This window comes from Elephas maximus, chromosome 16 (assembly GCF_024166365.1).
Source record: "Elephas maximus indicus isolate mEleMax1 chromosome 16, mEleMax1 primary haplotype, whole genome shotgun sequence".
Taxonomy (NCBI): domain Eukaryota; kingdom Metazoa; phylum Chordata; class Mammalia; order Proboscidea; family Elephantidae; genus Elephas; species Elephas maximus.
In genome coordinates this window covers 64,973,747-65,178,362 of record NC_064834.1, presented here as the reverse complement: position 1 = coordinate 65,178,362, position 204,616 = coordinate 64,973,747, and the positions used below count along the sequence as shown (strand labels likewise).

The window sequence follows — 204,616 nt, the reverse complement described above, 5'->3', positions numbered from 1 at the left end:
AGTCTAGCAGAAGTACAGGCATATTGAATGTGCTTGTCCTGCCCCCACTCCTGGAGTTCACTGTTAGTCCTTATGATAGAAATGGGAAACTGGATAGGGCCTATCTCAATATTTATGTGCCCTCCACCAAGAAATAAACTATGTATTTGGATGGATGAGCATGGCTCTCGTCTACTTATCTATGACAGAACGCGGTATCTGGAGGGGACCTGAAGATGGGATTGGAGGTGAGATGTGGCCCTGCATGGCACTACTGAACAAGTCCAACACCTACTACAATGCCAGGCACGTGGTTGAGCTCAGTATTTGTTAAATCAACGAAGCCTGCAGCTGACATATGAAAATAAGAAACATCTTAAACCTATTCATAAATACGAGCTGGTAGTACTGTATGGTAACATGTAGGCTGGACCCAGAAGACATTTAATCCATGAGGCTAGTGCAACAGATTATATCAGTGTCCTTTTGGGAACAAGGCAAACAGCTAAACAACCAAATATTAATTAAACTCCATTAAGTAAAAGGGTTTCTATTAAAAAATGCCAGTACCATATGATAAAACATTGGGGAATTTGAAGTAATGAACTTTGACTTATATTTTTTATGTCCTTTGACTTGCCTCCCTAATTTTCCTTAATAAAAAGGTTAATTTTGTGATTCCATAGTTTTCATTTGCTTTTTCACTGTGGTTGGAACGGAACAGACTGTATGCACATTATCTATGGCTCCCAGTATGCACAAGTAAGAAAGGGAGTGGCAAAATACTGGCAATAAGAACACAAGGGAAACCTGGTTGAGAAGTGAAAGGATTTTATTGAGCAAACTCTTATATACTACAAGCACATCGATGCTAGATGACTTTTTACACGAGGAAAAATTCCACTTAATCTAACAGGTCTGCCAACACATATCACCAGTAAAAGCAAAAAAAAAAAAAAAGTCTAAGTATCTGCTTTGAGTTGGTGACAAAACCTTCTTAAATTGTCACAGTATGATACTACTTAAATCATGAAAATTTTTTTCTAATAGAAACTTTGGAGCTGGCAGGAAAGTCAGCTGCCTGGAATTCTGCACATGTGAGCTTAGCAAAATTTAAGATTACTTTATGTGCTTCAAGAAAAGTATATTCTAACTTGAGATTTTTATCTTAAATTGATTTAACTGCATTTGTGTTTCAGACAACAGTAAATTCTATCTACAATTAAAAAACTAAATAATAACCATTTTGTGAAGTGGCTACAGATGTGGAAGAGGAAGGATGGCAGGAGCAGAAAGAGGACGTTCCTTCAGTAGTTGGAACGGTCACGAGCTCTAGGACATACTCCGCTCCGTGCCCAAAGACCAAAGGAAAAATGATCCCATTAAGGATGGACGGTAAGGAAGTGATGATTCTGGAGCGGGCAGGAAAGGAAGAGTAGATACCAAAGGGAACAATAAACCACAGAACATTAGTATTTGAAGAGGCAAAGAGAGAATGCAAGAGCAAGGTATATTTTATTATGAAATATTTCAAACATACATAAAAGTCTAGAAAACAGTAAAACTTGCATCGGCATGAGTTGGAGGTGACTCAACGGCAGCTGGTGGTGGCGGTGTCCACCAACTAGGTTTCCCCAGCATGAACAGGGAGCCAGGCTGTCTTCAGAACTTTTAGAAATAAAAAGTGATATACACACTGAAAGCCCCTGTGTAGTCGTCCTGGTATTCCCACAAAGTTGGTATGAATCTTTTACGGAAGACTTGGTTATTTTAGGGGAGGAACTTGGGGAGAGGGGGAACAACTAACCTAATGGAAGAGTGGTAGGCAAGGAAAATGGAGGCATAAAGGGAATTAATTGAAATAAAAACCAGACAAAAGGCTCCAACAAACAAAAACACAAGATGCTATACTTTCCTAAGTCTGGCCTTTGCTGCTTCCTTTCTCATAAGCGTTTATCTTCAAGAGAGACTGTTTCTGAAAGAGAAAAATCAACTATCATTATGCCTTATATAAAAACTCAATCAGCATGGTCCTTAATCTACGTTAAGTATGAGCAAACCAAATATTCACTTGTAACTGAAATTACACATTTAAGTCGGACCTGTGAGTGAATGAAATAAAGTATCACCATTAACAGTGCTATATGTTATAGCTATTTGCATTCCCCTTCAATATAAAAATATATTTGATATTAACTTGTGTGTTGATATGCACTTATCACTTTTGAGCAGCGGATTCCAAAAGGGCTGTATGTTCTCATCAAAACACCCCTATTTCAGCAATTTTACAATTAAATTATGAACAAAAATGAGAACAAATTTCTCTAGCAATGGCTAAACATTTAGGTTAATTTTAAATATGCTGCTTCTATCTCTAGGAAGAATAATTGAAAGAGTAAATATTCAACTGTATTTTCACCACAATAAGCAAGTATGCTTAGGCAACAATGTTTGTGCCTTTTTCCAGCAATACAGCTCCTAAGTTTCCTGCTTTATAGAATTAGCTCATCTAAAAAGATACCACAGCACTGCATGCCGGCGAGGGGCAGTACAGAGGACTCAGTTTTGAGTCCTAAGACCTCGTTTCCAGTTTGTGTGTATGATTTGGGGCAGGTATTTAACCTCTGAGCTTCAGCTTCTTCATCTATAAAATGGGTCTACTTATATTTCAAGGGATTTATGAAGATTAACTATGTGATTAGATGTGAAAGTGCTTTGTAAACAAGGCACTGCCCTAACATAAGGTAATCAACTTGCTGGCAGTGGGACTGATTTTTTTTTTGTTTCTATTGTAGTCAAATGTAGATGAAATATGTATTCTGATAGTAGGGGAAGCCAATTGAACTATTATGCTTCAAATCAAGTTTTGTTTTGTTTCTTAAAGCTACTGAGCCCTTTCAATCTACCTAAAAAAAAACCTAGAAATAATAAAAAATATAGGTCTCATCTGAAGTTGTATGTAAGCAACTTCAATATCAATACCCTTAGACTAAGGCATATTACACAGAGAAAAGATAAAAGCACATACAGCTTAACACACTGGATGAAAAATGTACGGTAATGTGGTGCTAGGACTAAATTTCAGAAATTCGTGTCATTCATTGCATGTTTCTTCATCTATGCAATTAAAATTTCCAACAATTTTAAGATTTTAAACTCAAATACACAAAACAGCAGCCAATATTAAAATGTAACATATTAATGTTCCAAACAACTGATGGACTGAAAATTCTAACTGCAACTGTGAATCAGGATTCGTTAAAAATAAGCCAAATGTTGTAAAGGAAATAAATCAGGAGAATCAAAACTGCTGATCTTGTATTAATGATATTTAGCTTAGAACTCATCTGTACTTTCATACAAAGACAAAACAATACAGTACCACATGGAGTATGTGTTTTAACACAGGAGGTCCCTACTTGAGTTACTATACCCCTAGAGACCCACAAAGACAGCAATACAACTTCTTAATTTCCAAATGGTCTAATATAGATAAATTACACTTTAGCCAACAAGGGTTCACATATTAAGTAAGTCAAAGTTCTTTGCTTTTGGTAAAATCATATTAACTCCAAGTGGTAAGAAGGGTAACTTCATTTTGACCAGAAAAGTTCTAAACGGCTTTGATTACAAAGTAATTTCTGAGGGCCATCTTAAACAAAGGGTCCCAGACAGTAAATAAGTGGGGAACTAACTACTGGCTTAAGGCTCACCATAACGTTCTTTAAACACTAGAATGTCCCCAGCCAAAAGCAGGGAGTGTGTTTTGCTTTGAAATTAAAGATACCGTCAGTGCAGCCCACTTTCTTTTCTTTGCCCCATTTATAACCTCTTCACAAACAGTGCTAAACATTTTTATAGAGTTATGAGAGTTAATTTCAAACCTGGACACACAGAATTGAGAGAAGGCTCTACCTCACAACCATTTTTACAAGTCCCTCAATGTATCAACATAAGCATTCTAAAAGCAAACAACAAGTAAAAGCTGTTGCAACCTGAAGACCCTGGGGCTCAGTTCCATGAGCAGTGATCAATAAAACCTAGGAAAACGGCAACATTACAACCGAACCCCAGACCACCAGACCACAAAATAAGGTACAACACTCCTGCGTGCTTCACTCAGTTAGGTCTATCCTGACAGTATAACTGGATGTGGTCCTGCCCATGGTTACGGAGGGGGCAAAAACATCAAAATGGAACTTACTTAACTTTTTAACAGTTTTTCATTTCGACAAATTTATTTTGATTGGTTGGGTTTTTTAACAGGAAGCGGAGAATCTGTTCATGCTTTTCAACCTATGGGTGAAAAAGAAACGGCACTTATTTAATTTCGAAAGCTGTCAGGAGTACAGTTTCACTGGAAGGAAACTTTACTCACTTGTTTCTGTAACTCTGCGCAGCAGCAGTTCACCCTGTCCAGCTTCTCTGAAAACAACACACAAAGCCATTAGGTGACAGAATACAAGTAACTAAGAAACTCAGGACTCTGGACAGATAGAGATTTGGCCCTCGGGCACGAGTTCCAGTTACAAAGGACTATTCCTTTGGGCTTTGAAGTTATCTACCTGCGGTGACCTGGATTTTACGAAATTAATGCCCTCATACCCATGGTTTAGGTGTTTTGCCTAACGTATATGGGAAATTTCTTTTTGGTTGAGGGCATGTCTGCCAAAAAAAGAAAAAAAAAAAATCTTATGAAATACCAGTAAGATCCAATCTCAAAAATATGATTTCTCCTCACTCTGACGAGGATCAAAAATAAGCTGGAAGGCACATGCAGAATGCCTGATGTTCTTAAAGCGTTCGGTGTCAGTCACAATGATACTGCTCCCGCCTGACCTAGGGAAAGTCCGGACAAGGAGGGCCGCTCCACCCAGGCAGCTCCTCTGAGTGGGCAACAGGAATCAGAGGCTGCCTCTCCCTTTCTAGAGGAGCAGGAAGAGCGGAATGTGGTCGCAGGAGTAAGGAAAGACCAGGTCAACTAAGGTGAATTACATCTGTCATCAATTCAAGCTGAAGAAAATACCTTTATTAAAAACACCTTGCTTCGTAGATGGGCTGCTGTGGGCCAGACCATACGTCACCAGCTTATCAGCTGGGTTAACAGGGCCGTTCTCTGAACACTTCTCAACCGACACGGTATGGACATTCTCCTTAACTCCTTTGACAGAAATCATTACTTTTTGATTCAACATGAAATTCTTCAATAGCTCTATTATTAATTGAGAACAGCTTCCATTCAATTCCATTAGTCCTAGAAGAAATTAAATATTACAGTTAATCTTCAAGTCTCTTTAAAGAAAATGGTATTTAGATAAATTATCTAATTTTAGGATAACAGACTATTTACTGATTTTTATCTGAGTGTAGGTATGCTTTGAGGTACTACTGCTGTTGCATTTGGAAAAATTAAATTTATTCAGTAAGTATTTATTGGTCATCTACTATGTGTCTAGAGGGCACCAAACAGAAAACTTCTGTCCTAATGGACATATACTCTGAGGAGAGAGGCAAACAATAAATACAATTTTCCACCTCACTCTCTGACTCAAAACCAAGGCAGACTATGAAGCAACCAGTGTGCTAGGACTTTGGGGAAGGGACTCAGGAGTAACAGTGAAAAACCATTTTAGCATTTGGTTTACTTCATTCAAATTCCAACTGAAAAGACAAATAGATGCAGATTTAGTATGTATAGTAAGGTAGCCAAAAGACGTGTCATTTGAATGTTATCTAGTCTCTTAAAGGAGTCTTGGATAACGCAAACTGAAAGGCTGGTGGTTCGAGTTCACCCAGGGGTGCCCTGGAAGAAAGGCCTGGTGATCTACCTCTGAAAAACCAGCCACTGAAAACACTATGGAACACAGTTCTACTCTGATACACGTTGGGTTGCCATGAGTCAGCGTCAGCTCAACAGCAAATGGTGGTTGTTTTTAGTCTATAAAGGGAGAACCGTGACAGAGCAGAATCCCCCCCAAATCAGAGGTCAGATGACATGGTTCATAGCCTGTCCCTGCCACTTACTAGCTTTACAACCCAGGGCAGAACAGAATCTCTGAACCGTGATGTTTTTGTGAAACTAATCTGTAAAACAAAGATGCTGTTAGGTTATTAGGTGCTGCAAGTACGTTCTGACTCATAGCAACCTTATGTACAACAGAACAAAACGCTGCCTAGTCCGACACCACCCTCACAATCGTTGCTATGTTTGAGGCCATCGTTGTAGCTACTGTGTCAATTCATCTCATTGAGGGCCTTCCTCTTTTCGCTGACCAAAGATAGACTAGTTGAAAGTAATTCTTATGAGAATTAAATAAAGATAAAAAATACAAAATTTCTGTTGACCCTGACTAATGTTTAGAAATACGAGCAGTTGCTTGAAATACCCATTTGATTCAGATTTATAGCTGTAAATCAGAGGAAAAAAATCCCACAGACACTCAAATTAGAGACTGACTTCACTGTCTACCTTCGAGTGAACATTTAATAATTTGGAAAGGAAGCTCCAGGTGGCTGGCGGTGATGGGCTGCACTCTGGAAAGAGGCAGAGTTTCAATGTTTCCATAGTCCGCATACAGCACTTTCACATGAGTGTCTGATGTCCCCAGAACAATGGCACGGTACCAGAGATCATCACCTGAAAATATGATGGCACTCAGGTAAGAAGGTACATTCAGCGACCTCTCTTCCCTTAAGATGATCATTCACAGTTACATTTACATCACTTAAAAATTCCTGACGAGATTTCTCGTCAAAGAGTCTAGATTAAACATAAGTATTCACCTCTACTCCCTTCCAAATCCTAGAAGAAACCAATCAACCAAACAAAAAACAATAACGGGATTAAAAAGAAAAAAGGCATAAAACCACAAGGGAAGATAATCTAATTTTGGAAGCTAGAAAGCAGATGCATGGAAATGACTTAGCAGAACCCAGGTGACTGCACAATGCCTGTAGAGGGGAAGCCCAGAACCATTCAAGTTTGCATCTCAAAACTCTCTAACTCCCAAGGCTCAATAATTGATGCCACGCATTCAAAAGCAGGAGTAGAGGTGGAGCTGAAAATGAGGACTGGGTAAAGGATGCAGAGTTATTTCCCAAGACATCTACATAGACTTTTTAGTTTATGAACACATTTATTATACATGATAACCATTTTTAAGTTGCTAAAGAGCATGACCAGCCAGGAGACAACCATTCCAACTGAAAGCACCTCAAGATACCAACATCAGGAGCCCCAAAGAGATGGCAGAGGCAGATCACTCTACAGTGAGGGCCACCAGTGGACAAGCCCTACCCAAGCACAAAGAAACTTTTTAGTGCCCATCTTAAATAAGTAAGCAGCAACGGATAACCAGATATTTGAAGAAAACCTCTAACATGAAAGAAGAGATCAAAACAAACAAAACAGGAACTCAAGGAAACTGAGACAAAGGAAGGAGGAGACAATGAAAATGAAAAGAACGATACAAAATCCTTGGAGAAACGGCATTTCATCCTTGAAACAAGAACAAGATGGTATTTTTTTTTCCAGTGATCTTTAAAAAAATTTTTTTTTAATTTATTGTGCTTTAAGTGTAAGTTTACACTCGAGGACATATACTCTGAGGAGGGAAGCAAACAATAAATACAATTTTCCACCTCACTCTCTGACTCAAAGCCAAAGCAGACTATGAAGCAACCAGTGTGCTTCACACACAAAACCTTACACACACCTTGCTGTGTACTACTAGCTGCTCTCCTCCTAAAGAGACAGCACATTCCTCCTCTCCACCCGGTATTCCCCTTGTCCATTCAACCAGCTCTTGTCCCCCTCTGCTTTCTCATCTCCCCTCCAGACATGAGCTGACCACACAGTCTTACGTGTCTACCTGAGCCAAGAAGCTCACTCCTCACCAGTATCATTTTCTGTCTTATCGTCCAGTCCAATCCCTGTCTGAAGAGTTGGCTTCAGGAATAGTTCCAGTCTTGGGCTAACAGAAGGTCCAGGAACCATGACCTCTGGGGTCCCTCTAGTCTCAGACCAACCATTAAGTCTGGACTTTTTTACGAATTTGGGGTCTGCATCCCTCTGCTCTCCTGCTCCATCAGGGATTCTCTGTTGTGTAAACAAGATGGTATTTGGAAAAAAAAAAAAAAACTTCAAAAAACAAAAAAAGCTCTTGAAACTGTAAGTGTGATATCAGCAATTAAAAACTCTGTTAAAAAAAAAAAAGCTGGAAGAGAAAACTGAGGAAATTTTCTCAAAAGTAGAACAAAAGAGAAAGCAAAAAAGGGAAATTTAACAGAAGAGTTCAAGTCCAACATTACAATAGTTGGAGTTTCTGAAAAAGAACAGAAACTGAAAGAAGGAAATAAAAGAATTAATTCAGAAGAATTCTCAGAACTGAATGAAGCCCATGAAATTCTAGACAGAAATATCCACCCACTGAGTGCCCAGCACAAAGCCAACAAGTAAGTCACATCATATGTTTAAAAAGACAGGGGATGAAGACAATACTAAAATTTCCGGATATGGAAAAAAAAAAAAATCTGTACAAAGATTGGAGAATCTGAATGACACCTATCTTTTGACATGCAATACCAAGAGCTAAATGACAATCAAGCAATGCCTTCAAAAATTTAAAGAGAAGATGAGCTCCACCCTGCATTTTTATATCCAGCCCAACTATTAACTACTAGGACAGAACAAAGACTTTTCAAACATGGGAGGTAACAGGAAATTTATCTTAACATGCAACTCTTCTCAGGAAGCTTCTGGAGGATGGGCTCCACCCAGATATTGGAGTAAATCAAAAAAGAGGCAGGGGATCCAGAAAACAAGGGGAGGGAGGGAGAAGTCTAGCCTTCAAGGTGGGGTAGGAGAGAAATCCAAGAAACAAGGATAGCCCAGGTTTGGAGGACAAATCTACACAGGAGCAGGTGAAAAGGCTTGAAGATGCTTCCAAAATGATAAAAATTGTTATAGTACATGATGTGTTTAGATATACTGAGAGAATTTACAGAAATGTAGAGAACTAGGGATAATCAGTGGAAACATATAGAATATTAACTGAAAAACATGTAAAAGAGAAATATAATCATAGTATAATACCTGGCTCAGCTGGGAAGTGTTTAAGTAATCCTAATACAGAATGCTTATCTTATAAAAATTAGAACATATTTCTATTGGGAAGAAGGGGAGAGAAAGTGTAGATCTAGTTGTCATATAAAAGAAAAATAAAACTAAACAAACAATTTTGATTGTAAATCTAAACTTATAAATACAGACTGAAAGCATTTTAACATCCATTGTTGGCAAGTGAATGATGAAAACTAGACTGCTCACCAGCTCCCAGCACATATGGACATTTATTTTAGATGCCCAGAGAGCAATATGCTTCCAGAGCTTATAAAACAATATATATCCTTTGACTTAGGAATTCCATTCCTGAAAATTCATCCTAATACATTTCAGTGACCAAAATTTCTGCCCAAGGATATTCACTTTAAATGTTATTTATACTAGCAAAGTTTGTCAACATGAAATATTAAATAACAGGAGAATGGCTGAAGTCTACCCACTTCAACAAGTCTGACTCCCTGAGACATTTCTTTCTTCTTTTAGTACATGCACACAGAGAGCTCTAGAAATACTTGCAATTTAAATATAACGTCACTGATCCACCGTAATAGAATATAGTCGTTCAGAGTTGGTTACCTAGAAATCCTGGCAGATTTCCTAGTACAACAATCTACCTATATCCTTGCCTAAACCTAACCTACAGCTAAGTGACAGAGAAAAGCCAAAAGATCCCAACACATGAATTACAAGCACAACCTTACGTTTCTTAATTTTCTCCATCTAATCAAACGAAACTTGCATCTACAAGAAAGGCTACATAACCTCATGTGAGAGTGGACAGGAAAACATGTTACCTCTAACAGAAAAGAACCTTACTTGTGTATTTGGCACAGCACGCATCTCCAACTCTGGGACTGCAGGATGGCGGGCTTTTCTGAGCACTGCAATATTCTAACAATTCGACCGTCAACGTACAGAGTTTTTCCTGATCTTCTAAAATACACAAAAGCAACTGTTTTCGAAGAACTTTCCAATGTTATTTTATTTACAACAGTATACAAAAGAATGTCTAGTCCACTCAATCAAAACACACTTTGTATATTAAAATATACATTTGTTAAAAAAATATATATATATATATATACACCACTATCAGCTATCTTTTGTGGAAAGGACGCAATACTGAGAGGGGCATGAGGGAAGCCTCTGGTGTGTTCATTTCCTGATCTGGGGGGATATAAAGTATGTTCACTTTGTGGAAGCTCATTAAGCCGTATTCTTGCAATAGTTTGTGTACTTTTCAGTAACTGCATTATATTTAATGGAATAAAGCAAAGTTATCCTCAACAGAACTTCCAGTTCATCATCCCACATGTTACTGTCAGGACCAAACAATCCTAAATGCTTTCTACTATACAAATTAATGACAACTATTTGTAATATTGGAGATAAATCTCTGAGTGGCTGCTGGTATCACCATTAATTCTAGGTTTGATCATTTGAAAAAAAAAAATGTTCATTTTCAGCCTTGAAGTGCCTACAACTTACTTTAAAATAGATACCACCCAATTTGCATTAACTCTCCTTGTGATTCTACAAGAATAAAGTCAAATACATTCAAGTTTTCCATGAAGCAAAAAAAAAGGGAAAACTAAAAGTCATTTTTTGGAGGCTATTTTTCTTCATGATTAGGCCTAAGGTAAAACATTTCTTTCTAAGTCTCTAAACCCAAAAAACAAAAAAAAAACCCAAACCCACTGCCGTCAACTCAATTCCGACTCATAGCGACCCTTAGGACAGAGTAGAACAGCCCCACTGACTTTCCAAGGAGCGCCTGGTAGATTCGAACTGCTGACCATTGGGTTAGCACCTGTAGCACTTAACCACTACACCACCAGGGTTTCCTCCTAAGTCTCTAAGACATAGAAAAGCTATGATTATGCTCTGATTACAAAAGCAGTCTTTCAATATGTCTAAAGTAGTTTTAGTTCAAATTCTCTTAAATGGTTGTAGAGGATTAACTTATAAATACATTTCGATGTAGACAAATACGTCCTTGTTTTTAAAAGAGACATTGTACAGTAATTAAGAACACTTTTTTTTGTTATAAAAAGACCAGGCTGAGCAAGTGCTGATTACAAGGTGTCCCCTGCCATTCATGTTTTGTGTTTTTACAACTAAATTTGCTTTAAGTGTTATGATGATCAATTCTTCCTTAAAATGATGAGTAAACAAACACCATCACTCTCCCCATCCCCACCTTCCTAAGGAGTTCACAGTAAGTGCTTCTGCTATACAGTTAAACAAACATAAATATGTCTCGAACTTTTGTTTCTTACCTGGCATCTCACTTGGTAAAGCATAAAACAAGTTTGGGTTTATGATTTCTAAGATGTTTGCTTGAACAGTTTTATTAACTGGAAATTCTATCGTCTTCCATTGCTCAGCTGAAGAGACGGCTGAGAAGACACAAAACACAGGTTTCCCATGAAAGCGGATAAAATTTAGCATTCTCTCCCAGCTGTACATTTACTCAATCAATAATCTGTTCACCAGCTACTGATCACTGACACGTAGTGATTCCCCAAATCAAAGCCTGTATTTTCGGAAGATAATCTATTCTACCTGAGGGATTTCTGGGGAGTTACAAGGAAAGTTCCATCTATAACGAGGATCCTTGAATGATCCCACTCTTCTAGTATAAAAATAGTCCATACTATATTTAGTATAGTTCTTAAATTTTATTCAGACTTCAAGGAATGTATATCTATATGATAAGATTTACCTGGTAAGTACATTAAAAACGAGTGTTTGCTTTAATAATAAATTAGTACTAAATTAGCTTTAAAATTTTTCACAGCCTATAAAAAGAAAGGATAACATAAGTTTAAATAAATAAAAGGTTAAGAAACATTACCTTGAGGTCCCTGGGCATCAATTTGAAGATCACATTTACTAACAGGTCTGTTACTTGGCAAGTCTTTAGGTGGTGAACCAGCTGTTAAAGCCAGATCTTCACCAATGAGAACATCACTAATTATTCTGGGATAAGAAGTGGAAAGATCAGTGAGTTCAATTCCCACCCCATCTTCGGTGATTTCAACCACTCTGGCGTGGAGTTTTATCCCTGCGACACACGTCTGAAATCCTGCTATGGCTTCTTTAGTCCAGTGTTTGTTTTTAGGCTGTATATCTGGAAAGTAACAAAGGCATTAAAAATAATTCTCTACACGAGCTGTATTTTTGCTTCAATAGTAGCCAGGACTAGGTCCCTGCAAGTTTACCATTCAGGTCAGCAATTCTGATTAACTCTTTTCAATATTAAATTATTTATCTACATACGCTATGCCTGAGCTACAGATAATGCATTTGCAAACATACCAATAGGGTTTTAGGAAGCTCAGGATCTTCCTTTACTTTCCCCACTAACATAATTTCACCTGGAACTTCTCCAATAGGCAAAAATAGGGTTATTCTTTCTTTCACAATCCACCATTCTGTTGTTACATACACAAGGATGAACTACCAATTATGCTGCTAACAGATGTCAACTGTCAACTCTTTCACTTTTGTGGACAGTTTTCTAATGAGAATTTGTACATATTTATTTGTGTAAAATGGTGATTCTCAAACTTTGACTTGTGTATGAATCACCTAAAGCCTTGCTAAAACACAGATTGTGGGGTCCCATTCCAGAGTTTCTCATTTAGTGGGTCTGGTATTCAGATTGAGGATCTGCATTTTTTAATAAGCCACCAAGTTAATCCTGCTGGTTTGGGGACTACATTTTAAGAAACATTGACATAAACAATGGTAACTTAAAAAAAAAAAAAAAAAAAAGCCAAAGCGTATTTACTGTAGAATAAGTAAAAAGAAAGCAGATAAGCAAAATACAAAATAGAACAATTTATGCTTCTAGATATGACCACAATTAACATTCTGGTATCCAACCTTCCACAATTTTTATGTGCAGATGGAGATACACCTGTGCACATACACACATTTCATTTATAAAGGGAAATTTATATCAAAATATATAACTTAAATAATTATAATTTTATTATAATTTCATAATAACTATTGTAAGTATAATGACAAGCACTGTTTCACTGCTTTATTATTATTTTTTTAATCTCTTTTATTCTTAATGACTCCTTCAGGAAAAGTCCTAACATTTTCCAGCTTAAATAATTTGCCTGAAGTCTTAAAGTTAGTAGGTAGCAAAGCTGGTTCCAGAGTCTGTGGTCTAATCACGATGCTAGCCTTCATCTTTGTGACTTGCTTTCTTTACTTAAATCATGAACAATTCTTTGTATCAGTAACATATATTTAATGCCATTTTAATGACCATACAGTAACAGCAAACACTTAAACAGAACTTTCTGAGTTCTAGGCCCTGTTCTAAACATTCATTTAATCCTCAAAACAACTCTACGAAAAAGGTACTATTATTATTTATTACATGGATCATCATTTAGCCAATCTTCTATTACTGGCCATTTAGGTTGTTTTGCTATTATTAACAATACAATGAATTTTCTTGTAGCTGAACTTTGTGCAAGTCCACGATGACTTCTTTGGGATAAATTACTAGTGGTAAAACTGCTCAATCAAAAGGCATGAATCTCTGAGGCTCTTAAGGAATCCTGACTAATGCCTTCAAGAAAGTTATTCCTATTTTCACCCCATCAGTTGTACAGAAAAGCAGCTGCTTGCCTCCTCTGTCATCAACACTGGGCATTTGGGTATCTTTAAAAAATACATTTCTAAATTTTTTAATATGAAGCAGGATCATCTAATTTATGCAAAACCTTAAAATTATAGATCTTAATACTTAGAAGTTTATAGACCCTAAAGGCATTAGAAGACAATTGAGAAAATCTCTTATTCTGCACCATACCTACTAACCAACACCGTATTCCTTGGAATGGAAGTTTTAAAAATTTCAATGAGATTGTTCGAAGCTCATCCGCAGTAACTTCTTCAATGTTTCCATAATCCACGAAATGTACTTTAACATTCCCATTTGGTAAGATTTCCTTGACTAAAGCACGATACCAATTACCATCACCTGGATTTAACACAAAGGTTTTAACACTGAATATTTCCTTTGTATTAACATTTGAAATTTTCACCCTGAAGAAGACATCCTTTGTCTAGTAGCTAATAAACTTGCTCTCTTCCTCAAATGATGCCTTTACATTTCATTCAGAAATTCCTATAAGAATTTTCCAAAGTTGTTTTTAGACTATCTCCAAAAAATTTCATAGTGCCAAATTTTTACATCTGATATAAAGATTTCATTCATAACATATCCAATAAACAGAATGTGAAAGTAAGATTTAATAAACTTTGATCTATTTGTCACTGTGCGAAGATTTGTAATACTCTTATCACTAATAGAAACCCTGGTGGTTAAGTGCTACGGCTGCTAACCTAAAGGTCAGCAGTTCAAATCCGCCAGGTGCTCCTTGGAAACTCTAGCAGTTCTACTCTGTCCTAAAGGATCGCTATGAGTCGGAATCGACTCGACGGCAACCGGTTTTTTGGTTTTTGGTATCACTAATGGCTTAGCTTGTTTTACTTGTTATTTGGTAAAATAATATAAATAGAAATTTTTGCAATGAAATGAAGGTATTTCATCAAATATATTTTCAAGACAACGTGCAGAAGTGACCAAAAGAAACATTGAACCTGCAGAGAACAGCCCTTCCATTATTTATCTTATTTTATTACCAGAAATTCTGGAAAGAAAAGCATTAAAATAATGTTTAACACAGTTTAGGTGAGAAAGTATCATTTATGGGTTCCTTGTTACAACGAGAGGAAAATACAACACATGACATCTTAAGCATTCATTTAATCTTAGTTGTGAAAAATAATTGTTTGAACTTCAGGAAGACAGTATACACTAAAAATAAGGTTCTAATAAAGTCAAGATTACACCAACTGAAACTTACCTGCAAAAAAAGCACAACAAGGCTGCCCTATTTCTGCCTTAAAACCATCAGGCAACTTCTGCTGGCAATACTCTGCTAGTGATTTGTTCAAATCATTGAGTTTATTTAAAGCTGAAACACAATATACAAACTGCATTTAATGTTAAAAAACAAACATGTGGAACACAGAATTTCCTTTAAAGTAAGAAAATGTTTTAATCATAAAAATCTAAAAGTGCTTTTCCCTTTTCCTTATTAAAAAATTTAAAATGCCAAATACAGGTAGTTCCCAACTTACAATGTATTTGAGTTACCATAAACTGCTCCTACGACTTTTTTTTTGGCATATCCTATCATTTTTTTTATCATTAGTAATATGTACTACATACAATGTTGCAGTGCGTCATTTGCTGATGTTATTCTCAGATGTTTGCACATAGATGTTCAAAGACAAAGATTAGATTTACAAAGATACAGATAATAAAAGGCAATGATAATGAAAATTTTTTAAAAAAGGTATTTACATCAAAATTGAATTACAACAGAGTTGTCAGAGGCAAAAAAAAAAAAAAAAGCATTTGACTTATGTCAGAACCAACTCACAACAGGGTTGTCAGAACGGAACCCCATCGTAAGATGGGGACTACCGGTAAAGAAATTTGAACCACTACACAAGAAGAAAGATAAATCCTTTTAAACATGTGACAAGGGCCCATTCGCAGAAATGAAAATTAAACTATAAGGGAAGTATTTTCACCTTTCAAATCTGCCAAAATAAAAAGTTTAAGGACAATTTCTACATGTACAATTCAATGACACGGACTTCAGTGGTGTCCCTAGGGTTGCTGTCACCTACCCCACGGATCTCCTCCCATACCAGACCAAACAGAATCCTTAGTAATATTTTTTGTACTAATGTTACTCATAAATTGTAATTCCTGTATATCACTCCTTCTTCTCGTTTAATTACTACTTCATTTTCAAAAAAGTTATTGATACAGGTTTACGAATACCAATTACCACAATATTGTCGCTAAAACGCGAGAAAATTTGACAAAATCAGCCAACTATAAAAACATTGGCAGCAACGAAAACAACAGTGTGTGCTTGTAGCACGTGCAGACAAAACTGCGTGATGCAGAGCTTCATTGTAATTAGGTAATAATGACAGCTCTGACCGGAGTGCACTAGAAGGTTCAAAAGGTAAATTAGCATCGAATTTTAGTCTTATAGGTATACTGATATGTGTAAGCTGGGCTTACAAAAAGTGTTTCTGTTGCTATAACTAAATACAGGAATATTTTTATAGAAAATAATAAATTTCTGTTGAAACAGCACACAAAAATTTTATAGACAGTCATTTCTGTATCACCCTCTCTGACAGTGCCACCTAATGTGGTCCGCATCCCAGCACCTACCTAGTGATGTCACCGATTGATTACATTCAAGTTATGCAATCATTCTCACCCTCCCTTCCCAAGTTGTTCCTTCCCCAATAACATAAACTCACTGCTCCCTGAATGTCTATCTAATCTTCTGAGTTGCTTTTGTCAACACTACCCTTAATCTTAAAAGAGCACAATGCTCAAAGAAGACATTCTTTATTAGTTAAGCCAAACAACTGTTTGGTTTTAAGAAGACTTCAGGGGATATTCTTGGTTTACAAGGACTATTTTAATAACAAATGTTTGGAAACCTCTTATTCATCCACAACTAAGTTAATTAAAAAACAGCAAGGCACAGAAGTATTATATGGCCCTACTCACATAAAGTTCAAAAACAGTAAAAATTAATTTGTTCGATTAGAAGGCAGGATCGCAAAAAAAAAAAAGACAGTGTTTATATTTTTGAAAGAAAGAAGGGGTAGAGATCAGATGAGACATGAGTAAACTTCCTGGATACTGCTAGTTCTTTATTTCCTGACCTAGATGCTGGTTATACCTGTGTGCTGACGCTGTGACAATTCCTCATGCTGCACTCTTACTTGCATACATACCTCTATGTGTGTTATACTTCAATCAAATTAATAATTTTAAAAAACAAATTTAGGAGACATTTTGTGAGATTGACGAAAGCAGAAATAATGACTTGAAACAGAATAAAATCTTCTATATCCGTTTAGGTCTTCTTGAAGAGAGAGCTTTTATCAGTCAGTAATAAACTCATCTAAATCAAGTTATTATTTACACCAATGCATTTATAAAAAGAAATAAAGGCAAAGGGTCAACTTACCATCCTCTTTGAGTGCGTGGCAATAAAACTCTCCAGGGCTATATACCATACAGACAACAACATCTACTGTTTGGTCAACAGCAAGTTCAACCCATGTCCACTCCGACGGATTTGTTTTTGTTTCCACACCCAAAGAAACTGTGAAAATAAACGGACACTTTGCAAAACAAATGCCCAGAGTGGCAGTGGGAGGTGGGAGGCGGGCACTGAAGAATCTGCTTTTGAAGAACTGAATTTCCATTGACTTTCTGAGTAGCTTTAACAGAAAATTAACCAGTCTTAAAATTAACAGTTATTGAACCCCTGAGGGAGCAGGAGATCAGTGGGATGCAGACCCCAAATTCTCATAAAAAGACCATACTTAATGGTCTGACTGAGACTAGAGGAATCCCGGCAGTCATGGTCCCCAAACCTTCTGTTGGCCCAGGACAGGAACCATTCCCGAAGACAACTCATCAGACATGAAAGGGACTGGACAATGGGTAGGAGAGAGATGATGATGAAGAGTGAGCTACTTGTATCAGGTGGACACTTGAGACTGTGTTGGCATCTCCTGTCTGGAGGGGAGATGGGAGGGTAGAGTTAGAAACTGGCAAAATGGTCACGAAAGGAGAGACTGGAAGGAGGGAGCGGGCTGATTCATTAGGCGGAGAGTAAGTGGGAGTATGGAGTAAGGTGTATATAAGCTTATATGTGACAGTCTGACTTGATTTGTAAACGTTCACTTAAAGCTCAATAAAAATTATTATTAAAAAAATCAATTATAAAAAAAAATGAACGGTTATTACCTCACTGAATTTCAAATTCCCATTTCTGATGATTCTTCAGATGCCAGTGACCCAGAAAACTTTCAAAAAATTTCCAGTTCTCTAACGACTCTTAAGTTTATTTGGAACAATGCTTGATTTAAAAAGAAGGCACTCAACATCAATTCTTCTCAAAGGTATGCGAACCGACACATTTACAGGGCCATCTAAATTCCAGTATAGGCATTAGCTGGTATACATCTTACTTACCACTGGCTTCTTTCATGTCGCTGGCTTTATTTGTCACTCTTTCGTTTTCTCCCATGGCAAAGCCTGCCTCTATTAGAACTTTAGAAACACTGACGTTAGGCTTCACAGACTTATCCATAAGCTCCACCAGAGAACTATTTTCCAACTTGTCCACCACTTTCACTGTGATCATTTTGTTCTGTACAATTTTTCTCATCAGACAAATGGCTTCTGGAGTCCAAATTCCTAATGATGGCTTTACTCCTAACAAAGAGTTTTTTAAAGAATGGTAAAGTCTGTCTTACACGTAAACACTTAGAAATTTAGGTCCTAATTTCCACAAAGTTAAAGTACTCTATAACAAACATTAGAATCAAAATACCGCACCTGAAGAGTAGTTTCAACACATGAAAATGGTTACAAAATTACAAAAAAAAAAAAAAAAAACCCCAACTGTAAAAAGCTTATATATCTGTATGTAAAAAGGCATCCTAATTCCACTGACATGAAATATTTGGAAAAGGCAAATCTATAGACTGAAAGTAGATTAGTGGTTGCCTGGGGAGTGAAGATAGACTGTAAACAGGCTCAAGGGATCTCACTAGAGTGATAGAAATATTCTAAAACTGGATTACGGTGATGGCTGCACACCTTGCTAAAAATCATTTACTAAAAACTACTCAATTTAAAAACAGTGAATCTATGGTAGATCAACTATACTTCGACGAAGTTCTTTAAAAATCAAAAACAACAGTATAAAACAATTCAGGAAGATATATTAGTCCCTGATATTAACATATGAATCATTTGTAACACAAACCAATGCTGAAAGGGCACTCACAAATCAACAACTAAAAAATGGGCAAAGGGTTTGCTTAGTTGATTCATAAAATATAAGAGCCAAGTAATTTATGAAAAAATGTTCAGCCTCACTGGTAATAAAGCTCACTGAAGTGATTTAGTGCTTAGCTTATCAAAACTGGCCAAGGTGAAATAATACAGAAATAAATAATATTTATTCAATGAATCCATGTGTGAAGGAATCGACTCTCTCACACATTTCTGGTGGGTATGTAAACTAGTACAACCCCCTCGGCTGGACATTCACAATATATATTACAAACATCAAAAGGGCATACCACTGGTACCACCATTCCACCTGTGAAAATGTATTCTATGGAGTATTCTGCAATATAACTACATCCTGCAACATCTTTTTGGAAATGATTTTTGGTGTACTGCAAAATCTTTGACAATGGAAAAAACTTGGAAATACCCTTCAGATATTAGACAGTAGTTAAATTATAGTACCTCTGAATGAAGGCTGGAGAAGTCAATTGATTGACATGGAAAGGAGCCCCTGATGTTAGTGGGGCAAGGTACATATACAATAATTTCTAAGCATATGATCCAATTGTATTTTATAATTGTTTTTATAAGCAGGGTTTCCCCTCCTTCATGTATCCTTTCATGTCAGTTAGTAGGCTTCTATGATACAGCTAACGCAGTCTCTATAAAGAACACTCAGTTTTTTAACTACAGACACACTAAATTTTATTTTACTACAGATAGAAAATTAGCATTCTGCATTTCCTAAATGTTTTATTAAGGAGTATTTCTGCAGTGAGATAAATTATGTCTAGATACATCTCTCTACCTTCTGAGTAAATATTTTAAGAATAAGGGGACCATAAAAATTTCATACCTGCCAGCACACACTTGATAGCTTGCATTGGTAGTTCCAACAACTTTGGAATTATGGGACAAAGTCTTGTCAAACTGAGAATTTCGAAGTTTCCATAATCTACATATCCAACCAATACAGAGTCTTCAGAAGCATAACCCAAAACAGAGGCACGGTACCACTGATCATCCTCTGGAGAAAGGAAGACTCAATCTCAAATGCTTTTCCAATGTAAATATAAACAAAAACTCTTCCTCCCTAAATCAGGGATGCTCATTTGTAGATTTTAATAGCAAACTTTACTGAATAACACATGCTTACTCGACACTGCTGTTTTTGTTCACCAGAAGCTTTCAACTCCCAAAATGTAACCTTTATGCATACTTACTATTATACTACTTGTATCACATGCTGTCATTATTTATCTACAGGTCTTGGCTCCCTCTTAGACAGTTAGCTCATTAGGATAGAGACCATGTTATGATCTTGTGAATCCCCAAGGTCTTGATCAATAAATGAACCATTCGCTAAAGCATCAAGCAGGGCTAATGTAGAATACCTGGCAGATGAATCAATCAGACTCCACCAACCAAGCAATCAATTTACTGAAGGCTTACTTGCAACTTGTTATCTCCCCTTCTGAGAGGGCACTGGACCTCCTTCAGCAAAGACTAACAGAATCCAGTTCTCACAAGGCAAGACCTGATCAAATATAGAGGCCGTGACAGCTCTGTGCATCCAGACTCTCTTGTTCCAAAGAAAAGAGCTGAAGACACGAGCCTAGGAGGTTCCACATCCACATAATTACGCACACAGGATTATCTGTGTCAATCCCCCACAACTAAACCCCCCCCAAAAAAAACCAAACCCACTGCTATTGAGTTGATTTCAACTCATGGTGATCCTATGGGACAGACTAGAACCGTCCCATAGGGCTTCCAAGGAGTGGTGGGTGGATTTGAACTATAGACTTTTTGGTTAGCAGCCAAGCTCTTAACCACTGCACCATCAGGTCTCCCCGAAAACTAAAGGATTTATAAAATTTAAAAAATTCCTTGAGTATCCCTCTTGACACTCACAGCCCTCTGGCCTTACACACATCACATTACTCCTTTGATCCAGTTTAGCTGGGCATATTTCAAAACATAATTGCTGCACTTTAATATTTAAGCTTCAAATGTAGCCATTTGATGTAAACTGAGGTTCTATTTATTTTTACTAAATTCTAAGTAATAAATTAAACACAAGAATAACAAATGATAAATGCAGAGATTCCTATATATCTAATTTTCAGCTGGGTAATGAATAAGTGACCCAATAATGTGCTCTTTCCTTACCTGAGAACTGAGCACAACAGATATCGCCAATGGTTGGAAAAAAATCAGAGCGCGGAGACAATCGACCACAGTATTCACTAAGCAATGTCTGAAGTTCAGCAAGCTTATCTGTAGATATAGATCACATCTTAATCAGAATAAATACGTATTGATATATCATCTTTATTTTTGCATGTTGACTCTCTGGAATTATGTTGTCTTGATAGAATAAATCAAGAAAATTTACTTACGGCCACTTTGTAGTTGTTGACAAAAGAAGTCTTCTGGAGTTTGAATGTGGGCAACCACACCACAAAACTCATCCCCTGCATTCAAAGTTAACACTTTTGGGATTAAGTCACTTCTGTCTACAACAATTTTGTCTTTGGCTATTATTTTTCCAGTATCTTCAGAATCATCTTCTCAGAAAACAGAAAAATAAGTCATCATTTCACGGAAGTAAAAATAAATAAGTAAATCATGCATACATCAATCATTTTGAAAAAAAGAACATGACCAGGCAAGATTCCCGGAATAGAGTCTATGGTGTTTCCTCCCACAAATAATAAATGTCTATAATAAACGCAGACTTCTTTATCACCAAAAGCTAGGCTAGTCCCAAGAAACAAAACCAATGACATAAACAATAAATTCAGATCTAATTAAAAAGTTCACCACCCATCTGTCTGTTGTACTGTGGTGGCTTACGTGTTGCTGTGATGTTGGAAGCTATGCCATCAGTATTTCAAATACCAGCAGGGTTACCTTCGCTGGCCAGGTTTCAGCGGAGCTTCCGGACTAAGACAGACTAGGAAGAAGGACCTGGCAGTCTACTTCTGAAAACACTGGCCAGTGAAAACCTTATGAATAGCTGCAGAACATTGTCTAATATAGTGCTGGAAGATGAGTCTCTCAGATTGGAAAGTGCTCAAAATACAACTGAGGAAGAGCTGCCTCCTCAAAGTTGACCTTAATGACGTGGATGGAGTCAAGCTTTTGGAACCTTCATTTGCTGATGGTGCATGACTCTAAATGAGAAGAAACAGCTGCAAACATCCATTACTAATCAGAACATAGAATGCACGAAGTATAAATCTAGGAAAATTGGAAGTGGTCAACAATGAAATGGAACGTATAGAGACTGATATTCAGGTGTTAGTGAGATCAAATGGACTGGTATTGGGCATTTGTAACCAGAGAATCACATGTTCTACCATGCCAGGAGGGACAAATTAAAGAAGAAGAGCATTGCATTCACCGTCAAAAAGAACACTTCAAGATCTATCCCGAAGTACAACTCTGTCAGTGATAGGACAGTATCCATACTCCTACAAGGAAAAGCAGTTAATATGACTATTATTCAAATTTACACACCAACCACTAATGCCAAAAGAGGAAATTGGAGATTTTTACCAGCTTCTGCAGTCTGAAATTTATCAAACATGCAATCAAAATACACTGATAATTACTGATGATTGGAATGCGAAAGTTGGAAACAAAGAAAATGGATGGGTAGTTTGAAAATATGGCCTTGGTGACAGAAACCACAGCAGAGATCATATGGTTGGACTCTGCAACTTATTCACTGCAAATACATTTTTTCAACAACATAAATGGCGACTATACACATGGACCTCACCGGATGGAATACACAGAAATCAAATCTACTACATCTGTGAAAAGAGACAATGGAGAAGCTCAGTATCCTCAGTCAGAACAATGCCAGGGGCCAACTGCAGAACAGATCATCAATTGCTCATATGCAAGTTTAAGCTGAAACTGAAGAAAATTAACACAAGCCCATACCTGTTGCCATCAAGTAGATTTCGACCCACAGCGACCTTATGGGACAGAGCAGAACTGCTCCATAGGGTTTCCAAGGAGCAGCTGGTGGATTTGAACCGCTGACCTTTTGGTTAGCAGCCGTACCACTTAATCGCTGTGTCAACAGGGCTCCGAAAACAAGTCCACAAGAACCAAAACATGAGCTTGAGTATATGTATACCATCTGAATTTGGAGACCATCTCAAGAATAGATTTGACACATTCAATGCTAATGACTGAAAACCAGAGGAGTTGCGGCGTAACATCAAGGATATCATACATAAAGAAAACCAAAGGTCATAGAAAAGAGAGGAAAAGAAAGAAAAGACTAAAATGGATATCAGAAGAGATCCTGAAACTTGCTCTTGAATGTAAAGTAGCTAAAGCGAATGGAAGAAATGATGAAAAGAACTGAACAGAAGATTTCAAAGGGTGGCTTAAAAAGGCAAAGTATTACAATGAAATGTGCAAAGATCTGGAGTTAGAAAAACAAAAGGGAAGAACACGCTCAGCATTTCTCAAGCTCTTTCAGCTAAAGAACTAAAAAAAAATTTCAAGCCTTGAGTTGCAAATTTTGAAGGAATTCTATGGGCAAAATAGCGAGTGACACAGGAAGCATCAAAATAAGATGGAAGGAATATACTGACTCACTGTACCAAAAAGAACTGGTTGACGTTCAACTATTTCAGGAGACAGAATATGATCAAGAACCAAAAGTAATGAAGGAAGGAGTCCAAATTGCACTGAAGGCATTGCAAAAAACAAGGCTCCAGGAAATGACAGAACACCAATTGAGATGTTTCAACAAACAAATGCAACACTAGAAGACCTCACTCATCTATGCCAACAAACTTGGAAGACAGCTACTCGGGCAACTGACTGGAAGAGATTCATATCTGTGCCCTGTCTTAGTCATCTAGTTTTACTGTAACAGAAATACCACAAGTGGATGGCTTTAACAAACAGAAATTTACTCTCTCACAGTCTAGAAGGCTAGAAGTCCAAATTATGGGCACCAGCTCTCTGTTAGGTCTATAGGAAGGTCCCTGTCATCAATCTTTCCTTGGTCTAGGAGCTTCTCAGTCCAGGGACTCTGGGTCCACAGGACGCACTCTGCTCCTGGCTCTGCTTTCTTGGTGGTAGGCGATCCTTCTCTTCTCTGCTCAATTCATTTATACTTCAAAAGATACAACCTAACCCTTTAGACTGAATCCTGCTACATTAACGTAACTGCCTCTAATCCTGTGCCTCATTAACATGATGGAAGTAGGATTTACAACACACAGAAAAATCATCTCAGATCACAAAATGTTGGACAACCACAAAACATGGGGAACCACAGACTAGCCATATTGACACACATTTTGGGGGGACACAATTTAATCCATAACATGCCCATTCCAAAGAAAGTTGATCCCAAACAATTTGGAAATTACTGAACAATATCATTAGTATCATAAAAAATACCAAACCCATTGCCATTGAGTCGATTCCAACTCAATTTTTAATTTTTATTGTGCTTTAAGTAAAAATTTACAAACCAAGTCAGTCTCATACAAAAACTTACATACACCTTGCTATATACTCCTAGTTGCTCTCCCTCTAATGAGACAGCACACTCCTTCCCTCCACTCTATTTTCGTGTCCATTCTGCCAGCTTCTGACCCCCTCTGCCCTCTCATTTCATCTCCAGACAGGAGCTGCCCACACAGTCTCATGTGTCTACTTGATCTGAGGAGCTCACTGTTCACAGTATCATTTTGTATCCCATAGTCCAGTCCAATCCCGGTCTGAAGAGTTGGCTTTGGGAATGGTTCCTGTCTTGGGCTAACAGAAGGTCTGGGGACCATGACCTCTGGGGTCCTTCTAGTCTCAGTCAGACCATTAAGTCTTGCCTTTTTACAAGAATTTGGGGTCTGCATCCCACTGATCTCCTGCTCCCTCAGGGGTTCTCTGTTGTGTTCCCTGTCAGGGCAGTCATTGGTCGTAGCCAGGCACCATCTAGTTCTTCTGGTCTCAGGCTGATGTAGTCTCTGGTTTATATGGCCCTTTCTGTCTCTTGGGCTCATAATTGCCTTGTGTCTTTGGTGTTCTTCATTCTCCTTTGATCCAGGTGCGTTGAGACCAATTGATGCATCTTACATGGCCACCTGCTAGCATTTAAGACCCCAGATGCCACTCTCCAAAGTGGGATGCAGACTTATTTCATAATAGAATTTATTATGCCAATTGACTTAGATGTCCCCTGAAACCATGGTCCCCAAACCTCCATCCCTGCTACGCTGGCCTTCGAGGCATTCAGTAAACCTCTTTTGCTTTTTGTTTAGCCCAGTTGTGCTGACCTCTTCTGTATTGTATGTTGTTTTTCCCTTCACCTAAAATAGTTCTTATCTACTACCTAATTAGTGAAAAACCCTCTCCCTCCCTCCCCCTTCTCGTAACCATCAAAGAATATCTTTTTCTCTGTTTAAACTATTTCTCGAGTTCTTATAACAGTGGTCTTATACAATATTTGTCCTTTGGCAACTGATTAATTTCACTCAGCATAATGCCTTCCAGATTCCTCCACATTATGAAATGATTCACTGTTTCATCATCGTTCTCTATTGATGTGTAGTATTCCGTTGTGTGACTATACCATAATTTATTTATCCATTCATCCACTGATGGGCACGTTGGTTGCTTCCATCTTTTTGTTATTGTAAACAGTGCTGCAATGAACATGGGTGTGCATATATCTGTTCGTGTAAAGGCTCTTATTTCTGTAGGATATATTCCAAGGAGTGGGATTGCTAAATCGTATGGGAGTTCTATTTCTAGCTTTTTAAGGAAGCACCAAATCGATTTCCAAAGTGGTTGTACCATATTACATTCCCACCAGCAGTGTATAAACGTTCTAGTCTCTCCACAAACTCTCCAACATTCATTATTTTGTGTTTTTTGGGTTAATGCCAGCCTTGTTGGGGTGAGACGGAATCTCATTGTAGTTTTGATGTTCATTTTTCTAATAGCTAATGATCGTGAGCAGTTCCTTATGTTTCTGTTAGCTACCTGAATTCCTACTCAATTTTGAGAAAGGTAATTCAAAAATGGTGGCAGTAGTACACTGACAGGGAACTGCCTGAAATTCAAGCTGATTCAGAAGAGGACGTGAAACAAGGGGTATCACTGCTGATGTCAGACTCATTAACAGACTTTGTTATGCAGATGACACACCCTTGCTTGCTGAAAGTGAAGAGGACTTGAAGCACTTACCGATGGTTATCAAAGACCACAGCCTTCAGTATGGATTACACCTCAACATAAAGAAAACAAAAATCCTCACAACTGGACCAATAAGCAACATCATGATAAAGAGAAAAGACTGAAGTTGTCAAGGACTTCATTTTACTTGGATCCACAATCAACACCCACGGAAGCGGCAGTCAAGAAATCAAATGACGTATTGCATTGGGCAAATCTGCTGCAAAGGACCTCTTTCAAGTGTTAAAAAGCAAAGACATCATGTTGAGTACCTGATCCAGGCCATGCTATTTTCAATCGCCTCATATGCATAGGAAAGCTGGACAATGAATAAGGAAGAACGAAGAATTGATATATCTGAATTACAGTTTTGAAGCATACTGAATATACCATGGACTGCAGAAGAATGAACAAGTGTGTCTCAGAAGGAGCACAGTCAGTGCTTTTTGGATGCGAGGCTTGGACTCACGTATTTCGGACATGTTATCAGGAAGGACCAGTCCCTGGAGGTGGTCATCACGCTTGGTAAAGTAGAAATCAGTGAAAAAGAGGAAGACTCTCAATGAGATGGACTGACACAGTGGCTCCAACAATGGGCTGAAACACAGCAATGACTGTGTGAAAAAGAGGGAGACCCTCAGTAAGATGGACTGGCACAGTGGCTGCAACAATGGGCTCAAACATAACAACTGTGAGGATGGCGCAGCAGGGACAGTGTTTCTTTTCATTGTACATAGGGTCACTGAGTCAGAACTGACTTCACAGCACTTACAACAAAGACTTAATAGAATCATTAAGAGCCTCTAAAAAAATTCAAGAAAATATAAGTTGGAATGGATATCCTCTGAAGATACTGAAGTATAAACACATCAGATTAGAATTTAATTCTACAGTGAATTGATAAATTCAGTAAGAAGCAATTTATTGCTAAAAGTAACAAAGAATAAAATAATTACGATTAAAGAGTAAGTTAAACTAGAAATCAATTTTTTTAAAGTGCATTAAGCAGTTCAAAAAAAGACAGGTAATAAGTCAAAAGAAAAAATTTATGGCTAACAGAAGAGTCTGCAGAAAGGCACTTCTAACACACAGAAAAAGTCAGAACATAAACTCTCAGAAATAAAAAAAATACATAGTCTATAAAATTCTAAAGTTCTCAAGAAATATGTTTTTAGGATTAAGATTTAGAGAAAGACACCATGACAACAGTTTATCCAATTCCAGAAAGACCAAAAAAAAAAAAAAAACAACCACTTTAAGGACCTAAGGGTAAGATGCTATTCAGATATAATTAAGGTCAGCTTCGTTGTTTTAACACAGACATAAAAGAAAATTGATTATCTAGAATATTACAGAATTATTAAAGAAAATAATTCTCATCAGATAGTCTCATTCTTTGAAAACCAAAGGGCAAGTCTGCTAGACCACAAAACTGCAGGGGATTTGCTACCTGGGATCAACCTCTTCTAATCCTCTCAGAGTGGATTAGAAGAGATTCCTGAAGTTATGTTAGAAATCCCACTGAAACAGATAAATTAGTCCCAAACACTAGTCAAGGTTAGCTCAATTATATCAAGTATAAAATGGGAAAGTAAGAGGTTTTTTAAAGTGTTTTAGAAAAATCAAAATATAAGTCGGCAATATCAAGAAAAATTAACCATTACCCTGTCATTTCATAGTAAAGGATGCATGCTATGGTGGAAATAATACTAAACACAGTGAGCTGGCTTATGTCCTCGTGATGGTTGATGTTATGTGTCAACTTGGCTAGGCGATGATTCACAGCAGTTTGGCAGACACTGGACTGACTGCTACTCTATAATGAGATCTGATATAATATAATCACCTCACTGATGAGATCTGCTATGAGCAGCCAAACATTTAAAAGGGGAGAGATGAGGCTCAGGATGATTACATATTCGATACTTTCCTACAATTCTGTCAGAATAAGAAGTGTAAGGAAGCTGATCGGTTGGTCCTACTTTCACTAGACCAAGTGGTAAAAGAAAGAGATGAGCTCAGGGCTTCAGAGTCACAGCTCAAGCGCCACATAAGCGACCTCAAAGTTGCCACTTGTGCCTGAAACCTGATTTCTTGTAGTAACAGAGCTGGTACTGCCAAAAACCAAACCCAGTGTCTTATCAGAACGGCTGAATTACAATGCCATTGAATTCCCAACTTCAAATGGTGCCTGAAGTTAAAGGTAGAGCACTGATTGAGAAGAAACGGGATCCTGAAACTTGGGATAGGGACATATGGGCAGATAATCAGGAATCTGGGCCTAAATTCCATTGAATCATTCCTGCCAACAGAACCAGCCCTCTTACTCCCATCTAAAGAGATTATTCCATCTTCGTGGTCTGCTAGGTTACCCACCCCAACAAAACCATTATTCCTTTCGACCCCCATTTGATGAAATTAATCCCATTGTGCCTGAACCGTCTTTCTCTGAGATACCAACTGCGACAGCACCTGGTGCACTGCCTGAGGACAAGACCTTACAAGACATTACCGAATGTCCCCAGGACCTCCTCCCATCATCCATTTTTGCTTCTAGACCTATAACTAGACTTAAGTACCAGAGAGCTCAGAAGGTGAAGTACAATCTGTGATCCAGGAGGTACACTACACTCTGAAAGAACGGCTTGATTTTTCTAATACAAACAGGGAATATGTGTGGGAATGCCTCTAAAGGTGTGGGATAATGGCACAAGGAACATAAAGTTGGATTACTCTGAGCCTATTGATATGGCCCCACTAAGCACAGATTCTTCATCCAATGTTTTAGCATTAGAGGTTAGAAAAGGATCTAATAGTTTATTTGGCTGGTTCACTAGAAGCATTAACCAGTGGCCTACCCTAAATCATGTTGAAATGACAAGCCAGCCTGGGTATACTATAGAAGAAGGTATACAAAGGCTTAGGGAAATTGGCATTTTAAAGACTGTATTTATTAGGCTGGATTCACAGACCCACACATGGAGTACCAAGAGGATACATCTTTTACTACAACTGTGAGGATCAAATTTGTGAAGGGGGCCCAGAATCCTTGAAGACTGCTGTGATTGCTATCTTATGTAAGTCATATTTGACAGTGGGATCTGCCCTAAATTAACTAAGACACCTAACTACAATGTGGCTGGCTGGACCCTGTGGTGGTAGGGGCCAAGTGGCCACACGGAATTGACAAAGACAACGTGGGCATGGTTATTGTAATGGACAGCAGAGCCAAAACAATAATCAGAATAGTCTGACTCGTATGGACTTATGGCATTGGACACTTAGCCGTGGTGTCCCTAGGAGTGAAATAATTGGGAAACCTACTATGTACTTACTTGATCTGTACAAATGCGTGAATTCTAGGTCAGGTCAACAGCAGTCTAACTCAAATTGCCAGAATCGAGAGTCATGGCTCCTCAATCAATTCCCAGACTCGAGCCAGTCTATAGACCCAAAACCCCCTGAACGAAGGGCAGGCTGGGTTCCCTTGAGGAAGGACTTGCCTCCACTGCCAAAAAGGTATACTGTGACTCTTGCTCCCAACCATCCCCAAAGGGATCTGTGACCCTTTACGAGGGTAACTGTCCATTGGGGAAAAGGAAATAATCAGACTTTTGGGGGATTACTGAGCACTGGCTCTGGAATGACACTAATTCCAGGAGACCCAAGATGTCACTATGGACCACCTGTCAGAGTAGTGGCATAAAGAGGTCAGGTTATTAATGTGATCTGTTACGGACTGAATTATGTCCCCCCAAAAATGTGTGTATTAACTTAATTAGGTCATAATTTGCAGTATTCTGTGGTTGTCCTCCATTTTGTGATTGTAATTTTATGTTAAAGAGGATTAGGGTGGGATTATAACACCCTTACCAGGTCACATCCCTGATCCAATGTAAAGGGAGTTCCCTGGAACGTGGCCTGCACCGCCTTTTATCTCCCAAGAGATAAAAGGAAAGGGAAATAAGCAGAGAGTTGGGGACCTCATACCACCAAGAAAGCAGCACCAGGAGCAGAGCGTGTCTTTTGGACCTGAGGTTCCTGTGTTGAGATACTCCTAGACCAAGGGAAGACTGATAACAAGGGCCTTCCTCCAGAGTCAACACAGAGAGAAAGCCTTCCCCTGGAGCTGATGCCCTGAATTTGAACTTCTAGCCTGCCAGACTGTGAGAAAATAAAATTCTCTTTGTTAAAGCCATCCACTTGTGGCACTTCTGTTATAGCAGCACTACATGACTAAGACAGGGTCTTAGCTCAGGTCTGTCTCACAGTGGGTCCAGTGGGTCCCCAAGCCCATCCTGTAGTGATTGCCCCAGTTCCAGAATGCATAATTGGAATAGATATGCTCAGGAACTGGCAGAACCCCCACACTGGATTTCTGACAAACAGGAATAAGAGCTATTATGGCAGGGAAAGCCAAGTGGAAGCCATTAAAACTACCTTACTTAGGAAAATAGTAAAACAAAAGCAACACCATATTCCTGGAGAAATTGCAGGGATCACTGCTACCATCAAGGACTTGAAGGATACAGAGATGGTAACTTCCACAATATCCCCATTCAACTCGCCTATCTGGCCTGTGCAAAAAACTGATGAATCTTGGAGAATGACAGTAGATTATCAAAAACTTAACCAGCCAGTGACTCCAATTGCAGCTGCTGTTCCAGATGTGGTTTCATTGCTTGAGAAAATTATTACATCTCCTGGTACCTGGTATGCACCTATTGATCTGGCTAATGCCTTTTTCTCTGTACCTGTTTCAAAGGACCACTAGAAGCAGTTTGCTTTCAACTGGCACAGCCAGCAATATACCTTCACTGTCCTACCTCAAGGTTTACATCAACTCTCCAGCCCTATGTAATAATTTAGTCCTCAAGGACCTTCACTGCCGTCCCCTTCCACAAGACGTCACACTGGTCTATTACATTGAGAACATTATGCTGACTGGACCTAGTAAGAAGTATTGACGACTCTAGACTTTTATCATGCAATAAGACGTTTACATGCTAGAGGGTAAGAAATTAACAGAATAAAAATTCAGGTGCCTTCTACCTCAGTAGAAGTGACCCACTGGTGTGGGGCATGTCAAGATAGTCTCACTAAAGTGATGGGTACGTTATTGCATCTAGCCCCTTCCACAACTAAAAGGGATGCAGATGCCTAGTGGGCCTCTTTGGATTTTGGAGGCAACAAATCCCTCACTTGGGTGTGCTACTCCAGCCTATTTATCATGTGACTCGAAACGCTGCTAGGTCTGAGTGGGGCCCAGAACAAGAGAAGGCTCTACAACAGGTTCGGGCTGCTGTGCCAGCCACTCTGCCACTTGGCCCATACGATCAAGCTGATCCAACGGTGCCTGAAGTGTCCGTGGCTGACAGAGATGCTGTTGGGAGTCTCTGGCAGGCCCCTATCGGTGAACCACAGCACAGACCCTTTGAATTTGGAAGCAAAGCCCTGCCATCCTCTCAGATAACTATTCTCCTTTCAAGTAACAGCTTTTGCTTATCACTGGGCCTTGGTAGAGACTGAATGCCTAACTATGGGCAACCAATTCACTATGCAACCTGAACTGCCCATTATGAACTGCGTGTTATTTGACCCATGGAGTCATAACATTGGACAAGCACACCAATATTCCATCATTAAATAGACATGGTACATATGAGACTGGACTCAAGCAGGACTTGAAGGCACAAGTAAGTTACATGAGGAAGTTGCCCAAATGCCTGTGACTTCCATTCCTGTTGCATTACCTGCCCTCTCCCAGTCTGTTTCTATTGCTTCATGGGGCGTTCCTTATGATCAGTTGACTGAGGAAAAAAAAACTCGTGCCTGGTTTACAGATGGCTGTGTGTGATATGCAGGCACCTCTCGGAAGTGGACAGCAGCAGCACTACAACCTCTTTCTGGGACCTCCCTGAAGGGGAGTGGTGAAAGGAAATTTTCCCCATGGGCAGAACTTCGAGCACTGCACTTGGCTGTTCACTTCGCTTGGTAGAAGAAATGGCCAGATGTGCAATTAAACACTGATTAATGGGCTGTGGCCAATGGTTTGGCCAGATAGTCAGGGACTTGGAAGGAACATGATGGGAAAAGTGGTGACAAGCAGGTATGGGGAAGAGGTATGTGGATAGACCTTTCTGAATGTGCCAAAGAAGTGAAGATATTTGTGTCTCATGTGAGTGCTCACCAAAAGGTGACCTCATTGGAGCAGAATTTTAACAATCAAGTGGATAGTATGCTGTGTTCTGTGGAAGCCAGTCACCCTCTTTCTCCAGCCACTCCTGTAATTGTCCCGTGGGCTCATGAACAATGTGGCCATGGTGGCAAGGATGGAGGTTATGCATGAGTTCAGCATCATGGATTTCCACTCACCAAAGTGGACTTGTCTTCAGCCGCTGCTAAGTGCCCAACCTGCCAGCAGCAGAGACCAACACTGAGTCCCCGACATGGCACCATTTTTTGGGGTGATCAGCCAGCAACCTGATGGCAGGTTGATTACACCGGACCACTTTCATCATGGGAAGGGCAGTATTTTGTTCTCACTGGGGTAGACACTTCCTCTGGATATGGATTTGCCTTCCCTGCATGCAATGCTTCTGCCAAAACTACCATCCATGGACTTACAGAAAGCCTCATTCCCCATCATGGTATCCTACACAGCGTTGCCTCCTATCAACGGACTCATTTCAGAGGAAATGAAGCGTTATAATAGGCTCGTGTTCATGAAATTTACTGTTCTTACCATGTTCCCCATCATCCTGAAGCTGCTGGTTTTACAGAACAATGGAATGGACTTCGAAACACACATTTATGACACCATCTAGGTGGGTGGCAATACTTTGCAGGATTGGGACAATACTCTCCAGGAAGCTGTAAATGCTCTAATAAAACAGCGTCCAATATATGGTGCTGTTTCTTCCATAGCCAGAATTCATGGGTCCAGGAATCAAGGGGCAGAAATGGGAGGCACCACTCACTATCACCCTTAGTGACCCAATCACAAAATTTTTGCTTCCGTTCCCTGTAATCCTATGCTCTGAGGGTCTAAAGGTCTTAGTTCCAAAGGGAGCAATGCTCCCACCTGGAGACACAACACTGATTCCACTGAACTGAAAGTTAAGAAGGCTACCCGGCCACTGTGGGGTCAAGTCTCTGGGTCAACAGATAAAGGGAGTTACTATATTGTCTGATCCTGATTACCAAGGAAAAACTGAACTGATTACATAATGGAGGTAAGGAAACCCTGGTAGCATAGTGGTTAAGAGCTACAGCGGCTAACCAAAAGGTCGACAGTTCAAATCTACCAGGTCCTCCTTGGAAACTCTATGGGTCAGTTCTACTCTGTCCTATAGGGTCGCTATGAGTCAGAATCGACTCAACAGCAACAGATTGGGTTTTTGTTTTTGGTAATGGAGGTAAAGAAGAGTATGTCTGGAATACAGGAGACCCCTCAGGGCATCTTAGTACTACCATGCCCTGTGATTAAAGTAAATGAAAAACTACAGCAACCTAATTTCAACATGACTACTTATGGATCATCTTAGTACTACCACACCCTGTGATTAAAGTAAATGAAAAACTACAGCAACCTAATTTCAACATGACTACTTATGGATCAGACCCTTCAAGAATAAAGATCTGGGTCACCTCACCAGGTAAAGAACCACGACCAGTTACAAAAACGAGTACTCTTATTGTTATGAGTATTTCTTCCCTGTTTTATTATGTGTATATGTGTCTATGTGTGCGTATGTATAAATATATGTATACATATATATGGCACAGATATCTTTCTTCCCTCCCTTATTCTATCAGTTATAAAACATAAAAACGTAAATGGGGCTAGTACATTTTCGGTTATACCCATGTTAGTAGTACGACTTTATAACTGTCTTTCTTTAAAGATTTTGTACATTTTAAGATATGTACAGGTGCCAAGTTGACAAGGGTTGGGCTGTGATGGTTTCTGTGTTTCAACTTGGCTAGGTGAGGATTCTCAGTGGTTTGGCATACCACTGGACTGACTGCTCTTCCATAACGTAATATGATGTAACAACTTCCATCATGAGATCTGGTATAATGTAATCACCCCACCGATGAAATCTCCTATTAACAGCCAATCGTTTGTAGGGGTAGTTTCCTTGGGGGTGTGGCCTGGCTCCAATATATAAATGGATGTTCCAGCAAGGCTCAGTCTCACTCTGGATCCTGCATCAGACTTATCTGACCTCTGGTTCTTGATACATGAGCCAGCTGCCTGCCACCTGACCTGCAGAATTTGGGATTCACCAGCTTTCACAACCCTGTGAGCCAGCAAACTGCCATCTAACCTGTCGGTTTTGGGTTCATCAGCCCCTGAAATCACATGAGTCTGGAGAAGTCTTCAGCCTCATGCCTGATCCATGGATTTGGGACTTGCCAGCCTCCGCAACTGTGTGAGCCATTTCCTTGAATTAAATCTCTCTGCACTGGGTTGGTTTTTTTGGTCTGCATGTTTGTTTATATATACGGTTCACTGGTTTTGCTCATCTAGAGAATCCAGGCTAAGACAGTCCCCCACTAAGTCTTAAGGTACCCCACTGTACCTCTCAGCTTCTGTTGTTTCATGTGTGAAATAAGTGGAGTGGACGGATCCTGACAGTCCCTTTCAGCTGTACAAGTCCATGAGAAGATCCTCCCAAGAATTCTTCTTGTCTTTTATTATGTATTGAACATCTATTGTATGTTGGACACCACACTAGGCAATGGGGAGATGAAGGCAAGTAAAACGTCATGGTCCTTGCTCCTAGCAGTTCTAAATCTTGCAGGAAACAGAAGACGCTCAAATGAGGAGCTACAATTTGTCCCATGTCCAAGAGAAAGGAAACCTATAGAGCTGGTGTGTAACTATGACCACACAGGTGGGCCTCAGTGAGTACAGCTGGGGGATGAAAGATGAGGGTGAAGGGTGTGGCCATGTGATCCCCAAATTTATCTTCCTTATTATTTGTCCTCATTCCACATTCTTCCTAAAACTCCAACAACATTTATGGTTTTAACTGTACTGCCATTCGATAATTAAGAGTTTAATTTTATCCTCTAGTTTCACACTAAGATGTATGTTTCAGAGATATCACAGAAGCAGTGCTATAGGATACAGACAAGAGACAAAAGATAACATCAGGTTATTGCAACTGCCCATGAATAATGAGGATTCCTGAACTAAGGAAATGACAGTAAGGAAAAGAAGGAAAAAAGACATACAAAGGATATTGAGAAAAAGAATCAATGATGGCTTGGCAACCAATTAGATCAGGCAAGGGACGGGAGGTGAGGGAGAAGTAATTTATGTGACAGGATGTATTGTCCAACCATGGCACTCTTCATCAGGCAATCATCTCACGGTGAATGATCAACACATAATGAATTATGTCTACTCTTAAAGTAGTTGGGAAAGGAAAAAAGTAAAGGAGAAAGCAGACTACAAAGAACAGCACGTAAGATTAGGCAAAGAGAAAAATCAAAAGCTGACATCAGAACTCCTCGGTTCTCTTGTATCAACACTGACTGAAAAACCACAAACACAATTAAAATAAGAAAAAAGAAGAAACGCTATCTTACCACAACAGACTTTTATTACCCTATTTATTTTTGCTTCCTATTTCTGGATTACCCAAGTAAGAAAAACAAATTAAACCTAGGAAATGTTGGCTGAGAGGCCCTCAACCTAAAGTGTCACGATACTTAGTACTTCATAATCTCTTATAATTATCACACCAAAGATTAGTTTACGTGGAAAAGAGCCAGAGAAAGTTAAGATTAGAAATAATGTATTACTAAAAAAAAAATCATCTTTCTTATATAAAGTTTACCAAATACTCATCATTACCATCAAGTCCGAGAGTTAGATGGTTCTGCTCTTTTTGTTTCTTCTTCCGTCAGTAAGGAGGATATTCTTCAATAACTAATGTCACTATACTGTTAAATATTAATCTGTATACTCACTTTGATCTGTACCTTGCTTCTTGGGTTCCAAGCCATATCCCATTTCTACAAGCACACGGTCTAAAGGTTTTCCTAGAAAATGATTAAGAAAATGTATCTCTGTTGAGATATTATACACAAATGATTACAGGAAAAGCATAAACAGAACAAATGAGTCATAATTACATGATCCAGCAATTACAGCTGTTAATACCACTGGCATACTTCTTACCAGTTCAGTTTCTATGCATAAGTTTAATAATGCCCAGTTTTACAAAACAAAGCAAGTTTTCCATCATCACTTGACAGAAATTTTAATGAAAAGACTTTACTTCAAAAATCTGAATATACGAGAGCTTCAGTTACCACCTCACAGGCATACTTGGAATGACTGCCATTTACAAGAAGTAATAAAATTAAGATACAAGACTACTTTTTCTCAGGCCTAAAAGCATGGCTGAAGCAAGGGCCAGCACTGACAGGAAATTCAAGTTTTCTGAAAAAATATCCAAAATCTGAAGTCCTATCATGAAACATACGTAGTAAAGAAACAAAGCAAATAGATCTTATACTTAAATTCACAACAGGATCAGCTTTATCCACCAAGTCACTCCAGACACCAGGCCTCTAAAAGCAGAAGGGTAATAACACCTTGGAAAGGGAGAGGTATTTATAAGCAAACCCTGAGAAGCCACTTTTCAAATGGGAATGAAGCCAGAACAAAGGAATGGGATTCCAAAGTGTTTCAACTTATAGGACTTAAATATGATGTACTGGTGGTGTAGTGGTCAAGAGCCTGGCTGCTAACCAAAAGGCTGGCAGTTCGAATTCACCAGCCACTCCTTGGGAATTCTATGCGACAGCCGCACTCTGTCCCGCAGGGTTGCTATGAGTTGGAATCGACTTGATGGCAACAGGTTTTTAAGCATCAATACTAATAACCAAAAGCAATTTCGTGAGGTTGCTCAAAGACAAAGCGATAATGATAAAAAAGGAATCGATACAGAAATTCTTGAATTTCTCTCAATAAAGGATAGAAAACAGTAATAGATATTATAATGGCTACACCAAAAACAGTTTAAATAAAAACTCCACAAACAAGCTAGTTGCCATCAAGTCAATTCCAACTCCTGGCAACCCCGTGTGGCAGAGGAGAACTGCGCTCCATAAGGTTTTCAAGCCTGGGACCCTTTCAGAAGCAGATCACCAGGCCTTTCTTCCTAGGCACCTCGGGGTGGATTTAAACTACCAACCTTTCAGTTAGTAATCGAACGCTTAACTGTTTGCACCACCCAGGAACTCCCATAATAGCTATATTAAAAGGACGATATAGTTAACCCCATCCCGAGTCTAGGTCTAGTCTTTTAGCCACTCGGGTCTACGAATCTGTGGCACATCTTTGAAAAACTGCGAAGTTCAAGAGAAGGGCTAGAACCACACCTTCAGCCACACTCTGAGTGACTCCAGAGAGGATCTTACTTGGCCTCACTTCATGTTTCTATTTCTTCTCCGAAGAACAGGTAAAGAGCGACTAGGTAACAAATTAAATGCTCAATTTAAAAAGAAAGAATCAGATCAGCTCTTACCTGAACTTGACAGCTTAACGTCTACGGCAAAGGTAAGCACGTCCTCTTGTAAGATGTTGACAATCTTTACAGAGCAGTACTGCTCCATCAACAGTGGTTTGATAGTTTTGATACAATCGTTGCTCCAGTTCCCCTCTGCTGGGATCACATTGGCCACAAAGCACTTTATGGCCTGAAAGATTTTGCACAGGTTACTTACAAAAATTATTATTTATAAAATGACTCATTCTAATTAATTATTTCAAGAATTTTAAAGACAATATATTTCATATTAAAAATCTATGAAAAATCTTCAAGTACTAAAACTATTAAACAATTTTTCACGTAATTGGCACGCTCTTGGCAGTCTATTCACAACGCTTACTCTTGGGGCTTGAAACTTGAGGAATTCATGAAAAGAAAAGAACTAACCTTCAATATTGCATAAATTCAGGCCATTTCTGAATAATGTAATAAAGGCAGAAATGGTGGTTTTCTCAAGAGCAGTTTGATCAGAGGTGCCTAGAAATGTTAACAGTTTCCACCTGAGACAGCACTTAACTGAATACAGCAAGATGAAAATGGAGCCCAGGTGGCCACTGAGTGTTCATGTATATAGTAAAAGCTAAAACTACAGCAATAATAGGTACTGTTTAATAATAACCGTGGCAAAACAGAACAAGCAAATACTGTGTCCATAAAAACATTGTAAAAACGCTCCTCTGGTGGCATCTGTAGGAATTTAGAAGTAAGAGAGACTCACACAAGGAGGAAACAAGTCAATGTTTCTGCTTAGTTGGTGAATTCTGTTGACAGGGATTATTTCTTCATTGCCGTAATCGATATATAGGACGTGTGCCTTCTTCTGCAGCACATCAACATCTTGTACTATTACTCTGTTCCAGGTCTAAAGGTGAGACAGAATGGTACTCTGCTTCACAACACCATTTCACAACCTTAAGTTTAGAAAATACCCTCAACCAACCTACGGAACATGCAAAAAGGCTACTGTGTTGTTCTAAGGCACTCAACTAAAAGCCCAACTCAGTTTACTAAGAACCTAGCTAAGAAATCCCTCAAGCTGTCTAATTTGCATAACTACTCCAAAGCTGTTCTACACCAGTAGATTCTATCACACACTAATGCCTCAGCTACACCAACAAACACACACTCTAAGACTCGCAATCATTTACAACCTGCCATTGAGGAACCCATAAACAGTGCTGGAGAGGGCCAGAGGGCTAGGGGTGAGGTACCCAAACAGAGCATGGAATATTGTGGATTAGAAACAGGAGTGTGACCAGTCTGGCTTTAAACCATCTAAGACATCATTAAAAGCACCGGTGTTGATGAGCTAACATGACTAAATTAAAACACGTTATTAAATAACTCATTTCATTATGGGTTACCTGATCAACAGTGTACTTGGCGACACAAACTTCCCCCTTAACAGGAATATAATCTTCTTCAAGCAGATCTGCATATGTTTCTTTTAGGCTGGTGGAAAGTTGGTTCATGTATTCTAAAACTTCTGAAGAATATAACTGCACATAAAAGTCACTTGGGTGTTTGAATTCAGTAACTGTGCCCTTTCAAAGATAGAAAAGATGTAATAATTCACTGGGAACATAGAGCAAATGTGATTTTTCTTAAAGCTTTACAACTAAGACACAATAAGTGTTGCAGACACTTGGATATATATGGCAGCTAATTTATAAACTCATGTTAAAACTGGGAAATAGGAAAACAAAAATCTATAGTTCTTTGGATTTCTGTGGAGATTAAACAAATACCTTTATTTCCATAGTTTTCCTGAGCTGTAGACTTCTCAACTCAGAAGACATTATTTTCTCAGCACAAAGGGCTATTTCTTTAGCAACTCCAAGTGGATAGTCACTCTGGTTTGAAAAAATATATAAGCGAATTACTTATCAGCACATGTTTCAATGATACTGTGGCCCCTATTTGCTGGAACTGAGGCCAAAATCACTTGGCTTCAAGAAGAGAGCACGCGAACAGTGAGGGCCTCCAAGAGCCACTAAAATCCACTGTTCATGGGCAGCGGACACACCATGACAGTTCACCCCAACAATCAGGCTAGGATGGTGGCGCTAATGTTGAGTTTACACAAGAAAAGGGGACAATTTTTTAAATATGCACTTGTTGAACTCTTCTTCAGAGTGAATATTTGAGGAACGTGGATTTTTTTTTGGGGTGGGGGGAGTAGAGGCTAGGAGCAGCTAGAGAAGGCTTACAACAATCTATAAAAATGAGTTGGACAGATTATACAGTCCAACAGATATTTTCAGATTATAAATGATTTAGCCCATATAATTATCTAATTGGAGAAGGCAATAGATATTAACAGAAAAATCCCTCCTTAGACAGACATCTAGGCCCTACTAGAATCCAGTACACAGAACTAGAGAACTTGTGACGCAGACTGCGAAGGGACTATTTAAGCAGTCCAGATGGTTTTTATATTGCCTCACAGCCACCTCAAATCCTTTTTAGAAAAACACTGGAAATAAAACAATTCTGAAGGACACCAACAATCACTAAATATGATCACTAGGGTATACAGATTTATTCAACAAGCACCTTTTGTTTTTAGGTAAACACTGGTAAAATGTAGAAATTAGTCTTAAATATTTTATTTAGCTTAACTAGTCTTAAATGAACAAAGAAGAGTCATTAAAGACAACGAGTAAGCATACCATACCTCATTTTTCACTTCCATGTTCCTTGTTTCAAAAGGTGATTTACTGTCTTCAGGTTTGTGGAAACTAGAAAAAAAAAAACAACTGATTATAATATTTATACTACATAGCCAATTATATCTAAAAAAAATTATATCTAGGGACCATAAATCACAATTATATTAAATTCTCGATGAACAAAATTCAGAAAGAGCAAAACCACTTCTTCCTAAGAGAATCATAGTTATGTTAAACACTTGAATGCTGGCTATCTAATGGCAGACCCTGTGCAAATGTGTCCTTCTTCCAAAAGTCGCCTAATGACAGGGAGACAGGCACAATTATTAAGTCTCAGTTTTCTAATCAGTACAATGGAGATAATCACTATGTTACCTAGACAGAGTTCTGAGGATCAACTGAGGTTATACACATCAAACTGTTTTGTAAATTGGTAAAAGCCACACCTGTTAGACTTAAAAATATTTTAAAACTCCAACTCATTCACTGACTTTAGAGATACACTCTGAGAGTCCTACCTTATTACAATTCAAGAAATTATACATGTTTAAAAGTAAGGCATTCTATGGCCTGACTGCGACTGGGGGGATCCTGGTGGTCATGGCCCCCAGACCTTCTGTTGGCCCAGGACAGGAACCATTCCTGAAGCCAACTCTTCAGACATGGATTGGACTGGACAATAGGTTGGAGAGGGACGTTGGTAAGGAGTGAGCTTCTTGGATCAGGTGGACATTTGAGACTATGTTGGCATCTCCTGCCTGGGAGGGAGATGGGAGGGAGATGGGAGGGTGGAGGGGTTAGAAGCTGGCGAAATGGACATGACAATAGAGAGTGGAGGGAGAGAGCAAGCTGTCTCGGTAGGGGGAGAGTAATTGGGAGTGTGTAGCAAGGAGTATATGGGTTTTTGTGTGAGAAACTGACGATTTATAAACTTTCACTTAAAGCACAATAAAAATTATATATATATAAAAGAAGTAAGGCATTCTAAAGCTTGAACCATTAAAAAAGCAAACTTGAGGTTCTAAATTTTAATATGTTCTATCTAGTTGGTTTTTGGTATCTAGTTAATTTATGTTCAAAACAACTCCTAAATTTGTAGAGCTGTTTGCTTTAGATTTGTACACCTTATCTATGCCTCAATAAATAAGTAAAAAAACTGACAACTTTAAGACCACTTAAAACAGATTTAATCCTTAATGTAACAGAAAAAAACTTTTTAACATTCTCTAATGATTAAAAAAAAATCACAAACACTTTTGTTCTTCTAGTAAACACTTACTTTTGCTGCACAGGTTTGCACACGATGCTGTGTGCTGACCAGTCCCTCCTCTGACATGCTATGGAGCAATAGTATGTCTGTTTGCACTGTGAGCACCTCAGTGATCCTGCAGAACATAACCCACAGCATCATCAGTGTATTAGGCCAATATCTGCTGTCAGGTGCAAAAGATTTTCAGTGATCAGCTACATCAAACACCACTCTACTACTCACATTCAAAAAGACTATGTGAAGAGAACTGTGATTTACCATTAGGTGCTTTCCTAAGACCTTGGAAGAAAACAGCAATCAGTATTATGATTAAACTTTTAAAGCTCTCTCAAAACTGCCAATGGGAATACGAAATGGGACAATTACTTTGGAAAATGGTTTGGCAGTTTCTTATGAAGTTAAACACGCACCCACCCTGTGACTCAGTAATTTTATGCCCAAGATAAATGAAAACGTATGTTCACACAATGACTTGTACAAAAATGTTTAGTGAGCTCTATTCATGACAGCCAAAAGCTGGACACATCCCAAATGCTCATGAACCAGAGAACAAGTAAATTGTGATATAATGTAAAAGTATTCAGCAAAAAAAAAAAAAAAAAAAGACACAACATGCTGTTTGAGTCTATTTATATGAAATTCTATGTCAGGCAAAATTAATTCATGGTGAAAAAATGAGAACAGTGGTTGCCTCTGGGGGCACGAGAGAGTACAGTGACTGGGAAGCAGCATGAGGGAACTTTCTGAGAAGACGGAAATGTTCTTTATCTTGGTAGGGGTGTGACTTTGTGCATTTCAATGTATGTTAAGTTCTTTTTTTTTTAAGTTCTACTTCAAAAAAAGGACCTGCAAAAATCATGATCAAGTGGGGAAGCGGGGCGAGTCAGAAGGGGTGGATGAACAAGAATGGTGGGATGTGGACAGCTGCTGAAGCTGGGATATGGGAGTATAATGTACACACTCTATCCTGTTTACACTTCATATGTTTAAAATTTCCCGTAATAAAAAGATTTTTAAGATGTGTACAGAAATCATCCAACACAACACACTTACCAAACAGGCCACAGCGATGGCAAGTTGTGGACCGAAGAGGAGGTCCTAAGGAGCTGAAGAGTGCTGGATTGTTTATGGACAAGGAATTCTCAACCAGCTTGTGCATTTTTTTTGACTTTGCAGGAGGCACATTATTGCTAGGCTTCTATTAAGAAAAGAGAACAGCAATATTAACACTTAGTAATAACTTTAAAAAATACTACTACTGTATTTGGAACTTCTGCTTCTGGGAAGATGAAGTAAATACACATTTCCCTGTTCCTCCCACTAAGTACAATGAAAACCCTGGGCTTATATATAAAATAAATTTCAGGGGAGGAAGGGAGAGAAAGGAAGGCAGGCTCACTACAGACATCTCAGGACCCAAAAAACAACATGGCGGTGAGTCCTCTGAGTTTTCTTTTTGTTCCAGACTGGGTGCTTGGGAAGAAGGCAACCTGGAAACAAACGCAATGAAATCCCCAACAAAAAGCATACTCTTCCTAGCCAAAGGACCAGGAAAGGGACAGCCTAGCAAGACAGAAAACTCTTATACAATAACTGCCTTGTTCCTGCCAAACACTACAGAAAAAAAGACATAGGCCGACCCCCACCAGCAAAGGCAGCATGGTGAGCCTAGACTTGCATTCCCACTAGGCTACAACAAAGTACCTCAACCTTCCCACTGGTATGGTATCAGAGAAGTTGGGCTGAGGAAGGAGCCAGGGCCCCATCCTTAGGGTAATTAAGCCTTCTCTCCTCCAGGAAAGACCTTGTTAAGAGGATGAAAAGACAAAATACACAAAGGGAGAAAATATTTGCAAACCACATATTTGACAAAGGACTAGTATCTAGAATAAATGAAGAATCTTCAAAACTCAACAATTAAAAAAAATTAGAAAATGAGCAAAATACATAAAGAAATATTTCACCAGAGAGAATACACAGATGACAAATAAAAACATTAAAGATGTTTAACATCAGTAGCCATTATGGAAATACAAATTAAAACCACAGTGAAATATCACTACACATCTATGAGAATTAGGTAAAATAAAAACCACCACCAAATGCTGGCAAGGATGCAAAGAAATTGATCACCCGTGATTAATGATGGGAATGCAAAATGGTACCACCATTCTGGCAGTTTCTTAAAAAAATTAAACATGAACTGTTACGTGACTCAGCAAGCACATTCCTGGACATTTATCCTAGGGCAATAAAAACTTTGTTGTTGTTGTTAGGTGCCACTGAGTTCGCTTCAACTTAGAGCAACCCTATGTACAACAGAACGAAACACTGTCCGGACCTGAGCCATCCTCAAGATTGCCATAATGCTTGAGTCCACTGTTGCAGCCACTGCATCAATCCATCTCGTTAAGGGTCTTCCTCTTTTTTGATGACCTTTTCTAGGGCCTGGTCCCTCCTGATAACATGTCCAAATTTATGTTAGACAAAGTCTCATATTCTCGCTTGTAAGGAGCATTCTGGCTGCACGTCTAAGACGGATTTGTTCATTCTTTTGGCAGTCCATGGTATATTCAATATTCTTCACCAACGACATAATTTAAAGGCATTAATCATTCTTCAGTCTTTCTTATTCATTGCCTAATTTCATAGCATAGAAGGTGTCTGAAAACACAATGACCCAAGCCAATCACCAGTAATTATCAGCTATCTTGACTGCAAGTTTGATCAATGTCAGACTGCAGAAGTTGGTAAAAATCTCCAATTTCTTCATCTTTGGCCTTAGTGGTGGGTATATAAATTTTGAATAATAGTTGTATTAACTGGTCTTCCTTGCTGTTGTGTGCCATTGAGTCTGACTTATAGTATCATAGCAGCCCTACAGGACAGAGTAGAACTGCTCCACAGGGTTTCCAAGGAGTGGCTAGTGGACTCGAACTGCCAACCTTTTGGTTAGCAGCCTGAGCTCTTATCCACTTCACCACCAGGGCTCAGGTCTTCCTTATAGGCATATGGATACTATCCTATCACTGACAGCACTGTACTTCATGCTAGATCTTGAAATGTTCTTTCTGATGACAAATGCAAAGCCACCCGTCTTCGATCTGTCATTACTGGCATAGTAGGCCATACGACTGTCTGATTCAAAATGGCCAATCCCAGTCCATTTCAGCTCACTAATGCCTAGGATATCAGTGTTTATGCATTCCATTTCATTTTTGATGATTTCCAATTTTTCTAGATTCATACTTCATACATTCCACGTTCTGATTATTAATGGATGTTTACAGCTGTCTCTTCTCATTGAGTTGTGCCACATCAGCAAATGAAGGTCCCAAAAGCTTGACTCTATCCACGTTATTAAGGTCAACTCTATTTTGAGGAGGCAGCTCTTCCCTAGTTGTCTTTTGAGCACCTTCCAACCTGAGGGGCTCATCTTCTGGCACGATATCAGACAATGTTCCACTGTTATTCACAGGGTTTTCACCGCCTAATTTTTTTCAGAAGTAGACTGGCAGGTCCTTCTCAGTCTGTCTTAGTCTGCAAGCTCAGCTGAGACCTATCCACCATGGGTGACTGCCAGTATTTGAATACCAGTGGCTTTCAGCATCACAGCAACATGCAAGCCACCACAGTACAACAAACTGATATACACATGGGGAATAAAAACTTATTTTCTCACGAAAACCTTAACATGAATATTTATAACAGTTTTATTCATACGAGTCAAAAACTGGAAACAACCCAGGTGTACTTCAACGGGTGAATGGTTAAACAAACTGTGGTACATCCATATCATGGAGTACTACACAGCCATCAAAAAGGATCAAAAAGGATCAAAGCATCGATACACTCAACAACCGAGGTAAATCTCTAGAGATTATACTGAGTCAAAAACGCCTATCTCAAGAAGCAACTTTCTTGAAATGATAAAATTAACTAGCGATTACCAGGGGTTGAGGAGGAAGTAAGGGCAGAAAGCAAGGGGTGTGGGCATAAAAAGGCAACATAAGGGATCCTTGCAGGACAGAAATGTTCTCTATCTTCACTGTGTGAATATCCTTGTTATACTGAACTGTAGTTCTTCAGGATGTTACTATTAGCGGAAAGTGGGTGAAGGGTACAAGGGATCTCTCTGTAGTATTTCCCATGACTGCGTGTGAATCTACAAAAAGAAAAAGTGTAATTTAAAAAAAAAAAAGGTACTAGATCAAGAACGAGGAAATTTAACCTTGACTGATAGCAGCAAAGTGAGTAATTCTCTATTAAAGCAATACAAAAATATGCTTGAAACACTGACATCACTAGGGTTGGTGTCACCCATCCCCACAGACCTCCTCCCACACCAGACCATACAGAATCCTCAGTAAAGTTTTTTGTACTGTTACCCGTAAATTGTAATTCTTGCATATCACTCCTTCTTTTCCTTTAATTACTACTTTGTTCTCAAAAAAGTTACTGACATAGGTTCACAAATGCTAATTACCACAGTATTGTAGCTAAAACACCAGAAAATTTGACAAAATCAGCAATGAAAACAACAGTGCATGTTTGTAGCAAGTGCAGAGGAAACCACAATTCAAAGCACCACTGTCATTGGGTTATAATGACAGCTCTGACTGGAGTGCATCAGAAGGCTCGAAAAGTAAACTAGCATAGAGTTTTAGCCTTCTAAGTATATTGATACACGTAAGGTGGGCTTGCGAAAAATATTTTTGTTGACATAATTAACTACAAAAAAAAAAAAAACCCCGTGGCCATCGAGTTGATTTCAACTCACAGAGACCCTGCAGGACAGAGTAGAACCACCCCATACGGTTTCCAAGGAACGGCTGTTAGATTCGAACTGCCGATCTTTTGGTGAGCTGCCGTAACTTTTAACCATTACGTCTCCAAGGTTTCCATTATTTACTACAGGGATATTTTTATAGACCGTCATTTTGCTATCACCCCCTCTGACAGTGTCGCCCGGTGCGGTCCACACCCCCACCACTCCCTTGTGATGCCGGTGGCTTGAAATCTTTTAACCAAACAGACACACATGCACACACACAGGTAACTTACAGCATTAACGTCTTTGGGTGGTGAATTATTTCCGACAGTTAATGGTGATACTGAATTTCCTATGGAAGAAAAACATAACTTTTAATAAAAGTCAAATATTTCTTTGTATTCCTAAAAACATGAAGTACCATAACTGATGTTCAAATTATAGGGCTATACCATAATAGCCCTATATCTATGCCACTTAATAAGCAGTGTTCTACTTTTCCTATATGGAAAATATGGGCTTGTGCTAAGATTTCAGCCTTGACTGCTGCTCCTCACATTATGAACTTTTCTCCATTCGCTAAGGCAGCAATTATCCAACTTTTTGTTTAGACTCAGGACCTCTTGACACTTAAAATTATTGAGGATCCCGAAGACCTTTTGCTTATATGGCTTAAATCTATCAACATTTATCATATTAGAAATTAAAATGAAACATTAAAAAGTATTTACTTAAAGGAGCCCTGGTAGCACAATGGTTAAGCGTTCAGCTGCTAACCAAAAGGTCGGCAGTTTGAATTCACCAGCTGCTCCTTGGAAACCCTACAGGGCAGTTCTACTCTGTCCTATAGGGTTGCTATGTGTCGGAATTGACTTGACAGCAATGGGTTTGGTCTTGGGTTTATTCATCTAAAAATAATAATAAAACCATTTCATGTTGATGTAACTTTTTAAGTGAAAAATGTAACTATATTTTCTAGAATGAAAAATAGTAAGAAGAGTGGCACTGTTTTGCATTTCTGCTCTCTCTTTACCAGTCTGGCTGAACAGAAGGCACCTGGGTTCATGTATCTGCTTTTGCAGTCAGTCTGTCGCAGTAAGTTGTTCTGGCAGAAGCATCTAAAGACAATTAGGCCTCCCACGAATATGTAGTTGCAAAAAGGAAAAGGATTAAATGGCCTCAGATAATGGTAGATATTCTCTTTTGGTATCACACTGAAACTCAACAAGTGGTAACTTCTTAAGGGTTAGTGCAATGTGGAATCTAAAACCTGATCCATGAACTTTTCACACTGTTACATTAAATCCATTGGTTTCCCTGCACTTTTAATGGATTTTTACCCATGTATGGTTGTGCAACATGTTGTACTGATCACTTGGAAAGCGTATGGGTCACTGAGTTGTGCAAAGCTTCCAAATGTCAACACATTTCTTTACAGAATATCAAAAATTCTATTTGTTAGTTACTACCTTTCACCCTGAAAAGTTCTAAGTATTGGGAAGCTAAACTGTCAAGCTCAGGGTGGATACGAATTTTCTGAAAATCCAATTTTTGTTCGAAAGCTCGCATTTTATACCGTTGGCTGCTTTCCTTGAAGTGACAGGTTCGCTTTGTACGTCTCCAAGAAAATGCCTACTGATTATGCCGAATGAAATTAGTCATTCACAAAAGGAGAAATATTGTATGAGATCACTATTATAAGAACTCAAGAAAAGGTTTAAACACAGAAGAAAACATTTTTAATGGTTATGAGGTTGGGGAGGGAGAGGAAGGGGTAGTCACTAATTAGATAGTAGACAGGAATTAGTTTTAGGTGAAGGGAAGGACAACACACAATACAGGGGAAGTCAGCACAACCAGACTAAACCAAAAGCTAAGAGGTTTCCTGAATACAACCAAACATTTCAAGCCACAGAGTAGCAGGGGCGGGAGTCTGGGGACCATGGTTTCAGGGGACACCTAGGTCAACTGGCAAGACAAATTTTAATGAGAAAATGTTCTGTATTCCACTTTGGTGAGTGGCATCCAGGGTCTTAAAAGCTAACAAGTGGCCACCTAAGATGCATCAATTGCTCCCAACCCACGTGGAACAAAGGAGAATGAAGAACACCAAAGACGCAAGGAAAATAGGAGCCCAAGAGACAGAAAAGGCCGCATAAACCAGAGACTCCTCAGCCTGAGACTGGAAGAACTAGATGGTGCCCAGTTACCACCAATGACCACCTTGACAGGGAACAAAACAGAGAGTCCCTGACGGAGCAGGAGAAAAGTGGGGTGCAGAACTCAAATTCTAGTAAAAAGACCAGATTTAATGGTCTGAGACTGGGGAAGCCCCAGAAGACACGGCCCTCTGGACTCTTTGTTAACCCAAAACTAAATCCATTCCTAAAGCCAACTCTTTAGACAAAGATTAGACTGGACTGTAAGACATAAAATGATACTCGTGAAGAGCGTGCTTCTTAGTGCAAGTAGATACATGAAGCTAAAAGGGCAGCTCCCGTCCAGAGGCGAGATGAGAAGGCAGAAAGGGTCAGGAGCTGGTTGAATGGACATGGGAAATCCAGGGTGGAAAGGAGGAGTGTGCTGACATATAGAGAGCAACTAGGGTCACAGAACAATGTGTGTATATATTTTTGTATGAGAAACTAACCTGAGCTGTAAACTTTCACTTAAAGTACAATAAAAAAAGAAAGAAATGATGTTCCATGAAAAGCATTTCTGTTCGGCTCACAACTCAAACACATGCTCTTCCGCAAGCTAACAGTCACGCATCCAGAAGTAGCAGAATAATTCCCATCTCGTCACACACAATACTGAAAACATACGCACACAAGGGCTGACATTTAACAAAATTAATAACTTTTACTGCTTGATCAAGAGCATTCTTCAGTAAAACTGGCATTTTGGCTTTTGTTTTGTTTTTACTGCAAGTATGTGAAAAATTCAGCAACTGCTGGCTTGGCTGGCGCCCCCGCCCTGTGTCGAGCTGGGGCACTAGCCATTTACCCACCCTTGCTTTGGCACCAGCAGTGTAAAGTCAACACAGCAAAACAGGCAAATAATGTCTTAATAGCTTATTTCAGATACATTGACAGGGGCTAAATTCTACCAGGTTCTAGGGTTCTTACAGCAAGTCTTTAGAATTAGGACTAACCAAAAAAAAAAAAAACCAAACCCAATGCTGTCGAGTCAATTCCGAGTCATAGCAACCCTACAGGACAGAGCAGAGCTGCCCCAAAGAGTTTCCAAGAAGCGCCTGGAGGATTTGAACCACCGATCTTTTGGTTAGCAGCCGTAGCACTTAACCACTATGCCACCAGGGTTTCCAGAATTAGGACTAAAGGAATGATTAAAAAAAAACAGGTTAACGTCTTAGATATAAATACTACTACATGCATAAGGAGCCCTGGTGGTGTAGTGGTTAAGAGTTCGGCTGCTAACCAAAAGGTAAGCAATGTGAATCCACCAGCTGCTCCTTGGAAACCCTGTGGGGCAGTTCTACTCTATCCTACAGGGTTGCTATGAGTCGGAACTGACTCAATGACAATGGGTTTGTGCTTTTTTTTTTTTTTTTTGTATATGCATAAAGGAGCCCTGGTGGCACAGTGGTTAAGAGCTCAGCTGTTGAAATGTCCAAATCCAACAGCTGCTCCTTGGAAACCCTATGGTTCTACTCTGTCCTACAGAGTCACAATGAGTTGGAATTGATTCGACAGCAACAGGTTTGGTTTGGTTTTATATGCATAAAGGAGCCCTGGTGCTGCAGTGTTTAGGCACTCTGCTGCTAACCCATCAGGCACTCTGTGGGAGAAAGATGCAGCAGTCTGCTTCCTTAAAGAATACAGCCTTGGAAACCCTATGGGGCAGTTCTACTCTGTCTTGAGTAATAAAATTTGCATTTTTTTTTTTTTTTAAATGGCCAATCTTCAGAAAACCCATGAAAAACCAGAGTTTTTCCATTCTACAATTTTACATTCCTAGTCTGACAGTATGACTGTGGAAAAACAGTTCATGTGAAGCTAATTCTCTCCTCAGGCATTTTCTTGAAGATGAAAAGTGAGCCTGTCATTTCAAGGAAAAAAGACTTTCTCTCCCCCAGGAACCCTTTCTGTAGCTACTTGATAGAAGGCTTTCCCTCTTAAATTAATATTCAAACAACAAATGCTCTTAGGTGGTCATTTGGCTGTTCTGTTACTAGTCCATTGCTGTGTACTTATATGTAAGTTTGACAAGCCACCAAAACCATCAGAACCAAGAAGTAGAAAGGTCTGCAGTTTTCACTCACCTGTTGGGAAAGTCTTCCTGTCTCCTTTGGATCCAATCACTTCTCCGCTGATGCCCTTAGAGTCTGAAGATACTGAATTATCTTCCTGACTAGCCAAGTACTGTTTGGTTTGCTCACAAAGCAAAAAATTGTTCTTTTTATTTCCATTCTCTGGGCTTTTCAACCTGAAATTAGGATGATTAGGATGTCCTCCAGGACTTCTTAGAGAATCATGTAGTGGAAGCTTGCTTTCATTTTTCTCAAAATTAAATGGCTCTGCCATTTTACATGTAGATGCTTCTGGATTATTTCTTGACATCACAGTAACTGGTGATTTAACACTCATGGAAGTCTAAGGAAAGAAATGTATTTAAAAGGCAACTTTTAATTACAAAAATAGAAGACCAGCAGGTCCACGTGACCTCTTTCAAATATTTCTGTAACAGGTAATTCCTAAAAACTATTCCAAAGCAAGCATTCCATGATATCAAAACCTGGCCTGCATGGCACAAGAAATGGTAAAAAGAAAATTTCTCAATCGATAAGCACAAAGTCCAAGTTCAACAGAATTTAACACCAGACCAACTCAACAGAATCGAAAGAGTAATCTCAGAGTTCAACACCATTCCTTCCTTTAAAAGCTTTTGAAACAATAAGAGTAAAATACTAGCATGTTTTTAATGACTTATTTCCAACTGAAAGCCTAGGACTTAGTGCTGAAATGCTTCAGAGGTTATTATTTAAAACTGGCCATCCCCCAGCCCTGTCCTCACACCACGGAACCCCTCCACCCTCTCCAACTGTATGCCACTGTCCTTGAATATGATGACCTCACTACCCGGGATGCCCTCTCCTCCTCTGCCCAGTAAATGCTCTCCTTCCTGGTCACCCTTCACCATTCTTCCCAGCTGACCCATATTCTGTCTGGTTTCCCCAAATCCTATGCTTTGATAGTCTCCGGCGAAACTTCCGTAAATTATTACTTGTACCTACTACTGCTTTTAAGACAAGCAGTACCTATCTGTGTGCACATTTCTCAGAAAATTTAAGTTAGACATATTGTAAACTTCCCATATTCAATTTGTTGCAAAGTGCCTCTGGCAAACGTCTATTCAGAAGTTACACTGGCTTCCGGTTTTCCTCTTGCTTTCTTAGTGTCTTGCCCTAGGGGAAGTAATAAAAGTGGACAAGCAATTCTTTTTTTAGTAACTCTTCGCCTGTAGGCTGCAGGTGAAACTTCTGGTATCCCCAAAGGAAGACACCAAAACTACCCAGAAGAAAAAGAGGTCATAGAGAGCTGAGACTAGCATGAGTAATACCTAAATGTTGTTTAACATGTTTTTAACAGGAAATAACGAATTATCAAAATCCTGTCTCTTGGTGTCCTAAAACTACCATTTCACTGCTCATTTTACATTAGGCCCAGCCTGATCCAATGACTACAGAAAAGATAATGAAACGAAAGGAATACACAGGCTCACTCAAAGGAAGGGAACTCTCAGTGGGCCGTATCCTGGGAAGATCTCCAATAGCAGGACCACATACGGGAAGTTACGGTGGGAGACCCTGGGCTGCTGGAGAGAGTACGCTTGCACCAGTAAGCAAGCCCAAGTTTGAGGATCAGACTGACAGCTACAATAGTGGATGCACAAAGAACAATGTTGTCAAATTACAAAAGGAAAAGAACTGAACCTCCAGGGGATACTGGGTGGAAGTAGGGATACACATGCTAAGTAATTCTAGACTCTATATAAGAAATATAAAGAATGCACATTAACATATTAGGGTAACAACCAGAAGAAAAGAAATAAATTGCGTAACTTTAAAATGACAGAAGTCAAAAACCTTCGGCAATCCAACAGGAAACAAAAAATATTCAAGCATGGTAAATAGAAAGCATCAAATAAAATGACATAACCGAGCCCAAGTAATCGGAGTATGGACGGGTTAGTCTATTAAAAGAGAGACGGACTTAGACTAGAGAAAAACATACAGCTAAATGGAATGAACAAAAAAGGCATATGTAAAACAAAAGGCATATCTAAAACAAAAGGCGTATGTAAGACAAAATATGTTAAGGCTGAAAATAAAAGAACTAAAACAGGTGCTATGCAAACAACCAAAACAAGGGTGAACTGTTAGCATTACTAGCAGCCAAAATAGAGCTCTAGGGAGAAAATACTGAAGACCAGGAAAGACATTTTAACTGATGAAAGAAACACCCCAAGGAGACAGAGCAGGCAGCAATCTGAGCCATAATAATGTAGATTTGAAATGTGTAAAGCAAAAACTGTTGAATGAGAAGAAATTAAATCCACAATGATAAGGACACACCTGCCTTGGACGCCTATCAGTCAAACAGAAAACAAGCAGTGGTAAGGGTTATTTTAGTAACACGATGAACTTGATCTTACAGTGACCAACACAATCGAGAGTATCCATTTTTCCAACGTTGAGCATAAAATGGACCACAAACACTACCTCAACTAACTCTAAACCACACCAAAACCCTAGTATCATGCAGGTTGCATCTGCTCAACACAAATTGTTTGTCTCAGATTTTACTTCCCAGAGAATCAGCCTACAGCAACCACATGAGGGTGAAGGTTTATTTTCCCTTTTTTTCAAGATTTCATATTGCTAAAAACATTACTAAGGAAATGGCAGTAAACACTAACAATTAGAAACTTACAAAAAACAGCAAATAAGCCAGGAAATAAATGTTGCCACAAAGATAACAAATTTGGCATCTTTTAAAAAGTGGGATAAATAATGAACACCCAGATACTGTAGCAGGTAATACAGTGGACTGACCCAAACACCATCTTCAACCTCTGATCTGCCAGCTGGCGCTGCTGACACAGCAGGGTTCTCCTGAGTGGGGCTCTGAGAAAGCTTTGGCTGGCAGGGCCCTTCACCCCTCTCTTCCTGCAAGGTGAGCCTGAAACCTAAAGGCAGATTACCCATCTTGCAGCTAGGAAGCAGTAAATATAAGGAAGAAAGTGTTCACTAAGGATGGCGGAGCAGAAAATGCAAAGAGCCTGATGTCTTGGCAGTATCCTTGAGTTGCCACACAATAAAATAAAGGAACCAGAGGCATGACCAGAATTCAGAAAGAGTGAAGATTAGCTGATAAACACAGGCAGAAAACAATCAACCTCATTTGGAATAAAAAAAAAAAATTAAACATAAATAATTATGTCTTATTTTCTGCCTGGAGCCCTGTTTGGCGCAGTGGTTAAGAGCTTGGCTGCTTGCTAACCAAAAGGTCAGCCGTTTGAATCTACCACCCACTCCTTGGGAACCCTATGGGGCAGTTCTGCTCTGTCCTAAAGGGTTGCTATGAGTCAGAAATGACTTGATGGCAACGCGTTTGCTTTGTTTTTGTTTCCATTTAAAAAGGACATTGATTACTGATGGGAGTGTAAATGAATGTGCTCTTTCTGGAAGGCAATTTGGCAGTATCTATTTTTATTTTATCTAAGAAAAAAAATTTTTTTTTTTTTTAATCTAAGGAGTGTTGCTGCCTTGATGGTGCAGTAGTTAAGAGCTACAGCTGCTAACCGAAAGGCTGTCAGTTCTAATCCACCAGCCGGTCCTTAGAACTCTATGAAGCAGTTCTACTCTGTCCTATAGGGTTGATATGAGTCTAAATTGACTTGACGGCAATGGATTTTTTTTTAATCTAAGGAGTATTAAAAATGTTCCCAGGGACTCACCTGGTAACACTACTTCTAGAAATCATCCCATTAAAATAATCCAGTACCTATAAATGCACATTTAAAATGATAAAGAAAAAAGGTAAGTCGTTAAGTCCGATGCTGCTATTCAATAGAAGGTTACATTATCACTGAGAATCTTATTTCTCAAAAACATTTGAAAATGTCTGTTAGAATGGCAAATGAGAAACCAGAACAAAACTAGATTAAATTTGACTAAAAAAAATTCATGTGAAAGAAATGGATGAAACACATTAAACTTTAAATAACAGTGACTGTTCTGGAGTAGGTAGGTTGGTGAGAGAATCTTCTCGATGTCTTTTTCATTTGCTAAATTATATTTAAGAATGAATTATTTTAACAGCAAATTTTACAGCAAAACCATTTTAAAAATTCATCATTTAATATTAAGTTAAACCTTTTTTTTTTTAAAGTATGGCTATTAAATTCTAGACCAAGTAAAAGATCACAGTGATATTTAAACTATAAAATTAGGATACAGTCACCTTCTCTCAAGATATCCTAGTGGGACCCTTACTATGCAACATATAACCACTTACAGCCTTTTATAACACTGTCTCTTAGCAATTTAAGGTTGACAATCCATCCATACTCAGCAACTTGCTGCCTTGTATTATAGTTACCCATGGACAGCTATGCCTTTCTCCTAGGTTATTTTAAGTTGCTTGAGAGCAGGAACTATATCCTATTAAAATAATAATAATAATTAATAAAAAAACAGCACTTCACATGGTAGTCTGCATAATGAAACATTCAAAAGAAAAACTATTTTCAAGAACACCAGAGCCGCAAAAGACAGGGTAGATAAATTGGTGTCATGGTTTAAATTGTGTCCCCCAAAAATATATGTATCAATTTGGCTAGGCGATGATTCCCAATATTGTGTGGTTGTTCTCCATTTTGTGATTGATATAATTTTCCTATGTATTGTAAATCCTAATCTCTGCCTGTGGTTAACAAGGCAAGATTGGATAACATTAAAGAGGATTAGGGTGGGATGTAACACCCTTGGCTCGGGTCACATCTCTGATCCAATGTAAAGGGAGTTTCCCTGTGGTGTGGCCCGCACCACATTTTATCTTACAGGAGATGAAAGGAAAGGGAAGCTAGCAGAAAGGGGGGACCTCACACCACCAAGAAAGCAGCTGCAGGGAGCACAGCGTGTTCTTCAGACCCAAGTTTCCCGCATGGAGAAGCTACTAGACCAAGGGAAGACTGATGACAAGGACCTTCCTCTGGAGCTGACAAAGAAGGTCTTTGACTGGAGCTGACACCCTGAATTTGGGCTTCTAGCCTACTAGGACTGTGAGAAAATATATTACTCTTTGTTAAAGCCACCACCCACTTGTGGTATTTCTGTTATGGCCGTACTAGATGACTGAGACAGGTGGACCTTATCAAAATTAAAATTTTCTGTGCATCAAAGGATTTTATCAACAAAGAGACAACCTACAAACTGGGAGAAAATTTTGGGGAACCATATATCCGATAAGGGTGTAATATCCAGATAAAGAACTCCTGGAATTAACAAGAAAAAGACAATCCAATCAAAAAATGGACAAAAGGCCTGAATAGATATTTCACCAAATAAGATACACGAATGACCAACAAGCACATGAAAAAATCCTCAACTTCATTAGTCCTTCCAACCCGTTGTCACTGAGTTGATTCCAACTCAGAGCGACCCTATAGGACAGAGTACAACTGCCTCATAGGATTTCTTAGGCTGTAAATTTTTACTGAAGCAGGCCGTCACATCTTTCTCCCATGGAGCGGTGGTGGGTTTGAGCCACTAAAAAAAAAAAAAAAAAAAGAGCCACTAGGGCTCCTTTATTAGTCCTTAAAAAAAGAAACCAAACCAAACCTGTTGACTTCAAGTTGACTCTGACTCATAGTGACCCTACAGGGCAGAATACAACTGTCTTGTTCCACAGGGTTTCTAAGCAGCAGGTAGTCGATTCAAACTGTGGTTAGCGGCTGAGCTCTTAACCACCAGCCACCAGGGCTTCATTAGTCCTTAAGAAACCAAAAACCAAACCCCGTTGCTGTCGAGTTGATTCTGACTCATAGGGAGGTACAAATCAAAACCACAATGATATACCACTTGACCCTCACTAGGATGGTTATGATTAAAAAAAAAAAAAGGCAAATAACAAATGTTGTCAGGGGTGTGGATCAATGGAACCCTCATTCATTGCTGATGGAAATGCAAAATGGTACAGCCACTGTGGAGAGCAGTTCGGAGGTTCCTCAGAAAGTTAAACAGAGAAGTACCATGTGACCCAGTAATTACAGTCCTAGGTGAGCCAGTACTAGTTGTCACTGAGTGTGGATTCTGATTCACAGTGACCTCATGTGCACCAGATAGTTTTCAATGGCTGATTTTTTGGAAGCAGATCACCAGGCCATGAGGCACCTCTTGGGGGACGCGAACCGCCAACCTTTCAGTCGGCAGATGAATGTGTTAACCATTTGTACCACCCAGGGACTGCAATCCTAGGTTAAACCTAAAAGAACTCAAAGCAGGGATGCACAGAGAATCTTGTACACCAGTGTTCACTGCAGCACCTCTTACGATAGCCAAAGGTAGAAACAACCTAAATGTCTATCAGCAGAGAAATAGATAAACAAAATGTGGTGCATACATACATACAATGGAATGTTACTCAACCATAAAGAGAAATGAAATCCTGATACATGCTTCAACATGGATGAACCTTCAAAATACTATGCTGAGTGAAACGTCAGTCATGAAATGACAAATATTTTACGATCTCATTTACATGAAATAGGCAAATGCAGAGAGACCAAAGCTTATCAGTTGTTACCAAGGAGGGGAGGGAGGAGAAGAGGGGTTGTCATTGCTTATGGGCTGCTGAGTTGCTGTTAATGATGGTGGAATAATTTCGAAAAGGACAGTGATGATGGTGGTATAATACGATGAACATAATCAACGTCACTGAATTGTACATGTAAATATTGCTGAATTGGCATAATTTTTGTTATATATATTTTTACCACAATAAAAAAAAGAGGGAAAAAAACCCCTTTTTACGTTACACTACCAACACTGTTTTCACAACAACCTGGAAAGGAAAAATGAAATTCACTGTTTCAAATTGTATCTGGTAATCTTACACGGAGTACTGCATCATGTTATAAGGTAATAGCAAAAACTCATGTCTTACATCAAACCTTCACAAACTCAAAAATTACTAAATATGTCTGACGTTGGGAATAACAGAAACAACAAAATCAGCCTTAGATCCAAAATAAAGTCTAAGGAGCACATAAAAAGGATTTAAACTTAAAAGCTCCACCTGTGTTAGATGACAGATGATCGCATTAATACAACGAATACTTAGGTTATAAGGGCAATTCGCCTGCCTCACCCTATTCAGGAATTTTCATTACAACACTCAGGGCAAGTAGACATCTAGACCTGTTTTATGACTAGAAACTTCCTACTTCCTTTCCACTTCAGGATAGCCTATTAAACTGCATTCTTTGTAAAGTGGCTTTTTTCCCAGCAGACTCACTCCTGGTGCTGCCCTATGACCACAGCCTTTCAAACATCTCTGATGACCGTCAGGTCCTCTTTCAGTCCAGGCCTTTCACCTGATGATGTAATGCCTGCCCAGCTCCTCACAATTCTGGACTTTCTCTCATTTATCAGAGACCCTCATATCTACATGGCTCTCAAAAGAGAGCACAGAATTCCAGATGTGCACTGGCAACCTGTCAACAGGAGAATCACCACGCTTCTGACTTTGGACATGTTTCCATTTATGCATTACGTTTTGGAGCAGGGAGGCAGGTCTACTGTGAATTTACATAAACCTTTCAGCCATCTAAAAACCTCCGGATTTTTTAGTTTAAAATTATCATGCTGTAAAAATGGTTTTTTTTCTTTTGCTGTACAGTTCTATGAATTTTAACGCATGTATGTATTTGTGTGGGGGCAGTCGTAGTTCAGTGATAGAATTCTTGCCTCCACGCGGGAGCCCTGGGTTGGATTCCCAGTCAACGCACCTCAAGTGTGTCTGTTAGTGGGGGCTTGCGTGTTGCTATGATGCTGAACAGGTTTCAGCAGAGATTCCAGACTAAGACGGACTAGGAGCAAAGGCCTGGTGATCTAACCTCTGAAAAATCAGCCAGTGAAAACCCTATGGATCCTAACAGTCCAATCCCATTGTGCGTAAGGTTGCAATGAGTCGAAGGCCAACTGGAGAGCAGGTAACAACAACAACATACTGTATAACTACCACCACAATCAAGGATACAGACCAAGTCTAAAGCCTTTTTGGGCTGAATTTTAATACTGCAAAAATACTTGTAAGACTCTGGATTTCTCTCTATTTGACTTTATCCTGTATCAACCACTGAGCTTATTTTGAATTTTGAGGGTGGGTGCCCTATGCCATAATGCCACAATTCCCAACCTGGGACTGTGGACATCTGGTACACAGGTACAGAGGCATGATGGTTGTCACTGCAAGGTCATGATACCTCATGGGCTAACTACGCCCAGTTTTAAAACAAGCAACTTTCCCCACATGAGCTCCACATGCTACTGGTGATGAATAAAAATGTATTTATAATCATCCCCGAATCCCCAGTAATTAGTTATGCATTTTCTTAGCTAACGCAACATGTTAACTAGAAAGGTCCCCACATTTCTTTATGTTAAAGAGATTCTTACATTCTTAGAATTAGAGTTACTGATGTAACAAAAAAGCAGTGGACTGGAAGCAGCGAATTTATATAGTTCTACAGGCAAAAATGAGGCTTTGGCTTTGCGGTCTTTTTGTTCCATGCTTAATGCTTTGACCCCGATGAGGCTGGAAGCTTCCTAAGGGCAGGCATCTCTCTTCCACTCGCTTTGAGTCCTACTCTCCCCCGCCTCGCCATTCCCCCCCCAGTGCTAGGAGCATCTCGGGATACACTGCAAACCATCAAATAACCCTTCTCCATTTCTTCCAGGAGAACTGACTCTAAAGTAAACCCAAACCAAACCAGCTATGGTTGAGTCGATACTGACTCACCGCGACCCATGTGCGTCAAGGTAGAACTGTGCTCCAAATGGTTTGCAATGGCTGATTTTTCAGAAGCAGAGCACCAGGCCTTTCTTCTGAGGTGCCTCTGTGTGGCCTTAAACCACCAACCTTACAGTTAACCATTTGCACACGTATGGGCTCCAGAGTAAATCCACAATGAGTTAATTCTTTGCATGTCAAAAGCTTGTGCAGCAGTTACTTACCTGTAACATTTTTCCTTCTCTAACTTTGGCTTTTGTCTTCCCAGTAACCCCATGCACTCAGCCAAGTGCTGTTCTACTCAAAGGAAACATTGTTTTAAAGCAATAACACTCAATAGTTCAGCAGAGCATAAGCTCTGAAGTCAGAGCCAAGTCAGAGACCCATCTTGTCATTTTCTAGCTATACCACCTTGAACAAATCACTTCATTTTTCTGGGATTCAGTGGCTGTAAAATGCAGATAGCAGTAGTACCTGCCTCATAATTAGTCACTGGTATTAAATGTGAGACTATCTGGAAACTACTTAGCACAATAGCTGGTGTTTATTAAGCACATACTTTAAAGGCAGCTATTATTTCTACTTTACTTTTATGCCACTCCTCCCACACACATTTTCTCCCATTTATGTAGAACAAGACTGCAGATTTAAGGTTGAAATAATTTGAGTACTAATGTATCCAAATGTCTTCATTCCTGCAGATGAGGAAAGGGGGCCTAGAGAAGTGAAATAACTTGACAACATTCATGCTCTCCTCCCCCTCCAGCAATGCTTTAGGCAGCTGGGATAAAAATCCAGGTCAGACTCCTACGCCATGCAATTTTGTTGCTTCAATACTCTGCTGCCTCAATAAAGGAACTAGAAACAACCCACCCTAACACAAGAGGGCCCCCCCCAACCAAAAAAAACTGCGGTCAATTCCAACTCATAGTGATCCTACATAGGACAGAGTAGAACTGCTCCATAGGGTTTTCTAGGCTGTAATGAGCTCAAGCATAACAACGATTTGTAAGGATGGGGCAGAACCGGGCACTGTTTCCTTCTGTTGTGCATGGGGTCGCTATGGGTCGGAACCGACTCCACGGGACCTAACAACAACAATCTTTACTGCAGCAGACAGCTAGGTCTTTATCCCCTGGAGATGCTGGGTGTGTTCCAATCACTGATCTTTCAGCCAAAGGCTCAATCACTGCAGCACCAGGGCTTCTTAAGAGACCCCAAACGGAAAACACTCATAGCAGAGGCCCTAGAGCAAGAAAATCAATCTGCACTTAGCAAATGCTCTGTAAACACTTGTTAAATGAACCAATGGTTCTCTACATCTAGGCGAAAGCCAGGGTACTCTTCCTTTCCTATAGGAAGTAGGAGACGTTAGAAAAACTTCTCCTAAGTACTAATACTCTTTACACTACAGCTCTGAGTTAAATAAAAGCAACGAACCCACAAATTAGCTCCTTTCAGAGAGAAGGGGAAAGAAATCTACGAATGGGGCAAGGTCACATTTTGGAGAGTCATGCCAAGCCCACTGCTGGGCCCGCCGGGTCACCCCTCAATGCCTGCTCTCTCGCCCCTCCCCCCCATACAGAACCTGCCTACACCAAAAGCCACATCCCTAGACCACCCCTTCCCAACCAAGGCTCTATCCAAGGTTTTCTCCAGCTTTCCTCCTCTCTCCACTTCCAGGCCCCCAGGACCCGCTCAACGCCTGACCTCAACGCCCGACCTCAACGTCCAGCGCCCAACGTCCGGCCCCCAACGACCAAAGCCCCTCAGCTCTCACCCAGCCCCTCGCTCCCCCACCCGCCTGGGGACTCTGACCTGGAAAGCAGGGAAAGGGCAGTGGACCCCAACCGGTCTCTGAAGTCTGGCCGTGGTGACGCCTGCCAGGTGGCCGGAAGACCGCGGCCGAGATGCACCCACTAACCTCTGCTCACTCACCTCGAATGCCCGGGTGCCGTCCCTCCCTGCGCCCCGGACGCATGCGCAATCCTCACCCACGTGCTCTCTCCATGCTCACGTGCGCCCCTCTCACAGCTTGGAAACCTCCCAGCTGGGCGTTCTTGACTGCTGGTGCCCCAGGGGTGGAACAGAGGCTGGCAACTCAGAAAGTTCCTTTGCGGAAACTTAATGTAGTTGGTTTTCTAGCTTCTTTTGGAGGGGTGTTCTGGAAAAACTCCATGTGCAAATTTTGAGCACAAAGATGAAGGTTTTGTCTCCGGGGAAGTAGCATTAACCACTTTTGAGTTTTCCAAATTAATCGATTCACTGCCTCTGCCTGGCCTTGGATGCTAAACATGTGTGATAATTCTTTTTTTGTTGCTGTTTGTTTTAATTTAGGACACATGATTATTTCTGTTACTCAAAAAATGGTTTTAAAGCTTTTTTTTCAAATTATTATCGACCTTTTCAAACATATTCAGAACAATGCTATAATACTCCCACGTACCCATCACTTAGTTTCAACATTATCAATTTATGATCAATCTTGTCTACATCTGTATCCCACGCATTCTTTTTCCCCACCCCCATTGAAGGAAATCCCATATTTGTATCTTTGTTTTTTTTAATGGATTTTATTTTTCAGAACGGTTTTATATTTACAGAAAAATCGAAATGGCACAGAGTTCCCAAATAAACTACATTCAGCTTTCCCCCACTGGTATGTTACTTTAGTATGATACATATGTTACAACTAATGAACCAATACACTTAACTAAAGTCCAGAGCTCATTTATTTAGTTCTTACCTGATGCACTTTTTCTGTTCCAGGATACATTACATTTAGTCGTCGTGTCTCCTTAGGCTCCTCTTGGCTATGATAGTTTTCCAGACGTTCCTCGTACTTAATGACTGACGGTTTGGAGGAGCACTGGTCAGGCATGTTGTAGAATGCTTCACTCTTGGAATTTGTCTGAAGTTTTTCTCCTAAGCCTGAAGTAATGGGTAACTATGTGATCTTCCTCCCAATAACCCATAGCCCTAGTCTTATAATCAGAAAAACATCAGACAAGACCACGGAGATAAAGTGCCATTTTCATCACGACATATCAAACACACATACTATGAACATGATTTAAGACTGTTGGTGTGAGTCTTGATCACCTGGCTAAGGTAGTGTCCGTCAGGTTTCTCTACCATAAAGTTACTCTTTTTTTCTCTTCCTTTCCATACTGTATGCTTTGGAAGGACGTCATTGTATGTAGCCCACATATAAGGAATGGAGAGTTATGTTCCCTGTCCTTGAGGGTGGAGTATTTATGAAAACTATTTGGAATTCTTCTGTATGGGAAATTTCTCTCTTTTTCATATTCATTAATTTATTCAATCATTTATTTATATCAGTATGACTCACGGATAGTTATTTTCTACTTTGGATTATAATCCAATACTACTTTATTTTGTTGCCCAAATTGTTCTGGCTTTGGCCATTGAGATCTCTTTGACTTGGCTGCAAAAAAAATGCATCATGAGTTCATACTGATGTTTCTAAATTCAAGTTTAGGATGGCAGAGTTTCTACTCCATTTCTTTTCTTTTATGCTGAAAATCTTGGTTCCTAAAGGCATCATTATTTATATGCTTTATACTAATATGTTGCATATGTGTGCGTGTCAGGGTTGTATCCTTTCAGCATACTTATTTAATTTGCATGCTGAGCAAATAATCGAAGAAGATGGACTATATGAAGAAGAATGCAGCATCAGGATTGGAGGAAGACTCATTAACAACCTGGGGACATGCAGATGATGCAACTTTGCTTGCTGAAAATGAAGAGGACTTGAAGCACTTATTGATGAAGATCAAAGACTATAGCCTTCAATACGGATTACATCTTAACATAAAGAAAACAAAAATCCTCACAACTGGACCAATAAGCAACACCATGATAAGTGGAGAAAAGATTGAAGTTGTCAAGAGTTTCATTTTATTTGGATCCTCAATCAACACCCATGGAAGCAGCAGTCAAGAAAAGATGCACTGCATTGGGCAAATCTGCTGCAAAAGATCTCTTTAAAGTGTTGAAAAGCAAAGGTGTCACTTTAAGGACTAAAGTGGGCCTGACCCAAGCCATGGTGTTTTCAATTGCTCCTATGTATGCAAAAGCTGGACAATGAATAAAGAAGACTGAAGAAGAATTGATGCCTTTGAATTATGGTGTTGACAAACAATATTGAATATAACATTGACTACCAGAAGAAAGAACAAATCTGCCTTGGAAGAAGTACTGCCAGAATGCTCCTTAGAAGCAAGATTGGCGAGACTTTCATCTCTCATACTTTGGACATACTATCAGGAGGGACCTTCCCTGGAGAAGGATATAATGCTTAGTAAAGTAAAGGGTCAGCAAAAAAGAGGAAGACCCTCAAACAGACGGACTGACACATGGCTGCAACAATGAGCTCAAGCATAAATAACAATTGTGAGGATGGTGAAGGACCGAGTAGTGTTTCATTGTGTTGTACATAGGGACACTATGAGTCGGATCCATCTCCACAGCACCTAACAACATACATATGTGTACACATATACATATATTAGTTTCAAAATAACAATGCCAATGTTATTACTAACCATATGATTACTGCAACAGCTTAAGGCTTCTTGGCTTTTTTCCCACTTAGAATAATATATCTCACTAGGATGTTTGGTCAAATGATTGTTTTAAAGTCAAATCATTTCTTTGCTGTCACAGACACTTTAATAACAAAGTGTTTTAATGCAGTGCCTTCATTTACGGAGGGAGATGCCATTTCCTACTGAAAAGGAAAGAGGAACAGAGCTACACAGCATTGTATTTTTTAAACTGATTTTTTTTTTTTTTTTGCCAGCAGTCAGTAGGAAAGAAGCTTAACAGAATCGTAGGAAGTTTTGCTTTACAAACTCTTGCATTGAAGACTCCTCTGAATTAACTGTTTTCACTCAGGAATTCCTAAACAAAAGAACATCATTTCATTGGACAGGGGAGGTTTGCAAAACCTCCACAGACTGAAACTGCTCACCTGACTTCTCCAGCCCAGGTTGGGCAACTGTACTCAACACACTTTCTGTTGCTAATTATTGAGCACTGCCTGCCATGTAAAGGCCCATGCTGCGAGCTGGGATACCCAGTCGGGAGAGGGCACTCCCTGTCTCTAAGGAGCTCAAAGTCCCGAGCAGAGCCAAACACACCAACAATTCATTGTGAAACAATGGCAGTAGGTGCCACGCTGTAGACAGGAACCGGGTGTTAGGAAAGCCCCCGAAAGAGCACTCCTAGGGATGAATTGTCAGACGGGCAGGTAGGCTGCTGACTCCGCCCACATGAGGTGCCAAGTTTGCGCGTCAGAGCTGGGAAGTCACAATTTCTAATTATCTTTTATTGCTTTACGCCCCTGACGGATACGAGGAAGGGCTAAAGGATGAGGAGGAATAATATCGAAAGACCGCTTCATTCAGAAAGAAATAACCGGCATGGGTTGGCGGGGCAGGGGTGAAAGTCAAGCAAGGGCTAAGGGCAGAAGAGTCAGTCCAGGGGCTGTAAGACATCGGTGCACAGGGAACCTAGGTCCCGGCCCGGGGCACCGAGGAGGGAGGCGGGCCTGAGCCGGCCACGCCCGCTGCAGGCAGGTTACCCTGGAGCTCAAGGTGCGCTCGCGTCACGCCGCCCGCGCGCGCTCATTGGCCTCTCCCGGGAGCCCCGCCCTCTCAGCTGTAGCAGGACCGGCTTCGGTGTCGCCGCCATCTTTGTTGATGTGTCAGCTCCGCGGGGGTCTGGGGAAGGCGCGGCGGAGAGAGTGAGGTCTCCGGCTCTGTCCCCCACGTCTGACCGCCCTCTCCCACTCCCAGTGTGCCGGACTCCGCTATGGAGAAGTTGGCCCCTGCGCCGGAGCCCCAGCGGCCTCGTTAGGGTGCGGCCTGAGGCTGGGAAAAGTGGGGTGAGTGCTGCAGGGTGTCCGGGCGGGCCGGGGAGCCGCGAGCCAGGCGGGGTGCCTCCCTCCCGCGCGGTCCGGGGGCTCCCGGGGCGGGGGCGAGCCGGCTCTCCGCCCGGCTTCTCTTGGGGGGAGCAGGGCGCTGAGGGCACGGAGTCCCGAGCCCCTTCCTCTCCCTGCCTTCCTCCCTGGGGTCCCTGGCCGCAGGGGGAGGCTGTGGCGAGGAACCGGCCCGGGGGTGGGGCAGGCACGGCCCGGGGGCTTCGAGGGCGGCAGACTTGGGGCGGATCGCCGGGTCTACAAGTGCGAATTGCAGCCAAGCCCCACCTGCTCGGGGATTTTTCGTTGACTCGACCGCCTGTTTCTCTTTTCGTCTCCAAGTTGACTGAGTGTGTGTGTTTTATGTTTACTGTTGGGCGACTTTTTACCCCCTTCCAAAGGCTTCCATTCTGTGACTTTAAGTTCCTTAGAAACGATTCTTTGGTTTTGTGGATAAGAGATACAATTATACTGCTGTTCTTTGTTTTTACGTTGCCTTTCCTCTTGAGGACATGAAGGCATCTTGGTTGATAAGGAAGATAATTACGGTATTTCAGATTTGTGCCTCCATCAGACGTGTAAACAAACGGTAAAGCCCCCTTCCACAAGTCCCAAAGTAGCCATCCAGGGGAACGGTGCAGGTGTAATTGTTGCAAGGCTGTTAACAACTTAGTAACTTCGGCTGATACATGTTGATTTCGTTTCCAGAAAAAAGGTCTGGATTTGGAGCCAGAACACCTGAATTGGAAGCTTTCATTTGATACGTTGTGCAGTTCCCTTCTCTGTTAAAAGGGAGTGGGATTACCTGTCTCAGGAGAATTAGAAGAGCTGGTATAGTAACAGTATGTGGTACAGCTCCTGGTACTAGGCTGTCTTCTCCGTGTCTGTGCCATGTAACCTCGATGCCCAGCTTTTTTGTGTCTTCCAAAATGATAGGCTGGGAGTTTTTCTAAGAAAAATGGGCAGTAAATCAGTGGAACAGTATTGCAAGAGATGTGCTGGTAGTCACTCAAAGAATTTTTATCTGCTATTAAGTGTGTTTTTTTTTTATTAAGTGTGTTTAGGTATGCCTTGGTGGGTGTAGCCTTCCTAGCTACTGATTACACTTTCATATTTGCAGTGTGTTGATCTTGTGGAAAAGATTAAGGTTCAAGAAACATTGACCGTGAAAGTGGACTATCTTCTTATGTAAAAAGTATGCTATAAAGTATACTGTTCTCTGTACAGCTATTTAATCAATTCTTCCTTTATGGATAAACCGATTACAGGAATAGGAAATAGTGATGATAGGCCTTGTTCTTTTTATTTTCTTGTTGGTCTATTTTAAATTCAGTAAATGTGTTTGTAAGACTTGTAAGTAAAGAAATAAGCCTGTAGTATTAAGAATCGAAACTCCTTCTTACAGTAAAGAGAGTCCTGGTTCAGTGGTAAAGTGCTCAGTTGCTAATCGAAAGATCAGCAGTTTGAACACACCAGCTGCTCCATGGGAGAAAGACCTGGTGATCTGCTTCCTTATAGATCACAGCCTTGGAAACCCTATAGGGCACTCCTACACTGTAAAACAGGGTCGCTATGAGTCAGAATGGACTCGCTGGCTATGGGTTTTTATAGTGTATAATGTATGCAAGCATGCACAATTACTACAGAATCTCCCTAGTAATGAATGTGTGGATTGTGTTTATATTGATTTTATCTTTTTTTTTTAAGACCTCATCTGATTCAGAATAATTGCATATAAACGTAGATGTTTCTTTAAACAGTGGAGAGTCCTTCAAGTCTCACTGGCTTTTCAGAGTCTGATTTATAGCTAACATGAAGGAAGTGGCTAGTGGGCAGCATAGCGATCAGGAATCTTGAGTTCCTTCACCCATAACCTCAGGTCATTCTCTGATGCTATACAATGACTGCGTGGCTAGTGACGATTGCGCAGTGTGTTCAGTTGAAAAGCCTGTCTCTACGTTGCATGCTGACGTCATGGAGTGGAGGCAGAACTGTAGTGCTCTCACTCCTCAGGGAAGGGCGATAGGCTGGAGCAGCCTTGTTTAGAGATTCCGAAAATCATCTTCCCTGTAAAGAATGACTAGTAACCTGCTCTAGCTTCCCAAATTTATCTAAATTTCATACCAAAGAATCCTTAATCTGAAATTGTTTTTTTTTCTTTTTAGTAACATTTAGGTTTTAATTTTATCTCTTATCTCTAGCTTTAAATAACTCAAGCTGATTCATGAATTTCTCATAAACGTATCACTGGGGTTGAAATATTATAAATGTTGTATTTAGTAGTCATATTGAGGGTAACAGTGAGAACATACTTTAAATCTATAAATAACTCCCTAAGCTTATATCGTTCCCACTTCTCCATTGAATTTTGTTTCTCAGTTACTGAGATTTAAATTTTTACTTGAGCTAAGAAGTAAACAAAAGGAAAAATATTGGGGTGAAAAGGGTGATAGACAAAAAGTGGAACTCAATTCCGGTACTGATCGCATTGAGTGTATTTCTTACTGTTTGTCTGCCGCTAAGGGACATGAGCTGATAAGGTGTGTACTGTAGGGAGGATGATGTAATAAGTGCTAAGAAATAATTTAACTTTTTAAAAAACTATATCATACTAAATTAACCAAGCCCAGGCCCGAGGTGGCTTCAAGATTTAAAAATTAGCCAAAACTCTTGAATGTAAGTCATACAACGTATCATTTAAAAATCATTTTTTTCCCTTATGTTATTCACCTTAAAGAAAAGGGAACTATAGGTCAATTTTTTTTTTTTTTGCTCCTTTCAGTTTTCAGATTTAAGAAAAAAATTAACTCGAAATACTTCTATATTTTCTTAGACTTATTAAAATTCCATTGGTAAGATCTATACAAATCTATACAAGTAGGTGTAAAGTAAGATTTCTATATTAATAGCTTCCTGCTTTAAATTTTTAAAAAACGTATTCCGTTTTCTCTTGCTATCAAGTCGGATTCTGATGACTCAGCAACCCTGTAGGGCAGAGCAGAACTGCCCCAGGGTTTTCAGGGAGCACCTGGTGGATTTGAACTGCTGATCTTCTGGTTAGCAGCTGTAGCTCTTAACTACTTTGCCACCAGGGTTTCCAAAAAAAAAAAAATACTAGAGGTATGTAAAATTGCATGAGTCTAATATGGCTGCTAACCAAAAGGTTGGCATTTTGAATCTACCACCCGCTCCTTCGAAACACAATAGGGGCAGTTCTACTCTGTCCTAAAGGGTCCCTGTGAGTCAGAATCGACTGGACAGCAACAGGTTTGTTTTTCTTATTATACCAAGGTGATCATATGACATATATGATATAGCTTGATAATGTGATATTCAGTGTGGCCATTGACCCTTTATTTCCTGGAGGATTTGGTATTATTTTTGGGGGAAAGGTCCTGCTACATCTGTTGCCCTGAGTTTTTTTTTTTTTTTTTAGTATCTTTTTTGAGGTATAATTCGTATGCCATAAAAATCTACCCAGCCTTGATAAAATGAATGCTTCAAAGGTCAGCGGAGCAAGGGCGGGGGTCTGGGGAACATGGTTTGAAGGGACTTCTAAGTCAATTGGCAAAATAATTCTATTATGAAAACATTCTGCATCCCACTTTGAAATGTGGCGTCTGGGGTCTTAAATGCTAACAAGCAGCCATCTAAGATGCATCAGTTGGTCTCAACCCACCTGGAGCAAAGGAAAATGAAGAACACCAAGGTCACACGACAACTAAGAGCCCAAGAGACAGAAAGGGCCACATGAACCAGAGACCTACATCATCCTGAGACCAGAAGAACTAGTTGGTGCCCGGCCACAATCGATGACTGCCCTGACAGGGAGCACAACAGAGAACCCCTGAGGGAGCAGGAGATCAGTGGGATGCAGACCCCAAATTCTCACAAAAAGACCATACTTAATGGTCTGACTGAGACTAGAGGAATCCCGGCGGTCATGGTCCCCAAACCTTCTGTTGGCCCAGGACAGGAACCATTCCCGAAGACAACTCATCAAACATGGAAGGGACTGGACAGTGGGTAGGAGAGAGATGCTGATGAAGAGTGAGCTAATTATATCAGGTGGTCACTTGAGACTGTGTTGGCATCTCCTGTCTGGAGGGGGGATGGGAGGATAGAGTTGGAAGCTGGCAAAATTGTCACGAAAGGAGAGACTGGAAGGGCTGACTCATTAGGGGGAGAGCAAGTGGGAGTACGGAGTAAGGTGTATATAAACTTATATGTGACAGTCTGACTTGATTTGTAAACGTTCACTTGAAGCTCAATAAAAGTTAAAATATATATATACACACACCCCCAGCCTTGAGTCTTAGGTGCAAGGCTAAATAAACCCCATACAGAGATCATGATCTTGCCCTCATATAACATACTTTTCCAACTGGTGGACTAAAAGTAACTTTTTAAATCTAGTGATACCTTTCACCTAAAGGAAACTCAATGCTTTAAAGTTAAATTTTACCAAAAAGTTTAGTTAGCATTTGACTACTTTAAAAAATATTTCTTACCTTTTATTAGAACGAATCTGGAGTTCTTTGAAATAGCCTGCCAGTTTTTATCTTTTAAAAAATATGAATCTGTGTAACTTCACCTTCTATGAAACTTTAGTACTGGAGCTTTTCATCATGTGAAACAAGGCTTTCCTGTTTCTTACACAGGTTCTGTTATTTTATTGCCTACTTTTTAAAAGCTTTATCCAGAGAAATACTTGTCTTTTAAAGTGATTATTAAGAATCAATTATTTCGTCTTGTGGTTAGATCAGGTTGGATTGTGCAGTTACTTTGATTTAACTGACTGCTTCTAACTTTGTCTTATCAAAATCTTGTTAGAACTCATCAGAAGTGCAAGTATTCCTTTGTTTATTCTGCTTCATGTACTTTGCCTACAAAGACAGTAAACCTTTATGTTGAAGAACAAGAGTCTTCTTCCACGCCCAACTTACTTATCTTAACGGACATTACTTGGGAAGCTGATGTTATCTGAGACACAAATGGTTCAGTTTACAATTGAAAATTTATAGTTTTTTGTAAATAATATTTATGCTGATCTGAGTTAGGTTTTTCTGTTTGACTTAAAGCACTCAGGCATTTCTCTTGCTTCTAATGCAATTCAGGTAGGCCTTAAGATGAAAATTCGGTAACTTTAGAATAAATACTATGTAACCTACCATTTTTTTTTTTTAACCTACCATGCTTTAGTGTTTGTTGGCAGATCAAATGAAGGGGAAGAGATGTAAGGTAGAGCCTCTTATGTTGGGTCGACTGTAGGGGAATGTCAGAGAGATGTCTGTTTCATTCACTGCCATGTTCCCAATACCTAGAGCAGTACCTGGACGTACTAGATACTCAATGCATATTTTGTGAATGAACAAATTAATATATCATTTGGAAATGTATTCCTGATTTGGTACCTTTGTATGAGGCTCGTTTGACAACCTTTTGCCAAATATCTGTGGATTGGATTCTTTTGTATTTACGGTTGATTGAATACACCTAAGTTTTTGTTTGTTTACAGTGCTAATTAGTGAGGGAAAAAGGAAATACAAGTATAACCCGTTAAAGATGTTGTTTTTATTTGTATGGCTCTTTAATGGAAATACTTTTACACAGTTGTGAGTTTTAAAAATTTAAGTCATTTCTTAGTATATTTATGTATATATCCGTTTCATTAAGAAATAAAATCCAAGAGGAGGGATGGTTGGCTTTAAGGCTAATGTTTCTTGACCAGTTGCCTACAGCTGATGAGCTCCAGTAAGAGCGAAACCAGTTCTCACTCCACGGATGCACTTTTGAAGTGTGGCTTGGTCCTGTAGTACTGTGTCAGAAACAACTGTGCAAAAAAAAGCAAGTGCCTGAATTAAGAGAAATTTTGTGACTCTGCTAAATTTTAAATTCAGTGTTCTCTAATGAGTAAAAAAGAACTGTGCAAAAAAAAAGCAAGTGCCTGAATTAAGAGAAATTTTGTGACTCTGCTAAATTTTAAATTCAGTGTTCTCTAATGAGTAAGAGTTGCTAAAAAGTCATATAACCTGTTATTTTTTGCCTCAAAAGAGCAATATAAATTGTAATCTACAGTAGTAATCACTGTATATATGAGTGTGAATTTGATTTGTGCAAGCACTTCTTAGAACAATCTTGTAAACAAATGGCTAGTTTTACATTCTTTCCTCTTTACTACTAGGCTATTCCATTCTGAGTAGCTTTGGTAACACCCCCAAGAGAGAAAATTGATCAGCAGCCAGATCGGCATGCATCGGTATTGCCAATTGGAGGCCCACAAGAGAACTCAGCTGTTTTTTCTCCTGGTTAATTGTGGACAGAATGTCATGGCTTTCTGTCCACTACCACTGTGCAATTGTTTCATCTTTGCTGATGACCTTGTGACATATATATATATATATCTTCACTAACCCCTCTTCTTTTCCTTTTGCCTTCAACCATTATTAGTGGTTAAGACGTACAGCTGCTAACCAAAAGGTTGGCAGTTCGAATCCACCGGGCGCTCCTTGGAAACTCTACAGGGTAGTTCTTCTCTGTCCTATATATAGTGTTGCTATGAGTCGGAATCGACTTGATGGCAACAGGTTTGGTTTTGGGATTTGGATCAGAAAACAAAGTTTGCAAGTTAAGTGGTTATCAGATGCCAGTTTTTATGACGATTTTTTCAAAAGTTGCGGGCATGTTACTGAGAAACAATATAGGAAATACTTGTCTTTTGAGATTAAATTAAGTTTTGCTTAATTTATAGGTGCAAAATATGTAAAACAGAGTTAGATTCTAAGCTTATATAATTACAAAAATGGTATGTTTATTTATGTTTACCTAGATGAACATCCAGCAGGATGTGGAACAAATTTTTGTTGTTCTACACTGCCCAGAACATTACAAGGCTCATAACCTGCCCTGCTTTCCACCCACTATTGCTGTTCAGTTCCCTCAGATCCTTGTGTAAACCCGGTGGGCCTCATCACCCCATTGAGAACCTCTGTATACACTGGAAAAATTAGTGTAAATGTAGTAAAGAATATATTTGTTAGATTTATTTAATTGTTACTATTATTTTGCTTGAGATTTAAGACATTTATTTCAGAGTAAGGCTCTTCCTTGCAAGTGCAGAGATAATTTCAAAGGCGGGAGACTGCCTCTTCAAAATTGTCACAAGGAAGGCTGTGACTACGTATAAATGCAGTATATGTTTTAGTTTACGTGAGAGATTATTTTCATATTGTCATTGAAGGAAAATTTAGAGGAAGATGTGGCATTAGAATTGGTTCTTTAGACATAATTAGGCTCTCAATAGACTAAAGGGAAGACCGTTTTAGATGGAGAGGAAGCCACTGGAATGTTAATTTGCAAATTGAGGGACTCTTGAGTAGACTGGTCCAGACTGGTAGACTATAGTGAAGCACTAGGATTTCAGGAATGTGTTGAGAGATAAGATTGGAAAGGTGGTACAACTGGGTTACTGAGGAATCTGAAGGAGGAGGTAGACAAATTGATATCTGTTACTCAAGAGCCCAGGACTGAAAATATATGGCATCAACTATGAGCTGTTGGTTCAAGTTATCAAAGTAGTTGAATTCTAGGAGGGAAAATAAAGACTTGAGTACTGAACCCTGGAAACATGAAAGCTGGGTGAGATGTTAATAACCAGTGTTTGCTTAGTGGTTTTCCATTGACAAAGCATGGCACACATGTAGGAGCCATCAAGTTGTCAAATGATAAAAATTGCTTCTCACTTTGTCTATACTGGTGAGTCATAATGCCTTTACAATCTTTCTCTCTTTTAAAGAGCTTCTTTATCTGCTATCCATTACATTTTGGCCAGCTATTGGTAAACTTTTCGTTAACTAGTACAACGTTAACTAGTTTTAATTTTTAAAACTACACTGTTTTTACATTGATTTTTAAATTGATACGATTTAAAATTTGACAGCAATACATTCACAAAGCATATCTTAAAGTGGTACTTTGGGGAAGATAATGTAGATGGCTAATGCCCTGTTTGAGAATTATTTTACTTTGGGAATACAACAAAAGGAGCCTTGTGGGGCAGTGGTAAAGCACTTGGCTGCTAACCAAAATGTTGATGGTTCGAACGCATCAGCTGCTCTGGGAGAGAAAGATGTGGCAGTCTGTTTCCTTAAAGATCACAGCCTTGGAAACCCTGTGGGGCAGTTCTACACAGTCCTGTAGAGTTGCTATGAGTTGGAATAGACTCAACGGCAATGGGTTTGGTTTTGGTATAGATGAATACAATGTACTTGTGAGGCCTTTTATTTACTTACTTCACTTATATGTATTGTTTAATTCAAGCTTCTGATACTAGTGTGAGCTTTGGCTTGGTTATAAAATATATGCAACATATAGTAATGATAATTTGAGTGGTTGTTTGGAAATACATGTTGTACAGGTAGGTAGAGTATTAAGGCCAATGTCTGTATGAGTTGGTGCCCCAAAAGGCAGTCTAAACTTAAAAGCTGGTCACCCTTCTTGCCTTTCTTACCATTATTCCTCACTTTTTCTGCATTTCTAAACTGTTCCTCAAATACTGGTTTTATTATATTACCTTTGTGGATATAGGCTTTAATTCAGCAAATATTTGAGGCTCTGCTATGTGTTAGAAGCTCTATACAATCAAATATCAAAATCTACCACGATTTATTGTCCTTCTTAACAAAAGTTACTACTGTGGATTCTACCAGACCAGGCTTAGTCTCCTCTTAGCCTGTTCTTAATCATTCTCTGACCTGTACCTCCACCAGAGTGCCATAAACATACATCTTGTTTTCTGTTATTCAGAGGTTTAATCTTTATGTTTTGGCTTCCATAAATACACCTCTCATCTGGAACTATTTCTTTCCTTGTTTCTGTCAAACTATCATCTGCCCATTTTTTATCCAACCTCATATGATTTCAGTAACTCATCCACCCTATATGTGCTTTGTTGACACCAGACAAGACAAACTAGTTCTTTTTCATCAAGATTGCTGAAACATTTTATACTTATTTGTCTCAAGATAATTTTTGAAGTTGGCTAATTTTTATATAATGGCTGGAATAGTGACTCTCATGAATAATATAAAAATGTATTCTAACCTTGTTGAATTAATTTTTTTAATGTTCTTTTATGACCTAGGCTGTGCATATGGGCTCCATTTGATTTGCACTGAGCATTGTTTATTCCTGATGAGAATGTTTGAAAATTACCCTTGTACTTGCTGGATCACCCTGCCTGTCTAAAGATTCCTCTAAGAAATCTTTTACACTCAGATTTCTTCTCAGCTCAGTTCTAGGTCTCTGGGCTGTAGGTAGCCGTGTCTTATTATTGTTTAGTTTTTGTTCTTAGTAAATTTTTATCATATTTAATATGCATTGTTTATATTATCTTGGTATATGATTTCTAGTGCTTTCATTCTTGCCTTACTTCCCCACTATTTTCTTACATTCTTGAGGTAGTCTTTTTCCCCTCGTGGAGCTGAGGGAATTCTAAACACTTCTTTGGTCCTAACCTGTTACTAGCAGTATTCTGCCCTGGCGACGTAGTGTTTCAAGAGTTTGGCTGCTAACCAGAGGTCGGCAGTTCGAATCCACCAGCTACTCCTTGGAAACCCTGTGGAGCGGTTCTACTCTGTCCTGTAGGGTCGGTATGAGTCAGAATTGACATGATAGCAACGAGCTTGGGTTTTTTTTTTTTTTTTTGGTAGCATCTTATTGGGGTGATCAGGAATGCTAAGCTGCAGCTGAAACTACTGTGAAGTTGTATGACTGTGAGGAAGGAAGGGAGAATGGGACTTTGCAGCAGCTCTCCTGGTTGTAGCACATTTAGGTTGGTTGTCCTATTATTTTTTTTTTTTTCTTTTCCCAAAGTAAAGGCTTTTAAAGGAATTACCAGTGGTGAAATTTGTAACCTTATTTACTCCACATAATGAAGTGTGTGCAAGGCATATAGAGTCTTGGTTAAAAAAAATTAATTTTGGTGTTTTGACTTTCTTAGATGTAAAACAGATCAGGAGCAGATTTGAAGAAATTCAGAGTGAATTGGTAACAGCATGTCAGAGACAGAGCACATAACCTCCATTTCCTCTGATGAAAACACCGGGAAAACATCTGAATTCAAGGACGACTCATGCAGTTCATTTTCAGATGATGAAAGCAGCAGCTTAGAAAATGAGTCGAAACCACTGTCATCAAACTCTGATAAACCTTTATGTCAACCTAATGAACACGATAATCAAACTGAAGCACAGGAAAATTCTATTCCAGATCATGGTGGAGGAGAGGATTCTTGTGCTAAAACAGACACGTGCCCAGAAAATTCTGAACAAGTAGCTAATTTTCCTGGTGGAGATTTTGCAAAGCAAGTTTCTAAAACAAATGAAACAGAGCAGACAGTAACACGAATATTGGCGGAATTAAGGTCATCTACATTTACAGAAGCAGCCAATCAAAAGACTTTCGCGGAAAGTCCCTACGATACAGACTGCACCAAGAAACTTATTTCAAAAATAAAGAATGTTTCCACGTCTGAGGATCTGTTGGAAGAAATTGAATCCGAACTCTTATCTACAGAATTTGCTGGTGAACACCGAGTACCGAATGGAATGAATAAGGGGGAGCATGCGTTAGTTCTGTTTGAAAAATGTGTACAAGATAAGTATTTGCAGCAGGAACATACCATAAAGAGGTAAGTTTTGATTTTCTTTGGCTATCCCCCCTCCACCCTGGGCTTAGAGAGTGAATTCTTTAAAGCAAAGTCATTCGTTCACTTTTAATCCCACAATGGAGCCATGGACATAGTAGTCGATCAATAAATATATATTTACTGAATAATTGAGTAAAAGTCAAGTTTGTCTAGTTATTTAATATCTAAATACAAAGGAAGGATCTTATATTAAATAGTGTAAGTTCATTGAAGATCTAGACATCTTTATAAAGACAAGTCAAATTTTTCAATTTTGCAAGAATGTAGAAGTATTCACCCTTTCCTCACTTACAGACATGCCTAGGTTCCAAAGACTAGGTCACTGTGTGAAATCAGTGTTATGTGAAAATGGAAATGACCACATCAGATCACAAAATGGTGTTGACTACATCATTACATAACTGCCAAACCACAGTGAATCATGGCCCAGCCAAGTTGACAACATAACCGGAACCATCAAAGCCAGCATTACTCTACCTCACACATTGTTCATTACTGCCAGATGTACATTGTTAATGCACAAAATAGTTGGATAGCAGACTTTTTACTATTGTTGTAAATGCAAAATGTTGGATAATATAGTTGCTAAATGAGAAGTTGTATTATCAAAATTAAGAGAAATTCAAAAGCAAGTGAGAAGTCATGAAATTCAAAGAGTTTCTTAAAATCTGTGTTGTAAATTCTTTGGTGTAGAAAACTAAAATTTAGAGAATAGAAGACTTGGTTGATGATAACCAAAAAAAACAAACCCACTGCCATCGAGTCAATTCCAACTCATAGCGACCCGATAGGACAGAGTAGAACTGCCCGATAGAGTTTCCAAGGAGCGCCTGGCGGATTCGAACTGCCGACCTCTTGGTTAGCAGCTGTAGCACTTAACCGCTATGCTACCAGGGTTTCCTGGTTGATAATACATTCAGTAAATAAGAATAGTTAGTTTTAGACTTTTCTTAAATTTGTGGAGTTAAGTTTTGTTTTACTAATAGTTTAATTGCATTTAATCTTTTTCCTGATAGTATTAACATACTATCTTGTGGTTTATATGACTAAGTGACATATAGGTTTAGGTGAACTTTTGGAGCTGTTAAGAAAGGAAAATAAAGCATACTAGCCTTCATTAAAATACAGTCTGGCTGTCTTTTTAAAAACATATTTAAAAATTTTTTGCAATAGGTAGGGATACGTGTGAATGTATGTATGTATGTATGTGCAGGAAAAAGGGAGAGAGGAAATCCAGGTATCAGAAGAGAATGACAGGAAAGGATATACTACAACCCAGATATTGCTGGATGTGAAATTAGCTGTTAATAATCTCCTTGCTTTTAGCCTTGACTCTTTCAGATTATCTTGCTCAGTTATTCTTCCCAAAATCAGCTCACCGTGACTTCTTGGCATCTAGGGTCCTTGTTAATACTACCCCAAATCTAATGCCTGGAATATTAAATGAGATAATACACATAAAGCTAACCTTCACAAATAATAACTGTGCAATAAATGTTAGGTAATAGCTATTGTTATTAATAATTCTAGAATAGTAGCTGTTAATAGATGTGTTATAATTCTTAGGTGTCTTATAGTTCTGAGTACTTTGCAGATAATTTTTAACATTTGATTTTTGTTTTTCTAGGGGTCTCAAAATGAAATTTCTGTTTAAACTTGTATTATTTTACATTAATTATACTTCTTTAACTTTTAGAATATCATTATAAAATTTTAAAATCCAAAGCAGGATTTCTGAACTTCAACCCTATTGATATTTTGGGCCAGATAATTCTTTGTTGTCAGGAGGCTGCCCTGTGCATTGTAAGATGTTTAGCAGCATCCCTGGCGTCTACCCACTAGATGCCTGTAGCTGTCCCCAGTCGTGCACCCCCAGGTGTTAACAACCAAAAATGTCTCCAGACAGATATGTGGAGTGGTAAAATATCTGCTGGTAAGCAAAATCGATTCTGGTTTAGAACTGCTGATCTAAACAGACGGAGTGCATAGTTGAGATTCCCAGAGGCATATACTTAAAAGGGTTTGGTTTTCTGTATTTGAATATATTGATTCTAAATACACGAATAAATTTCTAGGAAAAAGCTAATAACCTTATTGACCAGGGAGTGTTTGGCAGAATAAAGTGTATCATTATGAAAAGATTACTTAGGAATGTCGATTTATTAATCACAGTTATCTACACCCTAATCTGCAAACAGATTATATTCCACATCTCATTTTATCTCCATTTTTCCTTATGTTTTACCTATACTACCCTTTTCATGTTTTAGATTAATTAAAGAAAATAAGAAACATCAAGAACTCATTTTAGACATTTGCTCAGAAAAAGACAATTTAAGAGAAGAACTAAAGAAAAGAACAGAAACAGAGAAGCAACATATGAGCACAATTAAACAGGTAAAAAGACAAAAATCTTAAAAGTCCATATTTTAATTTATAAAATAAATTCATTCTTGAAAAGTGTGTAAACTGAAGTTCTGTAAGTTAAATTGTATTTTAAATGCAGAGAATTATTTGACATTTAAAGCATTCTCTTTTGCAAACTGGAAAAGCATGTACTAATTTTTTATAGTACGCCTACATTTTTATATGATCTTTGTGACTATATTGTATATTATAGAAATCTGGGAAATAAAAGATGATTTGATTTGACAGTTAACCAGACTGCTTTTGCCAATTACGGGAACAAACAGTATACCTAAAAGTTGGTATCTGGCATTAGAAATTTTTTTTAAGCTTACAGTTTAATATGATTCCATTCTCAGTATTTTTTGTTAGCTATACTGTGAAGGGAAACCTGGTGGTGTAGTGGTTAAGAGCCGTGGTTGCTGACCAAAAGGTTGGCAGTTCGATTCCGCCAGGCGCTCCTTGGAAACCCTATGGAGCAGTTCTGTTCTGTCCTATAGGGTCACTATGAGTTGGAATTGACTCGATGGCAGTAGGTTTACTTTTTGGGGATACTGTGAAGACTGACTCTTATAATTTAGGCTTCATCTGGCTAGCTCTCTTCCCCGGCCCTTCCTGTTCTTTTCTTCCCTTTTTCTTTCTTTCTCTCTGCTCTCTTCTTCTTCTCTCTTCTCCCTTCCCTCCCTTCCTCTCTCCTCCTCTTCTTGTGTCCTTATTCTCTCTCTTTTGTGTCATACACTTTCTGATACATGGATCAACAAAATGCATATTCAGACTGGTAGCAAAATTGAGCTGCTCCTTTCTATGCTGCTTTTTCTTCTGTGGATGGAATGGAATCAATCTAGCCCTAAGAGTCCTTCCTTTTGCCCCATCTTTCCCATAAAGCTATATAATGAAATAACAATTGGTAATAACAATAAAATAAAATGAAATTTCACTTGCTTATGCTTTGGTATACTTAACATACCTTTACATAGTTGTAAAATTCTGTGTACTGAAATCCTTATTTTTATGTGCTTTAGGTCTGTGTAAACCAAACTTAGAACTTTCAAGTGTGAGGAAACCTTAAAAATGGCTAAATCCATATGTTGGTAGTCAGGTTACTGCCAATGACCAGGAAGTTCACACTAAACAGATGAGAGGAAACCAGAGCTGTTCCTTTTATGAGCTTCTTGGTGATTTTGTCTTTTTTAAAGAGAAAATTGGATTTTCCTTTCTTTTGCCAACACTCAGAGAACTTTATACTTCTAAATAGAAAATTGGTATAGGAAGATTTTCTTTATTTATTTCTAGATCTGCTCTATTCCTTCTTTTCTACTTTCTTTTGCATTAAGTGAATATTTTATAGTGTAACATTTTAATGTCTTTAATGATTTTTTTCACTATTTTTAGTTATTTCTTTATTGATTGGTCTGGAGCTTACATATACGCCTAAAAAAACAAAAAACCTGCTATCAAGTCGATTCTAACTAATGGTGACCCTCTAAGGCAGGGAATTGCCCCACAGGGTTTCGAGGAGCTACTGGTAGATTCAAACTACTAATCTTTTGGTTAGCAACTGAGCTCTTAACCACTACGCCACAAGGGCTGCCGTATACTCCTACTCTTATTGACTGTCTTATTACCCAATATTTCGTATTTACGACAACAGTAAAAAACCTACTATTCAACTCTTTTGCGCATTAACAATGTACATCTGGCAGTAACCCTTTCATGACCAATGGGTCATATAGTGCCTACCTACATTTTCCACATCTGGGGTCCAGAGGGACATGGGTATCCCGTATGACATTTTGTGATCTGATGTGGCCATTCTCCATTTTTGCATAATGCTAATTTTCACGTAATGACCTGGTCTTTGGAACCTAACCATGTCGACAAGTGAGGAGTCAGTGTACATCTTAATTTATCAGGATTTGCTTCAGATCTATACTAGCTTAATTCCAGCGAGATACAGAAATGTTAACATTTAATTTTGATTTTTATGTTTATTGCTTTCTTCATGTTTATTTACATTGCTTACATTTATTTGAGATATTAGTGGCCTGTTTGCTGTAGCTATAAAAATAATATGGAAATAATTTTCTTTCCAGTTGGAATCAAGAATAGAGGAACTGAATAAAGAAATTAAAGCTTCCAAAGATAAACTAGTAGCTCAAGATATTGCAGCTAAAAATGCAATTCAGCAATTGCACAAAGAGATGGCCCATCGGGTTGAACAGGTATTTTTCACGTTGTCATTATTAACTTGATACGCTGGCGACTTTCCTGTTTATTAAAGTAAACTAACCCTGTAGAGTATTTTGGACATCAGTGGTGTATTAAGAGTAATAGTTTTATTTATATAAAAATTGCCCTTTTCTAAAAATGCTAAACAAATACATAAATACATAGTAATTATGAAAAACTATAATAAATAAAGCGTGCACATAGGATACAAAGTAAAAGTCTCCTGCCCCATCCCTTTGCATCCCATCCTTTGTTCCAGATTCCCAGCACACATTCGTGTGCACACACACCCCCTGTACATATATAAAAAAAAAAACAACCCATTGCCATCGAGTCGATTCTGACTCGTAAGTGACCCTATAGGACAGAATAGAAGTGCCCCGTAGGGTTTCCAAGGAGCAGCTGGTGGATTCGAACTGTTGACCTTTTGGTTAGCAGCCTGAGCCCTTAGCCACTGTGCCACCAGGGCTCCACACATACATGTCCAAATTTAATTTTCCGGGTTGAGCTTTCCTCATTTCTCAGGCCAGATTGGTAGAATGAATTTGAACCTCAAACACAAGGAGTGTAGAGCTGTGGTGATAAATATTCTGGAATTTTATACTTTGTCCCTCACCTGCCCCCCACCTGACATAGAATTACTGTGTTATGTCCCTTTGTTCAAAAGGGGGAGGGTTTTTTTTTCTTTTTTCCTTTTAAGTTTTTTTTTTAATTGTGATTTAGTTGAAAGCTTACAGAGCAGATTAGTTTCTCATTAAACAGTTAATACACCAAAAGGAGGGTTTTTTGGGGCCCAGCCTTTCACCGAAGGTGTAGCCCCTTAAGGGTTCCAGTAGTGGTTATTTGTTTGTGCGTGCAGAGTGGGGTGGGGGTAATGGATCTTGCTTCCAATTCCTTACCTTGCTATGAGCTCAAGATCTTGTCTCTAACTCGTCTCCCCATGGCCTGATATTGACAAATGTCTTCAGGTCGATCAGGGTCTCAGCCCTAGCATACCAACCTGGAGGATAAAACAGAAAAGAACAACCATATCAGCTAAAATAAAGAGAACAGGAAAGGGCCAAAGCACATATTAGTGATACTGATTTGTTGTTTATTGTATCATTTTTCCATAACTTGGGTTTTTTCCTTTAATTTTAAAAATGCATGGCACATACCCTGGGAACATTGAGCAATAACCAAAAACTACATTCATGATCTAATAGGAAGCTATTATTTTGATATCTTTTTATTATTTGGAAAAAAAATGTTTTATTAATGCTTGATAATGTTTTTTCAAAGGCCGGCAAAAAATGTGAAGAGGCACGCCAGGAAAAAGAAGCCATGGTAATGAAGTATGTAAGAGGTGAGAAGGAATCTTTAGACCTTCGAAAGGAAAAAGAGATACTTGAGAGAAAACTTAGAGATGCAAATAAGGAATTTGAGAAAAACACTAACAAAATTAAACAGCTTTCTCAGGAGAAAGGAAGGTTGCACCAGCTGTATGAAACAAAGGTATAACTTGTGCTGTTGTACATTATTTGAAATTTGTTCTCTTTGCTTTTCCTTATTTAACCGAATAATTGTAACTTCACATGGTTAAAATGCCTGTAAGCACACAATGGTTTTTATTAGTTTACTTATGAAGAATGTCAATGTCTGAGTAATTCTAGTATCTTGGCATACTTAATATACCTTTACATAGTTGGTGTATTACCTGGTTTACCTGTCTACAAAAAAGGCTTGCTGGGAAAAGATGAAGGTGGCAACACATATTACTTATTAGATAACTTTTACTTGATAGACCTTTTTAGAAGCTCTCTTTACAAATGCGATGTGGGAGAAATGAGTTTTTGCCTTAAGGGAAGATTTTATTTTGGTGATAATATGTATCTAGTAGTGTCAAATGTAAAGAATTTTAGAGCTGGGAGTATAATTTCACGCAAGTCTTAATGAAGACTTACTATAGGAACAAATTCATAATGTTTCTTACAGAAAAAAAAAAAACACGCCCTTGGATGCTGTCTAAGGCTCAGTCAGATTTAATTGCTGAGCGATTCAGAAGTCTGGCTGTTAACAAGCAGCCTCACGGCATGGCCATGTTTCTAGTGCATTATCAGGTTTTGGTGATTAGTGTTATTTTTTAGTTATTAAGTTTTATTTCAGAAATGTTGCCATCATTCTCAAGAATTTTGACAAAATAAATTCAGTTCATATTTCACCTGAATGCCAGCCAGTTGGGAAGAATCATAAAGGTATACTTACGCTCACAAAACACCCCATTGGTTAAAATACAACTGTCAGCCACCTTTATGTCTGGTCATTAGATGTAACTGTTTTACAGCCCTCTTATGAGTTGAACTTTAAATCAGTTTTATATAGCTTTAAATTAAATTTGAGCCATCTGTAATTTGGGAGAAATGTAATGGCATAAATAGAAAAGTAGAAATGTAGACCTTTTGAAGAAGGATGAAAGAGGTCTTTAAAAAAAATACTAAGTTGCAGAAAAGAGATAGGAAAAACTGCTTCAAGATTATCATCACAAACTGTGGTATGTATGATTGTGCCTCTGAGGATGGCTTAGAAGAGGTCTGGTTTTAATCAGAAAAAAAAAAAAAAAAACTGTTACAAGAATTACTGAAATTCTCATTTAGGTTTGTGACTGAAATTCAGAATACAAAAGGCTTTTCCGTATGAATAATGTGCCTTAATATAGGGCATAGATATTAGATGCAGTTTGAATGATTTTGGTCTCTAATTTTGTAAAAAGCTTGTTGAGAGATTTCTTTGGACTTACTGTAAAATTTTAGCAGGGTCAGCAAACTTCTTCTATAAAGGGCCAGATAGGTAGTATTTTAGGCTTTGCTGGCCATGTAGTCTGTGTTGCAACCACTCAACTCAGCCATTGTATCAGGAAAGCAGCCATAGACAGTATGTAAACAAGTAAGGGTGATTATTTTCCCATAAAAGCTTATTTATGGGCACAGAAATTTGAATTTTATGCAGTTTTCGTGTGTCATAAAATACTGTTGTCTTTTTTATTTTTTTAACCATTTAAAAATATAAAACAGAGGATTTGTACAAAAAACAGGCGGTGGGTCAGATTTGGCCTATGGGCCGTAGTATGCCAGCCCCTAAATTACAGTATGTCTTGCACTGATTATGTTGATGGGGTGTAAAAGACAGATAAATAATTGGCTGATTGTTTAGATGAAAATATGACCTGGTGATGTTATTTTAGGAAGGTGAAACCACTAGACTCAGCAGAGAGATAGAGAAGTTAAAGGAAGATGTCAACTCTCACATCATTAAAGTAAAATGGGCACAAAACAAATTAAAAGCTGAAGTGGATTCCCACAAGGTAAGTACTGTAATAAGTCAGATAATTACTAGAATCAGTTTTAAGAACAAACGCGGGAACAGTTAATGAGGCAGGATTGCTGGGCCTGAATATTTGGTGTTTGTAGAAAGCATTCTTCCTTGCATGCTTTACGTATCAGATTAGCTAGAATGTTACATTTTATCCTTCATTGTTTACAGCCTGGTTCTGTAAGCATTTATTGTATGTTACATTTTATATTAAACTTTGTCAAGTTTTTGGGGGGAGGGTGGGGGAGTGGAGAGAATCTGTAGATTACCAAAATTGAAAGAAACTGAAAATTAAAAAAAAAAACAAAGATGGTAAGATTCTTATAATCAAGAAATATTATTTCTTATTTAAATATAATTTTGAATATAATAAAGATTTTAAGAATAAACAAGTCTCCTTATCTATTTATTATAAATATAATCCTATAGGTATTATACCTCACGAATGTCAAAAATAAATATCATGAAAAGCAAAAATAAAAAATAAAGGCTGGTATCCGATGCCATAATTTTAAGCACTGACTGAGGTGGTATTAGAGGTAATGAAAATCTGAAAGTGATAGAATGTGAAGACAAAGAACATCTCTGAAATATGACTTAAACTAGAAAAGCAATGTTGTGGAAATACCAGTTTGCACGTTTTTGAAAATATGCTGAATGGTATTGTTTAAAACCATAATGATGGATTGTCTTATTCAATAATTGTGAGTCAGTAAGGGTTTTAAAAACCTGTGGATAGTCACATTTTTTTAAAAAAAAAAAAAACCAAACTCATTGCCACTGAGTTCATTCTGACTCATAGCAACCCTATAATACGAAGTAGAACTGCCCCATAGGGTTTCCAAAGAGCATCTGGTGGAATTGAACTGCCAACATTTTTGTTAGCAGCCATAGCTCTTAAACACTATGCTACCAGGGTTTCCATTTGCATATAGTGTCAGAGAAGACTGTAGGGAGAGTTATCTGTGTTGACAGTGGTCAAAGGTAGGTTAGAGAGGAGTGGTTTCCCCTCACCACTGAGGGGAATCTTCAGCTGACTACTGGTCGGTCAGTACACGTGTGAAAGGAAACGACAGAGGTAGGGAAGGAACTACCAGAAAGGAGTAAGCAGAACAATCCCTGGAGCTCACACATGGCTAGGGACCGTTGAGAAATTTCCTTTACTTTGGGTTGACAGAATGAAGAATCAAAAATCTGTAAAGACTACAGCATGGTAAAGATTTCTAACTGCTTGAGTTGCTTCAAGATCTGAGCTTAACACTTGGTCATATCTAATGTCTGAAACTTTCCTCATCCTCATGTATACTCCTAAGAGACAGAATGCTGAAATGTATGTGAATACTAACGTTGAAGAGTTAAAGACTCAGAGATCTCCTGTGAGCCATCTGTGTTTAAAGAATGGTGATAACAGATACTTAATGGCAACCGTTGAGATGAGATGAAACCAGATCCTCTGGAAGTAGGGCAGAGGAGAGGCTTAAGACTTACTTCTGTAAGGTTATATGATGTGGTTTGTTAGAAAATGGGAGTAACAAGTGTATTGACCTGGTACATGGTAACTAGAAATTTGCCAGTTCTTTTCTAAGTAAAAGCATTTATTAACCAGCAGGTATTTAGTGGGTGTTCATGTGTGTATAGCACTGTATAAGATAATATGGAGGGATATAAAAGCTGTAGAAGACACATTGAGTGCTTTCCAAGAATGTCTGGGGTGGGATCCGGGTTAACCTATTTTATGTGTTTATCTGGTGGTTGGGAGAGAGAATCTCTGGATCAAAGGCTATAGGATTTAATCATGACCTGGGCCTGCCTCATGGAGTAACAGGGACCAGATTTACCCTTCCACTTTAAAAGAACTAAAACAAAGCAAAAACAGACAAATAGATAGAGGTTTCCAGACATGGGACATAGCAGTGAACAACAGTGATCCCTGAGAAAAGGGAAACAAACGCGGCAGTACAAGGAGGGGGATCCAAACAGCCCAGTAGTTGCCTTGAATTAAGGAAACAGAGTTCAGAATATGGGAGCAGGGCAGAGTATGGGAGAACAAAAAGATCCGGAGATGGGCAGTGTGTGTGCGATCAGTACATGTACCTGAAGAAACTACAGAGACAGGGAAGAACTACCAGAAAGGACTATCCCAAGAGCACACATGGGCCCTACCTAGCTGGAGCAGAAGGCTTATATTAGTATTCCTTCACTTGTTTAACAGATGTTAACTGAGCAGTTACTAAGGGGCAGGTACGGAGGTAGGTGCTGATAGAAGGAGAAAACACAGGCCCTGCTGTCCCAAAGCTACATACTTAAAGAAGGAAACATATAAGCTCCAGTACAGTGTACCAGTTGTTCCAATGTAGGGATGCCCTGGATTCTTTCTGTGGGAAGGCAGCGTAGCAGCATCTAGCCCTCTTTTAAGGAATAACCAGAGAAAGCTACTAAGCAGGCTGGGATACCTAAACTCTCCCTTTAAATCCAGACGATAGGCAAAACCACGGGACTGGATGGGTTCTGTGAAGAATTATGGAGAAAATGCTGCAGGACGAGGGTTGTATCTTAGAACATCTCCGTAGGAAGTAGGAAGTCTGTCAAGGAGACAGAGAAGGCAACATGAAGAGGGAAAAGAGGGAGGGAAGATATTATGTAATGTATCAAAGGAAGGAAAGTATCAAAGAGTTCGGGTGATCAGAAGTGTCAGCTGGTGCAGGTATGCTAAGAATAAGAACCCAGAAAAAGTAATCGGATTGGCTGAGAGAGTAGGTAGTCTCTGCACACCTTCAGAATTGCTATTTTAGGAGAGTATTTAGGAACAGAAACCAAATTGCAGCGTGAATCTATAAAAAGCAATTTGAATAGATACTACAGCCATAAACCGCAAAACTGTTTTCTGTGTATGTGGGAAGAGTTGGTTAACACTTTGCTTTTCTTGTCTTACCAGAGGTGAAGGTGAATAACTTTTAGAAATGTGCTTCCAGTTTAACAAAATAAGCTTTAATGGCTGTCAGTGGACACAATTTTAATTTTGCGTCAGAAATAAAATACTAGAATAGTACCCGACCCCTCAGCGGCAGTGTTATGGCAAGAACTCTTTCTACCCCGTAGTCATGGTTCGTCATGTCCTTGTGACCAGCTTTGTTGCTGTCTTTTTATCAATGCAGGAAACCAAAGATAGACTCAGAGAAACAACAACAAAGCTAACTCAAGCAAAGGAAGAAGCAGATCAGATACGGAAGAACTGTCAGGACATGATAAAAACATATCAGGTATGCTTCACTTTTTGAATAGATGGGTAATAATTAATTATGCCTAACCTCAGTAGTCCTGTTTCATTAAATTTTGCATCTGCCATATTTGAAGTGTAGACTGGATTTGTAGGGCCGTTAAATAAAACAGGTTATTTGCTATGTGAACGTTCCTGCAGCTTAGAGACCTTACTACAGAAATTAGCAAGCAAGTGAGACACTAGAAAATGTCAGAAGAATGAAGAGTGCAAGGAAATGGAGAAACTTAAAAACAAAACAAAACAAAAAACGTTCTGTATTATGTTACGTATCTTAAGTACGCTATCCTTGTTCGTGCCGAATTGACATATTTAAAATTTTTCAGTACAATCATTTACTGGTACATGATAAGCTATGGACTTCACAATAAGGGAACTTAGTTGCAAAGCCTTCTTTACTTTTCAAAGTATACACCCTTAAAAATTAAGTCATTTGTGCTTTTTCATTTCCTTTTCATTAGGAGTCAGAAGAAATTAAATCAAATGAGCTTGATGCAAAGCTCAGAGTTACAAAAGGAGAACTTGAAAAACAAATGCAAGAAAAATCTGACCAACTAGAGGTGAGTAATTCTACTCTTCGTATGCCCCAGGTTGTGTAATGAATACATAAAGAGAGAACTGCTTTTAAGAACATTTATTGCTATGAAGATTTGAGGCCTTTTGGAAGGATTAGGGAGTAAATTTTATGTCCGGTTTAGCGCGTAATGATTTGTGGCTTCTTCTAAACTTTTTAAAAGATGCATCATGCCAAAATAAAGGAACTAGAAGATCTGAAGAGGACATTTAAGGAGGGCATGGATGAGCTACGAACACTGAGAACAAAGGTAATTAAATCTTTAGTCGTGATTTCAGAGGAAGGATAAATATTATCTTTAATTTTGAACTCATTCTGATTTTTCAAATGGATGGGAAAAGATCTTTATATACAAGTTTTCCAAAATGAAAGAACTCAGAGGATTAGAATAGCAATTCTCTGGCAACAAAGTGGACTCTTGTTGAAATGGAATGTCCTCCACTTTAGTCCCTTTGAAGTGATTGCCAAACATACCTGTTTCCGAGCTTGTTTGTTCTCTTTATAACTTAGCCGTGGGCCTCTGATCTAAAGGCAGTCTTATCAGAAAATTAACTGAAAGATAGTTGGACCTTAGAATTGTGGGTGTCATAAAATAATAGGAAGACTCTTTATATTTCTCCTGCATATATTTAGTAGTTTCAGATGGATGCAGTTTTAATTTCTAGTAATCTATTAAACCCGTTCCAGCAAGTATAGCCTTTATTGTATAGTCTTTTTAATATAACTGTGACTGTGAAATGTATTATCAGTGTATATCATTCATTTACTTCAAAGTAAGGCTTTTAAATAACCCCCTTGAAATTGAGATACTTAATGCCTTTCAAAGTGTTTTTTTACGTACCTTCCTATTTATTCTTCTGGTCAGTTCCTTCCTGTTTATTCTCCAGGCCAGTTTTTCAAGGTAGGTAGGGAGGTAGCCTCCCTTTTCAGGTGAGGAAATGGGGCCTCAGAAAGAATAAAGTGGCATGCTTAAACTCCCATGAGAAATCTGGGACTAAAACTCAGGATTGTTAACTTCCCATTATTATATTTTTTTCATATTATCTAATATTGATTTACAACTCAGCTTAGATTACTACTATATAACCACTGTCTGAAATAGTTTATAAGGAACAAGAAAATGTTGTTTATAGATTAACTTGATTATGATCGTTTCACAGGTGAAATGTCTAGAAGACGAACGGTTAAGAACAGAAGATGAGTTATCAAAATATAAGGAAATTATTAATCGCCAGAAAGCTGAAATTCAGAATTTATTGGACAAATTGAAAGTTGCAGAACACATACAGGAGCAGTTTCAGAGGTATAAAACGAGCAGCTTCTGGTTGTGCTAATCAGCAGGCTTGCTTACTCTGTCTCAAGATTCTGTTTGAAACACAATTATTACATTAAACAAGAACAATTCTAGTAGTTAATTTTTTTTTTAATTCCTATGTTTGTTTGAACTTTTTTGAAGTCTTTTTAAGTTTCTGCTATGACTTCTAAAAATCAAAGTTTATATTCTTTAATCATTGGCAGTTACAATTTATAAGATAGAATGGATTTATTTAGTCTCTTCCTTAGCTTTCAAATTCTATTATATATGTACAGTACTTTTTAAAAAATAGTATATATATATTTATATATACATCTGTATGTATGTAGCTCAAGGTCAGGAGCTGACATTAAAGTCTCTTATAAAACCAGTTAGCTAAACTCCACTTAGTACATTCCTGGCAGAGGTTGGATTCACATAGAATCCAAGTATCTTCTTTTCCACACCTCACAGATACCTACACTGCTGAGTATTGCTGAAGAAATCCTCACTGTCTACCAGATTGGTGCTACTATAAATCCATGCTCATCAACCTCATTGGGCTCTTACTACGTCTCTAATCCTAGCATGTGTCCTTGATCAGGGCCTTCCCATCTTCCACCATCTATTCCAAACCGTATCTATTTCTTCACACAATTTATGATTAAAAAATGGGAGCTGGAAGCTGACAGTTCTCTCAACCTCTTGCCATTGATCCTATGAACTGGCCGCATCTGCAGCCATTCTTCTTTCGTTCCCATCTGTTGTCATGGAAGACATGTTCCTGCTCCTCTCTGAACCTCATTCACTACACTACCCTGGAGATCCCATGCTCTTCTGCCTTCTTTCCCTTGGCTTCATTTTTGTCATCTTCTGGTATTCCTCCCACCTTTCTGGCCACTCTTTTTCAGTCTCCTATGCAGGCTTCACTTTCTGTCCTAAAACCCTCTTTGGTTCTCATTTTACTGTACCCCTGTATGATACTAACTGTTCTTGTGGTGTGCTATAGGACCCTCAAATTATCTTCAGGCCATATTGCTGAACTCCAGATTCATATGTGTCAAGGAGACCTCAAACTTTAACATGTCCAGAACTGATTCCTCTGTCCACCCTCAGATGTGCTTGTCAGGTGCTCCCTAGAGGAGGAGTGAGTGTCTCATCTGCATGACTGCCCAACCCAGGAACATGAGAGTTGTCCTTAGTTGTTCTTTGCCTCCCCTCCTACATCTAACCAGTCACAAAGTATTGTTGATATTAGCTCTTTAAGATCTTTCAAGTCCATTTACTTGTTTACATTTCCACTGCTACTGCTATAGCCCAAACCATTGTCAGCTTTCATCTGGAGAACTACACCAGCTTCTAAACTAGTTCCTCTGCTTGTTTCTCCTCTAATCCATTTCCCACACTGTGGTTAGCATAATCTTTTAAAAAGCCAGTCTGAACAGTCGATGATTTCCCATTGCCTCAGAGATTTGCCTAGTGAGTTCAAATGCTTTCATATGGCTCGCAAGACTGTCAGTGACCTGTGCCTTGCTTCTCCCTTGTACCTTTCCCTTTTGCCTCTTGTGTTTCAGCCACAGTCAGTTAACATGTTTATTGATGGTCTCCTATGTTCCAAGCCCTGTGTTAGGTGTTAGGGATACAGTACATTCCCTACCTGCAAGACGTCATTCTCTTGCTCTCTTCCCAGCTTTAGCACATGCTGTTGCCTCTACCTGGAGCATATTTTGTCCTCCCATTAACTTCTGCTTTTATTTTAGATTAGGGGTCAGCAAACTATGGCCTGCGAGCCAAATTCAGCCCACCACTTGTTTTTGTAAATGAAGTTTTTTTGGCACTCAGCCATACTCATTCCTTTATGTATTGTTTCTGGCTGCTTTCATGCTACAGTGGCCAAGTAGAACAGTTACAACAAAGACCATGTGACTCAAATGCCTAAAATGTTTACCATCTGGCCTTTGAAAGAAAAAGCTTGCCAACCTCTGCTGTAGTTCTTGTTGAAGCATCACCTGCACTAGTTTAGATGGCCTGTTGTATGCTGTCATCATCAAAAATGTTTATCAAATTCATTATTTCTATATTTGATTCCAAAACTCTTTGAAAGCAGGGACCATGTCAGGCCTGTTTACTTATACCCCCAGCTCTTAGTTCCTGGCATATATTAACCAAAACCTGTTGCTGTCGAGTTGATTCCAACTCGTAGTAACCCTGTAGGATGGAGTAGACCTGTCCCATAGAGATTCCAAGGCTGTAATCTTCGTGGAAGCAGACTGCCACATCTTTCTCCTGAGGAGAGGCGGATGAGTTTGAACCACTGAGCACCCGAGTACCTTAGACACTGTGCCACCATGGTCCCGTATGCATTCATAAATATTTGCCTGGATGAATAAAAGTACCTTTAAAGAGCATTTTATTAGATGAAAATTCCTAAACCATTAATTTAATGTCTTTTAATAATTTAAATTTTTCTTAAATATAAACTTTGTTTTTTAGAGGTAAACAAGAAATTGAAAATTTGAAGGAAGAAGTGGAAAGTCTTAATTCTTTGATTAATGACCTACAAAAAGACATCGAAGGCAGTAGGAAAAGAGAATCTGAGCTACTACTATTTACAGAAAAGCTCACTAGTAAGAATGCACAGCTTCAGTCTGAATCCAATTCTTTGCAGTCACAATTTGATAAGCTTTCCTGTAGTGAAAGTCAGTTGCAAAGCCTGTGTGGCCAAATGAAACAGACAAATATTAGTTTGGTAAGTATAAATCTACATTTAACTTTTGAAGAAACATAGCAAGAAGCAAAAATTAAGTTTCCCTAACAGCATAAAATTAGCAGTAGTTGATTTAAGCTCTTCTCTATTGGCTCTGACTTTCTGGTAATTTTGGACGCTATAAGAAATGTCAGTTGTCGTTTTGACTGATGTAATTTTTAATAAAATTTGGTACTATAAATGATTATGAAGAAGTATTTTACTTTTAAAAATAAGTAATCTGGAATCTCTGTCATCCCCAACTGGGATCACTTAACTCTCTAATAGGTATTTAATTTTTTTTTTGTTTGTTTTATTTTTATAGTTTCAAAAATGGCTTAATATTTCTAATTTATGAGAATATTCTCAAATTCGTCACAAAAATACTTTGAAACTTTAGACCAGAAATCCAGAGACGTATAGCACATGTTGGGGTGAATGTATAGAAATAGAATGGTACACCCATTATTGTGCTCCCCTGTGTTGCTGTGTAAGGAATTTGAGTAGCTCAGTAAACAAAACCTGGTCAGGAGTGATGATAGAAGATACTCTACTATCAAGGAGTTTATATTTTCAAGGCTTGAAATTGTGAGCAATAATGGAAATAAATACTAAGATATTAAAAAAATTTTTTTTTTTAAATCTTATTTGCAACTCAGGAAAGTAGATTGTTGAAAGAGGAAGAACTGCGAAAAGAGGAAGTCCAGACTCTACAAGCTGAACTCACATGTAGGCAAACAGAAGTTAAAACATTGAGTACCCAGGTAGAAGAATTAAAAGATGAATTAGTAACTCAAAGACGTAAACACGCTTCTGGCATCAAAGATCTTACCAAACAACTTCAGCAAGGTATAAAATTCTTCCATACTGAGACCACGAATGTTTTATTTCTTTTAATTAAAGATTTTATAGAAAAAATGTATTTTTTGTCAGGTGCTACCACATTATGATTGGAGGCATGTTCTTTTTAATGTATTCATGTCCGTAAACCAAATCGCTAAACTTCTTGCACTTTCATGAGTAGCCTTATCTTTTCTGCTAACGGCCATTTATTCACAGAACCACAAAATGGTGAGAGTTGGAAAGTACCTTAGAACAGTAGTCACTAAACTTTCTTCATCCCATATTCCTATCAATTAAAAGTATTTGAGCATTTGTTCCCCAATTTATATGTTTATAAATAAATAGTAAAAATATACTATTCAATGTTATGGGCATTAGAAAATATATATAAAAATAGCGGTTTAAAAGGGTAAGTCACTATGAGTCAGAATCAACTTGAGGGTAGTGGGTTAAGACTAAATGTAAGTTCAAATGTTTTCTTCCTACACATCCCTGTAGATTGTTTTGTATAGCTTTGATGGCTTCTGCACCCCACTTTGGAGATCATTTAGAAATCATTCATCTAACCCTCCAATTTATAGAAAACTGAGACCCAGAAAGGTTCATAACAGACAGCCAGCACTGGAGCCTAGATTTCTTTTATTTAAAAATTTATATTTTTAGGTTAAGTGCTTAGCGTACAAAGATGAATATGACGTGTCTTCTGTCTTCCTTTTCTTCTCTACTATTCCCACTGCTTTATTTTTGTCAAAATAGAGTGAAATATAGTAATAAGATCAAAAAACTTTAGCGTTTACTTAACATGAATGTATTCAGATATTTGCCATTACTTTGTTCTTAGAGATGTAGTTGAAGGAAAATTTGGGGGACATGTAGGGTTTTCTGAAACTGTAGGGATCTTATAAATCTTTTAAGTCTTACTAGTAAACTTGAACTCCAAAAGTCAAGTTCACCATACCTAAGTGAGGCCAGTGTCAGTTGTTGTCTTACTGTTTCCATATATTTTGTATTTGACCTGTACATTTTCAGATGTCATTTTATATGAATGCCACCTATATCCCTCCTGTCTGAAGTATATACTCAGGAAATTTCTGTCATCTATGACATTTTTCCCTAAGTGATTTTAGCAATTAAAGTCAGAGATGTAGGAGCAAATGGTCATGATAATTATCACAAGTAATGTGTTTCTTTTTCCTACAGCTCGAAGAAAATTAGATCACGTTGAAAATGGAAGCTATGATAAAGAAGTCAGCAGCATGGGAAGTCGCTCCAGTTCATCAGGTAAAAAAATAACAGTTTTAGTTGTTAGTGATTGATCATAAAAAGAAATAACTTTTTAAAATTGTTTTTAAAAAGTACTGATACACTTTTGTTCCATTTTGAATTATAAAAAGTGGTGATTGTACCTAAGTATATTGTAAAAATGTTCTAGTCAAATATTAATCATTCTAATCATTACCTAGTGTTCCATGTTTGTTATGAGATTTTGTATCATCTGTCTACCTACTTATGTGTCTGTCAGTTTGTTGTACTGTGGTAGCTTGCATGTTACTATGATACTGGCTGCTTTGCCAGCAGTATTTCAAATACCAGCAGGGTCCTGGAAAAAGGACCTGGCAGTCTACATATGAAAAAATTGACCAGCAAAAACCTTATCAGTAGCAGCAGAACATTATCTGATAGAGTGGTAGAAGATGAGCCCCTCAGGATGGAAGGCACTCAGAATATGACTGAGGAAAAGCTGCCTCCTCAAAGTAGAGTCGCTGAAATGGACCGGTATAAGCCATTTTGAATCAGACAATCATATGTTCTGCTATGCTGGGAATGATAGAACAGAAATGGCGTTGCATTCATTGTCCAAAAGGACATTTCAGGATCTATCCAGAAATACAACACTATCAGATAGGATAATACCCATACACCTACAGGGAAGACCAGTTAATACGACTGTTATTCAAGTTTATGCACAGACCACTAAGGCCAAAGATAAAGAAATAGAAGATTTTTACCAATTTCTGCAGTCTGAAATTGATCAAACTTGCAATCAAGATGCATTGACAGCTAACTGGCAATTGACATGAGAAAGTTAGAAACTAAGAAGGACCAGTAGTTGGAAAATACGGCCTTGGCGACGGAAACGATAGTGGAGATTACATGATAGAATTTTGCAAGACAAACAACTTCTTCATTGCAAATACCTTTTTTCAACGACATGAACAGCAACTATACATGGACCTCCCCAGATGGAATATACAGGATTCAAATTGACTACATCTGTGGAAACAAACAATGGAAAAGCTCAATATCTTCAGTTACAACAAGGCCAGGAGCCTACTGTGGAACAGACCATCAACTGCTCATATGCAAGTTCAAGTTGAAGCTGAAGAAAATTAGAACAAGTCCACAAGAGCCAAAGTACAACCATGAGTATATCCCACCTGCATTTAGAGACCATCTCGAGAGTAGATTTGGTGCATTGAACACTAATGACTGAATACCAGGTAAATTGTGGAAGGACATCATACGTGAAGAAAGCAAGAGGTCATTAAAAAGACAGGAAAGAAAGAAAAGACCAAAATGGGTATCAGAAGAGACTCTGAAAGTTGCACTTGTGAATGTAGAGTAGCTAAAGCAAAAGGAAGAAACAATGAAGTAAAAGAGCTAAACACAGGATTTCAAGGGCCAGCTTGAGAAGACAAAGTATTAATAATGAAACATGCAAAGACCTGGAGATGGAAAACCAAAAGGGAAGAACACACTTGGCATTTCTTAAGCTGAAAGAACTAAAGAAAAATCCAATTCTCGAGTTGCAATATTGAAGGACTATATGGGGAAAGTATCGAATGATGCAGGAAGCATCAAAAGAAAATGAAGGAATACACAGAGTCACTGTACCAAAAAGAACTGGTAGATGTTCAGCCATTTCAGGAGGCAGCATATGATCAAGAACGGATGGTACTGAAGGAAGAGATCCAGGCTGCACTGAAGGCACTGGTGAAAAACAAGGCTCGAGGAATTGACAAATAACCAATTGAAATGTTTCAACAAATGGATGCTGCGCTGGAAGCACTCATTCCTCTATGCCAAGAAATTTGGAAGATAGCTACTTGGCCAATTGGAAGAGATCCATATTTGTACCCATTCCGAAGAAAGGTGATCCAACAGAACGCGGAAATTATCAAACAATATCATTACTATCACACATGAGTAAAATTTTGCTGAAGATCATTCAAAAGCGGCTGTAGCAGTATATCGAAAGGGAACTGCCAGAAATTCAAGCTGAATTCAGAAGAGGACGTGGAACCAGGGATATCATTGCTGATGTCAGATGGATCATAATTTAAAGCAGAGAATAGCAGAAAGATGTTTACCTGTGTTTTATTGACTATGCAAAGGCATTCGACTGTGTGGATTATAACAAATTATGGATAACATTGTGAAAAACAGGAATTCCAGAACACTTAATTATGCTCATAAGGAACCTGTACTTAAGACCAAGAGGCATGGTTCGAACAGAACAAAGGGATACTGTGTGGTTTAAAGTCCAGGAAGGTGTGTGTCAGTGTTGTATTCTTTCACCATACCGTATGCTGAGCAGATAATCTGAGAAGCTGGACTATATGAAGAAGAATGCAGCATCAGGATTGGAGGAAGACTAATTAACAAGCTGTGATAAACAGATGACATGACCTTGCTAGCTGAAAGTGAAGAGGACTTGAAGTACTTACTGACAGAGATCAAAGACCACAGCCTTCAGCATGGAATACATCTCAACATAAAAGAAAAATCCTCACAACTGGACCAGTAAGCAACATCATGGTAAATGGAGAAAAGATTGAAGTTGTCAAGGATTTCATTTTACTTAGATCCACAGTTAACACCCTTGGAAGCAATAGTCAAGAAAGCAAAGACATATTGCATTGGACAAATCTGGTGCAAAAGATCTCTTTAAAATGTTGAAAAGCAAAGATGTCACTTTGAGGACTAAGGTGCGCCTGACTCAAGCCATGGTGTTTTCAGTTGCCTCATATGCATGTGAAAGCTGGACAGTGAATGAGGAAGACCAAGTAAGTACTGATGCCTTTGAATTGTGGTGTTGGCAAAGAATATTGAATATACACCATGGACTGCTAAAAGCAGGAACAAATCTGTCTTGGAAATAAAACCAGAATGCTCTTTAGAGGCAAAGATAGCGAGACTACGTCTCACATACTTTGGACATGTTACCAGGAGAGATCAGTCCCCCTGGAGAAGGACATCATGCTTGATAAAGTAGATGGACAATGAAAAAGAGGAAGACCCTCAACAAATTGCATTGACATAGTGGCTGCAAAAATGAGCTCAAGCATAACAACAATTGTGAGGATGGCACAGGACCAGGCAGTGTTTCTTTCTGTTGTACATGGGGTCACTATGAGTCAGAGCTGACTCGACGGCACCTAATAACAACTAACGACGTTTACCTACTTCCTTTTTTCTTAACTGCTTCTTTATTCTGTTAAACAAGTTCTTGATTCCATTTTCTAAATTCAGATTTATATGTATCCGTATAGAGAGGCTTGGTGTGGTATGATCTCCCTCTTGTATAGTTCTTTTGACACCTGAGAACTAATGAAATGGGCATCATTAAATATCATGTTAATATATGTGTGTGTGTGCACACATGTATGTATTTAATTTGTTCTCATGATATATATGCCTGTGGTCTAAAACAAACTTTAAAATAAGTAGAGTCTACAAAAGTATAATTGATACCTTTGTGAAAATGAACATTAGCAAAATATTGGTGTACTCTTAAACCTGTTTTATTTTTAATAGCATTTAATAGTGTTATCATTTTTTTAATGCCGGGAACCAGGCTTTAAACATAACATACTTTAAACATAACATACAATTTACTCTTCAGACCAACCACATGAGGTAGGTTTTAAAATTCCCGTTTAACAGACGAGGAAACAAAAACTCAGTGGTTGTGCGACTTGCCCAAAATCCACAGTGATAGAACTCAAGAATCCTTGCGTGTCACTATACCCCACTGAACAATAAACAGACAAACAAAAATCAAACTTGTTGCCATCAAGTCGGTTCCAACTCATAGCAACCCAACAGTACAGAGTAGAACTGCTGCATAAGGTTTCCAAGGCTGTAATCTTTACAGAAGCAGACTGCCACATCTTTCTCCCACAGAGCAGCTGGTGGGTTTGAACCACCGATCTTTTGGTTAGCAGCTGAGTGCTTTAACCACTGTACCACCAGGGCGCCTTCTGTATCACACTACCTCTCAGGAATTGCACGTTAGGAAAAAGATATGGAATAGTGGAAGAATTTTACAGTGGAAAAGAACATGGGCTTTGAAATTATAGGTATGAAGTTAGATCCCAGCTGTACCATTTATAAGCTTTATGATCTTGGATAAGATGGTACTTCTCTCAAATCTACAAAATGGGGTAGAAAAAACATATCTTTCCAGGGTAAAGAGGATCAGAAATTCTCACTGATGTTGATGAAAGTAATAGCTAACATTTATATTAACTCATTTAAATGAGGATAAAAATCCTGTGGAGTAAGTAATATTATTTTCCACATTTTAAGATAAAGTACCCAAGACACAGAGGATTAAACAACTTGTCCAAAGTCACAAAGCTAGTAAGTGGAGGAGCAGGGGATGCAATTTAAACCTACATAGGCTGGTTCCAGAGCTTAACCACTTGATGTTCTGTTACTTCTGTTATGGTTTAATTTTGGGCTAACTTCAGACATATTGTTCTGACTTTTTCTTGGGTTTCATATTTCTCTATTTCCATTTCCTTATCCTGTTCTTGAAAGGTATAATAGGCTTTTTTGGTACTTGTATCATCAGTGTATTCAGGAGCAAGACTCAGGCCATGTATGACCTATGTTGAGCTCTGTGCCCAACTCTGTCCGATTGATATTTGAAATGGCATTGAAATAAATAATATTTGAGATGAGACCCCCAAGCATCTGTCAGTTTGTCATACTGTGGGGGCTTGCGTCTTCCACGATAAATAGAGAAAAGATTGCAGTCAAGGATTTCATTTTACTTGGATCCATAGTCAACACCATGGAAGCAGCAGTCAAGAAATCAAACGGCACATTGCCTTGGGCAAACCTGCTGCAAAAGACCTCTTTAAAGTGTTAAAAAAGCAAGATGTCACCTTGCAGACTTAAGGTTTGCCTGATTCAAGCCATGGCGCTTTCAGTCACCTCATATGCATGTGAAAGCTGGGCAATGAATAAGGAAGACTGAAAAACAATTGACACCTTTGAACTATGTATTAGCGAAGACTATTGAATACACCATGGAGTGCCAAAAGAAGGAACAAATCTGTCTTGGAAGAAATACAGCCAGAATGCACTTTAGAAGCAAGGATGGTGAGACTATGTCTCACATAATTTGGACATGCTATCAGGAGGAATCAGTCCCTGGAGGAGGACATCGTGCTTAGTAAAGTAGAGGGTCAGTGAAAAAGAGGAGGACCCTTAACAAGATGGATTGACACAGTGGCTACAACAATGGGCTCAAGCATAACAATGATTGTGAAGATGGCACAGGACCAGGTAGTCTTTCTTTCTGTTGTACATAGGGTCGCTGTGAGTGGGAACCGACTCGACAGCACCTAACAACAACAACAACATGAGATGAAAAGTGACTTTAGACCAAGTAAAATATCTAAATTGAATTTTTTTTTTTTGTCTTCAGGGTCCCTTAATGCTCGAAGCAGTGTAGAAGATCGATCTCCAGAAAATACTGGGTCTTCAGTAACTGTGGATAACTTTCCAGAAGTAGACAAGGCCATGTTGATTGAAAGGATAGTAAGGCTGCAGAAAGCACATGCTCGGAAAAATGAAAAGATAGAATTTATGGAAGACCACATAAAACAGTTGGTGGAAGAAATTAGGAAAAAAACAAAGTATGTATTATGGTAGCACGATCTGTATTCATAATACCGTTACTCATAAGGTAGTTACTGTTTTCAAAATTAATATTAAGTGCCTACCTTTCAAAAAATATTTCTCATTGTCATTGAGTTCCTAATCTTTTATTAATCATGTATTATGGTCTTGGTTTCGGGAATACAGAAATAAATAAAACTAGGTCTTTCCTGAAGTTTTTCCTTACAGCTTTTAAATATACTTAAGTAATTTTGGATTTATAAAAAGATAGTGGTCTGTTCCACCTGTTTTCTTTTTTATCCTCATGATTGTGGCTGTAAGAGATATATGTAATTGTGAAGCTGGGTAGAATGTAGTGGGGTTATTTATTGGGCACCTGCTAAGCACAAGGCACTGTGCCTGTTGCTTAGCAATATCTCATTGAATGTTTACAACAGCTCCAGGAGAGAGTGAGTTTTCCAATGGGGCCCAAGTCAAGTAACCAAATGTTCCTGGGTCACCACTCCTGTAAGGGACAGAACTGGAGATCCAAACCCAGACCTGACTGACTGCGAAGCCCGTGTTGTGCCGGCTTCCTTTCACAGTTACCATACTTAATTAAGAGTTTTCTTAATATCGTGAGTCTTTACCGTGATTTTTTAGTTTTTATTTTGGAATAATTTTAGACTTATGGAAAAGTTTACCCATTAGTTTTCAAAGAAAAAGAGTAAAATACAGTTCTAGTTTGAAACAGAAAAAACAAAATATTAACTGAAAGCTGAACAATAAACAAATTGCTCAATTCTTTTGATCAAAATAAGAAAAAACAGTGTTTTTATATGTTCTATTTAAGTGCTTTGTTAGAACAAAAACGAGATCGTTTAAGAAACCATCTGAATAAGGAAAATTCTTTTCTAATGTAGATCTTTACGCATAAGCATATTTAGTTGACTCTTGCAAATTCCAGTGTGTTTAATTCATCAAGCGCACAGTTGATAGTGCTATTTTGTTTTGCAGAATAATCCAGAGTTACATCTTACGGGAAGAATCGGGCACGCTTTCTTCAGAGGCATCTGACTTTAACAAAGTTCATTTAAGCAGACGGGGCGGGATCATGGCGTCTTTATATACATCCCACCCAGCCGACAGTGGATTAACATTGGAACTCTCTTTGGAGATCAACCGAAAATTACAGGCTGTTTTGGAGGATACGTTATTAAAAAATATTACTTTGAAGGTATTTGTACTCACTTATCAAACGATAAACATGGCAACGTGGTGCCTCTTTCATAGTCTGAGCTAGCACATAGGTGAACTGTTTCTGTAATGCAAGGTTGTCATTTTATTCAGATAAATTTTAGTGCTTTTCTCTTTTTAAAAAGTACAATTTTTTGAGCTAGTGAGGAAAGAGAGAGAAAAATCAGTTTAGCAGTTGGGTGGGCACTAAAATGAGTTGTTTGCTTTGTTATAGGTTCATTTCAAAAAAACTTGAGATAACAACAGGTAGACTTTGACGTATAATGAGTCCATTGCCGTCGAGTTGATTCTGACTCTTGGCAACCCTATAGGATAGAGTAGAACTCCATAAGGTTTCCAAGGAGTGGCTGGTGGATTCAAACTGCTGACCTTTTGGTGAGCAGCCGTGCTCTTAACCACTGTACCACCAGGGCACCAATCCAAACCTGTTGTCATTGAGACAGTCTGACTCGTAGCGACACTATAGGATAGAGTAAAATTGCCCCATAGGGTTTCCAAGGAGCGGCTGGTGGATTTGAACTGCCGACCTTTGGCTAGCAGCCAAGCTCTTAGCCACTGCCCCCCCCAAAATTAAACGAAGCTGAGAAATATGTTAGACATATATGCCTCAATCTTAAAAAAAATATGTTTCAGCGATTTATCACAACTAGTTAGATATATAATATTTCAGCAATTTATTACATGTTTAATTACTAGTGTATAAAATATAAAAAAATATGTTTCAGCAATTAATCACAACTAGTTAGATATATAATATTTCAACAATTTATTACATGTTTAATTACTAGTGTATATATTATATTATATACATTATAACTACCTATTTCCTGTTGCCATCAAGTCTATTCCAACTCATAGTGACCCTACAGGGCAGAGTAGAACTGCCCCATAGGCTTTCCAAGGGGCGGCTTGTGGATTCAAACTGCTGACCTTTTGGTTAGCAGCGAAGCTCTTTAACCATGCACCATTATAACTAGTTATAACTAAAAAAAATTTAGTTGTAATTAATTGCTGAAACATAATTTTTTAAGATTGAGGAATTTATTTTCTAACATATTTCCCGGCTTCATTTTATTTTTGTAGCTATTATCTGACCCAGCTATTTTGCTCTGTGGCCCTTGATAGTTGCCAATAGATATTAAAAGTAATTTAAAACTCTAGTAAATAGCGATTTTATGGACTGAAAATTTCTGTGGCTTCAGTAAAAAAGTTAAGTATGCTCTTGAAGTGAACAGGACTACTTCACTGAAAACACCCTTGTGTCTAAATTATCTCACACAGTATTTAGAAGTAATTGTAACTCTTTCTCTTTTCTAATTTGTTGGCAGAAATGTTTCCAACTGAATTTTTGTTTTAATTTATTATACTTAGTAGCTCTGTTTTCTCCCCCCCCCCTTTTTTCTCAATTTTAAAAGGAAAATCTACAAACCCTTGGAACAGAAATAGAACGTCTTATTAAACAGCAGCATGATCTAGGACAGAGGACGAGGAATACCTAACATAAAGCGCTTCTCAGTAAAGGCCGCATGAAGAGCACCAGTGCTGTTGGCAAGTTTTCTGTTTTGTGTATCAGCCAGTAAACAAAGTTGTTTTGCTTCATTTGCACAAAAAGGTAGCCTTTTACAATATGAATGCATTGCCGTGTATACTGTAAGACTGTAAGCTTTGATGAAATTTGTTTTTGTATGGTATCATACAAGAGCCTGTTATTAAATCAAAATAATTTAATTTGCTAGGAGTCCTATGAAGTGCTGAACAAGGGCTTTAAAAAAAACCCTACTCCATATTTTTTCTCTTTAAAATATGTAATGTCACAGTGATTCAGCTTTTTAAAATTCTGCACGAAAAGGGAGGCATTAGTCATTCACAGACATGCTACTTCTCCAGCGTCAAGAAAACTAAAGAAAGGATGACAGTGTTCATATTTTGAAATTTCATTTATAACATATGGTTGCGTTTCAGGGATCATATTAGTGCTTAAATCTTTGTTTTAATTTTAATTCTTTTGTTTCATTTGAATGGAAGCCAAACTTCACAAGAAAGCTAGGGGCTCAGCCATGATCTGGCATCGTGGTGCCTCTCCCATGTATTCGTGTTAGGTACACTCTTTGTAATCTTTCTGATTCGGAGTTTAAAATATTCTCTCAGATTTGGATTGTTTAGTTCATAGTTGAATTTTTAATGTCTTTAGTTACCTAAAATATGATTTTAAATAGCATTCATTTAGAAAATGCCTGTGGACTTCAGTTACGTTTTAAGATGGGAGATGGATCCAATCGTTAGGCCAGAGATGAACAGTGAACTCTTTGGAACTGAGATAATTTAGTTTTACTGACATTAAATATACAGATGAATATAATTGTGTTTAAGGTGTTTATAAAGAGCCAGTTCCCAAAAGAAACCACCATATGAGAGGGACTGTTAACCATTTCATTTGAATACCATTGTTTATTATTGATATAGTTATATATTAGAGAGCAGTTATCATACAATTCCTGAGATCTGATTATGTTCTGGTATTTTTTTTGTGCTTTAGGTGAAAGTTTACAGCTCAAGTTAATTTCTCATACAAAAATTTATATACATATAAATCAAACCCATTGCCGTTGAGTCGATTCTAACTCATGGCGACCCTATAGGACAGAGTGGAACTGCCCCATAGGTCAAGGAGCACCTGGTGGATTTGAACTGCCAACCTTTTGGTCCTGGTATTTTTATTTAAAACACAAAATACATCTCAGTAACTAAAGGAATTTTAGAGTGAAATTTATGTATCCTGTTGGATTTTTACAATATTTATCTAAGACATGCACTTAAATGTTGCCAGACACAGTATCAATATTTCTGGCATTGCATTTTGGTTCACTTGTAATTTCTCACCTGCTAGAATTTCTGTGTGTGGTTTTTCACATTTCATTATTTTCAGCTCATTTCTGTACTAGGACTCCTGGGCCTATGTGCAGATGTTGTGGCAATCCTCACTTTTGTTTTGAATTTTTTTATTTTTTGTCCCCTTCAGAGAAGTGAGCTTTGGGGTAACAGATTTTAGACTTTTAAAGAATTGTAGTGTTCTAAAAGTTGGGCTGATGGTGGCAATGGTCCTTTAATGTGTTTTAGCATTTCTTTTTTTAATCAGCTTAGCATTATTTTAAAGGATAACGTATTTACTAAGGATTAAATGATCTGATTTAGTGTCTTATTTTTTCTGTGTATTGAGTTGTATGTCGTCCAGAAACAAATAATTTTTTCACTTCAGAATGAAAATTGAAGTTCAAAGAAGTTTTATTTTTTAAGTAGTTGAAAAGTATTAGTCTTAACGTAACATGACTTGCTTTTTTTTTTTTTTAACCAATAATAAGTTACCAAAATAAATAAAGGAGGGTAAGTGCAATCAAATGTGAATTATTTTCCCATTTGTTTCTAGGCACACTATTGACACTCCCAAAGACTACTTAGAGTAGCCAAGGTAACAAAATTTTTCTGGCTTCTCAGGTGATAATGGATTCATAAACTGTAATTTTTTTCTCCAAGACACGTCAGATCCATAGTGTCCTTTGTCTGTACATTTTTTAAAATATATACATAATAGACAAAAATCAGACATTCCAGTATTAACATTTATGCCACCATCCACATGGAGAAGTTGAAGGCAATACGATGTTAGAGGAAAGCCATTTTATTTTAAACCATATTTGGCTGCATTGTTACTTTTCTCCCATAAATATAAGAAACTATGGAAAGTTTTGAAAAAGGTATTTTATTTTCCTTTTGTTCTTCTGGAGCCCTGGTGGTGCAGTGGCTGAGAACCACAGCTGCTAACCAAAAGATTGGCAGTTCAAATCCACCAGCCACTCCTTGGAAACCCTATGGAGCAGTTCTACCCTGTCCTGTGCGGTCGCTATGAATCAGAATTGACTCAACAGCAATGGGTTTTTTTGTTTTTCTGTATCTACTGTATCGTTTTGTATATGGATCAATCAGGACGGAGCAAAATAATGTACAGGAAGGAATGTGTATGTGTCAGCAATATTTATACTAATTTACAAACAGCTCCTGATGTAAGGATTTAGAAGGACTTCTACCTCTTACTATATTGAGTACATGAAGAGATGAATAGAATATCTGGGAAAGGAAAATGGTCTGGGTGAGCTGAGATGTGGGGCCATTCATTTTGTATGTTCAGTATTTTCTTTAGTACACATCAAAGAGTATTTTGGTTAGGTAGCAATGTTTTGGTTTCTTTGGGCAAGAAATGATTTGTTTTTTGTGTATATATGTACACTCCACTAAACCCATTGCCGTCGAGTGGATAGGTTTTAATTTTAAAGTGGACACTTAACTGTGATTCCCTGTTTTTCCATGCCACTTCAAACTTTAGCCTAAGTTTTAAGGATTCAAAGTGGTGCATTTGGAATGAGTGAACTTTTTTTTTTTTTTAACTTTTTGTCTTCATAACAGTTTAAAGTGATTTTATGATAAGACTAATTTTCTGATCCCTAATTATATGTAGTTTGGAATATCAGTTGATTTAAAAGATCATTCAGCTTTGAATATTCTAAATGCATAGTATCTTTCAGACCAGCCTGTCTCATTTTTAGCTATTAACCGAATAATAAAATCCATTAAATAGCTTCAAAAACTTGCTCTGTAGAAGTCTTTCCAGTCAAAATTGGCTTGAAGTTAAATTTTCTTAGGCTACCAACATGATTAGTTCATTTACTGAACACCTATTGTTGCCAGGCACCATACAGGGTATTACGATGATATTGGTGAACAGATCAGACAAGGGAGTTCCCGCCCGCACATTGCTTATGATCTAGTGAAAATAGTTGGGAGGCAATAGGATCAGGGCCTCTGCAGCTCACAGCCAGCCCTTGTAACTGGGCTGGAAAGAGGTTAACCGACTTGTGCAAGTTGATGGTCCAGAATTCCTTCTCTGACGTGATGTTCTGGGGAAAGGAATCCTTGCTCAGGTATGCTGAAAGGTGATTGCTGTTTTCATGTGGTTCTTCACATTTCCTAACTTTCGTCGGTTTGGTATTTAATTTACTGTTTAAGAAGAAGGAAAAATCCAAAGACTGTAATGACATTAAATTTTTGCCATTTTAGTAAATTATTGCCTACTTTCGATGCTTATAAAGATGAATCCAATCACGTTATTATGCATGTTTCTAAACTTTGTTATGAAATATTATTTTCTAAAGATTTTTACCTGTAAATTTAAGACCAAGATTTACCAGTAGGAGGAAAAAAATCAGAAACCATTGATATTGTAAATGTTATATATGCCACCCTGATAATATTTTTATATAAATCATGTTATTCAGTATGCTTAATTGTGCCTAATGAATGTTGACTCCAGTAGTCTATTTTTCAATAACCTAGTTTTTTTTTAAAACAAAATAATTCTTTTTTGACACTAAGATTGTTAATTTTTAACATACCAGTTGGTGGCACTAGAAACCTGAAATTTGTCAAAGCTGAACAAGAGAAATAATTGAAAAAGAATCCAAATATAAAGAATTGTCTGGAAAATTATGGGACACAATTGTATATTAAAGATGTATTTTTCTTCCGGAATGAAATTCTTTTTAAAAAGACACATATGGCTATCCATTTTGACTCCGGTGATGAAACTTGTTTATCTTCCGAAGTTCATATATATATGTGCATTGTACAGATAATCTTTAGTTTGATTACGCTGTTGATTTTGTAAATATGTTTCTGTATAAAGTGAAACATTTCAAGAGAATCCTGTGTATATATTGTACTTATTAAATAGGTAATGCCTGTTATACCAAGTTGTATTTTAGTGGCATCTTTGATTGTTTGTTTACATACACCACTTGATAAACAGACTGATTTTCCAGCTTGTTGGCAAGACTCATTCAGATTTCCTGAATTGTCTAACCAGACCAGGAATATTTGCTTTCCATGTTTGTCTTTTTTCTACCAATTATGGATTAGAAGTCAATGAAAAGTAGTAAGCAGATTAAGTTGGATGGCAGGTTGTATTTTAAATTTTTATTTCAATTATTGATAGCAAAACTTGGGTCTAGGCCTATAAGCATGTAAAAATTTCTTTACTGAACTTGACAAGCCAGTGATGTGTTCGGATCTGAAGACTGAAGTATTTTCCACGATACTATGGAATTTACTTGTCTAAGCTATCTAGCCTTAATGATAAATAACAAGTTCAATTAAAAAAAAATTAAATGGTATTAATTTCATCAGGTTAATATATTTCCTATCACGACATTTCCTATCACGAGGTGGTGTTCTCCACTTCTCTAACAGTTCGGGTACGCTTAAAGTATGCCACATGCCTTAAGGAGCTCACTGCTGGAGGGGATCCTCTGAAATCAGTAGCCTTGGAATAAAGGTAAAATTAATACAGTTGAGGAAGTTTTCCTGACACCCTTAATGGTTTGCCTTCAGTGTCGTAGGGATTTGCTTGCAAGAGAAGGGGAGGTATAGGGGAAGAGGGTCAGATAGGGAAAGAGATAACTGGCTTGTGGTTCTTAATTTCTGAGACGGTGATGATTATCAAAAGCAGCTTTTAGCGCCACCGTTCTATTCTCTCAGCTATGTCCAGGTACCAGTCAGGTACCAGTCAGGTGGTCAGTGTGACCCACAGTCATGAGATGGGCCATTCTGATGAAAATATCTAAGTCTCTCCCGTCCCCCCTCCACCCCACCTTTTTTTTTTTTTAAACAAAGTTAGCTTAAATCAAAGAATGCCCCTTTCAGGAACAACAACTCGGGAGGATTCTTCTATGGCTGACCAGTGTTAATGCTGAGTTTTAATGATTCCTTCTAAGAACAGTGCGACCAGACTTGTTGCTCCTGCCCTGTAGAGATGCACAATTCATTCCTAAATTACATTTGAGAGACGTGATTCTCCTTTTTTTTAAACCTCAGGATGGAGGGGAGCATACATTTAAGAGGTATTCTATTTCTGAGGAATTCTCAGCCTTTTTTAGGGGAAGGGTGGGGGAGAGGAAGGTATGCCTAAGGCTATGCTTTTGCCGGTTAGACTCTTGTGTTTTTTTTTTTAATTTTTTTTTTTAGTAGACCCGACCCCATGAACAATGGGATCAGACTGTTGTGATCCGTAGGGTTATCACCGGCTGACTCTGGGAAGTAGATCATCAAGCCTTTCTTCTTAGGCTGACTTCATCTTGAAGCTCTGCTGACATCTGTCCAGCATCGTGGCAACACGCAAGCCTCCATTTCTCTATTAATTAAAAAACAGTGGGAGCAAGAAAAAAGACTATCATAAAAAATGTTGAAGGATACACATACCTATATGTGTGCCATAAAAACTTTTTGCTTTACTGAAATAAAATTTATAGCAAAGTGAAGAAAAAAAAACCCATGTGTATATGTAAAGAAAAAGTTCTCAGTGGACGCATATCAGATTCCATAGTGGTCTCCCGAGTAGTGGTGGAATTCCGTTTTTTACTTTATATTCTGTTTTAGAAAAAATTTTTTTTTCAATAAGTATGTACTATTTTTCCTATGGTTGACTTAAAAAATCCTAAGAGTCATTTCCCTTGCCTGGCCCTATAGAGTAGATAGTAAAAGAAGAGGGGATGTGGAGATAGTATGTATTGTCTAAAAAGATCCATTTGTTCAATTTCCTCTTTCCCTTGGATGAAATCGAGTTTGGAAAGAGGTAGGAAGAGGTATATTGCTGAAATCGAGCAACTGTCACTTAAGCAGCTTCCCCTGAGAAGATCTAGAATCCAATTCTGGTTTCAGGCATTTGTTTTCACTTTCGGACTGCTGCCTGGAGACCCTGCAGCCTAATCTCGTCTCCGACAGTAGAATGGTGGCCCAGTGAGCGAGCACGCCGGGAGCGTGAATGTGCATTGTGCGCTTAGCACTCCATTCAACCCAGCCCCATCCTTTCTGCACCACCGCCCAGGTGTCATGTTCAGGTGTTCAGATGGCTGGAGCTTTTAAATTCATAATTGTATGACTGTCTCATACAGATTCTGCCCTGAGTGCTGGCCCTGTTGTGCAAATACAATGCGTCGTTTTTAGGAATGGGGAAGAAAAGGGAGAAAAAACACTACCAGCATTGGGATTTTTACTAAAGCCAGGAAAAGGGAGGTGTTTGCATGAATTGCACCCTACATATAACCTCCCTTGGAAGGAAGTCCAGATGGTATTATGTTTCTAGCCACCTTTTTTGTAGTAGGCAAGCAATAGTGTCCTAATGAAGATACAAAGGGGACAAGTAGCTGCCTCAGCTCAGCACAGCACCTCTTGCCTCTGCCACGGAATTGACTCCCTTTGAAGTTTAATCAGGCTTCATCATTATTATTTGGGGGGGATTCTGTGGTGATTTCAAAGAAATATAAATAACTCAGTCACTGCTCCTAACTAAAATAACTTGTGTTTTGATCAAACATTGGCTCCAGATTGCTGCCACTAAGACTGGGCCATTATGCTAAGCAAGATACACATGTCAAATAATTTTTCCATTCTTTTCTAGGTTTCTGTCTGCTTTTGGATTCACTGAGTATTTTTAATGATTCCATTGTATCTCCACTATTGGTTTATTGAGGAGCCCTGGTGGTACAGTGGTTAAAGCCCTGAGCTGCTAACCAAGAGGTCAGCAGTTTGAACTCACAAGCTACTCCGCAGAAGACAGATGTGGCAGTCTGCTTCTGTAAAGATTGACAGCCTTGGAAGCCCTATGGGGCAATTCTGCTCCGTCCTCTATGGTTGCTATGAGTCGGAATCAACTCAATGGCAGTGGTTTGATTGGGTTTATTGGCTTATTATTTATACATCTTTTTAAAAATTTTTAGTGGTTGCCCTAGGGTTTACGAAGTATCTTAAAAATTAGCAATGCCTCACGGTTTTGTGTGTCATCTTTGTGCAGGAGCTATGCTAATCTTCTGTGATCAACACAAATTTACTACACAGGCTGCTGAAGCGAGCGCCTTTCCTAGGTTTTCTTCTGCCCTCCTTAGCTGGGTATCAGAGTTGGTAATCAAAGACCATCAGGCCCTTTAGAACCACATATCTCAAGAGATGAAAGAGGACTTCGAGAACAGCTAGTGAGAGCGACCTGACTTTCCGCTTCCACGGACTAATAAAATTTCAAAAACAAAATTCTGAGGTGGCTGACTTATTTTGCTAAATAACAATAAAAGATAATTACCATTTATTATCAGCATAACGTCATTAAACAAACAAATGAAAAAAGTTGCTTTAACAGTAAAAAAGGTTGAAAGGGTCAACTTTTAAAATGAAGTGAGTTTAGCACTACGGAATACTATGTTTCTTTTTCTCACCTCACTGTAGTCCGGTATTTGGACAGCCCTGATCCAGTCCCAACCCTTGTTAAAAGATGATGAAAAAATGCCCCTAGGAGGAAGTGATCACCTGAGGTCATACCTAGGCAGCCTTTCCTGGCTCTCCAGACACTGCTGACCCTGATCATGCCTCAAACACAACCACACTCCTGTGGTGCTTGGAACCAAATGAATGAAGGGAGCTCTGGAGACGGAAGATGTGTTCCTGATCGATTGCCTCTTGGCTCCAAATGCATGCTTCAATATCTGGTGGTTTCTCTTTAAAGTCAGCATGATGTTAAGCTTTCTCAGTAGAGGGTGCTAGAGGCCCATTGCAGAAGGAAGAGGCTTCCTGAAGTTTTCTGGTATGTCAGCACTGTGAGTGTGGGGACATCCGCTGGAGCCTGCCCCAGCCACAGGTGCAAAAAATGACCCCTCTGCAGCCTTGCAGCCTTGGCCTAACAGTAACCTTTCTGCAACCTTTTCAACATGAAAACCAAAACCCCTGTTGTGGCCTACGCACAGCCACCTGCAGCCCAGAGGGTCGCACACCAAGCACCCCTCCCTCTGCAAGCCTTCTGTCCCAGCTGGTGCAGACTGCCACTGCATGCCCAGGTCCCTGGTTGCTGACTACCTTTTCCCCTTCTGCACTCTGGAGAATGGCATACTGCTTGCCCAGCACATCCAGACTGGCTCCAGCCTGGCCAAATCAGCAAAATTCTCTGCTATCTAGTGGGCTGAGCCAACCTTCTCCAATGAGGTCTAAATGCCATCCAAGTTTGTATTTCCTTGGATACACTCCTTCAGCCCTATGGTGCCACATAGTTTCCTTGTATCTTATACTCTTCTATCATAATTAGTAATTCTTTGCATTAAACTTCTTCAATTTAACCTACTATGTGGTTTCTGTCTCCTAAACGGATCCAGACTGCTACCCAGGATGAGGGTGAAATAGGTTGAAAAGGCACAAAGGCAAGAGGTTGCTCTTCAACACTCAAAAACAATGTTTAAAGACTTTAAAACATTTCTTCTCATTCTGTTAACACATTCATACAGCATCACATCTTTTTATGTGCAAGGCACTATGGGAGACGAGGCAAGTACTATACTTAGAAGAAGGTGGGAAGAAATTGGTGCCCTAAGATAGCACTGGGACACCTGGTGGTGCAGTGGTTAAGAACTTGATTGCTAACCAAAAGATTGGCAGTTCGAATCCACCACCTGCTCCTTGGAAACCCTACATGGCAGTTCTGCCCTGTCCTATAGGGTCGCTATGAGTAGGAATCAACTTGATGGCACCTAGTAACAACAAGATAGCACTGATTTTGGCTGGAAGAGACAATAGTTAAGAAGGGCCTCCCTGTCCAAGGTAGAAATTGAACATATGGAAAGAAGATGAGAGGGGATTCCAGGTGGAAGAAACCTCCATGCCTTCTGTTCAGCACTACAGGTGTCACAGAGATGGTGAAATGCCCAATACTGTGGTTAGAGCTCAAGCTGGATCATATTCTTGACACAAAACAATGGAATCTCTTTTGCCATTGCCAGCTTTTCTCATGTTCAGTAACCAATGACAAGACTCATAAGAGTCAGTCCTTAGGAAGTTATGTAATTAACAGGGTATGAATAGCCTCGAACGCCGCACTAAGCCAGTAAACTGAGTAACGGGTTTGCCAAAAAAGCTGCTTCCTGAGAAGGCCATGGACCAGGGCCCATTCTCACTAATACATTGAAAAATCTGGTCATTAAATTAAAAGAGGAAACCCTGGTGGCATAGTGGTTAAGTGCTATGGCTGTTAACCAAGAGGTTGGCAGTTCAAATCTGTGGGGCAGTTCTACTGTGTCCTATAGAGTCGCTATGAGTCAGAATTGACTCAATGGCGGTGGGTTTTATATTACAAGAAAAAAAATGTATTAAAGTATAATAATACATTCAGAAAAGTGTAAGTGTACAGCTTGATAAATGGCCACAAACAACCTAGCTGTGTAATTGGCACCAGTGGTTTCTTTCTCCTGACTGGACACCCCAAACCTTCCTCATACTCCTAGCTATTAAAAGCTGTTACCCACCCTCAAACAGTGACCACTCCTCTGACTTCTAACTGTATCCATTTAGTCTGTTTTTTTTTTTTGTGCTTGATATCAATGGACTCAAATACACAGTCTTTGGAGTCAACATTTCCTTTACAAGATACATTCATATCGTTGGGTATATTTTTAGGTCATTTCTTCTCCTATAGTATTTCATTGTGTAAATCACTATTTTTTTGGTTGTTGTTGTCAAGTCGATTTCAACTCATGATGAACTCGTGTGCAGACTAGAACTGTCCCATAGGGTTTTCAAGGCTGTGACCTCTTGAAAGCCGATTGCCAGGCCAGTCTCACGAGGCACCTCTGGATGGGTTACAACCAGGGCCTCAAACCGGTTCAGTCATGATCAATGAATCAAAACTGAAAGAGGCATAGTGAGCCCTTTCAGGAGCCTGATGCATGAAATTGGGTTATTGCCAGGAACGAGGAGAGCAACACAAGTTCAAAGCGGCACGGTCAGCCGCCATTGTTGTTTCCAACTCTGCACAGTATCTGACAGGCAAGAGATTTGGTTGCTATGCAATGTGTAAACTGCCCTTGTTTTCTAAGAGGGAGATTAAATTTCTAGCAGGGCTTTGACCCGTAATTTTTCCTGTTCCAGTTGTGGTTCTGGGTCACCCAAATTTAAAAAATTGGGGTCTGTTCCAGTGTTGCCTCCTTGGCCGACTGAACCGGGAAGAACCAATTCAAAGCCCTTATTCAAACTGCCACCTTTCGGCTAGTAGCCAAGGGTTTAACCATTCGAGTCACCCAGGAACTCCACTAAATCAGCAAAACCCATTGCTGTCAAGTCAATTTCGACTCCTAGCAACCCTATAGGACAGAGTAGAACTACCCCATAGGGTTTCCAAGGCTGTAATCCTTAAAGGAGCGCACTACCACATCCTTCTCATGCGGAGCTGCTGGTGGGTTGGAACCACCAACCTTTCAGTTAGCAGCAGGGTGCTTAACCACTGCACCACCAGGGCTGTGCCTGGTAAATATTAAGTTCTGTGTGTGTTTATTAAATTTTTATGTGTGTTTATTAAATGAATAATTGTGGGAATGTATGAACAAATAAACTCTGCTCTGAATATACCTCAGCGAATCCTTTGCATATTTTAAGACTCTTGATATAATTTTCCATCTCTTTTTAATCATACATATAATCCTTATATTTATAATCATACTCATCATACTTGAACTGATTCATTCAACGGAGTACATGCCCAGCACTGTTCATTTTTACTAAAGATTAAAATATTAGCATGAAGCAAATGACTTCAAATTAAGGGTAATTTCAAAATAGCTTGAGAAATTATTTTGAAATATTCCTCCAAAAGGGAAATTTGTTTCTTCTAAATTTAGCTGGCAAACTAAATGGGACCCTGTGTCATTGAGGCAGGACTTCCATGAGCTGCTTTGGTTACTGATGGATGTACCATTAGCTCTAAATGCACAGTGTTTTTCCACGCGTAGTTGAGAGTGGGAGTCAGGAAGAATGAAGGCAGAAAGTAAATAAGGTAACGAACAAAATGGCAAGAAACAGTGACTCAGGCCTAGGCTGCAGGAACTTACTGAGCAGTAAGGGACTCAACAGGGCTTGTATAGCAAATCCAGGCTGTTCCAACAATCTGTCTCGGAGCATCCTTCAGCCCCATTGTTTCCTCAGGGACCATGAGAAAAACTTAGTCCAGATGAGAGTTTTGATAATTCCAGAAATCAAGTCAGTTAGATGGAGACCAGTTGCCAGAAATTATGGTGGCTAGCAGTTGTTTTGTCTCAAAGAAATGGCATAGAGGGTGTAAGACAGAACAAGGAGCACCTTTTTGAGAAGACATCTACTATCAGCTGGAGCAAAATATGGCCGATTCAGTGGGTGCATTACAACAGAGGTCAGCGGCAACTGTCATGTGAGACACGTGAGATCAAAGTGCCTGTGATAGTGATCGTGGCCTTGAACAGATAAATTAAAAAGAAATCAGCAAGTATGGCAACACCAGCAAATGAATGCCTCTCTGATAATAGACCTGGTGCAATACCACACTTATCTCTCTCTTCTGATGACTTCCATAAGGGCAGAGGCAATGCTGCCTCTCCTCTCCTGTTAACCTACTGCTGAAAATGGCAGATACTTACTATATGTCGGGTACTGTTACAGATGACCAACGTTTGTGTGATGTTTAAGGCCGTGTGTCAACTTGGCTGGGCCATGATTCTCAGTGCTCTGGCAGTCATATGATGCTGTGATCACTTCCAAGATGGGATCTGCTGTGAGTAGCCAACCAGTTGAAACCGATTTTCCTTGGGCATGTGGCCTGCATCCAAATATAAGCGGACGTTCTGGCAAGGCTCAGGGGCTTTTGCTTGTTCTGGATTCTGCAGCTGGCTCCTGTTCATCTGACCTCCGGTTCTTGGGACTTGAGCTAGCAGCTAACCTGTAGTCTTGGGATTCATAGATCTTTGCAGCCTGTGAGCAAGAGCCCTGCTCTGTGACCTGCTAATCTTGAGTTCGCCAGCCCCTGTGGCTACATGAGTCAGGAGAAGTCTCTATCCTGACCCACAGACTTGGGATGTTTCAACCTCTACAACTGCATGAGAAATTTCCTTGATATAAATCTCTTTATATAAATTTATACACTTGACTGGTTTTGCTTCTCTAGAGAACCCATCCTAAGACAGTTTGTAATTCATTTGATTCTTGCAAACAAACAAAACATTTTAGAGATGAACAAGCTACCTAAGTTTAAGCAACATGCTTGAGGTCACTCAGACAGTAAGCGGCAGAACCAGAATTCAAACACAGGCCATCTGACTCAAGAATCTATGCTCTCATCCATGGCACCAAATTGCTGGTCACCAGGGTCCTCAGCCCTAACACAGTGCCAGGCACAAAGAGAACACACAATAACCACTTATTGAATAAGCAAATGAATTATAAATTATTCGGTGTTCTCTTTACCACTACTTGTCTAAGCAGTTACAAATTATAGTCTCAAAAAAAAAAAAAAAGGCATATAAACAATATCACATGGATCCCTGTCCTGGTCACATTTTCCCTGGGTAGTTCAGATTGGTTTGTGCAGCCCAAGATGCAATTTACTCTGCAGGTCATTGAAAGAAAATACACTGTGCCTGGATCATTGCACTATACACAAATGGCATGTATTTCTTGCTAGTGTGTTGGAGTCTCTAGGGAAGAGTTTTGCTCTTTGCCTATTTTTTAGGTATAGGAGAGGAGTTGGCTTCCACAAAGACAAAGAACTGTTCTGGTAATGGCCCTTTGATATTTGGACACATTTTAGCTAAAAAGAAGCAGAGCCTTGTTTGCCAACACATACTAATATGTAGTAGAAAGCAACATTATCTTAAGGACTTTGAAATGATACTTTAAAAAATCATATTTCCTGTACTACAAAGCTCCCTTGGTAGACATTTGGCTAAACATCCGATGATATATGGAAGATTTTTGCATTAACTGCTTCGGCTGACTGATTTGACAAGCACCAATGTAAAAGCTTTCTGAACTTCGGTGTTCTTTGGATGAGAAAGGATTATGGTTTATCACCTTTTAAAGTCCAATTTATATCATAAAATAATGATACTTCTCAGACAGACCCAAGATTTCAAGGTCAAGTATAGGGGCTGACTTACTGATATTTCTTATTCTAATCCAGTTGTCTGATACGGATGAAATATCTGTTGTGAAAGATACATAGAAAGTACAGAGAAATTACTACAGAATTAATCTTTATGGGTACAACCAATTACTGTCTTGTATATAATCCTTAAAAAGCAAAATGGAAAAAAAAACTTTAAACCTCAAATGACTTGAGTACAATTTTTTCTGGGGTATGTTTTCCTTATTCTGACAATTTTCATCAGTCTATCAGCAGCACAGTGTATTTTCTTGAAATGAAAACTGATTTAAAATGATACAAGGAGCATCCTGGAATGACAAGAACATCTAACAGAATTAGCAATACTTAGTATTAGAACATGGAACCCTGGTGGCACAGTGCCTAAGAGCTCGGCTGCTGACCAAAAGGTCAGCAGTTGAAATCTACCACTCCTTGGAAACTCTATGGGGCAGTTCTACTCTGTCTTATAGGGTTGCTATGAGTTGGAATCGACTCAATGGTAATGGGTTTGGTTTCTCTGGTTTTAGTATTAGAACCTCAAGGAACTTTTAAAAATGGAAGATGCAGACCTTAACGATAATTTTGCTCTTGTCAAATCATAAGAAGACCATGCTTTGTTTGCTTGAAAATTTTAAAATTGAAGGATTATTTTATACTGTCATATTTTGCTTAAGATTTTAAGTTTCATAGTTTATTTCTGATTTTATTTTGCTTTATCAAAAGAATAACAGTTGTTAATAAATTTAGGCTCCTAATTTGTTTGTGTACAAGGGGCTCAGCATTTGACTTTGGATCTGGGCTCTTATACCACCTCCCAAGACCAATCGCTAGAGAAAGACATTATCTTGGAGAGTCAGTGAAAAAGAGGGAGACCCTCGATGAGATGGAATGACACAATGGCTGTAACAATGGGTTCAAATAAGCAATGATTATTAGGATGGCACAGGACCCGACAACATTTCATTCTGTTATACATGGGGTCACTATAGTCGGAGCTGACTTGATAGCACCACCAACAACATACTGCCTACCAAGGACAAGTTTTTTCCCTGGAATAGTTTTGGAAAATCTTAATCAGGATTTGCTAGACTGAAATGTGCTGTAGCCTTTCAAATGGGTAGTTGACTTCCAGGCCACTGCTTTTGTGCTAAGAAGCCCTTGACATATGTGATACGTGATATCAATGTAACAAGTACCTCTTGGTATAAGGCTGGGTTTTATGGTGAGGGGTCTTATATTTATGTGTGGTGATGAACTGGGACTACTCATCAAGCAATTTGATCAGGCTGAAAAATCAGAAAAGTTTCGTACCATGAAAAATTCCAATGGTGGGGCTATAATACGAGCTTGAAGGAAGCTGTGGCAAAATGGCTAAAGAGTATAAACTCTGGCATCATTTCTGATGCCTGCGTTTGAATCCTGGCTCTAATACTTGGCAAATTGCTTGAGCTTTTTGTGCCTCAGTTTTCTTATGTGAAAAATGGTGATGATAGTACCTTCCTCATAGTAATTCTGTGAAATTCAAATAGGATAACAAGTATAAAACATATTATGTTCCCTATCACATAGTGAATACCGCATAAATGTGAGCTATTGTAATGGCCCACGACCCACCTGCCAGATTGTCATGTTGTTGTGGTTTGTGTGTTGCTATGATGCTGGAAGCTATGCCACCAGTATTTCATATACCAGCAGGGACACCCATGGTGGACAGGTTTCAGTGGAGTTCCCAGACTAAGACAGACTTGGAAGAAAGCCGGTGAAAATCCTGTGGATCACAACAGAACATTGTCCGACTCACTGGCTTTGGACACGCCATCAGGAGGAAGCAATCCCTGGAGGAGGACATCATGTTTGGTGAGGTAGAGGGCCAGCAAAGGCAAGGGAGACCTTTGGTGAGATAGATTGGCATGGTAGCTGTAATGATGCACTTGAACATGATGGGAGTTGTGAGGATGATGCAGGACAGGGCAATGTTTCATTCTGCTGTGCATAAGGTCACCATGAGTTGGACTTGACAGAAACTAACAACGACAACATAATGGCAGAATTCAGAACACCTGTGTAGAACATGGCTCCTCCAGGCATGAGACAGTGCATAGTCACAGGCACTAGGCAAAAAGCTCCAGTCCTGCAAATGTCATGATGAAATTAAAGGCTTGGCCTTGTCGCTATAAAAGAATTCCAAAAGCTGTCTGAGCAGTCCAATTGTTGTTGTTGTTGTTAGGTGCCGTCGAGTCGGTTCCAACTCATAGCAACCCTGTGAACAACAGAACAAAACACTGCCCCGTCCTGCGCCATCCTTACAATCGATATGCTTGAGCTCATTGTTGCAACCACTGTGTCAATCCACCTCGTTGAGGGTCTTCCTCTTTTCCGCTGACCCTGTACTCTGCCAAGCATGATGTCCTTCTCCAGGGACTGATCCCTCCTGACAACATGTCCAAAGTATTTAAGACACAGTCTCGCCATCCTTGCCTCTAAGGAGCATTCTGTCTGCACTTCTTCCAAGACAGATTTGTTCGTTCTTTTGGCAGTCCATGGTATATTCAATATTCTTCGCCAACACCACAATTCAAAGGCGTCAACTCTTCTTCGGTCTTCCTTATTCATTGTCCAGCTTTCACATGCATATGATGTGATTGAAAATACCATGGCTTGGGTCAGGCGCACCTTAGTCTTCAAGGTGACATCTTTGCTCTTCAACACTTTGAAGAGGTCCTTTGCAGCAGATTTACCCAATGCAATGTGTCTTTTGATTTCTTGACTGCTGCTTCCATGGCTGTTGATTGTGGATCCAAGTAAAATGAAATCCTTGACAACTTCTATCTTTTCTCCGTTTATCATGATGTTGCTTATTGGTCCAGTTGTGAGGATTTTTGTTTTCTTTATGTTGAGGTGTAATCCATACTGAAGGCTGTGGTCTTTGATTTTCATTAGTAAGTGCTTCAAGTCCTCTTCACTTTCAGCAAGCAAGGTTGTGTCATCTGCATAACGCATGTTGTTAATGAGTCTTCCTCCAATCCTGATGCCCCATTCTTCATATAGCCCAGTTTCTCCAATTATTTGTTTAGCATACAGATTAAATAGGTATGGTGAAAGAATACAACCCTGACGCACACCTTTCCTGACTTTAAATCAATCAGTATCCCCTTGTTCTGTCCGAACAACTGCCTCTTGATCCATGTAAAGGCTCCTCATGAGCACAATTAAGTGTTCTGGAATTCCCATTCTTCGAGGTGTTATCCATAGTTTGTTATGATCCACACAGTCGAATGCCTTTGCATAGTCAATAAAACACAGGTAAACATCCTTCTGGTATTCTCTGCTTTCAGCCAGGATCCATCTGACATCAGCAATGTTCCACGTCCCTGGTTCCACGTCCTCTTCTGAATCCAGCCTGAATTTCTGGCAGTTCCCTGTTGATATACTACTGTAGCCATTTTTGAATGATCTGCAGCAGAATTTTGCTTGCATGTGATATTAATGATATTGTTCTATAATTTCCACATTCGGCTGGATCACCTTTCTTGGGAATAGGCATAAATATGGATCTCTTCCAGTCAGTTGGCCAGGACGCTGTCTTCCATACTTCTTGGCATAGATGAGTGAGCATCTCCAGAGCTGCATCCGTTTGTTGAAACATCTCAATGGATATTCCATCAATTCCTGGAACCTTGTTTTTTGCCAGTGCCTTCAGAGCAGCTTGGACTTCTTCCTTCAGTACCATCAGTTCCTGATCATATGCCACCTCTTGAAATGGTTGACTATCAACTAATTCTTTTTGGTATAATGACTCTGTGTATTCCTTCCATCTTCTTTTGATGTTTCCTGCGTTGTTTAATATTTTCCCCATGGAATCCTTCACCATTGCAACTCGAGGCTTGAATGTCTTCTTCAGTTCTTTCAGCTTGAGAAACGCTGAGCGTGTTCTTCCCTTTTGGTTTTCCATCTCCAGCTCTTTGCACATGTCATTATAATACTTTGTCTTCTCAAAAGGCCCTTTGAAATCTTCTGTTCAGTTCTTTTACTTCATCAATTCTTCTTTTTGCTTTAGCTGCTCGACACTCAAGAGCAAGTTTCAGAGTCTCCTCTGACATCCATCTTGGTCTTTGCTTTCTTTCCTGTCTTTTCAGTGACCTCTTGCTTTCTTCATGAATAATGTCCTTGATGTCATTCCACAACTCGTCGTCTTCGGTCACTAGTGTTCAATGTGTCAAATCTATTCTTGAGATGGTCTCTAAATTCAGGTGGGATATACTCAAGGTCATATTTTGGCTCTCGTGGACTTGCTCTGATTTTCTTCAGTTTCAGCTTGAACTTGCATATGAGCAATTGATGGTCTGTTCCACAGTCGGCCCCTGGCCTTCTTCTGACTGATGATATTGAGCTTTTCCATTGTCTCTTTCCACAGATGTAGTCAATTTTATTTCTGTGTGTTCCATCTGGCGAGGTCCATGTGTATAGTCGCCATTCAATAGTAAAGCACAATCACTGAGATACTGTAGAACTCTTTGTCTCCAGCAATAAAGACAAGGATTTTTTCTGTGTGCAGGGGTGGGGGTCGGGGGATAGTTTTTGAGCTGTGGATCACATTGTTATGGAGAAACAAGAAGTCGATGGCTCGTGGTTACTTGCCAGAAATTATCAAGCCAAGTGTTGATGGTAAACTGGTTTACAGTCAACACCCAATCCACCAGCACAAACCTGAAGTCCTGAAGTTCTTATTGACATCCTTCTTTCTGCTGAGCCTCATGAAGGATTTTTTGAAATGTATATGAGTGAAATATAAAGATAATTCTGAAAAGCTTTGCAGGTTAGTCCTTCTTGACACAGTAGCTCTTAGAAAGTTCTCCGGGAATTAAGTGTAGGCTCTATGTGTTACTAGAGGCCGTCTTTCTGCCCTGTACCAGCCAGATCCACTTCCCACTCTACCTACTCCAAGGAGGTGCAGGCAACTCTGCCGCCCTTCGTAATCTCAGAAACACTTACTTTTGAATGTTGAGTTAGAGGATTAGTTTCTTGGCTCTAAATTTTGGGAGGCTAGTTTGAACTGGATTTGAGTGATCTAATCAACGGATCTTATTTTTTTCAAAGATAAGGTTCTGAGCCTGAGCTGGAAAGCGCTCTTTTATATCTGAGCTCTAGCTTGGCTGTATCTTCTCTGAAGAGAGTTCAGGGTGGGATTGATCAAGCAGCTGTGTAAGCAGAGTGGAAATGTCCACCCCGGCAGATGGGCTGCTTTAACGTCATGTCACCAGCATACATAAACGAGGAGGCACAGAAGTTCACCAGGATCTGCTCTCTGGTTTAGAGTTATATTAATCAATGTAATTTACTAAGTATGATACTTCCCCCCATCCCCATCATTTCAACCACCTAATTAATTGGTCTAATTCCTGGAGAAAAATCCAAGGTGGCTAACCCAAGGTGGGTTAAGAACAAAACGCTCCCTCTTCCATCCCCACCTGGTAGAAGCTGACTGAAGATGGGAGCAGTGGTGACAGCAGGGCATGTGGCCTAAAAGGATTCACGTAAAGAAACAGGACAGGGATGCGTAATTGCAGTGACAGGGAACCAGGTTTGGAGGTGGTCCCTGGGTAATGAGAGGGTGTCCTGGGGGCAGGCCCCTTTCTCCTTAGCTGTGCCCTGGGCCGCTGTCACCTACTAGCTCTCTCTGTGTCACCAAGCTGTTCAGGGGCTCAATCTAACACAGGCATGAGGCTCCACCTGAGGAGGCACTGGCCTCTGGTGTTGACAAAGCATTTTCTATCCACCCAGCCCTCTGCAAGCGGCTGCTACCAGGGCTGTCAGCTCTGCCTGAAAGAGGGCCTTTCCAACAAGGATCTGTTTTTTGGCTCTGGGCGGAAAGTGGGGGAGAAAGAAAATCAAGCTTTCTCTTGGATTGAGGCTTTCCAAGTTAAGTCAACCAATCACTTCCTTCTTTAAAAAAAACCTTATCTCCTGTAAGCCGGGAGCTGGGTGCTTCAGCTCCCCTGGCTTCCTATAAAGGATTCTTGGAAACAAAGCCCTCCAACGAATCAAAGAAGCCTACTCCACCTGCCCGTGCTAGGGAAGGCGGAGGAGGGCGAAGGCTTTGGAGAGCTAAAGGCAGGGGAGGAGACGCACCCTCATTTCTGAGCCTTCTCATCTCTTTGTCCCAGTGTCTAGGCAGGGCTTTCAAAGGTGCCACAGAAGTGGAGAGTGAGATGGGAACAACCACTCTTTGGAGCTGCAGCCACTTCGTTTCAGAGCAGCTGTGAGTCCCGCCTACTTTGCAGATCATGACTGGCTTCATTCCCTTGAACCACTTGCCCTGCCTTTCTTTTGCCTTCTAAAGCCCAAACTTCGCTTCCACTAGCTCCTCTGCTGTCCCTGCCTTGCCGGCTCAGAGCCGCGCCTCATCCTGGGCTAGGGGACCCTCGCTGCCCCCGCTGGTGCTGAATGAATGAGGCTTCTTCCCAGTCCCTGAGAACACGCGTCTCCTCTCTAAAGTTTTCCCTCTAGAGAGGAACACCACAGTCATTTCTGTCCTTCCTATTCTAGATGGCTTTCCAGCCTGGTATCCAAGGGATTTTTCTCACGGAGCCATTTCCATTGGGAGCAGGATAATATTTGCTTTTGTCATCGGGTCCATTTCTGGAGCTTTGATAATAACACTGGGGCATATCTAGAAATTTGCAGACTTGCTTTATATGGTGAGTGAAAAGTGTGACTTTTCCTATTAAGGATTCTGTTTGCTGCTTTGGGAACTGGTGACAATTGCATCCTTCTATGAGGACTGTTTAGAAGATGGCATTCTCCCTTCACCCCAGTCCCCACAACCTCCCTCTATGATGCTTGGGGGTCAACAGACTTAAATTTGTCTTTGCCTCAAAGGCTTCTAGCAGAGAGGTAAAAGCGGCATTATGCCTGACATCCCTAAGACCCACGTCTCCCAAGTCCCAACATCACAGTGTGAGGAGCACCAAGTTCTCCACTCGGCATGAAGATTAGAGATTCGAAGTTGGCCTTTATTGGCGTAATTGCTGATTGTGCATGACTTGATAAAGATCTAACTATTGTTCTGCTCATTCTTACCTGAAAGCTACAAAGATGATAATGAAGGCACAAACACATATTTTTCATGAATCCATTTAATATATATTACTTAATTAATGAATGGAGTCCCTGAGTGGTGCAAACAGTTAATAGTCTTGGCTGCTAACCAAAAGGTTGGAGGTTCAAGTTTACCCAGAGGCACCTTGGAAGAAAGACCTGGCAATCTACTTATGAATAGTCATTGAAAACCTTATGGAGCACAGTTCTATTCTGACACACATCGGGTCACCATGAGTCAGAACTGACTGGTTTATTTTCATCAACAGGAAACCGATCGTTCAATAGACACAGGTTTTGGTCCTGGAGATGGGCAGGGTGTGAAATTTTTATCCAGGGTGGATCTTACCCAGAGCATGGCTCTAGAACCCAGAGTGTTACCTCCCTGGTGGTGGCTGCAAATGTGGATTATGTCGCCGTCACTTCCCACAGTTACTATTTTAACCAGGTAGTCAGTTCCTGCTGGGAAAGTCAGCCAGCTACTCCTTTCCATAACTTTGCTCCCAGCAGTGGCAAATGCATTTTTCAGCCTTTCCAGCAGGGGGAGTGTTCTGCCCAGACTAGAACTTGGCTGCTCTGGGCACCCATTCCGGATCCTCTTCGTGACTGCGCGCCCCTTGTTCCCTCTGCTTGGAGAAACTTCCCCAAGAGGTCAGGCCCAGTTTGGACACTGTGAGCCTCCCCTCCCAAGGCTGAGAGGAAAGATGGAAATGGGCTCATTGTGCAAAATATGTTTCAGTTCTGTTTTAGTATGCAAAGCGGAACAGCTCTGCATGAGCCTCACTCTCTGAGAGCGAACGGGAGGTAGGGTTAGCAAAAGGATGAAGAGGAGAAGCCAACAGTTGGTCTCCTGTGGCTGAACAGAGTCACTGCTGCTTGGGGCTGGGGAGACAGCACACTTTAGTTTATTCCCAAAGGAAATAAAATCCAGGTCAAAGGGCAGTTTTAACTGGAATTAGGGCTACTTGAGGAATTCTAATTTTTCTCAGAATCTTGTCATTCTCTGTGTGTAGCTCAAATAGAACACACGAATATCTGACAAACGAGGACAGATAAGCAGGGATGTTTTAGCTTTCCTGTGTGTATGGGTGGGTGGGGGGCAGATACTAAGCGGTGGATAAAGGAGACCCTGAATTACTTTTTAGTGCTGTCTAGAATCAAAGGAACATTTTGCTAGAGATACTAATTGAACCAAAAGTCACCTGACATTAAAACATTATAATGTGTATCTCTGTGTGTATAATCCCTCAGACAATTAAGCTGTGTGGAAATCGATTAACCAGAGACCCACTATACATTAGGAACCCTGGAGGTGCAGTGGTTAAGCGCTTGGCTGCTAACAGGATGGTCGGGGGTTTGAATCCACCAGCCATTCCATGGGAGAGAAATGTGACAATCTGTGTCCCTAAAGGTTAAACCAAAAACCAAACCCTTTGCTGTTGGTCAATTCCAACTCATAGTAACCCTATAGGACAGGATAGAACTGCTCCATAAGGTTTCTAAGGCTGTCAATCTTTATGGAAGCAGACTGCCCCATCCTTCTCCTGCAGACCTGCTGGCGGGTTTGAACCACGTAGAAGATGATTGTAAATCATTTGTTCATTCACTTATCCATCACCATTGACTGCATACCTACCACATGCTGCACTGGGTCAGTGTGCGCCATTCATTATCTACAGACCAGGTGAAGTGTCATGGTGGCTGGAAGAATTCAGTGAGAATACCACTGCTCAGGGAGAGGACCTCTAGTTTATCTTCCTATACAGCTTAAAGAGAACTTCACTGAAAATATTTCTTGGCCTTCAACAACTTCCTGCCAACTCTTCCTTCCTCAATCTCAGAAGGCTGCTCAAGATCTGGAAGTTCAAAAGAAGTTGGAGGTCACCCTGGGTCTGGGACTGGGCCACATGGGCCAAACTCAGCTCAGGCTGGGACAAATCTCAGGTTTTGTCATTGTTAGAGAATGGGTGTCTGATACAATCACACACACAAACACACACACATACATGCAGAGGCCAGGATAGTTTCCACCTACCCTTGAGTAGAGGAAGCGGCATTAGGAGGTTTTACAACTAGGGATTTCCAAATGGTGCTGGAAGGAAGAGTGTCCATAGTTCACAGAAGGCAAAATAATGCCAGCTTGCACATTTGGCCCCTCTTGCTCACATTTTGAAACTTCAAAGCTGAACGAGGAGCTTAATACCCAAGTCTCCTACCTCGGATACGGGAACTCCTTCTCTGTTAGGTTCCACCTTACATGACGTGGTGCGAGGAGGATGAGAAATACAGCTATACCTTCCTTGGACATCTGCGAACAAGGAGTGACACCCTGACTTCTTTCTTGTGCTGACTTCTGAGTTTTAAGTCTCACGGTACAAGAGGAGTGCCAAAAAGAAATAGGAAGTCTGTGGCCATGAAACAAACAGCGATAAACTGAGGCAGAAATTTGCCTACTGTGCTGGAACAGGGGGGAAAACAAACAGGAACAGAGAAGTGCAGCTTGCTACATGAAGAAACAACCTCAAAAGAATGGGAAGAAATGGACCGCAGGAATTAAACTTTTTACCTTGGATCACCAGACTACTCTGCAGCTCAGAAACTCTTGTTCTTTGGGCTTTGATCTTGCCTTGTTTCCAAAACGGGACTGGGAGTGGGAATTCTGACACCAAAAGTATCAAATGGCTTTAGATACTTGGTTAAAAACATTAGAAGCAACACATGACAGAGCTCACCTCCCCCACCCTCTTTCATTGTAAGAGGAAAACCACAAGCTGAACCCAGCCAAGGATGCTATAATTAACTCACAAGCCCATTGCAAGCTTACTAGTGGTTTTTAGGTTTGTGAGGCGCAGAAGTAATGAAGATGGGGTTATTTAACATGTGTTGTGGAAGGGGGAAACAAAAAGGCATTTTTATTCTCTTTTGCTAAATAGCAGTCTGGTTCCATTAAAAAACCTGTTACGGTCAAGTCGATTCTGACTCATAGCGACACTATAGGACAGAATAGAACTGCCCCATAGGGTTTCCAAGGCTGTAATCTTTACTGAAGCAGACTGCTGCATCTTTCTCCCTTAGAGCAGTTGGTGGGTTTTGAACAGCTTACTTTTCAGTTACTAGCTGAGCGCTTGACCATTACACCACCAGGGCTCCTTCTGGTTCCATTACATCCACTTCATTTACTGATTCCAGGCTCCAGAGAGTCATTTCCTTGGGATATTTCTCTACAGAAATTTGGGATAAAGGAGTTAACATCTGTCCATCAGGCTTTTTAATGGCGAATAACAGAGACCAGGTCTGGCCCCTTTAAGTAGAAGCAGAATTTGTTACAGTGGATTAGACTACTCCTAGAATCCCAAGAGGGCTGGAGAATGTGGTTTGGGCTTGTACTCAGCCAGTAACAATTCCCAAAATCAATTCTAGAGCTAGTCAAGTGGATACCTCACTGCCTTTACTCTGGACAAAGATACTGCAGTGTGTCCTGTGACCACCACTTGTGCTGGACACAGCTGTTGGATCCTCTACAAACTGGAAGTAGTGGCCGCCACGCTGGCCAGCAGCATGCACCAACTCCTAACCAGGCTCCTCTGGTCCTCAGGCTTGTATCCTGTCCCCCATGTTCTTCCTTCTCCAAAGCCCCTATGTGAATCTCCCCTACCTCTTTTGGAAAATCCAACCTTATCCAATGGAATGAGGCTCATGTCCTGGAACTATGCCACCTACCCCCACTACACCCAATTGCCTTTGCCCAGGTTGGAACTGTCCTGTCTGGAGTGGTGCCTGGGGCTTCAGCATGAAGGTCTGTGGTGCTTGGAGATGCCCCAATCCTACAGAGCAGCAGGACGCTGCTGGCCCAAGCCCCATGATGACTGAGTCCTCCAGTTAAAGACACTGCTGATTCTTTAAAGAACACCTGTTTGAGCAAGTTCGCCCATCTCTCCAAAGGAGAGACTGGGCATGTATTAAGCCTCAGAGGACACTGTAGTGTAAACTCCTACGGAGAAAGAAAGTTCTCACGTCCATGATGAGGTTATTTTCCTTCAGTGATGGTGAGATATTTTCATGCGGAATGGTCACCTTGAGGCCTACCAAAATAGTGAAGGACCTACCAGTAAAAATACCAGTTGCCGCTGAGCCAACTCATGGCGACCCCATGTGTGTCAGGGTAGAACTGTAGTCCATAGGGTTTTCAATGGCTGATTTTTTGGGAGTAGATCACCATCCCTTTCTTCCAATGTGCCTCTGAATGGACTCAAACTGCTAAACGTTCAGTTAGCAACCGAGTGTGTTAACCATTTACACCACCCGAAGGCCTACACTACACTGTAACGGCTGCTCTTGTTGGCACGCTTGGATAGGCTCCATCTTTTAGTTCTTCACCGTCTCCCTCTTGGGGGTGGTGGGCAGTGCAGAGCCTACTGCCAGTTCTTCCCAATACCCTGTAATAGGTCACCCCCTGCGTATCAGGGGTGTAAGGAAGGCCATATAATGAACATTTAATGTGGCAGGATAACCAGACTGAAAATTAACCGTGGTTATTGTTTTTTTCTTTCAGATGTGGGCTTATCAGGAAAGAATGAGAGGCATTTTCCCTTCTCCCAAGACAGGAGCCGGGTTCTATATCCTGGACGTCTGGGCTTCCCTTGTCTCAGGGAAGCATTAAGACGTCTTTGTTTGCAAGAGTCTAAGTTCCTGCAGGAGACAGGACTCAACCCACTGAAATGAAGACAGTTTGGCAGGTTGAAGGGGAGGATAGAGGGTGATGGAGTCCCAAGGTTGCCACATGGGAGGAGGTGAGATTCTAGAATGGAGAAGACCTGTCTCAGCTTTCAGGCACTACCTCATGGAAGGTTACACCTTGGATAAGGGCTGGTTACCTGGAGGCCAGTGAAGGATCAGGTACTTAAGTGCTAGACACTGAGAGCCAAAGGGAGTGCTCACTAGTATGAGCATGGCATTCGAGGAGTGGTGCACTCAGCATTTACTGCCTGCCCCCTGAAGCCAGCCTGGCCTGGGCTTACAGAGCAAGCGAAACTTACTTCAGAGAGAACCACAGCACTGGATGGATGGCAGTGGGCTGTACCCACAAGTGCATAAGGTGAACCCAGACTTGGAGAATTACTAAGGGCATATATAAGTCTCTAGGATTCCAGGGCAGAAGCCCCAAAGAATAAAATGGATATTGGACTTCTCCCTGACCAACTTTTTTTCTGGCTGGTTTGTTAAAAAAAAAAAAAAACTTCTTATTTTAGAATAATTTTAGACTTAGAGAAATGTTGCAAAGATAATATAGAGAATTCCCATCTGCCAGAATTCCGCACACCCAACCTGCCCAATGAAGACATTGCTACGATGCCATGGTATGTCTGTCAAGCCTCAGACACCATCATTGGCATAGTATATTTACTAAACTCCAAACATTATTTGGACATTAGCAATTTTTCCATTAATGCCCTCTTTCTGCCGTGAGTTGGAATCTACTCAACGGCAACTGGCAGTTGGTTGATTGCTTCTGTGCTAGGATCCAATCCAGGGTGCTATATTGCATTTAGTTGACCTGTCGCCCCAGTCTCCTCCAGTCTGTGACAGTTCTAAGTCTTTCCTAGTTTTTCATGACCTTGACAGTCTTGAAGAATACTGGCCATATATCCTGTAGAATGTCTGCCAAACTGGGTTTGTCTGATGTTTTTCTCATGATTAGACCGAGGTCATGGATTTTTGGGAAGAAGGCCATAGGGTAAAGAACCCTTCTCATGACTTCTTATTGGGAGATTCATGAGAGCCCTAGGATATCACCAGTGATGTTAGCCTTCATCATTGGGTGAAGGGGGTGGTTACCAGATTTCTTCACTCTAAAGTTACTTTTTTCCCTTTTTTTTTTTAAATTCAATTCTTTAGAAGCAATCCCCAATCCTTCTTTATTTGCTATAGCAAAATTTTAAAAAATGTGTTGCTACTTGCAGCTGAGTGTCGTGAAACAATTCTTGCCCATTCTACTTGTATTTTAGCAAGGGTTTTCTTGAGGCCCTCTGCCTTCACCATAAGTAGTAACTCTAATTGTAGGAATTTCGGGCTCTGTGACAGTTGGGTGTGGGCGTGTGTGCTTGGGGGATAAATGTAAAGCAGCGTTCTGAGATCCTACCACTCAAGCAGTTCCCTGCTCTGCCTATATATAGGGCCAGAGCATGGGGTAGCCTGCTCATAAAATCTTCGTACAGATTTTGAAAGCTTAACCCGCCTACACTCATGTGAAGTGCCATCTGGCCACTTGTCTTCTGACCCAGGGTGTGAGAGCAGGTTTAAAAGGGATGATGTTTGCTTACCTAGGACAGATTAAGCATCCAAGTTAAGGGTGGTCCAGGGTGTAACTGGGGAGGAACACTGGCTCCCTTTCTCTTTCAAGTCCAAAGTGTTCCCAGTGAGGTATCACTTGATTTGAAGAGCAAGACCTTTGAAATTGGAAGTTACATAAGTGTAGCTATGAAAACAAGTATACAACCCCACTTAGTTGTTTATGCTCTTTGAATAGAAAGATGCTACCTCCAAACGTCCTGTTGTGGCCTTTTTCAGCTCCAGATATCACTTTCAGCATCTCTTCTTTTCCCAATTGCTTCTAGTGACCCTGAGGGTTATGAGTTTTCAGTCTTAACGCTTTAGACAGAAAGTACTTTTGTGGTTGGAATCTGCAGAAAGCCTGTATGAATCATTCAGCATATCTGAAATGACAGTCAAAGTAGCTATTGGAACATTACGGCCATAGTTTATTGGGCTTCGGACTCCTAAGGAAGCCATGCATTTAGCAACAGATTTAGAGCAATAAAGCATGGTGATGTTTATTCACACTTTGTGCTGTCAAAATTAAAATTCAGTGCCATAAGTCTTTGACGTGGGTCCTTAACAAAAAGCAGGTCATAATGTCCCCTTAACGTGAGTTGTGTTCCAGTAGTTCTGCAGAAGGTTAGAGTGGGCAGAGATTTGCTGGAAGGCTTTTGAAGCAACTGGGGAGATGAGGAAGGGGCCTTGAGGGCTCTGAGTTCAGCAAAGCCCAGCTAAGCACTCAGAAGCCAAGGCTCTAACAGAAAGGTCAAGGGCAAAATTCACCACCCACATCCACCTCCACCTTGCTGCATTTCAAACTTTTCAGTCATTCAACACCTTGTGCTGGACATTGGGCTACTGTGCAGAGGATAAGAACGAGATTCTGCTTCTGCTCCGAGAGGCTCACAGTCCAGAGAGAGTGGCGACAGGGGGATGTTGAATTGAGAGACGAACAGCCAGGCAATTAAAGCCAGTGGCTAGGTTTGGTGGTTGCCTACAAAGTTAAGCATAGAATTACCATATGATCCAAAAATTCCACTTCTGGGTTATACCCAAAACAAGTGAAAGCAGGGACTCAAACAGATGCTTGTACACCGACGTTCGTTGCAGCACTATTCACAATAGCCGAAAAGTGGAGACAACCCAGATATCCATCAAGAGGTGAATGGATAAACACAATGTCTTACATACACAATGGAATGTTATTCAGGCACAAAAAGGAATGACGTCCTGAAACATGCCACCATATGGGTGAACCTTGAAAACATTATGCTAAGTGAAATAAGCCAGCTACAAAAGGACAAATACCGTATGATCCTACCTTATAAAATGTCTAGGATCGGCAAATACAAGGAGACCGAAAGTAGATTAGTGGTTACCAGGGACTGGGGAGAGAGGGGAATGGGGACTTATTGCTTAATGGGTACTGAGTTTCTGTGGTGATGAGAACGTTTTGGAAAATAGATAGTTGTGATGGCCGCACAACTCTGTGAATACAATTCATGCCAATGAAATATACACTTGAGGCTTGTTAAAATAGCAAATTTTATGTCGTATATACTTTACCACACACACACACACACAAAAAAGATGGCTAGGGTTATGGAGGTATGAGCTGGGGGAGGGAAGGGCTGCCCAGGAAAGGAAAACCAAAACAAGCCAGTTGTGATCAAGTCAGACTCATGGTGACCCCATGTGTTGCAGAGTAGAACTGCTCCATAGGGTTTTCAAGGCTGTGACCTTTCAGAAGCAGACTGCCAGGCCTTTCTTCCAAGGCTCCTCTGGGTGTGTTCGAACGGCCAACCTTTCAGTTAGTAGCCCAATCGTTTGCACCATCCAGGAGTTCCCAAACAAAGAGGGAGTGTGCTAAAAGACCCAGAGGCGAGTTTGGAAAACTACAACTAATTAATCCAACAACCTCCAGTGAAATAACAGTGGGGTTGTATGTGTGATTATGGGTATTGGCAAGGTGGAAATCTGTGGGGCAGGCCAGCAGGCTGGAAACTCAGGCAGGATTTCTATGTTAAAGTCTTGAGGCAGAATTCTTTCTTCCCCAGGAAACCTCTGGTTTTGCCCTTAAGGACTTCAATTGATTGGACCAGGTCCACCCACATGGATCAGGCCCACCCACATTATGGAGGGCACCCTCTTTTACTTAAAAAGTCACCTGATGGAAATATTAATCACATCTACAAAATACCCTCCCAGCAACATCCAGACTAGTGTTGACCAAACAGCAGGGCACCGTAGCCTAGCTGAGTTGACACCTAAAATTAATTCTCACAGATGACTTCTAACTCCCTCCCAGGTTTCCACTTTAAAAAATGACATCAACCTGTATTAGGGCTGAAACTAGGGAGACTGACCGCCATGTTCCATAAACATCAGGGAATTTCTGTTGTCTGCAGCACAGACCGACCAGATGAAAGGGAGGGACCATCTGATCCAGGACTTACTCGGTTATGTAGACATCGGGCAAACTCCCTGTCCCCAGAGACCACAGCCCTCAAAGCTTCAAAGTCCTATCCATGATAGCTGCAAATTTCTGGTTCTCACGATCCCTCTGCCTCCACCCCTCGGCGCCTTATGCTGCCTCTGCTTGGCCTTCATAACAGTCGGGCCAGAAACTCAAATCCTTCAGTGCTTTTTACAAAGAGTTCGCTCATACCAAGCACTTCCTGAGTTCAGTTGCCTTAACTCAATGGTTCTCAACTAGAGGGAATTTTGTCCCCCCTCGCCCCCCCCCCCCAGGGAACATCTGGTGATGTCTACAGACATTTCTGGTTCTCACAACTAGCATCTAGTGGGTAGAGGCCAGTGATGCTCCAAGGCATGAGACAGCAGTGCACTACAAAGAATTATCCAGCCCCAGATGTCAGTGATGTGGAGGTTGACAAACCTGGCCTTCTCTGAAGATGTGAAGGTTATGTGGCTGGGCTATATGGGCTTCTGCCAACTCTATGACTTCCTTTTCTCTCTCTCACCTCATAACTGCTCCACAGTTAATAGTCATCTTCAGTAATAAGAGTATGGCTTTGAAGGTCTCATCCGCTCTATAAACCAGCTTGTCAAATTATTTCTCCATATACAGTGCTCTCCTTAGAAGGAGTTCTGGTGAATACAAAATTTTTCCCATCTTATTACACATGCGTGTAAAAGAGCCACTTGTCTGGAAAATGGAAGATGCTCAGACCCTCACTAATACCCACCAAACTGGAGGGTCAAGAGCTGAATAAGAGAGCGTGTTGTGAGGCAACGAGGGGAGGGAGAGGAACATCAGGATAGCACCAGCCTTCCAGAATCTTCCCAGAGCAACTATTTCAAGGTTACACGTGGAGTAGACAGCTGTACCAGGCAGAGCAAGGGACGTGGGGGGCTGATTGCCCAGGGGACAACTGCATCAGGCAAAGCACACGTGTTGGTGTAAACATGAACAAGGACCTCCGGCACGTTGGTAAAGCCCCTGCCCAACCGTCTCTGGCACCCCTCCCCCGCTTCTTGTCCTTCAACCTCTCCCTCTGCTAAAGCTTCTGGACCTCTGACCTAGCGAAGTGAAACTAGAGTGAATCTCTTCACTGAGTAAAAAAAAAAAATTTCAGACAGGTGGCCCCATCGTTTGTAAAGATGGCGCCTCAACTCCTAGTAGCAGAGGAGGACACACAGGCATCTCCTTCTGGAAGTCTCAGCACAGTCGCAGCACGTGAGACGCGGAAGACTCTGCAGTTCTAAAGCAGGGGACTTTTCTGAGGAATCAGAGCACACATCTTCCTATGAAATAAACCCAGTGCAAAAAAGAGGGAAATTTGAAAACAGTTCTAATTTGTGTTCTCCGTAAGACATACGAGGACATGGCAGCTGGGGAGACAGTCAAAGCCACCTTACGGAGGAGCTGATCAGAGAGTGGGACGGACATGCTGAAGATGAAAAGCAGGACTGCCAAGTGCAAGCCCCGGTCGAGCCAGCGGGTACCCCCAGAAAAGCAAGCCAGCAAGGGAGAAGAGAAGACTGAGAAATCCTTCCAGAACCCAGGGGAAAAATGAAAAAGAGATTATGGGGGCGATTTTAATAACAAATATCTCTAAGTTGGGATATCCCTAAGTTACCAGGTTCAAGTAAAAAGGAATAAGGTCAGTGGATTCTGTTTTCCCTGCAGTATCATCAGGAGTTCAGAAATACGCTTTTCAGTATTCAAGGGAGAGAAGTTTACCCAGTTCCCACCTGTATTCCCCTCTCCGGGAGCCAGCTTGAGGGCTTTGGGGAAAAGAGGGGCACTGGCAAAACTACCGAAGTGGTCCGGTTGCTGTAGCCTCTACTTTACCCGGCAGAGCTCATTTCTTGGGAGCCGCATGTGCCAATTGTCATAACCCACCAGGAGGGCTTGTGTGGGGGCAGCTGATGAAGTACATTCACGTCCTGAGACACCAGTGATGAACTTGTACACATTCAGGGAAATTCGTGCCAAACGTATGGAACTGCATCTGAATTTCTTGGGGGCAAAAAAGAGATTTGTCATTTCAATGTATTGTCCTTGCTAACTTTCAAAAAAGAAGTCATTTACCTTTTGGCCCTGAGTTTGCATGTTGCAGTCAATTATTTAAATAATTTGTTCCTGAGTATATTTATAATGATCGGCAAGTTAATGTGAAAATGAGACAAACTCTGTATGAACTAGGGTTCTTTTCCTCCGAATGACTTGTTTGCTGAGTCATAATCTCTCTTATCTCTTCTTCACGGAGAGGTCAGCCAGACTGCATTGCACTTGCCAGGTTTCTCAAAAACGGGTGCCCTATTTGCTTCAGAAATGCAGCGTGCACACAGCTTTGTCTTACCCTCTAAGGAAGGTTTAACCTTGTCTTCTTTTCTGAAGCTTTGCCCGCAGCGGGAGGAATGAGTCAGCTGAGTTGGTTTATTTTGCAGGTGATGTTTCTGAAAAATCTTTCAGGAGCTACTACTACACTAAGGACAAAGCTTCCAGGCAGGTTTCCCAGGGTACCATTGTGCGGCATCCCAGATGGAGTACCTTCCCTTTGGGGCACCCCAGCGCTGCCATCAGGGACACGCCCTTGGTTTAACTTGAGGTTTGTCGAGCATCAAAGGGATGAGCTTACAGGACCTCTGGAGGTTCAATGTGAGACTTGCCCCCAATAATGGGTATCTCTGATTGTTATACACATTTTCCAACTCTCTGTCCAGTAATTAGTCAATCAAGCCCTACTACTGCCCATTATAAATACTCCAGCTTGCTGGATTTAGCAGGCTACCAAAGAAGCAAAAAATAAAGTCTCTGATCAAGCATGTGAATGCTCTAAATATATATAAAAAAAAAAAATTCAACCAAGAAAGAGTAAGGGAAAAAACCTAAAACTGAATGCATATAGGAACAAATGAACCCAAAGATATTTCAAAGAAATAACACAACCATGCTGGATGTGGGGTGGGATGTGATGGGGAAAGTTAACTAATCCAAGTAATTTTTGGATCTGCAAATAAATCTTGAACTCTTTGCAGTAGGTTTGCTTTGTCTACTGGCATGGTATGGCAATGGGTGTTATAGAACTGAGCAAACTAATAAACATGTCAATGTTTTGGGAACCAGAGAGCTCACTGTAGGAGTTGCAAATATGGAATAAAGGAAAGCAACGAGGGACCAATGAAAACTATGCTTTCTGCTACTAACCTCGCTGAACTTGTTTCTCTTCTTTACTTTCTTGCCTCTAGATCTCTCTGCCCATCCTGTTTGTCACAGAGAATTTCCTTTCTAACACTTCTGTGTCTTCAAATCCTACCTCTTCTCCGTGGGACTTTCTATCCTCTCTTTCCTTGGCTGCGAGGACTTTTTGTTTTTCCTTAAACTTTCATGGTGCTTTTGGGAATTTCTTTAAAGTATATTAAAGTTTATCTTAGAAAAAAGTTATTTATGTGTGTCTTACCTTACCTATTACGAGCATGTTTTGATTTTTTGATGAAGGACCCATGTCTGATCTTTGTTTCTCACAGGGTACCAAGGCATTAAATAATGCCTTGTTAAATGAAAGAAGGAAGGGATTATTTTAAGAAGAATAAATCCAAAATTCTGCAGAAACCCCAAACTCTAGCTGCATTCATACTAAAATGAGATGTGCCCTGACGATGGACCTTGGTTTTAACCAGCTCACCATGGATCTCAGTGTGATATGGCTGCCAAAAATTTAGTGAGGTTGCAGGACACATTAGCAGAGATGTAGTATTCAGAACAAGGGAGGTGATTGGGTCACTTCATTCTGCCCTCATCAAACTACACCTGAAGCACCACCTTAAAAATTTTTTGGCCAGAATTTAAGAGGGAAACAGATCATCCGAAGAGAGAAGCCAAGAGAAAGGAAGGATGCACAAAAATTATCTTTAAATATCTGAAAAGATGCTATATGGAAGAGGGATTAGATTTATTCTGAGTCATCTCAGAGAACAGAAATAGAGTGGATTTTGGTGGAGATTCATGGGGGGCAGATTTTTGTTTCAATATAAGGAAGGGCTTTCTGACAAATGGAGCCCGTGGGTGGTACAAATTGGTAACACGCTTGGCTGCTAACAGAAAGATTGGAGGTTCAAGTCCACCCAGAAACACCTTGAAAGAAAGGCCTGGTGATCTGCTTCTGAAAAACCAGCCATTGAAAATCCTATGGAGCACAGTTCTGCTCTGACACACCATGAAGTCACCATGAATGAGTCAGAGTTGATGGCAAGTAGTTTTTGGTTTCTCATAAGTAGAGCTGTCCAACTTGGAATGGGCAATTTGGGGGCAGGTATTAATTTTCTCCTCCTTGGTGGTCTTCTAGGAGAGCTTGTCAGCAATGTAGCAGAGGAAAATCTTGTAAAAGATAAAACATCAAACTGGATGACTTCTAGATGCCTCCCACTTCGAATTTCCTGTGAATCTATATTGCCAACTAAAAGGGAAAGAGCCAATGAACAAAATGGCATGTGAATGAATGCTATAAATCATGAAGTCTAGACAAGGAGTACAAAAAGAGTCAGGAAAGGAAGCATTGGAGTCATGGGGGTGGGCTTCATCCAGAAACCTGGTGGAGAAAGCAGGGGGGAGGGGAGGGGCCAGAGCATCTCTGGTTGAAGGCTCAGGGTGAACCACAGGCTGGAGGATGGATGGGAAGGTCTGGCACAGCACTGAGGTGGCGCTGGGTACTCAGGCAGAGAAACAATGTTCTGTAGGAATCTGCAGTCACATTGTACTTCGAAATTTTATCTGGGAACTAAGGCAGGAAAAAAAAAATGCCCTGGATTTGAAGTTCCAATTCTGATCTCTGCTATTAGTAGCTTAATAACCATGGGCAAACCACATTTTCTGGACCTTCGCTTCATCACTTGGCAGATAAGGAGCTTGGACTAAATGACTAAGGCTCCTTCAGCTTTCCAAGACACCAATTCTTCGCAATTATATTATTGGTTGCCATTGTAGATTCATGAGCAATGAATCCAGGGATATGAGGGGAGTATTTCAGGAAGATTAATTTAATATGCAGGGTAGATTGAAGTTGGCAGAGAGTGAAGGTAGGAAGAACAGTTGAAAACAATTCCAGTAACTGCTTCTCAAAATAATGTCATTCATCTTTAATATTGTTTACTTAGAGTTTTATGTCAAAGCGTCAGAGAGCATGAAGTTTGCTCCCTCTATATGACAACTTTGCTTCTAGGTCAAATTAATTTCCTGTCTTCTTGAGTAATTAAAAAAGGACAACACTGACATTGTTGTTGTTGTTGGGTGCTGTTGAGTCGGCACTCATAGAGACCCTACATATAACAAATGAAATGCTACCCAGTCCTGAGCCATCCTTACAATGGTAGGTATGTTTGAGCCCATTGTTGCAGCCACTGTGTCAGTCCATTTCCTTGAGGGTCTTCTTTTTTGCTGACTCTACTTTACTAGCATGATATCCCTTTCCAGGGATCGGTCCCTCCTCTTAACACGTCCAAAATAAGCAAGATGAAGTCTCACCATTCTTGCTTCTAAGAAGCATTCTGGCTGTACTTCCTCCAAGGTGGATTTGTCCATTCTTCTGGCAGTCCACGGTATATTCAATACTCTTCACCAAGACGACAATTCAAATGTGTCAATCCTTCTTCGGTCTTCCGTTTTATTGTCCAGCTTTCACATACGTATGAGGCGACTGAAAATACCATGTCTTGGATCAGGCACGACTTAGTCATCAAAGTAGCATCTTTGATTTTAAAGAACTTGATTTTAAAGAACTTTGATTTTAAAGAACTTTTCCAGCAACACTGATAAAAACTCTAAAAAATCTGCTGCTGTCGAGTCGATTCTGACTCTTAGGACCCTATAGGACAGAGTAGAATTGCTCCAAAGGGTTTCCAAGGAGCAGCTGGTAGATTCGAACAGCCAATCTTTCGGTTAGCAGCTGTAGCTCTTAACCACCATGCCACTAGGTCGCTGCAACACTGGTAGGATCATTAAAAACATCCCAACCATGACGGAAAAGAAAAATCTGTTTCTTTTTCATATTCATTCATAAGAACAGTTTAAATAATGGCTCACTTAACAGACTGTTTCTCTGTTACCATGTCCTACAAAAACATTCAACACCATCCGCAAAAGTACTGAGACACACAGAGGAATTTTCTTGTGTCATTTCTTGGTCAGAAGTTGGTGGAGGCAGCTTGATCTGAATCTGGCTGGCCACAAAGTTAAGAAGGCCAGCCCCTTATTCCTGTCCTTTTCAGCAGGAGCTGTTTCGTGATGCCGTTTTGTACTGAGTTATGGAACAGTTATTACAATGACAGTTTGCTCTGGTTCTTAAAATAAAATGCTTTCCACAGGGAGCTGAATGCCTGGCTGCCTCTAACACAAGGTGGTGACCTCTCTTCAGGTCACTGGTTTGCAGTTGACCTTAGATTGAAAGGGAAACAAAGCTATTGCCGCCTTCTGGTGACTGGGGCTGGCAGGAGCCCTAGGCAATGTGGGGTGGAGGGTGGGGTAGGGAGAGGAGTGTTTGATTATACAGTAAACTGGATGCTTCAGTGAGCTAGAAACACCGATTAGAAAGCCATTCAGTTGTAAATCCGAGGCCAGAATCTCTTCAGAGAAAGGCCTGATTGCGATGTCTTATGACAGGTAAACTGCCCAGTGACTAATCAAGGAGGAGTGAGAACCGAAGCCTAAAAATCTCAGTAAACAGAGCTGTGATCATTCAAGGTGGCCTGAATGAACTGAGGTGGGGGAGACCCCCAGTGGGCCACGGAGAACACTTCCTTGTCAGTTCACACTGAGGGAGCGTATGAGTTCCCTAGAGCTGTCTAACAAAGTACCACAGAGTGGATGGCTTCTAAGAATAGAAATTTATTATCTCACAGTTATGGAGGCTAGGAGTCCAAATTCAGGGTGTTGGCAAGGTCATGTTCTCTCCTAAGGCTCCAGGGGAAGAACCTTTCGGTCTCAGCTTCTGGTAGCCCTAGGCGTACGTTGGTTTGCCACTACTGCAGAATTCCATTCCCACCTGATAACTCCATATATGGTCAGATGGTTTTTCTCCCTCTATCCGTTTCTTTGTTACGCTTCTGTTTTATAGGGAAACCACTTGGATTGGATTAAGAACCACCTTACTCCAGTATGGGAGTCCCTGGGTGGAGCAAAGGGTTTATGTGCTTGGTTGCCAATCTAAAGGTTGGAGGTTCAAGTCCACCCAGAGGTGCCAACAAACGGTACAGGGCAGCCTTCATTGTGTTGCTTGGTAGCAGCAACATCCAATAGTCTCTGTAGGAATCAGAGCAGAGGAGTGCTTGAAGGGGCCTCAACAAGGAGCCTCTCCTCTAATTCTTTTATTTCACATCAGATGAAATGAGAGGCAGAGAGCTTAAGTGACTTCCCTGCTTGGTAATAAATTGTAACCATTTTCAATGATTTATGATTCAAACATAAAAACTTACTTTGCCCCCAAGTTTGATAATACCATCTCACCCCTACAAGGAACTCAGTCACAAAGGAAAACCTCAGTGATTAGACAATTACTCAGATGAGAAGAGAGCCAAATACATTAAGTTAGCAACAGCGTGTGCCTAACCTTGCAGGAGTTTATCGTGGGAAGTGACGGGCTGAGGGTCTTGAATCTATTAACCTCGGGCTTACCAGCAGTTACGAAGAACCTCAAAACATTTGTTAAGTGAAAGAAACCAGAGTCAAAAGGCTGCATGATACATGATTTCGTTTATTTGACGTTCTGGCAAAAGCAAAATTGTAGGGACAGAAAATAGTTCTGTGACTGCCGGAGACTAGAGGTGGTCCAATGGTTAAGCACTTACCTGGTAGCTGAAAAGTTGGTGGTTTGAACTCACCAGTGGCTCTGAGGGAGAAAAGACCTGGTGATCTGCTCCCATAAAGATTACAGCCTAGGAACCCCTATGGAGCAGTTCTACTCTGTCCTATAGAGTCGCTATGAGTCAAAATTGACTCAATGGAACACAACAATAACAACAGCAGTAGAGGAAAGCGTTGATTATGAATGGCACAGGAAAATTTGGGGGGTGATGGAACAATTCTATATCTTGATTGTGATTGTGGTTACACGACTCTATGCATTTGTCAAAACTCGCAGAAATGTTCACTATAAAGGGTCAATTTTCTTGCAGGTGTTACGCACATACTACTGTATTATTATTTTTTTTTTTAAATAATTTTTATTGCGCTTTAAGTGAAAGTTTACAAATCAAGTCAGTCTCTCACACAAAACCCACATACACCTTGCTTCCAGTAAAAAACAAAACAAAACCCATATACACCTTGCTACACACTCCCAATTACTCTCCCCCTAATGAGACCACCACCAATGAGACAGCCTGCTCTCTCCCTCCACTCTATCTTTTCGTGTCCTTTTCACCAGCTTCTAACCCCCTCCACCCTCTCATCTCCCCCCCCCGCCCCAGGCAGGAAATGCCAACATAGTCTCAAGTGTCCACCTGATCCAAGAAGCTCACTCCTCACCAGCATCCCTCTCCAATCCATTGTCCAGTCCAATCCATGTCTGAAGAGTTGGCTTTGGGAATGGTTCCTGTCCTGGGCCAACAGAAGGTCTGGGGGCCATGACCACCAGGATCCTTCCAGTCTCAATCAAACTATTAAGTCAGGTCTTAAGAGAATTTCGGGTCTGCATCCCACTGCTCTTCTGCTCCCTCAGGGGTTCTCTGTTGTGTTCCCTGTCAGGACAGTCATCGGTTGAAGCCAGGCACCATCTAGTTCTTCTGGTCTCAGGCTGATGTAGTCTCCGGTTCATGTGGCCCTTTCTGTCTCTTGGGCTCGTAATCACCTTGTGTCCTTGGTGTTCTTCATTCTCCTTTGATCCAGGTGGGTTGAGACCAATTGATGCATCTCAGATGGCTGCTTGCTAGCATTTAAGACCCCAGATGCCACTCTTCAAAGTGGAATGCAGAATATTTTGTTAATAGATTTTATTATGCCAATTGACTTAGATGTCTCCCGAAACCATGGTCCTCAGACCCCTGCCCCTGCTATGCTGGCCTCCGAAGCATTCAATTTATTCAGGAAACTACTTTGCTTTTGGTTTAGTCCAATTGTGCTGACCTCCCCTGTATTGTGTGCTGTCTTTCCCTTCACTTAAAATAGTTCTTATCTACTATCTAATTAGTGAATACCCATCTCCCAGCCTCCCTCCCTCCCCCCTCTCATAACCACAAAAGAATGTTTTCTTCTCAGTTTAAACTATTTCTCAAGTTCTTATAATAATGGTCTTATACAATATTTGTCCTTTTGCAACTGACTAATTTCATTCAGCATAATGCCTTCCAGGTTCCTCCATGTTATGAAATGTTTCACAGATTCCTCACTGTTCTTTATCAATGCGTAGTATTCCTTTGTGTGACTATACCATAATTTATTTAACCATTCATCTGTCGATGGACACCTTGGTTGCTTCTAGCTTTTTGCTATTGTAAACAGTGCTGCAATAAACATGGGTGTGCATATATCTGTTCCTGTAAAGGCTCTTATTTCTCTAGCATATATTCTGAGGAGTGGGATTGCTGGATCATATGGTAGTTCTATTTCTAGCTTTTAAGGAAGTGCCAAATCAATTTCCAAAGTGGTTGTACCATTTGACATTCCCACCAGCAGTGTAGAAGTGTTCCAATCTCTCCACAGCCTCTCCAACATTTATTATTTTGTGTTTTTTGGATTAATGCCAGCCTTGTTGGAGTAACATAAAATCTCATTGTAGTTTTGATCTGCATTTCTCTAATGGCTAATGATCGTGAACATTTCCTCATATATCTGTTAGCTACCTGAATGTCTTCTTTAGTGAAGTGTCTATCCATATCTTTTGCCCATTTTTTAATTGGGTTATTTGTCTTTTTGCAGTTGAGTTTTTGCAGTATCATGTAGATTTTAGAGATCAGGCGCTGATCGGAAATGTCATAGCTAAAAACTTTTTCCCAGTCTGTAGGTAGCCTTTTTACTCTTTTGGTGAAGTCTTTGGATGAGCCTAAGTGTTTGATTTTTAGGAGCTCTCAGTTATCTAGTTTTTCTTCTACATTCTTTATAATGTTTTGTATACTGTTTATGCCATGTATTAGGGCTCCTAACATTGTCCCTATTTTTTCTTCCATGATCTTTATTGTTTTAGATTTTATATTTAGGTCTTTGATCCATTTTGAGTTAGTTTTTGTGCATGGAGTGAGGTATGGGTCTTGTTTCTTTTTTTTTTGCAGATGGATATCCAGTTATGCCAGCACAATTTGTTAAAAAGACTGTCTTTTCCCCGTTTAACTGATTTGGGGCCTTTGTCACATATCTATTGCTCATACGTGGATGGATTTATGTCTGGATTCTCAATTCTGTTCCATTGGTCCATGTATCTGTTGTTGTACCAGTACCAGGCTGTTTTGACTACTGTGGCGGTATAATAGGTCCTAAAATCAGGTAAAGTAATGCCTCCCACTTTGTTCTTCTTTTTCAGTAATGCCTTATTTATCCGGGGCCTCTTTCCCTTCCATATGAAATTGGTGATTTGTTTCTCCATCTCATTAAAGAATGTCCTTGGGACATTTGCATTAAATGTATAGATAGCTTTTGGTAGAATAGACATTTTTATAATGTTAAGCCTTCCTATCCATGAGCAAGGTACGTTCTTCCACTTATGTAAGTCTCTTTTGGTTTCTTGCAGAAGTGTACTGTAGTTTTCTTTGTATAAGTCTTTTACATCTCTGGTAAGATTCGTTCCTAAGTATTTTATCTTCTTGGGGGCTACTGTAAATGGCATTGATTTGGTGATTTCCTCTTCGATGTTCTTTTTCTTGGTGTAGAGGAATCCAAGTGATTTTTGTATGTTTACCTTATGTCCCAATACTCTGCTGAACTCTTCTATTTGTTTCAGTAGTTTTCTGGAGGATACTTTCAGGTTTTCTGTGTATAAGATCATGTCATCTGCAAATAGAGATACTTTGACTTCTTCCTTGCCAATCTGGATGCCCTTTATTTCTTTATCTAGCCTAATTGCTCTGGTTAGGATCTCCAGCACAATGTTGAATAAGAGTGGTGATAAAGGGCATCCTTGTCTGGTTCCTGATCTCAATGGGAATGTTTTCAGGCTCTCTCCATTTAGAGTGATGTTGGCTGTTGGCTTTGTATAAATGCCCTTTATTATGTTGAGAAGTTTTCCTTCTATTCCTATTTTGCTGAGAGTTTTTATCATGAATGAGTGTTGAACTTTGTCAAATGCCTTTTCTGCATCAATTGATAAAATCATGTGATTCTTGTCTTTTGTTTTATTTATGTGGTGGATTACATTAATTGTTTTTCTAATGTTGAACCACTGTATTAATTTTGAAACATGAAAAAACATTAATTAAGTAAGCTAAAATAAATACAGTTCTCATTTTTTTTTCAAGCTAAAAACTCATACTGCTTTAATAAGCCAGGCAGAAGACACAAGGTAGATTCTGATTTCCTTAGCAAGGCCTCAGATGTTATTATTTAATATTCCCCCAGGTACCCCAAATGGCCTGGACATTTTGTAGCACGTACAGAAAGGCAGCCCTTGCCCCATAGGTAAACCAAAACTTCATTGTCAGCTCTGGCCGGTGAACTGGCCTCAGACACATTGGGCTACTTTCTTTGTTTGCAATATCCCTTGGAAGGAATGGAAACCCTGGTGGCATAGTGGTTAAGTGCTACAAACCCTGGTGGCATAGTGGTTAAGTGCTACAGCTGCCGACGATGCAGTTCGAATCCACCAAGTGCTGCTTGGAAACTCTGTGGGGCAGTTCTACTCTGTCCTATAGCACTATGAGTCAAAATTGACTCTATGGCAATGGGTTTTTGATTTTGGAAGGAATGAACACTTCCTGCTCTTAATCTCATTCATGCCATTTCCCTCAAAGGACAGCCCGAGTCCTACCTTTTCAATGAGATCATTTCTGTCTACTGCAGGCCACAGTCTTCTCTCCTTTTCCTGGACTCCTGCAGTATCAATTGTCTGCACCATTGAGTGGACACTTCCCACAATTCCCCTTAAAGCTATTTATTCACTCAATTTATGCAAACACAGGCATGTCCCAGAGTCACGACCCTTTTAGAGAACTTTCGGGGCACGAAGTACATTTTACACTTCTTTGTATTGTCAGGGTCCTGCAAAGAGCAGGTGTTTAATAAATGTTTCATGATGATGACGATGTAGGTACCAAGGAACTGGAGGGTCTGGTCCTTTTCTGGTTTGATAATATGCAATTTGAAAGGGCAGATCTGGATGGAAGTAGAAGAAAGGACAGTGGATCTAGAGAGACAAAAGGACAAAGTCCAGCGTTCCTCTCAATCACCTCAGTGTGAGAAAGTTATGCATATGAGAAACCAAGAATTTTAATTGGTAAGCTTACTCATTCCTAGATAAGACAGTGTGCTACAGGCCCTCTGAGCTATATTTGGGGCTGGGAATTCGGCTCCCAGAGGGAATCTGTTAGCCTGTATCCCTACTGAAGCCTTGGTGGCACAGTGGTTAAGGCTCGGCTGCTAACCAAAAGATTGGCAGTTTGAATCCACCTTGGAAACCCCACAGAGCAGCTCCACTCTGTCCTATAGGGTTGCTATGAGTCAGAATAGACTTGAGGGCAACAAGTTTTTCTTTTTTTGAACCCCCACTGAGCTGTCAAGAATAATGATCTTATTAGCCATAAGAGAAATGCAAATCAAAACTACAATGAGATTTCATCTCACTCCAACAAGGCTGGCATTAATTCAAAAAACACAAAACTGTAAATGCTGAAGAGGCTGTGGAGAGATTGGAATACTTATGCTGTGCTGGTGGGAATGTCAAATGGTACAACCACTTTGGAAATTGATTTGGCATTTCCTTAAAAAGCTAGAAATAGAACTACCATATGATCCAGCAATCCCACTCCTTGCAATATATCCTAGAGAAATAAGAGCATTTACAGGAACAGATATATGCACACCCATGTTTATTGCAGCACTGTTTACAATAGCAAAAACATGGAAGCAACCAAGATGCCCATCAATGGATGAATGGATAAATAAATTATGGTATATTCATGCAATGGAATACTATACATTGATAAAGAACAGTGAGGAATCTATGAAACATTTCATAACATGGAAGAATCTGGAAGGCATTATGCTAAGTGAAATTAGTCAGTTGCAAAAGGACAAATATTGTATAAGACCACTATTATAAGAACTCGAGAAATAGTTTAAACAGAGAAGAAAATATTCTTTGATGGTTGCAAGAGGGGGAAGGGAGGCAGGCTGGGAGAGGGGTACTCACTAATCAGATAGTAGATAAGAACTACTTTAGGTGAAGGGAAAGACAGCACACAATCCAGGGGAGGTCAGTACAACTGGACTAAACCAAAAGCAAAGTAGTTTCCTGAATAAATTGAATGCTTCGGAGGCCAGCATAGCAGGGGCGGGGGTTTGGGGACCATGGTTTCAGGGGACATCTAAGTCAATTGGCGTAATAAAATCTATCGACAACATATTCTGCATTCCACTTTGAAGAGTGGCGTCTGGGGTCTTAAATGCTAGCAAGCAGCCATCTGAGATGCATCAATTGGTCTCAACCCACCTGGATCAAAGGAGAATGAAGAACACCAAGGACACAAGGTGATTACGAGCCCAAGAGACAGAAAGGGCCACATAAACCAGAGGCTATATCAGCCTGAGACCAGGAGAACTAGATGGTGCCTGGCTATGACCAATGACTGCCCTGACAGGGAACACAACAGAGAACCCCTGAGGGAGCAGGAGAGCAGTGGGATGCAGACTCCAAATTCTTATAAGACCAAACTTAATGGTTTGATTGAGACTGGAAGGACTCTGGTGGTCATGGCGCCCAGACCTTCTGTTGGCCCAGGACAGGAACCATTCCCAAAGCCAACTCTTCAGACATGGATTGGACTGGACAATGGATTGGAGAGGGATGCTGGTGAGGAGTGAGCTTCTTGGATCAGGTGGACACTTGAGACTATGTTGGCATTTCCTGCCTGGGGCCGGGGGGGAGATGAGAGGGTGGAGGGGGTTAGAAGCTGGCAAAATGGACACAAAAAGATAGAGTGGAGGAAGGGAGCAGGCTATCTCATTAGTGGGAGAGCAATTGGGAGTATGTAGGAAGGTGTGTATATAAGTTTTCGTGTGAGAGACTGACTTGATTTGTAAACTTTCACTTAAAGCACAATATATATGAAAAAAAAGAATAATGATCTTAGGTGTTGAGATTCAAGACTTCTCCTAGAGGGCTGCCTTCAAGTAAAGGAGACCTTTTGGAGCTGAAATGAGAGATCTCCTGACAGGCTGGGAAGGACTAAGCACAGCGGGGCAAATGGCATCTAGCTCTTCTTGTTTGAAACTTTTGCTCTTTCCCTTCCTGTCCTCTATTTAACTTTTCTAAAAGATGAAAAAGCAGAGAAAACATTAGTAAAACAAATTGTAATGAGATAAGCAACAATAATAAGTAATCTACAAAATAAAATCATTTCAATATAGTAAAAAATGAAAATCCACAAGGTTGGTGGTTTGAACCTGCCCAGCAGCACCGCGAAAGAAAGGCCTGGTGACTGCAGCTAAGAAAATTCAGTGCTCTGTAACACATGAGGTCGCCACGAATCGAAATTGACATGTTGGCTCTCTCTCTCTCTCTCTATTTTTTTATTTAAAGTAAGGATCAAGAGAAAACTCTTCTGTCATATTGGAAACCCTAGATACCAACAAGTGACCTAGGCAGTTGAAGCAAAAATACAAAAAGGATTCTTCTTGGGAGAAAATTTATAGTGGCAAAATATCCTCTCCAAGCCCAAGCAGAAGGCTTGGTCCAAAGAGTCTCTGACTCTCCTTGTTCTTTGGTCTCCGCTACAGTGGACACTCGTAGCTGGAAATGCCGGGACAGGCCATGTTCAACTGCTCCCTAGCCAAGCCAAAGGCAAGCAAAACCCAGGGCAAGCAATCTGTTGTCAGCCCTTTCTCTCTCTCTAAGCTCATCTGTCCAAGAAGATGACAAGCCAGAGTAGACAATGCCCACCAGAAACCACTCAACCACAGGAAATATCCTCAGCAGTCCCAGTGAGTCGTGTGTGTGTTTTCTTTGTTGATGGCCCCGAAACACCCACCAGGTGAGAACCAAAATAAAAAATGGATCATAGAAGGAAAAGCAAAATGCTCCCTAGAAGGACAAGTTTAAAGTTCAATGCCTAAAAACATTTATTTCACTTCAGTTCCCTGCTCTGGTATAATTCCAAAGGTCATACTTATCAAAACTCAGGAGTCTTCCCTTCAAAGTGGATGACATGCTTAAGATGTTTTCTGGAAGGAAGATTGGGTAAGCCTGTCCTCTGAGTTCCAGCTCTCACAAAATATGAAAACAATAAAATGAAGTGCTGGAGTTCAAGCTTATAAGTCCCATATTTACATATGACTTGTTTCTAATAGATAATAGTGCTGGGAAGGATTGTGGCTTCAAAGTACATGTTTTGGATATTAGGTGAACATGTGTATTTATACAATGGATTATGAAAACCTTTGAAAAACAAACTTGGGTATTTACATCTCAGACCTTGAGACTCCAAAGAAGTTGTTACGCTCTATTATATCAACGTCCATTCACCAGCATGGGGTCTTTTAAAAAATATTTCCGGGCAATGATATAATGAGATGAAGCCACAAGAAAAAATAAGGTTAATGAGTTCTTCCTCCGGATCACCACTCTGCATGATTTAAGGGATGGAAAAAATAATATCTCTCAATGTAGGGTAATTACAAGCTGTATCAAGAAATAAGGAGAAAAAATTGAAGCAAGCCCCAGTGTAAGCAAGCTGAAACTCCATAAGAAGAGAAGTATTTATTTTTTTCTACTTTAATGAACTTTGTGGGTTGAGGGGTGAAATGATTTGATTCCGGAAGGGGGAAAAAATGTGCCTTTCATCTTCAAAGCACTTGCATTTGAATAAGACGTCCCCGTGAAATGAAAAGTATCTAGGCTGATTATATGCACTGCAATTTTTAAAATGCTGTGCTTTTTAATTAGGTAGATCAGAGATCTTCATGATAGCCTGTGAGGCACAGTTGAGTGCTTTTAATGTCTTCTGTCCGTAATAATCATCACGTTAACCTTTCATTATCTAATAGCAATATTTGCTCCCAAATGGGGAGTCAACCTTTTTTAAAGTAGTTCTCAAACCAGGAGTCACTGAGACTGTAAGGTGGACAGTGCTGAATCAGAGACAGATTGGCAGAAAAAAAGCAAATTGTCCGTTGGTACCTACAAGATGATGTAACAGTTTTAAAGTAGCAATACAATATATCTAAGTGTTTATAGTAGAACAGGTGTAAAATCATGGGAAAGGATACCTACTACCTTTGTGAAGTGAGGAGAGAGGAGAATGGTACTTGGTCAGGAAACCAAGGGGCTTCAAATTTATCTTTTTTTTTTATATGACTTTTTAAAATTGTAAAAATGTATACAACACAACATTTGCCACTGTAACATTTTTCATGTGTAAAATGTAGTGACATCAATTCCATTAATCCTATGCTTCAACTTCATCTTTCCTGGCTTTCTTTTGAAAGAATCTGAAGCAAATACGGTCACATGTTAATATTAGTCAGCTCTAGTAGGTAGGTGGCTGGTGTATACCAAAAACAAAGCAAAACAAAAAACCAAACCCGTTGCCGTCGAGTCGATTCTGACTCATAGTAACCCTATAGGACAGAGTAGAACTGCCCTGTAGGGTTTCCAAGGAGCACCTGGTGGATTCCAACCACCAACCTTTTGGTTGGCAGCCGTAGCTCTTAACCACTACACCACCAGGGTTTCCAGTTGGTATATATGTGTCTGTTTATTATTATCTTTACTTTTCTATTCTTTCTACTTTTCTCTTTAATTAAATGTGACATTTTAAGGAAAAGGAAAACCCAATTGCGCTCAACGGACTCGGTGACGGATACGCCAATCATGAATGAAGTAGCTGTCATCTGAAGGCAACAAATATGCACTGCAAGGAGAGGAAGTAAAATCTGACCCTTTGTATAAGGTCCTTCTATTTAATTCTTGGGTGAAAATGAATCGGATTCCCCCAAACAGAAGCCTCCTGGTGCTGCTGTTGGTACCGTCTGGTTGCCACCACCAGGGGTCCTGGGTTTTTTCCTTCGTCGTTGTTACACTCTCTTGCACCTCTTTGGGATCCCTCTGCCACAGTGTTTTCTGCATAATCGACATAACGGTTCATTGTTAAAAAAAAATTGTACTGCACTGTGTGCAAGGTTGGGGAACATAGGCTAACTACAGGGGGGTAATTACCGTTCTACCGTTCTATAGTTCTACCATAATTAGTCAGTTCGCCTTGATTCCGCTTAAATTGTTCATCAGCCTTTACACTGACGGGTGGTTTCTCTTCTTTGCTCCTGTCTGCATCTTAAACCAAGACTCTTAATCCTCTTGGTCACTGGGCAGGTGAGAGTTTTTCCTTCAGACACCCCAAGATTTACCTTCCCTGGCCTCCCACTCACAGCAATCTACTTGTTTCAGTCTCCCCCATCTTCTGAGCACTTGTCGGCTGGGACAAATTCTCACAGCCTCTCTCTCAGCTACTGCTCCTGGCTTTAAGCCTTCCCGACCTGTTGTTCCCCTGCCAGCTCACGTTTTTGTTCTGTTATGATTGGGTGTCCAGCTCTGTGATTTGAACTCCTCGTCCTGTTTCATGGGTGGCTAGCAGAGGGCTTTTCATATCTGTATGTATTTAGGGGAGATGTGTAATAAAATGACAAACACTGGGAATTTCAGGAGTCTTTTTTTTTTTTTTTTTTATAGAAATAGAGAGAACCTGTAGCTTTTGGAGTGACTGGAAGAATCAGCTTCTAGTCCCTCATATCAGAGATTCACTTCAATCTCTCTTTAAGTTTTTTTCTTTTTTTCTTTTTCTCATTCTTTCTTGGGCCTGTCAGAACATTCTAGAAGTGTGATGTGGGAGAAAGAGTGTAGGCTTTGGAACCTGACTGGCCTCCTCTCTTAGTATCTCTGGGTCTCAGTTTCCTTCTGGGGAAGATGGAAATAGTAATACTGGCTTATTTTTTTTAAATATAGAAAAAAAACTAATAAAGTCTCTACTCCTCAGAAACTACACGTTCATCACTCAGAATCCAGCTACACTGCCCAGCAAGAATAATCAAGAGTGAGACAATGTTCTGATGGGACAGAGGAGACAATGGTTCAGTGGTAGAATTCTGGAATGGGTTGGGAGACCAGAGTTCGATTCCCGGCCGATGCACCTCATGAACAGCCACGACCCATCTGTCAGTGGAGGTTTGTGTGTTGCTGTGTTGCTGAACAGGCTTCGGTGGAGCCCCCAGCCTAGGAAGAAAGGTCTGGCAACCTACTTCTGGAAATCAGCCAGTGAAAACCCTATGGATCACAATGGTCCGATCTGCAACCAGTCATGGGGATGGCACAGGACTGGGCAGCGTTGATCCTGTTTTGCATGGGGTCACTGTGAGATCAGGGGCCAACTCTACAGCAGCCAGCAACCACCACAAATGGGGCAGAGGACATGCAAAATATCTGACTTTAGCGTAGCTACTCTGGAAAGCAGATTACTTTCGAAAAGAACAATTGGAGCATGAGATGGGATGATAGTTTGGCCCTTTCCAAGTCTGGGATTCCATGGTTCTATGAGTATAAATTGTTTTCTAGAAAGAAATTAATGTGTCAAGTTAAATATGCACCCATTTATACAGAGTCACCAGACGGGACAGAAGTTCCAGTTAGTTTACTGACTTGTTTAAAAAAAAGAAAAAGATCTTGCAGCAACAGAGGTTGGACTGCTCCATGGAAAAACTTATCTGCACCACTAAAAACTGAAAAAGGAATTTAGAAGGCCTCTGTGCACAGTCCTCACCCAGCCATACTTGTCTTCTCTTCTTCAAAGTCCGATGTTGGCTGTAAAGTTTATGAAGTGTTTTGTTGACAATCCTTTCTGTGGCAAGGGGGCTCACAGTGGGTACATTTCAGGGGAAGGAAGTGGAGGGGGCTATTGCTCTCTGGATTCCAAACGTAAAATCCAAAGAACTTCACCAGCCTGTGTAATTTGTTTTTTAAATTACATCTAAGGAGCAATTGGTTAATGGGAAAATAATTTTTATTTGCAACAAAAAAATGCCATTTGTGACCATAATTGATTGCATTTCTTATTAAACACGCCAAAGATGTTTAAAATGAGATTAAAAAAAAAAAAAAAAAACTACATGTCAGCAAAAAAATCCTGACTGATGGCTTTAGTCTGATATCATAGCTTCCATGAGAAAATTATGGCCTTTTGCTTGAATTTTAACCCAGAAAATCGTGGCTCGTTTTATACAGAGTCACATTCTGCACATTTTAACAATTGATTACAAATAACACTGTATTTTCCTCTAGTTATTCTTTGAGGTGCAATAAAACTATAAATTCTTTGAAATTGTTTTTCGTACTCTAGTATTCAGCATGCAAACCCTGGTGGCGTAGTGGTTAAGTGCAACAGCTGCTAACCAAAAGGTTGGCAGTCTGAATCCACCAGGTGCTCCATGGAAACTCTATGGGGGCAGTTCTACTCTGTCCTATAGGGTCGCTATGAGTCGGAATTGACTCAACGGCAGTGGGTTTGGGTAGTATTCAGCACAGGCATATAGACAGGCTTGAATAAATACTTAGCAATTAGAATTTTCCGAGATCTCTTATATTCATTTCAGAGTGATTGTCAATTAGCCAGGATGCTATGCCCCCCCTGCAGGTGTTGTTAATGAAGTGTAATCCAGTGTACCAGGCACTGCTATTTAAAGGTCTTCTGCTCAATTGAGTGCAATACCCTACCATGCTCTGTGCATGTGGAGGTCTGAACTCTCTAAATTAGGAGAAACAGTTGAAAAATACTGTGGGGGTACACCATGGAAGTGAGCTACACAGGTCATAGCTCAGAAAGCAAAGCATGTGTGCCTTCACGCATGAGAAAGGGAAAGAGTCATGGGCCTGAAAGGAATTTGAACGAAAATAGAAGTGATGCTACTAATGTTAAAAGTGCATTCAAAATGTGATCTTTAATAGATGTATGCAGAAATTTCCTTGGATTGTGCACCTTTGGACATCTTGAGTATCTACAGTTACCCAGGGCATCATGGCACAGTGCTGAGTCAGAGAGAATGGGGCTGTCTAATAAATCACAGCCTTTGCTCCCCAACCCGAGGGTGCTTTGGAGAGTTACTCACTTGACCAAAACCCAAGTTGCCACCACCCACTGCCAAAGCCTGGCATGAATGAGACAGTATAGCCATGGAGTGGGGAGGTGATGTCCTACTGCAGTTTCCATAAAAGGGTACTGTGGGTGCCCTCAACAGAAAACGCTCTGAAGTGTTACATGGGAGTGGTTAAGAGGGTGGGCTCTGAAGAGACAACCTGGGTCCCCAGAGCCCTGCACAGCCATTCCCCAGCTCCGTAATCTTGGGTGAGTTATTTAACCTCACTAAGCCTCATCAGTTGCCTCATCTGTAAAATGTAACAAGGAGTCCTGGTGGTGTAGTGGTTAAAGCACTGGGCTGTTAAACGAAAGGTTGTCAGTTCTAACCCACCAACCACTCGGCAAGATGAGGCAGTCTGTTTCCATGAAGATTACAGCCTTGGAAACCCTATGGGGAGGTTCTACTCTGTCCTATGGCGTCGGCAATGGGAACAAAAATGTGACAATATGGTACGCATCTCACTCTTCTCTCACAAATCAGGTGAAGAAATCCATTAGAGCATTTAGCATAGTACAAAAATTGATGCCTTTGAAATGTGGTGTTGGAGAAGAATGTTGAATATACCGTGGACTGCCAAAAGAGCGAACAAATCTGTCTTGGAAGAAGCACAACTAGAATACTCGTTAGAAGCAAGAATGGCGAGGCTATGTCTCACATGCTTTGGACATGTTATCAGGAGGGATCAGTCCCTGGAGAAGAACATCATACTTGGTAACGTACAGGGTCAGTGGAAAAGAGGAAGACCCTCAACAAGGTGGATTGACGTAGTGGCTGCAACAATGGGTTCAAATATAGCAACGATTGAGAGGATGGTGCAGGACTGTGCAGTGTTTCTTTTTGTTGTGCATATCGGGTTGCTGTGAGTCAGAACTGACTCTAGAGCACCTAACAACAACAACAAATAAAATAAGAAAAAGTAAAAATTGGTTAGCTATCATTTCAAAGCATTTTCCCGAGTTACGCATTATTTCTGAGACATTATTCTATTTTTCCAATTCTACTCTAGGACAGGGTCGTTATGAGTCAGAATCAACTCAACGGCAATGGCTTCTTCTTTTTTTTTTTTTTTTTACTCTAGGACGTATCCAAGGAAAAAGAAAGTTGCTGTAGCTTATTAGTATGAACAAGGTGTTCATGGGGGTATGTTTTCATATAGGTTAGTAGAACTTCTTCTGTTAAGGGTAATAACCCTCCATTTCTTTATGATTTGACACTGGCTGGAACCTAGTGGTATGGTGGTTAAGAGCCCAGCTGCTAGCCAAGAGGCCACAGTTCGAATTCACCAGTCGCTCCTTGGAAACCCTATGGGGCAGTTCTAATCTGTCCTGTAGGGTTGCTATGAGTTAGAATTGACTTGACTGCAACGTGTTTGGTGTGGGTGGCCCTTCTGTACTAAGTTTCGGTTTAGTAATGAATTCAGATGCAACTAACATCTCCTGCTGTTGGATGCTTTTCCTATTGTTTATTATTTTCTTTTGTCTAATGACTACATGTCTGGGACTTCTATTTTTAACAAACATTTAAAACCTGGCAGATGACAGTTCTTGGTTTATAATTATTCATTAAAAATAGGATTCTCACCAGGTAGCTGTTAAAAATAGAAGGGGACTGACCTCCCAAGGAAGGTCACCTGATAACAGTGGTTATTTTGACAAAGCTGGAAACGGGTACAATAGAGAGGAACAGAAAATGCCAGGTCAACACCAGCACTCTCAATCAAGGGAACTATGAGTCGTAAGTTACGCAACAGGCAGACAGAGCTATGGCAGAGCCAAGAATCTGCTCCAATCTGCCCGCACCCTGTTCTGAAACTGAGTGACCTTCTTGGAAGTGGGTGAATTTACCCTGCTATTTCTGGCACAAGTTCCGGTTCTCAGGCTCTTTATTCTACCAGTTGCACTTCTAAAGTAAGAAATATGTTGTCCGCCTGATACCAGATCCTTGGTGCCATACACATTTTTTCAGTGATGTTGGGGCAAGTCCTGCAATCATTAAGCATGTGAGGACAACAAGCTAAAACTCTAAGGAATGAGGACATAACCCTTCTTAGCTGTTCTTGAGAAAGTCACCTGGCTTCAAGGTGATACACTGTCTTTTCCTAAAATAAGGACAGATGGATAGACAGATAGGCAGACGCACACATAAATACCTCACACATGCATGTTGTTGTTGGGTGCCGTCGAGTCAATTTTGACTCATATCGACCCCATGTGACAGACTAGAACTGCCCCCACAGTGTTTTCTAGGCTGTAATCTTTATGGGAGCAGATCGTCAGGTCTTTCTCCTGCGTAGTGGCTTGGTGGGCTTGAACAGCTAGCCTTTCAATTAGCTGCCAAGTGCTTAACCTTCATGCCACCAGGTTTCCTACATATACTCATACATATGCATATATTTAATAATACTGATATCTATCCTTTTCTTACCTGTAGCTACATAATGTCTGAATTGGCTGTAAAGAAGAGATGTTTATCCTTGAAGATATAACAAATATTGTCATTATGAAAAACAGCCTACGGAAAAGTATCAAAGTGACTGTTTTCAGTTCCTTCTCCCCTCTCCATGACGACATCTTCTTTTGTTGTGGTTTTGTTACGGTTATTAGAAAGTTTTCACTTCTAACTTCTTAGAGGCAGGCCAACAATACCTACATCTTTCTCTCTAGCCCTCCTCTGAGCCACAAATCTACCTTGCTCGCTGCTGGGTGGCAGGGGTGCGTAACCAGTGAGCAAGGTACACATGGGCTTACCTGTGCTTGCTCACTAATCTGTAGTGCACAATTTCACCTGTTTTTAAGCACCAGTTAGCCCATGTGTACCTTGCTTACTGGGTAATCTGTCCCTGCTTGGTGGATCTCTCTCTCCCTACATGTTTACAACAGGCTCCAGGACCTCAAACTACACGTCTTACCCTGCTGACCAGGAACTTGCTCCCAACAAATCCTGCTCCTACACCTGCCTCCTTTTCCAGTATTCACTTAACTACTTTCCCTTTCTCCTGGTCTTTTTCCTCCAGTCCATCTCCTATAACCACAGAGCACTTCGATAAAACTAAGATGTGACTCGAGCATTCATTTACTTAAAATCTTCAGTGAATTTCTCTTCCCTACAGAATTAAGTCCAAAATTCTAGGTTGTTGTTGTGTGCTGTCAAGTCAATTCCGACTCATAGCAACCCTACAGGTCAGAGGAGAACTGCCCCCACAGGGTTTCCAAGAAGCGGCTGGTGGATTCAAACTGCTGACCTTTTGTTTAGCAGCTGAACTGTTAACCACTATGCCACCAGGACTCATTAAGAGATGTAAAATTACTTCCCAAAACTTCCTTGGGGCAGAGGACATTAGGACCCATCTATGTCTCAATGCCTAGTTCAAGGGCCTTTTCTGATGCCTCCATTTGATGTGACCAGGATCAGAATTATTCACAATACTCTCATATTATGGACTTACGTGCCACATGGATGTGAATCAAACTACAGGACAGACAAATTGCTCATTTATACAAATAAATACTGAAGCAAAAAGTGTTGTACTTGACTCCTAGGCGGTCATCAGCTCTGTCATGAGAGGTGTTAGAAGTCACAGAAAGAGAAGTGAGTAGTAAGAGAATGGAGACTCGATCAGTTCAGATCATCACACATCACTCTGGGCTATCTATTTAAACAACATAGACTTTTTGGTCTGTTACTCTGTTAATCCCTCAAGACCAGCCTTTCCCGTGGGATTCCATGTTCTTCCGTGGATCAGGTCAGGCTGCCCTCTCAGCATCTGGAAAGCCACACCCGAGGTCCTCCCAAAAGATACAAAAGGAAACAAAACCAAAAACTCGGTCTTTGCCCATTGTTAGAGAAAAATTAATTAGGATTTGGGGGTACAAATCTACTTAATTGTTAAAACTGAATTAATTTTTTTGAGTGTTAAGCACAAATGGTGTTGAGTGCTAAGCACTATTTTCTTCATTTTACAGCTGAGAAAGTGAGGTTTCAAGAGGTAAATAACTGGGCTGGAGTCCCCGATCAAGTGACAGAGACCTAGGTCTGTCAACATTGTAACCACTCTGCTGTGCTGCTTCTTTGTAGTGAAAAGACCTGGGGCTTTCTATTGCAGCTGAAATATTTTGCCTGTTCCAGAAGACCAGTAACCAGTTGCCATCAAGCTGACTCCAACTCGTGGTGACCTCATGTGTGTCAGAGTAGAACTCTGCCCCGTAGGTTTTTCAATGGCTGATTTTCTGGATGTAGATCACCAGGCCTTTCTTCCGAGGGGCCTCTAGGTAGACGCCAACCTTTTGGTTAGCAGCCAAGTTCTTGAACCATCTGCACCACCCCAGGAGTCCAACGCCAGAAGAATGGAGCCAGATTCCATGGTGGGGTTGTGGGAAAGTTTCTGGACTGCAAGGCTGAAGACTTGAGTCTCTTTCTGGCTGTGATTCACTATCTAGGAACAAGTTTTTAGTGGGAATGGTGGTAAGGCTGGGAGAAAATGAAGGATTCTTTTGGATGCCTGGCGTGTTCAGGAATTGAACTATGTGCTTGACACGTGGCACCTCTGAGAACTGCAACCACCTGCATCAGACAGGACAGCACTCTTAGGACCTGGAACGGAGACCACCCGTGTCAACATGACTAAGGTGTTCGTCCCAGGAGCCCTTTCCCCAGGAATGATAAAGCCTGTAAATCAAAAAGTAACTGCACACTTTGCTTCAGGAAAATCCTGCTAATCGAGTTATCTGAGGCAACAAACAAATAGCTTGCTTTTCAAACAACAGTTTACTCGTCAGGAATTGCTTCAAGACCTTTGCCTCTCTATGCCCACCAATCCTACACTACTATGTTACAGACTACCCAATCTCAAACAGTTCCATCTTAAAAGGCCTGCTGTAAATCATTTGCCTCCAGGCCCTAAAAAAACCCTAAGACACTATAAATATCTGTTTTGACTCCTTTCTGCAACACTACTAAGACTTTGTCAAGGTGGTGCTCTCCCTTACCACACTCGTTGAACCCCTTGCTGTTGAATCAATTAGACTCATAGTGAACCTGTTGGGCAGCGCAGAACTGCCCCACAGGGTTTCCAAGGAGCAGCTGGTGGATTCGAACTGCTGACCTTTTGGTTAGCAGCTGAGCTCTTAACCACTGTGCCACAGGTCTTCTCCCTCACCAAATAAATAAATTTGGCTTTACTGTATCTACAAGTGGTCTGGTGATGTTTTGGGGAGTTTAACATTTTATACCTGTTCACTAGGTATTTTCATTCCCATTTTACTGATATGGAAATTAAGATTCAGAGAGACTAAGAAACTAGACCCACAACACATAGCCAGTAAATCTGGCAGAGCCAGACTCAAATCCCAATGTCTGCTCTCTAAGACCTGGTTGTTTCTACTTACCAGGGGAACCTTAACTTCCTTATCTGTAAAAAACATTGGTGAAGAATAAGATTCTTCCTTGCTTGCTTTATACTCCTATAAAATACATATATAACTAGTTTTATAGTCATAGTAATTTTTCTTCCCTTTTCTTTCTCTTTTGTTGAAATGTTTTCCTCAATTTTTATTTCCCCAAATTTTGTTTTATTTGTTTTCATCTATCTAAATAAATTGCAAACCCAGTAGAAAACGACTCTATTAGATCTTTTTTATTGTGGTAAAATACACAGAACATAAAATTCGCTTTGTAACCATTTTAAAGTGTACAGTTCAGTGGCAGCTAGTACATTCACAACGATGTGTAGCCATCACCGCTATCTACTTCCAGAACAATCGCACCATCCTGAAAGGAAATTCCATACCTATTAACGGGTCACTCCCCATTCTCCCCTCCCTGAAGCCCCTGACAACCACTAATCTGCTTTCTGTCTCTAGGGATTAGCCTACTCTGGGTATTTCAAATACATGGAATCATACAATATATGGCCTTTTGAGTCTGGTTTCTTTCACATAGTCTGTTTTCAAGGTCCTATTTTTTTTTTTTTTTCAGGTTTTGTGTTCTGCAGTACTCATGGTATATTTTTGACACTGAGGAGTAACACAGGAATAAGCCAAAAGCTTTCATTACTGTGACTGCGAGTTTTTCTCCTGGGAGGGGAGAAGAAGTGGTCCTCACAGGCAACAATGGGAAAGGATGCCCTCCACATCCCTTGGCCCCTTGAGCTAAGAAGGAGCTCTCCATCAATCTCCCAGGCTCTGGGCTGAGCCCAGCCAAGCCCGGTCACAGAGCATGATAAGGAATATGTGCACGATGGGCATAGAGCCAGTTGTCTGGGCTTGGCTGTGACTTTGTTGGCCTACCTGATCTTTCCTTGCAGATTCCTTTCACGTACTTGACACAATGTGGTGACCTGCTGGACAAAGCCAAGTTACAGGGTGATTTCAACTGAGATCCACCTTGCCTTTCAGACAGTTTAAGTTCAATTTCAATCACCTTATATGCATGCAAAAGCTGGACAATGAAAAACGAAGGCCAGAGAAGAACTAACACATACGATGTGGTGCTGGAGAAAAATATTGAACATGCCATGGACTGCCGGAAGAACAAACAAATGTGTCTTGAGGAAGTACAATCAGAATGTTCCTTGGAAGCAAGGATGGTGAGATTTCATCTCACTTACTTAGGACATCTTATCAAGAGGGATCTATCCCTGGAAAAGGACATCATACTTGGTAAATTAGGGAGTCAGCAAAAAAAAAGAAAGACTGTCAACGAGATGGACTGACACAGTGGCTGCACCAATGGACTCAAACATAGCAACAATTGTGAAGATGATGCAGGACTGGGCAGTGTTTCGTTTTGTTGTACACAGGGTCGCTGTGAGTCGGAATCAACTCAACAGCACCTAACTACAAATAAAGAAGCTGCAGGACAGGTTCCCTCTCTATGCCTGGAAGGAACCGTTGATTGCTTAATTTCCCATGCAAACAGAAGCCAATCTTCTGGGGCGGGCGGGGGCGGGGAGGGGATGGGGGCAGCCAAGGTGCTGGTATCGGTGGGTGAGTGAGTCTCTTTTGAATACTTAGGTTGTAAAGGCTGCTCTTCATGAACGGGTCATTCAGGTAAGTACCCACTGGAAAGTGTAGGCTGCAACACACTTAAAACCTCACCTGTCAGACCCCTAAAAATGTCAAAGAACAGGAATTGTGTGCCTGGTACTGACAAATCTAAACCATGATTTAATGCCAGAGACTAATTGAAATCTTTTCTTCAGTGACAGCTTGACACTTAGAAGATTTACTTCATCATTTCCTTTCCCAGTTAATGTCAAACTAGAAATTGATGTTTGATACATTTTCTAGTAGGAGGGTCTTATGTCTTTTCCTTAGAGGATTTCTTTTCTTCCATCCTCTAGTTTTGCATGATACGGGATGTAAAAATATAAAAAGAAAAGCTAAAAAATGTCATTACTTTTCCTCTTTTCAACCTTTAAGATACGGCAAAGGTCACAATGAGTTCAAAAATATTTATCTTATAAATATTGCATAAAAAATAAAAATTATTTATTATTTTATTTTTTGCATAGGAAATCATAAACTGAGATAAAGATCACAAAAGCCACTGAGACATATGTTGTTGTTGTCAGGTGCCATCAGGTTGGTTCCAACGCATAGCAACCCCATGTTCAACAGAATGAAACACTACCTGATCCTGTGCCATCCTCACAATCGTTGAAATGTTTGAGCCCATCGTTGCAGAGTCTTTCCACAAATGTAGTGGATTTGATTCTTATGTATTCCATCTGACAAGGTCCATGTGTATAGCCACCCTTTACGCAGTTAAAAAATGGTATTTGCAAGGAACAAGCAGTTAGTTTTGCAAATTCTATCATGCTATCTCTGGCAAGGTTTCTATCACCTAGGCCACATTTTCCAACTGCTGATCCTTCTCCTTTGTTTCCTGCTTTTGCATTTCAATCACCAGTAATTAGCCATGCACCTCGATTGCATGTTTGATTAATTTCAGACTGCAGAAGTTGGTCAAAATCTTCAGTTTCTTCATCTTTGGCCTTAGTGTCTAGTGCATAAATTTGAATAATAGTTGTATTAACCAGTCTTCCTTGTAGGCATAAGGGTATTATACTATCCCTGACAGCATTGTACCTCAGGGTAGATTTTGAAATGTTGTTTTTGATGATGAATGTGACACCGTTCCTCTTCAATTTGTCGTTTTCAGCAAAGTAGACCATAGGATCTTCCAATTCAAAAAGGCTAATACCAGTCCAATTCAGCTTACTAATGCCTAGAATATCAATCTTCAAGCATTTCAGTTCATTTTTGATGACTTCCAATTTTCTTTAATTCATACTTTGTATGACCACAATCAATGTATGAGGCGGCTTAAAATAAAGAAGCTCTCCAGTATACTAAGATTGCTGTGAAATTGTAAACCATTAGCTTTCCTTGAAAATATAGCAAGCATCTAAGGTAGTAGTTTTTAGCCTGAGGGATCAATAGATCCCTTGAAAATGATGGTGGCCTTTTCCCCTTACTGGAGTTTGTGCATCTTTCTGGGGTGAAGATCTTAACCGTTTTTCCTCCTTTCCTTTTTCTGAAAAAAATAATCTTAAAGAGGTTGGTGACCCAAGGATAAGAACAGTCTTTGCCCTAAGAGGTTCTTGAACTACAATGACTTTAAGGGTTTACTTTAATCTTGAAATTCTATGAAATCAGTCATGTATTAGTCAAAGATATTAGCTGATATGTTGCCTCTGACAAAGAAAAGATTGGCTGTATAGTATATTGGCTCACATTGATGGCTTCCAAAAAAGCTGCCTCCCAATCACTATCAAGCCTTCAGCCATTCTTAACAACTGCTAGTAATACACAGCCTCAGGTTATTTAAAAATCTCCCTGTAATTGCCACTCTTTAAATAAATGTGTAAATTTCTTATTTAACAAACAAACAAAAAAAGTATTTATAAATAATATTATTTATCAATGAATTGGTCTAACATTGTTACGGATTGAATTGTGTCCCCCAAAAATGTGCGTCAACTTGGCTAGACCATGATTCCCAGTACTGTGTGATTGTCCATTGTTTTGTCATCTGATGTGATTTTCCTATGTGTTGTAAATCCTACGTCTTATGATGTTAATAAGGCAGGATTAGAGGCAGTGATATTAATGAGGCAGGATTAGAGGCAGTTACGTTAATGAGGCAGGACTCAATCTACAAGATCAGGTTGTATCTTGAGTCAATCTATTTTGAGATATAAAAGAGAGAAGCGAGCAGAGACACAGGGGTCTCATGCCACCAAGAATGAAGAACCAGGAGAGAAGTCTGTCTTTTAGATCTGGAGTCCCTGCGCTGAGAAGCTCCTAGACCAGGGGAAGACTGATGACAAGAACCTTCCCCCAGAGCCTACAGATAGAGGCAAAGCCTTCCCTTGGAGCTGGCACCCTGAATTCAGACTTGTAGCCTCCTTGACTGTGAGAGAATAAACATCTCTTTGTTAAAGCTATCCACTTGTGGTATTTCTATCACAGCAGCAGTAGATAACTAAGACAAACATATTTGGTAAGTTTAAGTGTGCTTTCTTGCCTTTCTAACACAGGAGGATGACATTCTATAATGGAACATTTTGTCACATAGGTCCACAATTTCTTATTCTCAATTCCAATCCAGAAAGCTCCGAAGACAGAGTTTTTCCATAACTCATTTGACAGTAAACTTGACCTAACTTGAACTCATTTGGCAGCAAAACCTGACCTGAACTGGTTTGGGCCTATTTATAGTCATTATTTATTTATCTACTCTGTATGAATAATCATCATACATTTCACTGTAGAGACATTAACGTTTGACTATGGGATGCTGCCCTCGACCTTGCTTTAGGTTGTTATGTAACATACGTAGTACGTGTGCTGCATTACCCTCCTAAAATGCTAACAATTCCGAGTTCCTAAACACTTTTGGCCCCAAAGGGCCTCAAATACGAGCTGTGGACCTACACCACATACTTTGCCTTAAAAAATACACATATAATATTAACCGTAGCATTTTCAATATATAGGTTTTGTGAGTTTGTATGTGTCTGTGTCGTCACTCTTCAAAAAATATTTTTCCCATTTCTCCAAACTAGACTGACAGTTACTTCTAATTTGTGATAAATATACTTTAAAGTACTTGTTTACTTTGTTGCTACTATTGGTTGGAAAGTGTAGGAGGAAGAAACATAAACTAGTATAGCAGCCGGATACCAAGGACTATGTATGCTTGGTTCTATACTCTGATTGCAGGCACATATCAAACCAAACCCAGTGCCGTCGAGTCGATTCCGACTCATAGCGACCCTATAAGACAGAGTAGAACTGCCCCATAGAGATTCCAAGGAGCACCTAGCGGATTCAAACTGCCGACCCTTTGGTTAGCAGCCGTAGCACTTAACCACTACGCCACCAGGGTTTCCACAGGCACATAGTAGGTAAGATAAATGAATAAATTATTATAAATTGATTAGTAATACAGTAAAGTGACAATGTATTATTACATTGGCTGGATGGAAGACATCTGAGAATTTAATCATCTTTTAGGCCACAAATCTCAAACTCTACCCTACATTCGTAATCTAAAATGTGTTAAGTTGTGACTCCGATTCCTCAGTGTCATCACAAACATTTACACCTCCCCACCCCCTAGATAGACATGATTTAACTCTTAGACATACATGCAGAGTTTCAGCCCAAGGTGACCTAAGAAGGAGGCAGTTTGCAGAGGCATATTTAACTAAGATCTTTCTATAATCTATAATACACATCAGGAATATGCACTTAGAATTCAAATCCATCTGACATGCAAATCAGAGCAAGATTTGAATAGCTAGCTGGATATATATTTAACATATTTGAGGAAAAGAGCTATATCATTAAATGAAACAAAAATAACGCTATTTCTGTTAGCAAGATTAACAGAATCAAATACCTGGATTCCTGTAATATACAATTCCAAGCCAGGGGCTTTTACATGGGAAATGTGTTTCAGTATCTGTGTGGCAGGGATGAAGGGAGGCGGCAAGGTATCTTCCCTCCCCCCCAGCCCTCCATTAACTTAGACGTGATGGATCAGAGCAGAGATGAGCTAGCTATTCTTGTAAAGAGACAGCCGGGTCAACAAGATTTGACTCTGACCAGATGGGCTGTCTTATAAAAAGGAAGACTGTGGTTCTGGGGAGTGGTGAGGGTGAAGACGGGCAGGAAGTGCCTGCTGGTGACAGAAAAAGGAGAATCACAGAGTCAAGTGTCGCCAGTGCCCACCCAAGCCCTGACTAAGGGAGAAAGCAGAGTCAGTCTTAGCCAGCAGACTTCCAGTGTTGCCAATCCAGTACCTCAGTAAATCTTTGCCAGATGCCCTCAAGGTTAAATTTTGCTGCCAACTTCCCTTGCCCTCACTAATACTCACTAAGCAGACTTTTGATTATAATTATCTTCCCTGCGTATAGAGAGAGAATGTCTGGGTATGACAGCTACATCGTAGATTATTAAATTGGCTTTCTGAGTTTATAAAGCAATCTAAGGAACTGATTCAGAGAAACATATCCTTGCCAAAGCAGGTTTCTGAGTGTGCAAACCCAACCCACTGCTATCAAGTCAATTCTGACACATAGCGATGCTATAGGAGAGAGTAGAACTGCCCATAGGGTTTCCAAGACTGTAATCTTTACAGAAGCAGACTGCCACATCTTTCTCCTGAGGAGCAGCTGGTGGGTTTGAACTATGAAACTTTCCAGTTAGCAGCAGAGCACCACCAGGGCTCCTGTTTAAACCCAAGGGTCAGATAAAAGCCTGAAGGTAGTACTTCCCCCTCCCCTCTCCCACGGAAGTCTCTTCAAGTCAGCTTCCTCACTGCCTGCCCCCTTTCCAGTTTGAGCCCTCGACCCCTTTCCAATTTGAGTCCTCGACGCTGAATTTCTTGCAAACAACAACCCAGGCAGTGTAATAAAAATTTAATGCTGTTTAAAATGAATTCTCCATCGCTGAGAACATACAGACAGTAAAAAAAAAAAATCACCAGGTGAAGTCTTAATAAAAAAAAAGTCTTAATACCTTGTCCAAAATCCATATCATTTCCCTTGAAAAGCCTAAAGATTCAACATGAGCTCTACTTCCTGAGTTAAGGTTGGAAATCGTGTTTATGAATTTATCAGAAGTGGCCGTGGGGCAGGTAACATTTGAGAGCACTGTGATGTTGGTTTGCTCCAAACAGATTTTTAAAATGTCATTTCTTACAGTAGAGAAATGCAGAGATTAAAATTTAAAAATAAAAAATACACACGTTAGTGAAACAATCTGATTCTTCAGCTACGCTAACTATTGGAATATAGGGAGAACCTTTGGGGTAGAGAAAAGAGATTTTTTTCCATAAAGTCTATTAAGAAAAATGGCTCTAGACCTCCCAGTTAGAAAGGAGAGAACCGCATTTAGAGTGTAATACAGTAAGTGACAAAGAAATCAAATATTTTGCATGCTAACAACTGCAGAAGTGGAGTATGTTAAAAAAAAAAAAAAAAGCTCTTAACAATTCCAGTGAGAAGCCTGTTTTCAAAGAACAGTGACGTACATTTTCAGACAATATATACCACCTTCGTACTCACTGAATTCTTGTTGCTGAATTCCAGAATTCCAGCAGTCTATGTGTCATTTCTTGAAACAAACTCATTTCTTAGAAATATTTAGAAAAACTCATTTCTTAGAAATATTTAGAAAAAACCTACTGTTTTCTGTGACATTAGCAGAAGCTGCCGCATAAAGGCTGCAATTTGAGGCTGAGCCCTTTTCTTAGTGGTACTGTTCTTTATGTATGTTGGTAAAAATCTGGATTTACAGAAGGAAATAGAGGATTAGAGGCCACCGACTTGCTATATGCAGCTCTAGTTACGCCTGTTAGCACTTGGTGCCTCCGCTGCTGCAGAAGCCAAGATCTTCCTTCTCTGATTTGATCTAATTCAGTCAATAAATACATACAGTGCCTACCACTCACCTGGCAATGTGCTAGAAATTGGAGATTTGAAAGTAAAAAGACAAGGCCTTTATCCTAAAGGAGCGTCAAGCTCAGTAGGGAATAGACAAGTAGTTTGGTGACATGATTAAGAGACTGGGCTTAGGCCCCTGGACTTGATCCCTGTTTGTTTGCTGCCTTGGACAAATTACCTTTGTTCTTATGATTTATCTAAATTGGGGGCTGGGAGGGGGTTAAAATCCATGGCTGTAGACTCAATTTCAATTCATAGTGACCCTATAGGACAGAGGAGAACTGCCCCATAGGGTTTCCAAGGCTGTAATCTTCGTGGAAGCAGGCTGCCACTCCTTTCTCTCTCGGAGCGGATGGTGGGTTCAAACTGACCTTTCGGTTATGGCTGAAAGCTTGACCCCTGTACCACCAGAGATCCTTGATAGGGGTTAGAGGGCACCTTCAGGTATTTACCAGACCCCAAGCCTTCTAGATTCAGAAACTTGCTTTGGTAAGGGTGTGTTTTTCTGGGTCAGCTCCTGAGAATGCTAAATAAAATCAGAAAGCCAATTTAATAATGAGCTCAGATATAATTAAGATCATATAAATCTTAGTTTTCTGATTTGTAAAACGGGATTTTTTTTTTTTTAATTTTTATTGTGCTTTAAGTGAAAGTTTACAAATCAAGTCAGTCTCTCATACAAAACCTTATGTAAACCCCAGTAAAAACCCAGTGCCCTAGAGTTGATTCCGACTCATAGCAACCCTATAGGACGGAGTAGAACTGCCCCATAGAGTTTCCAAACCTTATATACACCTTCCTATATACTCCTGGAAACCCTGGGAGTGTAGTGGTTAAGTGCTATGGCTGCTAACCAAGAAGCCAGCAGTTCGAATTTACCAGGCGCTCCTTGGAAACTCTATGGCGAATCGATGGCAGTGGGTTTGATTTTTGGTTTTATATACTCCTAGTTGCTCTCCCTGTAATGAGACTGCACACTTCTTCTCTCCACCCTGTGTTTCTGTGACCATTTAGGCAGCTTCTGTCCCCCTCAGCCTTCACATCTCCCTTCCAGACAGGAGCTGCCCAGATAGTCTCATGTGTCTACTTGATCAAAGAAGCCCACTCCTCACCAGTATCATTTTCTTAAAACAGGATTATTGAATTTACGTCAACACAGAACTACTTTGAAGATTGAATGAGGTGTTACAGGCACCTATCACGATATCTGATGCCAGGTTAATCTTTCTGAAATGCTGGTTTTTCATGGCACTCTCGCTCCTAGATCCTGCGTGTTTTTAGGAAGAATAAAGTTCAACACTTTTGCATTAACCTTTTGGTCTACTCCCCAACTGCTTTTCCAATTCCATGTCCAATTGCTCCATCAACATGAACTCTTTTTAACTGGCTCCTTATCGTCTCAACACTCATCTTGAATACCTCTGCCCCTTGCTTTTGTTTATGCAGTTATCTTCCCCTTGCAATTTTCCATGGAATGGCCTTTTGACATTTTGTGCCTTTATCCAAGATCAACATCCTCACTAAGCCTCTTGAGTACTCCATCTCACCATCCACTCCCTCCTTTGAACTCTAGAGATGCACTGTCAATACGGTAGCTGCTTGTCACTAACTGTGTGTGACTACTGGGCACTTGAAATGTGAGGAGTCCCAGCTGAGATGTGCTGTAAATATTTTACGTTGGTTATGTGTTGAAATGATAAGAATTTTACCTGTTTATTTTTTTAAAAAACAACTATTATACAATTTAAAATTAAATATACAGCTTGCATTGTATTTCTATCGGACAGCATTGATCCTAGAGCTCCTGCTGTTTGGCCCATGTGTCTGGCACTCTATCACACCTGCCTCATTCTCTTGTCACTCTTCACATGTGGATGTCTAATTTCCCCAAGTGAGATGGCGAGCGCCTTGGGGACAAGCCCAGTCTTATAATGATCGCGTCATCTCACACAGCACATTCACTCAGTATATAGTAAAACCAAAATCAAACCAGTGGCTGTGGAGTCAATTCCAACTGATGGTGACCCCATGTGTGTCAGAGTAGAACTATGCTCCACAGGGTCTTCAGTGGCCCATTTTTTGGATGTAAATCTCCAGGTCTTTCCTCTGAGGCAAGTCTGGGTGGACTCGAACTGCCAACCTTCCAGCTAGCAGCTGAACTTTAACCCTTTGCACCACCCAAGAACACAGTACTCTCAATAAATGATGGTTAAATGTATAATCTCACCAGAAGACCAATCACAAAAATCCTGTAAATAGCTAAGTTCTGCAAGTGTCTTCCCAACGCATCTAATTCGAAAAAGGAGATAGGCTTTATTGGTCCCTTTAGGAATATTGACACTCAAAAGGATTGAAGAGCATTGTAAAAATTTGGGGAAGGATCCTACTGGTTGACTGGTTTGAGGTAAATTTATGATGCCTGTTTTGTTCAGTGCTCGCAAGGATGCTTTTTGCAGTAATGTAAGTGTTTATTAATGTTCATGTCACATTTTGTCACTTTTCACAGTATGTTTTTTCCAGATCTTAAGAGTTCTGTGGCTTGGGTGATGTTGAAAACAGTAGCACAATACCACAAAAATGTTGATGCCACGCGTGACGCTTCGTACAGCGCTGGGTTTCCTTCTGGTCTACAGCTGGGCGGAATGCCTGTAATTGGGAGATGATTCCCATTTGAATAACAGAAAGTCTTAAAGGATTTGAAGTAGCTTATTAGAGTAAATGGAATTACTAACTACTTAGAAAGCAGAGAAAGGGGGTGTCCCTGTTTCTTATATATTACCATCAGAAAAAAATTTTATGCAAAGAATAGAGGCTCGGTCATCAGTGTTCAGATTATACTGAAATCAATCATGCTTCAAAACAGTGTGAGGGATCTGGGTTAGCATAAAGGAAATATTTGTCAATAACAAAAAACCAAACCCATTGCCATCGAATCGATTCTGACTCATAGGACCAAGTATAAAAAGTATAGGAAGCGCTATTAATGGTAGACCAGGTCTTAAAATCTCAAATTGCATCTCATCAGTTTTGGTGGCCTGTGTTGATCATGCCCTACATGAGGATAGGGGTATTGGTAACTAGACACGTCAAGGTTCTTCCCAAGCTAACGTTCTAGAATTTTCTAAGCGACTCAGTTTTACTTAAGTACACCTATTTTAAGCAAAAAAAGGCATTATCTCAGGATTGATCACAGAATCTTTAAAGTATAATGCTCTTTAAAAAGAGCATCTTGCTAAAATGTTACTTATAATGGCTTAAAAAAAGAAAAATCCCTGGAGTGCAGAAAATGTCATCGGAAACATCTATTAATGTTTATTCTTTAAAAGCATTTGTAACAAAGATCTCAAAATTGCAGACAAGCTCCTGGAGTTAGCATAATGGATATTTTAAGTCAGTAAAGTTCCCGTAGATTTGTCACTGTTTATTAAGTTGGGAACAAAGAAACCTGATACTCTGCAAGCCACAAAAAAGAGGTAAGCAAAAAAATACAAACTCCCATTGCTCGCCAGCGCTTTTCACCTCTGAACTGCTATGCCGGAAAAAAAAAAGGGAACAATCTAGACGGTGGCTTTTACCGTTTGCAACCCAATACAAAACTGTAGAGTTGAGTAAATTTCCAAATTGACTTGCTTTTCTCAAAGTGGCTGCGTGTCAAGAATCATTAAACAACCACTTCTGCCCGGCACAGAGCAAACAGGTTTTTTAATCCGGTGTTTGGGAAGAAGATTATTTTATTCAGCTGTGGTTTCTGTGGCATTTTAATTGCAATAGAAAATGAAGGGCTGTTTGTTTGGAAGCAAGGGGATATCATATGCATTTTAGCTATTCTTAGTTGTTCTTTCTGCCTTAAAAAAAAATGCAGGGATTTTTGTAGGTGGGGATGCAAGGAGAGGGAAAAGAAGGTCAGGAGGAAGTATTTGAAATGGCAGACTTTGCAAAGAACTCCTCCCATCAGAGCATCTCAAAAGAGTTTTCAAACAAAGGCTAAGTTGGGGCTTTGTAGGAGGTGAACCTGAGTTTTAGGGAAAGACTGACTTCCCCAAGGTCCTGAGTCTCAGCAGGAACTACCATTAGAGAATGAGGGAGCAGGGCAAGAGTGGACCATCTGCTTGAACAAGTTTTCAGCTCCACTGGAGTTTTAGCCACAATTCCCACAAATCAGCTAGGCTAGTTTCTGGGTCTAGCAGTGACTAGGAAGACTAACGACAGTTGAAGGTGGAACACTTAATGTTACCCTTTGAAGCCAGGATACTGAAAGACCAACGAGGTCACACAACTAGTTAAGAATTGACAGTGCCAGAAAAAATAAATCCTGTTAAGATAACCCCACCCTCCAAACAATAAATTCAACATGAAGACTTTTATAGGAAAAAGTACACAGGATAGTTTAAAATGTTTTCTGCCTTGAGTTTTCACAAATTATGAGCAATACTAAAATTCCTAGGAACAAATCCAAACTGAAGACATTTAAAATGCATCATACTGAGTTTTGTGTCATAAACAGGAAGCAAACAGTGAGATCTTGCTAATACTAATTAACAGCTACCAGCAAGTGAATGCGGAGAAAGGAAAAAGGGAATTGCAAGCATTGAGGGAGGCTGAAAATCAGAGCTTTAGACAACTATTCATGGGAAATTAATGTTGCTGACAAGAGAATGTATCTAGAACTACATGTTCTAGATGTTTCTAGTTCATTCAAGAAGAACTGCAGGAGTGCTGAAGGGAAGGGCTGGGGATTATGGTGGTTCCAAGAACAAAACTGATTCAGGGACATGAGGTGGGGGACATGTTCAGAGTGATCTTTGTCAACATTCAAGTGAAGACAAACGTTTAAAGAGTTTAGGCAGTTCCTTCCAGTGCTATCTTGGGTGCCAAGATACCATTACTGCAAAGATCTTTCTCTAAAGTCTCCAACACGGTGTGAGCTTCTTTCTCCTCAGGGCTGCTGTTTATTGACATCCATTGTTATAGCACTTGCATTTGGAGGCCTATTAACTGCTCCATCAAACAACCGAATCTGATTAATTTAGAAATTATCTCTCTCCTCCCCCAAAAGGGTACAAAGACTATTGACGAGAAACTTAATCTACGAAGCATCATCTCTTTATATTATAAAGGCTATTTAGTAGAGACCCTTCCAATGAGAGCAGGGTTAAGAACAGGAATTTCAGGAGAGGTGTAGTCCCCACAAAGTAGTTGAGTAGACTTTGCTTTAAAAATCACTGCACTAGAGGGCACTGCAATTTGGGACATATTGAATCGAAAATTATGAGACTTAGGAGGCTTATGCTAGATAGAAATTTAAATAATGGGGAGGGTGTGCTCGAAGAGGAAGAAAGAGAAATTCCATTTGCTGATGTGATTGTAGCCAACTATTTTTAGGTACAATCCAAACACTGCATGTCTTCTCCATTTTGATTAGTAGAAAACTGGCAGCAAGTCAAAGGAATCAGTATCTCTCAGCACATTATGCCAGAAACGTACAAATAAAACTACATGATCTGTGCCAATGTGGTTAGTTGGCATGAACTTGCTAAGGCTTTTTTTTTTTTGCTTAAAAAAAAAAAAAAATGGCCCCAGATTTGTTTTTAAAAAGTGCTTTTCACAATCGGTAGCAGAACTTATAGAACAATTTTCATTTAGACCCTTGCTTAGAAGAGCTCTTGTTAAAAACTTACATGTTAACATCACCCGGCTACTTTGGGCACAGAATTTCCGCCTGGCACTTTAAAAATTTTTTTTTTTTTTTTTACTTTTGCATAGTACCGAGAGGAAGTCAACACATTTAACAAAACGCGAAATTAAAATAAGCTGGGAGAATGTGCTTAACAAGGGGAGGTTTCACAATAGCCACTTAGAAGTTATTAATAATTCCAGCTCCGAAGAAAGTGAGGTCGAAAAAATAAACTCTCTTTGCAAACTTTTATATAGACAAGTTCACCAAAAGACAAAGCTAGATGTTATACCAATGAGACATTTTGACACTGGTGGGAGAATTTATACCCCCTGGAAAAGCTTGATGGTTGCACGTTAGGGAACCTGACAGCACTCCACCTGAACATAATTTCCAAAGTAGCACATCAATGGATCTTGATCATTAAACTTCATTGTTCGGATTTCCAGGTTTTTGCCTTTGGTACTTTACCCTACACCATCCCATCAGCAGTAAGGGTGCCGTTCTGCATATTCATTGCCCAGCTCCTGTCCCTTGGTTCTGCTGTGCAGAATCTCACCAGTTTACATAGAATTGACGGTTTTCTCCACCCACTGGCACTGGGATTCGCAGCCCCGGTCCCCACATTCCTATTATCAATGTCTGCTCTCGAAAACAACAAAAAAGTAGTTTTTAAGGGTATTCGGAAACTCCGACAAGGTCTGTCTTTGAATCTCTGTAATCCTCAATTGAGGGTTCAGGGGAATACAGAGAAATTTTTTTTTTTTTATTTCCTAGAAACACAGATAAACTGCCCCCAAGATTACAGTGGGTTTTTCTCAAAATATTCCTTAAAGAATCTAAATCCATCTGCTAAATAATTCGATGATACATATGTGTTTTGAAAGTTTAGAGAACTTTCAAGATTTTAAGACCTCAGGTTGGATAGGCCTAAATCTACATTTTATGCTGGGGAAATTTTCTTTTTATTTAAATGTGTAGAATTATCTAGACAAAGTAAGTAAATAATCAGGAAATGAGAAAAGTGAAGCATTAATCTGGTACTTTGGCATATTGGACGAAATGGCGAACATCTGCTAATATCTAGTACAACTTAAATAAAGGACAAAATGCCTAACAAAGTGTGTCTTACCTGGTGGTGGTGGTAGCAGATAGCAAAGAACTTATATTTAGTTCCCAGGGAAGGTATAACGAGATTTCATCCTGAGACTGATTTTACATTCTCTAGAATGAATTTCCTTAAGTACTTAGCTTTGTACTTTTAAACAAGCTTTGCCATCTTGGTCTTCCAAACAGGTTAGCTTTTGTTGAAAAGGCTACTGTTCATGCAACCTTCTGCTAGACTCTAAAACGTCTATATTATTAACCTTTCTCAGAAGCTTCCTTCCAAGTCTTTAAAATATCCCCTTGCAAAAAAGGGTCATCAGTCTGGACTTTCCCTAGTAGAATACAGTCTGCTCAGTGTTACAGCACGACAAGAGCCACAGCTTTATGTCCTAAGCTTTACTGGACAATCACAATATGAAAAGCTGAGCTTACAAATACAAAGAGAGATACTTAAACTTATTTTGGAGAACACATTCAGTTTCAGGATGGAATTTCACTATGCTTTCCTTAAGAACTAATTTCATGGGGAAAAAAAACTCATCCGGTGGGGTGTGATAATTTCGTTACAAAGTGAAATGATTTCACCCTTGGCTTTTACCTGTGACCTGCCCACCCAGAACTGCTGAAGTGATCTATCTAATTACAGAAGAGAAAAAGTATTTACTTAAGAAGACGCTCTATAAATTTTTTACTTAGGCATGAAAGCATTTTTCACTCTAAACAGCCACGGGAGAAATATGCACACACTGAACACTGAAGTGATTTTCCACTGGAAAACAGAAATGGGCCATGGAAACCACTTACCGTATTCCAGGGAAGCAACTTACTGTTGAAAGCACTAGTCTTTCTCCTTATATTTCTGTACAACGTTGCAGCCTTGTTACCAGGCCGATTGCTTTATTTAGAAGATTAAAAAAAAAAAAAAGTTACCATCAGGTCAACTCTGACTCATGATGACCCCATGTGTGTCAGAGTAGAGCTGTGCTCCACACGGTGTTCACATTTCTGAAGTCAAGTGCAGCAGATGGGATCTTGACAACGCCTACAAGGAGCCTGGAACACCCTGAATCCACCTGTGAAAATGTAGGGCAAGTCTGCAGCTCTCAGGAGGTGCTCGCCTTTTTTTTTTTTTTGTCTTTTTGGTCTACAGACATTTTTGAGTCATGAAAAGCTTTTAGAAGGGCTATCTTGGAAATCCCATCTGTATTTTGAGCAAAACAAGCTGTCCTTTCCATTATCACTGACCCTTTACAAACACACATACATAACCTTGATTGTGCTTCACTGGCATTTATTGCACGTGAACCAACTCCTCACACAGTAGTTAGTTGCACCAGAGTATAAATACTTGGTAAAACACACAAGAGGAAATAGAATTTACACACGAGTGCTAAATTTTACCAGCAGATTCATGGGGACACTTGGACATAAAAAAAAAAAAAACCTTCAAATAATTATATTTATAATATGGATACAGTTACAGTACCATGATAAAAGAGTATAAAAAGGTATTTTCCCAGTAAATCGCTAGCTCAAATAACAATAGACAACAGAAGAAGAGTTCGAATTTTATTTTAGTTTTTAAGACACTTCCCCACCCCATAAAAACATTTCATTTCTTTTTGTGCAAGTAACATCTGTGGACTTCAAAATTTCTAACACTGTGCAAAAATGGCATTTTGAGCCACTCTCTTTTTTGTTTGTTTTTACCCAAATGTGCAGTTATCTGTTTTGATACTAGAATTGTTTCCTTTTTTGAAAAGTTTTCTGTCCCGTCTTCAAGGGACAGAGTCACATGTCACAAAGGCTCAGTGCCTGGTCCTTCAAACTAATATTGATACATAAATAAACTGTTTAATATAAACAAGGCTTTGCATCTTGCTGTGCAATATGCACAGTGTGAGGTAGAACGCCCTCAGCTTGACCACCGAGGCGCGCGGGGCGGGCGGGGGCAGCCAGTCAGCCCTGCGAAAGCTAAGCAAGGTGAGGCTTGTTCTAAGAATAGCTGAAAATGGCTTGAAACACGATTTCTGCATCCATCCTTTCGCTTTGCTTTAAGAACAGGAGGAATCGTTACCCAGAAGTTAAAATGAAAACTGTCTGGAAAGCAAAAGGGAACACGCCCTGACAAGCTGTCCCCTACCCCGCCCCAGCTGAATGCTCCTGTTCCCCTGGAATGGGGTGGACGCCAACGAGATACTTTTATTCCCTAATGCTTCTCCCTTCCCCTATCCACCCAACTTTCACTCTGGTCCTTGTCGAAAAGTGTCAAAAAACCACGTGGAGGGGGAAAACAAAAATCTAAAGATGCATTACCCGCACACACAGAAGAAGGCCAACCACAAACATCAAAGAACTCCAGCAAAACCCGCAAGCCACTCTCCCATCCCTCCCCAAACTTTCCTTTTCGTGCAACGGTGCGTGGCTTTTCTTTTTGTCTTGGCTGATTCAGACGAGGTTTGTGGGCGTCGCATTCACCTGCTTTCGGTCTTGAGTAAACACAAGCTCTCCCCTTTCCCCTGGGAAGCCATTCCAGGGTGCCCGGGCGCTCCTCCTCCCCGGGACGCAGACTCCGCGTCCCAGGCCGGCAGCGTGGCGGGGCCCTGGCGTCCCGCAGCTCGCCCGGCCCTACACTTTGGATTCCGAGCCGGAGCCCCGGCGGGTCGGCTCGTCCAGGCTCGAGTCGCTGTCCGCCACCGCCCCGCCGTTGCAGCCGGCCCAGGGCTCCAGCAGGCTCGCGGGCGGTGGGGCCCCAACGTCGTCGTCGTCGTCGTCGTCGACCCCGGGCGACGGTGGCGGCCCGGCCACAGCCAGGCAGCCCGGGGCGCGCGGCCGGTCGCCGGGGGCCGCATGGCAGCCCCGGGCGTCCCGGCGCGCGTAGCAGAGCAGGCGCTGGAAGGCCTTGCGGAAGTCGGGGCTGCGGCAGTAGATGATGGGGTTGAAGGCCGAGTTGGCGTAGCCCAGCCAGTTGAAGAAGACGAAGAGGCGGTCGGGCACCAGGTCGCGGTGGAAGGCCTTCACCACGTTCGCTAGGAAGAAGGGCAGCCAGCAGAGCGTGAACACGCCCATGATGATGCCCAGGGTCTTGAGCGCCTTCTGCTCGCGGAGGGCCACGAGGCGCGAGGGCCGCCGCTTGCCAGCGCGGCCGTTGGCCACCGGGGCAGGGGCGCGCGGAGGGGTCGGAGAGGGCGCGGGCGAGGGCTGCCGCGCGGGGCCGCCGAGGAAGCGGCGCTCGCAGCTGTCGATCTTCTTCACCTGCTTCTGGGCCTCGCGGAACACCCGCAGGTACACGAAAGCCATGATGCACAGGGGCACGTAGAAGGAGACGACGGACGAGGCGATAGCGTAGGCCCGGTTGGTGACGAAGTCGCAGCACTTGGGGTCCTCATAGCAGCGGAGCGCCTCTTCGCCCTTGTCCCGCCACCAGTGCATGAGAATGGGCAGGAAGGATACCAGGGCCGAGATGGCCCACACGGTGCAGACGAGGACCCGCGCCCGCGCGCGGGTCAGCAGACTCTCATAGCGGAAGGGGGACGTGATGGCGAGGTAGCGGTCCAGGGCGATGACACACAGGGTCTCGATGCTGGCCGTCACACATAGCACGTCCACCGAGGTCCAAAGTTCGCAGAAGAAGGAGCCGTACTCCCAGCGGCCCCACACCACGATGGTGGCCCCGAACGGCACCACCAGCAGCCCCATGACCAGGTCGGCGCTGGCCAGGGACATGATGAAGAGGTTGGTGAGCGTCTGCAGCCGCGGCGTCTTGGCGATGGCCACGATCACCAGCACGTTGCCCGCCACGATGAGCAGCACGATGAGCGCCATCAGTAGGCCCATGCCGGCCGTCCACTGCTGCGACAGCGGCGCGGGGCCTTCGCTCACTGGGGGCACCAAAGAGGGGGAAGGCGATGCCGGCACCAGCAGTCTCGCGGCTGTGGCCGCGCCTTCGGGAAGCGGAGCAGCCGACGACAGGTTGCAGGGCTCGGAGGCGCCCAGGGCGAGCGCCCCCGCGCCCATGCCGAGCTGCGAAGGCCAGGGGCAGGGGGTGTGGCGGGGCTGGGTCGTGGTTGGAGAACACCCCAGAAGCCGCTGCAGCGGGGCGCTCCGAGGCAGGTCGCGGCCGGGTCAGGACAGTCGCGGTGCCGGACCTGAGGCATCGACGCCGGGCGCCTTCCCAGCCTGAGCCAAAGCCTAGCGCTGTCGCCGCCGCCGCCGCCGCCGCTGCTGCTGGAGCCGCTGCCGCTGCTGGAACAGCCGCCGGGACCTCAGCATGTTTCTGAGCGCGCCGGGCTCGCAGCTCCGGCACCCAGCACCCCCCACCCCCCTCCCACCCGGTCCAAGCCAACCCCCTGGGCGTCGCGTCAGGCTCCTGCAGCCTATCAGGGCCAAGGCACGCCCCTATCTTGTTCCCCCCCTCCCCAAGTCCCCGCACCTCCCTCTCACCCGCAATTAAGTGGCTTGGGGGAGCTGGGGGCAGAGCTCAGAGCGAGCGCCACCTCGGAGCCCACCGGTTCCTGCGCGCGCCCAGTCCTGCATCCCATTCTTCCAACGCCGGCTACCGCGCCGGGCTCCTTTCCGCGTCCCCGCCCCGTCCTGTGACCCCCCCCCCCGCCCACTGGCTTCTACGCTCCGTTCGCTTCTAAGCCCCTCTTGCCTACAGCGCCCGGCTCCCTCTTCCACATCCCGCTCTCTTCAACGCCTCCCCCAACTCTTCTGCACCCCCAGGCCCCCTGGCCTCCCCTCTACCTCCAGTGCCCGGTCTCCTGCAGAGCAGAGCGCGTGCTCCTTTTAGCCGGGAGGGGACCTCGGTGTTCTTGAAGCGCCAGAGCGCCTTAGACAGTCTGTCCGCTGAGGTTGGAGGAGTTTGGCAGCGAGATTGTTTCTTGATCGGGCAACCTAGCAGGGTGTGTGCAAAACCCTTCCCTCATCAAAAGGGGACCCAGCCAGCCTGCGTCCTGTCAGCTCGGGGGATTGGAGAGGGGTGTCAGTGGTTAGAGGAAACTTCCCAGCCGAGCGCGTGGCAGGAGCAAACCTCGCATCTGTCAGCAACGCTCTCGGGGCGCTGTTCTTGCAACCGGCTCCTGTTGTACCAGTGCAGTGGACGCAGAAAGGAGGCGGATGTTTGTGCATCCAACAGCTAACGCTGAGACCGAGTTGGAAAAACACACACTCCTCAGTCCCAAATAATGAATGTGTGAGTATGATGCAACCGTGTGTGTTTGTAATAAAAACAGAGAGATTTTTAGGAAACACAAATATTAACCTACAAAGTAAATGACATCGCCACGAAGAAAGGGCACATTTAATTACATTTCAGTCTTTTTACCTTCAGGGATAACACCTGTATTTTGTGTTTTATTACTTATATGGTTTTATAATTTGAGCTGGGTCAATACAAACAAAAAGGTCCTGCCAGTTTGGGTTGAAGGAATAAAAATACGATTTCAGACTTCTTGGTCTGCAGGGTTGTTTTCTCCTTTGCCCAAGTTTCCAGATTTCTCAAAACTCTGGGGTTAGTTTTGGAAGGATATGAAAAGAAAATACATAAATACTCAAGAGGTTTAAAATCTGAAAGCATTTAAAGATAGACCAGTGGCTTTTGAGTTGCTAGGGAATCGGTTTGAAATCAGTGAAATCTGCCCTTTGTGGGTGGATTATGTGGGGGGACTGATAGCATTGCCATCAACATCAGAGCGACAGCAAACCCTCTTCTCTAATTTGATCGACCATGGTAATGTCCTCAGCTCAGGCCTGAAAAATAAGAATGTTTCACTGCATCTTTGAGAAGTAAACCACTTTTAATTTTTTATGCAAGGGTATGTGAAAATGTTATATAATGCTCACACATCTTTCTAGCATTGGCATAAAAATAAATCAGCATCTGGAAGGAACATCAACTTCTGGACCAAATTTATATTCTTACCTTGTAGAGAGAGACTGACTTCCATAGCTACTCAGCTTAAGGGCAAAAAGCAATGCCTATTAAGTTTATAAAGTTAAGTAGTTTTAACTACCTTCTCTTACTTAAATCTAAGTATATAGAAATGCTTTAGGTCCAAACTTGGTATTCAGAGTGCTACAACTGGGGAGTGATTTATTTGTTTATTCGCCCCTCCCCTAGGACTTACCGGCCTACTTCTGCCAATTTGAGGAGGATGAGGAGAGAGAGCCAGGAAACAAGAGGGTCTAGAAAGAGTTGAGGCTGGAGAATGCATCCTTCTTTCAGGCCTTCAAGGGATAGTCTCAAAATAACCAGGGGATTAGAAAGAGTTGAAATTGATGCTGCCCAGAAAAGAGGTTCTGAGTGCCTGGCTGTGGGGTGGGGAATGTGGAGGAAAGGCGTTCTATCTGGCGCCATCTTTCTGTCAAGTGGTGTTACCAGAATAGAGTGTGGCAACCTTAAGTGCCCCTGAAGGGTGAAGGAAATACATTTCTGTGAGTAAAGGCAGAACTTGGTTGTAGAGGTACTTAAATCTAGTTTCTCCGAATTTCTGTATAAAAAAATACATTAAATCAGAAACATTCAAAACCGGAAGGGTATTCTAGCAGGAGTTCCCAAATAGGGCTATAAGCATAAAGGGGCGCCAGCTATTCTTGGGGCTTTCCTGCAGGCGTACTGACTGAGAAGTTTGGAAGAGTCCATGCTGAACTTGAATTAGCTTTGTTTTTAAAAGAAAATGTTCCCATATCTCCCTTAATTCCTCCATTTCATGACTTTTTGAGACATACTTTGGCTAATACTTTTAGTGTTTAGATGAGAATCCAAGATCAAGGGGAAAAGGTTCAACATATCAACTTACACAGATATTAAATGTTTTGGGGGTTGCAACTTCAAAATGAATAACTCCTCCATCCCTCCATCCTCCATCTACAATTGTTAAAATGAATCAGCTCTGAACCCACACATTGGACAATACTTTAGAAAATGACAGAGCTCCAGCAATGATGCTAATCAGCACACTTGAGAGGTAGTGTGCTTCTCTCTCAGTGTTTTCCACCCACACCTCTCCTGTTCCCATCTCACGTCCGTCACGCCACACCAGAACCTGCCACGGGCTCTATGTCATCTCCCTGCCTCTAGTCCGTCCCCTTGATTTGCTCTGGCATACCACAGTCGGGTTAATATTTCTAAAACAGGGCGTTGACCAACATGCTTTTCTGTTCAGAAACCTGAACTCTACTTGACATTCAATGTCCTCCACAGTCCAGTTCCAAATGGCCTTTCCAGAGTTCTCTCTCATTGGAACTGTCCATGTCACCTTAACCTGCAGTCCTTAACTCTTTCCTTTCTTGGCTCTCAACTCTTTCCCGCTGATTGCTTCCACCAAGAATCCCTTCCTCCTCTGTCTCACTAGATTCAGTTTTCAAGACCTGGCTGAAGTCTTATTTCTTTTATATTCTTCCCTGCCCCCTACTGCTGGAAACCTTGTGTCGTAGTGGTTAAATGCTACAGCTGCTAACCAAAAGGTCGGCAGTTCGAATCCACCTGATGCTCCTTGGAAACTCTATAGGGCAGTTCTGTTCTGTCCTATAGGGCTGCTAAGAAAGTTGACATGAAAGCAATGGGTTTGGTTTTTTTTTTTTTTGGTCCCTGACTGCGAGACATGGTCTCTCCTTCCTCTGACTTACTCTTCCAGTTGCCATTTAGGTGGCAATTAGCAATCTCTTGCCTTTTGATGCCTCTTATATTGTTATTTAATTTTTAAATGGGTTTTTCTCTTTATGCTTATAGCCCTGCTTGGGAACTCCTGCAAGAATACCCTTCTGGTTTTGAATGTTTCTAATTTAATGTATTTTTTTAAACAGAAATTCAGAGAAACTTAAGTACCTCTACAACCAAATTCTAGCTTTATCACTCACAGAAATGCATTTCCTTGTAGATTATAAGCTCGCCAAGAGCCAGGGCTGCCCTATACATTTTTATATCTTCCATGTTTATTAATATTTACCTAATATTAACACTTAGCATTGATTCATAAATATTTTATATTTTAATTATATTAAACCATTTCACATTTACTCATATGAGAAATAATCTAGTGTTTTGAGAGTTATAATTTTCACTCATGCTTATAATTTGTCATAATAAGTCAAATTTCTATAGCCTAGTCAGCATTTCCATGTAAACATTTCAAAACACCTTACAAATTCAAGGTAGGCTCATGAGATACCACACTGAGTAATGAATAAAGAAGTACATAGGCAAGAGGCTTTCCAAAGGGGCCCTGCAAGTTGCATAATAAAAAGTACTATCTTATTGGCTGCTAGCCAAATCAGCAGTTTGAACCTACCAGTGACTCCATGGGAGAAAGATGTGGCAGTCTGCTTCGGTAAAGATTATAGCCTAGGAAACCCTATGGGGCAGCTCTACTCTGTGCTGTTGAGTTGCTATGAGATGGAAGCGACTCAAAGACAGTGGGCTCATCATAATATATAGTCCTTGGGTGGGCAGTTAAGTGTTTGGCTACTGACTAAAAGTTTGGCTATTCAAATACACCCAGAGATGCCTCTGAAAAAAGGCCTCTTGATCTACTTCTGAAAGATCACAGCCGCTTTGAAACACATGAGGTCACCATGAGTTGGAATCAAGTCAACAGCACCAGGTACCGGCAAAGACATTTCCATTTTTGAGTTGATTTTGCTAGAACATAAGTTAAAAAAGAAAGGGGAGTAGACTGCCTCCACAGCTGGTGGAAGGTGGGCCCAGGGAAGTCCTGGGGAGGGACAGATTTCCAAGTAAAACATCAAGAAGCGTGGCCAAACAGTTGGCTAGCAAAAATTGTCTTGAAACTGATAATAGGTGGGGGAATTTATTAATCAGAGCTCAAGTGACTGTTTCAGAGAGAAGACATATCTCTCTTCACATGAGAAACACAACTGCTAAAACAGTCATTTAGTGCTAAGTAATCAAAGAACAGCTTGCGCCCGTGGCTGCGATTTAAGGTCATATGTTGGTTTTACAACCACAGTTTACACAGGGACAAGCCACTCCATCCACGGTGATCACAGTGAACACAGAAGACAGCGGTATAATCATAGGAACTTGTGGACTATTTGGAAAATTCAAAAGCTTTCCTCTTTCCCCCACTTCCTCCCTCTTCACTTCCTCCTCCTCTTCCTTGTGTGCTTGATAAGTACATTGAACAACGCCAGAGCCAAAAATAGTATTTTTCAAAATTTGGATGTATTGGAGAGTATTCTGACCTGGGAGGCAGAAGATCCAGATTTGTGTCCTGGCTTTGTCACTTTTCTGTTTGACCTTCAGCGGTGGCTTCACCTTGGAAACGGGCTTGTCATTCATTCTTGCACAGGGTTGTGTGTGAATTGAGTGAGATAATGTATATGAAAGCGTCTTGAAATCTCATGTAACACCCTATACCTGTGAAGCATTTATTGCTGTCTTATCCAATTATCATCGCATTTCAAACAAAGAAAGGTGTGACTACGAAAATAGTTAATTCACCGAAATAAGCCTTTCTTTTTCAGTTTCTCCTTTCTTCCTCATACTAGATATTAATATGATTTAGAAGACTGGTAACAGTGAACTATTTTTAAGCGCTTTTACCATTGGCAAGTCATCTTATTAAAAAAGGTAGGTTTTTTTTTGCTTTATTTTTTGGCACCGTTCTTCAGATGTATTCTTTTTTTTTTGTTTAAAGTATTTATGTTTATGTGATTTTCTGAAATAAATTTCTTCTAAGGTATTTCAGTGGTGAAGTATTAGCAGCAGAGAAAGGATTTTTTTTTCAAGTGACTAGTGTCGTGACTCCCAGTACCAAAAAAAACTTTTTTTTTTTGCAGTACAAAATGTAAACCAACTTTCAAAAATTCTACTCTTATTCAGTTGTATAATGAATAAAAATTGATTGGCCATCAGGTGAAATCTTATCTTAAAGTGCTGGTAGCAATGGAAGTGTTGTCACTACCCATGATCACCATTTGGCTAACAGTTGTCCTTCACTTTGCCCAAGTCCAGAGCTTGTGATGACAACAAGCTGTGCTAATTATTGCACACTCTAGCTTTTATATTAACAGGCTCTTACAGTGTTGCAGATAAACAATTATAGTCTAAAAAGCTGAAGAAGGAGTTTATAGCAGCAAAAATTCCCCAATCCCTTGGTTTAAGCTCCTGAAAGATAGGAATGATGCTTTTTAAACATCTTAAAAACCACCCAGTGCCCTCAAGTCGATTCCTTTAAACATCTTAGCCCTCATTTATTCTGACCAGGTTGTAGGTGCTTAATAAATTCCAGCGGAATAGAAGAATCACTTAAAAGCTTATGTTCAGTGGTTTTCCTAAAATAAAAGAAGACATTGTATTTTCCATTCAACCATGGAAGATGGCATCCTGGGCCACCCAACTGAATAGAGTTGCCAAAGGGAACTGGTAGAAGAAGCTGGTTGTCTTCTTTGCCTCTGGGTGACAGAACAAATCATTTAAATGTCTTTCTTTTCGTTTGACTTCTTTGAGAAGGCCAAACAGGTATCTTCTTTCATCTGTTTTTCCAATTCTTTGGATTGTATAAATATTTTTGTTCTAAACGTACTCAGTATTTATGTACTGCATAGATGCTCATCCAGACCCACTCAGTAAGGAGAAGTCTGCCAAGTCCTTTGCCTTACGACAGCAGGGTCTGAAGACACTAGCGATGCAGTATTGCTGCCACTTTGGTTTTAATAACCACTGTGGTCAGGCTTCTTGCTTTGAAAATAAATATCAAACCTTTGACATGACATTTATTTTCCATAATATTTGAGCTTTGAAGCTCCTTGAATAAAACCTATCAGAGACCTTTATCCTATGATAGTTTTCTATTCCCAGAGCATTATCCCTTAATTAAATGTTAAAAGGGCAATGATCTTCTCTGCAGACTTCTCCTAAATGTAAATTACTTTTCATACTGGTGGAGAAATTTTTTTTTTCCTCTCCCCATTTTAATATGGAGAAACTGAAGCATAAGGAGGGAGGCTTGTGTAAGGTTTCAGGGAAAGGGCAAAACAGTTCTGCCTCCTGAGCTAATCTTTACTCACCAGAATCTTTATCCTTGATGGATGTTGGCCCCCCTATTACTACTAAAAAAAAAAAAAAAAATTACTACTAGTCAGCATAATTTAATTGCATGATATATTTGGGGGCTTGAGGCAGGTCATGGAGTGACTCTGAATGAGTGAAGAGATCCTATCATGCAACGCTTATTTATATTTTCCAATTGCTTTAAATATTAGAGATGTGCCATAATCATCATATTTATCTACACCAATGACATTCTCATTGTGAATACATCTGAGTGCGAATTTCCAAAAATGCCACATGAACACTAACTCTGAAGACAAAAGAACACCAAAGAAAAGAAAAAGGAAAGCCAAGCAATTAAGTAATTTAGCTCTTTGTTTTGTTTTGTAATCTATAACTGGAAAAAGATTTCACAGAAGACTGTTACCGAGAATCACAGTCCCTCAAGTTGTGACAACTTGGGAGTTTTATTTAAGAGCAGCAATAGAGCCATTTAGGAGTCTGGAACAGAAAATTAAAAAGCAAGCTGTACTTGCTCTGTCATTTCGGCATCCTATTAAGTATTATTCCAAACCAAGTAGTTAGTAATATACACATTGAGCTTTAAGGTGCTCTGAAAAGCCTGCAAAGACTTGGAAATGCACTAGAATGGTATAGCCCTGGAAATATTTTTTTCTTACTCCAAAAATGTCTAAACTGACGATTGTGCTGTGACTTGTCGTCATTTCCATCCGACTCCCTACTTCTCTCTCCTGCCAACCTCTCTGCAGCAGGCAGTTTTGACATTTCCCTCCCATTACTAATTAAAAGCTCTTATTTTTTTTTTATATACCTTTTCATAGCCCTACCTTGAGGAGAAAGATCTTGGTTTAAAAAATTCCCATACATATTATATACTCATATCTATAGTTTTCCATAAATACTCATCTGTGAGACAACTTAGAATAAAAGTTATTTAGTAAGCAAGTTAAAAACCTGTACTTAACCTTGTAAAATGTTGATTAGTGTTTTATAGCGTAACTAGTCTTCCTGAGAGATTTTGAAAATATCCCAGATGCATGTATTTTTGTTGTACGTAGTTTTTATTAAAAAAAATTACATAATTTAAAATTTTGTCATTTTAGCAAGATTGCAGTAATTAAGTTTGACATTTATTTCTTTCTATATACCATAATGGAAACCCTTGTGGCGTAGTGGCTAAGAGCTACAGCTGCTAACCAATGGTGGTTCGAATCCACCAGGCATTCCTTGGAAACCCTATGGCACAGTTCTACTCTGTCCTGTAGGGTTGCTATGAGTTGGAATCAACTCAATGGCAATGGTTTGTTTTGTTTTGTTTTTAAAAATACCATAATGATTAAGAATGCAGGCTCTGGAGTCAGACTGCCTGGGTTAAAATCTTGGCTCTGAGAGTTATTAGCTGAATGACTCAGAACAAGTTATTCGAACAGGTTAGAACTCTGTTTTTTCATCTGTTAGATGAGAACAATGAGGATCATACTTACTATGATTACCTCTGAGGTTACTGGGAGAATTTGATAAGATAATGCATCAAGCATTTAGCATAATGCGTGGTTCATGGTAAGTATTTAATAAACATTAGCTTCTCTTTCCTTTTTTACAACAACAACACCTACAACAACAACAAGATAGCTGCATAATGCAGAAAAGTCTTCATTCTCTGCAAAACCAAGGGTGGCCAAGGAAGCAACTTCCAATCTGCAGAAATTCAGTAATTGAATACATACGTCCTATTTAGAACTGTGAGGATGTCGTAAAGAATCTGATTTGGTAAGTACTCTTCTTGGTTTCAAAATCAAGTTTACTCCTTTGTGGTCTTTTAATCTGTCTAACCATTTGGGGAATTAGAATTTCTCTGGCTTGTTTTACATCATGGAAATGTCATTCCAGAGAGTTCCACACTTATGATACAACCATATTCTAAATGGATGAAAACAACAACAAAACAGTACTACTGGGCTCCTGATACAGAAGCTTGTTTTCTGAGCTAGAATTGATCTAAGCTGTCTATTTTTATGATGTACATTTATAAGATCCCAAGGCGACCAGAGGACTCTCTTGTGACCTGCTTTGTGCCAGCAGAGCACAACGCTCACTGTAGTTATCCTGAGTACAAAGGACCTGACAACCTCACCCACTCAGAACATGGAGCAAGAAAAGAAGTTATTCCAATCCATGTAAGTTAACCCCTAGGAAAGTCTTTTAGACCCTAACTCAGAACTGTTCATCTTACTTCAGGAAAGTTTTAATGCCTTGTTTGTCTGGTTTCTGATCTTTTGTAACAGATTAAAACCCACTGCCAATGAGTTGGCTACAACTCATAGTGACCCTATAGAACAGAGTAGAACTGCCTCATAGGGTTTCCAAGGAGTGGCTGGTGGATTCAAACTGCTGACCTTTTGTAACTCTTAACCACTGTACCACCAGGGCTCTGTTCTTTTCTAACAGATTACCAAAGAAAAAGAAAAAAAACCAATTGTTGTCGAGTCAGTTCCAACTCATAGTGACCCTATAGGACAGAGTAGAACTGCTCCATAGTGTTTCCAAGGAGTGGCCAGTGGATTTGAACTGATGACCTTTTGGCTAGCAGCCGACCGCCTGACCACTGTGCCATCAGGGCTCCTTGTAACAGATTAGGAGAAGCAAATTGGGAATGAGGATAGTACTGGGAACAGAGAGCACATCCGGAAACTTTATATTGGAGGAAAAAACATGGAAACCAGTGATGCCAACGACTGTAAGACATGAAATCTTCTGTACCCTAATAGTTACTGATGAACCTGCATCATTAAGAAAAGTTTAGATTATGTTCAACTGTACTCGGTTTGGAGCTCTGGTGGTGTAGTAGTTAAGAGCTTGGTTGCTAACTAAAAGATCAGCAGTTTGAATCCACCAGCTGCTCCTTGGAAACCGTATGGGGCAGTTCTACTGTGTCCTATAGGGTTGCTGTGAGTCAGAATTCTCTCGATGGCAATGAGTTTGGTTTGATTGGTTATCCTTGATTTAAGAATTTGGAGAGTACATTTTTAGATATATCGTCATTAAAAAATAGTAGTATGAAATTTTTGGAACTTTCTGTTTTCCAAACACTTCAGTCATCTACAAAGTGAATTTATATGGACTGCTTCATTCTCCAGTGGTGCTGGATTAATGAGGGGTTAATAGATGCAACAAAGCTTACTACCTTATGCACAGTCTTTAGTCACTTGTATTTGTCATAAGTCTGGGTAAGAGGACAAGCATAATGACTTATCTCGTATGAAGGATACCCCCAAGGAAATGATAATCAGATCCTGGTGAAAACAGTTAAAGTTGTAACAGGGATGCGATCTCTCACAACGTCGTCCCTGCCACGGGCTGAGTGTACTCAGATCAACTTGCTGTGTGTGCCAGGTGGATAACTTGGACCTCAGCAGTGGGGAAGAAGTGTGAGGCATTATCCCTGTTAGACATGTGCTTATGGTGGGGGACTCAGTTCCTGGGTGGTGCAAATGGTTAATGTGCTCAGCTGAAAGTTTGGAGATTTGAGTTCACCCAGAGGTACCTTGGAAGAAAGGCTTGGCAATCTACTTCCCCCCAAAATCAGCCATTGAAAACTTATGGAGTAGAGTTCCACTCTGACACATATGGGGTTGCTATGATTTGGGGTTCCCATGTGTTAGGGTCAGCTTGACAACAACTAGCATGATACTGGCAAGGTGGGGACAAACGGAGCGCTCTTTTCTAGCTTTCATTACAAACCAAAAAAAACTCATTGCTGTTGATTCGATTCCAACTCACAGCAACCCTACAGGACAGAGTAGAACTATCCCATTGGGATTCCAAAGCTGTAATCTTTATGGAAATGGAGCGCCACATCTTCCTCCCAAAAGTGGCTAGTGCATTCGAACTACCGACCTTTCAGTTAGCAGCCCAGTGCTTAACCACTGCGCTACCAGGGCTTCTCACAAACCAAGAAACCCAAATGTTTTCTACCACATGGAATAGAGAAATTCATGTTCATTTTAATAATTCAAATTAAAAAAGAAAACGTTAGCCAATCTAGTTGGCAGATTGTGTAGATCATTTTCAGTGGGTTTTTTCAATACTGTGTAGTCACACTCAGACGGGAGCACTGGTGGCACAGTGATTAAAGTGCTCATCTGCTAATCAAAAGGTCAGCTTTTTGAACCCACCAGCCTCTCCGTGGGAGAAAGATGTGGCAGTCTGATTCCACAAAGATTTACAGCCTAGGAAACCTTATGGGGCAGTTCTACTCTGTCTTATAGCGTCAGAGTTGGAATCGACTCAACGGCAATGGATTTGGTTTTTGATTTGAGTGACACTCGGAGTCTCTGCCCACTGCTGCCACATGCCTGCTATTTTTTCCTGAGCTGGGATTGGTGTAACAGCCAAGAGCTGGGCAGGAGAGATACAACAAGCCTTTATAACGAAAGAGCAAAGCTGGTCTTTGAAGCAAGATAAAGCTAGGTACTCATATAGAATCCGTTGAAAAACAGGATTTTTGTGACCTTGAGGTAATGATTTTGATTGCGAGAGTGATTCAGATCCTAAAATTCTGGCTAGAAAAATATTGGCTAAGAAATAGCTTCCTTTGACATATTGCTTTAGATTTATTTTGGAATCTGAAGCTCATGGACATTCCAATTTTGTGTATCTCTAAACTTTATATCTAATTGTGCTTTGTGATACTGATGATGGAGCTAACAATAGTTAAACCTGTGCATGGCCGTGGACCAAATGAACTTGGCCTTCATGTCAAATATACACACAGTGCTCAACTGATTAAGTCCAAGAACTCATTGTGATGATTTGTCTTGCTTTGCGATCACAACTATGGCTCCCAACTGTCCTGGCTGCATGGGCTATAGAAGCTGAATGTGGAGCCAGGTGCCCATGCTTACCAAGCAGGAAAAATCAGAGGATCGCTCCGGCATAACATGGAGTTCCCTGTGCAGCCATGCCAACTCCTCCTTCCCTGTGCAGTCATGCCAACTCCTCCTTATAGACATGTTTGCTATCTGTGTGTTGTTACAGCTGCATGGGTTTCTATGCATATGAAAGGAGATTTTTTTAAAAAATGACATATCTAAATTTTAAATGGCTGGGTTAGTTCAGTTGAACCGTCTTGAATAAGATGGTACTTAAAGGAAAGCTCAGATCTGTTGGTCTGAGTATTACTTAGCCATCTATTTGTGCAACTATATTTTTAGCTTAATTTATGATGAGCACATAGTTTTTCTGAACACCTAAGCTGTGTTCCCACTCTTCAGTTTGGTTTATTTTCCTCTCAATTTCCTACAGAACACATTACAGAGAATTTTCTCGGGAAACTTTAGTATGCTTCCATGAAGGTAAACAGAATCCATCAGAAAGCACCAGACCAAATGACCAAAACTAAAGACTTGGTATAGTTGGGACTATACACGTGCTTTTCAACACAGTTTAAATAGGAACATGGGTCTATGCTGGGTTCTCTATCGAGACCAATGACTAAATCTCAGACACCGTGCTAAACGTGTCATTTATATTATCTCATTTAGTTCCTGTAATGGTCCCGTCAGGTATTATTTTTACTTTATAGAGGAAGAAATTGAGGCTTAAGGGAATTGAGTAGTTTCTTCCAAGTTCCACAACTAGTCTATAGTGGAACTGAGCTTCCAACCCAGGTCTGTGTGACTTCAAAGCTAGAGCTCTCGCCACCAAAAATGAGGCCTCCTCTCATTTGCTCCTTCTTTGAAACGACGTATTTATTCAAACTAAGATCCAATTTCAATGGATATTAAAAATCTTAGGTGAAAGATATGTGATAGAATCATATAAATTTTTTTCTATACTAGTTTTTTGTAAGAACATTTGTTAGGATGTTTTCCGTGAACACTTAGGGCTGGTTTTCCAAGATTTACCCAATTCTGCCTATTTGGCATTTCCTTTCTTCTGTTATTACCTCGGAAACTCTGGTGGTATAGTGGTTAAGAACTATGGCTGCTAACCATAAAGGTCAGCAGTTTGAATCCACCAGGCGCTCCTGGAAGCCCTATGGGGAAGTTCTACTCTGTCCTATACGGTCACTATGAGTTGGATTTGACTAGACAGCAATGGGTTTGGTTGGTTTTTATTGTTACCTTGTCAAGTTGGTCTCCCAACTTCCTGCACAATTAACAATTATGCCCTTTTAATACCTTTAAGATCTTGTCTCAACTTTCTGTGACCAAGAGTGGGAAAATGATCGGTAACTGAGGCCACAGGACCAGAGATAGCAGAGTCACACTGGTGGGCATTGAGCTCACTTCCTGGGGACCTTCTCTCCTCCTCTGCTGACCAGGAAGCAAGCTAGCCTCCCACCCTTAGCATTTTCCAAGCATGAGTCAGGTAACAATTCCTGCGTCCCCTCAATTCCAGAAGACACAAGCTAGGCTCTTTGAAAGATTCTCTCAGAGCTCCAGTTTGGCCTGAAGGGTGGGAGGTGCCATTGTACTCCCACAACTCTATAAAGAATGTCAAGATCAGTACTTCAGCCCAGCCTTGAGTCTGTCATGATGGGGCTTTAAGGGGTCCCCGAGTAGTTTTTTGGATCAGCCTCTGCCGTATTTCCACAGGTGGCCTAACACCTCTCTTTAGAACACATGGGCACCTAACACTCTTTGTTCTCAGCTTCGAGATCTCGGTCCGGACTGAGACCAGAAAAGTCTTATTTTAACAATCTGCTGCATATAGATTTGCGGGTTTTTAGCACACAGCTGTATTTAGAACCTCTGTGGGGGGGAAGAGGTGGGGCAGGATGGCTCAGAAGAGTGTGTAGAGAAGGAGGCCAGCCAGAGATGGGGCACACCAACAATTAAAAGGTGCAAAGGGGAAGAGTAACTTATGTGCACATGCACACATGCGCGCGTGCACACACACACACACACACAAATCCCCAATGAGATGAGCATCCTGGGAGGTAAGAGAAGACTTAGCAGAGAGTTTCAAGAAGGAGAAAATATGTCACAAAGGACCAGTCTCCCTGGTAATTAGGAGCTTCTAGAAATGAAGAATAAAAAAACCAATACTCAACAACAACAACAGAAAAGATCAAAGACCATGAACAAACAAAAGAAAGATAAATGGCCCATAAACATTTGAAGAAATGCTCAACCTCACTTTCAGTAAGAGAACTGCGAGTGAAAACTACCTGGTGCTACCATTTCTCACCTTTGAGAATGGCAAAAAATTTGACAACACACTATGTTGGCAAGACTGTGGGAGAAATGAGGGCTTTCACATGTTGCTGATGACAGAGTTCCCTATGGAGAGGACCTGCAATGTCTACCTAAACGACCAAGGGTTCACCCTTTCACACAGCTGGTCACTCTCTTCCCCTTGAAATACAATTCTCATTTGAGTCCGAAAACAGCAGCTCTCTTGGTTTTCCTCCCATATTCTGGTTGCTCTTTTTGAACCTTCTTTGCTGGCTATCTGTCCTCTGCCTGGCCTATAAATGTTGGAGTGTACTAGGTGCCGTAGAGTTGATTCATAGAGTCATAAAAAGTGACTTTTCATGTCTGGCTTTTTCATTTAGCATAATGTTTTCAAGGTTCATCCATGTTGTAGCTTATATTAGTACTTTATTCCTTTTTATGGCTGAATAATATTCCAGTGTGTGGACATAGCACATTTTGTTTATTCATTCATCAGTTGATGGACATTTGGGTTGTTTCCACCTTTGTGAATATTGTGAATAATGTTGCTGTGAACATTTGTGTGCAAGTGTGTGTTTGAACAGCTGTTTTGATTCTTTTGGGTATATGCTGAGGAGTGGAATTGCTGGGTCATAGGCTAATTATCCATTTAACCAATCCCATTACTTTTTAACATTATATGTGATTGACTCCAAAATCTATGATGCTCTCCTGACTTCTCCCAGCTGCCTACTTGACATCTCCTCTTGCGTATTTAACTAGGGTATCAGAGTTAACTTGTCCAAAACTGAAGTTTTTAATTCCTGCTCCCCTCTAACTTCTCCTCTAGCCTTCCCATCTCAGTAAATAGCATCTCCATTCACCGAGGTTTCATGGGCAAAGCTCTAGGACTCGTCCTCCATCCCACTCTTTCCCACTCTCCCCACATCTAGTTCATCAGCAAGTCCTATCTACTCGAAGTCTAAAATAGTCTCACCCTCTCTACTGCTGCTACCTGTCTTTGTTATCTAGTACTGCTATAACAGAAATACAAGTGGATGGCTTTAACAAACAGAGATTTATTCTCTCACAGTCTAGGAAGCTAGAAATCAGAAGTCAGGGTGCCAGTTCCAGGGGAAAGCTGTCTCTGTCTGTTGGTGCTAGTCCTCGACATCAATCTTTCCCTGGTCTAGGTGCTTCTCAGTACAGTGACCCTGAGCCCAAAGGACACACTTTGTTCCAGGCTCTTATTTCTTGGTAGTAGGAGATCCTTCTCCTCTCTGCTCAATTCTCTCTTATATCTCAAAAGAGATTGATTTAAGACACAACCTAATCCTGTAGATTGAGTTCTGCCTCATTAGCGTAACTGCCTCTAATGCTGCCTCATTAACATCGTAAAGGTTAGGATTTATAGCACATAGGATAATCACATCAGATCACAAAATGGTGGACAACCACACAAACCTGGGAATCGTGGACTAGCCACGTTAATACACATTTTTGGGGGGACACAATTCAATCTATAACACTACCTTAGTCCAAGCCAGTATCTTGTCCCACTACAGCAAATGTCGGCGATTTCAGTTCCTGCCCCTAGAATTCATTCTCCACACAGTAACCAATATTGTCTTTTTTGAAAGCACGTGTGTGACCACGTAACTCTCCTGCTTTAAACCCTCAAGTGGTTTCACACTGAAGTAGCCTTAAACCCAGACTTCTTTCCATGGCCTATAGGGAGTGTCCAGACCTTGCTCCTGCCCCCTCTCTTTCCCTCCACCTTGCTTTCTGTGTCTTGCCACCCTGGCCATTTTGTCCCTTCGACAGGCCACACTGGTTCCTACCAAGGGTCTTGAAAGGAGCTTGCTGTCCCCTCTGTCAGACGCTGAGTGGCTGGTTCCTTCTCCTTAGTGAGGTTTCACTTAACAAGGCCTTATTGGAGTATCCTGTACTCCAGACTCAGCCTCCAGCCTGTGACGCTGATTTATTTCTTCAAATCCTTGACGTTTTCACATCACTATCCGAAATGATCTCATTTATATGTATGTGTTTATTTCCATGTAGCAGTCTGCTCCCTCCCATCCTTACCCCCAAATGTTATAAGTTACATGAGGGCAGGGACTGTGTCAGTTGTCTTCATGGTTGTACCTTTGGAGCCTAGGACAGTGCCTGGCACTTATGAGGCCCAGAAAAACATCTGTCGGATGCTGTTGAAGGAGAAAAGTTTGCAGCCTACCTGGACTCAAACAAATCCTCCCAATTCCACTACCACCTCTTATTTCTCTCTTCGTCCTTACCATCATAATTCTAGGAAGAGTAGATAATACCTAATGTATTTATTCAGTCATCTTTCCTTCCCTCTGTGATCCTGAGCAATCTGGCTTCTGCCATCACTACAGTTTAAAGGCACTTCCTCAGAGATTCCCAGTAGCTCCATAAAAATCCAAACCAGTTGTACTCTGCACTGTGCCCTTTCCATAGCATCTGACGCTGTTAACCCTGCTCACACTCATGAATTTTCTTTTGAAATGTTCTCCTTTCTTGGCACCAGGCCTGGGTTTACCAGGGCATGGTAAGCCTGGGAATAGATTCCAGGGTCTCTCAGGCTAGCTTGCAGCACTCAGGAAGGTGCTAGAGTTTTAGCCACTCACCTCTACTGAGCAGGCAGCTTTTAGCCAGACTGTCCAGAGCAGTTGGGACTGGCCAGTGGCATGAACTCCCCATGAGAAATGCAGAAGGAGCTTCTAAAAGCACCTGAAAGGATCCTGACAATACTCAAGTGGTGTCTTGGCAGTGGCGCCCCATGCTGGACACCTGAAGGCCAGGGAAGGTGCCCTCCACCACAGAGTGCTGCTGGGCCACCTGCTCTGGGTAGCTCTCTCTGGGTTGTAAATTGGTCCTTTATCTACAAAGTCTGTTGGATGTTTTTCCTGGGCCTATGAAAACTTTTGATCCATGATGTTACCATCCCATCATGTCAAATACACATCTTCTGAGCTAGATTCTTGATATTCTAAATCACAATCTTGGCTTGCCCCACTCAACCTCCACTTTGTATGGGGGCATCTGAATGGTGAAAAAGGCAAGGGGTTTTGGACTGTCCAATTCTCCCTCCCACTAGCTGCATGACTTTGGGCAAGTTATTTCATTCCTTAGATCCCCCAACTCCTTGTCTCCTCGTTGAGGAGAAGCAGTGTGTAAATGAGGTCATGGCCAGAGAACGCTCAATAACCATCGATGGCTCCCCATTGCTTTCCTAGTTAGGTATGGTATTCAGGTCCTCACCCCCACATTCCTCCGCTGCCCAAGGGTCCCCCTTGGGTTTCACCATCCCCAGCATGGCAGGTCCTGTGCCGTTGCCCAGACCTTCCACTGGTCATGGGAAACTAGTTCTTCTTGGGTTTTTCTTTGATTTCCGTATATATATATATTTAAAACAAGAGACATGCACTTATTTTATGATCAGGAAAAACCTTGTCACTAATGTTGTTTTCACACCCACCCTCACTTCAAAGGCCACATGTCCATAAACCTTTTCTTGATCACTTGATCAGCTGTGTTTGCTCAAGCTTTTGAACTACCACAGGATTTTAACTCTTTTCGAGCTCTCAATACCTGTCTTTGAAGTAAAAAAATGAGTAAAACCAACTCATTGGCGCTATAATAAAAATATACAACCAGTTGTTACAGAAATCAAAACAGTAAGCTTTCTGAAGGCAGAGCCTTATTTTCTTACTCATCTGGGTGTTTCCACTGCGGTGACCCTCAGACTGCCTTACCCATCGTTTGAGTCAATATTTGTTTGGTTGAATTGTTATACAAGGCATGTAAGAACAAGCAGGACCTGCATGCCTTGCCTCTTGTGAATAGAATAAAAATAACCCATGCAATTCATCAGCAGATTAACAGATAAAAAGTTTTGTTTTTTTGCCCAGATAGAGGGCTATAAAGAGATCATTTAGAAGCATTTCTTTTCTGAATCCAGCAGTTGAATGCCACTTGAATGGATGAATAACAGCAGCAATTGTAACGATGTATCAGTTCATATCTATCTTTTGCTTTTGTCACCCAGGGAAGATACTGGAGGCACTTTACAAGGGCCAGAGCCTGCCAGGGGTAGAGGTGCCTCCCCACACTCCTTGCCCTGCTGTATGGTGATTGCAAAGGAATGTCTATCCCCCTGCAGGTCCCCTCACTGTGGGGCTCGTGATCCATCACAGATTTCTGCGTGGCTTCAGTTTACCTGCCTCTTACCTTATTTTGTGGGAACTGTTTAATTTCAAGGAGATAAAAATATCCCTCACTGATTTTCCATGACTCTGTGCAGTTAATAAAGGAAAGCAAAGTAGTATTGTTTTCATCTCATTGATAAGAAAGGAAGGCCGAATGAGACAAATTATCTTCTCTTTACTGGATCATCTGTTTACATTTTCCATTTTCTTTAGCAGTGAGCCAAGAATTCTTGTTGCATGTTCAGTGATCGGGAACATCGTCGAACAGTCTCTCTAAGCACCTTCCTGTTATGCTGAAGCCTGTATAAATGAGCTTAGTTCCTGTCCAAAAGGAACTTGGACTTTAAAATGGCATAAAGGCCAGTGGTTCTCAACTGGGGGTCGATCTCCTCCCTCCCACCTCCCCAAAGACCTTTGGCCATGTCTGCACACATGTTTGGTTGTAACAACTGCGGAATGGGAGGTGGGGGATGCTACTGGTATCTAGTGGGTAGGTGCCAGAGATGCTGCTAAACATCCTACAATGCACAGGACAGCCCCCCACAACGAAGAATTATTATTAATATTTTTCTTGCATTAAAAATACTTTATTTTTGGTGGCAATGTACGCAACCAAAATTACATCCATTCACAATTTCTACATGAACAGTTCAGTAACATTGGTTACACATTTCACGTTGTGTCACCGTTCTCACTGTCTCTAGCCATATTGTTTCATCTCCGTTGATTTAGGCTCTTTCTCTGCGCCTTAAAGTTCTCGCCTGTGCTTTAGTTTAACTGCTGTTGGTATATACTCGTACAGATAATTCTTTTTTTTTTTCTGAGAGTTCTAAATTTTTTTTTAAATTGTACTTTAGATGAAGGTTTACCGAGCAAACTATCTTCTCATTGGACAATTAATATACATACTGTTTTGTAACATTGGTTGTGACCTTACAACATGTTAACACTATCCCTTCTCGACCCTGGGTTCCCCATCGCCAGCTTTCCTGTCACCTCCGGCCTTCTCGTCCTTGCACCTGGGCTGATGTGCCCATTTAGTCTTGTTTTGTTATATGGGCCTATCTAATCTTTGGCTGAAGGGTGAACCTCAGGAGTGACTTCATTACTGAGATAAGAGCATGTCCCAGGAGCCATACACTTGGGCTTTCTCCAGTCTCTGTCAAACCAGTAAGTCTGGTGTTTTTTGTGTGTGTGAGTTAGAATTTTGTTCTACAATTTTCTCCAGCTCTGTCCGGGACCCTCTATTGTGATCCCTATCAGAGCAGTCAGTGGTGGTAGCCAGGCACCATCTAGTTGTGCTGAACTCAGTCTGGTGGAGGCTGTGGTACTTGTGGTCCATTAGTCCTTTGGACTAATCTTTCCCTGCCCCCCACAGCAAAGAATTATTCTGATCAAAACATCAATAGTGTGGAGATTCAGAAACGCTGATCTAGACATATGGGCTCAAAGATAAATGCACACACAAAAAAATGACTGATTAAGAAATTAATAATACACTACATAGAAGGTCTGGATAAGAGATTAGGGGGCAGCAAACAAGTTGGTTGGTGACTTATCAAAATAACCCCAGGAGGCAGAGTCAATGGCCTGCCTTCCAGTACTGAAGCAGATTTCATGAATGGGATGCACAGGGTGCAGAAAACCATTTGGGATCCAAGAGCCCCTTAGGAGAGCACATGATGAATTAAAACCATTCTGATTTTTGACACTGGATTCAACATCTGATAAAAATGCCTGTAATTTTAGGAAACATTTTACAAGACGTGGACTTCATTCTGTGATTACAAAATTACGGAGGCCAGAAACAAAGTTCAGAATCATATGAATTCAAAGACCAAAAAAGAGGAACCATTCAGCCAGCACAAAGGAATTATTGCATCATTTCCCTGTGTGTGGTTCAGGTTAAAAATAACCTTCAATCCTTGTCAAGAGTAAACTGTCTTGTCAAAGAGAATTAGGAAATTACCTGAGAGAGATTAGAGGGTGGGGTAGAGAAGGAGCAACTCATCAAGGCAGGGGCATCACTAGGGGTGTCCAGAGGGTGCACACCACACCAGGTGACACTGTCAAGGAGGCAACACCAAAATGACTGTCTGCAAAATTTTTGTGCAGTGGCTCAGCAGAAATTTATTATTTCCTTAATAAAAATATCCCTGTAGTTAGTTAAACCTACAAAAACTTTTTTTTGTAAGCCAAGCTTACATGTATCAATAGGTTGTTGTTGTTGTTAGGTGCGGTCGAGTCCATTCCTATCCATAGAGACCCCATGTACAACAGAACGAAACGCTGCCCAGTCCTGAGCCATCCTTACAATTGTTGTTATGCTTGAGCCCATTGTTGCAGCCACTGTGTCAATCTACCTCATTGGGGGTCTTCCTCTTTTCTGCTGACCCTGTACCCTGCCAAGCATGATGTCCTTCTCCAGAGACTGATCCCTCCGGACAACATGTCCAAAGTATGTAAGATGCAGTCTCGCCATCCTTGCTTCTAAGGAGCATTCTGGTTGTACTTCTTCCAAGATAGATTTGTTCGTTCTTTTGGCAGTCCATGGTATATTCAATATTCTTCGCCAACACCACAATTCAAAGGCATCAATTCTTCTTGGGTCTTCCTTATTCATTATCCAGCTTTCACATGCGTATGATGCGATTGAAAATATCATGGCTTGGGTCAGGCGCACCTTAGTCTTCAAGGTGACATCTTTGCTCTTCAACACTTTGAAGAGGTCCTTTGCAGCAGATTTACCCAATACAATGCATCTTTTGATTTCTTGACTGCTTTTCCATGTCTGTTGATTGTGGTTCCAAGTAAAATGAAATCCTTGACAACCTCAATCTTTTCTCTGTTTATCATGATGTTGCTTATTGGTCCAGTTGTGAGGATTTCTGTTTTCTTTATGTTGAGGTGCAATCCATACTGAAGGCTGTAGTCTTTGATCTTCATTAGTAAGTGCTTCAAGTCCTCTTCACTTTCAGCAAGCAAGGTTGTGTCATCTGCATAACGCAGGTTGTTAACAAGCCTTCCTCTAATCTTGATGCCCCGTTCTTCTTCACATAGTCCAGCTTCTCATATTATTTGCTCAGCATACAGATTGAATAGGTATGGTGAAAGAATACAACCCTGGCGCACACCTTTCCTGACTTTAAACCAATCAGTATCCCCTTGTTCTGTCCGAACAACTGCCTCTTGATCTATGTAGTTTCCTCACGAGCACAATTAAGTGTTCTGGGATTCCCATTCTTCGCAATGTTATCCATAATTTGTTATGATCCACACAGTCGAATGCCTTTGCATAGTTAATAAAACACAGGTAAACATCCTTCTGATATTCTCTGCTTTCAGCCAGAATCCATCTGACATCAGCAATGGCATCCCTGGTTCCACGTCCTCATCTGAAACTGGCCTGAACCTCTGACGGTTCCCTGCGATATACTGCTGTAGCCGTTTTTGAATGATCTTCAGCAAAATTTTGCTTGCGTGTGATATTAATGATATTGTTCTATAATTTCCACATTTGGTTGGATCACCTTTCTTGGGAATAGGCATAAATATGGATCTCTTCCAGTCAGTTGGCCAGGACGCTGTCTTCCATATTTCTTGGCATAGATGATTGAGCACCTCCAGAGCTGCATCCGTTTGTTGAAACATCTCAATTGATATTCCATCAATTCCTGGAGCCTTGTTTTTCGCCAATGTCTTCAGAGCAGCTTGGACCTCTTCCTCCAGTACCATCGGTTCCTGATCACATGCTACCTCTTGAAATGGTTGAACATCGACTAATTCTTTCTTGTATCAATATACAAGCTAAAACTCTATGCTAATTTACTTTTTGAACCTTCTAATGTGCTCCAGTCAGAGCTGTCGTTATTCCTCAATTATGATGCTTCAAATCACGTGGTTTTGTCTGCACAAGATACAAGCACATGCTGCTGTTTTGTTGCTGCCAGTGTTTTTCTAGTTGCTGATCTTGTCAGATTTTCTGGTGTTTTAGCTACAATATCATGGTAATTAGTATTCGTGAACCTCTACCAATAACTGTTTTGATAATGAAGTGGTAATTAAAGGAAAAGGAGAAAAATAAAAAAACGCTTCCACTCAGTTATAAATAATGTTATAATTCAATGTTGAAAGATTTTACAAAACAGTTTTGTTGTTAGTTTTCATATAATCTGAGAAATATTACTCTAAAGCAATTTACAACTATATTTATCACATATTGTTCTATGATTAAAATTGGTAATGAACATTACTAAGGGGGCTGTATGACCTGGTACGGGAGGAGGTCCGGGGCAGGGGGAGGTGACACCATGAGTTAACACACTGGGTGACACAAGCCCTAATGGTGCCACTGCATCAAGGAAGAAATTACTTGCTGTATCTCAAGGTGAAAATTTGTGAATGACTAAAGAAAATGAGGCTAAGGGAATATGGACTCCGATGGGAGATGGGGATGAAGGCGGGTCTGGGGGGCGTTTTTATGTTTGTGTGAGGAGGGGCACAGGAATGCTACCTGGGATAGAGGTGGCTTCAGAGGGTGGCTTGAACTGTGGGGCAACTGAGTGTTCTTTTGTTCTTTGCCTTGGGTAGTCTGCCTCTGCCTTGAGTGCTCACAGAGACAGAGCTTAAACCACAGACTCCAAGCTCATTGGGCTATGAGATGAAACATGGGAAACGCTGACCTTAGCCTGAGCCTCAAAGCTGTGTTAGGACCTCAGCATCACCACATGCATGGGACAAGAAGACGCATGCTGCTCACAGGGTCACCGGCTGTGCAAGCGGTCCTGAGATGGCAGGGAGTGGACAGGATAGCATATGTCACACAAAGAAGGCTTCTTGACCCTTCAGATTAGCCAGAGTCAGCCAGCTGGCAGTCACCTCCATTTGCCACTGTGTTAGAAACTATATAAAGCCACCAAGCTTAGTGTTAAGGGTGATGGAAAATTCAGAAATGGTTAATAGTGATTGTTGAACAACATGATGAACTATTTAATGTCGCGGAAGATTGTTGAAATGGTAAATGTTTTATTACCTACATATTTACTACAATCAAAAAACAAACAAAAACAACACAAAGAAAAAACCAAACAGAGATGCTGTAAATGTGCCTCAAATTCTTACCAAACCAAATAAATAAATAGAACCTGTTGCCATCGAGTCAATTCCAACTCATGGCAACCCCACGTGTTACATGGTAGAGCTGCGCTCCATAGGGTTTTCTTGGCTGTCATCTTTAAGATAGCAGATCTCCAGGCCTTTCTTCCATGGTGCTGCTGACTAGGTTCAAACTGCCAACCTTCAGGTTAGTAGTCAAAAAAAAAAAAAAATTTGTGCCACCGAAGGACCTTCAAATTCTCATGACAGGCTCTCAAACACTGGCAAATAAGATTGTCAAGTGTTGAGATGGCCTGTATCCTGGGACAGTATGGTTTTGGGGACAAATCTTACTGCTCGGGAGGCCATCAACTAGACTCATTCTACCCAGTCATCTCAGAGTACATGTGACTATGCATCACCTCTGTTGTGGAAATCAATACTGAAAGACTGAGGATTTTTTTTCTGAGGTACTTCACACGGTACCGAAGTGGAAGAAAGTCTACACGTTTGACCTTGTTCTTTTTGACTCAAAACCACAAGCAGTCTGAGCATGGTTTTCAGTACATGAGCAGTACTGCAGTATCCTGTGTAATAAGCCACAGAAATAAGCAGGAGAAATGTGTTTTTCTTAGAACAATCTAACCCACATGATGGGGAGGAAAGAACACAGGCTGGCCCTGGGGTTAAGTTCCAGCTCGCCATTTACTAGATATATGTCCTCGAGCAGTGGGCTTTATTTTTCTGAGCTTCAGTTATTTCACTGGAAGAACGAAAACACCATTCCCTACTTCCTAAGACTATAGTGAAGAGTGACCGTGCCAGTGTGCGTAAGAGCACTGCACAGTCACTGTTACAGGCAGTGCCCGATTTACGACGGGGTTCTCTTCCGACAACTCCATTGTAAGTCAGTTCTGACATAAGTCTCAAATACCTTTTTTTTTTTTGTTTCCATTATTGCCTTTTATTATCAATATCTTTATAAATCCAATTGTTGAACATCTTCACGTGAATATGTGACAATGATAACATCAGCAAATTATGTGTTGCAACACTGTATGTGGTACATATTACTAACAATAAGATGTACAAAAATAAAACAGATGGTCCTAAGTTCAGTTTGTCATAACTCGAACATGTCGTAAGTTGGGAACTACTTGTATTTATTACCTACTATCATACATTTTTTTATCATACATTTTGTGTGTTAGAGGTACAGATCTCTGTAAGACATCTTTCCATCAATGATTACATATTACATTGTACAATACTCTGCCAAACCATGCAGGCTCCAGTAGTCAGCTCAACCAAAGCCAACATATTCATTATTATCACCAGTAGACGGCTATGAAGCACTCACCATGTAGAATTAAAACTTACCTGTTTGTGAGTTCTGTAAGCAGTGGGAAATCAAAAATAGATGTGCGTTTGTAAGTTGTCTATTGAGAAAAATGTGCCATGAAGAATCATATGGTTTGAAGGCTAAGGAGGTTTGGTCAGCAGAAGTATGCAGTAGTTCAAGAGACATGCTGGGACTCCAGCCAATAACTTCTGACCTACAGATAGAGAAGAAACTCTGGGAACTGAAAGGTCTCTTATCATGTTTTAATTCAAAAAATAAAGTCTTGCTCTCTACAGCCAGAATCTATAAATGGAACAAGATATCAGGGAGAGTAGTTTTCAGGTGATAAATAGTACATTTGGCAAACAGCTTTCCACATGTGGCATCCTGAAGCAAGGAACTCTGTGTATTCCCACCATGCTTATCATCATCACAGATGGATGTCAGGAACTTAATTGCAATGCCGTGCAATTATAGAACAAGAAGTGCCAGGGCACCTTGACAAATGGAAGCTTGAAAGTGGGAAAAGCTGTTGACTGATTGGCCTATCCATCCATCCATCATCCATCCATCCATCCATCCATCCATCCATCCATCCATCCATCCATCCATCCATCCATCCATCCATCCATCCATCCATCCATCCATCCATCCATCCATCCATCCATCCATCCATCCATCCATCCATCCATCCATCCATCCATCCATCCATCCATCCATCCATCCATCCACCCATCCAGCATTAATTATTAATTGAATGCACACTATTTTCCAGGCCCTGGAAAAAGATGGAAAGGACAAGGATGGAAAAGCTCAATCTCACTTCTCAAAGGCAGGGTGGTCAAAATCCAGGGAACTACACATGGGTTGGGTGTTCAGCAGATTTTTAGTAAATACGGTATGAAAACAATAAAAATCAACAGGTGTATGGCAAGATGTGCCATTTTAAGCTCTCTCTTCATTATTTCATTTGAAGCTGAGGGACTTTAAGCCTGACTCTTGGCAATTTGGAGGGGAATAACTATACCAAGGAGGGGGCTCTTCCCTCTCTTTCTAGGCCAAGTACATCATCTCCAGAGAGAATGACTCTCGTGGCCTGAAGCCTTTAATGGAGCCAGTTCTCCCCTGCAGGCTGTCTTCACTTCAAGTGAGGGAGGGTTATTTACTGCATGCTTCATCTCTGACGATCCCGTGGAGAAGACCCAGGAATCACACTCACTTTCAGCAGCTGAGTTGGCTGGACGGAAGCCATTCGTGTCTACTCTCTCTTTATCTAATATATGTGCTTTGGTCTGCCAGGGGTTGATTTTAAAAAGAAATAGTCAGAAGAGCTAAAAAATAGCACAAATGTAATTCCCAGTTTAATATCAAGTTGCCACTTACTTTTTATTTTAGTTTGTATTTTGTGTGTTTTGCCAAGGATTTAGCCCATGTATACCTTGGCTTTTTTGAATTAGGATTACAGACCACATGGAAACCGTGGTGGTGCCTTTTTTTTTTTAAACAAACACAAAAATTGAATGCAGCTCTGGTCTGTTTTAAACATTAGCAAAACTGAAATTGATTTTCGTATAATTATGAGTTATAATAACTTTCACCTACTTGGATGTGGTCTGTAGCTTTGACACGATCTGGTGACTGCTAACATATCTTTAAGCTTTTTTTTTTTCTTTTCTGGTTTGGATTTGAGGGGTGCTGGAGGTTTCAGGTTTGAAAGTAATCATTGTAAAATGCGTCATCATTAATCAAATTACTGAGACTGTGGTGTACATGCTGTCCCTTTCCAGGCTTGCAGAATCAGCCCATCAGTTCTGATCTGGCCATTGTCACTGCGGCAGACAAAGAATCAATCAAATCAACAAGGATTTATCCAGAGCTTATTAAGCGCTGAGCACAGCTCCAGGGCCCTATCAGGAGAGTGTGGAAGATGTGCAAGACACATTCCTTTGTTCCATGAACACGTGAGGAGGAAAATGGCAATTGTTTTCTCAAAACGCTGTTGGCCTTCATCGTTAGCTTTGAATAGCTGCATGATTTTAGGCTGCAGGCTTGAAAATATTGAAACAGCTTTTTCACCTTCAAAGTGAAATGACTTATTTGAGGGAGAAGGAAGCTCACAAACTGATTATACCAGTCTGGTGTTTTCTCTTTACAATGGCTGCTGATTTGGGCGACATAGAAGGGACCCTACAACCTGTCTGCTGAAGAACACAAGCGTATAAAAAGGGCTGCAAAACAATGGTTTCCTCCCTGGCATCCCCATTGCTGAGAAAGTGGAAAATGCCCAGCAAGACCCTGTTTGCCAGTTGGTGTGGTGCCACCTCTAAGGCCCACAAGACTGACCGACAGACAGATAGACAGACATTAATGTTCTGTCCATATTCCTGGAAAACGGGGAAGTGGCCAGGTTATATAATAATCTGACTGAAAGAGAAATCCAGGCCCTTTTCCAGTGAACATAGCCACAGCTAAGAAGTATAAGGGAAATTTCCTCCTGTAGCGTCAGGGTAAGGAGGCATTTCAAAGCACCTATCATTTTTCTAATGGCTTCATTGAGGTCTAATTTACATAGCCTAAAACTCACCCATTGTAAGTGCACAGTTCCTTGAGTTTTATTACATTTATACAGTTGTGTAACCATCACCACAATCCATTTTTAGAATACTTCCAAAGCCCCAAAAAGCTCCCTCAAGCCTGTTTGCGGTCAGTCCCCACTCCCGTCTCCAGGCAGTCATAGATCTGCTTTTTGTCTCTATAGTTTTGCTTTTTCTAGAAATTTCAAATAAGTGGAATCACACAATATGCTGCCTTTTGTGTCTGGCTTCTTTCACTTAGCCTAATGTTTTTGAGGTTCATTCATTTCGTTGTGTGTATCGGTAGTTCATGCCTTTGTATTGTTAAGTAGTAGTCCATTGGGTAGCTATACCATTTTGTTAATCTGTTCACCAGTTGATGGACATTTAGATCTTTTCTGGTTTTCCTATGCTCATCTGTCATCTGATAATTTTAAGTAAGACATGACACAAATGTTGAAATGCCTAGCTGACCCACTCCTGATTTGGAGTTTTTCACGTCACTACGTCAGTTCTGGAAGATTATTCTAGTAGATCCATGCAATCTAAAGTACATTGGAAAGCTGGAAGTCATCAGGTGAATATTTTGTCCAATTTAGACTAAAATATGATTGGCTGCACAAGTTAAATTCACTGGATGACAGTCCTCCACTCAATCATGCCACATGAACCAGATCTAAGAGCCTTGAAATGAGCCATCCCTCCCTAGAGGTAAGGGAAACTCTTAATTTCCCCTTACAGCATCTTTTTTCTCCCTCTTCAAGTACTTCGTTGCCTCTCGCTGCCCTGTACTTCATTCATTCATTAATTCATTCATGCATTTATTCATTCATTTCTCATCAATGCCACAAATTGTTATTGGACATTTCCTCTGAATTAAGGCCAAGTGCTGTAGTAGATACAAAGAGGAATAAACATGAAGATCATAACAGGTTCTGCACATACCTAACCCAGTATTTTGAACTTTTTTGGCTGAGACCCACACTAGGAAGTACTTGTTACCTGTATATATAGAACTGAAACCAAAGTTTCATAAAGCAAGACTTAACACTGCCCTGTGTGATGCACCCTGTTAGTTTCTATTTCATTTTTTAAAACATA

At 40.5% G+C, this 204,616-nt stretch overlaps 3 protein-coding genes and 1 non-coding gene across 8 annotated transcripts; 1 reads left to right on the top strand and 3 right to left on the bottom strand.

The window, feature by feature from the left end:
- Positions 1–880: 880 nt before the first annotated feature.
- TDRD1 (tudor domain containing 1) lies at positions 881–61,566 on the bottom strand. 5 transcript variants are annotated; one of them, XM_049855479.1, is made up of 26 exons: positions 61,544–61,566; positions 50,851–51,181; positions 46,859–46,917; positions 42,848–42,992; positions 41,804–41,909; positions 40,530–40,593; positions 39,601–39,705; positions 39,217–39,396; positions 38,571–38,714; positions 37,829–38,000; positions 36,264–36,335; positions 21,461–21,628; positions 21,231–21,338; positions 19,915–20,085; positions 18,231–18,473; positions 17,215–17,352; positions 15,004–15,114; positions 13,944–14,114; positions 11,961–12,236; positions 11,383–11,502; positions 9,920–10,036; positions 6,449–6,616; positions 5,006–5,233; positions 4,358–4,404; positions 4,184–4,275; positions 881–1,954 (listed from the first exon to the last, which is right to left on the bottom strand). In XM_049855479.1, the coding sequence occupies exons 2-25, from the start codon at positions 51,173–51,175 to the stop codon at positions 4,192–4,194; spliced, it is 3,522 nt and encodes a 1,173-aa protein (XP_049711436.1). In that variant the 5' UTR covers positions 51,176–51,181; positions 61,544–61,566; the 3' UTR covers positions 881–1,954; positions 4,184–4,191. The 5 variants fall into 5 exon arrangements, with proteins under 5 accessions (XP_049711436.1, XP_049711434.1, XP_049711435.1 ...); XM_049855477.1 differs by having other exon boundaries at positions 61,424–61,553; XM_049855478.1 differs by having other exon boundaries at positions 4,189–4,275; positions 61,424–61,553.
- A 3,740-nt stretch (positions 61,567–65,306) lies between these two features.
- CCDC186 (coiled-coil domain containing 186) lies at positions 65,307–102,642 on the top strand. The gene is made up of 16 exons (XM_049855243.1): positions 65,307–65,519; positions 75,553–76,242; positions 78,531–78,657; positions 80,760–80,888; positions 82,177–82,389; positions 84,116–84,235; positions 87,399–87,503; positions 87,982–88,080; positions 88,258–88,344; positions 89,255–89,397; positions 91,882–92,137; positions 92,794–92,983; positions 94,178–94,258; positions 99,699–99,909; positions 100,889–101,108; positions 102,544–102,642. Exons 2-16 carry the CDS (start codon positions 75,608–75,610, stop codon positions 102,625–102,627), a joined length of 2,700 nt encoding a protein of 899 aa, XP_049711200.1. The 5' UTR covers positions 65,307–65,519; positions 75,553–75,607; the 3' UTR covers positions 102,628–102,642.
- Positions 102,643–109,979: 7,337 nt separating this feature from the next.
- LOC126060066 (U6 spliceosomal RNA) lies at positions 109,980–110,085 on the bottom strand. Its single transcript, XR_007513531.1, has one exon. It is a non-coding gene; the product is annotated as a U6 spliceosomal RNA (small nuclear RNA).
- A 63,253-nt stretch (positions 110,086–173,338) lies between these two features.
- Positions 173,339–176,202, bottom strand: ADRB1 (adrenoceptor beta 1). The gene has a single exon (XM_049855880.1). The coding sequence runs from the start codon at positions 176,097–176,099 to the stop codon at positions 174,711–174,713; it is 1,389 nt and encodes a 462-aa protein (XP_049711837.1). The 5' UTR covers positions 176,100–176,202; the 3' UTR covers positions 173,339–174,710.
- Positions 176,203–204,616: the final 28,414 nt, after the last annotated feature.

Bases quoted from the DNA above. Each gene is read 5' to 3' on its own strand.
- TDRD1 (XM_049855479.1), bottom strand. From the start codon at position 51,175: ATGAGTGTTAAATCACCAGTTACTGTGATGTCAAGAAATAATCCAGAA. The intron at 38,715-39,216 runs GTAACCCATAAT...TCTCACCTTTAG, and splicing joins CCAAGTACACTGTTGATCAG to ACCTGGAACAGAGTAATAGT. The intron at 4,276-4,357 runs GTGAGTAAAGTT...TTTCACCCATAG, and splicing joins GCGCAGAGTTACAGAAACAA to GTTGAAAAGCATGAACAGAT.
- CCDC186 (XM_049855243.1), top strand. From the start codon at position 75,608: ATGTCAGAGACAGAGCACATAACCTCCATTTCCTCTGATGAAAACACC. The intron at 92,138-92,793 runs GTAAGTATAAAT...TTTGCAACTCAG, and splicing joins AACAGACAAATATTAGTTTG to GAAAGTAGATTGTTGAAAGA. The intron at 94,259-99,698 runs GTAAAAAAATAA...TTTTGTCTTCAG, and splicing joins AAGTCGCTCCAGTTCATCAG to GGTCCCTTAATGCTCGAAGC.
- ADRB1 (XM_049855880.1), bottom strand. From the start codon at position 176,099: ATGGGCGCGGGGGCGCTCGCCCTGGGCGCCTCCGAGCCCTGCAACCTG.